We start from the raw sequence: 288358 nt of genomic DNA on the forward strand, positions 1-288358 counted from the left end.
CTATCGCCCTACAATCCATCGCGCTCTTTAAGATCACTAAATTCGAGGCTTCTGGTCATTCCTAGGATATCTAAGTCCACTAAAGGAGGGAGGGCGTTTTCACATTTAGCTCCTAAACTCTGGAATGGCCTTCCTGATATTATTCGAGGCTCAGATTCGCTGTCCCAGTTTAAAACTAGATTAAAAACGCATCTCTTTAGCCAAGCATTCACATAATACTTACCTTTTATACTACAGTTGAATCAGATTGAATGCATTAATATTATGAACAGCAGCTACGCTAATTATTTCCCATCCGCTTTTCTGCCGTTAAATGGTAAATAGAGTTCGTCAGCTCCAGTTTGTATCCAGCCTCTCATGGAAACTTCAGATGCCCCAACACCCGTGCGGAGACGACTTAATACATGATTAACTAACTGTTTTTTTCTATGTACATTTCTGAAATGCACTTTCTGTAAAGCTGCTTTGAGACAATATTGTGAAAAGCGCTATACAAATAAATTTGAATTGAATTGAATTGAATTAAGGAAAATGCTGTAAGTAACATGAAAAGACTGCACGATGAACTCAATTCATTGAATAATTTAAATACCTCTTACTTGTGTTAGTTGTATTTTCAGGCAGCCCAGAAGGCAAGCATTGAGGAAGGAAAGCAGACATTTCTGATGAACATTTTAAAAAAGAGACAAGCCTTTAAAAGGAAGCAACCACTATTTCCTCCTCAGTCTACACCTAAAAGAGGAAAAAATATTGTAGATGATGAGATAACAACAAGTGAGAGTGAGGATGAACTAATTCCAAAATCAAAATTTGATGAGCTTGAGAATACAAATCTCTAACTCGGAAATATCAAGAAGCTATTGCTGAAGGGAAGGAACTGAGGAAATTAAATGCTGAGCTTCAAATTTTTATTAGTAGCATTATCAATCAATCAATTCTTTTTTTTTTTACACATACATAATATTTGAGACTTTTTGTTCCAGGAAGCAACACATCTCCAGCCTCCATCCCAGACCTTCCAGTGACAACTGGTAAGATTTTGTGCACCATAATAACAACAACAACAACAATAATAATAAAGATTACATTTACAAATAACCCGGTCACCTTATTTTAAAACTATTACATTTATAAAATCTAAAAATTTAAATCAAATTTTATTGCCTTCTCTAATTCCAGTGCTCTTAAAAAACTTGCACTGTTTGTTATTCATAAGTTTGCAGATTGTTTGTGTATATTGAATATTGTGATGCATTTTTTTTTTTTTTAAGATTACAGGGAATTACTCAATGAACTGAAAAAGGCCACATTTATTTTCTGCAGTATGTTGAGAGATCATTTTTTGCATTTGTGGGTACATTATATCTTTCAGGCTGCAACACCACCGCAGCCACTACAGCTCTTCCAAAGACAACTGGTAGGACTGGCTTTTAAAAACATTACCACCACACCAAGGCACTTACTGAATGCATTTGTGTCTGCTAAGGATGAGTTTACACATATGTAATGTTTGAAAATTGCTTGTATTTTCCTAATTTTTTTTGGATAAAAGTCTGTGAAATACAGATACAGGCCTCATTTACAAATAACCTGGTTTCCTTATTTAAAAACTATTATATTTATAAAATCTAATTGTATTGCCTTCTCTAATTCCAGTGCTCTTAAAAACTTGCACTGTTTGTTATTCATAAGTTTGCAAATTTTTTGTGTATTTTAAATATTGTGATGCATTTTTGTTTCATTCAATGCCTCAGAGAGCAGCCCCCTTTTAAAACACCCTCAAACAGCAATTGGTAAGTATTGGTGATCTTTCCTGTTATATCAATCATATTATTACCATTACTATTACTGTTGTTATGTATGTTATATGATAGGGCCAGTTTAGCCATATGGATGGATAACTACCTGTATCCCCACATGGTTAATCTGGTCCCACTGTAATTGTTATGATAACTTCACCTCCCTAAACGGCACACCCCCTCCCACAGAGATCAATTCTATTGATCAAAACAAACTTCAGATAACAATGAGGTATGATTTTAATAAAAATGGAATATTTAGGAGAGGCTGGGGCTGCTTGTTACTTACTCCAGTGTTTATATTAGTTGGTTTAAGCTGGTTTACATTTTTGCATTAGGTACATACCTCAAAGCCTACAAAAAAAAAAAAAATCTGCCGAGCATTTCCACCGTTATGTACCAGGGGAAAAAAAGATTATATTTAATTGAACACACAAATGTGAGGCATTTTGTCACAATAAGCTGTCACAATGGAACCAGTTCAAACCAGTTTGGGTATATTGTAGATGTTTTTCGACTGAATTAATACAAGTGTGGTTTAATTGTGTGCACTTGCAACAGCAATACAAATATTACACTAAAGTTTTAAATAAAATATTGTAATATGAGTTTTGAACTAGTTGTTGGAAACAACAAACAAACATATTTGTAACGTGTGTAATTCAGACTTTGAGTCAAAAACGAAGTTTGTGATTGAGACAACTTTCCATGTGATTGCCAACCTCAGTCTCTCTTGCCAACCTCTTGCAACCTTGCCATTTCTCTCTTGCTCTCTTGCCAACCTCAGTCTCTCAGTCTCTTATGCAAGATGGCCCTCTACTTAACAAAACAACAAAAAGTCAAGAGAGAAATATTGATTACAAATTTATAAGAATGGAGACTACAGTAATGTTATGTTTCTCGATAAATGTTTAATTTAAAATTTTTATTTCTTATAGGTAAATATCGGTGAAGGTGTAGTTATACACCATGAAAAATGGAGGAAGATACAGCTCAATGTAAAGGACAGCTTGTTTGTGAAAGAGCTGGCAGTGAGCATTTGGGGAACAAGCACACTGGCCAACCAAAGCCTGGAAGGAAAAAGTTGCCCCACCACAAAATCAGATCCTAGGCCACGCCTCTGACACCTCACAAAGTCAGAACACTAAAAAGTAAGTGATTTGTCAACTTTAGAGAATTATGTTCAGGGCTCGACATATGAAGGGTTAACGCTTTATAATAACTGCATGCTATTAATCATTAGTTAGCATTAAATAAGCATTAGTAAACAATTAATTCATCATTTATAAAGCATTAATAAACATTAATACGCTGTTTATAAATACAGCTATAAATATTTTATTCTTGATTTATAAGCATATCTATAATAACTTTTTTGTGAGTTCATCTAAAGTGAGGACTATTTATGCCTTTTAAAGCATTTAAAGGAACATGCCACCGTTTTTTTTTTAAATAGGGGTTATTCACCGTCTCCCCTAGATTTGTTTAGGTGGGCAAAAGCATTTTTGTCTCAGTGCATGCATTAACTTAGTCTGGCAGAGCTGCCTAGCTTAGCTTAGCATAGTGAATGGAATCCTATATGTTGCCAGACAGCATGTCGAGAATAAAAGTGAACCAAAATAATAATAAAAAACTAACCTAATTACTTCTTGTGGCCTGCGTATTCACAACGAGTACAAATAGCGATGCAGATTAAGACTAGGTGATTTCCTATAGGCAGATATTGACATGGGACTATATTTGGGGGAAGCAGAGGCGAAGCACTGCTACTTGGGCGCAGAGATATCACGCATGCACCCAAGTAGCAGTGCTTCGCCTGTGCTAACGATCAACAGTAATAATGCTCATACTGTCAAATTTAGCCTTATTCAAGAACAGCATCTATAGATATTTGTGGTAGTCAAGGCTTAAAGGATTTCTCTTTTCCTAGGTTGCTTTCAAAAGTGGCTGGAGGGCAAACATTTGGAGGAAGCAGAGCTGAAGGCCAGAACAGTGAAGCTTGGGCACTACTTGACAGAAAAAATTCAAGACATCAACAAAAAAGTCAAAAAAGCCAAATAAGTTAATTGCTTGCTTCACTTCATAAACTACATTTATTTTTCTCTTAAGTAGTTACAATGAAATGTTTTATTGATTTAAGCTTACAAATAATTAATAATTTCATACAAATTCATACAAAAAAAAAACCCAACATCTTTGTATTTATTATTTCATCTTTTTATTAGGTTGTTTGATTTAATAAAGATGTTAGAATGAAATTCACATAAATAAATGTAATTCTACCCTTGAATGTGTATATTTGTGTCTGTTTGCTCCATTCTTAAAGCATAGGTTTGGTTTTATCATAAGCCTAGGGTAGGTGTTGTAACTAGCAGCTAAATTAAATCAGTGACCAGCAACATAAAACAGCTTCAAACCCTAGGTTACAATTCTCAGCAAAAGAAAATCCCCAAAAAACGCTACCAGCATAAGCTGGTATTGGGTGGTCTAACCAGCATAAGCTGGTATTGGGTGGTCTAACCGGCATAAGCTGGTATTGGGTGGTCTAACCGGCATAAGCTGGTATTGGGTGGTCTAACCGGCATACGCTGGTATTGGGTGGTCTAACCGGCATACGCTGGTATTGGGTGGTCTAACCGGCATACGCTGGTATTGGGTGGTCTAACCGGCATAAGCTGGTATTGGGTGGTCTAACCAGCATAAGCTGGTATTGGGTGGCCTAACCAGCATAAGCTGGTATTGGGTGGTCTAACCAGCATAAGCTGGTATTGGGTGGCCTAACCAGCATAAGCTGGTAGTGGGTGGTCTAACCAGCATAAGCTGGTATTGGGTGGTCGCTGGTAGTGGGTGGCCTAACCATAAGATGGTATTGGGTGGCCTAACCAGCATAAGCTGGTATTGGGTGGCCTAACCACCATAAGCTGGTATTGGGTGGCCTAACCAGCATAAGCTGGTATTGGGTGGTCTAACCAGCATAAGCTGGTAGTGGGTGGCCTAACCAGCATAAGCTGGTATTGGGTGGTCTAACCAGCATAAGCTGGTATTGGGTGGTCTAACCAGCATAAGCTGGTATTGGGTGGTCTAACCGGCATAAGCTGGTATTGGGTGGTCTAACCGGCATACGCTGGTAGTGGGTGGTCTAACCGCCATACGCTGGTATTGGGTGGTCTAACCGGCATACGCTGGTATTGGGTGGTCTAACCGGCATACGCTGGTATTGGGTGGTCTAACCGGCATAAGCTGGTATTGGGTGGTCTAACCGGCATACGCTGGTATTGGGTGGTCTAACCGGCATACGCTGGTATTGGGTGGTCTAACCGGCATACGCTGGTATTGGGTGGTCTAACCGCCATACGCTGGTATTGGGTGGTCTAACCGGCATACGCTGGTATTGGGTGGTCTAACCGGCATACGCTGGTATTGGGTGGTCTAACCGGCATACGCTGGTATTGGGTGGTCTAACCGGCATACGCTGGTATTGGGTGGTCTAACCGGCATAAGCTGGTATTGGGTGGTCTAACCGGCATACGCTGGTATTGGGTGGTCTAACCAGCATAAGCTGGTATTGGGTGGCCTAACCAGCATAAGCTGGTATTGGGTGGTCTAACCAGCATAAGCTGGTAGTGGGTGGCCTAACCAGCATAAGCTGGTAGTGGGTGGTCTAACCAGCATAAGCTGGTATTGGGTGGTCGCTGGTAGTGGGTGGCCTAACCATAAGCTGGTATTGGGTGGCCTAACCAGCATAAGCTGGTATTGGGTGGCCTAACCAGCATAAGCTGGTATTGGGTGGCCTAACCAGCATAAGCTGGTATTGGGTGGTATTGGGTGGTCTAACCAGCATAAGCTGGTATTGGGTGGTCTAACCAGCATAAGCTGGTATTGGGTGGCCTAACCAGCATAAGCTGGTATTGGGTGGCCTAACCAGCATAAGCTGGTATTGGGTGGTCTAACCAGCATAAGCTGGTAGTGGGTGGCCTAACCAGCATAAGCTGGTATTGGGTGGCCTAACCAGCATAAGCTGGTATTGGGTGGTCTAACCAGCATAAGCTGGTAGTGGGTGGCCTAACCAGCATAAGCTGGTATTGGGTGGTCTAACCAGCATAAGCTGGTATTGGGTGGTCTAACCAGCATAAGCTGGTATTGGGTGGTCTAACCAGCATAAGCTGGTATTGGGTGGTCTAACCAGCATAAGCTGGTATTGGGTGGTCTAACCAGCATAAGCTGGTATTGGGTGGTCTAACCAGCTACCATGTTCCAAAACACAGCTTGAACTGGTCAAGCTGGTTTTTCCATAAGAACTATACTGTATATATCCCGCCTGCTTTAGACCTGGAGGTCATCTGTCTGTCATTACACGTGATGCGACTCGCATGTAGACTATCACAACGTTAAGTCAGTGCGCGCACGGAGAGCATGTGGCGGACCCATGCAGAAACAAATTCACAGGAGAAAGAACTGATTCTGTGTTTTAAAAGGAATCATGAAAGAAGAAAACAGGTATGATTAAAATCACATAGTAAAATAATTTATTAAAATTCATTATTATTATTATTATTAAAATTAAAAATTAAAATTGATATAATCCGCGCCTGGTCATGACCCCTTTAAATATAATCAAATGTTTCCTATTCAGAGTAATTTAGCTCTAATAATTCAGTCTGTATTACAGAATGTATTGCACTTACAGCAGCAGCAAAAGCATCACTGTTGATTTACTTTCATTTCAGAAAAACTCCTTTAATGACAGGATTGATGGTTGTGTGCTTCAAAAACGGCACCATATCCCCCTCTAGTGTCAGACACATCTGATCAATGCATGTGTTTCTGTCAGGGCTCACACACCTTTGACCAATCATTCTCCATGGCTAACCATTTGGTCCCACTTTAAATGAAGTGGCTTTAAGTACTGTGTACTTACATTGAAATTTATAATTTGATACAATAGACTTTGTGTACATACATGTTTTTACATTGTACTTATATTTAAAAAAATACCTGCATGTAATTACAGCTGTAATGAATGTGTGCAATTACATTTGTAATTACACTGTTGATCCTTCTCTTACACCTTAGCCCACCCTTAAACCTACCCACACCACCACACCTGTCCCTAAACGTACCCGTATCACATAATAGCAGCAAAAGAGTTTGTCTTTTTATTTTATTTGAAATACTTTTAGTGTTCAAGTACATCAAGTTAAACTAAATGAAAATGAGAAAGGCTTCCTAGGCAATTAGCTGAAATATATATATTTTAAAATATTTCATTTACCATTTATTTTCTTTCAAGTAGCACACTTTATGGTTTTATTTTTAGTTAATTATAATAACCCTAATACAAATATCTCAAATAACACAAAATTCAAAAGGTTCATTAGTTAACATGAACTAATAATACTTTCGGCATTTATTAATCTTAGTTCATGTTCATGTTAATCTTACCATTTGCTAATATTTTCAAGATCCAAAATTGAATCTGTTAACATTAGTTAAATGCACATGAACATTAACATTTATTAACCAACATTAACAAAGGTTTATGTTAGTTAATGTATTAAATAATGTCAACAAATGAGACCCTATTGTGAAGTTTTACACAAAAACTGTCTTTGAAAGCGGTAGAATTTTCTCAATTCAATCTTCTATAGTTTATGGCTAATATTACATTCATTTCTATGACATGAGAAACCAGTTCTTTTCCAGGCATACGAACATTCAGACACACTTTGCAGAAGACAGAACAGACCACATGTTTATCAAAACTCTCCTTTTATTCTGCACTTTGGAAACCGCGATTGGCCACAAACCAGAACAAAAACCTCCAGTGAAACATTAACCTCATTTGAGTTTATCAAAGTACTTGAGTTTGCCTGCGGGGTCTGGGATGATCTGTGTGGAGAGAGAGACACAGAGACACTGTATATATTTGCAGAGAAACACACATACAGTACACACGCTCACACACACACACACACACACACACACACACACACACACACACACACACACACACACACACACACACACACACACACACTGAAATCGAGGTCAGATCTTACCGTTTCACTGCCAGGCTTCCATCCAGCCGGACACACTGATATCAGACACACAGAGAGTCAGAAACACCACAAACAAAACTCGTACATGTATGTCAGTGCATGCTCTTACACTTCTTATTCAAGTATGATATAAGCTTTTTATATTACAATGTTTTGGTTGTCTGGTGTGTAAAGCCATGCCAGCTTCCCTGGATATTTTAATGGCGAGTATTAAGTAAAAAAAAAACTATAAAAGTACAATTTAAAACTTGCTTTAGATAAAAACTCTCAAATTGATTCACGATTGACTTGATAATATTATTCTGAAGTGTTTGCTGGGTTATATCATTTGTTAAGAGAATTTAAACCATATAAATTATGATCATATAAAATATGATTAAGAGATACTTGACTCTGGTACAAGAAACATAGCGCTGGATCTTCATTTCAACATTTTGGCATATCATCATATACAATTTTTCATGGAAAAGTAATTACTTTTTTTTTACTATTTAATCATGTAAACATTATTGTTATTTTTAATAAACTTAAATTTTGGTCATTGCCTTCCATAACACAATTACTAGAAATAAATATGTAGATACTCCAGATGTTATTTAATAATATTATAATATTATTATAATTATTATTATTATTTCACTTCTTCATCTGATCACACTCCTGAACCAGTTTTATTTTAGTATTACTTATCTATTGTTATAGTATTTATTAATATTTTGAATTTGCTTTTATTTTTACATTTCTAGTCTAGATTTTAATTTTAGTTTCAGTAATTTTGTTGTTTTAGTCATTTTTATTAGTTTCTTTTTAAATAGTTCTATACATCTATAATTTATTTGTTTTTAGTAATTCCAGTTAACTTAGTTTAAAATTTATAACTAAATTTTAATATTTTAAATAACTAATTTAGTTGCCAAGGCAATATTTCTAATTGAAGTTTTACATTTTTTTCCATCTAATATTTGTGTACATTTAAGCTGTATTTCAATAATTGAAAACTACTGTATTTTTAATGGTTTGTTGACAATAACAACCCTGTAAACTTAAAGCAATATGAAAACCCATTTTCTACCGTTTTGAAGTTTAAGTTCAAACAATCAATCTCAAACTCTTTGAAGGATTGAAAGAGATTAAACATGGATTAACTTTGGCAGCTCTAGCAAACACTGTTTATAATCTATCATTCAGATTAAAACTGATTAAAGTCTAAAACAATATGTCTCTCAGATAAAACTAGGGGTTTAAAAAGAAGGCAATGCCAGATGTGAAAGTATGAGTAAATGCTGTACCTTCTCCGTGTTTGTCCGTGTACTGGAAGGCCTGCACCAGTCTGAGGGTTTCGTCCACTGAGCGACCCACTGGGAGATCGTTCATGGTGATCTGCCTGAGAACACCTTTATCATCGATGATGAACAGACCTCTAGAAGACAGGGGGAATAAAAACATATTGCAATACATGCTTTAAAACCAGGGCTCTGATATTTCACTGAACATCTATGATTTTTAGGGGTGTAAATATACCCTCATGTCATGATTTGAGATATATATATCATGATACTGAACTCTCTTTTTGAAAAAAATCAATAGGTTTTCTTTTACATTAACATTAAGTGACATGACATCTGACACACAGAAGCCAATGGCACGTCACTATGCTTATTGGCACATCTGGTCTTCATTGGCATGTGTCAGTGGATAGTGACATGAGTCACTCACTGATATTATCGTGACACACTGACACTGACACACGACACACTGACACCGAGTCGAGGAACATGTCGCCGTGTGTTGTGACACCTCCAGTAGTGATTGACAGATGAATCGAGCAGCTATACTGACGTAATTGTGACACAAAATCTTATTTAATAGCCTAATTTTGTGATATTTAAAATATCAATTAAACGCATTAAAGTCAGTAATATTTTTCGAATGTGTTATTTGTGTCTGTATTTGATTGGCATGTGTCACTGAATGTTTTGTGATACCAGTGCTACTTTATGTTTTTGCACTTGTATAAATAAAGAAGATTGCTAATAGCTCGGTGTGTAATCCTTTACAGATACGTAGCCTAACAAATTATTTTAATTATTTATTTTTTACACTTTTTGTAAGGACTTGAAATATTAAAGCCACAGATGAGAATCTTGCGCTGGCCAGTGTTACACTCACTTATACTGACACCTACTGGCCAGTGTTACACTCACTCATACTGACGCCTACTGGCCAGTGTTACACTCACTCATACTGACGCCTACTGGCCAGTGTTACACTCACTCATACTGACGCCTACTGGCCAGTGTTACACTCACTCATACTGACACCTACTGGCCAGTGTTACACTCACTCATACTGACACCTACTGGCCAGTGTTACACTCACTCATACTGACACCTACTGGCCAGTGTTACACTCACTCATACTGACACCTACTGGCCAGTGTTACACTCACTCATACTGACGCCTACTGGCCAGTGTTACACTCACTCATACTGACGCCTACTGGCCAGTGTTACACTCACTCATACCGACACCTACTGGCCAGTGTTACACTCACTCATACTGACACCTACTGGCCAGTGTTACACTCACTCATACTGACACCTACTGGCCAGTGTTACACTCACTCATACTGACACCTACTGGCCAGTGTTACACTCACTTATACTGACACCTACTGGCCAGTGTTACACTCACTCATACCGACACCTACTGGCCAGTGTTACACTCACTCATACCGACACCTACTGGCCAGTGTTACACTCACTTATACTGACACCTACTGGCCAGTGTTACACTCACTCATACTGACGCCTACTGGCCAGTGTTACACTCACTCATACCGACACCTACTGGCTAGTGTTACACTCACTTATACTGACACCTACTGGCCAGTGTTACACTCACTTATACTGACACCTACTGGCCAGTGTTACACTCACTCATACCGACACCTACTGGCCAGTGTTACACTCACTCATACCGACACCTACTGGCCAGTGTTACACTCACTTATACTGACACCTACTGGCCAGTGTTACACTCACTTATACTGACACCTACTGACACCTACTGGCCAGTGTTACACTCACTTATACTGACACCTACTGGCCAGTGTTACACTCACTCATACCGACACCTACTGTCTAGTGTTACACTCACTTATACTGACACCTACTGGCCAGTGTTACACTCACTTATACTGACACCTACTGGCCAGTGTTACACTCACTTATACTGACACCTACTGGCCAGTGTTACACTCACTTATACTGACACCTACTGGCCAGTGTTACACTCACTTATACTGACACCTACTGGCCAGTGTTACACTCACTTATACTGACACCTACTGGCCAGTGTTACACTCACTTATACTGACACCTACTGGCCAGTGTTACACTCACTCATACTGACACCTACTGGCCAGTGTTACACTCACTTATACTGACACCTACTGGCCAGTGTTACACTCACTCATACTGACACCTACTGTCCAGTGTTACACTCACTCATACTGACACCTACTGTCCAGTGTTACACTCACTTATACTGACACCTACTGGCCAGTGTTACACTCACTCATACTGACACCTACTGGCCAGTGTTACACTCACTCATACTGACACCTACTGGCCAGTGTTACACTCACTCATACTGACACTTACTGTCCAGTGTTTTTTACACTTTTTGTAAGGACTTGAAATATTAAAGCCACAGATGAGAATCTTGCGCTGGCCAGTGTTACACTCACTTATACTGACACCTACTGGCCAGTGTTACACTCACTTATACTGACACCTACTGGCCAGTGTTACACTCACTTATACTGACACCTACTGGCCAGTGTTACACTCACTTATACTGACACCTACTGGCCAGTGTTACACTCACTCATACTGACACCTACTGGCCAGTGTTACACTCACTCATACTGACACCTACTGGCCAGTGTTACACTCACTCATACTGACACCTACTGGCCAGTGTTACACTCACTCATACTGACACCTACTGGCCAGTGTTACACTTACTCATACTGACACCTACTGGCCAGTGTTACACTCACTTATACTGACACCTACTGTCTAGTGTTACACTCACTTATACTGACACCTACTGGCCAGTGTTACACTCACTCATACTGACACCTACTGTCTAGTGTTACACTCACTCATACTGACACCTACTGGCCAGTGTTACACTCACTCATACTGACACCTACTGGCCAGTGTTACACTCACTCATACTGACACCTACTGGCCAGTGTTACACTCACTCATACTGACACCTACTGTCCAGTGTTACACTCACTCATACTGACACCTACTGGCCAGTGTTACACTCACTCATACTGACACCTACTGTCCAGTGTTACACTCACTCATACTGACACCTACTGGCCAGTGTTACACTCACTTATACTGACACCTACTGTCCAGTGTTACACTCACTTATACTGACACCTACTGTCCAGTGTTACACTCACTCATACTGACACCTACTGGCCAGTGTTACACTCACTCATACTGACACCTACTGTCCAGTGTTACACTCACTTATACTGACACCTACTGGCCAGTGTTACACTCACTTATACTGACACCTACTGTCCAGTGTTACACTCACTTATACTGACACCTACTGGCCAGTGTTACACTCACTTATACTGACACCTACTGGCCAGTGTTATACTCACTCATACTGACACCTACTGGCGTGCGTCATGCAAAAATAAAGGTTTACAGTAACGGACGCGACTGTTAATGCGTTATTCGTAGTGACCCATGAGAGATTACAAAACATTCAGTGGCACATGCCAATCAAATACAGACACAAATTACAAAATTAGGCTATTTATTTAGGATTTTGTCGTCAGTATAGCTGCTCGATTAATCTGTCAGTCACTACTGGAGGTGTCACAGCACACAGCGACATGTTCCTCGACTTGGTGTCAGTCAGTGTGTAACGATAATATAAGTGACACGTCACTATTGTTACGACCCTGTCGTTTTATTCTCTACCTGATGGTGGCAGTATAACATCCGACTGTGACGTCACTGTTAATTGGATAATTGATGGGTGGAGAGTATAAATGTTCGGATTGATTTACCCAACGTCACTTCCTCTGGTGGAAAGTAGCTCCAATTTGTTCTATTTTAGTTTGTCTATTATTCACCAACATTTATTACCCCATTGGACTATTATTTTCTCTTGTTTTTTTAAATCCATAGACATTGTGTTATATTTCTGTAACAGATCCTTTTTGTTCCAAATAAATAAGCTTGCAATGCAAACCGTTTGTTTGTATGTGTAAACCTCTTTATGTTGCGGTCGGAAACGAGCTGGCCGTAACACTATCCACTGACACGTGCCAATGAAGACCGGATGTGCCAATATAAGCATAGTGACGTGCATCAGGTGTCATGTCACTTAATGTTAAAACTGCTACTGGCCTAATTAATTACAATTTGATGAAAACTCTGCAGCCCGCTTGATCACTCACACAAGAAAGAATGAGCACATCACCTTCATTGGCTTACAAACTTCAAAGTCAAGTCACCTTCATTTATATAGCGCTTTTAACAACGTAGATTGTTCCAAAGCGGCTTTACAGAGATACAAGAATAGTTTAAAGTAACAGAGATTTGGCTTTATAGCAGTTCTTGAATAAAGTTATTTTCCAGCTAAAGTTAATTTGATGGATTCACTTCCGTCACAACGATCATTAGTTATTAACTTAGGGGCTGCTAACACAACACCGTTTTAACAGGAAACTCTACACAGACTTCAAACGTGAAACCTGTGAGAGCGCTGATGGCGTGCACATGCGTATTACCAGTTCAGTCTATTGGTATGCGCGTAGATACGCGAACCGAATTTTCCCGACAACGCTTTCGTACTAATCCTCACTTACACAGCTCTCCATAACCTTGGTCCAACACACTTATCTGACTTCCCTCAGCCTTACGCTCTTCTAGTGTGGGATTGTTCGTCACCCCTGAGTTTAGTCTGGTGAATATGAGAGCAAGGTCTTTCAGTGTTGTGGCTCCCAGGTTGTGAAATGCTCTTCCTCAAAACATCCGTCAAGTATCCACCCTCCTCTCCTTCAAAAACACATTTTTTCTCTGAATATTACACTTCAGCTCTCAGTCTGTAAATGATACCTTGTTATGGATATGTTATTCGTTTGAATCCCTCTTTGTTTGTATCTTTAAAGGGTTAGTTCACCCAAAAATGAAAATTCTGTCAGTAATTACTCACCCTCATGTTGTTCAACCCCGTAAGACTTTCGTTCATCTTTGGAACGCAAATTAAGATATTTTTCTTTTAAAATAGGATGGCTAGTTCTTCTGTGTTGTACGTCAGAACGGAGGCTCGCTATTGGCCGACGCTGGTCATGTGTGTGATGCGCGTGACGTACACCCCAGAAGCGCTGCGCTGTTACACTACGTGAACTCACTCAGAGAAACACACAGAAGAAAATGAATAGTGGAATAAAGTCGTTATTTTTGTTTGTTTTTGCACACAAAAAGTATTCTCATCACTTGATAACCTTAAGGTTGAGCCACTGGAGTCACTTGGACTATTTTAAACATTGTCTTTACTAACTTTCTGGCAAGTTTCAATAACAGAGAAGCCTATGGAGGAGTGAGACAGCTCTCAGATTTCATCAAAAATATCTTAATTTGTGTTGTGAAGATGAACGAAAGTCTTACGGGGTTGAACAACATGAGGGAGAGTAATTACTGACAGAATCTTCATTTTTGGGTGAACTAAAGCTTTAACCTAACTTTGTGAGCGACTTCTGTATATTACTTTCTGCCCATGGGATGTGTATTGTGCTTAGATTCTCTGCCCGAGCCCGCGGGCCGGGCCGATATTTCCTGCCACTGTCCTCGGGCCGGGTCGGGTCGGGCCCTTGATAAAGCACGTCACGTGTCATGCGCAGCGTCTTGTCCACTCGCACTCGCAGTCTCGCACGCGTGACGCATCACTCCTGCTGTGCCTGCTGTACTATTCTGTAGCTTAAGTGCTTGAAGAAGCAAAGAAAAAAATTAAAACAGGAGAATTAACTTTGAGCAAGTTTGGAGGAAAATCGAAGGTATGGAAACATTTTAAACTAGTCGTGGGGAGTGACAACATGTGTGTTGGCTTTGTCTCGTGCATTAAATGCGGCACGCTGCTCGCCTATGACAGCAAAAAAAACGGGGACTTCGACGATGAACAGACACATGAAGCAGTCTTGCCATGACAGAAATTATGATAGTAGTCAGCCTCAGCCCTCGATGTCCTCTTTTGTTACTTTTCCGATCCATTCAATTATTTCTGAATAAACAAACAACTCAAGTTTACATGCTTCTTCCTTGTCGCATTATTCATTAAGATAATAATTAATAAATGCACGCACAATTATGAATGTGATAAATGTTACAGATATGTTTTATGCACAAACAAATTCCTTTCAACATGTGCAAAATTCAGAATTAAGTGAATGTGCTGCAATTTGTTCAAAAAGAGAGTATGTAGTAGCCTACGTGTTTTAGCCATTGAATAAGCACATTTAGTTTCAAGTTTGTTAAGTTTTGTTTTGAAGAAAGCTTTTCTTTAAAGTGAATTTCATTTAGTATAAATTGTATTTTAATTTTAATACATTTTTCATCAACCAATTGCCTAGATTTAATACATAAAAAGCAATTTACCAGACAATATAATCATGACATGGAGTCGCGGGCGCGCCGCGGTCACTTACACCATTTGAAACTCGCGCTGTCACCGAATTTACAAATGCACATCTTGCTTGTTGCTCACACACATATTATGTTGAAATAACAATATGTTGAAGTAACATTATTAATAATAATTAATCTTTAAGAATATTTGATTGAATGCTGAATGTTGTGCTTGTCCAATTTAATAAAATTAAAACTTTAATTGTGATAATTAAAATAATTGAATATTTAATATTGAGTGGCCAATTTTTGCTCATTTATTAATAGTATTTATATAATATATATAACTGCGCAGCTCCCCCTGTAGCCTAAATGATCTAGCACAGCAGCACCTGCGTTAAAAAAAATCCTGGCGCCGCGCCTGGTTATAACGGCCCAAATATTAAAAATGGTCGGGTTTAAATCGGGCTCGGGCTCATAATTACAGTGAATGTGTCGGGCCGGGCCGGGCTCGGACACAACGGGCTCGGGCTCGGGTAGGGTCGGGCTTGATTTGTTGGGCCCGATCTAAGCTCTAATTGTGCTTTGATGTTGATTTGGTTCTGTTCCTTAACCTATCTTTGTAAAGCGACCTTGGGTGTTGGAATGGCACTATATAAATACAAATTATTATGATTATTATAATTAGTACCTGAGTGCGTGTCCCTGATCCTCAAGAAAGACTCCATAATCCTTGGATATCTGGTGGCTGAGGTCAGAAAGGAGAGGGATTTTCATTGGTCCGAGACCTCCTTGCTTCCTGGGTGTGTTGATCCTGAAAAAGAAAAGAAAAAGCTGCAATGAGTCCTCACTTATATAACATTTCATATACACAATACTATCATCTTAAAGGGATAGTTCACCCAAAAATGAAAATAAGCCCATGATTTACCTTTATTAACCCCCTGAGCCGTTTTGGACACTTTTATGATGGATATGATGCACTTGTATATAACTCCGATTGTATTCGTCTGATAGAAGAATGTCATATACACATAGGATGGCTTCAGGGTGAGTAAATCATGGGCTAATTTTCATTTTTGGATAAACTATCCCTTTAAACACATATGTAGACTCAGAGAGTGTGTGTGTTCTAACCAGGCCAGGTGAGTAAACTGCGAGTCCACCGAACAAGCGACCACCTCTGCGTTGATGTCCTGAAACTCGTGCACGCGATCACTGAAGGCGATGATCTCAGTAGGACACACAAACGTGCTGTGGATCAATAATACAACAGTGTAATCAGATTCATGAGAAAAAGAGTTTAAAATCATTATATTTTTGAAAGTCTCTTCTGCTCACCAAGGATGCATTTATTTAGTCAAAAATACAGTAAAAGAGTTATATTGCAAAACATTATTATGCTTTCAAATAGGTGTGTGTATATATATATATTGTAAATTGTAATTTATTCCTGTGGTCAAAGCTGAATCTTCAGCATCATTACTCCAGTCTTCAATGTCACATGATCCTTCAGAAATCATGCTAATATGATGATTTGCGGCTCAAAAAAATGTATTTGATTATTATCAATGTTGGAAAACAGTTTTGGCTGGAAAACAGTTTTGTGGAAACCGTGATACAACAGCATTTAAAAGTTTGGGGGGGAAGAAGGTTTAAAAAAGAAAAAGAAAAGTTAAATCAATGCTTTTATTCAGCAAGAATGCATTAAATTGACCAAAAGTGTCAAAGACATGTGTGCATTTACAATATTGCAAAAGACTTCTAGTTTAAATTAAATGCTGTTCTTTTGAACTTTTTATTTTTCGGGATCAAAGAATCCCGAAAGAAAATGATTAGGCAGCAAATCATCATCATATTAGAATGATTTCTGAAGGATCATGTGACACTGAAGACTGGAGTAATGATGCTGAAAATTCTGATTTGATCACTGGAATAAATACAATTTTAACAGATATTCACATAGAAAAATTGTCATTTTAAATTGTACTAATATTTCACAAAATTACAGTTTTAATTGTAATTTTGATCAAATAAATGCAGCAGACTTATTTTAAATGCATTAAAAAATCTTAATGATTCCCAGTTTTTGACAGGTAGTGTACGTTATGTAGTCAAAGCATACTCACAAGTCCAGAGGGTAGAAGAAGAAAACCAGGTATTTTCCTTTGTAATCTGACAGTTTCAGCTCCTTAAATTCTCCATTGATCACAGCTGTCCCTTCCCAGTGTGGAGCTGGTTTTGAAACTAGAAGAGAAAGAAACAGAGAAAGGTTAGTACATTATTAATGCAGATCTTTCAGCTTGTGTACATGCATGTGTGAACTACTGTCTCTTTAAGAGCTTCAACAGTCTTCTTAATGCATGCTAAAAAAATTGTCTTGGATCCAAGTCTTAAACCATGACGTGTCCTTAAAAGATTGATCAAAAAACACAAGCCGAATAAGAAAGACCAGATCTGCACAAACAAACTGCGCACATATTAATAACTCAAACGCTGATGTGAACTTTCATGCAGACATAATATTGAATTTATACAACTTTCATTCTCTCAAAATAAGTTATATAGCAATCAAATAGACGTTCATTTGAAATCACTCCATATATTTATCAAATAAGAGAAAATGCTAACAGGCTAATTAGTAAATATTGACAGCTGTTAGAGATACATGCACACTTTTTTTACATGCAAAATAACATTGGTTTACAATTAATAGATTAAGAAAAATCCTTAAGCTCAATTTTTTTTTTCCATTTAAACTTATACATTGAGAATGCATGTGCTTTTAAAATGCATAAATGCGCGAAACACACTTTTGGCTTTGCTCAGGTGTAAGGAATGATCAGAGACGGGAGCGCGGAAAGCCTCTCCGGGATAAACGTGTCCACCAGCATAATTATAACACTCTTGCTCCTTCCTCCCGTTTGCACCGTCACACACAACCGATTCAGTGATTAACAGCAGTGTGCACGCCACGCCGAGCCATTCTCTGGGCGTTTTAAAGTAGCGACGGACATCCATTGCTGCGTCTTGCAGGAAGCACGTCTCTCGTAGTTTGATTATTATTCCTCTATCTGGCGCCGCGCACGGAGACCTCACTGATCTGTATGATAAACGGATCGACTGCATCCGCATTCTTTTGAGCGGGTCTCACGTGATGTATATGATGTAGAGATCTGGAGGTTTCCGCTCCAGCGCGCCATTTTCAATCCATTAGAATCCATCAGTCATGCACAAAAGAAGAATTATTTAATTTATTTAATATATTACAATATAATAATACCCGTTTTTTCAACACCCCCCCCCCCCCCCCCCACAGTTTTAATTAGTTTTATCGAACTGAAAAATTACCATGAATTTGAAAATGTCTTAGTATTTGGTATATCTGTCCATTAATAAAGATCGATTTCACAAATGTAGTGTTTTTTTATATTTATTTTTAATTTGATAGCATAACTTGTTGTTTTTTTTTACTCTGATTAATCTAAAGTTTCTATTTTGGCTAAAACTATATTCACGTTAATGATTAGTTTCGTTTTTCTTTATAATATACCTTTCCAAGGCCATTGTTCAGTAGTACTGCGGTCATCCAGTCACTCGGTGGCGCTGTAGACAGTTCTGGTATATGTTCGTCACTTCCGCTGCTGTAGTTCAGGACGGTCGTGCGCTGGCGGGAGTTCACCAGATTAAAACCTTTTAAACCTAGTTATTGGTTAGTATTGGACATACAAATATTATTGTGTGTCTTACCACTGATTTTTTAACATTGACTCAAAGTTATACGTCACATTTGTCCAAGTTTGTCTGAACGTGTCCCTCTTTGTTGCGGTTAGCGACTTTTTCCTTACGTAACTCGACGGAGCCGGTATGAATACGTGCCATTTGTTCTTAATCTGTGTATAATCGCGTTACATGTTCTTTGGGTATCTAAAATGTTCGATAATTTACTATACACTGGTTTTTCTGGGTAAGTTGATGGTTGGTTTACCGGGACACGAGCTGGACGCGCGCGCATGGCGCTGGCTATTGTATGCGTAGGCTGTGTATTACTGATATGACTTGTGTATTCATAGTTATGTTATTCATTTCATTCACGGTGCTCTCTGTATCTGCACATAAGCTATTACACACACAGAAAGGATGTGTCAAGTCAGTGTTTTAAAACGATAGTTCACAAAAATGAAATTCTGTCATTTCCGCTTCCTCAAGTTCCAAACCTGTATGAGTGTCTTTCTCCTGAACACACAATATATTTGAAAGAATATGGTTAACCAAACAGTTGATGGACCCCATTAACTTGAATAGTATGGGGAGGGAAATACTATGTTAATAAATTCTGACATAAAAAAAAAAAAATCTTCTTTCGTGTTCAGCAGAAGAAAGAAATTCATGTAGGTTTGGAACAACTTTAGGGTGAGTATATGATGACAGAATTAAACATTTTGCTTGAACTGTCCCTTTAAGAGAAATGTAAGATTTGTAATTTTGATGCACTTGTGTGAGACATTGTGATTTATGCATTGTGAAGTCGAGAATAGATACAATATGTCAATAATAAACATTCATCTCTCCTCTCCGTTGTGTATCACAGCAAACCTCTTCTGATACCCGTCCTTATTTAAACATCATGGGCGACAGCGATGACGAGTACGACCGCAGACGCAGAGACAAATTCCGCAGAGAGAGGAGCGACTATGACCGTTCCCGGGAGAGAGAGGACCGTCGGAGAGATGACTGGAATGACAGGTGAGGAAGAGGGAATTAACCTGCATAAGGCAATTATCCAAAGCGACTTACATTGCATTTCAAGGCACACATTTACATTCTAATCAGTTCTGAATTAAATGTCAACAGTATACAGAACAAAATATATAGACACACACGCCATATTAGTGATGGGATTTATGGCTCTTTGGGGGGATCCGGATCTTGGCGATCCGTTCCTTTCAAAGAGCCGTTCAAAAGAACGGCTCTTTTGGCTCTTTTTAAATATTTAGTCAGTTTTAAGAAGCCAGCTTGGGGGCATCTCAGTTTATCCTGGAAATAATCACTGGGAGGAATTATGAGGTGAGATTTGTAGTCAAATAATTCAAACTCAGATATCACACACCAATATCTGAGTTTGAATTATTCTGAAATATTGATTATTACCTCATTTGTCATGTGTGGACTATATTCCATAGGGTTGCACAACATCCCTCTGCTTAGACAGTGACATCACTATTTTGGATTTACCTTTAGTACAAAGTGTGTGTATGTGTAAAGCTACGTTGACTTATGTTATTCACACAATACCTAACGACCCGCTATTACTGACGTTGGCACTGAGACAGAGAGGCACTCGCACGTGTTTTTATTTTTATTTTTTAAACTGGAGTAAGCATGTGACGGCAGCGTGCACAAGTCATGGCTCCGCTCCTACCCAATGACAGAGGCACGCAGGGTTTTTTCCACTGGAGTACTCACGTGAAGGATGCGTGCACAACTATCATCATGCTGTTCGGCCAACGCATTCTCATCCCAAGTCGTCATATACTGACGCTTTTGACGTTTCGTCTACATCGAACGCACATGGCACCCTTTAGCGTCAATATGAGACGCAGATAGACTATCTGCGTCTCATATTGACGCTAAAGGGTGCCATGTGCGTCCCCTATAACTGTTCTGTCTCGCGGAGGAGCTAATTTGTGTGCATCTGTGTGAAACACCCATAGGAAAAAAAGAACGACAGAAAGAACGGCTCCCCTCCAGCCGCGACTCGGCTCCCATCGTTCATGTTTATGAGCCGTTCAAAAGAATCGGTTCGTTCGCGAACGTCACAACTCTACGCCATATATTTGTCAGATTCATGCAACACCACACTTTACAACTTTTATCACTAACAAAACTCAGAATTAATACATTCTTTCTTTTTCAACCAGTCGGTTGCAAAGTGTTACTGTATGCACAACTAACTATGATTTGTAACATCAAGTGGTATTTATAATTCAGGTCCTCCATTTGAATTTCTTGGGGTATGATATTAGTCAAAAGGCTTGTATGTTTGCACATTTTTATATATTTCTTGTGGTTGTCGTTTACTGACGGCCCTCGGCAAGAGAGTGGGACCGGGGCCGTGAGCGGCGCAGTCGAGGAGAGTACCGGGACTACGAGAGAGGCAGACGAGAGAGATTCTCACCTCCACGTCATGACATGAGCCCCCAGCAGAAGCGCATGAGGAGAGACTGGTAAGACCTTTCAGAGAGAGAAGAGTAACTTTCAGTGCTGCGTTGATGTATTTGTGTAGGCCAGCCTGGAAATTAGCATCACCCTCGTTCCCTTGGTTAAAGCCAATATGATATAGCAGAAAATAAGCTCTGTGACCAACAAAAGTTAATTTAAAAGCTAATCTTAATTGTTTTGTAATGATAATCTACACAAATGAACACAATTTTTATGAATTTGGAATCCTAAGCAGAAGTAAAATAAATAAATAAACGTACTACACCACACTCACAGTACATCAATGTCTCCAAAGCTTCCAACATCTCTTTCAGTTTTAATTAAAAAAAAATAAAGATTCCCTGAAAGTTTGTTAAAATAGTTTGAAAGAGCATGATTTATAAACTCATGAGGCTGTGAAAGTGAGTTGATGAGTTTAATGTCCCCGATAATCTCTGTAGTTCCAGTTAAACACTTTTTTTTTTTTTTTTCAAGAAAAGCTTTACACTTGTGAATTAAAAATCACAGTTATTAATTTATTTTATGTCTTGGAATAAAACGTGAAAATATCTTGAGCTTGTTTTCACCACAGACTTGTTTCAAGCATTTAACCAATAAAAAAAAAAACCCTGTTGACTTCAGGATGGTGGAACTGGAAGTGCTAAAATGCAGGTTTTGGCCTACAAATATGTGCCATCCCATCAGCACTAAGCAAAGTAGATTAAAAAGTGACGTCAGTGCATTCCCTCTATTGTAGACTGATTTATTTGCCTGGGAAAAACAAATGGAGCACCTTAGACCATAACCTCACTCCACATCTCTTCCTACCTCTCACTTGTTTTTCTCAGGGATGACCATGGAGGCGACCCGTACCATGGTGGCTATGATCTTGGTTATGGAGGCGGTGGAGGACCCAGCTATGCCCCCCCGCAGCCCTGGGGTCACCCTGACATGCACCTCATGCAGCCTCACCATGGGATCCCCATTCAGGCCAGGTGAGAGAGAAGGAAATGAGCAGCTGTAAAGTCCATAATTTCCAGGGCTGCCCTCGACTAAAAAAATGTTTTGGTCGACCAGTAATCGTTTATTTAAGTTATTAGTCGACTAATCACGCGTTTATATTAATAAGCCATAAATCATAAGTAATGTGCCTTTAATTCTATATAAAATAGATAGCCTAATCAGCGCTTAAACGCACGCATAAAGCTTGTCACAGCGCACTGCCAAATGTAAGGATTATGAATGTGTCGTGAAAACAAACAAACAAACAGGAGGAGACTGTCTAAACATTTACATTTATTGGTAATGTTTTCTGTGTTTTCGGCTGCAGAGATTAATGGTGCCGACTCGTCATCTCCGCAGTAGTGGACGCGCCTATAGGCACGTTTCATAGCCTACGAATTACATAATTACCAATTGAATCAATTTAATGAGTTCATTAAAATGTAGACATTTCAGCTTTTCTATAGATATATTTCTAATGTCTGTGAGGCAAGTATACGCTGAGTTTCGGTTCATTAATGTGATGTGCTCAAGTTCACTGAGACCAAATAGACAGAAAGCACCATTATTTTTCAAAAGCACAACATTTTGTTATTATTGTGAATTTAAGAAAATTAAAGTAGACCTTTGGGTAACGATCTGTCCGTTACAGCCTGCCTAATTTCGCCACTTCTTGTGGAGTATTTTTTTCTCTGACTAACCGACTAATAAAATCTTAGTCTACCAAGCCTCTTCTAGTCGACTAACGGTTACTCGACTATAAGGGGGCAGCTCTAATCATTTCCTTGTATTTAACCTGTGTGTGTGAAACATTTCTTCTTCTCTTTGGTCTTCCTCCAGGCTGGGAAACATCCACGATATGGATCTTGGTCCTCCCCCTCCTGTGATGAAGACGTTTAAGGAGTTCCTGCTGTCTCTGGATGACTCTGTGGATGAGACGGAGTCGGTCAAACGCTACAATGAGTACAAGATCGATTTTAGGCGTCAGCAGATGCAGGACTTCTTCCTGGCCCATAAAGATGAAGAGTGGTACGACAACAGTTGCTGTTTTTGCCCTAGTGTTTTGTTTTTAGGTGATGTTTTTGCATTAAGCTAGTGATCGCGAGAGAGTGGCGAAACAAGTCCTGCATCTCAACAAAGAAGAGGCTGACTTCTGCATCCTCCTGCATCTCTGAACATTTGACTATCTCTATCAGTTTATAACTACACCTCCAGTTAGAATAGTTTAATTATGTTAAAAGAATTTTGGCTGGACAGTTTTGTCTTTTTGTACTGACAAGTACGAGTTTGTAGTCAGTGATGCACCAAATTACATTTTTTTACTGAAATTTAGTTTTTTGTTGCTGAAAACTGAAATCGAATTATTATTATTTTTAAACATACCTTCTGATGTTCATGTTTATTTTTGTGCTATAACTATTAGTAAAGAGGAAGAGATTATTAGCTCACCTGCACTACACACCGGCGCTTGAACTGATGCAGCTACAGTGTAAACGCGCTAATCAAACCAATTAATTTGACCAATTATTTTTGGTTGCTGAAATTTTGGTGCATCATATAGTTATATTTTAATGCATAGTTAATTTATTACCACAGTCAGTTGTGTTTTGAGACTTTTTTTACATTGGAATTTTTCATCATTTACTTGCCATAAGATGATTAATGTCTATTTTGACATCAGTTTGTCTCTACAGCAACTCAATTGGTCTCGTCATTGACTTGATGCAGATGTTTTAAACATTCATTTCTTTTCAGGTTTTTGCATATTGTTTTTTGTTTTTTTTTTGGTTTACAAATTAACAAAAACCCTTCTTCCCTCCATCACCACAAGGTATTGGAAGATGAGAAAAGCGCTTGGACCCGTCGCAGGAGTCGCTGTTAGTCAGTCAGGGTTTGCACTGCGCACAATGCAGCTGCCATTAGAATCAAAGTACCAGGGCTCTTAGTTAGACAGTCGAACACTCACAATCCAAACCTGCCGCCGCGTTCACGGAAAGATTTTTTTTATTTTCTGTAGTGTGTGATGCCTTTCTTCCCCTTTCTTTTTCATTTTTGATATTTGGATCAATCAAAAACCCCCCCCAAATGTACACACTCCTCTGAGAAGACCGCTCTCAGTGTAAATGTGTTGTAATGCGGGGAGTACATCAGGTAAATTTAGTGCACACAATGGAAAATGTTTCACCCAACTGTTTGACTCTCATTTCTTGATAATGCATCAGTTGTTATTGTTTCATTTTTCTTCTTTGGTGGTGAGTGTTACTGTATTACACACACTTAAACACACAAAAGTTCTTTTTATAGTATGTAGTAAGACTGACAAGTTTGGTGTCATATGCTCTATTCAAAAACCTAGTGTGCTGCCTAAATATACAGCTACCTTCAAAGACAGCATCTTAACTAGAACAAAACGTCAGAAATGGACTGATTTGGAATGCTCTACATGTACAGTTTGGCAATAACATGTTGCTAAATATCTATATTCATAATTTCTTGTCTTATTTTGGAAGGATGCAATGCTGTCTTTGAATCTAGCCAAAAGAACCAATCTTAGAAGGCAACAGCTCAGTAGTTTTGGAATAGAGCTACAATATCATATGACAAAGTTGGACAGCTATGTGGGATAATAGATATAATTTTTTTAGTTTAAGAATTGGTGGTTTACATTTAGACTTATCAAAGCATTTTTAGATATATTTAGAAGGCAGGTTAGGACAAGGTTAAAGCTTGCATGACTGGGAAATAGTTGCTAACGTGTTGTTTTCTTCCCCAAACACCCCATTTGTCCCTCTTTCTCCTCTGTCCGCCTGTCAGGTTCCGTTCAAAGTACCACCCGGATGAGGCTGGGCGGCGCAAAGCAGAATCCCACAGTGCTCTACAGAACCGGCTGAACGTCTACATGTATCTCATGGACAATAGCTGGTTTGAATCCGTCACTTTGGACATAGAGCGTGCTCCACAAATCACCAAGATTTTAGATGCAGGTTTGGAGAAGTGCTTTTCTTTTGCATGCTCGTTTTCATCATCTAAAATGTACTCACCCTCATGTCATTCCAAACTGTGTCCATTTGTTGATGCACCAAAATTCAATTAATTTGACTCTTTTTGTATGGAACAGTGACATTTGATTAGTGTTTCTCCAATGGCACGGAGAACTCTAGAATTCAACTCTAGAGGACCATTTTTCTAAATATGCACTATCCTATATTACATCTTTATTATTTAATGGGTGTTTGAATAAATCTGTTGTGAAAACAAGTTTTTATTGCATACACCCTTAATATTTATAACTGCTTTATTAAAATGTAAATGTTTATATACAACTTATTATTTGTGTTGATTATTTGTCAATTGATTTTCTCGGTTTTGTTTTTTGGCTAAACGAAAACTTGAATTTTGGTGCATCACTTATGTCCACTGGTGTGATTTATGTGAGGTACTATGACTGTTGTTTACCAGCGTGCCATTAAGGACAGACGTCGGCAAGTAAAAACATGAATGCACTGAAGAGTTTGTTTTATTGTAGAAACTGAAGTTGTAATTCTAATCGAAAGAGACACTGACAGTGTTTTTTCATGTTTAAAACTGTAAAGCTGTTTGTTTTTAAACAATCTATTGTATGAAGTGCTCTATAAATAAATTGCGTAACTTTACCGGCGTGCCGAATTGAAGAGCTTGTGCAAACATTCATATCGCTAGGGTCAGATGCTTTACTGTTTTCTCACCGCCACCATTTTTGTTTATTTTGTTATTGAACGAAAAGCACACAGCACATATTTAAATATACATCTAAATGCTCTCTCAGCAGTGTGTGTGTGGCGTCGGGATGTTCGCTAAAAGTATACTGCTGGTCACATATTTCGAACTTCTTTTGACCCCAAGGTGAAGAACAGAAGTTTGCCCTGGGTTTAAGTAGGAATGTGCCGAAGCCTAGATCCGAATTTGGAAAAGCACTGAAAATGAGTAACGCATTCTACGGAGTCTGATCATGTTTATTTTGTGCTACTAGTAGTTGACTAGTAGTAAAGAGGAAGAGCTGACCAATTCACAAAAGGGACATGGTTAAGCTTGCTGTGGTAGTCGGGTACATTACAGTACATCAGATTTCACTTATGTCAAGATAGTAAGGAGAGATTACTGAGATGTCGGAGGATTTTGTGCGCAACAGATCCTGAGCGTCATTGACAAATATCTTGTAAAAATGTGTGGTCAGTAACGCCTCTCCCTACACACACACACACACACACACACTAGGGCTGTCAAAATTGCTCAAAAATGACGTTCGAATATTCCCTCTAAAAAACACACGAATATTCGAACTATTCGAACATCTGGTTGCGCATTTTTTCAATGACGCGCATTACGTCAATAACAGGACAAATTAATACAAAGAGACATACATAACTTGTATAGGTAGTTAATTTAAGTTTAAACATATTTGACAATGTATTACCAACACAAAACCAAGTAAATAAACTAATGGCCAAGACCGCAGACCTCAGTCTCGCTCACTCGCAGGCACTCTCTCTCTCTCTCTCTCGCGCCCTCGCGCTCACGCTCTCTCTGCGCATAACGGTTTAAATGAACAACAATAAGCACATGTTCAGTGCTGATCAAGAGTTTTGTGCAAGCAATTTAAGGTCGCGACTCTTGCCCCAAATATAGCAGGCTTCATTCAGTGATTGAAACAAATGTATTAACATTAATTGAAGTTGTACAGTATAGAACCGACATTGAAAGCTCCGAGCGAGCTGTGCTGTGGTAAACATGGAACTTTTCTGTTTAACTTTAAATAAAATGAGGCACACAATTCCGAGAAATGTGACAACAAAGAACTTTTACCCTGAGGTTCATAAAAAATAAAGTGCTATTAAAAAAGAAAAAGGCTACTTACATTATTGGTGCTTGTATTAAAAAAAGGAAAAACTGACTGCAATTTATTCCATTGTCTTTTAGTGCACTGTCAACTTTCAGCAGTGACGCTGTGCTAGACAGTGCGACTCGTGACCTGTCCCTCAAGTCTTGTTTATATTATACTCGACGCGTCCGCACGAGCGCGAATCGCACCCAATCGTTTCAAAGAATAGTACAACGGCGAGCGCGTCGAGTATAAACGCCTCGTCCGTTTGGGGGAGGTGCGCGCGCAGTCTGCGGAGACTCGCGCTGTGGAGACAGGCGAAAGTATAAACAAGGCTTCAGGCAGCGCGCGCGCCCACTCGCAAAGCAAACAGCCGCGCCTCTGCTTCCGCGGGCGTGTTTTTCCATATTCGAAATTCACATTCGAATATTAATTTTCACGTTCGAATTTCTGTTTTTTAAAACTATTCGAATATATATTCGAATTTAGAATATTCGTTGACAGCCCTAACACACACACACACACACACACACACACACACACACACACAGAGAGAGTACGCGTGATTGCGAATTTGAAAGTGAAAAGTGAGCGCGCATTCAAAAGCCATCTCTTTCGTCATTTCCTTTCCAAACATCATATTCGGCTTCGCCACATCCCTAATATCGAGGTCTTTAATGTATACAGTCAAACCAAAATTTATTCAGACACCAACATTTAAGGTGTCGCTATAGTTTAAAAATGGTAATATAAAAAAAAACTTAGTTATTAAATCAGTTGATATTTCACTGGTTTTGTCCATCCTTTTGTTAGACCGTTTCGCAAATGAATTAGGTTGAATATCTGTCAGCTGTTAAATTTAACTACACAATTAGATGATTACCATTTAGCTCAACCAATAACCAAGCAATGCTTAATTTTGTTCAGTCTGTGGTGTAAAAAGGTCACATAGCGATTAAAGAAAAAACACTTAAAGGTGCTGTATGTAACTTTCACTCTACTAAAGCATAAAAATACCATAATATGTTTGCATATATTGAGGAAACATGCTAAGTTGACATACTCGTTTCTCTGAAAAACACTTCCACTGCCAGTTAGTTTTTAATTTTACTTAGAAATGTGCGTTTCCAGGCTGGAATGTTTGTTTTTGTTTTGGTCTGTGATACTGCACGTTGCCAATTTTTCATTGTCCATTGCGCTCGTTCCTGTTGCGTGTCCTCAAACTGGCAACCCGTGTGAGCGCCGTCCAGGAGCAGGTGGCGGGAGAAACGACGAGCTCCGATATTTTGAATTCGACTGCAGTACCTATTGCGACCACTAGTTGTCATTCTTACAGACTGCACCTTTAAGCAAAACATGGTCAGGTCAAAGTGTCTGAATAATTTTTGGTCCCAAATTTTGTATAAATTTTACTGGTAGTCACTGTATGAAGAATTTTTCTATCCTCACTTACATAAATGAACTATAGTGTCCTGTACCCTCTAAAAAAAAAAGATCAAATTATATCTGGTGTCTGAATAATTTTAGGTTTGACTGTTTCCTCAAAGCAAGTGTTTGTTTGTTTGTTTTCGTTAGCCGTGATAAAGATGGAAGGAGGAGGGGAAAATGACCTGCGTATCCTCGAACAGCCCAACGAGGAAGAGGAGGAGCGGGAGAGACTCTCATCTGGTGGACCTGGTTCTGAACCTCCCAAACGGGACGAGTCCAGGCCTGTGGATGCTGAGCGCAAACCCTCAATTGAAAAAGACAAGATGGTGAGTAGTGAATGTTGCATAATGGAGCAAAGGATCATGCACTATTGGGAGGATCGATGATGTTTAATGTTGTACGTCAATAGGGAGAGGGTGATGAGGAGACCGAGAAAGATGCAGCCGCTTCTGCAGGAGGGAGTGAAGGAGAGAAGACCGAGAAAGAAGCGCCTGCCGAACCAATCCCAGAGCCCAAGAAGGTTAGTTAGCCAAGTTCTGCTGCTTTGGGTAGTTGATGTGCCACTTATTGGGCCAGACTGTTCTGTAAATATGTATTATCTTTATTAGATCTCAGTATGTCTACTTGCATTCAATGCAATCCAGTGTTTCCCATTAATTACCTGCACTGTGGCGGCCCGCCAATAGTCTAATCTGTCCTGCCACAGTTTCATAACGAACCGAAAATATAAAACATCTTTCATTGTGCTTTGAGCCATCTATCAATCGAGGACATGTTTGCAGCACAAGAGAACCGCTAATGATTATTAATGATAAATGAACCGCTTAATGACATAGACGATGTAATAAAGCATTTGTATACTCGTTTGTCATAGAAATGTAATGCAGGGCTCCAGACTAACTTTTTTCACCTCCGTCCTGGAACCGTCCTGAAAAACTATTTGAACCGTCCTAAAGTGAACGTCAACCGTCCCAAAATAAACATGTTGTTTCTGTTCTTTGTTATTATCATCTATAGCTGTTAGTCACATAATAAAAACACCATTAAAATGTTTATGATATATTATTATATTTATTTAGCTCCATTCAAAGTAGTTATCTGTAAACAGGTAAAAAACAGATTTAATAAAAAATAACAGGAGTTAAATGCTTTTTTGTATTCATGCAGAACAAATATTTTTCTTTTCTTTTTTTTTCTTTTTTACATATACGAAAATTAAGAGGAAAAATGCATACAGCTCAAAACGTTTTTGAGTTGGTTGAGTTGGTTGGATTAAAAAATAAAAAATAAATACTGGTGACTACATATCTCAAAAATATCATAATTCTTTATTCTTTCAATCAGCAGACATATTTATTTGTATGAATTAAATATAATAAATCCTTATTAAAGATATTAACGAGCAGTGAATGCTTTTCTCTTTTTTTTTTTTTCTTTTTTTTTTTGTTGCTTGATCAATATTAAGGACACAGACCGCATTAGGTTTATTACCCACTGTCACTTTAAGACATCGGATCATGTCCAATGACATGCGGATCCAATTGCACTGATGCACATCCGATACACTCAAAACTGTTTAAAACATAACTAACATAGTTCACGTGAATACTCTCCAAAATGGACATTTCGACATAATGTTGTGTGCATTTGTCCACTCAGACACGAAAGAGAGCTCAATTCAGTACTCGCGTGCTGTATAGGTGTTTATGTGCATGGTTGCACGCCTTGGGTCGGGTGTGTGCGCACAGAAAACCGTACCAAATACAGCTCTTTTTTTTTTGCGTCGTCACACTTATTCAGATCTATCTGTCTGCTCTACTCATTCTCCCAGGCGTTTACATTTTTTAACGTTTTATGAGGCATGCAGCGCATGTCAACCCGTGTGCCTCTGGGTAGATCAGCACGTTACAGTACAAATGTGCGCATCTACCACAAACGCAGTCTCGAGCCCTGGTAATGGTCTCCCAGCAGTCTTCTGCCAAAATAAAAGCTCACGGCTTTAACTTCTTGCAAGTAAAGGAATTAAGGCATGCGTATTTGTAATTTTACCACTGCAGTGTAAAGTAAATAATGCAGACTTCCCCTCCACATTAGACCTTCCTCTTTCGTTTCCATGTTTAAATCCTCTTTGAAGACCTATTTGTATTCTTTGTTTTAACCGAGGGTGTAAATTCTTCATTTGTCCTTTTTTAAATTCAGAATTTAATTCTGATTTGTTTCTTGTACAGCATTTTAGTTTCAACGTCTGTTGTTTTAAAATGTGCCTCATAAATCAATTACCTTAACTGAAATAATATACTTATGAATTATTCTTATTTTTTTACATACTATCACAACTAAGAGGTTTGAGTCCCACTACAAGTCAACGCAAAGACTCTTAATTTTGCTCTCAGAGTGCACCCGAATGATGCATTTAACTTTTTTAAAAATGTAAACTCGTATGGAAAACACTTTCTCTTTCTCTCGCTAGCTGAGTAAGAAGAGGAAGAGGAAGCACAGTGGAGACAGTGAAGATGAAGCCAGTGCATCTGAGAGCGAATCCGATTCTGACTCCGACTCGAACTCTCACTGCTCTGAGAAACCCTCGGAGAAAGAGAGAGAACCGGACGAGGGAGAGGATAAGGAGGAAGAGGAAGAAGAGGAGGGGGAAGGTCAGTGTCAAGGCTTCTGGCAATGAATCAGCAGTGTTAAAGGGATAGTTCACCCAAAAAAGAAAATAACCCCATGATTTACTCACCCTCAAGCCATCCTATGTGTACATAGGATAGTTCTTCCAAGCTTTATAATGGCAGTGAATGGCCGTTTCTGTTTTGAAGCCCATCAAAGTGCATCCATCTCATTGATTCGCTTCAGATGGCCTTTATTAACCCCCGCAGAGCCATGTGGAGCACTTTTATGACAGATGCACTTTTATCATGGATGGATGCACTTTTATGGACTTCAAAACAGAATTGCAATTCACTGCCATTATAAAGCTTGGAAGAGCCAGGACATTTTTTAATATAACTCCGATTGTATTCGTCTGAAAGAGAGTCATGTACACATAGGATTGGCTTTAGGGTGAGTAAATCATGAGGTAAATGAAACATTTTGGGTGAACTATCCCTTTAAAGTTTCATGGTTGTGACAAACATGTTTCTGGTCTTTTAAAGCCGCTGATGTAAAGGAGCGGACGGAGGAGCAGAAGGAAAGAGAGAAAGAAAAGGAGAAGAAGCCGAAGGATGATCAGCCTCCACGACCTCGACCTCTTCACAGGACCTGCTCTCTCTTCATGAGGAGCATCGCTCCAACCATATCTAAAGCGGAGATCGTCGCTGTGAGTGTTCACACAAACACACTGCTGACTTTCGCTGTTATTGCCCATGTCGTTGTTGACTAAAGACTTGGCTCTCTCTCGGCAGCTGTGTCGACGTTATCCAGGATTTATGCGCGTTTGTTTGTCAGAACCACAGCCAGAGCGCAGGTGAGTTGAATTCAATTTCAACACACTTTATTGAGGATTTTTGACTGGGATTTGTTGCAGTTTCTGTTAAGCTGCTTTGAAATATGTATTCAAAGTCCCCGCAGGTACGTCATAAATTCAGTTTTATCAAATTTAAGGTCATAAAATTTCTAAGTTATAACAAATTTCGGTAACACTTTATTTTACAGTGTCATTGTTACATGTAATTGCTGTAGTAAAAACTATAAATTATACATAAGTACATGCAATTAACCCTCAACCAAACCCTCATCCTAACCCTATAGTTAGTACATGTAGTTAATTATGATTACTCAGTACTTAAATGTATAATTACACTGTAAAACTGACACATTAAAATACATTTCTTAATTATTATTAGAGGTCTTAAATTTGGGGATGGAAAAACAGGAATTGTAAATAAAACATAATGTGATTATTACACTTTAGAAGGCTATAATTTTAATTTATTGAATGTGATCGCTGCACATTTCAAAGTAAAAAATCCAATATTGGTCAACTTCTGATACATATGTATTGATATACAGGTACAAACCAATTTCAAACATGAATTTACTGAATAAAACACAGTATTTTAAACGTGCAGTTCCCCATTTTGCAGTATAAAGTTGAATGTGTGCCGCAGCCCGTTTAATTAATTAAAATAATCTGAGATACATTATTTTTGAGATTGTATTGGTTTGTTTCTGTATGGACATATTATGGTAATAATTTTATTTGTGCAGGTCTTAAATGTGTTTTTAAAAATGCAGGTATTGTGAAAAGCGCCATAAAAATAAATGTGACTTAAATTTAAATCTTAGATAACTGTTTTTCTCCATTAAAGGATGAATCATTTACATAAAATAGTATTTATTGCCTAGTAGATTAAAAACTTTTATATATTTTTCCAATACTGAGGAAGGCTTGCGAGCCAAAACGTCTGTTGTATTATTCCCCTGTAAAATGTGAGATAAAGTGACTAAAAGGATTTTGAATTGAGTGCGGATCATAGATCTATTCTTTTTATTTTTTCCCAAACTTTTGACTAAATTAACATTTAATTTATGTGCCAATATATATGAATATAAAATGCTTCACTAAATCGTTTTTAATACAAGAAAGTAAATTTCTCATCTCTGTGTGGCCCAGGTTTTTTAGGCGTTGCTGGGTGACCTTCGACAGAGGTGTGAACATCAAAGAAATCTGCTGGAACCTGCAGAACATCCGGGTGAGTTCTAGAGCCATCAGCCTGAAGAACCATCATGCATAGCAAGCGTCTCGCTCATTCTCTCCTCCTGTTCCTCTTTGACCAGCTGCGGGACTGTGAGTTGGCTCCCGGAGTCAATCGAGATTTGGCGCGTCGTGTGCGTAACGTGAACGGAATGACTCAGCACAAGCAGGTTCTCCGTAATGACATCAAGATGGCAGCTAAACTGATCCATGCACTGGATGACCGGGAGAGACTCTGGAGCCACAAACCCAGAGAGGAGACGGTCGCTCTAGAGGTAATCTCACTTGCACAACCCCTGATACAATTTTAAATACCTTGACTAGGGATGCACCAAAATTTAGGTTGAAACTGCAATTTTCACTTTTGGCTGAAATTGTTTTGGAGGGCTGAATCAGTGATGTTTATATGATGTGTTTTGACTGTCAGTGTGTATTTCATGCACACAATGTGGATTAGGGCTGTCAAAATGGCTGAAAAGCTCAAACTTTCTTAAATATTAGCAAATTCGAATTATGTTTGAAAGGCAATGCTTAATATTAAGACAAAAAAAGAACTGTATTGTCTCCTATGCCCACAAGAGGGCGCAAGCGAGCGCAATAACCAAATATAAACCAAATCAAGCATTGCTGCTTTTATTGAAATGAAATGACATTCACTTTTTAAGTGCATTAACTTTTGAAACAGTTGTTCTTAAATAAACAAGGAAGATTAGTTTACAATAGTGCATGCACCTGTAAGTGCATCAGTAACCTGAGAAAGATAGCGTAATGAACTACATGAACACACAATGGCAAACTGCCATTCAGAAACAATCCACTTCTACTCACTACATCTATATATTATGAGTCAAAAACACCAGAAGGTAAACTTGATCTGCAGCGAGGGCTGAGCTATTTTTATTGACTTTGTTTTCAGCTGATGAAAACACACGCTCATGCCAGGTATGGTCAAGTATGTCGTTGCCCGATTTTTGCCACCAACTGAGAGCGTTTTCGTCAGCAGGAAGCCTTCAAATGAACAACGCAACCGCACCTCGCTGTATACTGGATAACTTAACAAAAACAAAACACACCAAAAAAAACACACCTCTTGACACACCAAAAATTTGAATGTGTAGTTTATTTTTATTTATTTTTTATTCGACGAATAATCTAATTATTTGACAGCCCTAATGTGGATAATCTACAATGGGTAAACATGTCAGCTGTTAGGACACTAGCTAAGTTTCCATCCACTTGTCAATCGAATTATCTGAATAAAGCTGGTGAAAGTGTGTTTCCATCCAACGGCTTTAAAGCGAATAAAAACCTGTGCGTAATGACGTCACATGCTGTTTTGAGATCAGATTGGTATATCGAATTGATTTGAAACATTTTAAAGTGTTTCCATTCATTTTCGCACTGAATCGCACAACATTCAAGCAAACATTTGCAAACAAAGTTTTGCTAGACAAAATGGATCGCGCCATTTATTCGGCAAATAACGTTTCCATCAGCGTTTATCACATAAGCCGTATATCGATCAAGATAAAATCCGATGAAACCGAACGTATTTCATTTGAGTCGATATTCATGAAATTCAATCGAATTTTACTGTTTCCATAAGGCATTTTTCATTCGATATCACTTAATTCGGATAAAAACGTGTGGATGGAAACAGCTACTGGCTGGACTGTCAATAATTCAATTAGTGTTTCAACAGCGGAAAGATGTCAGTAAAATATCTTGTAAACGTTGGCAAGTAACGTTACGTTTACCTAACTGTCCGTAGCTTGTCCAAAAAAAAATAAATAAAAATTGGCGTTGGAATTATATTATTAGAATTTATATTATATAAAAACTGCTTTGTGAAGTTTAAATGTTTGTCCAGCCAAACCAAATAATACTAATGGGTGCAGAACACTATAGTTCATTCATGTAAGTGAGGATAACAAGGTGTCTGAATAAATTTTGGTTTGACTGTATATGTATAGTTTTATTAAATAAATCTGATTATTTGATGATTAAACTAATTTTGGTTTGAGTTTTCAAGTAAATTACAAATTTAATTTGGGGTTTAGTTGTAATTTTTGGAAACATCTTGACCAAGCTTTTATCTATTATTTTTAAAAAAAAATGTTTTCCCTCCATTTTTCTGAAGATCCCTGCTCAGAACCCCATTCTGAAAAACATCACTGATTACCTCATAGAGGAAGTGAGTGCAGAGGAAGAAGAGCTTCTGGGAAGTGCCGGAGGAGCCGACTCCGAGGAGGGATCCAAAGAGGGAAACCCCACCGAGATTACTGTGGAGAGAGATGAGAAACTTGTCAAGGTCTGGAAAGAGACTTTAAATCTCCAGCACATATTTCACACTAATAAGAAGAAAATTAAGCCTATTTAGGACCATTCCAGGTTTATAATGACTCTCATTATTGTCAAACGGGGAATTCTTGTGCTAAATTTTCATTGATTATAATTGTGCAAAAAACCCTAACTCATAAAATAGGTTTAATTTCCATTGTTTCACCTTAGGCCACTTGTTTTTATATGCATTTTATTCTGTCAGTGAAATTGGGTGAGAGGAATTTTAAATCAGACTTTAAATCCACCTTATTCCTGACGAGCTCACTGCGTTTTGAATTATGGGTCGCACTTCCGGTTTGGGGAACTTCCATTCAAAAAGGCTGAAACGAATCATTTCAAATCATAAGGTTGCCCTACAAATAAAGCTGATCGTTTAAGGCAAGAGCTCTTTTCAGTCGCTGCTTTCTTTTCCTCGTGATTATTTTCTTATTTTCCCTTTGCCATCTGCTGTAAAAGTAAGAAAAAGGACAACATATCCTGCACATCTGTGGTCTGTTCTCCCAATTTAATTCACGATATATTCCATTAATACTTCACTGGAACGCACGAAGAATCTCTCGTTATTCTCCCCAAATCCTCACGTCTCTTTCCAGGTTTGGTTTCACAGGCAAATGCAATTTATAATCTGTCAAAATGACGGAAATCACTTTGAAATAGTATCACGTAATGCTGAAGTTAATGAACATTTTTGATTTAGGCAACGTAAGTTACATAATACAGATATTACTACAGTGATATTTAACCCGTCCGTTAAAAACTCGCGCTTTTGGGGTTATTTGGTCTGTTGAAAGTACCTTGTTGATGCTTTTACACTTTAGAAATGTCCTTTTAATGTTCGACGGTTGAAGTGTGAGTATTAATGTCATCTCAGTGTGACACTTTTTTAACATATTGCGTTCATAGAGCGAGCGTTTCACTGATTGTTTACAGCTTAACGGAAGTTACACCCATAATCCGCGCAAAGCGTCATGGGGCGCAGAAAAAAAGTGGATATATTCATTTATTTTTATTATGATTTGTTTATGATTTTTACATGTACTGTGTTGAACTAAACTGGGAAGGGTCACAGCACTTGCATATTGTTAGTTTAACTGCTTCTATTGCTCTCCTCATTTGTAAGTTGCTTTGGATAAAATAATTAATTGTAAATGTAACTAACAAATGTAGTTTCTACTGTGAAACCCATTCCTCAGGAGTGTAATATGTTTTGGTTTTCCTCCCAGGTGTTGGATCGTCTCCTCTTCTATCTGCGTATCGTACACTCTATTGATTATTACAACACCTGCGAGTACCCGAGCGAGGACGAGATGCCGAACCGCTGTGGCATTATCCATGTGCGAGGGCCGATCCCCCCCAACCGCATCACTCACAGAGAAGGTAAGCGCTACTAAGAGATGACTAGTGTGTGTCGTTTATTCAGCTTTAAAATACTTTCTCTTAGAGCTGGGGCGGGATGATATGTAGGGGTGTAACGATACCCTCATGTCACGATTCAACGGTACTGAATTCACGATACTCCAAGACATTTGGTAAAAGGTTAACAAAAAATTAACTGTTTATTAAAATGCTAAATTTGGTATTTCATTGGGGGTCAAAGTGAGTAGGCTTGAACTTGGTTGTAACCTAATGCTGGTAACCTTATGCACAATAGTGACACCAGAATAATAATAAAAAATCATGATTCTGAAGCTGAAAATACTGAATTATTTTAGATAAATATATGCTTGCACTCTCACTGACTAGATACAGGGCATTTAAAATTATGCAGGCCACTTTTTACTGGTAAAATCAGACATTTGGCATTATCAGGACCCACAAATATTCCCCCATTGCATTATTATACATTACTATATATAATGTTTAATATATTTTAATGTAACTACTATATATAAATGAAACTTTTTTTTTTTCTCACAGTAATTTTCATTTTGGGTGAACGATACACAATACATATTGCATTTTTGTATTGCGATATATATTTTTACACCTCTAATGATATGTATTGTTGTGGTGATATTAATTGTCTAAAGAGATTTTGCTATGTTGTGGGTATGTTTAGTTGTGAAGTGCATGTCTGCTGAAATTTGTTGATAAACGCATGAATGAGAAAGTAAAAAGAATGAATTAAAAAGAATTAAGCAACTTCTGACTCGACCAATGGCCAAAAGTTGAGGACAGGATTAGCTGTTTGTTTGGTGCAAAGAAATGTAACTGAGAAAAAAGTCACTGCTTTTTCGCCCATCTTGTAGTGTCCGACTGGCAAAAGACATTTGAAGAGAAGCTGGGACACTTGTTCAGTGTGAAGGAAAGCCTGTCTGAAGATGAGGCAGCGAAGATGGGCCGCAAAGATCCAGAACAGGAAGTTGAAAAGTTTGTGTTGGCCAACACACAGGAACTGGGCAAAGACAAGTGGCTTTGTCCTCTAAGTGGCAAAAAGTTTAAGGTGTGTGTGTGATTTTTAAAAACATGATCCTTTGTTCATGTAGTGGTTCATCTGGTAGCCTTGGGGGAGGATGTTTGTGTTTTACTAAATCAATCAAAATATCAATCTCTCTCTCAAGGGCCCAGAGTTTGTGAGGAAGCACATCCTAAACAAACATGGTGACAAGATTGAGGAGGTGAAGAAAGAGGTGGTCTTTTTCAACAACTTCCTGATGGATGCAAAACGACCCTCCATCCCAGAGATGAAGCCGCCACCTCCTCCAGGTCCAGGACAAGGTAAAGCAAGCTGGAATTTTTTTTTAAGTTGTAAGTGAAGATTATTGGAGCAAGTTTTACAAGAAAATACCATTTCAGTTTTTCACATTTAACTTAAAGGGATATTTCACCGCTGGAAAGATGGATGTGTATTTAAATTGGGTCATTTATGTAGTGGAAATGAGAAATTATTTTAGAAGTTGGTGCCTTCTAGACTGAGGAAAGCCAGAAAATGTATTTTGGGATCATGTTGATAAAAGACAACAACTCCCAGAATGCACTTGCTTCGCTGCCCTACGAGGCCACGCCCAAGCCACGCCTACCGGTTACAGAGGGCAGTGTCGGGAGAAATGATACAGCTAGGCTACTAGTCGACTCGAAACTGAAAAGACGGTGTTTTATCGTGAGATCCCCCTATGGGCGGGTTGAAGACATGCGGGACGAGCTCCTCCTACTGGCTGGAGTCTCTCGCCTCTGGACAAAAAAGCCTCTGATGATGATAAATGATGATTTTCGCGTCATCAGAGGTTTTTTTCCAGACACACAATACAGAAATCTCTCGTCTCAGGGGGACATGAGGGAGGGAAGCACAGTCATCCGAGAAATACTTCCGGGTTTCTACTGATACAAAGCATAATGCTAATCGGTGAAGCATCCCTTTAAATGTTACCTACCGTTTCTTTGTAATTTTACTAGCAATTAAAAAAGTTTCTGCTCCAATTTGTATTAGTGCGTCTGTCAATCTTGTTGATTTTGGTATTGAAATAAATTGTGTTCTCAGAAGTTGGAGATATGAAATGAACATTTGTATTTTTGTTTCTCTCTTCAGGAGTGCTTTCACCCGGAGGTCTTCCATTCCCACCTCAGGCTCCTCAGGGTCTCATGGGCTTTGGCCAGCCCAGACCTCCAGTTATGGGTTATGGAGGTGTGTGTTCGTTAAAGAAGGATAGCTAGAGTGAGAGTGGTTGTTAGCAAGGGTGGGAATCATTTGGCGTCTCCTGGGAGTCGTGATGCAATTGCAAATCAATTTTTAATGCATATTTCAGTTTTGATGCAACAATTATGGTACATCTAGCTTATCCTTTTAAAAGTATGTGAAAGCTTTAATGCTCACTCAGGTTCTCTGTACAGACTTTACTAGAGATGCACTGATATGAACAATTTGGTCGATACGATAATTCTTTAAAATGTGCAAGAAGATAACCGATATATTGGCCGATAAATCTAAATTTTTGTATAATTTGAGAAAAAACAACTCACCATTATATCCATGTCCCATGCACACAATTATAATTTTCTCGTTATAATGTTATGTAGACCAGGGGTTTTCAAACTTTTTGTGTGTGTGGACCACTATTTGTAATCAAGAATTTTCGCGGACCACCTCATAATACACATAATAAAATATGTCTACACACACCTGAATTAATCCGCACCTCTAAATAGGCTTACTAGCACTAAAACTATATCTGGTCATCACATCAGTATATACGGCTTGTTAAAAGAAAGTTTACTGCTCACAACAGTTGCCACATATTTTATTTATTTATTTACTCAAGTGCCCGAGGGCATAATCAGGTTCATTTGAACAGGCTTATTTCCATAGCAATGGAGTATGAAATCTATACAGTAGTAATAAGAACACTTGGATATAGTCAACATTTCAAAACCTTTGGCGATTTTAGGGTTTTACAAGTCCTCAAAAAGTAACGTTAGGCTTGAGTTTGTTCACTTAACAAGCACATCCGCAAAACATTTCAGAAACGCGAGGTCAAGAAACTAACTGGAAAGTAAAATAATAACAGGCCTTATTCATTCCATTTATAAACATTTCGTTTCATAAACTGCCTCTAAACTAAAGGCTATGCGTGTGATGTGATAATGAGAACATATCTGCCTCTGCCACTTTTCTCTTCTTGCTACTCACCGATCCATGTTGTGGTTCTAACGGCACTGAACTTGAACGTCACGGCCGAGCGCCACTAGCCTATTTTAGTAATCACACAATAACTTGACAAGTTAATTTAAATTGTATATCAATATAGGTCTACTAGGGGTGGCACGGTACATGAAAAAACATCCGAACCGTTCGGTTCGCTTGTCTCGGTTCGGTGCGTGTGTGCGTCGCGCGGTTCGCACGGTTCGACGCATGCGCAATGTAGCCTTGTGCCCGTGCTACTGCTAATACAATGCTAAATCATAAATCAGACAAATGTAGAATAACATTACAATGTCCAGCAATCGATTTAAATAGTACACTGGGTTTACTTAGACATTTAATGAGATCAACTCCACTAGGCTATATGTTGTTTTTTTCACGTGAATAAATAGGCTACATAGATCGACTGTTCCACGTACCGGTATGTACTTTAATGGTCCAGTGGCAGAACTTGCCAAGCGTGTCAAAGGTTCTGAGTTCTAATCTGCACTCGTATATATTTTTCTTTTTCATCAAAACCGATTATGTTTATCAGCGGTTGTATATCAAGCAGGGACAGATTTGTATGAATTTTGTTTTGTGATTTCATCGGAACGAATAGAGTAGCCTAGAGTCTCCTCAACGGACTGAAGCGCGCGTCTGAGTGAAGAATGTGCGGCCGCTGCGGTGTGTGTGCGAGCCACGAGAACACTGTATCAGCGCCACTGATCGCAACGGCAACGAGCACTTTGATCACTTGATTAAAAAAAACACATTTCAGCGCTAGATTGCTTCTTATTTAACAAACGAACGAAACGAATACTTTGCTAGTTAACTGGAAATGTTTTATTTATTTGTATTGGTACATCCGTGCTGGGACATAATATCAACCCTGGCAAAAAGTGGTGACAAATAACTGTCCGACACAGCCCACGGGAAATGAGAAGCTGCGTTTTGCAAACACACCCCATTTATGAAATAAATTAATTAATAATTAGATAATTCAGCTATATATCATATGCTGAAGTAAATTTTTGGAGTGTTAAAGATTAAAAGAAAAAACAACAACAAGAACCGTACAGAACCGAAAACCGTGACCCTAAAACCGTGATACGAACCGAACCGTGGGTTTTGTGAACCGTGCCACCCCTAAGGTCTACATATTCTTTTTACTTTTTTAATGGGAATTTCCTGGTAAAATGAAGGTAAAAAATATTATTTTATATTTTATTTTGCCTTTCCACGGACCACCTGCAGTACCCTCATGGACCACTAGTGGTCCGCGGACCACAGTTTGGGAATGGCCGATGTAGACTATATCACAGACTTGTTGCACGTAACTGTATTTTCCTTTTTGAAGTTATTCCAATCATATTTCAAGCAATTCAAAACCATAATGTTGAATAGTCGCATCTGAAGTGTCTCAGCTCAAGGAAATAATAGAGATGCACTGATTGATCGGATGGTGACCGTAATTGGCCGATTTTCACGTGATTGGCCATGACCGACGACCGGCCGGTTAGTCTGACATATGCCGATCTTATGCCAGTCAAATGCACCCGGGCGCCGCATGATTAACATCACGCAACATCAGCATCACACGTGCAAACGGAACGCAATAGGAAATCTCGTGAATTACGGCCGTTTCACACCGCAAGCGTGAGCGGCGCATGAGCAGCGCGTATTTTTTTCAGTGTGCATGTTAATCAATGAGTGCATTCACACCGCGAGCAGGAGCGGCGCGTGAGCAGCAGTGAAGCGCGGGTTTCGGCGCCGAGTCTATTTTTGCTGCTGCTCACGCTCAAAGTATTATTTCACACAAAAAGTGTCCAAAATGCACAGAATTTGCATGTTGTCTAGTGTGTTTTAACAAGAACTGGAGGAGGCTATGTCAGAAAATTATATTTATAGAAAATTTACCCATTCAAACTTGTTTTTATTCAGTTTGGGTAAAAGTACTATATCAAGTTTTATGAGAGGGTCTGATTATAATTTAACCAACAGTAATTCTGGATTGCGTCCACCAACAAGTAAATAGGAAATAAGCGAATCAGAACACTGCGCGCCAAACCAGCAGTATGTGCGCAAGCGTGAACCACTAGTGTTTCTGTCTCACTCTGGATCTGCCACCGCATCACATTTCTCTCTGCGTGGCGTGGAGTGTACGTTTTTATGTCGGCTCTCATGTTAACTGGTTAGAGCTTGTGTTAGAGCACAATGCCTGCGTGACACACACACTTCTCGAGCCGCGCCGAAACCGCGTGCTAGAAATAGAACCGCAACCGACGCCTATTTTTCACACGACACGCACGAGTGTTGGAAGTTTTCAGACAAAATAGAAGGCGCAAATACATATTAATAAATTACATTTTGATGCTTGAAAGTCTCTCGGTTTTGACAAATGCATATATAATTGTAATTTAAAAAATAGGCCTAATTATCGATTTTCAAATATTGCCCCTGTCAATAGGCCTACAGAACGAAATATTCTGTAGCCTATTTTGCCGTCAATACTGCCGACGTTGTCTTTGCTGTATCAGGCTATATTATGTTTAACATCCAAATGTAGATGGTCTGTCGGCGCACAGAGCCACGCAGTCGCAGACAGCACGTGAAGTTCGTGAACACCGAATTCCCTTTTCTTTCTTTTCTATTTGTGTTTGAACAGACATGTGCACGAAAAAATAAGCCAGTGTCCGCCTCAACGAGTTTCCCCGTAAACGCAGTCAAAATAAAACGGATGCGTGTCATTACCGGTATTAGATACGTGCATTCGTCTTAAAGGGACAGCACCCAATATACCTGCAGCTGTTTGTGTCACCAAAGTTAATCAAACAACAAAAGAGAAAGAGAAAAATCACGTTTTGTCAAAAGATAAACTGTATTAATACTTAATACAGTTAATTTACCTGAAAAACATAAAGCACTGCTTTATTTCTCGTGTATTTGTGTTTTATTGTATTTATATTTGTATTTTGTTTATTAGTTTATATGCAGATGCACTAGGCCTACCCGACACAATTACCCCAATCATCCTAGAATGATTAATTCTTTACAAAAAGAGCTATTCAAATCATCAGGTGAAATTGTTTTCAGGAAGTAGCAGTAAAGCAAGAATAAAGCAAGATAGTTTTTCTAAATTTCATTTGACTCTATGTGCCTATAGGGGTGGGTTGGGGATGGTGGCAATGTAGTATCTTGATATTTGCCGCGGGACGAGGGCTTCGATTACCTCTCTCTTTTTTTGACCATACATGTGTTTGCACCCCTGGGTTAGAAAAAATGAAATCGGAATCGGCAGGTCAAACTCAATGACAAATCGGACATCGGAATCGGCCAAGAAAATTGTAATCGGTGCATCTCTAGGAAATAATACGTTATTTATCAGTATATATAGGCCAACTTTTCTTATCGGGCCGATAAAGATAACATTAAAAATGAATATAAATCTGCCGATATATCGCGCATCCCGAGAATTTCCAACATGGCAGGGTTTTTTAAAATTCTGTTTTCCACAATCAATTTTGCAGTGTTTGTGCATTTAACAGGCCACTTCATTGCAGTGCATCTGTAAATCTACACCCTGACTGTCACATTTTTCAATGCTGAATTATGCCATACTGAGGTGTTTCTCCGACCTTTAACAGGTGGTCCTCCTTACCCGCCGAACCAGTATGGTGGAGGTGGCAGGGGCAACTACGACAACTTCCGCGGGCAAGGCGGTTACCCCGGAAAACCTAGAAACAATCGGTGAGATGCTTTTTGTATTTCAGTTTTGATTTATGTGAATGCAGTCAGGACACAGGAGTGATATTATATTAAGCTCTTTTAGGATGTTAATAGATACGCTTTAATAAAATGTCCTTTTTTCATCTGTCTTTTCCAGAATGATGCGTGGGGATCCTCGCAATATCATTGAATATCGTGATTTAGACGCACCAGATGATGTGGACTTCTTTTAGAGCTCCAGTTTTATTCTCTCCATTTTAATCATTTTCTTTCTTTTTTTTCTTTTTTTTTTTTTACAGTCGTCTCAGCCTTTTCTTGTTTTTGCATTCATTCCAGAAGCAGAAGTCTCTCTCTGTTCACTCGCATGAGTTACAGAAGCGCTCCACCTTGACGTGAACGCATGTCCTTTACGTTGGATGTCATTGCGTACTCAGTGTTATAGAATGAGCTTGTGCTTGTGGCCTTTTTTTCTTCCAATAAAACTTCGGTTTGGATTATTTTTGTGTACTGTATTGGTTTTCAATTTAATTAAAATTGATTGTAATTGAATCATGCATAATTTACATTTTACATTAAATTACAATTTTTTTTATTTTTTTTTAAAGGTACAAACAATTCAAGAAAACGCTGCAGAAAAAAATGGGAAGCTTGTATTTTTGTGAATTTAAAAAGCAATATTATCTGATCTAACAATTTTTTTTTCTTTTTTAAGGTGAGACTCTCTCTTGTGAGTGGATTTTGCTCATGTAAACGGTTCCTTTCTGGTTCACACATTTGTATTGCATGCATTATGAAAGTATTTTCCACAGTGTTTCATGGTCATGACATGGAAGAACGACTGGATGGACATTAGACAATTTAGTGTCACTATCTCCTGAGAGCATGCATAATGGATAAGTCTTTAGCTGTACTTTTGAGTGTTCTTGAATGTTTATTTCATGGGCCTGTGCACTTCCAGTTATTCTAACTCTAGGAATGAGGTAAAATACCCACAAATGTTGTGTTAAACTTGTATTTACTTTACAACACTCCTTGAACTTTGAAATAAATGATACAGCTCACAATATTAGATGCATTAAGCTGATAGCCACTCATCCGTATGCTTAAAGGTCTGATGATTAGTATTTTCATGCATCTGTATAAAAAGCAAGACACAGGATTATTCAGGGTGGCCTCAAACGTTATGCTCCTAATAGCATCATATTGCTTCTGTGCATTTGTACATTCTGTCTTTGTTTGCAAAGCAACTCGATATTAAATTATCCTTAGAAACCGTTAACAGATCAAGTTCTACGTATGAATCAATCTCGATTCCCTAATTCAGGACATTTTTACATGTTTGAAAGTTCAAGCTCAGCACAAATGCAGTGTTTTGCTCAATGCACACTCAGCTTAATGATTTGATTAGAAGTGCTATCAGAAAGAATTAAGACGCACAAGTAAAAAGACTAAATAGCAGGTGACCAAATGAAAACCTAGATCTTTTTGGGTGGGGAGAGGGGGAAGTCTTGTAAAACTACTATTATCGTCTCAAAATGTGGAAGTGAAATTTCTTTAATTTACATGATTATATATATAGGAGGTGGTGTTTTTCATTTCAACTATAAGAAGCAAATTACTTCAATTTGCTCACATTATATTGTCCTTTATAGAAAATGGATTCTTCTGAAAGATACGTTAAAATGGAGATGGACTGTGAACCAAAGAAATCATTTTGGAGAGGTTTGGAAGATTTACAATATCACATTCAGTTGGAGAAACTATCTTAAAGCTTTTACAGCATGAGTGAAATGGAAAATGTTTCGCAGTTACATTTATTTTAATGTCTTAAACTTTTTTTAATCATTATTTCAAAAGCAACTTTTATATTTGAAATGTAACTGGAATCTCTTTTAACCAGTGAACCTTCAACAATTAATCATGTTCATGCTAATTATGGATATATATATATTATTACTTCTCGTACTATGATGATTTAAACAAACTTCTAAGTATAAACTTGGGTATGTCACTTGTTCCGGCACCATTTTGCTACAGACATGAATAATATCTCAAAATGTGTGGAAAAATGCAAAAAGAATTAAAACATGGCATTGCAAAATTAAAATATTACATTTCGACATTGTATATGTGATATTATCAATATAAATGAATCAAGGAATTTGTATGTTTTCTTCAGGTTGCTTAAATCACAGACAAACTGGCATCCTTGTGCTTCTAGGAACAGTTTGCATGATTTTTTTCATCATCATGACTTCTGTCATCTGTGAGTTATTAATGAAATACTGTCTTTAGTGTTTTGCTACTAGACTGCTTTAATTTATCACTGGTGTGGATACGGACTGCAACATCTTTGTGTTTTTAGTGTGACAAATACTGTGAACATGGACTTTTTATGTTCAAGATCAACATTTACTAAACTGCTAATTGTGATATGAACTGAACTGCTTTGCTCTGAGCTATTTGAATTAGCATATGAATATATAAAATATTTGCAGAGAAGCTGAAAAAGTTTGTTTATTTTGAAGATTTGCATCAAGAAAGAAATTTCTCAATGCTGGAGAGTTGGATTAACAGCCATACTTCTGATCTAACCTCAGTCAAATCTGAGTTTCAGACCTCAGGTGAGAACTTCATCATCATCATCATCATCACAGATCAGATTTGATAATGGACTTTTAAACTTTTTTATTTTATTTTTTTTTGACAGGTAGTGACTTAGAAAAGAAGGTTTCTGAGCTGCAGAATTTGGTATCCAGTCTGAGTTCATCTTTGAATATGTCCGGATCAATTAACGCAATGACCAAAGGTGAGTGTCTTGACTGCCGTAACTCTGATGTTTTATTTTGTAAGAGATTGCAAGGATGATAATCTTTTGATAACAAATGAATCATAAACAAAGTTGCAACTGTAAATATATATATATATATATGACACTGCAAATACTCTAAGATATTATAAGTGCATTGATCATTTACTTATTTGTCCCTCTCACTCTATATCCATAAGAAATGCATGAAAAGAAGTTGTCTAATATTGAGAACTTGATTACTGATCTCGGCTTGTCACAGAGTTCACTCGCATCCAAACAAGAGGAGAACCAGCAAAGGCTGGGTGAGTGCTGGACGTATGTTTCAGCTTTGAATCCTCAAATTTAAAACTGCATATTAAGAAGTTGAAGCTGTATATTGATTGGCCCATGATAAAACTTTCTCTATTTCTATGATAAAACTTTCTCTTTCTCTATTTCTATGATAAAACTTTCTCTATTTCTTTCTCTTGTAGTGACCAGTTTGATTTCATCTCAACGGGTTTATTCACGCACACAACGTATCTCGAGTAAGACCTAAAATTATACAAATTAATATAAACGCAAATACTAATTAAAATACAAATGTTAATAAATGTTTCATAAATAAATCTTAAATATGATGTCCTACAGAATTAAGCTTTTCCTGTATTAGAAGAAATCGTGCTGATATGTTGTATTTTTCTGACTTTTGTATTCAACTAAAGTTGGCATGTCAAGCTCAGACCTGGAGAAACTGAAAAAATCTATTCAAGCTCTTTCTTATAAACTATCATTTACCAGTGAGTAAACTCTAAATACATATGCAGCTTCTGTTTTAATGCTGTTATGCAGCAGAATAGCAGGTTATTTTATCAGGCAGCACAACAAGAATTATAGCTTTAATTACGGTATTTGAAGATGGTCAAAGTAAATGAGGAGAAGCACTGTGGCGGGGAAATAATATTCAGTGTTTTCTGGGTAGGATTACATTTATTTAATCTGCATGAGACAAAAAAAATGTTTGCTCTGTAATTTTTACTCGGGGTGTGTAAAAAAAAAAAAGTATTGAAATGCTTAAAGGGATAGTTCACTTTGAAATTAATTTTTGGTATGTTTTAGCTTACCTCAAGGGCATCCAAGATGTAGGTGTCTTTGTTTCCGCAGTAGTTTCAATTTTGATATTTTTAGGTCAAACCGTTCTTGTCTGTCAGTCATATAATGCAGGTCTATGGTCACTGTCTCAAAACACAAGCACAGAGTCCAAATTAAAACAATTCCCCACGTCCAAATTAAACAATTCCCCATCGTAAGTACACATTGATGGCCTAAGACACGAAACGAGCGGTTTGTGTGAGAAAACGAACAGTATTTATATCGTTGTTATCTCTTGAAAACAGCACACGTCCAAATGATCTGACGGCGCGGGCGGGTATAGATATACATAGATGTCGCCTTGGCTACTGCAGTTCATTGGAACGAAACATAGACTGTAAAAAAAGATGGACGACGCCCCTTCGCTCTCTTCCATTGATGAGAACTGAAGCCGCCAGAGTCCCGATATGGCGCTGACATATTGGAACTTGAGTCTGCGCAGTAGCGATCTCGGGACCAGACCTGCGCAGTAGTGAGCAGGAAGTAAAGCCGCGAAATCAACGCTCCGCCCTCACTCTCGCAGAATGCACTCAGGGAGAGTGGATTCTGCACACTTTTTAAAAAATTGATTGCAGTACGACAAGAGGCTTGTTAAAATAAAGTAAATACAATCTCCTCAGTCCTCCGAAGATCCCGAAAAAAATGTCCGTTGGTGCTTCAGTGACTACTTCGCTCAGAGAACCTGTCAATCACAGCTGTCAATCATGACGTTACACCACCGCATCACGTAACTAACTAAAAACCAACTTATTTTTGAAACAGACACTTGAACTTACATCAGCGTGATACAAACGACAGCAAATGAAAGAAACCACCTTTGGAAAAAAGATATTTGAAGTGTAATTTAATTGTTTAGTTGGTCTCACGTCCCGTTGAATAACATGGGGAGGGGGGGCTTATGACCTATACTAGGACCAGTCACCGGGGGGCGATCGAGACGTTTTGGCTTCACTTTTCAGGGCTTGTGCGGCACGCTTGGAACGAAACCGTAGCCAAGCGACATCTAGTGTATATATCTATGTATACACTAGATGTCGCCTTCGCTACTGCAGTTCATTGGAACGAAACCGTAGCCAAGGCGACATCTATGTATATATCTATACCCGCCCGCGCCGTCAGATCATTTGGACGTGTGCTGTTTTCAAGAGATAACAACGATATAAATACTGTTCGTTTTCTCACACAAACCGCTCGTTTCGTGTCTTAGGCCATCAATGTGTACTTATGATGGGGAATTGTTTAATTTGGACGTGGGGAATTGTTTTAATTTGGACTCTGTGCTTGTGTTTTGAGACAGTGACCATAGACCTGCATTATATGACTGACAGACAAGAACGGTTTGACCTAAAAATATCAAAATTGAAACTACTGCGGAAACAAAGACACCTACATCTTGGATGCCCTTGAGGTAAGCTAAAACATATCAAAAATTAATTTCAAAGTGAACTATCCCTTTAAAATCATACAACATCCGTACAGTTAAACAAGAATTTATGATACCACCTCATAAGAAAACTAGTCCTGCCCAAATATTGTTTATGGTGGTGGTTTACCAAAATGAAAATTATATCGATTTCAATAATTGGTCAAGTCCTCATTTGAAAAAAAATAAATACAATTATTTTACTTTGATGTTTTAATTAAATGTGTTGAATGACTAAGTAAAAAAAAAAAAAAAATGTCTTTTGTACTACAACATTATTATGCATTCTCTCTCTCTCTCTCTCTCTCTCTCTCTCTCTCTCTCTCTCTCTCTCTCATAGACTTATTTCCTGGCTGTCCTGAAGCTGAGTGGATCCCATTCAGCAACAGCTGTTACCTGTTCTCTAATGACAAAATGAACTGGACCGAAGCAAAAGATTACTGCGAAGAGCAGAGCGCGTTACTCGTAAAAATAGAAGACGGCTCTAAGAAGGAGTGGGTGTGTAACACACACACACACAAAAACCCTTTTCCTACCTTCCATTCTGTCTTTCAGTGATTCACTTTTATCGCCCTTCCTAGGAATTTGTTACCAACTTCGCCAACTCACAGGACTACTGGGTCGGTCTAACAGACCAGAACACAGGGGAATGGAGATGGGCGGATGACACTCCTTACACCATGGATAAAGCGTGAGTTGAATATAATATAAGCCGCTTTCCGACCAAGTAGTTCTAGGAACTTAGTTCTAGGAACTGTCCACTTCTAAACAGTTCTAAGAACTACTCTCCCCCAAACTCAGTTTTGCTGTTTGCGTTCGCACTGGCCAAGTGGCCATAGGAACTGGTAGGAGGGGTAAGGGAGTGACGCAAGCACGGTGACTTTTATTTTGACGGCGCGACCCACCTTTATTTTGGAGGCGCTGAGAACGCCAGAGCAAACACTGCTCGCATTCTCTGTGTTTATTAGTTAGCGATCTGTCTAACAGTACTGTTTAATATCTTATTAGATAGAACTGTTATAGAAAGTAGACAGTATATGAAAAAAGGTTATTAGCCTATGCCGTGTGGTTGATGTCCAGTGTTGCTAGCTGGGCAGATAAACATAATCATGTTTGGCTTGGTCCCCTCAAAGTTGCGTTGGATTTTCTCTTCAGCATAAAGGTTTAGAGACCCATCTATCACTGTTTTCCATGTTTGTATAGTTAGTTTATGGAGTAAATATATAGGCTATAATCTGTGTTTACATTCTAGCTGTTTTATAAAATGGCGGGTGCTGGTGCTCCGCGTGCGTTCGGTCATCAGCGTACACTAACGTCACGGGTAGTTCCTATAGTGCTGGTTTAGACCCTACTCTGAAGTAGGACCCAAATTAGTTCCTACAAATGGAGTTCCTAGAACTAAAATCGTTCCTAGTTCCTGCGGTGCGAACACGCCGACATCCGGGTACTTTAGCCAATAGTTCTAGGAACTGTGAAAAGGTTCCTCCGGTCGGAAAGCGGCTATAAAATTGATTGGCCATTGCGTTCACGTGCTCAACAGATAGGCCTATGTCTGTGATTGGCAGAAATGCTGGTATCGTCACATTTTTTAAAAATTTCAATACTGACTTGGTGCCGAAGTAACGGTACTTTTAAGGGTACCGTTAGTAACAAATTTTTAATTATATTTTTGCAGACAATGGAGAATTGGGCAGCCAGATGATTGGACTAAACACAACTTGGGAGAGAAAGGAGAGGAAGGAGAGGACTGTGGGCACATTTCATATGATCAGATGCTTAATGACATCCACTGCTCTTCCAAATTGAAGTACATATGTGAAAAGGGAAATTCAGACTAAAAATTGCTGCAGCAAAGTGTCCAAAAGCACTGCGCAAATAGGCTTAGTTTTGAGTGTATTGAGTTTTTGTGAGGTGGTGTGGGAATAGTCCCGAAATTGTTTTTCTTTGTTTGTGTAAATTACAAATCACATTAATGATGTGTTTATCAAAGTTATGGTGTAGTTACTAATATGACTAAATTGATATCTCATTCTACCATATTACAACTTCAACAGTCAACAAATTCACACTGATAATCTGTATATAAAACACTTATAATAATCATAAATAAAATAACTTGTCTTCCTGTCATGCAGTAGAAAGGATCTGAATGATGTCCTGAATATTGTGATTAAAATAAATAATTATTTAAAAATACTTCAAAATGTGTCATTATTTGAAATGATTATTGTGTGATTTGTATTGTTGCACAGAAGCAGTAAGATGAAGCTCATCTCTCTTTTTTTCATGTAAAATTAAATGTATTACTAGGACACCAATTGAACCTTACTGACATGGAGGGCAAAAGTTATAATCACTTAGCAAATCCATGTGCATGGAAAACATTTTGCTAGCTAATGAGAAAATTAGTATCATTTTTGTATTGGTGGATCAACCAAAAGCTTCTCTTTGCTCATGATGTATGCAGGGTTCCCACACCTAGGTTAACCTCAAATTCAAGGACCTTTCAAGGATTTTCCAGGTCCAATACCCTCAAATTCAAGGACCTAACCCTCTGGTCCTCTTCATTTAGGGGTCACACTTGGCTCCGTCACGGTCAAAAGTGACTGAAGCCTTGAAAATAACTTCGTTTTTTTCCAGGAAAACCAATGTAATATATTTTTGTTCAATAATATTTTGGGATTATTATTTTGAATTTTGAAGGGATTTTATGATACTATGCAATATTTATAACATTTTTATGAGCTATTTTTTACATTAGAACTAATATTTTCTTTATATACAGTGTATATAAGTATTTGAACACCCTGCTATTTTGAAAATAAGTATTTGAACACCCTGCTATTTTGCAAGTTCTCCCACTTAGAAATCATGGAGGGGTCTGAAATTGTCATCGTAGGTGCATGTCCACTGTGAGAGACATAATCTAAAAAAAAAGAAATCCAGAAATCACAATGTATGATTTTTGAACTATTTATTTGTATGATACAGCTGCAAATAAGTATTTGAACACCTGAGAAAATCAATGTTAATATTTGGTACAGTAGCCTTTGTTTGCAATTACAGAGGTCAAACGTTTCCTGTAGTTTTTCACCAGGTTTGCACACACTGCAGGAGGGATTTTGGCCCACTCCTCCACACAGATCTTCTCTAGATCAGTCAGGTTTCTGGGCTGTCGCTGAGAAACACAGAGTTTGAGCTCCCTCCAAAGATTCTCTATTGGGTTTAGGTCTGGAGACTGGCTAGGCCACGCCAGAACCTTGATATGCTTCTTACAGAGCCACTCCTTGGTTATCCTGGCTGTGTGCTTCGGGTCATTGTCATGTTGGAAGACCCAGCCTCGACCCATCTTCAATGCTCTAACTGAGGGAAGGAGGTTGTTCCCCAAAATCTCGCAATACATGGCCCCGGTCATCCTCTCCTTAATACAGTGCAGTCGCCCTGTCCCATGTGCAGAAAAACACCCCCAAAGCATGATGCTACCACCCCCATGCTTCACAGTAGGGATGGTGTTCTTGGGATGTTACTCATCATTATTCTTCCTCCAAACATGTTTAGTGGAATTATGACCAAAAAGTTCTATTTTGGTCTCATCTGACCACATGACTTTCTCCCATGACTCCTCTGGATCATCCAAATGGTCATTGGCAAACTTAAGACGGGCCTTGACATGTGCTGGTTTAAGCAGGGGAACCTTCCGTGCCATGCATGATTTCAAACCATGACGTCTTAGTGTATTATCAACAGTAACCTTGGAAACGGTGGTCCCAGCTCTTTTCAGGTCATTGACCGTGTAGTTCTGGGCTGATTTCTCACCTTTCTTAGGATCATTGAGACCCCACGAGGTGAGATCTTGCATGGAGCCCCATTCCGAGGGAGATTGACAGTCATGTTTAGCTTCTTCCATTTTCTAATGATTGCTCCAACAGTGGACCTTTTTTCACCAAGCTGCTTGGCAATTTCCCCGTAGCCCTTTCCAGCCTTGTGGAGGTGTACAATTTTGTCTCTAGTGTCTTTGGACAGCTCTTTGGTCTTGGCCATGTTAGTAGTTGGATTCTTACTGATTGTATGGGGTGGACAGGTGTCTTTATGCAGCTAACGACCTCAAACAGGTGCATCTAATTTAGGATAATAAATGGAGTGGAGGTGGACATTTTAAAGGCAGACTAACAGGTCTTTGAGGGTCAGAATTCTAGCTGATAGACAGGTGTTCAAATACTTATTTGCAGCTGTATCATACAAATAAATAGTTAAAAAATCATATATTGTGATTTCTGGATTTTTTTTTTTTCAGATTATGTCTCTCACAGTGGACATGCACCTACTATGACAATTTCACACCCCTCCATGATTTCCAAGTGGGAGAACTTGCAAAATAGCAGGGTGTTCAAATACTTATTTTCCTCACTGTATATACACTCACCTAAAGGATTATTAGGAACACCTGTTCAATTTCTCATTAATGCAATTATCTAATCAACCAATCACATGGCAGTTGCTTCAATGCATTTAGGGGTGTGGTCCTGGTCAAGATAATCTCCTGAACTCCAAACTGAATGTCAGAATGGGAAAGAAAGGTGATTTAAGCAATTTTGAGCGTGGCATGGTTGTTGGTGCCAGACGGGACGGTCTGAGTATTTCACAATCTGCTCAGTTACTGGGATTTTCACGCACAACCATTTCTAGGGTTTACAAAGAATGGTGTGAAAAGGGAAAAACATCCAGTATGCGGCAGTCCTGTGGGCGAAAATGCCTTGTTGATGCTAGCGGTCAGAGGAGAATGGGCCGACTGATTCAAGCTGATAGAAGAGCAACTTTGACTGAAATAACCACTCGTTACAACCGAGGTATGCAGCAAAGCATTTGTGAAGCCACAACACGCACAACCTTGAGGCGGATGGGCTACAACAGCAGAAGACCCCACCGGGTACCACTCATCTCCACTACAAATAGGAAAAAGAGGCTACAATTTGCACAAGCTCACCAGAATTGGACAGTTGAAGACTGGAAAAATGTTGCCTGGTCTGATGAGTCTCGATTTCTGTTGAGACATTCAGATGGTAGAGTCAGAATTTGGCGTAAACAGAATGAGAACATGGATCCATCATGCCTTGTTACCACTGTGCAGGCTGGTGGTGGTGGTGTAATGGTGTGGGGGATGTTTTCTTGGCACACTTTAGGCCCCTTAGTGCCAATTGGGCATCGTTTAAATGCCACGGCCTACCTGAGCATTGTTTCTGACCATGTCCATCCCTTTATGACCACCATGTACCCATCCTCTGATGGCTACTTCCAGCAGGATAATGCACCATGTCACAAAGCTCGAATTATTTCAAATTGGTTTCTTGAACATGACAATGAGTTCACTGTACTAAAATGGCCCCCACAGTCACCAGATCTCAGCCCAATAGAGCATCTTTGGGATGTGGTGGAACGGGAGCTTCGTGCCCTGGATGTGCATCCCACAAATCTCCATCAACTGCAAGATGCTATCCTATCAATATGGGCCAACATTTCTAAAGAATGCTTTCAGCACCTTGTTGAATCAATGCCACGTAGAATTAAGGCAGTTCTGAAGGCGAAAGGGGGTCAAACACAGTATTAGTATGGTGTTCCAAATAATCCTTTAGGTGAGTGTATATATATATACAGTATATATATACTGTATATAAATGCAATATTTCACATTAAAATAGAGTGGAGGCCTTTAAAATCCATTTTTTTAAGTGAGAAAAGTGCCATCTGGAGGTGTTAAAAAAATAAAAACTTGTGTAATGTTCTGTAACCAACTGTATAGCTCCCTATATAAAGGACGGCTTGAGGGAGAGTAAATCATGGGCTAACTTTCCTTTTAAAGTGAACTACCCATTTAACGTACCAACTAACGTAAATCAAGCAAGCTAGTATGCATAGGCCACGAAGTGTAGGCAAAATAACACATTAGCGGACCGGAGGGAATAATATGGAATTTTTTCCAGAAAAATTCTTGCACAAAGTTACTAAACAAGCAATTTTAAGGACTTGTATCTATTATGTTTGTTTTCAAAACCTTTCCAGGGCCTTGAATTTTTTTTTTTCAGATTCACAAACTTTCAAGGATTTCAAGAACCCGTGGGAACCCTGTGTATGATGATGAGTCTTCTGTACTTACCTGAGACACCCGGTGAAGAAGCTTCAAACATTTAATGCTTTTCACACATCCTGCATCTCTGGCTTCTGTGTAACTGAAATAGCATTTGCAGTTAGTTATGTTACTTTTTTTTTTTTTTTACATTTGGCATACAATTCTTTCAAAGAAACTTGCTTTCAAGGTATCACTTATATGCATTCACTGGGAATCAAAACACATGACCTTGGCATTGCTACTGTTTGAGCTTTAGGAATGCTGTTACAGAAAATTTTATTTTTGACCACATAAATGCAGCCTTGAGGGGCAAGAGACGTCTTTCAAAAACTTTTGTTTTTTAAATCGTACTTATTCCAAACTTTTGACCAGTATTACAAACTAATCATGGTGTAATTAATCTAAAAATCCAACCTTTTGCTATATACTGCTAAAATCATCTGAATTGAGTCAGATTTACTGAACAAAAAGTGTTTGTGTGTCTGTGTGTGGGGAACTTGCATCAAGCCTTTTTCAAACAATGGGTGATCGTAATTTCATCAAAACCAAAAAAAAAGAAAAGAAGGTTTCTGAGCTGCAGAACTTAGTATCCAGTCTGAGTTCATCTTTGAACATGTCTGGATCAATTAACACAATGACCAAAGGTTAGTGTCTTGACTGCCGTAACTCTGATGTTTTATTTTGTTTTATTAGGCCATTTATGGATAATAAATTAAAAAAACTTAAGTATCATGATGATTTAAAAAAAAATCTTTTTAGAACAAAGTTTAAACAAAAATGTCCTCCCTTACTAATGTCTGTTTGGGGTCAAATCTTTAATGCAATGAATTTCTGCATGATTTAAGTGTCTCATCAGCGCATGACTGTTAAACATCTCTTCTCTTTGATACTGTAAAGAGTCTAAGATTTAATACGTGCATAAAATCATTGATTATTTACTGATCATTTGTCCCTCTTACTCTCCAAAAGAAATGCATGAAAAGAAGTTGTCTAATATTGAGACCTTGATGACTGATCTCAACTCTTCACTGAATTCACTCGCATCCAAACAAGAGGAGAACCAGCAAAAGCAGGGTGAGTGTTAGACGTACATTCAGCTTTGAATAATCCTCATATCTAAGGCAAGCTGTATATTTCTATTTCTTTCTCCTACAGATCGCCAAAAGGATTTGATGAACAGTTTGAATTCGGCAGTATCAGCTGTTAGGTCTAGCCAAACACGGGACCGTGTGATTTCAGCTGCGATTTTGCACCATGCACAAAGTAATTTTAGAAATTCTAACTGTATTCATGAAATATCACGTTCTTCAGAATTGTGCTTTTCTTATATTAGAGGTAATCGGGCTGATATATTGTTCTGTTTGGCTTTTGTCTCCGGCTAAAGTGGAGATGGCAAGCTCTCTGAAGGACATGAAGAATACAGTGGAGGAACTGACATCATTAGTTCAAGCTTCGTCTTATAAAATATCATTAACCAGTGAGTAAACTCTAAATTCAAGGTGTAATATTGTGCTTATGTAGTTTTTTTTTTTTTTTTTGCAAAAAAACTCTAAATCTGTAATGGTGCAAAAAATTTTATATACAATAATCACAGACATTCTGAGCAGGATTACATTTCTTTAATCTGCATGAGATGAAAAACAGAAAGAGATTTGCCGTGTAATTATTTGTGAGGTTGGGTGAGGAAAAACTCTGATGTGTTTGATTCAGACGGTATTAAAATCATAGAACATCAGTACAGCCAAATAATATTAATTAAACCTCCTCCCCACAGAGAAAACTTGTCATGCCCAGGGTTTATAGGGAGTTTATAGGCAATGCAAATGCTGTTGTGTGATAAAACCATTAATGACTTTCTTGATTGAATCACGAGAGGAGTTGACTAACCGAGTGTCTCAGAGAGAGGTGGAGTAAATGATGACAGAATGGTTTTGTCTGGGAACTAAAGTGTTAATTTAGTTTTGTCCTCGTACATAGGCTCACTCACATCAGGCTGTAGTGGACTTGAGTGGATCCCATTCAGAAACAGCTGTTACCTGTTCTCTGGTCACTCAATGAACTGGACCCAAGCAAAAGATTACTGCGAAGAGCAAGGCGCGTTACTCTTAAAATTAGAAGACGGCTCTGAGAAGGAGTGGGTGAGTACCAGAAACACACACACACACACACACACTTTTCCTTAACCCTTTCAGGGATAGTGGCCACTGTGAGAAAACACCTTTTTTTATTACCTCTCATATTGCTTTATAATTTAAAGCAGGAATGTTTCCATTTTTTATGGTGTTTTAAGTAGCGGATCGGAGGTCATGTGTTCGCAGTGACTACAACTAGGGATGTTCATTGGGGGTTTTTCTTAACCGACAACCGAAGCTCATTAAAGGGATAGTTCACTTTGAAATTAATTTTTGATATGTTTTAGCTTACCTCAAGGGCATCCAAGATGTAGGTGTCTTTGTTTCCGCGGTAGTTTCAATTTTGATATTTTTAGGTCAAACCGTTCTTGTCTGTTAGTCATATAATGCATGTCGATGGTCACTGGCTCAAAACACAAGCACAGAGTCCAAATTAAAACAATTCCCCATCGTCCAAATGAAACAATTCCCCATCGTAAGTGCACATTGATGGCAGTTCATTGGAACGAAACCGTAGCCAAGCGACATCTAGTGTATACTAGATCACACAATGCACCTTTAAGTGAATTATATGTGTTGCGTATTTATTCCTTATATATATATATATGATTTTATTAAGTTTTTGTTGATATAAGCGCTACTGGTGCATGATGTGAGGATATTTGTATCCTCATGTTCTGTTGTTTATGCTGTTACTTGCACATGCAAAACTAAACCCCTGAAAAACAAATGTTGGTATTTTTAATGGGTCACAGACACTAATCCAGTCTATTTTAATGCAGGTCTATGGTGTATACACTAGAGGTCGCCTTTGCTACTGCAGTTCATTGGAACGAAACCGTAGCCAAGGCGACATCTATGTATATATCTATACCCGCCCGCGCCGTCAGATCATTTGGACGTGTGCTGTTTTCAAGAGATAACAACGATATAAATACTGTTCGTTTTCTCACACAAACCGCTCGTTTCGTGTCTTAGGCCATCAATGTGTACTTACGATGGGGAATTGTTTAATTTGGACGTGGGGAATTGTTTTAATTTGGACTCTGTGCTTGTGTTTTGAGACAGTGACCATAGACCTGCATTATATGACTGACAGACAAGAACGGTTTGACCTAAAAATATCAAAATTGAAACTACTGCGGAAACAAAGACACCTACATCTTGGATGCCCTTGAGGTAAGCTAAAACATATCAAAAATTAATTTCAAAGTGAACTATCCCTTTAACTGATCATTAATCATTAACCGACAAGATTAGAATTAAATTAAAATAGACTGGATTAGTGTCTGTGACCCATTAAAAATACCAACATTTGTTTTTCAGGGGTTTAGTTTTGCATGTGCAAGTAACAGCATAAACAACAGAACATGAGGATACAAATATCCTCACATCATGCACCAGTAGCGCTTATATCAACAAAAACTTAATAAAATCATATATATATATATATAAGGAATAAATACGCAACACATATAATTCACTTAAAGGTGCATTGTGTGATATTTAAGAGAATCTGTTGACAGAAATGCAATATCATATACATAACTATGTTTTCAGTGGTGTATAAAGACCTTACATCAGGGGCGGAGCCAGACGATGCAAACATTCGGGGCTTAGCCCAAACCTAGGGGGGTCCGGGGGCATACTCCCCCGGGAAGATTTTTTTCCCATTTACGTCAGCTAAATGCACTATTTTTCAGGCTGTTTGAGACAATAGAATGCCTAAAAATCTATATACTATCTGGGAAAATAAACACAGTGGTATCTGGTGGCGTGTAAAACTTATAACAGCCCTTGACTGGGGCCAAAACGCCACCATAACTCGCTGATAATAATTTAAGTCTCATGTGTGCAATAAAAGTTCCAAAGACCTGTGTCTTATTAAATTTATTAAATTAGCAATACTCTACTGCTACTATTTATTCATTATTACTGTTCACTATAACAATTCCTTTAATTACGTAAATACTAATACGTGTGTTACATTATTACAGGCGCATCTCAAATTTTGAATATTGTGGAAAAGGTCATTGTGCTGCACCACCAGAACAAGAATGACAGATTAAATTCTCAGGAAACCTTTGCAGGTGTTTTGAGTTGATTAGCTGATTAGCTGTCAGGTCGTATAAAAAAATCTTTGTTCTAAAATTCTAATAGCTACTACATTTTGAGATAGGCGTACTGGAGTTTTGATTTCCATGAGCTGTAAGCCCTTATCATCAAGATTAAAACAATAAAAAGCTGGAAATATTTTACTTTGTATGTAATGAATGTAGAATATATTAAAAAATTACTTTTTAAATTAAAGTATGAAAAAAAAAAAAAAAACTTTTCCATGATATTGATGCATCTGTACTTGGAATTGTTGTCATCAGGAGGAGGAAATATACTTCCTCATGTCTTTCTAATCTTCTTTATCACTATATTATCAATTATCCCACTAATGTGCCGAGATTAGCTGTAAAACATGCCCTGAGATAACTTACCATTTGATACAAGATGTGTGTTTTGGTTTTACGAGCCCCCCTCCCCATGGGCGTCAGTTTGGTTTGAAATGTGCTGGGGACAGAGACGCATTCGGAAGTGCATTTTCAGAAGTGCTGGGTACAATGACGCATTCATTTTTTTCTCTCTTTCGCGCAGGTTATGTTTTGGAAGACGATGTCCTGTAGCTCAGGCACGGCCCCACTTTTCAACAGGCCCACCCAAAAAAAAAAAAAAAAAAAAAAAAAAAACTTTTACTATATTCTAATTTTGTCAATAATTATAAAAAAATCGCCAATGAGCTCATAATTTGTGCTAAAATAGTGTTTAGTTTTAAAAAAACATTTTAAAAAGCTGGTTATATTTTGATGTTTCTGCGCAAGTTCAGCAGACAGTGAGGTTCGGGTTTGTTCCGAATCCGATCAGAGCTCGTGAGTGGAGAGCGCATTTCTGAATATTCCGCTCCGCTCGTCCACTTCGTAAAAGTAATGATTATGAATGATTGTTAATAGGCTATATCTTCATAGAGATATAATTAAACAAAAACTAGTCAAAACACATCTAACAGAACATAGCCTAAGTTGTTTATTTTTTACACCTTGTGTTTTTATTTTGTTTAATTAACGAAATGTCAATCTTCGTGTTTATAACAGAAGATACAATACAATACAAAAATCTTCAAGATGTATAACGGATTGTCACCTTATAAACAGTCCCTTTTTTAATGGAATAATACACCCTTATAATAAAGAAAAAAGCTTCAGTGATAAAGAATATGAACGCAATGCATTTAATTATACATTAAGCGTTTTCCTTTCATAGAAACCCTTTATTATAAGGAAAATAGGTGGCTCTTAACGTGTCTTTCTATGGGAGGATGGCATAGCGGTGCATAGCAAATATTCAATGCATTCAATGAAAATATTCAATGGTATTCAATGCAAAACAAATAAAATAAATAAATTATTGTGGCATTAATTAGCCCATAAACAATATTTATTTTAAAGCCTAAACGAATTTGTTTAAAGAAAAACACCAGCGTTGGGCGTTTGTCTGTATAGGCTAAGTGTTTCAGCCGCCCTTTTCAAACTGGCGCAATAAAATGCAACAGAATTTGATTAGTTAAACATGAAGAGGATTATCCGTCTGGCATGGCCGCTCGCTCTAACGTTAACCTAGATAAATGTTTGCTATTAGGAAGCGCATATCCGAGTGTTTGTGCGGAGTATGGAGCGCGCACTATAGCCTATGTGGATGGATGCGCCGGTGCCATCACTCGCATTTTCCTATCAACAGTGGAAACAACTTAAAATACTCCATTTCTGGTCATACAGAATATAATAATACATCAGTCGCAACTACTTTTATTTGTGTAAACTCACAACAACAAGAAAACGGTGTGCCTTTGTAAAATAAAAGAAAACGAACAGGGCGCGCTTTCATGATCTCTGTGAATTGGAGCGCGCCTCAAAAATGAACTGACAAACAGTGTATAGACAAGCCTCACAGACATGAGAAATATAACTATAAAGTTACTAAAAAAAATGTCCACCAACGAAAAAAAAATCCAATCGAAAGCAAATACGGTAGCTACCATCTGATTATGTAATCCTGTCCGTATGAAAGGCGCATCTAGGCTACATTACAGCGGAGATGTGGAGATAAGTATGCAGGCAGCCTACACTGATTTAGAAAAGACTAGTTCATTAATAAACAATTAAAATGCATAGTTATTTTAAAACGACATAAGATCTCATTAGTAGACATAATTGAGGTGAAAAAATAATATGTATGTGGCAGCAATGCGTCACGTATGATTCTGCTATATTTACTTTTTATAGCTATATTAAATCCATTGGTTCATGAAACATTGATTAAAATTAAGATATAATTAATACAAAACGAAATTCACTTTAAAGAAAGGCAGCTGTTCTGTTTGAGGTCTCTGTGAAAGTTTTAAAGCAGTCTTTTAGTGCCGCTTTCAGAGCGCTCTGGTCCGTAACCGAGAACTGACACGTTGTTTTTTCCCTCATAAATGCGAACACGGAAAATAAAATAAAATGAATATTATAATGTTTTTTTTGTTGGGTCAGACAATGATTACCAAATTTCTCTCTCATATTGCTCCTCACAACCACTGAAAACGGTAAAAAAAATCGAACCAAAAGTCAAATTAATATGGACGGAAGTTAAAAGTGGTGGGTACAAAATGACTCATGACGAAATCTGGGGGGGTACGCGTCCCCCCCGTCCCCCCCGAAATCGACGCCTATGCCCCTCCCCTCGGTTACGTCCATATTAACTTCAGCCGGTTAGCCAGTAAGCTCGCTACGACGCCGGTGAAACATAGAACAGCCCGCCAGCCCCTGATGACAACGACGAAGAAGAAAATGTATATTCTTCTTCATTAGTTTTTATTGGCAGTTGGCAAACAAGCTGAGTGATGCGCGATGAGTTACCGTCCGCCACCACGCACGGTAATAGAGCTTTTGTTTCATTTTTTGCCGCTCCAGTCAGAAAGACTGAGAGGAAATGAAACAGAGTTGAAGTTATTTTAAAAAACCTAAAAGATTCGGGGCTTTTGACAAAACATTCGGGGCTTAAGCCCAATTAGCCACCGCTCCGCCCCTGCCTTACATAATGAACCGTTATGTTTTTATTACCTTAGAATGAGCATTTCTAACTACACACACCGCGGGTCTCCTTACATCGACATGTTTCTACGGTGGCCCTAAAGGGACAAACGCGTTTCGTCACTATGTTGTTCTTCGTGTAAAGAAGCTTGCTAACGTCAGCGACTAAAACACTGACACAATGATGAACAAGTAACAATAATAATTATAAAAACAATAAAAATAATTAGGTAAATATAATTTCTTAATTTATCTTGATTTATCTTCATTTTTCAATGCTGGTAACCTTATGCACAATAGTGACACCAGAATAATAATAAAAAATCATGATTCTGAAGCTGAAAATACTGAATTATTTTAGATAAATATATGCTTACACTCTCACTGACACTAGATACAGGACATTTAAAATTATGCAGGCCACTTTTTAGGCAGACATTTGGCATTATCAGGACCCACAAATATTCCCCCATTGCATTATTATACATTACTATATATAATGTTTAATATATTTTAATGTAACTACTATATATAAATGAAACTTTTTTTAATTTATTTTTTATGGTAATTTTCATTTTGGGTGAACGATACACAATACATATTGCATTTTTGTATTGCGATATATATTTTTACACCTCTAATGATATGTATTGTTGTGGTGATATTAATTGTCTAAAGAGATTTTGCTATGTTGTGGGTATGTTTAGTTGTGAAGTGCATGTCTGCTGAAATTTGTTGACAAACGCATGAATGAGAAAGTAAAAAGAATGAATTAAAAAGAATTAAGCAACTTCTGACTCGACCAATGGCCAAAAGTTGAGGACAGGATTAGCTGTTTGTTTGGTGCAAAGAAATGTAACGGAGAAAAAAAGTCACTGCTTTTTCGCCCATCTTGTAGTGTCCGACTGGCAAAAGACATTTGAAGAGAAGCTGGGACACTTGTTCAGTGTGAAGGAAAGCCTGTCTGAAGATGAGGCAGCGAAGATGGGCCGCAAAGATCCAGAACAGGAAGTTGAAAAGTTTGTGTTGGCCAACACACAGGAACTGGGCAAAGACAAGTGGCTTTGTCCTCTAAGTGGCAAAAAGTTTAAGGTGTGTGTGATTTTAAAAACATGATCCCTTTGTTCATGTAGTGGTTCATCTGGTAGCCTTGGGGGAGGATGTTTGTGTTTTACTAAATCAATCAAAATATCAATCTCTCTCTCAAGGGCCCAGAGTTTGTGAGGAAGCACATCCTAAACAAACATGGTGACAAGATTGAGGAGGTGAAGAAAGAGGTGGTCTTTTTCAACAACTTCCTGATGGATGCAAAACGACCCTCCATCCCAGAGATGAAGCCGCCACCTCCTCCAGGTCCAGGACAAGGTAAAGCAAGCCTTTTTTTTGAAGTTGTAAGTGAAGATTATTGGAGCAAGTTTTACAAGAAAATACCATTTCAGTTTTTCACATTTAACTTAAAGGGATATTTCACCGCTGGAAAGATGAATGTGTATTTAAATTGGGTCATTTATGTAGTAGAAATGAGAAATTATTTTAGAAGTTGGTGCCTTCTAGACTGAGAAAAGCCAGAAAATGTATTTTGGGATCATGTTGATAAAAGACAACAACTCCCAGAATGCACTTGCTTCGCTGCCCTACGAGGCCACGCCCAAGCCACGCCTACCGGTTACAGAGGGCAGTGTCGGGAGAAATGATACAGCTAGGCTACTAGTCGACTCGACACTGAAAAGACGGTGTTTTATGGTGAGATCCCCCTATGGGCGGGTTGAAGACATGCGGGACGACCTCCTCCTACTGGCTGGAGTCTCTCGCCTCTGGACAAAAAAGCCTCAGATGATGATAAATGACGATTTTTGCGTCATCTGAGGTTTTTTCCCAGACACACAATACAGAAATCTCTCGTCTCAGGGGGACATGAGGGAGGGAAGCACAGTCATCCGAGAACACTACCGGGTTTCTACTGATGCAAAGCATAATGCTAATCGGTGAAGTATCCCTTTAAATGTTACCTACCGTTTCTTTGTAATTTTAATAGCAATTAAAAAAGTTTCTGCTCCAATTTGTATCAGTGCGTCTGTCAATCTTGTTGAATTGGTATTGAAATAAATTGTGTTCTCAGAAGTTGGAGATATGAAATATTTTTGTTTCTCTCTTCAGGAGTGCTTTCACCCGGAGGTCTTCCATTCCCACCTCAGGCTCCTCAGGGTCTCATGGGCTTTGGCCAGCCCAGACCTCCAGTTATGGGTTATGGAGGTGTGTGTTTGTTAAAGAAGGATAGCTAGAGTGAGAGTGGTTGTTAGCAAGTGTTAGCCTGGAAATCCAGACCTAAATCTAAAAGATTAATGGTCTGGCGTCGACTAATGAAACTCGGCCAGCTCGAGGGGCGGCACCAAGCATGCATTGGAAAATCTCACTGCACGCAATTGGATAACACTACGACCAATCACAACAATAAACCCCATACCCAATTAGCTACCAGCGGAGCTAACTGGTAGATTAGACTCTTGCCGTATCCGGTCAGCAAAACAGCAAAAACGTCCCTCTTGCGAAGGAACGATTTGAGCGCCGTCTTCTGTTCCTGTTTTAGAGAAAAAGCCAAGTCTAACTCGTTCATTGTAGCGACCAAAGCCGTTTCAAACAACTGGTGTTCACCCATAGCCATCTTGCAATGTTTACTAATGACTTCGACGTCACAGCGCTGTCGTCATCTCGCCTCTGGCCCGCCTATATCAGATAACCCGATGTGATTGGTGCAGCTCAGATCGAGGGGCATATTTAATTAGCATCATTATTTGACACCAGAGTAACTCGCTGAGCAAATTCAACTTGTGCTCTCGCGAGAACTCTGGATTACCAGGGTAAACTGGGGTGGGAATCATTTGGCATCTTCTGGGAGTCGTGATGCAATTGCAAATATATTTTTAATGCATCTCAGTTTTGGTGCAACAATTATGGTACATCTAGCTTGTTCTCTGTACAGAATTTACGAGATGCACTGATATGAAAATTTTGGTTGATACGATAATTCTTTAAATGTGAAAGAAGATAACCGATATATTGGCCGATAAATCTAAATCCAAATTTTTATATAATTTGAGAGCCTGATTGCAAAAACAAGTCTCACCATTTAAATCCATGTCCCATGCACACTATTATAATTTTTTTGTTATAATGTTATATAGCCTGTATCACAGACTTGTGTTGCACGTAACTGTATTTTCCTTTTTGAAGTGATTCCAATCATATTTCCATAATGTTGAATAGTCGCATCTGAAGTGTCTCAGCTGAAGGAAATAATACATTATTTATCAGCTTATAGGCCAACTTTTCTTATCGGGCCGATAAAGATAACATTAAAAATTTATATATATCTGCCGATATATCGCGCATCCCGAGAATTTACAACATGGCAGGGTTTTTTTAAATTCTGTTTTCCACAATAAATTTTGCAGTGTTTGTGCATTTCTTTGCATATATTTAAAAAAACAAAATCTGAGTATTGGATAAAGCTAGGTTAAAAAATATTTTTTCATTGTGTTCACATATTAGATGGGAAAAAAATTACAGAGGGATTTATGGATATCTACTTTTGTTATCCTGTAAATCAGAATATACTGTCAATAGCCTTAAAATGATTTTCGCCATGTTTTTTGGAATAAAATGTTATATAAATCAGGCTAGGAATAATATTTACAAATCCCTCTGTAAATGTCTTCATAATATAACTAGGTACAAGACTGGAAAGTTTTGGAAAGTGGAGATTGCGGACTTGGAGAATGAGAGAAAAGTCATTTTGAGAAAATGGGCTTTAAAGATTTATCATCAGCCAATGAGATTGCGCATTCAGCCCTTTTACTTTCACGATTGGTTGCTGATAAAAAGGAAATTACCATATTTGGATCCGACAGGATTGTACAGAAGAGAGAGAGCTTCCCAGCGGTGCATGAGATGACAGGGAGCAGACAGAGATTGCGGAGCATTGTGTTGATTAAGAACGCCAACTTTTGTTGAATTTATGAGAAGTCTACAGACGCAAACAGACAAAGTGTAGTAAAATAAAGACCTAAATGTGTATTTCGGACTTTTTTTCACCACAAGTCTGAAAGAAGACATGTTATTATAGACAAATATCCAAAAATATCAAAATTGACCAGTAAAAAAAACACAGTTTTTGCCTGCCGTGTCTCGCCTTAACAGGCCACTTCATTGCAGTGCATCTGTAAATCTACACCCTGACTGTCACATTTTTCAATGCTGAATTATGCCATATTGAGGTGTTTCTCCGACCTTTAACAGGTGGTCCTCCTTACCCACCGAACCAGTATGGTGGAGGTGGCAGGGGCAACTACGACAACTTCCGCGGGCAAGGCGGTTACCCCGGAAAACCTAGAAACAATCGGTGAGATGATTTTTGTATTTCAGTTTTGATTTAAATGAATGCAGTCAGGACACAGGAGGGATTATTATATTAAGCTCTTTTAGGATGTTAATAGATACGCTTTAATAAAATGTCCTTTTTTCATCTGTCTTTTCCAGAATGATGCGTGGGGATCCTCGCAATATCATTGAATATCGTGATTTAGACGCACCAGATGATGTGGACTTCTTTTAGAGCTCCAGTTTTATTCTCTCCATTTTAATCATTTTCTTTCTTTTTTTTCTTTTTTTTTTTTTACAGTCGTCTCAGCCTTTTCTTGTTTTTGCATTCATTCCAGAAGCAGAAGTCTCTCTCTGTTCACTCGCATGAGTTACAGAAGCGCTCCACCTTGACGTGAACGCATGTCCTTTACGTTGGATGTCATTGCGTACTCAGTGTTATAGAATGAGCTTGTGCTTGTGGCCTTTTTTTCTTCCAATAAAACTTCGGTTTGGATTATTTTTGTGTACTGTATTGGTTTTCAATTTAATTAAAATTGATTGTAATTGAATCATGCATAATTTACATTTTACATTAAATTACATTATTATTATTTTTTTTTTTTTTTAAAGGTATAAACAATTCAAGAAAACGCTGCAGAAAAAAATGGGAAGCTTGTATTTTTGTGAATTTAAAAAGCAATATTATCTGATCTAACATAAAAAAATTGAGACTCTCTCTTGTGAGTGGATTTTGCTCCATGTAAACGGTTCCTTTCTGGTTCACACATTTGTATTGCATGCATTATGAAAGTATTTTCCACAGTGTTTCATGGTCATGACATGGAAGTTGAACGACTGGATGGACATTAGACAATTTAGTGTCACTATCTCCTGAGAGCATGCATAATGGATAAGTCTTTAGCTGTACTTTTGAGTGTTCTTGAATGTTTATTTCATGGGCCTGTGCACTTCCAGTTATTCTAACTCAAGGAATGAGGTAAAATACCCACAAATGTTGTGTTAAACTTGTATTTACTTTACAACACTCCTTGAACTTTGAAATAAATGATACAGCTCACAATATTAGATGCATTAAGCTGATAGCCACTCATCAGTATGCTTAAAGGTCTGATGATTAGTATTTTCATGCATCTGTATTAAAAATCAAGATACAGGATTATTCAGGGTGGCCTCAAACGTTATGCTCACTCAGCTTAATGATTTTATTAGAAGTGCTATTTTAAATGGTAAAAAGGAAAATTCCCCACAGCTTTCAGAAAGAATTAAGACGCACAAGTAAAAAAGACTAAATAGCAGGTGACCAAATGAAAACCTAGATCTTTTTGGGTGGGGAGAGGGGGAAGTCTTGTAAAACTACTATTATCGTCTCAAAATGTGGAAGTGAAATTTCTTTAATTTACATGATTATATATATAGGAGGTGGTGTTTTTCATTTCAACTATAAGAAGCAAATTACTTCAATTTGCTCACATTATATTGTCCTTTATAGAAAATGGATTCTTCTGAAAGATACGTTAAAATGGAGATGGACTGTGAACCAAAGAAATCATTTTGGAGAGGTTTGGAAGATTTACAATATCACATTCAGTTGGAGAAACTATCTTAAAGCTTTTACAGCATGAGTGAAATGGAAAATGTTTCGCAGTTACATTTATTTTGATGTCTTGACAAACTTTTTTTAATCGTTATTTCAAAAGCAACTTTTATATTTGAAATGTAACTGGAATCTCTTTTAACCAGTGAACCTTCAACAATTAATCATGTTCATGCTAATTATGGATATATATACATTTTTACTGCTCGTACTATGATGATTTAAACAAACTTCTAAGTATAAACTTGGGTATGTCACTTGTTCCGGCACCATTTTGCCACAGACATGAATAATATCTCAAAATGTGTGGAAAAATGCAAAAATAATTAAAACATGGCATTGCAAAATTAAATTATTACATTTCGACATTGTATGTGTGATATTATCAATATAAATGAATCAAGGAATTTGTATGTTTTCTTCAGGTTGTTTAAATCACAGACAAACTGGCATCCTTGTGCTTCTAGGAACAGTTTGCATGATTATTTTCATCATCATGACTTCTGTCATCTGTGAGTTATTAATGAAATACTGTCTTTAGTGTTTTGCTACTAAATGGTAAATGGTAAATGGACTGCATTTATATAGCGCTTTCACAGACCCAATGGCCACCAAAGCGCTTTACAATATTGCCTCACATTCACCCATTCACTCACTCATTCATACACCGACGGCGGTGTCAGCCATGCAAGGCGATCCAGCTCGTCGGGAGCAGCTGGGGTTAGGTGTCTTGCTCATGGACACCTCGACACTTGGTCAGGTGGAACCGGGGATTGAACCACCAACCTTCCGGTTTGTAGACAATCTACATGAACCACTGAGCCACTGCCGCCCCTCTAGACTGATTTCGTTTATCACTGGTGTGGATATGGACTGCAACATCTTTGTGTTTTTAGTGTGACAAATACTGTGAACATGGACTTTTTTTGTTGTGATATGAACTGAACTGCTTTGCTCTGAATTTGAATTAGCATATGAATATATAAATATATTTGCAGAGAAGCTGAAAAAGATTGTTTGTTTATTTTGAAGTTTCGCATCAAGAAAGAAAGTTCTCAATGCTGGAGAGTTGGATTAACAGCCATACTTCTGATCTAACCTCAGTCAAATCTGAGTTTCAGACCTCAGGTGAGAACTTCATCATCATCATCATCACAGATCAGTTTTGATAATGGACTTTTAATTAACAACTTTTTATTTATTTTTTTGGACAGGTAGTGACTTAGAAAAGAAGGTTTCTGAGCTGCAGAATTTGGTGTCCAGTCTGAGTTCATCTTTGAATATGTCCGGATCAATTAACGCAATGACCAAAGGTGAGTGTTTTGACTGCCGTAACTCTGATGTTTTATTTTGTTTTATTAGGCCATTTATGGATGATAAATAAAAAAAACTTAAGTATCATGATGATTTAAAAAAAAATCTTTTTAGAACAAAGTTTAAACATAAATGTCCTCCCTTACTAATGTCTGTTTGGGGTCAAATCTTTAATGCAATGAATTTCTGCATGATTTAAGTGTCTCAGCAGGGCATGACTGTTAAACATCTCTTCTCTTTGACACAAGATTTAATACGTGCATTAAATCATTGATTATTTACTGATCATTTGTCCCTCTTACTCTCCAAAAGAAATGCATGAAAAGAAGTTGTCTAATATTGAGACCTTGATGACTGATCTCGGCTCGTCACTGAATTCACTCGCATCCAAACAAGAGCAAAAGCTGGGTGAGTGTTAGACGTACATTCAGCTTTGAATAATCCTCATATCTAAGGCAAGCTGTATATTTCTATTTCTTTCTCCTACAGATCGCCAAAGGGATTTGATGAACAGTTTGAAATCGGCAGTATCAGCTGTTAGGTCTAGCCAAACACGGGACCGTGTGATTTCAGCTGCGATTTTGCACCATGCACAAAGTAATTTTAGAAATTCTAACTGTATTCATGAAATATCACGTTCTTCAGAATTGTGCTTTTCTTATATTAGAGGTAATCGGGCTGATATATTGTTCTGTTTGGCTTTTGTCTCCGGCTAAAGTGGAGATGGCAAGCTCTCTGAAGGACATGAAGAATACAGTGGAGGAACTGACATCATTAGTTCAAGCTTCGTCTTATAAAATATCATTAACCAGTGAGTAAACTCTAAATTCAAGGTGTAATATTGTGCTTATGTAGTTTTTTTTTTTTTTTTTGCAAAAAAACTCTAAATCTGTAATGGTGCAAAAAATGTTATATACAATAATCACAGACATTCTGAGCAGGATTACATTTCTTTAATCTGCATGAGATGAAAAACAGAAAGAGATTTGCCGTGTAATTATTTGTGAGGTTGGGTGAGGAAAAACTCTGATGTGTTTGATTCAGACGGTATTAAAATCATAGAACATCAGTACAGCCAAATAATATTAATTAAACCTCCTCCCCACAGAGAAAACTTGTCATGCCCAGGGTTTATAGGGAGTTTATAGGCAATGCAAATGCTGTTGTGTGATAAAACCATTAATGACTTTCTTGATTGAATCACGAGAGGAGTTGACTATACCGAGTGTCTCAGAGAGAGGTGGAGTAAATGATGACAGAATGGTTTTGTCTGGGAACTAAAGTGTTAATTTAGTTTTGTCCTCGTACATAGGCTCACTCACATCAGGCTGTAGTGGACTTGAGTGGATCCCATTCAGAAACAGCTGTTACCTGTTCTCTGGTCACTCAATGAACTGGACCCAAGCAAAAGATTACTGCGAAGAGCAAGGCGCGTTACTCTTAAAATTAGAAGAAGGCTCTGAGAAGGAGTGGGTGAGTACCAGAAACACACACACACACACACTTTTCCTTAACCCTTTCAGGGATAGTGGCCACTGTGAGAAAACACCTTTTTTTATTACCTCTCATATTGCTTTATAATTTAAAGCAGGAATGTTTCCATTTTTTATGGTGTTTTAAGTAGCGGATCGGAGGTCATGTGTTCGCAGTGACTACAACTAGGGATGTTCATTGGGGGTTTTTCTTAACCAACAACCGAAGCTCATTAACTGATCATTAATCATTAAACGACAAGATTAGAATTAAATTAAAATAGACTGGATTAGTGTCTGTGACCCATTAAAAATACCAACATTTGTTTTTCAGGGGTTTAGTTTTGCATGTGCAAGTAACAGCATAATCAACAGAACATGAGGATACAAATATCCTCACATCATGCACCAGTAGTGCTTATATCAACAAAAACTTAATAAAATCATATATATATATATAAAAGGAATAAATACGCAACATATATAATTCACTTAAAGGTGCATTGTGTGATATTTAAGAGAATCTGTTGACAGAAATGCAATATCATATACATAACTATGTTTTCAGTGGTGTATAAAGACCTTACATAATGAACCGTTATGTTTTTATTATACCTTAGAATGAGCATTTCTATCTTTCTATCTCCTTACATTGACATGTTTCTACAGTGGCCCTAAAGGGACAAACGCGTTTCGTCACTATGTTGTTCTTCGTGTAAAGAAGCTTGCTAACGTCAGCGAATAAAACACTGACACAATGATGAACAAGTAACAATAATAATTAAAAAATCAATAAAAATAATTAGGTAAATATAATTTCTTAATTTATCTTTGTAAAGAAAACTGGCTGCTCTCTGCTGTCTCAGGCGACAATGGCGATTCTAGGGGGTGGCCCTGAAAGCTCATTGGCCACCCCTGTGGCCACCCCAGATCTGATAGGTAGGTCAAGTTCGTCAACACAAGAAACGAGAAATGTTGTCAATCAGTGATGACAGCTGATCAACTGATTTAGGGCCAGTTTCACATTTTTAACTAACACAGTAACGGTCGTACTGAGACTGTGAGAGCTGATTTCTGCTCAGCGGACGTTTGGCCATGCAGGTCAGATGACCCATGAGATAAGAGCACGCGCGCTGCACGGTGCACCTGCTGCTGCTGGTCCGTGAAACAAGAGGACGGTCACACAGTTGCAACAATACAACAACGATAAAAACGCTGGAATCAGTCGATTGAGAGGTATGGTAGGGACCCAACGCAACAGAGTGCGGCACGGGAATATAGATCTGATGGCCGAGTGCGGGCGCGGGCGGTAATGCACTCGTGTGTCGATTCGCGGGAGTCGGGACCAGGCGCGGAGTTTGCGGGGGGGCAGGGGGAGCATTGCCCCCCCTGGTGAAACGGGTAATTGCATTTAAAAAAAAAAAAAAAAAAAAAATTGCATTGTTGAAAAAAAATGATATATTATAAATATTTTAAAAAACACAAAACAACTAAATGGTGGTAGGTAACACATCTGATTTCATATAGGCCTACTGCTTTAGTAAAAAAAAATAAAAAAAATCGGGGCTCTGGGTCATGTGACTTAACATCGAAAGCGACATTACGGCCAAGCTCTCACGCATATGCAGGACGCAAAAAACGAAAATTATTGTTGCACTAGTCTGGACAATGTCTAGGTCTGTAAGTTTTATTTCTCTGCCAAATAACTGCTTAAGCTGGAGAAACTCAACACACTGCTTTCAATATGCTGTTCAATATGTTTCAAAAGTGGAGAGTATTGTGTTCATTTTTCCCTCTCAAAATGTTTTAAATGTTTCATGAAGTACAACAAAATGCGAAATATAACTTGTTTTTTAATCACTCTCATTGTCACAATGTGTTTTGCAAAAAGGAAAGAAAAACCTTAAAAATCTTTTCGTTTTGGTTGAAGATAATATTTTAACAGTGCAAAAGTGGTCCACATTTCATTGATCCTAATTGTGTCCGAACGAAGATGATCCTAATTGTGTCAAGGGGCGAAGTTCTACCTGTTTACAAATATGATTGTATTGTTGTACTGTTTTTTCTTGGGTTAAAAATAAATGTGTTTATTTAGCATGTTTGTTTTGTCCATACAGTATGTGCTAGTGCTGCACTGAGCAAGCGACGTCTGTGGACGTACAAAACAGGTTGATATCAAGTCCGCCCGTCCAGGCCATGATCTGAACGTCCATTGACAGCCAGAATTAGTCGATTAATGACACTGAGAAATTATGTCCAATCTGGCCATAATCTAAACGTCTACTGACAGCCAGAACTAGTTCAGAAAAGACGTTCATACTGACTATAATCTGGACGTCCGTTGACATCCAGAAACAGTCCATAAATGACGTGAATAAAGATGTCCAATCCGGCCATAATCTAAACGTCCACAGACAGCCAGAACTAGTTCAGAACAGACGTTCATACTGACTATAATCTGGACGTCCGTTGACATCTAGAAATAGTCCATAAATGACGTGAATAAAGATGTCCAATCCGGCCATAATCTAAACGTCCACAGACAGCCAGAACTAGTTCAGAAAAGACGTTCATACTGACTATAATCTGGACGTCCGTTGACATCCAGAAACAGTCCATAAAAGACGTGAATAAAGATGTCCAATCCGGCCATAATCTAAACGTCTACTGACAGCCAGAACTAGTTCAGAAAAGACATTCATACTGACTATAATCTGGACGTCCGTTGACATCCAGAAACAGTCCATAAATGACGTGAATAAACATGTCCAATCCGGCCATAATCTAAACGTCTACTGACAGCCAGAACTAGTTCAGAAAAGACGTTCATACTGACTATAATCTGGACGTCCGTTGACATCCAGAAACAGTCCATAAAAGACGTGAATAAAGATGTCCAATCCGGCCATAATCTAAACGTCTACTGACAGCCAGAACTAGTTCAGAAAAGACATTCATACTGACTATAATCTGGACGTCCGTTGACATCCAGAAACAGTCCATAAATGACGTGAATAAACATGTCCAATCCGGCCATAATCTAAACGTCTACTGACAGCCAGAACTAGTTCAGAAAAGACGTTCATACTGACTATAATCTGGACGTCCGTTGACATCCAGAAACAGTCCATAAATGACGTGAATAAAGATGTCCAATCCGGCCATAATCTAAACGTCCACAGACAGCCAGAACTAGTTCAGAACAGACGTTCATACTGACTATAATCTGGACGTCCGTTGACATCTAGAAATAGTCCATAAATGACGTGAATAAAGATGTCCAATCCGGCCATAATCTAAACGTCCACAGACAGCCAGAACTAGTTCAGAAAAGACGTTCATACTGACTATAATCTGGACGTCCGTTGACATCCAGAAACAGTCCATAAAAGACGTGAATAAAGATGTCCAATCCGGCCATAATCTAAACGTCTACTGACAGCCAGAACTAGTTCAGAAAAGACATTCATACTGACTATAATCTGGACGTCCGTTGACATCCAGAAACAGTCCATAAATGACGTGAATAAACATGTCCAATCCGGCCATAATCTAAACGTCTACTGACAGCCAGAACTAGTTCAGAAAAGACGTTCATACTGACTATAATCTGGACGTCCGTTGACATCCAGAAACAGTCCATAAAAGACGTGAATAAAGATGTCCAATCCGGCCATAATCTAAACGTCTACTGACAGCCAGAACTAGTTCAGAAAAGACGTTCATACTGACTATAATCTGGACGTCCGTTGACATCCAGAAACAGTCCATAAAATACGTGAATAAAGATGTCCAATCCGGCCATAATCTAAACGTCCACTGACAGCCAGAACTAGTTCAGAACAAAATGACAAACAATATCTGTAAATTAATTAACTGACTGTTACGGACTATATCATTAACTGTTAAATTGATCTTGCTGGTCAGACACCAACAGGGTTCATGATGCACACATGGCACTTTTAAGTCCTTCTGGGAAGTTTGTATTCATGAGGTTTTACAATTTTTTTAATTTTTTTTATGTTTTAAATTAATTTATGAAGCCACTGTAAAATGTATCATTAGCCTACATGTTATATTGTTATACTATAACACTGTCAAATTTTGTGCAGGCATTAGCTTACTTCATCGTAAATGGAAAAGCCTGACAATGTAACTGCTAAATACCCAAGTATTGTGGTATTCCACAATGTTTCTCACTGACACACTCATAACTCGAGATTGTGGATTAAAGAAAATCCCAAGCTTCCTACTCATATTTTCATCATTGTGGCGGCGTTCATGTGTGTTCAATTTGTAAATACGATCTTTATGATACTAGGCATGTCTTGAATGCATCAATAGCTCTAGTTTAGGGACAATCCATACAAACAATCTTTATTAAACAGACTGTCACAGTGAGAAGATTTTTGTCCTTTATCAATGCTAAAGGCCTAACCACTGCAGTTAACACCATGCTGTTAAATAAAAGTCTGTAGACAAGTCTTAAGGTTAGGGTTAGGGTTAACCTTAACCCTTAATTTCTAACCCAGACCCGGTTTCACAGACAGGGTTTAGATAAAGCCAGGATTTGTCCTTAGTTCAATTTGGGTATTTAATTATAGCTTTTAAAAATGTGCCTTAGAAAAAAAAAAACATTACTGGCGTGCATCTTGAGACAAAACAATGGCACTGCCATAAGATATGTTGCTTTCAGGTAATACAGCTCAAACATGCATTTTAGTCTGGGACTACAGGCTTGCCTGTGAAAGTGTGAAACCCGGGGTATTATGTTGTAACTTGTATAGAATTATGCCAATGTAACCAAAGTGTTGCGTTGGACAGAGGATTAACTCTAAACCAACAGGTTGTGTAACTGTGCCACACAGGGTGAAAATGGATGTTGACATTATTAGGCATAAGAGTGTTTCTAAAGGAAAGGTCAATAATTTGTGAAAGTGTAAAAGGGTCATTATGGGTCACATGAATGTAACTGTCACCACCATGATGCCAATTCCTTAGATTTTCATATAGATCTACATACAGAATTGTATATGAATATATGCAGTGTTTGCTCTGTTTAATATACTGTTTGCTCTATTAAATTGCACTTTATCAGAACAGTGGTAAATAAATATTATATATGGTCAGTTACTGTAAGTTCTTACAGTATTTTTAATCTTTCATTTTTATTGTTGAATTTTTAATCATGCACTGCAATGAAAAAACAATTTAACCAATTGATTAGCCTAAATATAACAGCCAGCCTACAAAAACAACCAAATAAATAGCACACAATATATATATATATATATATATATATATATATATATATATATATATATATATATATATATATATATATATATATATATATTGTTTTTTATTATTATATATTATATTATATTTTCATATTTCCCTGTAATTGCAATGTTGCCACACTATTGGCTGTCTCTCCTAGCTGTTTTGAGCATGATTGGTTATTCTCTGTTCATTCTGTCTGTCATCCAGGAATCTAGCCAATGACAACTATGCGCGCCTTTACGAGTCAAGTTTGAATAAACGTCAGTTGAGTGAGTCGGTGTTTGCTTTGCTGCTGCGCGGGATCTTCAATATTTGCCTATTCTGTGGGTTTTACATCGTTTAAAACATGGATTATTTTTCATCGGACTGCTAAATGTTTATTTTGAGCGAGTTGCTGGGTGTTGCTGGATGTAAATGAAGAACAAACAAGGAATATGGACAAAGAATTTTATCAACGGAAATATTGCAATCTACGGAAGGTAAAACTTTATTTTATACAAATTCTGCTACATCAAGATATAGGCTAGTGTATTAAATTGAGAATCTAAACGCGATTAGAGCAATATTGTTAGTGCATACGGTATTCCAATGTATTAATGTTATGTGCTGCTAGCATGTGTAACTTGTCTAACTTAGTTTATGATAAAATAAACTCAGCATGGGAGCTTACAACGAGTGAACTGAGAATATTGTATCTTTAGACAGAAAGGAACTGTCACAGTCTTATACTATAAGAATCTGCAAACTAGGCTTATGAATCTATTGATCGCGGGATGGCTAACCGATCAGTTAAATTAACGAGTCGTAATAATATGTTTTGGAGCTGGTGAGTCAATTTAGCAAGCTTTTGCAAATGTCTCCGTAAGTAAGTAAAACAAATAACTAATATTGATGTGTATGTGTGTGTTTCCTTCATGATCCAGGCATTTGGGGAATAAATATTATCCAGCCACACGATGTTCAGATGCGGTGAGTATTGTCATAAAATACACGTGAAATAGAGGCAGAACATGTGAATCTGCTCAAATGCACTGGTTCAAACCCTCCAGACAAGCTTTATCTTCTTGAGTTTACAGGCCTAGCTGACCCAAAAATAAATGTCTTTCAAAATGAAAGTATTTTCAAACCTGTATAACTTACTTTTGTGAAACACAAGAATTTTGGGAATAAAACAACTGTATGCATTGTTGCCTATGACAAAAATAAAAGGCATTTTTCAAGATATCTTAATTATGGTTCTACATAAGAAACTCATACAATTTCAACATATGGGTGAGTAAGCTACATAATGAGATAACTCTATTTTTTTTTTTTTTTTTTTTTTTTTTGGATGAGCTGTTCTTTTAAAGGATTAGTTCACCTCAAAGTTGAAAATTCTGTCATCATTTACTCAACCTCAAGTTGTTTCAAACCTGTATGAATTTCTTTCTTCTGCTGAACACAAAGAAAGATATTTTGAAGAATGTCTGTAACTTGGGTCCCATTGACTTCCATAGAATTTTTTTTCCCTACTATGGAAGTCAATGGGACCCAAGTCTGTCTGGTTACCGACATTCTTCAAAATATCTTTCTTTGTGTTCAGCAGAAGAAAGAAATTCATACAGGTTTAAAACAACTTGAGGGTGAGTGAATGATGACACAATTTTCAACTTTGAGGTGAACTAATCCTTTAAGGACATTTGCTAAATTAACCATGTTTTTTATTATAGTGTAGAAACCATGTTTTTATGGTGGATAGTGAGTATAGGAGCAGGCTTCACTGCATATATTAATAAACTTTTAGAGTGCTGGCCTGGATAATTGTAATACGTAAAATAGGAAAGAGGCCGCACTATGCATAAACTTTTATTTGCAAAAATGCGTTTCGGCACGTGGAAACTGATGAAGGCACGCGCCGAAACCTGTTTTTGCAAATAAAAGTTTATGCATAGTGCGGCCTCTTTCCTATTTTACGTATTACAATAATTTATTACCATTTGGTTAGTGTCGCAAAACATTGTTAATTTTTAGTAAGGGTTCTCCAGATTTATATAACACTTATGGAACATTAAAAAATGGTCCTATGTTACGCGATCAATAATCCTATTAAAACTCTTTAAAAAAAAATATATATTTTTAGATCAAGCATTGGACTTACGGAGCAGAATAGGCACCAACAGAGAAACAAGTCCATCACTAGTAAGTATCCACTGCAGTATCTTCTGGTTACACTTTATTTCGATAGTCCACTTTCACTAACATGTCAACTAACTCTCATTAGAGTATTAGTAGGCTGTAGTAGACAGTCAATAGACTGGTAGGTTAAGTTTAGATGTTAGGATTCGGGTTAGGAGAATAAGTTGACTTGTAGTTGCCAAGTAACTTATAGTCAGTAGAATGTCTGTTAGGGGACCAACAAAACAGAGTGTTAGCAAATATTAAGCAGACAGTCTACTAATACTCTAATGACAGATAGTTGACATGTAGTTGCAAAGTTACTTATAGTTAGTAGAATGTCTAAAGTGGACTATCGAAATAAAGTGTTACCCAGTATTTAAATCCGCAGTCAATTTTAAAGGCACAATGCACTCCGAAATTAAAAAATGATCTCTTTTTTTCTTCTCTCGTGCCATTCTTGATATATATCTGACTTTCTTTCCACAAAGATTTTTTGAAAAATTATCCATTATTGTAAGCCAATATAATGCAAGTGCATACGCCAGAAACTTCATACAGCGTACTCACAGCTTGCTGTGTTGTTCACACAAGATGTTTTCTGCACTTATCATGTGAGCTTTACAATGCTCTTGGACTTTTTCGACCTTCAGCATTTTGGTGTCTATTCACTTGCATTATTTGACACACAAACACAAGAGATGGATAATATTTCTAAAAGTCTAGTTTATTTTTTCTAAAATATGTGTTTTCATCTGAAGAAAGAAAATCATATACCTTTTGGTCGGCATAAGGTAGATAAAATGAAGGGGGAATCAGTTTGCTCTCCTTTACCTAGTATTATTTATAAACATTACATGTGATTTAATAAATGTACAATTAAAGGGGTGTTCGAAGCAAACATCTAAATCCCTTCACAAAGAGCCCTTCCACAAAAGGGTTAGCAAAGGGGGACATGCATCCGATGGTAAATTAACTGAAGTAATTTTATCTTATAGTAATTTTATATTATATTTATGGTAATGTGACCTAGGATGGCAAGTTCCTGTGTTTCATTTTAAAGTAGATATGGTGGAAGAGTTAAGTTTAACATAGAATAATTGAGTTGTTTGTTTGGGTTTGCTATATTACACACATTTTCATCATACCGAAGTTCCATAGGTAAAACTTTTATTAACAGATGCGTTAATGTAACTACCTGCAGGGTTAAAAGAAAATACGTCAAGAACACACAAACTTAAGGAACTTTTACACATCAACAATGTACTAAAAACGGAAACGTTTTTTCTTTGTACAGATGGCAATGTTATTAAAACGATTACCATTTGGACAGATCCACTGTGTTAATCTACATGTTCCTTCTTTTGGTGATGCACATTTTTCTATCAGACATAAGTTTTCGATACCAGACAAAACGAATGAAATGTGACCCATGCTAATTAATTCCCCCCTTTTACCTCTCTCTTTTATCTTTCTGTGGCCAGGATCCGTCATTCATCAGAACAGCTACCAAGAGAAGTGAGTATTCGTCCTCTACCTCCTTTGTCTCAATGTTATTTCAACACTATTGGTCTCCAAAGTACTATATGTGTTTATATTAGGGGTGTAAGATTAAGAAAATGTCGATGCAAAAACGATTCACAGTATGTAAATGTAGTTACTTTTCCTATATAGGTATTAGGGATGTGCATCTCCATAACTGAGGCCGATACGATACGCATCTCGATGCATAGCCAACGATACAATACATTAATGATACATATAAGCAGCTGCCAGCTACCGATGCAATGCAATACGATTCACTTTTATTACGATCCGGTGCGATTCGATTTCGATTCAACGCATTGCAAAAATATGATGCTATGCAATTCAATATGGTATAGATAGTTCACTTTTATTTCTTTTGTTCAGACATAGGGCAAATCATAAAGTAGCAAAGTGCCATCTGACTTTTAACACATGGCTCTCTCACAATCAAAAGATTTGGTTTCCACAAAAAAAGCAGGTACTGTAGGCTAACTGACCAGAAAGCAGGTGCTGTTATTATGTGCTTCACGGGCCGTTTATCAGTTTGGACCAGTGCAGCGCGAGCCGATCTTGATCAATCGACACTGTTACTACACGGCGCTAAGAGATCCCCACTGAAGTAATAACATCGCTGCGAGATCTATTGAGAAGCATTCATATATCTCTGTTATTAACGGATCAAACAGCGCTGACATGGAAATATTGTGCCATGAATGAACAATCCAGTGTCCACAGATCAGCAACATTCACCATGGATTTACTGTAGTAAAACAAACTGTAACCATGGAAGTTTGGCAGGAATAGTAGGCTATAATGCTTTCAAGTTACATTACGTTGGTTTTATTTTGACATGAATAAAATTACTGCCCTCAAAGTTAATCTGAACTAAAATAAACCTTTGTTTATAACTACAATATTACATTACATTTTTTTTTCAAGTAGCTGTTTTACATGCTTCTAAGAGTCGATTATAGCTTCATCATTCCTCAAAGTAAAAAAAAAAAAATCATACTTTATGATGTTACGTTTAATACAAATTATTTATTTTTTTAAATATTAAATCAAGGAAATTTCTCTGGCATTTCTTTCTTTTTCCTGTATCGAAAACGTACCGAACCATGACACAAGTGTATCGTATTGAACCGAACCATGAATTTTGTGAACCGTTAACTTACACCCCTAATATGTGTGTGTGTGTGTGTGTGTGTGTGTGTGTGTGTATGGGACTGTTTAAACCTGGCCACTTGATGCGTTTTCTCAGATCGGATAGCTATCTGTTTTATCACAACAATTCCATTTACACCTGGTCACATAAATGTGTTTTTGCAAAATGGATATAAATCAGATCTTCGATTCCCTCGCTATGCAAATTTAATGGCGTTCACGTCACCGAAAGCAACAGATATGAACTGCATTTTATTGATCATCCGTTAAAATTTCTAAATCAAAGACAGCAATAGGAGAGAGCGGCAACAGCCCTGGTAAGATCATTTCGTTTCTTTACTTTTAATGATGATAACTGTGTGTTAAGCATCGGGGACTTACTTTCACTTTAATTTGCGATAGTTTGCACGTTGGCTTGATGAATAACGTTAGATGGTCAGCGGCGATGCGGCAGTAGCGTCGTCATAACTTGCTATAACATGACATATAGCCTAAAACACGCTCTCACAACTTTATTTTAGAGCGTTTTTGGGAGGAGTAAAATTTACATGTGGTTTCAACAACCAGATGCATTTACACTTGTCCAGTTTCTTCTGGAATGCGGCCCAGACCACCTCCTGAAGTGGTGTGAGCAATAAGATTCAAATGCGTCACGAATGCGTTTCGGAGGCCATTTAATCCTGGTCTTTTCAAGATCATATAGCTATCCGATCACTAAAATCGCATGCAGTTGTAAATGGCACCTATATGTGTGTGTGTGTGTGTGTGTGTGTGTGTGTGTGTGTGTGTGTGTGTGTGTGTGTGTGTGGAATGCCTTATATCAGGCTTGATGTAATTTTACTTGATTTGTGATTTATTTCATTTAATTGATTCGAGTACAAACATTTTCAACTATGTATCTCTGCTATAAGCTAAACCACAACAGTGGCATTTGTATTTATTTATTTAACATGTGGATTTTTTTTGCTTTGATTGTAGCTGCTGTCATGAAATGGGACCCAGCTGCAATAGAGGCCCAAATAAAGTCTGTAGGCGATCATCTGAAACTGCTTGCTGCTATAAATGAAGCTTGTGAACCTTATAGCAGCCATATTTTGTTAATTGTTATGTTATTGTTTTAACAACATTTTATAGACTATTTAAAGGGAAATTGTGTTAATTTACAACTTTACTGTTCAGGCTTTTAAGTTGTATTGTGTTAATTTATACTTTAGTCTTCCGGCTGTTAAGTTTTGGTCCAGCAGAACAAAATAGTAATAAAAATATATTTTGAGATTTGAATAGTTGATTTCTTGGAGTGATTAGTTTGTTTTACAGGAAAATGGTAAGCAGTTTATTACAGTTATATTGTTAAGATATACAAATGCAAGTATATACACTACACAGTTATTCAATTGAATATTCAATATTATCAATATTCTTTAAAATCTTATTTAGGTCTATGGTCTGTGTGTCTGCAGTTTCATGACACGACAACCATTAACATTGAGTAACTGGGTTTTTCTCAGTGAGAACTAGCTCCCTCACTGCCACTGTTTTGTAAATATTTGTAAGTAAATATTTTTTAAAGTTGGATCCTTGAAAAATGCACATATAGGATTTCCATGTCAGTATGGGTCTTTAACAGTCTTTGACATTTCTACTACAGAAAACACTTCTAATACAACTTTTATTCTGACTGCCTTTAGATGTCTAACAATTACGTCTGTAGCAAGTCTTTACTTGACATCTATAGAATGTCCAGAAAAGACGTAAAAAAAACTTTCATTCTGGCTCCTGTGAGGACGTCTTCTGGATGTCTAAGAATGACGTCTTTAGCACGTCTTTAAATGACGTCTATACAATGTCCAGAAAAGACGTATAAAAAACTTTCATTCTGGCTCCTGTGAGGACGTCTTCTGGATGTCTAAGAATGACGTCTTTAGCACGTCTTTAAATGACGTCTATACAATGTCCAGAAAAGACGTATAAAAAACTTTCATTCTGGCTCCTGTGAGGACGTCTTCTGGATGTCTAAGAATGACGTCTTTAGCACGTCTTTAAATGACGTCTATACAATGTCCAGAAAAGACGTATAAAAAACTTTCATTCTGGCTCCTGTGAGGACGTCTTCTGGATGTCTAAGAATGACGTCTTTAGCACGTCTTTAATTGACGTCTATACAATGTCCAGAAAAGACGTAAAAAAAACTTTCATTCTGGCTCCTGTGAGGACGTCTTCTGGATGTCTAAGAATGACGTCTTTTAGACGTCTTCTAGACGACTTTATGCTCGCTGGGGAGTAGGGGTGGGGGAAAAAATCGATTCTTCGATGCATCGCGATGCGGACGTGGACGATTCTGAATCGATTCACAAATGTCAAAAAATCGATTTTCTAAAAAAAAATATATATATTTTTTTTTTCTAATAACGTAATGTTGACGGAACGCAAAAGGCGGAACTATAAGCGGACGTGCAGTGCGCGGACAGTCTGTGGCGTGCACAACAGAGACGCGCACATAACAGAGTCGCGCACATACATAAGACTCATGATGGCTGAGCGCCAAATTCGAACGGCACCTTCTTCGTTAAAAGCTAACGTATGCAAAATTGGCAATTTCATTGTTACCTATTTAGTATTTTTGTATGAGAGCTGCTTTCTGTATTGTTTAGTTTTCACATCAGTACACTGTGTAAACCGATCTGTTATACGTATACTGCAATATGTGCAATTTCAGTCACAAAAAGTTACATTTTGACTGTGCTCTCTGCAGATGTTCATTCACTTTTTTTGTATAAGCTGTTTTTGATTGTAGTATACAGCAAACATTTCAAGTCATAACTCTTTATTATTTAGTTGTGTATAAGAGTGGCTTTGTATGTTAATTGAAGCTACAGTAAGTTGTTCAAAAATGTTCATTTTGTCTTCTTAATGATTAAATTGGACAATTTTCTTCTAGAAAGACAAGGTGTTCAGGTGGAGAAAAAAACGTTTTATTTACCTTGACATGTTTCGACTGCAACCTGCAGTCTTCTTCCACCTGAACACCTTGTCTTTCTTGAAGAAAATTGTCCAATTTCTACAGTATGTTGGTTCTGATCTACTTCCTAAAGGAAATAAGCCTTTCATTTATTTGTTATTGTTTAGTTCAACTTGATGAGTCACAAAACAATGTGATGTATTCATTTCTGTGTTCTACAGAACATAAGCTACATACAAATAATTATGAAGTTATAACTACACGACACAGAAAGTGCTTTGAGTTGTTGTTACTCAATAAAAGAGTTAAGTAATTCAGCAGCTGACTTTTTTTATCACTTTGTAGTGTATTTTCGTTTACTGTTGTGAAATGGAAAATCAATAATCGCTAATCGAGAATCGTTAATAATCGAAAATCGACTGTAATCGAATCGGGACTTCAATAATCGTAATCGAATCGAATCGGGAAATCAGACAGATTAACCACCCCTAGTGCTGAGTTCCCCAATTGATAGGCCATGCAGGTCCCTATGGAAGCTTGTTTCCGCCACAAAATAAAACATTTTAAAAGATAATTGCTACTTTTTATCTCACAATTGCGACATCTCGCAATTCTGACTTTATTTCTCAGAGATATAAAGTCAGAATTGCGTGAAATAAAGTCGCAATTGCGTGTTATAAAGTCAGAATTCGGACTTTTTTTCTCGCAATTGCGACTATCACGCAATTCTGACTTTATAACACGCAATTCTGACTTTATAACACGCAATTGCGACTTTATTTCACGCAATTCTGACTTTATATCTCTGAGAAATAAAGTCAGAATTGCGAGATGTTGCAATTGTGAGATAAAAAGTCCAATTCTAAGGGGAAAAAAAGACGGATTTTTTTTTTTTTTTTACCTCATAGTTTATATCTCACAATTCTGACTTTATAACACGCAATTGCGACTTTATATCACGCAATTCTGACTTTATATCTCCCAATTGCGACTTTATATCACGCAATTCTGACTTTATATCTCCCATTTTGCCACTTTATAGGGGTCGCAATTATTATTATTTATTTATTATTCAGTGGCGGAAACAAGCTTCTAAAGGGTCCAAGCTTCTACAATGATCTTTTTTTTTTTGCCCCCCCGGCTCGAATGTCAAACTCCGCCTATGGTCGGGACTCCCGCAAAATAGAATTATCTATAAATTGAACAAATAAAAACGAATAAATTGTCATTCATCTGTTGCACAAAAGCAACAAGAACAACTAAAACAAAATAGAAACGATTTACAGGCCAGAGTCTCTATTTATAACATGTTTGCAGCGTTGAACAATGTAGCCAATCACAGACATATGTGTTGATTTCTTGAACGCAATGGCCAATCAGATGCATTTAAGATAGAATCCCCTCACCACTCAAAAATGACTTTTTGTTCAGTGCTGAATTCTGCATACTGGCAAATCATCTATTATATCAAACAAAGTGTAGATAATATGAAAGATTAATTATGCAGCCAGTTTCATTGATAATAACAGAGATTTGTGAGATGGCAATGAACTGAGATGTCAGCTTTTTAGGAATTATTAAGTGAGAAATCCGTCCTGCGCTCTAATGTAGACTTTAAAAACAAACCACTAACATTATATTTACATTAACAGTAGCCTAGGCTGCAATCTAGTGTATGTAAACCTTTTTGCAGATAAACACAAATGCATTTTCGGACAAGTTAATGGCCAAGTTAATTGAGTAAATCATATCCCCCACTATGGCAATTAATAACAGACTATAGTAAACACATTTCCTAAATAGGCCTGTGACTGTATCTTACATTTTATGAAATAGTACCATTATTTAAAAATAAAGTTTGCACTTTGTTACTATTATTAAAATCCTCTATTGTTCATAAGAGTTTAAAGGTTTACATAACATTATTTTATAGTATATATGGCCACCCCACTCTAGTTTTGTGTCCCATCTTGGCCACCCCAGTAAAAATGTCCTGGATACGCCACTGTCAGGCGACGACATCACTTCCTGTCGGCCAGTGTAACCTCTGTAGGGTGCGATACGCAACCTCACCACTAGATGACGCTAAAAAAAATCACACACTGCACCTTTAAATAATTAACAGAGTAACAAAACAGTGTGATTAGTAGGCTATATGCTGAGTTTCAGTTCATTTTTGTGACAGGCTGTAAAAACAAGTTCACAGAAAGGAAACCGAGATGGCAGAAATTGGCATCCTGTTTGTTTTATAAAAGTTTTTTGCTTTTATAAAAGTTTTTTGCTTTTATTGTGAGTGTGCACAAATAAAAGTAAACCCTTTACAGTTTTCTAATCATGTCTTACTCGTATCTGTATGACCATATATGACAGAGTACTTTAAGTTGTTTCCACTGTTATAAAATTAAAGTGATCCCGCCTCACACACAACATATCAGTTCTAGCATTGCTAGCTTGACATCGCAGCCTGTTCATTATCAAAATTAATACAGTCAACCAAACATAAAAAGCTACACTGCTTAAGTTAAATAGTCTGTAGTGTAAAATCTATGCCGTTCAGCGTGAGCATTTCTGAGCATGTGAAGGATGATGTTTTACATGGATATTAGAACGCATGTGAAGTACAAAGCCTAGTTTATATAACAAGTTATAGTTTAGCATCCATATACATCGCAAATATGGAAACATCGTGCCAAATGAGAGAGGTAGGCTTACGTTTGCCTTAAGGTAGTGGCAAAAACACCACCTCCTATATATAATCATTTATGAAATTTCACTTCCACATTTTGATACGATAATAGTAGTTTTACAAGACTTCCCCCTCTCCCCACCCCAAAATTCATCAAATTTCAAATTACCCTTTGCGGTTTCTGTATTCGCTTTAAATGATTTTGTTTTGTCTTGACGTTTATAAAGCTACTTTTATTTTTCATTCTTGTTCCGTTCTGAATATTGTAACATTTAAAGGATTTGTTGTGGCGTTAGGAGAACTAAATTAGCCTATAGCTATGTTTATAGTGTTTTTTTTTTTATTTGTTTTTTTTTAAGATTTCGCTTTATTTACCAGTATTTTACATTAATGTTATAATAAAACATTTATAAAAAATAAAAAAAACGTTTTCAAAATGTCTTGAAAAATTACTTTAAAAATGACTTGCATTACTTTTTAAACCGTTAAACCGATTGTATTAACCGGTCAAAATTCTTGCTCTTGGTTAACCAGTTAATTATGAGCATCCCTATCGCTACAACTATAAAAATGACAATTTTGTAAGGAAAACTTCGGTGGTTTTCATTGTAACCTTTATGCCTACAGAAAAAACAGGGTTGTTACGTCATGTAACCATTGTGTGTATACAGGTGTCTGTGCATGAAAGGGTTAACACCTTTATTCTGCCTTTCAGTATTTATTTATTTTTTATCTCTCCTCCTAGGAATTTGTTACCTATTTGTCCAAACCATTTGAATACTGGATCGGTCTAACGGAACAGACCACAGGCCAGTGGAGATGGGCGGATGACACTAATTGCACCATGGACAAAGTGTGAGTTGAATTATGCAGTCACAGTTTTCCATATCGAATTCATTTTCCATTATGTCCATTATCCACAGCTTCCACATGATATCTTAAAATTATTCCCCTCAATTATTGGAAGGATAGGAAGCAATCATTTCAAGATAATGTACTTTAAGAGTTTGATTGTTAAGTGCATGCAACTTGATTAAACAAGCCATTTAAATAGCTGTTGTAGGTCGTGGACATGGTATTAAATTACAAAAAAAAGTTTTCTACATGAATTTTTTTGGCTTTGGTTACAGACACTGGGGACCTGGGCAGCCGGATGAGTGGGGAGGACATCCGTATGAGGGAGGAGAGGACTGTGGACAACTAACAAGGGATGCGATTATTAATGACAACCACTGCTCCCTCAAATTGAAATTCATATGTAAAGGATCTAAGGATTCTTAATAGCAACCTGTTTGTATGTTGCTTCAAGAGAGCGACCATTCATTTGTTGTGTTTTCTTTTTTCTTTGTTCAATTTAATCATATAATGGTTTATTCATTTTTATTACATTTCCTTGCTCTCGGAATGCTTGCTGTTGTTGTTTATCTGTTAGCCTGCCATTAAAAACAGTTTTACCCACTCCACAGTACAGCAAAAGCAAATAACTTATAACGCCAGGCTATCGATGTAAATGTCTGTTGAGAGAATAATGTTAGAAATCAAACTGCCCTTTCATCACATTGCAATAGTTATACTTTGTTCCCTGTATTTATTAGCACAGTCTACAGCAGCGGCGGAGTGATATTAAGTTACCTAGGCAACCGAGAGAGCCGGTCCACATGACAATCATGCAAGTGTATTTCCCTGCCGCTGACACTCATCCCTCAAAGTAAAATTCCGCCACAGCTGAGAAACTAGTTCCTGTAAATGTAATGCGATCATTGAGATATGCAAGAGTAGTTTGATTTCTAACATTATTCTCTCAACAGACATTTACATCGATAGTCTGGCAAAAGCAAACCCTTCAAAACTTCTGTTAAAAATATTAAACAAAAATAGAGAGTCAATGCATCAATGCATCAATGCATTTGATCTCTACACCCTTGCTTCATTTAGAATTTGCGGTTCTATGAATATGCAAATTAGCCCCGCCTCCACTCACTCGCACCAGCTCGGATTACCTGATCTACTCTCTCAATTTTACTGTAGTAAACACACAATGGGTCTCATTCATGAAACATTCGTAAATATACGAGTAAATATGTGAGTGATTTGCACGTAAAGAGACCTTCCCGAAAATTCTTCTCCTGATTCACAAATACTTAGTAAACGTCAGATGTGATAGTGAAATGTGTGTGTGTGTGTGTTAATGAATTCCAATCAGTCGTAAATGGGACGCGCGTGCACGCTCATTCTCAATTACCATAAATCCCGCCCATTAAATCCGACTGACAACTATATATGGGCATCATATTATGACACCAAACGAAGGATTTTAACATGTCTTCCCAAAAGCGAATGAAGAAGAGAAATTTCTCAGATGCAGAAATTGAAGTTTTATTATCAGAAGTTTGTTCAAAACGACACATTAGTTTGCCCAGCCCTATTGAAAGCAATTAATTATTTGATTAAAGTGTTCCGTTTGCAGATGCCATTACTGGCTCTCATAATAAAGTAAAAAGAAAAACCGTATGTAATTACTATATATAGCCTAATATTTTTTCAAAATGCTGTGTAAATATGTACCCGATTAAGGTGAATTAAAATGCAGCCTTATTAATGAGAAAAACGTTCGGATGTTAAACGCACTATTTACGCGTGGCTGGGAGCAGGTGTAGATTTCTTTCGTACCAACTAACATTTGGAAAATACGAACATTTTAATGAATCCGAAAATTTACGCCAGAACCACTTTACACACGATTTACACAAAAATTCGTTCTGCTCGTGTTTCATGAATGAGACCCAATGACACAGTGGAAATATAAATATAATGTCTTGCTAATGTTACACAAACCACCTCAGAGTCAGAAAGCTGCCTTCTAACAATCATCAGAAACGCTTTAAAGGGGTCATATGATGCGATATCTTGTGTTTCTTTAGTGTGTTATGTAGCTGTTAGTGCAAGTATAAGATCTGCAGAGTTACAAAGCTCAAAGTCTGAAACCCAAACTGCTTTGCTAAACATTTTCCAATAATATTGATATTTAAATCGGTAAGCATCAAATATGAACTCATTCAGCATCGATACATTAGCATAGCATTATTAGCAGCATTATTCTATAGCAGAAGCATTCTGCGATCTAATAAAAAAATTATGTATATGGCTAGGCAAACGTAAGATAATATTTCTGATTTGTGTCTAACTTCTAATAATAATTATTAAAACGTCCTCATTGACAATCTGCATAAACCTGCTATCGACCTGTTTTGAGGTGTTTCGTGAACTTTATTGCACTTTACATACCCCTGACACGGAAAACATGAGGAGAAATCGAGTCGACTATGATGTCGCAGTAGCTTCAGCATCACCCTTGAGCTCATTCCTTTATGGATAAATATGGAAGCCCAGTTCTGCAACATAAGAAAAAAATGCTTTGGTAAATCATAATTATGACAGGCTAAGTCGAAATTATGACATAAAAAAACCATTAGAAGTTCATAATTTCGATATTTTTTCTAATAATTTCCACTTTTTATAGGCCTATCATAATTTTGATTTAGTATTTCATAATTTCGAGGTTTGTAATCGCATACATAAGCATATCATGACTGCCATGTCAATTTCCACTTTTTATTCTCATATCCTAATTATGACTCAGTATGCCATAACTTTAATAGCTTTAATAACTATGATTGTAATAATTTAGATTTTTTTATCTTAGAATGTCTTAATTTTTTGTCATATTTAAGATTTACCAAAGCATGATTTCTTTTCTTATGTGGCAGAAATGATCTCCCATAGATAAAAGCACTTGTAAATAAAAATAAATAAACCCCTTTAATCAAAACCAGAGGACTTTCGGCACCAAAATATTCATTTTGACCATGCTAATTCTGGGTAAATGGTCAAGGGTGAAGGTTCAAACAAGAGGCAGACAAACCACAGTGAAACTGAGTGAAAACAGATGATGCTGAAAACACTGAGCAAGCAGTTTTAATTAGTCATTTAGCTGATGTGCTTCTGCAGAATAACTTACACTACACTTGTTACACATCAATATCCTTTGAAATGAGGAACGGAAAGTGCTGTGTTATAATACACTAATGCCCAGTTTACTGTCATTCAGGAGCTCTTTTGAATGTGCTTTGGATTCTCTAGAAAGCAAGTGACTGCTAAAGTTATGAGTTATGTTTATCAGAAAACTGATAGCTCTGAAGAAATCATGAAAATGGACATGGAATATGAACGGAAGACGACATTTAGCAAAGGTTTGCTATGATACTAAATTGTATTTGATACAGAAAGATGTCTTTGTGTTGTATATGAGAGAAACAGTTTTAGTTAGATGCCTTGTAACACTTCATAATCACTTTCATTTATTTTTATATATTATATGATGCTTAGTATTAAATTAACTTTAGATCGGATGGGATGCCAGAAAGTTATTATATATGCAGATGCAATGGTGTGACATTTGTTGGTTGTCATTATACACAGACGCTGGGCTCCCGGGCAGCCGGATGACTGGAAAGAACACGGTCTGGGAGAGGAAGGAGAGGAAGGAGAGGATTGTGGGCAGATTACATATACTGGGAAACTGAATGACAACCACTGCTCCACCAAAATGAGATTAATTTGCAGAGTGTAATTCTGAATCTGAACAGAGCTGTGGTGTAGGGCCGATGGAATATTTTCATCAAATTCTGTTTGTTCCGTTTGAATTTTTCTGGATTACTTTTTAATGGTTAAATTAAATTTTAGTAATCAAAAAGCAATATAAATACCGCTATAAAATACGGTTTTTATTTTTTTGATCAAATTCTGTGTTTTCTGTTTTAAGATTTCTGGATTCCATTTTAATGGTTTGATTACATTTTAATAATTAAAAGGCATGTCTAATTAATTGAATTCATAAAAAACAAATTATTAATTAAAAAACAAATAATTTCTATCAAATGAAGGCATAAAACATTAATTTAATGTATCTTTTAATCATGTGGAAAAAAAATATTGTCAAACAAAGTGCTGCACAAAATGGAAGAGAATTTTTTGATTATTCCTTAAAAATTGTTTTAATAATAATTTATTATTATTATTATTAGTGTTAGTATTATTAATACATTGAGACGTAGCTAAATTCTACTGTACTGTTGGACAGGTTGCTTTGAAGACTTTGGAGTTTCTGTGTGTTTGTGATATGACGATAGTTTTTCTCAAATGAAGTGGTAAAATGCTGATGAAGTGACTCTCAGAGTGGCTCTGGAGCTGAAGTTCATGCATTCATGTCCTCATATGAGACGGCAGAGGGTGAAAACACCGCGAGAATCACGACAAATTCCATGAAATACAGCATTATACAGTAAATTATGTTTTTATGTCTGGGTTCAACGATTACGTCAGCATTTTCCGCATTGTGGAAATCATAGGGCCCTACAACAGGTGCCATCAAAATGACTATTTATGGACACTAATGCCACCAGTTTCTGATAAATTCTTAGAGGGAAAGAGTGTTATATCATTACTATATACATATAGTATTTATTATTATTATTTTATATATTTTTCCTCCATTTTAATTTTAGTTTGTGTTATTCATTTCATTTTCAGTTTATTTTTTTAATTCTGTTTAATCAGAAATTCAGTTTCAGTTTAGATGCTTTAAATAGTATACATTTATTTATAAATTATATATAAATGATTAATTTTAGTACTTAAACTTGAAATGTTGTCTTGGCTTCTAAGTGAAATATTTACTTTACAAAGGCTTTTTTTTTTTTTTTTTCGTAAATTATTTTAAGTTTTAGTTGGTCAGATTCATGATTCAAATACTTAGTAATTGACCATCATCCCACAAATGCGGCATTAAACTTGTATTTACTTTACAACATTCCTTAAACTTTGAAAGAAATCATACAGAAAGCAAGATACAGGATTATTGAGGGTGGACTCAAACTTGATGCTCCTAATAGCATCATTGTCATGAATCAGACCTCTGTGGCTCTCTCCGATGGCCACCGGAGGGCACCCTCACCTGAGTATTGACTTTCCCGGACTCCATTTATTTCCCATGCACCCATAGACAGTATAAGAAATGGACAGAGTCATCTCATTGGAACTCAATTGAGGCAAGTGAAGCCCATTTTCAGCGATTTTTTAGGACTTCCGTTCCTGACGCGCAGACTCAAACCGAGCTTGACGACGTAGATGTGACGTGAGCAACCCGTCTGTCTTCTAGTGGCTGTGGCATGGGAAATCTGAAGCATTCCCTTCCGAATCTTGCAGAGACGGAGATCGTGAGTAGGAGGTGTCCATGAGCTACGAGCAGGAGAAACTTTTGCTAGGTATTCTGATTAATTATTTTGTCATTTTGCCTCCACGTCTCCCCGATTGCCCGCGAGCTTCTCCTCCTGTCAATACGGTAATCTCTCTACTGTGCGACAGAGAGTCGTGTGGTTATGACGCAATCGTTAGCCTACTTTTACAAAAACTGTTTTTACTGGGCCATAACGTAAGCTACATGGTAATGGAGCATTTTATACATTGTTGTGTTTCTTTAGAAATAAATAATGGACAAATGGAGTCTTCAAACGCCTCAGATGTAAAGTTATTCGCTGTCAAAGTGACGCCAAAATGAATGGGAGTCAATGGGATGCTAACAGCAGGTGAAGTTCTGCTACAAGATGGTGGCACGCGGCCGGCTTCAACTTCCGGTCGACTTCCTTCCCGCTTGCATGCACCCCGTACAGAGACTAATCACCTGCACAGGTGTTTTCCATTATCTGCTCTACTTAAGCAGCATTCACACTCACACTCATTGTGTGGTCTTGGTTTGCCCTGGCTGACATTTCTAAGTGTTTACCTTGATATTCTGTGTATGATCTTGGATTGTTAGACTACTGTTGATTCTCTGCCACCTGCCCTTGTTATCTTGCTCTCTGGGACTTCGACTGCTTTGCTGCCTGCCCTGACTCTTGCCTGGTATCGTTTCTGTTTCTGCTCTGCCTCTGATATTCCTGCCACTGTTGTTTGAACACTGCCTGTTTGACCCTGATCTTGATTATTAAAGATAATCTGCAAATGGATCCACATGCTTCCGACCCCTCATTACAATCATATTGGTAAAGTTTTACATATGAATTACTCTTGCTTCCCTAATTCAAGATTATCTGATCTTTAACATAAAAAAATTGTCTTTTTTAAGGTGAGACTCTTTCTTGTGAGTGGATTTTGCTCCATGTAAACCCACGGTTGTCAAACAGGGGTACGTGGACTGATTTCAGGGGGTACGCGAATTGCCGGTAATCTTGACAACCGCGCCACCGCGGTGGCTGAGTAGCCTAGTTCCGGCGGTGGTTTGCCAAAAAAAAATTAATGCTGTTTTACATTAATATTATGACACACAAAGCTTTGTTTACAAAAGAAATAATAGGTTAGCAATTAAATGTTATATCGCAGCCATGGAAAAGTTTGAATTCATGACGAATGAGAGAGTTGTGCGTGAGCCCATATCCTTAAGCTTTTTCGGCTTTGCAATCTGGTCATCCGATTATTAGCGAATTTAAAAATATTCCATTAGTTATTCCTTATAGAGAGCTTGAACCGTCTACTTTTAAACAAAAACAATTAAAAACGAAAATAAACCGACTAGCATATGCATGTAATCCGTATGAAGTGTGCATTCTATAGGCGCGTTCACTGCGAAGATGACGAGTCAGCATCGTCAACAACTAACTAACACTGACACAAAAAAAAAAAAAAAATTTAATTAATAAACTATTCAAATGTCTCATTGCTATATTTGACACATTCATTACTTTTGCCGGCTCTTTGTGACAGCTGTTATGTGCGTTATTGGCAGCGTCACCCTCTGGTTACATGAACTCGTCACCACCGCATCAGCACCAGAACATGGAGATTTTATTTTAGAGAATGATCACACAACAGACATTAGAACATTAGATATTCTATAATTAAATCAACTAATCGAATATTCAAAAATCGTAACTCATCCCTGCATGGAATCTCTTGTTTCTTTTCCCATATCTTCACTCGCGTCTCACCCATTTCCAAAGGGGATTATAAACGTTTCTTCCTTTGTTCGCTTTTAGGTCGATTATTTTCGTATTCTTTACTGTGTTAGGACAGATAGCCTACATTTTTACTTGTACGTCAAATTCTTTTTAACACAGTTTGTGCTTGTTATTAGACATATGATATTTGGTAAGGCGCGTCAAGTTCATTTGTAAAGCGCGTTTCACACGCGGGGGTGATTTTAGTTTGGCTTTCTCTGGCAGCGCGCAAATATAGCCTAAATGCCATATCAGTGGCTAAATGCCCTTGTGGAAGATAGAATTCGCTCTTTTTTACAAGTAGAAAACATGAAGATATCAGAAAATAGATCGATGGTCTCTTTCCTGCTCGTGTCCCACATCCCTCTCAAAGAGCAGAGCGGTAGGCTGTATCACGCGATGGAAGTGTGGAAAATTTAACTAAAGTTTTTATTTATTTATTTTTAAATAGATTCAACTTTATTATATTATGTAAATTACCAGTATTTACTGATATTTATTTCAATGCTTTACAGGCTTTAGTGTGTTGTTTCTTTGTTTTTGTTTTTTTATTTATTTCAAAACAACCCCCAGACCACCGCAACACCGCCGGTATTGGGGTCCATTACTACCGCGGTGGTAAAAAACTGCCACCGTCACAGCCCTATTTGTATCATATGTTGACTTTTGATTAGATTTGTATCATATGTTTATGATTCTATTCACTATTCTCGACAAAATTGATAAAAATAAATATTAATAAAAAAATAAAAAACTTGTTGTTAACAATTGGTGGTGTTGGGGGTACTCCGGAAGATCTATAATGTCTCTGGGGGTACATGCCTGTTAAAAGTTTGGGACCCACTGATGTAAACGGTTCCTTTCTGGTTCACACATTTGTATTGCATGTATTATGAAAGTATTTTCCAAAGTGTTTCATGGTCATGACATGGAAGTTGAACGACTGGATGGACATTAGACAATTTAGAGTCACTATCTCCTGAGAGCATGCATAATGGATAAGTCTTTAGCTGTACTTTTGAGTGTTCTTGAATGTTTATTTCATGGGCCTGTGCACTTCCAGTTATTCTAACTCTAGGAATGAGGTAAAATACCCACAAATGTGGCATTAAACTTGTATTTACTTTACAACACTCCTTGAACTTTGAAATAAATGATACAGCTCACAATATTAGATGCATTAAGCTGATAGCCACTCATCAGTATGCTTAAAGGTCTGATGATTAGTATTTTCATGCATCTGTATAAAAAGCAAGATACAGGATTATTCAGGGTGGCCTCAAACTTGATGCTCCTAATAGCATCATATTGCTTCTGTGCATTTGTACATTGTCTTTTGTTTGCAAAGCAACTCGATATTAAATTATCCTTAGAAACCGTTACAGATCAAGTTCTACGTATGAATCAATCTCGATTCCCTAATTCAGTATTTTTTTACAATGTTTGAAAGTCCAAGCTCAGCACAAATGCAGTGTTTTGCACACTCAGCGAAATGATTTTATTAGAAGTGCTATTTTAAATGGTAAAAAGAAAAATTCCCTAAAGCTTTCAGAAAGAATTGACGCACAAGTAAAAAGACTAAATAGCAAGTGACCAAATGAAAACCTAGATCTTTTTGGGGTGGGGGGAGAGGGGGATAAATTGCATGTTGGCAAATCAACTAATTGCATGATGTAAAGTAGACATGACAAGCGTCATTAAACCTGTCATGAAGAAAATGTACATGCAAAAATAAATAAAGCTGCAAGCAGCTTTTATCGGGGTTCAACCAATTAAGGCCTTTAAGCAAAAAAGCATCAAAAGTGATTAAGTTTTATTTAGCAAGCAAAAGCAAGCAAGCAAAAGACCATTTACAGCCAATACAGGCAATGTACCATAGGAAATATATGGTTTAAAAGCTTTTTAACAGTTATAGTGCCACCTATGGTCCGATCTCCATAAAATTTTGCATGCTTGTTAATGATGTTATATCACACATGCTCACCAATTTTTGTGAAGTTCATTTAGGATTTATAGGCTTTTGAGTGTATTTTGTCACGCCCCTTTTTCTAAATGACCCTGTTACAGCCATCCAAATGCAAAAGTGCAACTTTTTTTTGATAATTATTGATCTAGAGAGTCCAGAGAATTGTCCTAGACTGGTTTGGTTCCGATCGGGCGAAAAACCAGGGACTAGTTCGCAAAAGTAGGATATACACAGTTTGTCCGCCTTACACCACTGTGATCCCTGGCTTAAGTAAGACACTTGAGTCTAGGACAAACGGTCTTTGTACTTTTGGTCGCTGTAGCGCCACCTATGGGCCAATCGGGGTCATACTCTGATAGGTTCTCCCCAAAGTGAGGCGTACCATCTGACCAGGTTTCAGGTCTCTATGCCTTACGGTTTGGCCTGCACGGCGCGTTTTACAAATCCTTACCATTACAATTAGGGTTTCAGCATTTCATGCTTGAACCCCTAATAATCTTTAGCATTAAATGTTTTCCTGTGTGTGTCTGGGTAACAGAAGCGAATCTTTCCAGACGGAATTCCCTAAATATCACTTCCTCAGAATGTGGAAGTGAAATTTTTTTAAGGAACATAAATGATTATATAGGAGGTGGTGTTTTTAATTTCAACCATAAGCAGCAAGTGACTTAAATTTGCTCACATTATAGCCTATTGGCCTTTTATAGAAAATGGATCGTTCTGAAGAATACGTTAAAATGGAGATGGAATGTGAACCAAAGAAATCATTTTGGAGAGGTTTGGAAGATTTACAATATCACATTCAGTTGGAGAAACTATCTTAAAGCTTTTACAGCATGAGTGAAATGGAAAATGTTTCGCAGTTACATTTATTTTAATGTCTTGACAGACTTTTTTAAATCAAAAGCAACTTTTATATTTGAAATGTAATTGGAATCGAGAATGCTGTGAATGTTTCTTCCTCAGGGGAAGTTGGTACTGGATAACATCTCTGATTTTTAACCAGTGAGCTTCAACAATTAATCATATTCATGCTAATTATGTATGTATATATATATATATATATATTATTACTTCTCGTACTATGATGATTTAAACAAACTTCTAAGTATAAACTTGGGTATGTCACTTGTTCCGGCACCATTTTGCTACAGACATGAATAATATCTCAAAATGTGTGGAAAAATGCAAAAATAATTAAAACATGGCATTGCAAAATTAAAATATTACATTTCGACATTGTATATGTGATATTATCAATATAAATTTTGTCTGTTTTCTGCAGGTCGCTCAAATCACAGACAAACTGGCATCCTTGTGCTTCTAGGAACAGTCTGCATGATTATTTTCATCATCATGACTTCTGTCATCTGTGAGTTATTAATGAAATACTGTCTTTAGTGTTTTGCTACTAGACTGCTTTCGTTTATCACTGGTGTGGATACGGACTGCAACATCTTTGTGTTTTTAGTGTGACAAATACTGTGAACATGGACTTTAATGTTGTGATATGAACTGAACTGCTTTGCTCTGAGCTATTTGAATTAGCATATGAATATGTAAAATATTTGCAGAGAAGCTGAAAAAGTTTGTCTGTTTATTTTGGTTTGAAGTTTCGCATCAAGAAAGAAAGTTCTCAATGCTGGAGAGTTGGATTAACAGCCATACTTCTGATCTAACCTCAGTCAAATCTGAGTTTCAGACCTCAGGTGAGAACTTCATCATCATCATCATCATCATCACGGATCAGTTTTGATAATGGACTTTTAATTAACAATTTTTTTTTTTTTTTTTTGACAGGTAATGACCTAGAAAAGAAGGTTTCTGAGCTGCAGAACTTAGTATCCAGTCTGAGTTCATCTTTGAACATGTCTGGATCAATTAACACAATGACCAAAGGTTAGTGTCTTGACTGCCGTAACTCTGATGTTATATTTTGTTATATTAGGCCATTTATGGATAATAAATAAAAGAAAACAGAAGTATCACAATGATAATTCATGATTTAAAAAAAAAATCTTTTTAGAACAAAGTTTAAACAAAAATGTCCTCCCTTACTAATGTCTGTTTGGGGTGAAATCTTTAATGCAATGAATTTCTGCATGATTTAAGTGTCTCAGCAGGGCATGACTGTTAAACATCTCTTCTCTTTGACACTGTAAAGAGTCTAAGATTTAATACGTGCATAAAATCATTGATTATTTACTGATCATTTGTCCCTCTTACTCTCCAAAAGAAATGCATGAAAAGAAGTTGTCTAATATTGAGACCTTGATGACTGATCTCGGCTCGTCACTGAATTCACTCGCATCCAAACAAGAGGAGAACCAGCAAAAGCTGGGTGAGTGTTAGACGTACATTCAGCTTTGAATAATCCTCATATCTAAGGCAAGCTGTATATTTCTATTTCTTTCTCCTACAGATCGGCAAAAGGATTTGATGAACAGTTTGGGTTCGGCAGTATCAGCTGTTAGGTTTGGCCTAACACATGACCGTATGATGTCATCTGTGATTTTTCACCATGCACAAAGTAATTTTAGAAATTCTAACTGTATTCATGAAATATCACGTTCTTCAGAATTGTGCTTTTCTTATATTAGAGGTAATCGGGCTGATATATTGTTCTGTTTGGCTTTTGTCTCCGGCTAAAGTGGAGATGGCAAGCTCTCTGAAGGACATGAAGAATACAGTGGAGGAACTGACATCATTAGTTCAAGCTTCGTCTTATAAAATATCATTAACCAGTGAGTAAACTCTAAATTTAAGGTGTAATATTGTGCTTATGTAGTTTCTGTTTTTTGGGGGTTTTTTGTTGCCAAAAAACCCTCTAAATCTGTAATGGTGCAAAAAATGTTATATACAATAATCACAGACATTCTGAGCAGGATTACATTTCTTTAATCTGCATGAGATGAAAAACAGAAAGAGATTTGCTGTGTGATTATTTGTGAAATATTAATTAAAGCTACACTGTGTAATATTTTAAGTTGATTCTTAGCAAAAAAACACTTTGTTCTTTCAAAATTATACGTTCTCATTAATGAGTAATCACTTCTACCAATTAATCAAGTATTCTCGTAAGCGTAGAATCTGCCATTTAGAATACATACGAGCGAGTCGCTCGAATGGCGGCAGCCATAGATATCCATATAAAGGCTAGATGTCTTAAGGCGGAGTCACTTCCGGCATCACCGGCGGCCATCTTGCCACAGGGAAGCTGTGAATTAAGGTGTGTGATCAGCACGCACACAAATCCTCTTATCTCGCTGAAATCTTGACGGATTTACAAACAGTTTGGTTTCTTACCAACGTTATTAAAGTGGCTATAATTCTTTCATATGGAAGTCCATTGTTATAATTATTCATATGTATGCAGTATCATAACTACATCTCTGATGTTTATAACAAATCAAACCGTTTGAAAATCGGTAGAAAATTGAGCAAGTTATGGTTATTTAAAAGTACATGCACCATGTTACGAGTGAGCGAGCACCCTGTGGTAAGATGGCCGCCGTGTGCGGACGTCGACCTCCATTGGCCAGCAGCGCGGACGAGACATCTAGCCTTTATATGATATCTATGGCGGCAGCCATGTTGCGCCTCCATCTTGAAAATACATTAGACAAAGAGGGACATACCTGGAAATTCAAGCTTTGCCTTTCGTGTTTTTACACTCAGTGGCACCGTGACGAATGCGAGGGGGAGATTACTCGCGACTGCCGGCAGATTTGAAGTAATACGGCCACCGTAGGAGTTAAAACGCCCTCGGAATGGGAGGGGCTAGAAAGTAATATTCAGTTGGTAGTCATAAACAATTTCACCGCTAGATGGGAGAAAATCCTACACAGTGTAGCTTTAAACCTCCTCCCCACAGAGAAAACTTGTCATGCCCAGGGTTTATAGGGAGTTTATAGGCAATGCAAATGCTGTTGTGTGATAAAACCATTAATGACTTTCTTGATTGAATCACGAGAGGAGTTGACTAACCGAGTGTCTCAGAGAGAGGTGGAGTAAATGATGACAGAATGGTTTTGTCTGGGAACTAAAGTGTTAATTTAGTTTTGTCCTCGTACATAGGCTCACTCACATCAGGCTGTAGTGGACTTGAGTGGATCCCATTCAGAAACAGCTGTTACCTGTTCTCTGGTCACTCAATGAACTGGACCCAAGCAAAAGATTACTGCGAAGAGGAAGGCGCGTTACTCTTAAAATTAGAAGAAGGCTTTGAGAAGGAGTGGGTGAGTACCAGAAACACACACACACACACACTTTTCCTTAACCCTTTCAGGGATAGTGGCCACTGTGAGAAAACACCTTTTTTTATTACCTCTCATATTGCTTTATAATTTAAAGTAGGAATGTTTCCATTTTTTATGGTGTTTTAAGTAGCGGATCGGAGGTCATGTGTTCGCAGTGACTACAACTAGGGATGTTCATTGGGAGTTTTTCTAATCCTAACCGACAACCGAAGCTCATTAACTGATCATTAATCATTAAACGACAAGATTAGAATTCATTAGTGTCTGTGATCCATTAAAAATACCAACATTTGTTTTTCAGGGGTTTAGTTTTGCATGTGCAAGTAACAGCATAAACAACAGAACATGAGGATACAAACATCGTCACATCATAAACCAGTAGTGCTTCTATCAACAAAAACAATATATATATATATAAAAGGAATAAATACGCAACATATATAATTCACTTAAAGGTGCAATGTGTGATATTTAAGAGAATCTGTTGACAGAAATGCAATATCATATACATAACTATGTTTTCAGTGGTGTATAAAGACCTTACATAATGAACCGTTATGTTTTTATTATACCTTAGAATGAGCATTTCTATCTTTCTATCTCCTTACATTGACATGTTTCTACAGTGGCCCTAAAGGGACAAACGCGTTTCGTCACTATGTTGTTCTTCGTGCAAAGAAGCTTGCTAACGTCAGCGAATAAAACACTGACACAATGATGAACAAGTAACAATAATAATTAAAAAATCAATAAAAATAATTAACTAAATATAATTTCTTAATTTATCTTTGTAAAGAAACCTCATTGCTTAACTAGCTACTCTCTGCTGTCTCAGGCAACCACATCACTTCCTGTCGGCCAGCGTAACCTCTGTAGGGTGCGATACGCAACCTCACCACTAGATGACGCTAAAAAATCACACACTGCACCTTTAAATAATTAACAGAGTAACAAAACTGTGTGATTAGTAGGCTATATGCTGAGTTTCAGTTCATTTTTGTGACAGGCTGCAAAAACAAGTTCACAGAAAGGAAACCGAGATGGCAGAAATTGGCATCCTGTTTGTTTTACAAAAGTTTTTTGCTTTTATTGTGAGTGTGCACAAATAAAAGTAAACCCTTTACAGTTTTCTAATCATGTCTTACTCGTATCTGTATGACCATATATGACAGAGTACTTTAAGTTGTTTCCACTGTTATAAAACTCAAGTGATCCCGCCTCACACACAACATATCAGTTCTAGCATTGCTAGCTTGACATCGCAGCCTGTTCATTATCAAAATTAATACAGTCAACCAAACATAAAAAGCTACACTGCTTAAGTTAAATAGTCTGTAGTGTAAAATCTATGCCGTTCAGCGTGAGCATTTCTGAGCATGTGAAGGATGATGTTTTACATGGATATTGGAACGTGTGTGAAGTACAAAGCCTAGTTTATATAACAAGTTATAGTTTAGCATCCATATACATCGCAAATATGGAAACATCGTGCCAAATGAGAGAGGTAGGCTTACGTTGGCCCAACGCAGGTTTCTGTTTTCGCTTTAAATTAGCTATAAACTCTATATGCTGTGCATCAGTTACAGGCTTTGTTTTGTAACTATGTTTGACTGTATGGTCCCTGTTAAATAAATAAATAAAATAAATGATTTTGTTTTGTCTTGACGTTTGTAAAGCTACTTTTATTTTTCATTCTTGTTCCGTTCTGAATATATTATAACATTTAAAGGATTTGTTGTGGCGTTAGGAGAACTAAAATAGCCTATAGATATGTTTATAGTGTTTTTTTTTTTTTTTGATTTCGCTTTATTTACCCGTATTTTACATTAATGTTATAATAATACATTTATTTAAAAAAAAAAAGTGACATATACACAACCTGTTTTTCTCTTAAAAGCAACATTTTATATGTTTAACGTTTTCAAAATGTCTTGAAAAATTACTTTAAAAATTACTTGCATTACTTTTTAAACCGTTAAACCGATTGTATTAACCGGTCAAAATTCTTGCTCTTTCTTAACCAGTTAATTATGAGCATCCCTATCGCTACAACTATAAAAATGACAATTTTATAAGGAAAACTTAGGTGGTTTTCATTGTAACCTTTATGCCTACAGAAAAAACAGGGTTGTTACGTCATGTAACCATTGTGTGTATACAGGAAATACCAAATCACTGGGTGTCTGTGCATGCAAGGGTTAATACCTTTTATTCTGCCTTTCAGTATTTTTTTTTTTTTTTTATCTCTCCTCCTAGGAATTTATTACCCATTTGGCCAAACCATTTGAATACTGGATCGGTCTAACGGATCAGACCACAGGCCAGTGGAGATGGGCGGATGACACTAATTGCACCATGGACAAAGTGTGAGTTGAATTATGCAGTCACAGTTTTCCATATCGAATTCATTTTCCATTATGTCCATTATCCACAGCTTCCACATGATATCTTAAAATGATTCCCCTCAATTATTGGCCTTTGTAAACAAAAGTAGGATAGGAAGCAATCAATTCAAGATAATGAACTTTAAGAGTTTGATTGTTAAGTACATGCAACTTGATTAAACAACCTTTCAGACATTTAAATAGTTGTTGTAGGTCATGGACATGGGATTAAATTACAAAAAAAAGGTTTTCTATATGCATTTTTTTGGGCTTTGGTTACAGACACTGGGGACCTGGGCAGCCGGATGAGTGGCAAGGACATCCGTATGAGGGAGGAGAGGACTGTGCACATATAACAAGAAATGCGAATATTAATGACAACCACTGCTCCGTCAAATTGAAATTCATATGTAAAGGATCTAAGGATTCTTAATTGCAACCTGTTTGTATGTTGCTTCAAGAGAGCGACCATTCATTTGTTGTTTTATTTTTTCTTTATTCATTTATAATCCTTTAATCATAATCATTTAATTATTCCATTTAATCATATAATCGTTTATTCATTTTTATTACATTTCCTTGCTCTCGGATATGGAAGTAAAATAATGCCAAATGTTTTTGAAACAAAAAAGCCTGTTGAATTGCACTACTTGGAAAAAAATAGGCATTGCATTAACCATGCTTGCATTTTTATGGGCTGAAATTCAACATGGTTGAATATTTAAGCTGTGAATATTTCAATTAAAAACATTTCAAACACATTTTCATTATTAAAAATTCAATAATCCATATTCACCTTTCATATTTAACTTCCAAAATATTCAAAATGCAAAAAAAATACAATGCATTAAAATGCAAGCATGGTTACAATGCATATTTTTACAAGTAGTGCAATTCAACAGGCTTTTTTGTTTCAAGAACATTTTGCATTATTTTACTTCCATACTCGGAATGCTTGCTGTTGTTGTTTAATCTTATGATTGTGTGGTTTCCAGAGATATTAGTGTTCACAAGTTAAGAGATTTTTAGTGTCACAGGACAATGCTGTGAAGCAGTAATCTTCCATTGCTTTTGCTTCAGTATAATGACACTTGTTGCATGTGTGCTGATCAAACGGTGTACAGGACGAAGTCCAACAGTGACGAAGACCAAAGTAAGGATGAGGTTCAGAAGAAGTTTGCAACCAAGATTTTATCATAACTTTTCAGGGTGCTATCTTCTGGGTTTTTGGGGCAGATCACGGGAAAATCATGGGAGTATCAGTTAGAATAGAATTAGGTAGAATTGGGTAAGAGAGAAACATAAACCACTTAATTGTGGAAATTGAAAGATGCAAAATAAGATACACCGGTGTTTTGCCAGATGAGAAGTTTATTCTATGTATCATGTTTTTACTACTTTAATTCATTTTACTCTAATTCATTCCTTTTATAACTGTTTTAATTTCCCTTGCTTTTATTTTGTGCTTATTTTCTATGCAAAGCACTTTGAATTGATTTTTGATTGAATTTTGAATAACTGTTTTAATTTTCTTTGCTTTTATTTTGTGATCATTTTTATTCCTTTCTATGCAAAGCACTTTGAATTGCCATAGTGTATGAAATGTGCTCTATAAATAAACTTGCCGTGCCTTACATGATAAATAGAAAGCTTCAAACAGACCTATGGGGGTTATTTATATTCTTAATAACAATTGATGTTAAAATTAAGAGAATATTATGAATTCACAACCCATTTTTTAATGGCAAGCAACATGTGAAACATATTCCATTCCTTCTCTTAGGGTTAGGGTTAGGGTAACCTAACCCTTAGAGGTGATTAGGACCAGCTTAACTTAAATATTAGCCTGACTACGTCAGACTTCCTACTTCCGCTAATTTCATTTCGCTCCTGTAGTCAGTCTGAGATAGCGACCTATCTTTCAGTTTTCCACCGGCCTGAAAACAGCCGGCCAATCAACGAACAGAGGGCGGGCTGAGAGCCGTGACGTAGACGCTGATTGTACCGTGGATGCGTAGATTTACTTCACATAATCTCCAAAAGTCATTCACAGCCATGTTCACTCCGGTATTTCGCTCGATGGTTTAGTTTTTGCATCATACATGTGTTTACAGTGGAAGTTAGATGCGGCTGAGCATGCGCATAACACACGCCATAACCAAACGTTATGTGATTGGATTACGGGTAACCAATGATTTGAAACTTCAGACAAGCGCCCCCCCGCGAGAGAGAAAACACTTCTCTTATTATGCCCTTCCAGACTCTGTATACGAAGCAAAGTGAAGTAGCAGAGTCTGGTATTACCAGGCTACTTAAATATAGCTTTCCTGTGAAATAAATATAAAGTATAAATATAGTATACATTTTTATCAACAAAAAGTAGGCTAATCACATGTAAAACAACACTGTATAGTTTTCACTATATAAATTAAATATAGATTAATCCTATTAAACCCACTGAGGAGCAGTTATTCATTTTTCCTTTTGTCTTTTGATTAACTTTGGGACACAGACAGCAGCAAGTATATTAGGCTACTGTCACTTTAAAACTGAATCACGATCTAACATATGGAAAGTGCAATACTGAACCTGAAAATAGCTGTGATATAGTGAAGGAAATGATACTGTCCTATATACAGTCAAACCTAAATTTATGTAGACACCTTCAACATTTCTCAAATTATCAGTTTATTTGCTATAGTTTAGAAAATGGTAATGAAATATGACAAGAACTCAGAGTTATCAAATCAGTTGATATTTCACTGGTTTTGTCCATCCTTCTGTTAGACTGTCTCACAAATGAATTATGTTGAATATCTGTCAGCTGTTAAATTTAACTACACAATTCGATAATACCAATTTAGCTCAACCAATAACCAAGCAATGCTTCATTTTGTGTAAAAAGAGCATTAGCAATTAAAGAAAAAACACTTAAGCAAGACTTAAGTGTCTGAATCATTTTTGGTCAAAATTGTTATAACGAATATGAAGAATTTTGGGGTATAATATGTCAGTTTACTTTATTTTGCTCTCCTCACTTAGGCCATCCTTAAAAATATTCTTGTTTGCCGTAACCCGACCGACCCTGTCAATTTAGTACCGACCCAATTATTATTATTTTTTTCCTTTTAGTCCGACCGACTTGCCGGTTGTAAACTTGCGTTTAGACCGACCGATTTTTTTTTAACTCTTAAAACAACTAATACAAATGCAATAAAATAATATTAGTTATTAAGTATTGTGAATATAAATTGCCTAGATCTACATACAAACATAAGCTACGTTCTTTCTTTTAAATAAAAACCCGCGTCATCTATGATTATGTTTACACCATTGGTTAACGCATCACACTACAGCCTGCAAGCTAAGTTCGCTTCGTTTCATTCACTGTCAATGGTTCGCGCTTGGTAATGATGGCTGCGGCTTTACTCTAACGATTATTTCATTTTTATATGTTGTTGAATATGGTTTATTAAAAAATAAACATGCGAGAGCGTGTTATAGGCTATATGTCATGTTTTAGTCAGATATGACGACGCTACTGCAACACACTCGCCGCAGATGAGAAGCTGCATCAACGTGCAAACTATCGCAGATCAAAGTGAAAGTAAGTCGCAGACGCTTAACACACAATCATCTTCATTAAATGTAAAGAAACGAAATGATCTTACCAGGGCTGTTTCCGCTTTCTCTTATTGCGGGCTTTGATTCAGAAATTTTAGCTAATGATCAATAAAATAATGTATCTCGTTGCTTTCGGTGACGTGCACTCCATTAAATCTGCATATAGCGGGAATTGAAGATCGGATTTATATCAGAAAAAAAAAAAAAAAAAAATGTGTGTAACCAGGTGTAAATGGAATCGTTTTGATAAATCAGATTGGAATCCGATCTGAGAAAACGCATGAAGTGGCCTGGTGTAAACAGCCTCTAGACATAGGTGAGTAAATTATGTCATGTATTTCTCTGAATTGGCTTTTAATCATTTACTTCTGTAATTGGCATGATACATTTTTAACTGAAAAATAAATGTTACATCTTGATTTATTCTGAAGTTTCAGAAATCATTCATTTTAGTAGATTAAAAGTGCAGTCTGGTGTTTCCGCAAATCTTGTCCAGGATAGATCAAACTGAAGGCACTTTGAATGGAGCATGGGGCACATCTTAGGAAGACCTTCTGATTTCAGACTATTCCCTGACTTAGCATGTTGTATGCTGCAACTATTATAAAAAAATTACACCTATGGGTCTGCAGTGAGTGGCCGCATAGGGTAAAATAGTTGCACTGCACCCTCTGACTATTTCAGGACTGGCTAGTTTGTGATTGTGAGCGCACATTCGCGACGTGACGTCTCAAAGTGACACTAGGTCCGTAATGAACGAATATTTGAAATTATGAGATGCCGAGAATAATCAAAGATCTAAATGAATTCATAATCAATATTTATGATTATTTTCTAATCAGAAACACGATCTAAATTTGATTATCATTTGAAATAGGAGTCAGATTACGCAGAGTGCTGAAGTAATACTACAACTAAATTCCAATAAATTAAGTGAACTTCACTGGAGCGCTGAAAAGACATACACGCATTAAACCTTCGCCAGGCCGTTGGATTCCGTCGTTGGGCCAATGGATGGTCCTTGCACTTATTTCGGCACAGGCCTTCTTCAGGGAGAGTAACACAACAAACCAAACAAACTTTATATACACTCAACAGCCACTTTATTAGGTACACCTGTTCAACTGCTCGTTTTTGCAAATATCTATTTTACCAATCACATGGCAGCAAATCAATGCATTTAGGCATGTAGAGATAGGCTGTGCCCGAAATCGCCCCCAATCCCTTAAATAGGGCACTATTTTAAAGGACAGCCATTTGTAGTTGTATGCGAAATCATAGTGGACGTTATCTAGTGCAGTGGTTCCCAAACTTGTCCTGAAGGCACCCCAACACTGCACATTTTCTGTCTCCCTAATCAAACACACCTGATTCAACTCATCAGCTCATTAACCCATGTGATAATGAGCTGATGAGTTGAATCAGGTGTGTTTGATTAGGGAGACAAAGAAAACATGCAGTGTTGGGGTGCCTTCAGGACAGGTTTGGGAACCACTGATCTAGTGCACTCATTCGATCCCACAATGCACCGCAATAATGAGTGTACAACTGATGTACGCTCAATGGCTAGAATACCCATAATGCACTGTGAGAGTCGTGCACCGAATGATCTCGCAGGTCCAATGTGGGTACGGCATTTGTGATGCTCCGATCAGCATTTTTGGGGCCGATCACCGATTACCGATCACCAAAATCATGATCTGCCGATTGCCGATTAGGGGTGCACCGATCCGACTTTTTCAGTCCCGATACCGATACCGATGCCTGGGCTTTGTGTATCTGTTGATACCCGATACCGATCCGATACTATTGTTGAATTAATAATAAACTGTATACCTTCCACCTTATACCTTCCTTGAAGAGACTAAAGGCACCAGACTTTACTAACTAAACATAACTAAGACAAAATAACAGATGTATGTAATGTGTTGAATTCTTATTTAAAAAAAACAATTGTGCATTCAAATCTAAAATATATTGTAATCAAACTCTTAAATTAAAATAAATAAAATGTAGCCACAAGAAACAAAACAGTGCATTGGTTGAACATACAATAGTAATCAAACAGTAACCAAACATTGTAAACATGTAAAAAATATAAAGTGCAAAGTCCTGCAAACAGGAATTTAAAATGCAACATAGCAGCTGAACCTGAGAATAAACAAATAAAAAGTTGGTCGAACAACAACTTGATCACACATACAAATAATAATAACCAAACATTGTAAACATGTAGTGCAGTGTCACACCACCATCACAAACATGACCTGTGAATGCTCACTTAATCAGCAATGGCAAATTTAAATGTCAGTTTTAATGATCAATATGTTTCATATTTAAAAAAATGAAAACAAAAAGAAGCAGGGTTGTGTTTTATATTTCGTGTTGTTATAAATATATGCAGTAAAGATGATCAATGTACGCGTTTGCCTGAACCACATTTATGTGGCCATTAATATGTTTAAGATATTTTTTTAATGAAAAGAGGCAGAGTGGTGTTTTATAACATATTTCGTTTTATTGTTGGCTAAAACATACATAAAGAGATGACCGGAGTAGCCAGAGCGAGCTGAGTGACGCGATCAAGAACGCTGCTGTTCCATTTGCAGAATAACCGGACTCGCGTCCTCTCGTCCTCGGGAGTTCGTTCTCCTGAGTCAAACTTGGCAAGTCCGAACTACCAAGGACGCAAGTCCGAAGTTTGCGTACTTGGTATTGAGAAACGGCCTCTGGCTCGCTCCATGTTGCTTCTAGCATGCGACACACGTGAAGCTGACGAATGACGTAGGTTCTGCTGCGACGACAAAAAAAAAAATAAAAAAAAAATGGATCGGCCCGTGGATCTGTTATTTTTTCCGATCCCCGATCCAGCTATTTTGTCAGTATCGCGGCCGATATCCGATCCTAATATCGGATCGGTGCACCCCTATTGCCGATCACTGCCGATCACAGAATGGAAATATGCTAGAGTCAAGAAAATCTTGAAGAACCACCAATATTTATTTAATTGTAGTTAGAAAACAAGATAACATAAGGCTACTGTAGGCCACCTTTTCCAAATAAGGCACAGTATAATTTTTCAAAACAAAGAGGGGTCAGGCAGACTACAATGGATGTAGTTGAGGAACTAACTACATCAGATCCAAAAAATTAAATAATGACAATGACATTTGAGGTTATTAAAACAGTAAGTCCCGCCCCTCGACTGCCAAAAATAAAAGTGTTCGAGCGAGCAAAATCAGCAGGCGAGAGGAGATCAAGCGCGAGAGTGCTGGGAATGATCATGCGCGCGCGCGAGGGCAGAGGAGATGTCATGCGCCCTCGCAGGGTTTGAATGAGCTCGCGAGTTCCCGTTTCCTCGCGTGTAGATCTGTTATCCTCTCGCGAATGTCATTTACCGCGCGCGCCAGCATCAGTTGTGCGCTCGTTTATAATTGCCATTGAATTGCCGTCATAGGAGAACTCATTTTGCCACTGTTAAGCAAGCTCTGCTCTGCTGTTGTGTTGCCGCGCATGCGGAAAAGTTGCGCGAGTTATTTACGTCACGTGATCGGCTTTTTTGATCTGCGCTTTTGGGGGTTGCCGATCAAGCTATTTTTTGCCAATATCGGCCGATCATGATCGGCGGCCGATCAATCGGAGCATCACTATACGGCATAATATCATATAGGTAGGGGTGTGCGATAATGAAAAAAAAAATGATATCGATATTTTCTGTGATTTTCTGAATGCACAACAATCTCTGAACGCACAACAATCTCTGAACACTCAACAATCTCTGAACACACAACAATCTCTGAACGCACAACAATCTCTGAACACACAACAATCTCTGAACGCACAACAATCTCTGAACACACAACAATCTCTGAACGCACAACAATCTCTGAACACTCAACAATCTCTGAACACACAACAATCTCTGAACGCACAACAATCTCTGAACACACAACAATCTCTGAACGCACAACAATCTCTGAACACACAACAATCTCTGAACGCACAACAATCTCTGAACACTCAACAATCTCTGAACGCACAACAATCTCTGAACGCACAACAATCTCTGAACACTCAACAATCTCTGAACACACACAACAATCTCTGAATGCACAACAATCTCTGAACACACACAACAATCTCTGAACACACAACAATCTCTGAACGCACAACAATCTCTGAACGCACAACAATCTCTGAACACTCAACAATCTCTGAACACACACAACAATCTCTGAATGCACAACAATCTCTGAACACACACAACAATCTCTGAACGCACAACAATCTCTGAACGCACAACAATCTCTGAACACTCAACAATCTCTGAACACACAACAATCTCTGAACGCACAACAATCTCTGAACACACAACAATCTCTGAACGCACAACAATCTCTGAACACACAACAATCTCTGAACGCACAACAATCTCTGAACACTCAACAATCTCTGAACACTCAACAATCTCTGAACGCACAACAATCTCTGAACACACAACAATCTCTGAACGCACAACAATCTCTGAACACTCAACAATCTCTGAACGCACAACAATCTCTGAACACTCAACAATCTCTGAACACACAACCATCTCTGAACACACAACAATCTCTGAACACACAATCTCTGAACACACACAACAATCTCTGAACGCACAACAATCTCTGAACGCACAACAATCTCTGAACAACACACAACAATCTCTGAACGCACAACAATCTCTGAACAACACACAACAATCTCTGAACACACAACAATCTCTGAACGCACAACAATCTCTGAACACACGACAATCTCTGAACACACAACAATCTCTGAACACACAACAATCTCTGAATGCACAACAATCTCTGAACAACACACAACAATCTCTGAACACACAACAATCTCTGAACGCACAAAAATCTCTGAACACACAACAATCTCTGAACAACACACAACAATCTCTGAACACACAACAATCTCTGAACGCACAACAATCTCTGAACAACACACAACAATCTCTGAACACACAACAATCTCTGAACACACAACAATCTCTGAACACACAACAATCTCTGAACGCACAACAATCTCTGAACACACGACAATCTCTGAACACACAACAATCTCTGAACACACAACAATCTCTGAATGCACAACAATCTCTGAACAACACACAACAATCTCTGAACACACAACAATCTCTGAACGCACAACAATCTCTGAACACACAACAATCTCTGAACAACACACAACAATCTCTGAACACACAACAATCTCTGAACGCACAACAATCTCTGAACACACAACAATCTCTGAACAACACACAACAATCTCTGAACACACAACAATCTCTGAACACACAACAATCTCTGAACGCACAACAATCTCTGAACACACAACAATCTCTGAACGCACAACAATCTCTGAACACACAACAATCTCTGAACACACAACAATCTCTGAACAACACACAACAATCTCTGAACACACAACAATCTCTGAACGCACAACAATCTCTGAACACACAACAATCTCTGAACGCACAACAATCTCTGAACGCACAACAATCTCTGAACACACAACAATCTCTGAACAACACACAACAATCTCTGAACACACAACAATCTCTGAACGCACAACAATCTCTGAACACACAACAATCTCTGAACGCACAACAATCTCTGAACAACACACAACAATCTCTGAACACACAACAATCTCTGAACGCACAACAATCTCTGAACACACAACAATCTCTGAACAACACACAACAATCTCTGAACGCACAACAATCTCTGAACAACACACAACAATCTCTGAACGCACAACAATCTCTGAACGCACAACAATCTCTGAACACACAACAATCTCTGAACACACAACAATCTCTGAACAACAATCTCTGAACGCACAACACGTCGAAGCAGACGGGCTACACCCGTAATAAAATACGTAGACCTACACCACAAAAACTAGTTGAGGATAAATTCGTTAAAATTGGGCGATTCCAGTGTTATAGACGTAACATTTGCAGTCAAAACTTGAAATATAAATTCTCAGAAAATGCATTTAATACCAATATTTTGGAGTCAAGACATTAGAAAAAGAAAGGAGTCAAGACGTTAGAAAAATATCGGTCTACACATTAAATTTTATATTTAATATGAGGGAAATACACATGTGACATGACGTGACACAAAAAAATCTTTTACTTTTAGGTGGCAAAATGATGTTTTAGTAATTCTTCTATAAATTACACTGTGCAAACCAAAAGATATATACCCACCGGATGAATAAAGATCAGCCTCCACAGAACATAAAATATTATTTTTATTTTATTTTTCGTGTTCGCATTTATGTAAATAAATAAATAAATAAATAAAAATGTTACGGCGTGACAGTTCTCCATTACGGACATGACTGCTCTGAAAGCGACTTTAAAAATTTCACAGAGACCTCAAACAGAAAGCACAAAGCCTTTCTTTAAAGTGAATTTCGTTTTTTTTATTAATTGTATCTTAATTTTAATCAATGTTTCATCTGGATTTAATAAATAAGAAGTAAATATAGTAGAAAATAGATAATCACGGAGGTGCGGGCGAGTGAACTGGACTCTATTGTCTCATAAATGAACCGAAACTCAGCGTAGGGTAGCCTATGCTACTTGCCTCACAGACCTGAGAAATATATAGAAAGCTTGAAATGTCTACTTTTAAACAGAACAATTCAAAACGAAGGAAAACAGACTGCTTTCTGCTTATGAAATGTGCATTTCTCTCTGGTGCGTTCTGAGAAGATCGCGACGCATCGTCAACTTCATCTTTGCAGTCGACACAGAAAACACTTGTTTATTAATAAACAATTAAAATGTTTCCTTGCTATATTTGACATATTAATAATCATTACTTTTGCCGGTTCTTTGTGACAGCTTTTAGATGCTTTATTGGCAGCCCCACCCACATGTTGAACGAGTCACAAACATCAGCACCGAAAACATGATTTTTTTCAAATCTAAAATCAAAAATCGTGATACGAACCGAATCGTAGGTTTGGTCTATCGTTACAGCCATAGTAAGATGAGAAAGCAAGAGTTTATGGTTTAAAAAACCAAAAAACAAAAACAATGGCTATCTGAACATCTTTGCCAAGCGCAGTACAGAAGTAGGCTAATCAATAAATTATCGGGGAGGGTTATGCCTTTTTTCACAAACATTTTGGAGGGTCATAGAAAAATGTATTGCTGGCGAAGGGAGGGTCATGTCTTTTTTGACAACAGATCTCAAAACTCCTCCGGTGGCCCCTTAAATAAAAAACGAACAGTCCCTTATAGACTTTTTACCTTCAATAGTTCGGATTAAGCTGATCAACAGACGGACATGGAACTACGTCATCACGTTGAAAGGTCACGCCGGCGCCGGCAATACTATTTGAACAACTATTCATATTCATCAGAATGTTATTCATATACTATTCATATTCATATTCACTGAATACTATTACTATATATATATAATAGCAAACAATACTATTTGAACTATCCTCCTACGTTCGGTCGCATTGTAAACAGTGGGGCGGTACTTCCGCCGGCGTGACCTTTCAACGTGATGAAACGTTCCCTGTCCGTTTGTTGATCAGCTCAATCCGAACTATTGAAGGTAAAAAGTCTATAAATTATCTTTTTGTTTTTTTAAATGACCTATCGTTTCGCTAGATAACAACCTCTTCTTCAGCTGTGATCGCGTACAGCCCGTTTAAACACTTCAAAGACTTTTGAAACTGCATTGATTTGGACTTAAAAACGATGGTAACCAATGAAGTCCATTGTTAGAAGAAAAATCCAGAAATGTTTTCCTCAAAAACACATAATTTCTCTCCCACTGAGGAAAGAAAGACATGGATATCTTGGATGGCATTGGGGTGAGTAAATTATTAGGAAATTTTCATTTTGGGGTGAACTAATCCTTTAAATCTGCTGAATTTACTGATTTTCTGAACAAAAAGTGTTTGCTTGTAGCCTGGAAATCCAGACCTAAATCTAAAAGATTAATGGTCTGGCGTCGACTAATGAAACTCGGCTAGCTCGAAGGGCGGCACCAAGCATGCATTTGAAAATCTCACTGCACGCAATTGGATAACACTATGACCAATCACAAAAAGTTATCGCTTAGCTACCAGCGGAGCTAACTGGTAGATTAGACTCTTACCGTATCCGGTCGGCAAAACAGCAAAAACGCCCTTCTTGCAAAGGAACTATTCGAGCGGCGTCTTCTTTTCCTCTTTTAGAGAAAAAGTCTAACTCGTTCATTGTAGCGGCCAAAGCCGTTTCAAACAAATGGTGTTCATCCATAGCCATCTTGCAATGTTTACTAATGACTTCGACGTCATAGCCCTGTCGTCATCTCGCCTATATCAGATAGCCCGATGTGATTGGTGCAGCTCAGATAGTGGGGCATATTTAATGAGCATCATTACTCGACACCAGAGTAACTCGCTGAGCAAATTCAACTTGTGCTCTCGCAAGAACTCTGGATTTCCAGGGTAGTTTGCTTGTGGAAATTGCATTAAGCCTGACATATAGGTTTCAGATTTGGTAACTTCATCGAAAACCTATTTTGCAACGGGAAAACAAAAAGCTGATGCACCACTAAACAGCTCACTTGTGCAATGTATTATTTATTTTTTGTCTTACATATCAAACTCCTCAAACAATAAGATATATTCTCTTAACAGTATTTCTATGTATAATTTTTTGGGGATTATTCTCAGATGGGCTTTTCACACATGAAACAGATAACCCTGGGTCATTCTTAAACTGCTGATAACTGAGTTATATTCATTAACGTTTCACACTGTACATTCATAAACCCTGGGTTAATATTCTTATTTGCCTATTTGCAGTGACAGCCACGTGATTGGCTCTCGGTTGCTAAGAATCAAGCCGTAACGTTCTTCGAACACTGCATTATTTCACACTAAGTTTAGCACTGTAATGTGGTCCAGAAAGACTTAAGTCTATAAATCCCAGACTAAAATGCATGTTTGAGCTGTTTTAACTGAAAGCAACTTGCACTGATATATCTTAAAATATCTCAGTGCCATTGTTTTGTCTCAAGATTCACACCAGTATTGTTTTTTTTTCAAGGCACATTTATAAAAGCTAAATGTCCTAATTGAACTAAGGCCTAATCCTGGCTTAATCTAATAGTCCAGTCATTTTAAGTCAAAATGGGGGTCAACCGTGAACAAATTGCAACAGAAGCAAACTCAACTGATTTTGTATACTCAATATGTCCTGAGTAAGGAAAAAAAAGCCCAGAAGAATCCCATCAGGGGAAAGTTTAAAAAAATACCCAAATATAGCCTATTCATGAGCCTATTCATTCTTTTTCTCACGTGAATAGGGTAAAAATTTTAACCTTTAGATATCACCATGAAAATGACTGAGTGGATTACTTACATCAAGACAAACAAAAAATGTATTACAAGTTTTTGGAAATTGTTTGTTAACATGGACAAACGGTGCATAATCTAATTACGTACGTGCTAATTTGCATAAATAACACACCAGGTCTAAACATTGGGTAAAGCCAGGTGAAAATGTCTTGTTGAATCTTGTTGACATATAACAGTTAAATACTTAATGTTAAGGTCTGAATGGGACCCATTTAGGCTACCCATGAGCATTAATACATAGAGGCAGGAAGAAGTACTTTAGAAACCAGCCTTTATTCATTTTTAAGAGATTGGGTTTGGGGCTGGGTCCGTGGGACTGTTTCTGGGGGACGAGTCTGAGGGAAGAACAGGAGACAATGGTAAGGAGAATGCAGAAGACAAAAGGTAGGCAAAATAAAAAGTGAATCCCCAGAAACAGTCCCACAGACCCAGACCCCATCTCTGCATTAATAAATAATAAAGGCTGGTTTAAAGTACTTCTTCCTGCCTCTATGTATTAATGCTCATGGGTAGCCTAAATGGGTCCCATTCAGACCTTAACATTAAGTATTTTACTGTTATGTGTCAACAAGATTCAACAAGACATGTTCACCTGGCTATACTCAATGTTTAGATCTGTTGTGGTATTTATGCAAATTAGCACGTACGTAATTAGATGTAAGTAATCAACTCAGTAATTTTCATTGTGATATCTAAAGGTTAAATTTGTTACCCTATTCACGTGAGAAAAAGAATGAATAGGCGTATGAATAGGCGTATGAATAGGCGTATGAATAGGCGTATGAATAGGCTATACTGTATTTGGGTCTTTTTTGAAACTTTCCCCTAATGGGATTCTTCGGGGCTTTTTTTTCCCTTACTCAGGACATATTGAGGATACAAAATCAGTTGAGTTTGCTTCTGTTGCAATTTGTTCAACCTTTTTTCATAAAATGACTGGACTATAAACCCTGTCTGTGAAACCAGCTCTGTGCCCTTAATAATTGTAAAATATAGTGCGTTTAATATAAAGCATTCAAGGCCATGTTGTATTGGGAATACAGTTATTGATTAAATGTATAATTTTATACAATAAATTAGGCATACATTATTTATTAAAACAACTGTTCTGTGTTTTAAATTGTATATTTAAATTGTATATAAATTAAACAAATGATCCCCCTAATTTCACTTTTAAATTTTTTATATCTAAAAAACCTCTGAAGTCTAAATTGACCAAACAGTGCCGTTTTTCAGCATACAAATACAAACTGCTTTGCTAAACGTTTTCCACTAATATCGATATTTAAATCGGTAACCATCAAATATGAACTCATACGGCATCGATACATTAACATAGTATTATTAGCAGCATTATTCTATAGCAGAAGTATTCTGTGATCTAATTCAAAGATGATGACACTAGTATAGGCTATTATAGTAAGATAATATTTCTGATTTGTGTCTGACTTCTAATAATAATTATTAAAACGTCCTCAATGACAATCTGCATAAACCTACTATCGACCTGCTTTGAGATGTTTCGTGTCTTTCGGTCTTTTTTTCCGTGTCTTTCGATCTTTCTCTTTTTGCACTTGAAACGGAAAACATGAGGAGAAATCGAGTTGACTATGATGCGCATGCGCAGTAGCTTCAGCATCACCCTTGAGCTCATTCCTTTATGGATAAATATGGAAGCCCAGTTCAGCAACATAAGAAAAAAATGCTTTGGTAAATCATAATTATGACAAACTAAGTCAAAATTATGAAATGTCGAAATAATGGAAAAAAAAAAAAACATTAGAAGTTCATAATTTCTATATTTTTTCTAATAATTTTTATAGGCCTATCATAATTTCGATTTAGTATTTCATAATTTCGAGGTTTGTAATCGCATACATAAGCATATCATGACTGTCATGTCAATTTCCAACTTTTCATATCCTAATTATGACTTAGTATGTCATAACTTGCGATTTTAACGAACTATAATAGTTTTTATTTATTTTTTTATTTTTTATCTTAGAATGTCTTAATTTTTTTGTCATATTTAAGATTTACCAAAGCATGATTTATTTTCTTATGTGGCAGAAATGATCTCCCATAGATAAAAGCACTTGTAAATAAAAATAAATAACCCCATTTAATCAAAACCAGAGGTCTCTCTGTACCAAAATGTTCATTTTGACCATGCTAATTCAGGGTAAAGGGTGAAAGTTTAAACGAGGCAGACAAACAACAGTGAACCTGAATGAAAAATGATGCTGAAAACACTGAGCAAGCATTTTAATTAGTAATTTAGCTAATGTTACAGGTCAATATTCTTTGGAAAGAGGAACGAAAAGTGCTGTGTTATTATACACAAATACCCCTTTCCACTCTCATTGCGGGGGCTGTTTTGAACGGGACTATTAATAAGGGAGATGTTGTGAATGTGTTTTGGATTAGAAAGCAAGTAACTGCAAAAGCTATGATGGTCTATCAGAAAACTGAAAATTCTGAAGAATTCATGAAAATGGACATAGAATATGAACGGAAGACGACATTTAGCAAAGGTTTGCTATGATACTAAATTGTATTTGATACAGAAAGATGTGTTTGTGTTGTAGGCTATATGAGAGAACATGTTCAAGGTAGTTGCCTGGTTACACTTCATAATCTCTTGCATTTATGTTATACATTATATGATGCTTAACAAAGAAATTAACCTTAAAAAATCTATTCAAAACGGAATTACTATAGCATTTGATTGATTCATTATTCATATTTAAATGTACATGAACATGTAGCGAACAGCAACACCAAGGTCATAGGTTCAATTCCCAGGGAAAACAAGAACTGATAAAAATGTCTATCTTGAATGAAATGTGGATAAAATGATAATGTGATAATCATATAAAATGATAATCATATGATAATGATTCATTGTAAAACTACTATACAATTTTTAGATTTTACAAAAACTGAATGGATGCAGGCATGACTGAAGTGTTTTGTTAAATACTTTCCTTATAATGTTGCACATCACATTTACATTTATGCATTTGTCAGATGCTTTTATCCACATTTCATTCAAGATAGACATTTTTATCAGTTCTCGTTTTCCCTGGGAATTGAACCCATGACCTTGGTGTTGCTGTTCGCTACTGTTTAAGGAACAGGAAGGCTGTCTTGCTTTAAAGAAATAAAATAAAGTAAAATGTTATTTCTTATGGTGTGTTGTTTTCTCCAGGTTGTAATTGGAAAACTGGCATCTTTGTTCTTCTAGGAACAGTCTGCATGATTATTTTCATCATCATGACTTCTGTCATCAGTGAGTGGTTAACATCGTACTTTGAAAGTGTTGCGTTGTAAAATATTTGCATTTTAAAAAGAGAGTAATGCAAAATAGTGGTATGCATGTTTACAGGCTTTACATTATGCAGATTACAAAAAAGTTTGTTTTTGTTCCCAGTTTTTCATCAACAAAGAACATTCTCAGTGCTGGAGCGTTGGATGAACATTCATAGTTCCAATCAAACTTCAGTCAACACCGATCTTCAGATCACAGGTGAGAACTTAAACATAGATCCTTTTTTAACAAGCACTGTACTTATACTCATATTTGAACATGTACATATCCTGTACAAGTCTTTGCCGTAAATATTTGTCCTCCTTAAGTTTAGAAAAAGTGACATTGATTTGTACGAAAAAAGACGCCGTAATTTGCAGGTGGGACATGTCCCCACCACTTTTGAAACATCTCGCGGCACGAATGTACCAATACAAATAAACATAACATCTCCAGTTAACTAGCAGAGCATGCATTTTGTTTGTTTGTTAAATAAGAGGCGATCTAGCGCTGAAATGTGTTGTTTCTGAAATCAAGTGATCAAAGTGCTCGTTGCCGCTGCGATCAGTGGTGCTGATACTGTGTTTGTTTATGGGTCGCGCACAGTCTTCACTCGGACATGCGCTTCAATGTGGAGAGACTCTCTATTCGTTCCGGTGAAATTACAAAACAAACTGCACACAAACGTGTCCCTGCCTGATATACAACCACTGATAAACATAATCGGTTTTGATAAAAAAAAAATATATATATGTGTGCGGATTAGAACCCAGAACCTCTGACACGCTTGGCAAAAGTTCTGCCCCTGGACCATTTAAATACACGCTTAAAATAGTCGGATCAACATATAATATCATGGAATGCCAGGATTGGTAGTTCGGTAGCAGCGGACAGAGGCTGGAAGTACGCATCAGGTATCGCGTGGGGATCACACCCCTAACGATATAATTTTTTTTAAAATAGCGTTTCTTTTCATGGCAGTCGAGGTGCGAAATGTTGTCTTTGTAACCATTTACTGTATCCGTACGAAGCTGTAAATAGTTGCAAGCTAGCTAGTTAATGCTTGTCAGTACCATAAACAGTACTCGGTAGGTACTCAAGATGGCGGCAGTCAACTGGAAAAAGAGCGGATGATGTAAGAGGTCTGAAACATGTAATAGGCATGTGCATGACGTCATCGTTTTCCCAGTTTAACGTTTACAAGGAGACCGTTTTAAAAAATGTCCACTTTGAAAACAGCTTTTTAAAGTTTGCGTTTTTGGGGCACCCAAAACTCTGTTGTCGTATAAATGAACAGCCAAAACGCATAAAAAGTTGTATGTTTTTAGTTGAAAACGGTGTTGTGTAAAAAAAAAATGCTGACAACATGAATATGATTCATCTAAATAGATTTTTTTTCTACCAGGACACAACTGTGTATTTCTGACTATAATAGTAGAATTTGTTTCCTTCTTTTTCACAGAGCGCCAGCAAGGTCTGTCACACACTGAAGTGAAGAGTTTGATGAACAGTTTGAGTCTTGCTGTATCAGCGCTGACATCCAAACTGAATGATGCAGGTCTGCAAATCTGATCATTTAAAGGAGATAACCATAAAATACGTTTTAAGAGCAAACCTTGATTCTTGATTGTTTATCAGTCATATATATGTATATACAATTATTGTACATTCCTTTCACAGTTGGCAACAAGGTGCAGATTTTTATTTTTTTTTGACTATTTGAAATCAGCTGTTACTTCTCTACAGTCTGATCTACAAAACAAGCAACATGACTTTGGTAAGACAAAAAGGCCAAATTAATATGAATTTAATAAAATTATTTCATGAATTAATAAGACCTTATAGTGAACATATAATTCTCTTGTTATGCTCTCTTTTAAAATCTCATATAACATTAACTGTATCTAGTTATGATACTTTGGGCCACACTCAAATTTCAGCATGTTTTCTTACTGGAATCTTATTGGATTAACACTGAATATATTTCCAAGGAATTTCAATTGCAAGGAATGATATAGGGGAAAATCTTAATATTTAAAGTTAAATTAAGTAACTGCATAAAGTACAAATTGTATTTAACATGTTGTTTAATTTGTTAACATTAGTTAAATTCGTTAGTTAGCATGAACTAACAATGAACAATACTTCTAAAGCATTTGTTCATCTTAGTTACTGTTAATCATTATTAACATTGGTTAACTAATGTCACCATTAGTTAATTCACTGTGAACTAACATGAATATGAATATTTTTTTATTATGCAACATTAAGGGCCCTATTTTAACGATCTGCAAGTATCAAACACGAAACGCAAGTAACTTTGTGGGCGGATCTAGGGCGCTGTTGCTATTATACCGGCGGGATAAATGACTCTTGCGACCGACGCAGATCTAAAATGGGTTGGCCTGAAGTAGCTACATTACTCATAGATGTGGTTTGGGCGTAACGTGCAATAAACCAATCAGAGCATCATCTCACATTCCCTTTAAGAGCAGGCGCGCTTGTTTCATGGCGGATTGCTATTATAACGGCGGATTTGCCAGGCGCACGCCAGGGGCAGTTCACAGCCGAGGAGACCGACGTTCTTGTCAGGGCCGTAAAACACAGAGAAGTGACATTGGGGATGGAGAAACACACCCAAATTAGCTTCGGTTAAACAGGCGTATAATAATTTGGGTAAATGTGTAAGCTAGATTTATGCCTATTTTTTCACATCTTCACGGACACAACAATGATTTCCTCTGTGTGGAACATTTTTCCTTGTAATTATGTATAGTTTGCAAAAATGGGAACTGCCGCATCTGTGTAGAGTAGAAAAGCAAAGTGTATGCGCGTTGTGCACACGCTACAAGATTTAAGGCCAAGCATGTGCCCTTAAAATAGCATCTGAATAACGCGCCACTGACTTTAGACTAGGTTCCCTTTGAGTCGAGAACATTGCAAAGGGTTATGAGGCTATCCCTCCAGTGGATCGGTCTGTTGCGACACACCTGTGTCCAACGGCCGCTGCATCTGGGGGATCCTTGTCTCCCCTCGCAGGCCTGTGAGCTCGAGTCAGGTTTGACGGTCAGAGCTTACAAAGCTTGCGGGCAAGCCGCCTCCTCTTTACATGCCATGGCGTTGTTGCAGGTCTATCAGGCCAAGACACTCATGGACATGCACGAGGGTAGTCTAGACCGTGCGCTCATGAGTGAGCTCCGCACTGCTACTGACCTCACCCTCACGGGCACGAGCATCGCAGCGTGCGTGGTCGGTCTAGCGATGTCCAACCTAGTGGTCCAGGTGCGCCATCGTTGGCTCAGCCTGGTTGAGATGGCGGATGCGGACAAGGTTTGGTTCCTGGACTCCCCAATTTCCCAGGTTGGGTTGTTCAGCGACGTGGTGGAGAGCTGTTGCCTCCACCCCGCCACCGGTGGCAGTTCCTCCACCTGCTTGTCACCGAGGGCCCCCCCTGCTGCAGCCTCAGGTTCTGTGGGGCCCCCGCAGCAGCCTTCACCCAGACCCCAGCGTAGGTCATCCTTCTCACGCATCCCCTGTTGCCCCGTGGAGACAGGAACGTGTTGCACCGCACACTCAGACCCCACTTCGGGCCGCCCCCAGGCCCGAAGTGCCGGGTCCCTGTCCTCCACCTCGCTGCCCTACCTTGAGTACGTTTGTGGTCTTCTGGGCCTGGGCCTGGTTCATAGAAGCGGAAAGAGCTTCCCAACCGGTCCGGACCTGACTCAGCTATGCGATTCATTATCGCTCAGCGCCTGCTCAAGTTCAGTGATAATCATCACACTAGGTGTTGAGCAGATATGCTCCTGAAAGCTCAGTGATATTCATCACACCTAGTGTTGAGCAGTGCTCCTGTCTTGTGCGCGCATGTTGCTGTCCTACTGGCGAAGGATGCAATATAGCCGCTCCCTCCAGCCGATATTAAGGCCCTTTCTCAAAAGCCTCCGTCTAAGTTGCTACATAGAGAGGCATTTTTCAGAATGCCCCGCCCCCAAGCTTGGTCTGCAGCGTTTGACCTGAATGACATGTACTTTAGATCTCTAGCCTTCCGCACCACAGGCTATCCTGCAGGTTGCGTTTGAGGGTTCGAAGTATCAGTACAGAGTCCTACCCTTCGAGTGCTCCATAGCCAGTTGGGTCTTCAGGTCAACTGGGAGAGAGTAAACTCGCCCACGGGCTAATATCTCTTTTCCGGCATGGAGATGGACTCGGTCTAACATGCCTCTTCAAGAAGAGAGTGTGTCTGGCCGGTGCTATACAGAAGTGAGAAAGGGTCCCAGTGAAAGAATTTTCAGAGGCTCCTGGGGTATATGGCAGACGCAGCCGCATGGCTTCCTCCATATGAAGTCCACTTCAACACTGGCTTAAGGTCGAGTCCCTAAGTGACCGTGGCAGAGCGGCACGCCCTGTGTGACAACAGATCACCCCAGCCTGCCTCCAAACCCTCAGCCCGTGATCAGACCTTTTGTTTCTCCGAGCCAACTGCTCCTTGAACGAGGTCCACTAACACCGACTGAGGGGCCAACTCAACAGCAGTGCAAAATATGAAAAGACAATGCAGAAAAGCAGAGCGCATGTGGCGGAAGACAAAACTTGTAGTCCATTATAACATCTACAAAGACAGCCTTCATGCTTTCAATATGGAACTAGGCAAAGCTAGACAGACTTACTTCTCAAATATTGTAAACTGCAATTTAAACAACACACGCACTCTTTTTGCTACTGTAGAGAGACTGACAAACCCCCCAAGCCAGATTCCCAGTGAAATGCTCTTAAACAGCAAGTGCAGTGAGTTTGCTTCTTTCTTCTCTGAGAAAATCAATAATATCAGAAAGGTGATCAGCACATCCTTGAGTTGCGCTGGGGTCAGACAGATCAGACCACCTGAGAAAGTAGTAACTTTGTCTGATTTCAAAGAAATTGATGGCAAAATTTTGGAAGAAACCGTACAGCACCTTAAAACATCAACATGCGCCCTTGACACACTTCCCACATCTTTTTTCAAAAGTGTGTTAAACAGTTTAGAAGCAGATCTTCTAGAAGTGGTAAATGCCTCACTTCTCTCTGGGAGTTTTCCAAACTCCCTGAAAACTGCAGTTGTCAAGCCCCTCCTGAAAAAGAGCAATCTGGATAAGACCATATTAAGCAACTATAGACCGATCTCAAATCTTCCTTTCATAGGCAAGATCATTAAAAAAGTTGTCTTCAATCAGCTGAACAAATACTTATGCTCGAATGGATACTTTGACAATTTTCAATCTGGTTTCCGACCGCATCACAGCACAGAGACAGCGCTCATAAAGATAATAAACGATATTTGCTTAAATACTGATTCAGGCAAATTATCAGTGCTGGTACTACTCGACCTCAGTGCTGCATTTGACACTGTCGATCACAACATACTTCTTGACAGGCTGGAAAACTGGGTGGGGTTTTCTGGGATAGTCCTAAAATGGTTCAGGTCATACTTAGATGAGAGAGGTTATTATGTGAGTATAGGAGACCATAAGTCTGAGTGGACATCCATGACATGCGGAGTCTCTCAAGGCTCAATTCTTGCGCCACTCCTGTTCAACCTGTATATGCTCCCAATGAGCCAAATAATGAGAAAGAACCAAATTGCTTACCACAGCTATGCAGACGACACATAGCTGTACTTAGCCCTATCGCCTAACGATTACAGCCCCATTGACTTACAGCCGATGCATTGATGAAGTCAACAGTTGGATGTGCCAAAACTTTCTTCAGTTAAACGAAGACAAAACTGAAGTCATTACGTTTGGAAACAAAGATGAAGTTCTCAAGGTGAACGCATACCTTCACTCTAGGGGTCAAACAACTAAACATCAAGTCAGGAATCTTGGTGTGACACTAGAGTCAGACCTTAGTTTCAGTAGTCATGTCAAAGTAATAACTAAATCAGCATACTATCATCTCAAAAATATTGCAAGAATTAGATGCTTTGTTTCCAGACAAGACTTAGAGAAACTTGTTCATGCTTTCATCACCAGCATGGTGGATTATTGTAATGGACTCCTCACTGGCCTTCCCAAAAAGACCATAAGACAGTTGCAGCTCATACAGAACGCTGCCGCTAGGATTCTGAGCAGAACCAGGAAATATGAACATATCACACCAGTCCTCAGGTCTTTACACTGGCTCCCAATTAGATTTAGAATTGATTTTAAAGTATTATTACTGGTATATAAATCATTCAATGGCCTAGGACCTCAATACATTGCAGATATGCTCACTGAATATAAACCCAACAGATCACTCAGATCATTAGGATCATATCAGCTAGAAATACCAAGGGTTCACTCTAAGCATGGCGAGTCCGCTTTTAGCTATTATGCCAGCCACAGCTGGAACCAGCTTCCAGAAGACATCAGATGTGCTCCTACAATAGTCACATTCAAATCCAGACTCAAAACACTTCTGTTTAGCTATGCATTTACTGAATGAGCACTGTGCCGCTGTTCGTCCGACTGTTTGTACTGTACTGTACTGTACTGTATTTTATTTTATTTTTCTAAACTGTTTTAATTCTTATTTCTTTTTATTATTTTAATTTCTTCTATGTAAAGCACTTTGAATTGCCATTGTGTATGAAATGTGCTACATAAATAAACTTGCCTTGCCATGGACAAAGGACATGCTTTAACGGAGGCCTGGGCGACCTCTGACTGCATTGCCTCAAGTTGTTGCAGTTCACCTCGCTTTTTTGCCACCGCTGCTCAGCGAGCTGGTACTGGTCTGAAAAGACAGCATCGCGACCGTTGCGCTAAGCTTCCTTCACATGTCACAACTCGCCCATCTCCTCCTCCTTGGAGTCAGAAGCTTCTGAGGTCGCTTCATTCCACTATTTCTTCTGGCCTGCTCAATCGTGCCGCCTACGAGCCTCACGACAGCCTATGGCCAGGGAGAGTGGAGACTCCATCCCCAGGCGGTCCAGATGGGCAGGGACCACTTCGGGCCGCACCGTTACATCTGTTTGCCTCTACGGATTCGTTCCTCTGCCAGTTGTGTTATTTCTGTCCGAGCGGACAACCCTTGGACAGACACTGGCTCTCAGCTGGCCCCGGAGCCCCGCAGAAATGCGTTCCCTTCTAAAAAAACTGCTATGCGATTCATTGTCGCTTGGCACCCGCTCAAGTTCAGTGATTTTCATCACACTCAGGTGTTGAGCAGAGATGCTCCTGAAGCTCAGTGATTTTCTTCACAACAAGTGTTGAGCAGTGCTCCTGTCTTGTGCGCGCATGTCGCTTGCACGTACTGTGTTAGGTCAGGATTGGAGCAGGTCTTGATAGTTGCCCCTTATTGGCCCAACCAGACCTAGTTCCCCTCGACAGCCCTTCCTGACTTTACCCTGAATACATTCTCAGGGACGGGGCATGATGGCACCCGCGGTCAGACCCCTGGAGAGATTCCAGGCCGGTCCTAAAAATGAACGCGGAGGGTTAGGTGGCTACCGCAGGACTATGTGGTAGTCACCATCACTTCTACGAGAGCACCCCCTAAGAAGGAAGTGTTGCTTACGGCAAATAGAAGTGGAACCTATTTGTTGAGTGAGTCTTCTCTCCGTGAGGAGATCCTGAAAGCGTTCAGTCATTTCAGTGCTCTCTTTCCTGCAATATGGGTTGGAGTGAGGGATGTGTCCTCCACCCTCAAAATTATATTGTTTCTATTTTTTCTTTGATGTACATCATGATGCAGTAGCATGGGAAGCACATCCTGATCGTCAGGTTCCTGAGGGAGCAAGAAAAGCCTTGTGCCCCTCCTTATCCTCTTGAGCCTTATCTCTGGTGCTACTGCACTGCAGAGACCGCCCCTGAGCCACTGCAGGCAGTGAGTTAAAAATTCAGTTTTTAAAGAAACAGTTCTCCTGCTTGCGTGGTCTCTACTAGAGGGTAGGGACTTGCTCGCGGTCAACGAGTTGTGCCTGGAATTCGGGCCGGCTAACTCTCACGAGCTGAGACCCCGGCCTGGATATGTGCCCTAAAGGTGGGACCAGGTGGTGAGCCTGCAAGCGCTGCCCCGGAGGAGGCAGACCCAGCCCTGGCTTTCTCTGACCGTCCGCATTATTGCGGTTATATGTGCACAGAACGCAAGCCATAGGACCTGTGTGAAGGCTGTTTCCAAGCGAGGTTGGCCCACTAAATGGTGGCTGCCTTCATCTTGGTGAAAATCCCAAGAGGCACATGTCCACCTAGGTGGTGAGCTCCTCTGAAGTGAATGTGTGCTCCCACCTAGGTGTTTACACAGAGTGCTTCGCTGACAGATATTCTAGAGTTGGGGGCTGGGCGACACCTATAGTCGAACCGCTGCTTTTTGTTGGCTCCCTTCTCATGAAGCCAGTTTCACTTTGAGCCCGGTTTGAAGTGTCGGCTTGCTGCACCATTCCCCTCCTATGGACTGGATACGTGTGCAATTCTTGCTCCAGTAGAGTTCCCTCTTCGACCGAACCCTTTTGAGTTCCTCCATACCCTCCGGCGACGGACGCGGCAGAGCGTCCGAAGCCAGGCCTACCACTTGTATGCACTGGTGGAACTTGTGCTAGGCTGTGTCCATATGTTGCGATCCCTACGGTGATTCCATATGTGTATTCTTCCACGATACGGCTCCCTACGGCGAGCCCATGTCTTCCCTTGGCAGAGCTTTCTGCCGTCACTGTCTGGTTAGAAAATTCTTTTAACTGCAAACTTTTTTTTCCCAGTTAAAAAGCAGGACCAGAAACAGACTGAAACAGAATGATCACTGGTCAATTTAAAGTCATCCATACAGTCTGATCAACAGAACAAACAACGTGACTTCGGTGAGTCAGAAACTAAAAAAAGTTGGCTTGCATAATATAATTCAAGACCATCTCAATAAAAACATCACTGAAACTACATAGTAATCTTGCTGATATATTTATGTCTTTCATCTCGTGTTAAAGAGTCTCTGTCGAGATCATTGAGTGTCCTGAAGAGTACAGTGTCAGATCTCACTTCATCAGTCGCATCTCTGTCCTCTAAACAACAGATCTCTGGTGAGTTATACATTCACAATACTCAATAATGCAGTTATTGCAATATTGTACTCAATTTAAATCTATTTTAAGCATGATTTCAGAAATATAATCATAATTGTTGATTTCATGGACCTGCATGCTGACACTGACATTATTCTTTACATTGGAAATAATTGGATTGAAATTAAATTCACAGGACACTGACTGCAGAAAGTCTAACAAGGTCTGATGTGTTTTCTTGTGTTCTAGAGGAGAGAGTCATGAACGCTCTGAAGGAGCTGAAATCTAACATGAAATACAAAAAAGCAGGTACTGCATCTACACTCTTTAAAAATAAAGCTTCCAAAAGAAGGTTTTAGCAGCGATTCCATAGAATAACATTTTTTTAGTTCCTAAAACACACTATGAAGAACCTTTTGTGGAATGGAAAGATTCCATGCATGTTAAAGATTCTTTTGGACCCTTAGATGCCTATAAAATAACCTTTATATTTAAGAGTGTAGCGCTACTTTATGTGGTTAAAGGGAAAGTTCACCCAAAAATGAATATCCTGTCATTGATTACCCTCATGTCGTTCCAAACCTGTAACACTTTCATTCTTCTTTTGCACGCATGAGAGCACCACAACACATCCGTGTTGTTGAGAAGTGAGCAGATGTTGTTGCGTGAATGTGTGCTGTTGATAAATACTTTGTTAATAAAGCGGTGAACTGTTTTTTTTTTTTAGCAAACAAAGCACTCGTGTCACTTCATCAATTTGAGATTAAACCAATGGAGTCGCATAGATTAATTTTAGGGATGCATCGATATGAACATTTTGGCCGATAACAATATCCGATAATTCTTTATATATGAAAGCCGATAACTGATATATTGTCTGATAAATCTAAATCCAATGTTTTTATATACATTTTGAGAGCCTGAATACAGAAAAAAGTCTCACCATTAAAATCCATGTCCCAAGCACACAATTATAAGGATGTTCTCACTTCAATTTTATGTAGCCTATATCACAGACTTGTGTTGCACTTAACTGTATTTTCCTTTTTTGAAGTGATTTTAATCATATTTCAAGCTATTCAAAATCATCATGTTGAACAGTGCGCATCTGAAGTGTCTCAGCTGAAGGAAATAATACATTATTTATCGGTTTTAATATATCGGCCAAATTTTCTTATCGGGATGATAACGATAACATTATGAATTATCATATATCGGCCAATACCAATATGGTGGCCGATATATCATGCATCCCTAATTAATTTAATGATGTCTTTACTACCTTTCTGGGCCTTGAAAGTGGTAGTTGCATAGACTGTCAATGGAGGCACAGAAAGTTTCAGATTTCATAAAAAAGATCTTCATTTGTGTTCTGAAGATAAACAAAAGTCTTAAAGCGTAACTCTCACCAAAATGCAACCTAGGGTCTTTTTGTTAATCTACCCGAGGCAAACTTTTGTTTAAAAGCATAATTAGGATGGAAACGCCACTTTTAAGATTGACCGTATTTTCGTTTTGGTCAAATTGCCTTTTGAATGGGAGTGCTTGGGGCACGACTATGATAGCATAAAAAAAATTTAAAACACTATTTTTAAAACACTAAGAAGGCTCGACACAACATGAAACTTTGCTCGAAGTATCACCAGGTATCAATAGTATCAATTTGACCGAAAACGAAAATACGGTCAATCTTAAAGGGGTGGTTGAGTATGATTTCACTTTTCTAACTCTAGTTAGTGTGTAGTGTTGCTGTTTGAGCATAAACAACATCTGCAAAGTCACAATACTCAAAGTTCAAAGCAAAGGAAGATATTGCTTTTAAAGAAAAGGACTACAACAAACGGCTGGTTTGGACTACACGACATTCCTCCCGGGTTAGTGACATCAGAGAATTTAGAACACCTAGAATTTACATAAACCCCGCCCCCGGGAACACGCAGTCCATGTTGAGAAGAGGAAAAGTTGTTGTATAAGAGTACATTTGTGAGTCAGCTCAAACTTTAGCATCCATCTTTTCACATGCAATAGAAAGTCACCCTGTGTGCATCTCACAACAGTTCCTATACGAGCGATTTATAGATTTATCATGACAGAATATCATTGTCAATATATAATTGAAGATAGTTAACTGCACATCAGCAACATAAATTCATCAACTAACCATTCAGAGACGTCCTGTTGCATTCTACATGTTGTCACTTCTTCTTGAGTCTCTCCATCTTTGTCTGACTCCGTTTTAACATTAAAGGCAGAACAGTTTCTGTCATTTTAGTGTGTCTGCGTGAGGTAAAAGCAGCTGCTAACACACACACACGAGCTCTTGAAACCCCGCCCTCTGCAGCAGCTCATTTGCATTTAAAGGGCCAGGCACAAAACGGTGCGTTTTTGCAAACCCTCAAAAAGTGATATATAAAAATATCTGTGGGGTATTTTGAGCTAAAACTTCACACACACACTCTGGGGACATCATAGATATATTTTACATCTTGTTAAAAGGGCATTTTACCACCCCTTTAAAAGTGGCGTTTCCATCTTAATTATGCTTTTAAATGAAATTTTGCCTCGGGTAGATTCACAAAAACACCCTAGGTTACATTTTGGCGACAGTTACATTTTAAGGGTTTGGAATGACATGAGTGTGAGTTTTTAATGACCAGACTTTCATTTTCAGTTGAACTGAACCTTTAAATCGGCTCTTATTTTGCATATTTTCTCTATCTCTCACGCAGACGTCCCTGTAACCTGTAAATCTGCCTGGATATTGTACAAAAGCAGCTGTTTTTTGTTCTCCAATAATAAACTCAACTGGGCTGAGGCACGAGATTACTGCAAAGCACAGGGCGCGTTACTCCTCAAAATAGAAGAGGATGAGGAGGAGTGGGTGTGTAATGTTCATGGATGCGCATAACATAGAATTTTGATTTTACTTTTTTTATTATTAGTTTCTATCTTTCCCCTAGGAATTTCTAAACAACCATACCATACCCGAGCACTACTGGGTCGGTCTAACGGATCAGAACACAGGCCAGTGGAGATGGGCGGATGACACTCCTTACACTATGAACAAAGAGTGAGCTGATTCAGGCATTATTCACTTTGATTCACAAAAACATTTCTTAGCAAGCATGCACTAAAATAGCATGCATTAAAATTTACATTTGAATCATACAGTCAAATCAAAATTTATTCAGACACCTTCAACATTGCTCACTTTATCACAGTTTATTCGCTATAGTTTAGAAAATGGTAATAAAATATGACAAGAACTCAAGAGTTATCAAATCAGTTGATATTTCACTGTTTTCATCCATCCTACTGTTAGACTGTCTCACAAATGAATTATGCTGAATAGCTGTCAGCTGTTAAAGCTGCAGTCGGCAAGATTTTTTTTATCATATTCACTGAAACCGACACTATGCTCCGACAGAACAACATAAATCAGCCGGTTTTAGAAAAAAATTCTACAAATTTCTTCAAAATTTGTTTTGCAAAAATCTACCGCTCCCGGTTCTTCTGGTCCAATCAGCACAGGGCTGTGTGAGATCTGACTGTCAATCACAGTTCGTGCACACGCCACAGATCCCCCCTCCCCCGCGCACGTTACAATATCACATGCACACGCCTGAAGTTCGCAGGTGTGTTGGATTGTACGAAGCGTGATGGCGGAGAGAAAATCTACTAACAAGCTTCCAATTCCTCGGTTATTGCTATCTATGGGTAGATTAGCCAGGGCAGCCTACCTCCGAGTTCATGGTGTTGATCGATGCTAAAGAGACGGACGCGTTCACAGAAAATCTGGTGCACACGCACTGACGAGCACGAACTCGATGGGAGGGTGCTCGCTGGTAGTGGGGGAGGGGCATGAGAGTTGTAAACATTCAACATTTTGGCTAAGTCCACTCAATCTGCCAGACTTGCCGACTGCAGCTTTAAATTTAACCACACAATTAGATGATACAAATTCAGGTCAACGAATTACCAAGCAATGCTTAATTTTGTTCAGTTTTTGGTGTAAAAAGGTCACAGTAGCAATTAAAGAAAAAAACATGGTCAGGTCAAAGTGTCAGAATAATTTTTGGTCCCAAACTTTTATACATTTTACTGGTAGTCCACTTTATGAAGAATTTTTGGGTATAATATGTCACAGTTTACTTTATTTTGCTATCCTTGCTTGCATAAATTGACTATAGTGTCCTGCACCCACTAGAAAAAATAAATAAAATAAAACTAAATAATTTTTTATTTGACTGTACCAAATTTTGATTTGTCCATAAATATGATCTAATATCCATCTTATTTTCCAAGGCGTAAATTTTATATTTTCTTTGAAGATTTTTTTTATCTGAAACTGTGGTTCTTGGTGATTCATATAATGCCGTCACTTTAAGAGTAAAAAAAACAAAACAAAAACGCAGGCAAAACAAAATGAATACCGGTACCTGTGGCTCCTGACGATTCATTGAGGTCTTATGAAGTGAAACGATTGGAATGGGAGAACTGTGTACTGGTATGCCTGCGCCTCGAAAGCAAACCGTAGAAACGGTCTGTGTCGAGGAAGAATGGAGACATGAAAGTATGCGTCCTTCAGGTCGATCGCTGCAAACCAATCCAGTGGACGAACACATTCGAAAATGCGTTTGGCTTAGGGGTCGATCGATGTGATTTTCAGGGCCGATGCCGATACCGATTATTACAGATCAAGTAGACCGATAACCGATATTTTGAACCGATATATAGCCGATGTCTAATGTCAAAATGTAAATTAATGTCAAAATTAAGAATAACAAAGGGTTTTGACAAATACTTTCTTTAAATGCTTTTAAACATATCTTCAAATCTAAGAACTGTTAATAATATTATTATTAATAATATGTAGCACAGTGCTAAAAAGCATTTAAGTTAACTAAGTGCTAAATAACTTAGATTACATAAAGTTCATAATTGTACATTAGAACTAAAGAAATTACCTTAAAGATATACAAAAATTTGAATTTAGAAGTAAGCTTAAGAAACAAATTTATTGTAGTTCATCACCATTCTATTCATTTTGAGTAAATGTAAGGGATAATGGGAGTTGTAGTTTGATATACAATTGTGTTTGTTTCAGTTATGTGTTTACATTTATTCTACGAGTTTTTGTTTAAAGGATTTCATTGGTAAAGTGAAATGTATAATGTAACATGTAATATTTTGATGTTTGGTGGTAAAAAATATTTTATTATATGACTTTTGTATGCATGGAATGACATGTGAGGTGAAAGGTCGCAAACCGCTGGAGGAGAGAGACTGAATAGCTGAGGAGAAGTTGCGTCGATGACTTGCTCCATGCTTTAGTGGTTAAACTGTAAAATAGACCGTGACAAACGTTGTATATTTGCCAGTTGGACTTTGTTTAGGTTTTGTGCACACAATCGGACTGAATTGTGAACTTGGAAACCGAAGATTTTGTAGTTATTGACGTTTGCCAAAGCTAACATCTCGCCGCCGTGAGGATACCTGTCGTGTGAGTGATTTCCAGTCCATGGACATCGCGTGTGAGAGACTGCCTACCCGTGACGGTGCGGTAATTCGACGGAAGATAATTCTCACTTGGGATTAAGGTATCTTTAATTGTTTCTCTTGCTCCAAAGGGAGTGAAGGGGTCATTTTGTTTGGCCACACCGAACACAAGCGTCGCTCCAGGCCTGCAACGGTTAGGTTTTAGCATGGGCGTCGGAAGAAAAAAAAAAGTGGGTGGGTCCTCCCCCAGAAAAATGTTACTGGAGTAAATAACATTTCATGTATTCTGGTGCCTTTTAATTAAAGTAAACTAAACTCCACTTCACGTCGGGCGGTTCTTTGCCTCCACGTCGTGCATTAAATGCACAGCTATCCGTGGATTATCCCGCTAATACCATGGACATTTGCCAGCAGCAATGACAACTTAAAGCTGTTATTGATGTTTGCAACGCAATATTTGACTGGAAGGGTACAACGGGCGGTTACTTTCGTCAGTTGCGGCTCATTGAGAAATGTAATGTAGCGATTCAGCGGAAATGGAGTTTAATTTATTAGGGAATTCCTCAAGTAGAATGGATTTGACTGACGGCGCTCTGAAGAGCGAACAGACAAATGCGCCGAATCAGAGACGGTAAAAGTAAATGGGTCCAATATCATTGGTCTTAAAAAGTGGGTGGGTCTTGTCCCACCCGTATACAATGGTTCCGACGCCCATGGGTTTTAGCTCATTTGCCGGCTAGGACTGGGGTGGGGTGAATCACGTGTGAGTGTGTGTGTGTGTGCGTGCGTGTGGGCCCGCGTGTGTGTTTCATGTTGATGTGTTATGTACTGTATTTTAGCCTACTGTTGAATGTTAGCTAAAGTGAGGTTAATGTAGCCTACAAGTTTCTAAGCTCTTACTACATTTTGAGGCTATTGAGGTACATGTAACTTTTTGATTTCTTTTACATTTTGAGGATAATTCAAACTTGAGGTTTGAGGTGATTTAATTTTATTCAATAAGCTTAGTAAGTATTTGTTGAATACTTTTCTTCATTTAATACACTTGTATATTATTTTTTTGTTTATATTGAGAATTCATTCTTTTGGTGAATTTAATATTTTATTTATTCAGTAAACGCTATTTTATTTAACATTTTAATAACTGAGTTCTGAGTATTTACTTAGTGTAAGATATCATTGGGTAATAGATTTAATATGTAAATTATATTTCATGTGAATATGGTTTAAGTCAGTTACACACAAGTAAGTATACAGGGTTGTGGTTTAAAAGTTTATTAGTTATTCAAAGCACATGTAAAGTTACACAAACAGACATTTAAACAGGAAGTCAGCAAGAATTCTATATATTATATACAGTTTACTAGGATTAATTTAAGAACCCAGGAACGCCCTTTAGTACCAGGAGATAGGCCTAGGGGGCGCTACAAATAATAATAGCTTAAAAAGTGCAAGGAGCACGCAGCAGCATTCTGTAAACATTTTGTATAACTTAAAGACTCTAAACTAAATTTTTGTAATCAAAAAGCACTTCTAATTAATTGAAATCAAACTTATTCAATTTATTTACAGTTTAACAAAAATATAATTTTTAGGGCCGAACTTTTATTTTGACGGGTTGCCGTGGAGATCTTTGAGTTTCTGTGTGTTTATGATATGACGATTTAAGCGTTAAAAAGCTCATGAAGTGATTCAAAGCGGCTCTGGAGATGATGTTTTTTTGTTTTTTTTGTATATTGTTTGTATATTGTTTTTTTTTTGTGATTTTCCTTTTTTTATTGTGACAGGACAGTAGAGAGATGACAGGAAATAAGGTGGGAGAGAGATGGGGGATGGGATCGGGAAAGGTCCACAAGCCGGGACTCGAACTCGGGCCGCCCGAGCGCAAAGGCGCTACATGTCAGCGCACTGACCACGAGGCCATTGGCGCCGACAAGAAAAGCTGAAGATGATGTTTATGCAATCATGTCCTCATATAAGGATGCGGCTGAGGTTGAAAAAAGCGCAAGCATCATGCGTACTCCTGTGTGTGTGTGTGTGTGTGTGTGGTAAATGAAATCACGCGTCTGCACTATTCATTTAGAGACACGCACGATTCATAATTAAATTGTTTTTTTGTGGTTTGAAACTCGATTTGATTTGTACTGTCCTGCTTTTTATTAATTCATAAAAAAAGTTGACAAATTCGTGTTATTCCTTTTTATACAGTAAATACCGTTTTTATGACTGGGTTCCGCGATTCCGTCCGTGTTTTCTGCATTGCGGAAATTACAGGGCCCTATTATATTGAGGTGTTTTGCAACTTCAGCAAAGTCTGCTGCTGCCTTAACTTTGAGAGACAACTGATGCGTGATCAGTGAAGCAGCTCCAGTCAGCAAGTGCTTTCGGTGTGAGAGTGCAAAGCTTTCATAAATTATTTTATTGGCAAATTGGTTTTGAAAATGCCCGATACCGATAACCATAAAAATGCTTAATATCGGCGCCGATAATCGGTCGACCCCTCAACATCTTGAATGGAAGCTGGGAGGAGACCGTGCGAACTGAATCGTATAGCGATCCTGATGGTTCTCGTGAGCCAGCGGGACAGATTGGGAAGCCCAGGCTCCCAAAAACTGAACCATTGGGGTCATGTGAACCACACACGTACGCATGATGGGGCAGCGAAGCGGAATTACTGGCCCAGACGTGGGAAGCGGAGCATCCCGATATGGGGGCACGGTCATATGCTGCGTCCTGACAGAGGAGGCCAGGGAAGGACGAGTGTTCCGCGGGGACCTCCTCTGACAAGGGTCTGGCGACAGAGGGGGACGAGAGTGGCGGAGCGTCGCGTCGCACACTGCCATCCGGGGCCTCTGGGGGCTCAGAGATGGGATTGTCAGTTCTTTCAAGGAACAAAAGATTCTCCCCCGGCCCTCCAACGGGGGAAGGAGTGGCCCTGCAACCACCTCCTGGGAAGAACTGCAACCCATCTCTGAAGCTGCCCATAACAGGAGCGCCGCTTTGCCTGGCGTTTAACAGGCTGCAGGGCTGGTACAGGCTGGGTGCCTTCCTGCGGCTACCTCCACGGCGCGGCTTGGGTGAAGGCTGCTGCTGGGACCGGGCGGGAGGGGCGGAAGCCGTGGGAGGGCGCCCTCGGCGGCGAACGGATTGAGGTGTCTGAGCGGGCTGAGGCATCTGAGCTGGCGGCTGGGTGGAGGCAGCAGCTGGACGCCGGGGCAGAATATGTTTAATAGCCTCAGTCTGCTTCTGGGCAGCCGAGAACTGTTTGGCAAAGTCCTCGACCACGCCGCCGAAGAGGCCAGCCTGGGATTTGGGAGAGTTGAGGAAACGTGTTCGCTCAGCCTCCCGCATATCAGCCAGGTTAAGCCACAGGTGTCTTTCCTGGACCACACATGTGGACACCGGCTGACCCAGGGAGTGTGCGGTCACCTTCGGTTCCTGTAGAGCGAGGTCGGTAGGGGCACGCAGCTCTTCCAGGATCAGCCCTACCCTCGTGCATGTCTCTGAGTATCCTGGCCTGGTAGACCTGGAGGATGGCCATAGCATCCAGTGAGGAGGCAGCCTGCCCCGCAGCTCTATAGGTCCTCACCACCAGAGTAGACGAAAAGCTACAGGCTTTGGAGGGGTGCTTAGGGTAGCCACGACAGATGGAGGCGCTGTGGGGACACAGTTGCACCGGGGGGACCCCAGTGTACACTTTGGCCGCGGCTGCATCGAGGGCAGAGAAGGCGGAAGAGGCCGCTGAGCAGTCGTGAGAAGTCAAATGGACCTCTTCATGCACTTCCGGGAAGAAAGGAATTGGGGGTCCCCAAAAACCAATCATCAAGCCTTGAGCGCTCGGGACATAGCGGAGGGTTCCACACAAGCCCGATGCTCGTGGCTGCCCGGCAAAGCATGGCAGTCAGTTCTGGATCAGACCTGGGCAATGCTGGCATCCCCGAAGGTGGCAGCACCGCAGAGCCTTCATCTCCAGATGACTCAAGCCCACCTTGTGATGTGGCGATAGACATGAATGTCATCTGCCGGGGTACCGAATGAAACACTGGACCCGCCACAAGACTGGCCAGTGACCTCATGTGGAAACCTCATGGGTTGCAATGTGCAAGAGGGGGGTGTGGCCCGAGGAGAATTTGTCGGGTTGTTCCACACCAAGAGCCTCAAATCACCCTGGCCACCAGCCAAAGTATTACATAGTTGCCCTATGCAAAATTTTCCCTTGCCATTGGCTCGATTTGTAAGAACTCGAAGGTGATAGGCTTCTAGGCGAAACCCCCATTTCATCATTCACTGACGTTACTCGTAGGGACTGAACGAAAGGGAACTCTTGTTATTAGCTGTTAAGTGAACTGCAGCAGCACTTATTGCTCGTGCTCACGTAATGTACAAGGATACTGAACATTATTCAAGACCCCGGTATACTCACGGCCAAGTTTATTTTCATTCTTCGCTTAAAAGTAAAAAGAAGTTGTAAATACCTTTGCAGTGATTTACCGTTAATGAACATCCCGACAACGTCCACAGCTGATAGCGACGTTTAGATGAATATGTGAATATTCATTAAGTCAAGTGGTTTGAAAAAAAATTCCATATATATATATATATATATATATATATATTAACAATTTAAAATGTATTAGGAAACAATATCTTAAAGTAAGAACTTACACAATGTTTTTCTTTTCTTTTTTTACATACCCGTGACATGTTTGGTTATATTTTCTCAAGAAAAAAGAAAAGCTATACTTCAAGATAATGTACTTCAAGCTTTTGCTAGTCAAGAAAATGCATCTTGCATTAAACAAAAATTTCATCTGTTTAAATATTTGTTGTTGGTAGTGGTGTTGGGATTAAATGCGTAGTATAAAATAATTTTTAGATCAGATGGGATGCCAGAAAGTTATTATATATCCAGATGCAATGGTATTACATTTGTTGGTTGTTATTATTCACAGACGCTGGGCTCCCGGGCAGCCGGATGACTGGAAAGGACACGGTCTGGGAGAGAAAGGAGAGGATGGAGAGGATTGTGGGCAGTTTATATTTACTGGGAAACTGAATGACAAGCACTGCTCCAGCAAAATGAGATTCATTTGCAGAGGGTAATTCTGAATCTGAAAAGAGCTGTGGTGTGATTTTTTTTCATAAAATTCTGTTTGTTTCGTTTTTATTTTTCTGGGTTTCATTTCTATTTTTCTGGGTTTCATTTTAATGGTTAAATTTCAAAAAGCTTGTCTAATTAATTTAAATAATTTAACAACAATTTATTAGAAGTTTAACAAAAAATTACATGTTTAGGGCCCTATGAAATACGTTTTTAATTTTTTTATCAAATTCTGTGTTTTCTGTTTTAAGATTTCTGAATTCCATTTGAATGGTTTGATAAAATTGTAATAATCAAAAAGCATGTCTAATTAATTGAATTAAAAAAAAGATTAATTAAAAACAAATCATTTCTATCAAATGAAGGCATAAAACATTAATTGAATGTATCTTTTAATCATATGAAATAAAAAAAATTGCCAAACAAAGTGCTGCACAATATGTGTCACAGTGTCTGGTTTGTGTTCCCTGGGTAACCACTAGATGTCCTCCTTCCCCACGGTGTCTGTCACCTTCTGAACTACATTCCCCACGATCCTTGTTTCTTCATTGCACTCAGCTGTCCCTTGTCATTAATCATTGCACTCAGCCAATTCCCCATTAGCATTGTCATTTCCCTGTGTATATATCCCTGTCTGTTTTAGTATGTGTCACGGAGTCCTTGTATTTATCATGCCACTTCAGTGTCTGTTTCTAGTCTGCTCTTGTCTTTTGTTTTTGGATTGCTATATTGGAATTTGACCCATGCCTGGATTTGACTACTGATTTTGGATTTCCCTTTAATAAATACTTACTGCTATTGGATCTCCCTGTTTCCTGTGTGTGGGAATCGTGACAGAAGGACTCCGTCACCACAAAGATCCAGTGGTATGTTTTCAGACTTCTCTTCCCCAGCCACCGAACGGGAGAGGAGAGATTTGTTTAAGGGAACCCGTCTAGTCATTTTTCGTGGGACCCGCGGAGGCCGCAGGGGAGGAGGTGGTGGATATGGACCCCAACACCACTCTCCGCTTCGGTCTTTTTTCAGCCCCGAGCCCGAACTGTCCAGCGGTTCCAGATCTGAGCCAGGGTTTAGCCCAGTGGTCCCTGTGCCGGTGGTCCAGAGTCCGGTGCGGTCCCAGTTCCGGTGGTCCCAGTTCCGGTGGACCCAGTTCCGGTGGTCCCGAGTCCGGTTGTCCCAGTTCCGGTGGTCCCAGTTCCGGTGGTCCAGAGTCCGGTGGCTCCAAGACACAGGAGGAGGGGAAAAGCTCCCTCCGTAACTGTTCCGGTGGTCCCGACCCGGAGGCCATCCCGGAGGTGACTGCCATCCCTGACGCGTCGCCCTGGTACCCTGCCCTGCCGGTCTCGCCCGAGCTGCTCGCCCTACCGGCCCCGCCCGAGCTGCTCGCCCTGCCAGCCTCGCCTGAGCTGCTCGCTCTGCCAGCCCCGCCCAAGCTGCTCGCCCTACCGGCCCCGCCCGAGCTGCTCGCCCTGCCAGCCCCGCCCAAGCTGCTCGCCCTGCCGGCGCCACCCCAGCGACCTGGCACGTCTGCCGATCCAGAGCCTGTGTCTTCGGACAGGATGGCCTCCGCCGAGCCTGTTCACGTCACGCCAGCCGAGCCTGGGTTTTCGGACAAGAGGGCCGCTGCCGAGCCTGTTCATGTCACGCCTGCCGAGCCTGTGTCTTCGGACAAGATGGCCTCCGCCGAGCCTGTTCACGTCACGCCTGCCGAGCTTGTGTCTTCGGACAGGATGGCCACCGCAGAGCCTGTTCACGTCACGTCTGCCGAGCCTGTGCTTTTGGAGAGGATGACCGACGCCGAACCTGTGGCTCCTGAGCCGGTGGTGTCTGTTCCAGTTCCTGATCCGGTAGGGTCTGTTCCAGTTCCTGATCCGGTGGTGTCAGTTCCAGTTCCTGAGCCGGTGGTGTCGGTTCCAGTTCCTGAGCCGGTGGGGTCGGTTCCAGTTCCTGAGCCGGTGGCTGTTCCAGTGCCTGAGCCGGTGTCTGTTCCAGTGCCGTCTCCGCCGTGGCCGCCCGAAGGGTCGTGGCCACCTGATGAACTGTCCGCTCCGCCCTGGCCGCACGAGGGAAAGTCTCCGCCCTGGCCGCCTGGAGGGTCGTCTCCGCCCTGGCCGCCCGATGGGCTGTCGTCTCCGCCCTGGCCGCCCGATGGGCTGTCGTCTCCGCCCTGGCCGCCCGATGGGCTGTCGTCTCCGGCCTGGCCGCCCGATGAACTGTCACTCCCTGTCCCCGTTTCCCTCCATGGACCTGGCCCCCCATCCCTCCCCCTGATCCTCCACCAGTCCACCTCCCGCCTGGACTCTTGTTTTGTCGGTCACGTCTTGGAGCGTCTGGTAGCCGCTCCGTAGAGGGGGGGTTATGTCACAGTGTCTGGTTTGTAGTGTCTGGTTTGTGTTCCCTGGGTAACCACTAGATGTCCTCCTTCCCCACGGTGTCTGTCACCTTCTGAACTACATTCCCCACGATCCTTGTTTCTTCATTGCACTCAGCTGTCCCTTGTCATTAATCATTGCACTCAGCCAATTCCCCATTAGCATTGTCATTTCCCTGTGTATATATCCCTGTCTGTTTTAGTATGTGTCACGGAGTCCTTGTATTTATCACGCCACTTCAGTGTCTGTTTCTAGTCTGCTCTTGTCTTTTGTTTTTGGATTGCTATATTGGAATTTGACCCATGCCTGGATTTGACTACTGATTTTGGATTTCCCTTTAATAAATACTTACTGCTATTGGATCTCCCTGTTTCCTGTGTGTGGGAATCGTGACAATATGGAAGATAATTTTTTGATTATTCCTTAAATTGTTTTAATAATAATTTATTATTATTATTAGTGTTAGTATTATTAAAACATTGAGACGTAGCTAAATTCTACTGTACTGTTGGACAGGTTGCTATGAAGACTTTGGAGTTTCTGTGTGTTTATGATATGACGATAGTTTCTCAAATGAAGTGGTAAAATGCTGTTGAAGTGACTCTCAGAGTGGCTCTGGAGCTGAAGTTCATGCATTAATGTCCTTATATATATATGTATATATATAAAATGAACACCAGGTTTGTTGTGCCTTGTGGGCATATACAGTACGTGTAGGGCTGCATAAAATAATAATAACAATAGCCTATAACATGCGGCCTATAAATCGTTAAAAGGGAACACTTCAGTAACACTACACTAGAGAAAAATATATGGATTATCATATGTAACTTCAAATGTTTCCATTCGTTATGAAATGAGATTGGAGTTAAAACATGAAGCCTAATGTTTGGCGCGTTTTGCTTTTCAAACGCACAGCGTGAGTAACTCGAACTCTCAGCGCGTGCAGAGAACATATTTCAAAATGTGTCTTGTCTATATAGCCTATATATATATATATATATATATATATACAGACCCTTTCCAAAAAATTTTAATATCATGGAAAAGTTTATTTATTTCCATAATTCCATTCAAAACGTTAAACTTCCATAGATTATAGATTCAGGGCCCACAACTTAAACGATTTAAAATATTTAGTTGTTTATTTGTACATAATTTGGGCTTCCAGCTCATAAAACCCACAAAAACAGGATTTCAAAAATAATTTGAATATTACATGAAATCACACAGTAATTACACAGTGATACCATGGTCATTGAACCAGGTTTTGGTTCTTTTGGCAGTGTGGGCAGGTGCAAATCCTGCTGGAAAATGAAGGAAGTCTCTGAAAATGTCCTGGTAGACGGCTGCGTTGACTCTGGATTTAATAAAGCGCAGTGGACCAAAGTCCTCTTTTCTGATGAGAGCAAATTTTGCATCTCATTTGGAAACCAAGGTCCCAGAGTCTGGAGGAAGAATGGAGAGGCACACAATCCAAGATGCTTGAAGTCCAGTGTGAAGTTTCCACAGTCTGTGTTGGTTTGGGGAGCCAAGTCATCGGCTGGTGTTGGTCCACTGTGCTGTCCACTCAACGCAGCCGTCTACCAGGACATTTTCAGAGCACTTCATGCTTCCTTCAGCAGACAAGCTTTATGGAGATGCTGACTTAATTTTCCAGCAGGATTTGCACCTGCCCACACTGCCAAAATAACCAAAACCTGATTCAATGACCATGGTATTACTGTGTAATTACTGTGTGATTTCATGTAATATTCAAATTTTTTTAAATCCTGTTTTCGTGGGTTTTATGAGCTGGAAGCCCAAATTATGTATAAATAAACAACTAAATACTTAAAATCGTTTAAGTTGTGGGCCCTGAATCTATAATCTATGGAAGTTTAACGTTTTGAATGGAATTATGGAAATAAATAAACTTTTCCATGATATTCAAATTTTTTGGAAAGGGTCTGTATATATGAAGAGTTCAGATGCAAAAGCCTCTAAGTGCCATCTGAAATTTTCTTCTAGAATGATCATTTTTATCAAGCTCGTATATTTAAGTTCAGTAATTTCACTTAAGTGCAATGAAAATGACCTATTAATTGTCATTTAAGTGAAATTACTGAACTTAAATATACGAGCTTGATAAAAATTATCATTCTAGAAGAAAATGTCAGATGGCACTTAGAGGCTTTTGCATCTGAACTCTTCATATATATATGGTTGGGAACCGAGAATCGGTTCTTATCCAGAACCGTTAGTGTTTTTGAAAAATATCGGAACCGTGCGAAATTCCTACGTTTCGGTTCCGAAAACGGTTCTGGTGCGATGTGTGGGCGAAGTGCTGGGAGCTTATCCTTTAATAGCGACGTCTCACCTCATATTAAAATAGTAATGAATGCACTAAAAAGCCCTCGCACTACTCATATACGTTTTGTGTCAGATATCAACGCAGAGAGAAAGAGAGTATAAAGACAGTAGAGCTGCACGATTAATCTTTAAACATTCTCGATCTCGATTCAAACACCCACGCGATCTTATTCCTAAATGACAAAAACTTCACACCGGCACATTCAAATCTGTTTGCGCTGTCGCTGACCCAGAGAGAGCAGTTGTCGAAACAGCTTTACTTTCAGTCTTTTCAATCACACAGTATCGATATTTCTGTGCTACAAATATTCAAATGATCACAGAAGTACTGAGATAAAAGTTTATAGTTCGAGTATAAACACTGATGTCTACGGTAGCAACCAAAATATTAAATCACATTTTGAAAGTCGCTGCCTTCAAATAACGAGTGTATCGATTACATCTGATGCTTCAAAATATTCATAAAGACGCAGTCCGTAACTTTTTTTGTGTTATACAGTAAGATACAATAAGAATTTACAAAATGTATACAATGAGCGAGTACATCATGAATGCCTTTTTTCAAACTGTGTTTTTGTCTTATCCTGAATCACTACGGTAAGCCTGTAATAAACGTTTAAATCTGACTACTTTAGACTGGCCGGCAGATCGTGTTGGAGAATTTCCCTCGTCTCATGTAAAAGTCTGAATGCAGAAATACCAAGCAGAAAATAGGTCACAAGGATAACAGAATGGAAAAGTGCCCAAAAACCTGTAGGAGGGATGCTGGTGTTGGGAGGCACTGAAAGAAAAATGTGTTATATAAGATGTTTTGAGATGTTCCACCAATAGAAGAAGGTCTAGGGGAAGATGTTTTTAATGGTGGCAAGGACACAAGGAAGAGATAGATATGAGGGTGCTCATTGGGCACCTAGCGATAAGAAAAAGGTATAAGACATGAACACTGGCAATGGTAACTTTAGATGACCAGCTGGCTTCTCACTTTGTTGTTTGTACAACAAAAGTTAATTCTTCTGACCTGGAACTTCGACCTGAATCAAGGACTTTGAATTTGCCACAACAATCGCAGCCGCTGCGGAGTAGCCTAGTGCCTAGTAGTGCGTGCGTGACTCGTCATAGATATAAACAGAGAGAAGTATCTCTGGCAACAGTGACTCAGACCCGCAAGAGCGCTGATTCATCCAGTAATGAAACAAGTGAAGTCTTTATAAATCAATCATTCAAACCGATTTTAAAAATATTCTGTTCTACACACATCTTAGATGTGTGTTCAAGCATATTCTACCTCTTCTGAGAGGGTATTATCCACTGCAGGAGATACAATAAGCTAGGAGAGGTCCCAAATTATCCTAGAGAATGCAAACATTTTTTTTTTCCTTCAGAAAAATGTATTCCTTTTTTTGCAAAAATTGCTTAATATGTTGAATTTGTTGACATTACCAGTCTGTTAAACTCATTTGTCAAGTATAAGAAATAAACACAAAAAGGATAGTGCATTTTTCCCTTACTACTATTTTTTATTAGTTGTTTTAATATTTTTTTATTGAATGGGAACCGGAATCGGAACCGGAAAATTTCTTACGATTCCCAAACCTATCTATCTATCCATCTATCCATCTATCTATCTATCTATCTATCTATCTATCTATTGATCATTTCGAATGATCAGGGTTGGAGCTAAATTGTGCAGGACAGTGGCCCTCCAGGACCGAGTTTGAGAAACCCTGTACTACGTGATATCACAGTTTGACATGTCTGTCATTGGAAAGTTCCACGTGGTGTAATGAATAATTAAGAGCAAGTGTCTTCTCATTGGATAAGAAAACTCAGTCTCATGAATAATTATGAGACACCGATGAGTCATCAAAGTACTATAGTGCTCTGCTACGTGGACACGATGAAGATTTTAAACCCGGAAGATGAAAATAGCGGACAAAAACTCAAATTTAACCATTTTCCCCCCATTAAATCTAACAGATGCTAATATTGTCTTCAATGGTGTTCAACACACATACCTCGGTTAAAATCTCAGAAAATTTGGTTTAGGGTTTCATGACCCTTTAAAGTATCTGTACTTTACTTGAGTATAATTTTTTCTGGAAACTTTTTACTTTAACTTCACTACATTTGAAAGACAAATATCATACTTTTTACTCGACTACATTTCTGTCAAGGTCCTTGAGTAGAAAGTAGTAACGTCATTCAGGGGATCATTTTTTTTTTCATCTCTAAAACCTGATTGTTTTTTTTTGCAGGAGACTTATCAGTAATCTCTCTTGTAGGGTCACGTGTCGTGAAGTTCAGCGATTTCCCAAAATTTTCTTTGAACACTAATCAACTGATGGCAAAATGGATGAAGCCAGATCCTCGGCACATGCGCGCATCCATGGCAAATAGGTATTTCTGTTTGGCTGTTTGTTAAAGCATTATTGCTGTTGGGCAGTAATACAGCTATTGTTGTGTATCTGGTTTTAAAGCAGGTTGGATTTTTACAGACCTTTTGATTCAAATGTGCATGAATGGATTCACATATACTTCTTTTGTTGGGGTGGTAGGAGTGTAAAAAAAAAAAAAGATGATTATGGAGGTCTTTTTTTGTCAATTCGTTTGTTTAATTTCTATAGGATTTATAACATTCTGAAAGCTCTTAATCCCACAGATACTACTAACTGGTAGGTGTATTCACTAGATTGCTTCAGAGGCATAAGGTACAGTAAGTTTTAATGCAACAATAATACAACAATCCATTGACATTTACTTTTGATACTAAAGTACTTTTTAAAACGAGTAGGCCACTTCTGTACTTTTACTTGAGTAAAAATCGGTCTTTACAACTTTTACTTGTAACGGAGTAATATTTGACCAGTAGTATCTGTACTTTCAAGTCAGGAAGTTGTGTCTTTTTTATTCTGTTTCTGCAGAATAATAAGTCAATATTTTTTGGGAAAGAGGAACAGAAAGTGTTGTGTTATTATACAGAACTGCCTTGTTTACTGTCATTGCAGGAGCTCTTTTGAATGTGATTTGGATTCTCTCTAGGAAGCAAGTAACTGCAAAAGTTATGATGGTCTATCAGAAAATGGATAGTTCTGAAGAAATCATTAAAATGGACATGGAATATGAACGGAAGACGACATTTAGCAAAGGTATGACATTTTGCTATGATACTAAATAGTATTTGATACAGGAAAATGTCTTTGTGTTGTATATGAGAGAAAGAGTTTTAGTTAGTTGTACAATACCTTCAATGCCTGGAATACTTTATAATCACTTTACATTATATGATGCGTTACAAAGAAATTAGGGCTGGGTAAAAAATATCGATTTCTCGATTTTAATCGATTCTCATTTTTACGAACCGATATCGATTCTTAAATCCCAAGAATCAATTAGTCATCCTGTTTTCATTTGATGAATGAATGTAACATTGTAGCGCGCATCCCATCCAATAAATCGCAATAATCTTTGTGCTTTGTAACTATTGATATGAAACAAAGTCTCAGATTTCAAATTACGTCCATTTTCTTACGAAATTCAAAAACCTAAATAGCGTTTTGTCGCTGTGGCGTGAGATCGCTCTGGCTCAGCTCAAGAGAAGCACATGATCTTCTCTTCCGCCTTAATAATACCAGTTACCGCGCGAAATAAACATGAATGAGCATCTGAAAGTGTGTTAAAAGGTAGAGAACAACTTATCGAAATCTGTATCATGTGACATGGAATCACTCAATTGTGTTTCAACCGTGGAAAGACTTCAGTAAATCAGCTTGTAAACAATGACATGTAACGTCACATTTACCTCAGAAAAACCATATCCAGTGACCATAAACTCGTTAGTCAGCGAGAAGAATTAACTAGAGAGGAGCATTTTGCTATATGCACCATATTACATATTCATTCTAATTTTTAATGTTGCATGTTTGAATAAATCTGGCAGGTTTTTATGACAGCCACCATTTAAATGTTTATATTTCATATAATTGTATTATTATAAAAATAAATAAAAGTGTAATTTAAGTGTTTGTATACAAATCAGTTCATTTTTACCTTCAATATTTTAGTAGGCTAATGAAGCCTAGTAGGCTACGGCTGACTCCCATAGTTTACAGCATTAGTTAAGAGATTTGTTTTCCTTGAGAAAATATGCCATGTATTGTAGCTGATTTACAAAATAATCAATATTGAATCGAATCGGAATCGAAATTGAATCTAATTGCAAGCTTGTGAATCGAAATCGAATCGAATTGTGAAATTTGTATCAATATACCCAGCCCTAAAAGAAATTAACCTTGAGATTGATTAAAGCATTTGATTCATTATTCATAATCTAAACATTGTGGCTTATGTTTGTTAATGACTACTGTGAACATTTTGAACAAAGATACGGAGCCCCTAATGGGACATGGTGATTGAAAAAAATATGAGATGTGAGGGAAAAATATTTGAATGCTTTCGCATTCCCCCGAAAAACGTTGCGTTTGCTCACAAAACCTTTGCATTCCTTCACAAAAACGTTTGCGTTCCCCCGAGAAACTCTAAAGAACTTAAAATTTACATAAAGCCCACCCCCAGGAACGCAATTTATAGATATTATAATCAGAATATGCTAATCAATGACTAGAAGATACATTTTTATCATCAATGTTTGAGATTCAAGTTGGCTGAATTGCTTTAAAGAAATAAAAGAAAGTAAAATGTGATTTCTCATGGTGTGGTGTTTTCTGCAGGTCGTCCATGTAGCAGAACAACTGGCATCTTTGTGCTTGTAGGAACAGTCTGCATGATTATTTTCATCATCATGACTTCTGTCATCTGTGAGTGGTTAACATCATACTTTGAAAGTGTTGCGCTGTAAAATATTTGCATTTTAAAAAGTGAGTAATGCAACAAAAAAAAAAACATAATAGTGGTATACATGTTTACAGCCTTTAAATTATGCAGATAAAAAAAAAAAAAAAATGTTTTTGTTCCCAGTTGTTCATCAACAAAGAACATTCTCAGTGCTGGAGAGTTGGATGAACATTCATAGTTTCAATCAAACTTCAGTCAAATCTCAAGGAAAGAATATTGAGACCTTGATGACCAATCTTGCCTCTTCATTGAGTTCAATCACATACAAACAAGAGGAAAACCAACAAAAGCTGGGTGAGATTTAAAAATTGTATTAGTACATTTAAATCCTCCTAAACCAACACGTGTGTCAGGATAATGTTGGGTTTTGTGTTAGTTTCATTCCTGTGTTTGTTTCATGTGATTCAGTTCAGTTTAGTCTTAAGGTCCTTGCACACAGATTTCAAAATGCTCGTCCTTAACTTAGGTCCATCATAAAAAAAAATCACATCAGGTATGATTTTATGCCTTTTTTCGCATCCGTAGCAAGCATTTTGAGAGGTTTTTTGACAATTCAGAGCCACCGAATGACAAATACGAAAAAAACGCATGAAAATTTCGGAAGATTTAGGGTAGGCCTACGTTTACACAACAACGATATGCTTAAAACAGAGAAGTCCTTTGAGTTTTCTGAGTTTTCATTGTCTAAACGATCTCCATTCACACTGATCCGTGAAAGTGACTAAAAACTCTCTATTCTCCTGCCAGGCCATTAGATGGTCATCATTTTCAGTTTAACGTTTTTGTTGTTTACACAGACCGTTTTCAAAAACTTCCACTTTGAAACCCATTTTCAAAAGTTTTTGTTTTTAGGGAACCAAAACACCATTGTCGTGTAAACGAACGGCCAAAATGCATAAAAAGTTTAACTTTTTTAGTTGAAAACGGTGTTGTGTAAACAGCCCCTCAATTACCTCCCAGTTCGTCTCCTTGGTTACTGATTATGTTCAGCTGTCTGTCATTTAGTTTCCCTGTTTATAGTCCCTGTCTCATTCAGTTCATTGTCGGTTCTCGTCTGTAGTGTGAGTAGTTTATGTGATCATTCTCTGTGCCTTCAGATGTACAGGGTGGGCCATTTATATGGATACACCGCAACAACATGGGAATGGCTGGTGACACCAAAGTCCCGTTTGTGGCACACCAGTACATGTGAGGGGGCAAACTCCTCAAGATGGGTGGTGATCATGACATATACTAATGTGCCACAAACAGGACCTCAATATCACCAACCACTCCCATGCCACCACGGTGTATCCATATAAATGGCCAACCCTGTATTATCATCATGTTTATTAATGAAAGTTAGCATTGATCTTGATCATCTTCATTCTGTAAACTACAACATCGGTTGCTGACAACATGGATATGCTCATCTAAATATATCGATTTGTTTTTTCTACCAGGACACAACTGTGTATTTCTGACTGTAATAGCAGGACTTGTTTTACTTCTTTTTCACAGAGCGCCAGCAAGGTCTGTCACACACTGAAGTGAAGAGTTTGATGAACAGTTTGAGTCTTGCTGTGTCAGCGCTGACATCCAAACTGAATGATTCAGGTCTGCAAATCTGATCATTTAAAGGAGACAACCATAAGAAATACTTTTAAGAGCAAACTCTCATATTCTTGATTGTTTATGAATCATATATATATAATATTTTTCCTTTCACAGTTGACAACCAAGTGCAGAAACAGACTGAAACACAAAAACTATTAGACTATTTAAAAACTGCTGTTACTTCTCTACAGTCTGATCTACAAAACAGGCAACGTGACTTTGGTAAGATAGAGGCAATATTCATATACATTTTAAATTTAATAAAGTTATTTCATGAATTAATAAGACCTTATAGTGAACATGTAATTATCTTGTTATGCTCTCTAAATATCTCCTATAACATTAACTGTATCTGGTTATGATACTTTGGGCCACATTCAAATCTCAGCATGTTTTCTTACTGGAGACATTAACACTGAATATATTCAGTACAAGTAAGTACAAGTAAAATTAACGGTCTAAAAATCTACTCAAGTAAAAGTAAAAAGTAGCTTATCTAAAATGTACTCCGAGTAAAAGTAACTGAGTTAGTTTTTTAACAGCGGGGGTGGGGTGGGGGACTCTCATGTGCAGGGTTGTAACCATATGAGATTTTCACAGTATGATAACGTCTCAGAAAATATCACGGTTTATGTATTAGTCAATTATTAAATAAATAAACGGTATTATTAAATTATCTTTTAAAGTGTTTTATTCTGTGGCGGAAACAAACTTCCATAGTATGCTAAGTTCTTGTCTAAGAAAAATCTGATATGAGCAGATGTTAATTATGTATTTTTATATTTTCCCATTCACAAAGCCATTATTTCTATCCACACAGTGATCTTGCTGATCCAGTATATTGTATTTATGGCTTTTGTCTCATGTTTAAGAGTCTCTGTCGAGTTCATTGAGTGTCCTGAAGAGTTCAGTGTCAGATCTCACTTCATCCGTCACATCGCTTTCTTCTCAATCTCAACTATCAGACACCAGTAAGTAGACACTACATTACATGTGCAATACGGCCCTCCATTACACTACAAACAGGGTGTGAATTATGGAGTGGGGTGTTTGAAACCCCCAAAGGACACCAAAACAAAAGTATTTAGCAGTAAGTCAACAGGTCATGCTACTATTACGTAAGTCTACTATATTCAACATATAAATGCAACATCTACTTTTCCACAGTGCGGCAGCAGGATATGAAGAGTCTGACTGACAGTCTGAATTCTGCAGTATCAACGTTGACATCCAAACTGAATGATGCAGGTGTTTAAATCATTTAATAATCTTTCATATTTCTTATTATCTGTGTATTGAGGAAGAGAATTCTATTAACTGGAACCCTTTTTTCTCCCAGTTAAAACGCAGGACCAGAAACAGACTGGAACAGAACGATCGCTGGACAGTTTGAAGTCATCCATACAGTCTGATCAACAGAACAAACAACGTGACTTCGGTGAGTCAGAAACATAAAAAAAAAAAAGTTTGTATGAAGTTATAGGCTTGCATAATATAATTCAAGCCAGTCTCAAACATCAAACATTACTGAAACTACATAGTAATCTTGCTGATATATCATATTTATGTCTTTCATCTCGTGTTAAAGAGTCTCTGGCGAACTCATTGAGTGTCCTGAAGAGTTCAGTGTCAGATCTCACTTCATCAGTCGCATCTCTGTCCTCTAAACAACAGATCTCTGGTGAGTTATACATTCACAATACTCAATAATGGAGTTATTCCCATATTGTACTCCATTGAATCTAATTCAAGCATGATTTCAGAAATATAATCATAATTGTTGGTTTCAAGGACCTGCATGCTGATACTGACATTATTCTTTACATTTGAAATAATTGGATTGAAATTAAATTCACAGGACACTGACTGCAGAAAGTCTAACAAGGTCTGATGTGTTTTATTCTGTTCTAGAGGAGAGAGTCATGAATGCTCTGAAGGAGCTGAAATCTAACATGGGAAACAAAACAGCAGGTACTGCATCCACACTCTTAAAGGGGTGGTATAATGCCCTTTTCACAAGATGTAAAATGTGTCTTTGATGTCCTCAGAGTGTGTATGTGAAGTTTTAGCTCAAAATACCCCACAGATATTTTTATATAGCATGTTAAAGTTGTCACTTTTTGAGGGTGAGCAAAAACGCAGTTTTTGTGTCTGTACCTTTAAATGCAAATGAGCTGCTGCTCCTGGCACAGCTGCTAAACGGGACTGTGTCGTTATCCCGTTATGGCGGGAAAGAAACCTCTCAGATTTCATTCAAAAGATCTTCATTAGTGTTCTGAAGATGAACGAAGTCTTAAGCGTTTGGAATTACATGAGTGTGAGTTTTTAATGACCGTCATTCATATCCGTGTGAACTGACTTTTTAAATCTGCTCTTATTTTGCATCTCTTCTCTCTCTCTCACGCAGACGTCCCTGTAACCTGTAAATCTGGCTGGATATTGTACAAACGCAGCTGTTTTTTGTTCTCCAATAATAAACTCAACTGGACTGAGGCACGAGATTACTGCAAAGCACAGGGCGCGTTACTCCTCAAAATAGAAGAGGATGAGGAGGAGTGGGTGTGTAATGTTCATGGATGCGCATAACGTAGCATTTTGATTTTACTTTTTTTATTATTAGTTTCTATCTTCCCCCTAGGCATTTCTAAACAAACATACCATACCCGAGCACTACTGGGTCGGTCTAACGGATCAGAACACAGGCCAGTGGAGATGGGCGGATGACACTCCTTACACTATGAACAAAGAGTGAGCTGATTCAGGCATTATTCACTTTGATTTCTTAGCAAGCATGCACTTAAATAGCATGCATTTAAATTTACATTTGAATCATATACATAACCTTTTAGAGGTTTAGTACCAAATTTGGCCTCAAGATGGCATTTACTTTTACATGTTTATCCCTAAATATGTCCACTTTATTTTCCATGGCGTATATGAGATTTTCTGTGAAGATTTTTTTTTTTTTCGCTGAAACTGTGGTCCTTGGTGATTCATACAATGCAAGTCAATGGCTTCCATCACTTTAAGAGTAAAAAAAAATTATAATAATAATAATAATATCTGTGGCTCCTGACGATTCATTGAGGTCTTATGAAGCGAAATGATCAGTTTGTGCAAGAAACTGAACATTATTTACTCTTACTCTTTTAATTGAGAAAATTAAAACTCACATAACGCACAAGAGACTGAACGTGATTCAAGACCCCGATATTCTCACAGCGAAGTTCTTTGAAATTTTTTGCTCAAAAGTGTAAGTGAAGTAAAAATGTGGAAATACCTTTGCAGTGATTTACTGTTAAAGGGGTGGTTCGGGATTTTTGACATCGGACCTCATTTTTAAGTCAGCCTGGTTGTTATTCATCAGTGGAGACATTTTTTTTTTTTTTTATTATCCAGTCCTTATATTTGGATAGTTAGCCGATGCTAGGCCAGCCATTAAAAACCGTTTTACCCACTCCACAGTGCACCAAACGCAAATCAATTATAACACTAGACTATCAATGTATATGTCCGTTGAGAGAATAATGTTCGAAATCAAACTTACCTTTTCATCACATTGCATTAGTTATAATTTGTTCCCTGTAATCATAAGCCTTGTCTACAGCAGCAGCGGAGTGATATTGATTACCTAGGCAACCGAGTGAGCCGGTACACACATGACGCAAGTGTATTTACCTGCCGCGACTTTGATATCGCTGAGGAATGCTAGCTAACGTTAGCTGGATGTAACGACTGTAGTGCGCTTCTGTTCTGTGTTTACTTTTTGCCGCATTACTAACCGGAGCAAAGTAAAATTCCGCAGCTGCTGAGAAACTAGTTCCTTTGGGATCATTGAGATGAAAGGTTAGTTTGATTTCTAACATTATTCTCTCAACGGACATTTGCATCGATAGTCTAGTGTTATAATTGATTTGCATTTGGTGCACTGTGGAGTGGGTAAAACGGTTTTTAATGGCTGGCTAACACATATACCATTGACTCGCGCTAGCCTAGCATCGGCTAACTATCCAAATATAAGGACTGGATAATTGTGAAAAAAAAATTTCTCCACTGATGAATAACAACCAGGCTGACTTAAAAATGAGGTCCGATGTCAAAAATCCCGAACCACCCCTTTAAGGAACATCCCGATGCCGTCCACGTTTAGATGAATATGTGAATTTGTGCTGTAAACACACAACAGAAATGAGAAAAAAGCAGTTCAGAAAGGATCTGATCATAGCGATGTAAAGATGTTTGCATCAAAAATTGCAAAAAAAATACATGAAATTCTTACATATAGCCCCTTTAATATGGTAGATGCTGATGTGATGTTCTGGTGATTCTAATTGGATGGTGATAAAAACAAAAATATATATATTTATTTAATTATTATATTTGCTCATTTTATTCATAAAGTCAAGTGGTTTGAAAGAAATGCATATACGTATATTTAACAATTTAAAATGTATTTGGAAACAATATCTATAAATAAGAACTTATACCATGTTTTTCTGTATTATATTTCTTTTTCTATACCCCTGACATGTTTGGTTATATGTTCTAGAAAAAAAGAATGACAAAGTGCAATACATGGTACAACTATTTGAACTAGAAACCAATGTGTTTATGATTATGATAATTAAAATAATGTGATAACAAATACCAGTTTGCAATATCAAGCAGCATAACAGACTGTGTTTGTAAAGGTAAAACCAAACACCGGAAGCCTCACAAATTCAAGTCAGAAATGGCCACGCTACTCTTATGTTTTCCAATTATTGCTAATTATAATCATGAGTATGAAAGGAAGCAGCTATACTTCAAGATAATGTACTTCAAGCTTTTGCTGGTCAAATAAATGCATCTCGCATTAAACAAAAATTCCACCCGTTTAAATATTTGTTGTTGGTAGTGGTGTTGGGATTAAATGCATATAAAAAATTAACTTTAGATCGGATGGGATGCCAGAAAGTTATTATATATGCAGATGCAATGGTGTGACATTTGTTGGTTGTCATTATTCACAGACGCTGGAATCCCGGGCAGCCGGATGACTGGAAAGCACACGGTCTGGGAGAGGAAGGAGATGAAGGAGAGGATTGTGGGCAGTTTACGTTTACTGGGAAACTGAATGACAACCACTGCTCCAGAAAAATGAGATTCATTTGCAGAGTGTAATTCTGAATCTGAGAAGAGCTGTGGTGTAGTGTCCGATGGCATTTTTTCATCTAATTCTGTTTGTTCCGTTTGATTTTTTCTGGATTCCATTTTTTACCTGGTAAAATATTTCTGGATTTCATTTTAATGGTAAGTTAAATTTTTAGTAATCAAAAGGCATGTCTAATTAATTAAAATAATTTAACAACAATTTATTAAAAGTTTTACAAAAAATTACATGTTTAGGGCCCTATGAAATACGTTTTTTATTTTTTACCACATTCTGTGTTTTCTGTTTTAAGATTTTTGTATTCCATTTGAATGGTTTAATTCAATTTTAATAATCAAAAAGTATATCTGTTTAATTCATAAAAACAATTTATTCATTAAAAAACGAATAATTTCTATGATTCTTTTCAGAAATTTTCTGCCAATAAAAATAAGGCATAAAACATTAACCCCCTGGGGTCGGCGGTATCGCCGGCGATACCAGCTCGCGTTTTTCCTTATCAGTGCAATAGAAAGTCTAAATACTATGTTGACTTTTATCTTCCTACACGATTCATACATCAATCGATCCTGTTAAGTGTGTATTCTTTTTGTGCATACTAACAATAAAAACAAAGTGTTGTGCTTTTTGCCAAATAAAGAAAAATAAACATGATGCGAGTTCTGCATTCTCTCTGTCAGTGTAGTCAATTCTGAAACGCGTCCGAAAATGAACTGTAACTCAGCGAATACTCAGTCAAACAGGCATACAGACACACAGGCATGAAGCTTGAATTCTCTTCTTTTAAACGAAGTAATTTTTATAAAAAACAAATATTCACAGTTTATGTAATATGTATGAAAAGAGAGAGATGTCAGTCGTTCTCATCTCAGCTCATTAAATTTAATGTGGCTCCGCCCACGGAGAGCGCGCACTATTCAAACGCAAATGTGAGGCGATCCCATACAGACCTGTGAAACGCGGCACGCCCACATCAGCTGGATAACACACACCACGAGATCACTTTCAGACTGTACTTTACGACGCTGTGAGGAATAATACTATCTATCTTGATAATAATCCTGGAAAATTTACCTCAGAAGTTCTGGAAGTTTCATTTCGAGGAGCAAACGGATCCGGCTGAGGAATAGGTCAGTTCTATTTGCTTTGTTCTTATCACAAGTGTCTGTACACAATATGAATCGCGTTTCTGTGTGTGAATGAATGAACGCACAGATGCGTGCTGTTGTGTAGCTACTACAGCTCGCAAAAATACTGTTTAAAAATGAATCGCGTTTTTGTGTGTGAATGAATGAACAGCTTTTACATGCTTTTACTCTATTGCTATAATGAGATGAGTAAAAATCGACTACAAAATCGGATTGATTATAAAGTTTTTACTGTAAAATATTGCCACATCAAATAAGCTTATAATGTTGCCAATTTCTGCTCATATGAACTGAATTACGTATGATAAAATGTATACTTTAGTTTTTACAAAGAAAGATTACACTGGAAATATTGTTACAATTTTAAATGTTGTTGTAATTGTATAACCTTTTTAATAAAAAAATAAAAAATTAATATATATACACAGTATATATATATATATATATATATTGTCCTTGCATTCTTTCTCGTGGCTCAGTCACACACCTGAATGAAAGGCTAATTAAGTATGCAGCCTGATTATGCGGGCCCCATTGTCTCCTCAGGTGTGAACCACGCCCACCCGCATATTGCCTTTCCAAACACAAAGTGTCTTACAAAATTTAAATCAATGTATTGTTTTATGTGAATGATAAGGGCAGGATGATTTTCACATCATTTTGAAGAAAAAACTCTAGGCGACAAAATGCATTATTCAGAAGTCTTATTGACACATATTTAGTATGTGTTTTGTGGCCTTATTTCAGAAATTTTCATTTTTAGTTTTTTCAATAACCATGCATAAACATTATTCTCTCAAAAATACAAACATGTACATACATGTTGCTCACATATTATGGTAGCCCTGTTTGTGCTAAATAGAGTGTAATTATACCTTTGCCATTAATACGTTTATAAGCAACTGAAAAAAGCACAAATGTATGTCAGAACATCTCAAGGACCCCAAAAACACCTTAGACCCCAGAGGGTTAAGTGAATATCTATTAATCATATGAAATAAAATAAAAATTGTCAAACAAAGTGATGCACAACATGGAAGAGAAATGAATGATTATTCCTTAAAACATTTTTTATAATAATTAATTATTATTTTTAGTGTTAGTATTATTAATACATTGAGACGTAGCTAAATTCTACTGTACTGTTGGACAGGTTGCTTTGAAGATTTTGGAGTTTCTGTGTGTTTATGATATGACGATAGTTTTTCTCAAATGAAGTGGTAAAATGCTGATGAAGTGACTCTCAGAGTGGCTCTGGAGCTGAAGTTCATGCACTCATGTCCTCATATGAGACGGCAGAGGGTGAAAACACCGCGAGAATCACGACGAATTCCATGAAATACAGCATTATACAGTAAATTATGTTTTTATGTCTGGGTTCCACGATTACGTCAGCATTTTCCGCATTGTGGAAATCATAGGGCCCTACAACAGGTGCCATCAAAATGACTATTTACGGACATTAATGCCACCAGTTTCTGATCAATTCTTAGTGGGAAAGAGTTTTATATCATTACTATATACAGTGGGGAGAACAAGTATTTGATACACTGCCGATTTTGCAGGTTTTCCCACTTACAAAGCATGTAGAAGTCTGTAATTTTTATCATAGGTACTCTTCAACTGTGTGTGACGGAATCTAAAACAAAAATCCAGAAAATCACATTGTATGATTTTTAAGTAATTAATTTGCATTTTATTGCATCAGTAATTATTGCAAGTATTGTGTTTTCTCTTGTGGCTCGCGCACACCGCACTTTCTTCACTCGGACGCGCGCTTCAATACGTTGCAGAGTTCGATCTATTTATGAGGCGTTGTCTATATGAGTATGTGAGCGGAGAGTTTGTGTGTGCGTGCCCGCGTCTCAGATGAGTATGTGCGCGTGTGTGTGTGTGTGCTCGCGTCTCAGATGAGTATGTGCGCGAGTTTGTGTGTGTGTGTGTGTGTGTGTGCTCGCGTCTCAGATGAGTGTGAGTGTGTGTGTGTGTGTGTGTGTGTGTGTGTGTGTGTGTGTGTGTGTGTGTGTGTGTGTGTGTGTGTGTGTGTGTGTGTGTGTGTGTGTGTGTGTGTGTGTGTGTGTGTGTGTGTGTGTGTGCTCGCGACTCAGATGAGTATGTGCATGGAGAGTTCCGCGCGTCTTGTGTGTGTAGAGTTTATGTGTGTGTGCGTGAGCGACTTTAGATGTGACGTTGTGCATTTCATATAGTTGGAGCATTCAGCAGTATACATGTATGTGTGACTACTTAGTATATGTGTATGCAAGCGTTTTATGTGTGCGTGAATGAAGTTCGATTTAAGCCCTAGACGGCGCCTCATATCTATTCGTTCTGGTGAAATCACAAAATATAGCCTAATGCACACAAAGTGTCCCTGCTTGATATACAACCACTGATGAGCATAATCGGTTTAAAAAAACAACAACAAACAAACAAACAAACAAAAAACTACGAATGCGGATTAGAACCCAAAACCTCTGACACTCTTGACTAAAGTTCAAGTTCAGCTGCAGTGTTCCTCTTCGGGTAAGTCTAGTATTTTAATGCCAACTGCAAATCTTGCATATCAAGTATGAAGTATATCAAGTATATTTATATGAGGCTATACTATGTGTGTTAAATATTTCTGCTCAGTGTCAGATATTTCTCTGTTTTGTAAAAGTCTATAATATATAATACGTAATATAATATATATATATATAATATAATATATATAAATAATATGAGAAGACAAAATTTTGATCTTAACTTAAGTGTTTTCGGCTACATCAGTAGCCTTTTAAACGGCACGATTTTTTATTTAATCAGAAATCAGAAAATCTTTTTCAGAAAACACACACAGGTATTATTTTTTTTATAAAGTGTGTGCGGTTTCATTTTCTTAAGTACCGGTTTAAGAACCGTTTAAGCACCGGAACCGTTTGAAAAATACTGAGTAGGTACTAGTATCGGATAAAACCCAACCAATACCCAACCCTACAGTTAATACAGGTAATGAGTGGAGAACAGGAGGGCTTCTTAAAGAAAAACTAACTGGTCTGTGAGAGCCGGAATTCTTACTGGTTGGTAGATGATCAAATACTTATGTCATGCAATAAAATGCAAATTAATTATTTAAAAATCATACAATGTGATTTTCTGGAATTTTGTTTTAGATTCCTTCTCTCACAGTTGAAGTGTACCTATGATAAAAATTACAGACTTCTACATGCTTTGTAAGTGGGAAAACCTGCAAAATCGGCAGTGTATCAAATACTTGTTCTCCCCACTATACATATAGTATTTATTAATATTTTTTATATATTTTTCCTCCGTTTTAATTTTAGTTTGTGTTATTCATTTTTGTTGTATTTTTTTTTCAGTTTCTGTTTTATCAGAAATTCAGTTTCAGTTTAGATGCTTTAAATAGTATACATTTATTTATAAATTATATATAAATGATACATTTTAGTGCTTAAACCTTGAAATGTTGTCTTGGCTTCTATATGAAATATTTACTTTACAAACTTTTTAACAGTTTTAGTTGGTCCGATTCATGATTCAAATACTTAGTAATCTACCATCATCCCACAAATGTGGCGTTAAACGTACTCGGTTACTAACGTAACCTCTGTTCTCTCTAGAGAGGGAACGAGTATTGCGTAAGCTAGCTTACGCTGCGGAAAAGTCTCCTTTCTCGAGATACTGAAGCCAAAAATTATCCTTAATTTTTTAAACTTTGTCAACGCAGTGCGGCAGCCTGCAGACCTAGGGCAAGCGAATCGCGTGCCCATTGGCTGCCCTGCGGCAACTGCAGCAGCCTATGGCTGAGCCTTGCGCGTGACGTCACGTCCAATGAGCGCGCTTGGCGCGCTTAATGCGTCACAGCCCGTCATTAGGGGTGTGGCTTAGCGTATATAAGCAAGGAACAGAGGCTGCTTCACTGGTTTCTGTCGCATGAAGCGAAATGAGCTCGTGGCGAGAGCACGGCGGGTTACGCAATACTCGTTCCCTCTCTAGAGAGAACAGAGGTTACGTTAGTAACCGAGTACGTTCTCTTACGAGAGGTTCTCTCGTATTGCGTAAGCTAGCTTACGCTGCGGGAACACCCTTGTCAACGCCGTGCGCGCGCCCAGCATCCTGCCCAGGGAACGCGAAGCGGAGCTGGGCGGCCAAGATACCACAGTACACAAGCACATAATATGGGGCAGGGAGCGGCACAGCCGGTCCAACTAACACTTCCCACATAGTGTAGCTCAACCAGTAGAGCTAAATCCACAACATAGCCCGCGCACAGACAGTGGGCTGGCTTACGCGAGACCTAGACTGATAGCACTTTGGCCTGCAAAGCGGGGACTTCCAGGTTGTAAAACCTAACAAATGTGGAGGGGGAGGCCCAGCCTGCCGCCGCACAAATGTCATGAATGGGAATCCCACTGGACCACGCCCACGATGAGGCCATGCCTCTGGTGGAGTGTGCCCGAATGCCCAAAGGGCACTGCAGGTTTTTAGATGCGTAAGCAGCTGCGATAGCGTCAACTATCCATCTGGACAGGGTGTGTTTCGAGGCGGCGAGACCCTTGGTGCGCCCACCAAACGAAACAAAGAGCTGCTCTGAACGCCTAAAGGCGGCGGAGCGTGAAATATAGCTTTTTAGCGCTCTAACTGGGCAGAGGAGATTACTATCTGCCTCGCAGCCATCATTTGGCAGGGCTGACAGGGAAATGACCTGCGCTCTGAAGGGAGTGCCCAGAATTTTGGGGACGTACCCATGCCTCGGTCTGAGAATAACTTTAGAGTTATTGGGTCCGAACTCGAGGCACGCAGCGTTAGTGGATAACGCGTGAAGGTCTCCCACACGTTTTACTGAAGACAGAGCTATCAGAAAAACGGTTTTGAGCGTGAGGTATTTCATATCCACAGTCTCTAAGGGTTCAAAGGGATGTGCTTTCAGTGCGTCTAAGACCAGTGAAAGATCCCACATAGGAACCGACGGGGGTCGCGGGGGGTTCATCCTCCTCGCTCCTCTAAGGAAGCGGATGACAAACTCGTTCCTTCCTAATGCGCGGCCCGGCTCTGAGACAGAGAGCGCTGAAATAGCCGCGACATAGACTTTGAGCGTGGAGGGGGACCTGCCCGCGTCCAGTAGCTCTTGAAGGAAGCACAAAACGTGCGAGACCCCACATGTCTGTGGATTAAGCCCTTTGGCAGTGCACCATTTGTTAAACACCGACCATTTAGACGTGTAGAGCCGCCTCGTGGAGGGGGCTCTAGCTTGTATGATCGTGTTCATCACCCCTTCTGGTAGATCAGCGTGTAATTGTTGAGGCTCCACGCATGCAGAGACCAGTGCTCTGGGTGGGGATGCCAAATCGAGCCGTGGGCTTGGGAGAGAAGGTCTCTCCGCACCGGAATCGGCCAGGGGGCTGAGTCTGCCAATTGTATGAGTTCCGGGAACCAAGCTTGGTTCTCCCAGAACGGGGCTATGAGGAGCACTGTGTGGCGCGCTTTCCTGACTCTCTCGATGACCTGAGGCAGCAGAGAGACTGGTGGAAACGCATATAGCGGGCCGCTGGGCCATGTCTGGGCCAGCGCGTCCTTGCTCTTTGAAAAGAACACTGGGCAGTGGGCGTTGTCTTTTGACGCAAAGAGGTCGACTTTCGCTCTGCCAAAGCGGCGCCACAGCGACTGGACTGTTTGGGGGTGTAGAGACCACTCCCCAGGGGGAACGTTGTCCCTGGACAGTCTGTCGGGGCCCTCGTTCAGATGGCCAGGCACATGCGATGCTCTCAGAGAGCGCAGAGAGTGCTGAGCCCATACGAGGAGGCGTTCCGTCAGGGCGCAGAGTTGCTTTGATCTGACACCGCCCTGGCGGTTCACATAGGCCACTACTGAAGTGTTGTCCGTGCGGACTAGAACATGGTGACCATGGAGGAATGGGAGGAAGTGCATGAGCGCTTTCTCGACCGCGAGCATCTCTAGACAGTTTATGTGTAGGAGATTCTCCTGGTCTGACCAGTGGCCATAGACCGGTCTGCCTTCGAAGAGCGCTCCCCAACCTAGGTTGGACGCGTCTGTTGAGACAACTTTCCGGTGTGAAACCACTCCCATAGTCACTCCAGTGTGATACCATTCGGCTGCTAGCCAGGGCTGCAGGGCTGAGACACAGACCTGAGTCACTCTGATTAGCGAGCCGCCGGTCGCCCAGGCTCGATGGGAAACGCGCGCTTTCAGCCATTGTTGAAGCGGGCGCATGCGCAGTAAACCCAGCTGAAGCACTGCTGCAGCTGAGGCCATATGCCCCAGAATGCGCTGAAATGCTTTCAGGGGAACCTGTGTGCCTTCTTTGAAGGATGCAGCGAGGCGCTGAATGCGGCGCGCGCGCTGCTCCGACAATCTGGCCGTCATTGCCACCGAGTCCAGTTCTATTCCGAGAAAGGAAATTGACTGCCGGGGCGAGAGCGAGCTCTTGGTCCAGTTGACCGCTAGACCCAGACCCTCCAAGTGGTCGAGTAGCGCTGTTCTGTGAGACACAAGTTCTGTCTCTGACTGCGCTAGAACGAGCCAATCGTCCAGATAGTTCAGAATTCGCATTCCCTGACTCCTCAGGGGAGCGAGAGCCGTGTCCATGCATTTCGTAAATGTACGGGGTGCTAAAGACAGGCCGAACGGCAGGACTGTGTATTGATAAGCTCGACCGTCGAAGGCGAATCTCAAGAATGGCCTGTGACGGGGAGTTATTTGGATCTGGAAATACGCGTCTTTCAGATCGAGAGAGATAAACCAGTCTCCTGGGCGAACTTGCGCAAGGATCTGTCTGGTTGTAATCATCCTGAACGGCCGTCTCATGAGAGCCTTGTTCAGATGTCTCAGATCTAAAATAGGTCTTAATGCTCCGTCCTTCTTGGGAACGAGGAAGTAACGGCTGTAAAAGCCTGACTCGCTCGAGGAAGGATGAACTTGTTCTATGGCCCCTTTTCGCAGCAGCTTTGCTATTTCTGCTTGAAGCAGGTGCGCTGTTTCCAAACTCACTTTCGTTTCCGTCTGCGCTAGAAAGCGCGGAGGGCGACGAGCAAATTGGAGCGAATAGCCGTGTCTTATGGTGTTGAGCACCCATTCTGACGCGCCCTGAATAGCTTCCCATGCTTTTGCATGCATAGCTAGGGGTCGAATGGTCTCTGGGTTCAGATCGCCGCGTTGCGCGGGATGGGGAACCTGTATCAGAGAGGGTGGGGCGGCGCGCGCGCCGCCGATGCTCGGACACGAGGGCAGAAGAACAGGGCTGGCCGACTGTGCAGATTTTAGAAGCTCGATTTCGGACGATGGAGCGTGAGCTGCTGTCAAATAACCCAGGCGCGAGAGCGGCGTGGGGATAATGGTGTCTGAAAGTGGGTGCGCGTGCTCGTGAGCTGGCGCGGGATTTGCACTTATGACACGGCCAGTGTTTGGAAGCTTTATGAGGTTTGCAACCTGTCTGGCAGAGCTGGTAGTGGGCAGGTGTGAGCACAATGCTCGAGCGGAAAGTTTCCGCTTTAAGAGATAGCGTTCTGGACGCGTTGCCATGGGAACCTGGTCTGTGTGAGGCAGTGAATACACGGGAGTGGGCACTTTTCCTACACTTAATAACCCTGCGGCTTGGGCCGTAGCAACTTGAGGTAACTGAGTGACAGAGCGAGCAGCGAGTAGGTGTGGGCACGGAAGTGTGGGCACATTTCCTACATTTAGTACTCGAGCGGTGTGAGGCCGCTTTATGAGAGATCGCTCTGGGCGCGTTACCATGGGGATTGTACATGTGTGAAGCAGTGAACACGTGGGTGTGGGCACATTTTCTACACTTAAAGCACTTATACTCTTTTTGAGATTTATCTGAGTCGCCGTGAAAACGGCGTTTGTGTGCAGGCGAGCGAGTGTCATTACTGGCTCGTTGGCTGCGGTGTGTGCTGCTGCAGTAGCCTGAACATAGGGGACTGACAGAGCTGTGCGTTTCGATGGCGGTCCGGCCGTAGCGGGACCCAACCATCTTTTCCTCCTTGCGGATGCTAGGAGGACTTCGCGGGCTCGGGCTTCAAAGCGATCTTGGGCCGCGGGCCCCGTGGGGGCGGCGGTCTGTGACGGCTGGTCGAGCGTGACCTGGGGCGACTGCCCTGGCGTCGCTGCGAAGCGCTGGGAGGCCTGGAAGAGCGCTGGTTAGAGCTGCGCACAGGAGGCTGAGTTTGAGGGCGGCCTGTGGCTGGGCTCGAACGGCGGGGCAGGAAAAGGTTCATCGCCTGTGACGCCTTCTGAACTTCGGAGAACCGATCCACGATTCCGCTGACCGCAGGGCCAAAGAGGCCGGTGGGCGAAAGTGGTGCGTTCAGGAAAACGGTGCGCTCTGAGTCACTCATGTCAGCGAGAGTCAGCCAGAGGTGTCTGTCGATGACGGTGAGCGCGGCCATGGATCTGCCGATGGCTTCAGCAGCGGTCTTGGTGGCGCGTAGAGCAAGATCCGTAGCGCTGCGCAGATCAGTTAAGGCGGACGGACCCGAGCCCTTCTCATCCAGCTCACGGAGGAGGTCGGCTTGAAGGATCTGAAGGACGGCCATTGAGTGCAGGGTGGAAGCAGCCTGGCCGGAGGCGGCGAAAGCGCGGCCGGCGAGAGCTGAGGTGGTCCTGCAGGCTTTAGACGGCAGGGCAGACTTTGAGCGCCATCTAGCAGACGGCGGGCAAAGGTGCGTTGCCACAGCTTCCTTAACGGCGGGGATAGCGTTATAGCCGTTCTCGGCGGCTCTGTCCACCTGAGAGAGAGCCGAGGAGACTGGTGAGCGGAGTCTGGTGGAGAACGGAGCGTTCCAGGATTTAGAAAGCTCGGTGTGGAGCTCAGGCAGGAAGGGTGCTGACCTAGAGGCAGGCGCAGGGCGGCGGCTAGGTAGAAAGCACCCGTCAAGGCGATTGGGCTCCGGCTCCTTAGGTGGGGACCAATCCAGTCCCATTCTCTCGACCGCTTGAGTGAGGAGGCGGAGAAGCTCCGCGTCAACACTGGCACGTGACCTGGTAGACTCCAAAGTCGAGGGGGCGGAGCGGTGAGAGCCCGACCAGTCCTCGCTGTCAGACGCGAGCAGAGAGCAGCTGTCAGCGGCATCATCTGCATCATCCCCCAGGACGACGGCAGTGCGGGCAGAGGCCGGCAGCTGCGCGTCGGTGAAGGGTGGGGGGGAAGGAGAGAGCGAGACTCGCGGGAGAGGTTCCGGCGAGCGCTCAGCTGTAGCGTCCAGTTCCGGCGGCCTTTGGGAGCGACGTTTCTTCTTACGTGGCCCAGAAGAAGTGGCCGGAGAAGGTGGAGGTTCCTCGAATTTAGCGAGTCGAGCCCGTAGGGTCGACATCGGTAACTCCTCACACTGATCGCAGCCGCCCTCGGAGAGAGCGCGGGCTGCGTGGTCGAAGCCCAGGCAGAGAGTGCACAACACGTGGCAGTCTCCGTCGCTGAGCGCGGCTCTGCACGAGCCACAGGATGAGCGAGGCATTTGCAACAACGCCTCGCGCTCTTTTAGATGCAGGTGTGTCGCGGCGGACACACAAACACACAACACAGAGCAAAGAAAGGATATGTATGCCGGATGGCGCAGCAGGCAGGGAAGGCTGAAGGCGGCGAGCGGCCGGCGTCCTCAGGCTGAAATCCTCGGCGTGCTGGTCGCTTGATTCGACGGCGGCTTCCTCGAAGATCAGCGATGCGAAGAGCTTCGCTGAAGAGACAGAAATCAGTGAAGCAGCCTCTGTTCCTTGCTTATATACGCTAAGCCACACCCCTAATGACGGGCTGTGACGCATTAAGCACGCCAAGCGCGCTCATTGGACGTGACGTCACGCGCAAGGCTCAGCCATAGGCTGCTGCAGTTGCCGCAGGGCAGCCAATGGGCACGCGATTCGCTTGCCCTAGGTCTGCAGGCTGCCGCACTGCGTTGACAAAGTTAAAAAAATTAAGGATAATTTTTGGCTTCAGTATCTCGAGAAAGGAGACTTTCCCGCAGCGTAAGCTAGCTTACGCAATACGAGAGAACCTCTCGTAAGAGAACTTGTATTTACTTTACAACATTCCTTAAACTTTGAAAGAAATCATACAGAAAGCAGGATACAGGATTATTGAGGGTGGACTCAAACTTGATGCTCCTAATAGCATCATATTGGTTCTGTTCAGTTGTACATTGTACAACTCTTATTAAATTATCCTTAGAAACAGTTACAGATCAAGTTTTACATATGAATTACTCTCGCTTCCCTAATTCAGTATATTTTTACATGTTTGAAAGTCCAAGCTCAGGATGCAGTGTTTTGCTCGCTCAGCTAAATGATTTTATTAGAAGTGCTATTAAATGGTAAAAGGGAAAATTCCCCACAGCTTTCAGAAAGAATAAAGACGTTTACAGAGTCACACAACTTAACCAAAACCACTTATTTTTGCCAAATAAAGGAGAAGACAACCCATTACAGACTGTTTTTACGAGCGTTCATGCTTATGGTTGCCAGATTTCAATAATTTAAACCCCAGTCAGAGCTTTTCTGTAAAAAAGAGCACGTTTTCTACCCGGGTCCCGGTCTTTTCAATAGTATCTAGCAACCATACGTGCGTACGCGCTTTCTACACTTCTGAAGTAGCACGGGTGATCTGAAAACACAGACAAGTAAGCTGGAGTTCTGCAATCTTCATTTGAGATTTTCATTGAAAAGATTTTCTCACGACAGATAAAGTTTTACATATGAATTACTCTCGCTTCCCTAATTCAGTATATTTTTACATGGTTGAAAGTCCAAGCTCAGGATGCAGTGTTTTGCTCACTCAGCTAAATTATTTTATTAGAAGTGCTATTTTAAATGGTTAAAAGGAAAATTCCCCACAGCTTTCAGAAAGAATTAAGACGTTTACAGAGTCACACAAGTAAAAAGACCAAATAGCAAGTTAAATGAGACAAAATGAAAACCTAGATCCATGGAATGGGACACTTTTTTGGGGGGGATGGGGAGAGGGGGAAGTCTTATAAAACTACTGTCTATTATTTAAAAATTACCAATAAATTGCATGTTGGCAAATCAACTAATTGCATGCTGTAAAGTAGACATGACATAAGCGTCATTAAAGCTGTCATGAAGAAAATGTACATGCAAAAATAATTTAAAAATCTTTAGCATTAAATCTTTTCTTGTGTGTGTCTGGGTAACAGAATAAAGATAATCTTCCCAAACGGAATTCGTTAAATATCACTTTCTCAGAATGTGGAAGTGACATTTTTTTAAGGAACATAAATGATTAATGGTGTTTTTCATTTCAACCATAAGCAGCAAGAGACTTAAATTTGCTCACATTATATTGTCCTTTATAGAAAATGGATCGTTCTGAAGAATACGTTCAAATGGAGATGGAATGTGAACCAAAGAAATCATTTTGGAGAGGTTTGGAAGATTTACCATATCCCATTCAGTTGGAGAAACTATCTTAAAGCTTTTACAGCATGAGTGAAATGGAAAATGTTTTGCAGTTACATTTATTTTAATGTTTTGACAAACTTTTTTAATCGTTATTTCAAAAGCAACTTTTATATTTGAAATGTGATTGGAATCGAGAATGCTGTGAATGTTTCTTCCTCAGGGGGTAGTGGGTACTGGATAACATCTCTTAACCAGTGAGCTTCAACAATTAATCATGTTCATGCTAATTATGGATATATATATATTTTTACTGCTCGTACTATGATGATTTAAACAAACTTCTAAGTATAAACTTGGGTATGTCACTTGTTCCGGCACCATTTTGCCACAGACATGAATAATATCTCAAAATGTGTGGAAAAATGCAAAAAGAATTAAAACATGGCATTACAAAATTAAAATGATTAAATTTCGACATTGTATATGTGATATTATCAATATAAATTTATCAAAGATTTTGTCTGTTTTCTTCAGGTCGCTCAAATCACAGACAAACCGGCATCTTTGTGCTTCTAGGAACAGTTTGCATGATTTTTTTCATCATCATGACTTCTGTCATCTGTGAGTTATTAATGAAATACTGTCTTTAGTGTTTTGCTACTAGACTGCTTTAATTTATCACTGGTGTGGATACGGACTGCAACATCTTTGTGTTTTTAGTGTGACAAATAATGTGAACGTGGACTTTTTTTTGTTCAAGATCAACATTTACTAAACTGCTAATTGTGATATGAACTGAACTGCTTTGCTCTGAGCTTTATAAACTATTTGAATTAGCATATGAATATATAAAATATTTGCAGAGAAGCTGAAAAAGTTTGTTTGTCTGTTTATTTTGGTTTGAAGTTTCGCATCAAGAAAGAAAGTTCTCAATGCTGGAGAGTTGGATTAACAGCCATACTTCTGATCTAACCTCAGTCAAATCTGAGTTTCAGACCTCAGGTGAGAACTTCATCATCATCATCATCATCATCACGGATCAGTTTTGGTAATGGAATGTTAATTAATAATTGTTTTTGACAGATAATGACTTAGAAAAGAAGGTTTCTGAGCTGCAGAATTTGGTGTCCAGTCTGAGTTCATCTTTGAACATGTCTGGATCAATTAACACAATGACCAAAGGTTAGTGTCTCGACTGCCGTAACTCTGATGTTTTATTTTGTAAGAGATTGCAAGGCAGTTTAATTGATTTACAAAGTTCTTTACACTGAAGCACAAGGTGGATAATCTTTTGATAACAAATTAATCATAAACAAAGTTGCAACTGTATATATATATATATATATGACACTGCAAATACTCTAAGATATTATAAGTGCACTGATCATTTACTTATTTGTCCCTCTCACTCTATATCCATAAGAAATGCATGAAAAGAAGTTGTCTAAAATTGAGAACTTGATTACTGATCTCGGCTTGTCACAGAGTTCACTCGCATCCAAACAAGAGGAACAACTACAAAACCTGGGTGAGTGCTGGATGTATGTTTCAGCTTTGAATCCTCAAATTTAAAACTGCATATTAAAGGCAGGGTAGGTAGGATTTTTCAACAAAAAAAACCATTCCAAATTAGTTTAAACTGTCTTTATATACCAATACATAATTAAAATGTAAGTACTCTGAAAAAGAGAGTATAAAAATCGAGTCTCTGTAGACCTTTTAATCTGCAATAAACACAACTCATTATTTCCATTCACTCCACCCCCTCCCTTCTGAGCTCCTTCCAAAGCCACGCCCCCAAAACACATGAACGCGCGACGCCAAACGCTCAGGCTCAGCTGGAAGACGCATTTATTACCTGAGACGAGTGGAGAGGAAGGAGCGCGCAGTGCATGCAGTGACATCATGTCAGAATCACATGTAATAAAATACCTAACTTTATCACTATAAATATAAACAAATAAGATGGCTTTTAGTAGGCTACTCACTATCAAGCTAGCATATCGATACTGGTAAAGTTTAAAATATATTTTGTTTGATTCGGTAACGAGCTATATTTATAGGTAACGAGCTATATTTATAAGTAACGAGCTATATTTATAAGGCAAAGCTAAAAACAGTTTGTATTGATACACATTTTTCCATTACCATCAGTTACACTGTGATGAAGGTGAATTTCGTGTAAGATTCATAATAGGCTATACGGTGTTTTGCATGTAAGAGTTTCCATGATAAAAACATTGTTGACTCTGATGAGGACTAACATTATTGAGGACAGGTCCGGGGGTCGAGGGCGAAGCAGAGAAGGTCGTTCAAGAGTGCGGGCAACCAGGGTCCGAGGAAGTAGTTTTTGCCTTGTTTGCCTTCGCTGATGCATATGCAGGTGCTTTGAATTTTGAATGCTCTTTCTCTGCCATAATTTTACTCTTCGTAGGTTCCGTGCCTCTCTTGCACTCCTCAAATCAAACGGGTGCGCGCGCATATGGGCAGATCTTGTAGCAACAGGGGTGGTAGCCATGGTTGCGAGAGTGAGTGACAGTCGCCCAAACCAATCAATTGTTTCGTCCCGGATGGAAATAATGAGCTGTGTTTATTGCAGATTAAAAGGTGTACAGTCACTCGATTTTTTTACTCTCTTTTTATGAGCACTTACATGTTAATTATGTATTGGTATATAAAGACAGTTTAAACAAATGTGAAAAAAATTTTTTTTGAAAAATCCTACCTACCCTACCTTTAAGGGGTTGAAGCTGTATATTTATTGGCCCATGATAAAACTTTTTCTATTTCTTTCTCCTGTAGGGAACAGTTTGATTTCATCTCTACGGTTTTATTCACGCACACAACGTATCCCGAGTAAGACCTAAAATTATACTAATTAATATAAACACAAATACTAATTAAAATATAAATGTTAATAAATGTTTCATAAATAAATCTTAAATATGATGTTCTACAGAATTTTCTTAAGCTTTTCCTGTATTAGAAGAAATCGTGCTGATATGTTGTATTTTTCTGACTTTTGTATTCAACTAAAGTTGGCACGCCAAGCTCAGACCTGGAGAAACTGAAAAAATCTATTCAAGCTCTTTCTTATAAACTATCATTTACCAGTGAGTAAACTCTAAATTCAAGATGCAATATTGTGCTCAAACATATGCAGCTTCTGCTTTAATGCTGTTATGCAGCAGAATAGCAGGTTATTTTACCAATATATGTCATAATGAAGGGCATCAGGCAGCACAACAAGAATTATAGCTTTAATTACGGTATTTGAAGATGGTCAGAGTAAATGAGGAGAAGCATTGTGGGGGGTGGGGGGTGGGGAATAATATTAAGTATTATCTGGGTAGGATTACATTTATTTAATCTGCATGAGACAAAAAAATATTTGCTCTGTAATTTTTACTCGGGGTGTGTAAAAAAAAAAAGTATTGAAATACTTAAAATCATACAACATCCGTACAGTTAAACAAGAATTTATGATACCACCTCACAGAGAAAACTAGTCCTGCCCAAATATTGTTTATGGCGGTGGTTTACCAAAATGAAAATTATATCGATTTCAATAATTGGTCAAGTCCTCATTTGATTTTTTTTTTTTTTTTTTACTTTGATGTTTTAATTAAATGTGTTGAATGACTAAGTAAAAAAAAAAAAAAAAAAGTATGTCTTCTGTACTACAACATTATTATGCATTCTCTTTCTCTCCCTCTCTCTCTTATAGACTTATTTCCTGGCTGTCCTGAAACTGAGTGGATCCCATTCAGCAACAGCTGTTACCTGTTCTCTAATGACAAAATGAACTGGACCGAAGCAAAATATTACTGCGAAGAGCAGAGCGCGTTACTCGTAAAAATAGAAGAAGGCTCTGAGAAGGAGTGGGTGTGTAACACACATACACAAAAACCCTTTTCCTACCTTCCATTCTGTCTTTCAGTGATTAACTTTTATCCCCCTTCCTAGCAATTTGTTACCAACTTCGCCAATTCACAGGACTACTGGGTCGGTCTAACAGACCAGAACACAGGGGAATGGAGATGGGCGGATGACACTCCTTACACCATGGATAAAGCGTGAGTTGAATATAATATAGAGAACAGAATATTCGGTTCTCATTGTAACATAAAATTGTTGGCCATTGCGTTCACACACTCAACAGATAGGCCTATGTCTGTGATTGGCAGAAATGCTGGTATAGTCACTTTTTTTTATTTTTTTATACTGACTTGGTGCCGAAGTAATGGTACTTTTAAGGGTACCGTTAGTAACAAATTTTAAATTATATTTTTGCAGACAATGGAGAATTGGGCAGCCAGATGATTGGACTGAACACAACTTGGGAGAGAAAGGAGAGGAAGGAGAGGACTGTGGGCACATTTCATATGATGGGTTGCTTAATGACATCCACTGCTCTTCCAAATTGAAGTACATATGTGAAAAGGGAAATTCAGACTAAAAATTGCTTCAGCAAAGTGTCCAAAAGCACTGCGCAAATACGCTTAGTTTTGAGTGTATTGGGTTTTTGTGAGGTGAGGTGGGAATATTCCCGAAATTGTTTTTCTTTGATCACTCTCTCACTTCAACAGTCAACAAATTCACACTGATAAACTGTATATAAAACACTTATCATAATCATAAATAAAATAACTTGTCTTCCTGTCATGCAGTAGAAAGGATCTGAATGATGTCCTGAATATTGTGATTAAAATAAATAATTATTTTAAAATACCTCAAAATGTGTCATTATTTGAAATGATAATTGTGTGATTTTTATTGTTGCACAGAAGCAGTAAGATGAAGCTCATCTCTCTTTTTTTCATGTAAAATTTAATTTATTACTAGGACACATATTGAACCTTACTGACACGGAGGGCAAACGTCATAATCACTTAGCAAATCCATGTTCATGCATGGAAAACATTTTGCTAGCTAATGAGAAATTAGTATAATTTTTGTATTGGTGGATCAACCAAAAAGCAGAGTATCATTTCTTTGCTCATGATGTATGATGATGAGTCTTCTGCACTTACCTGAGACACCCGGTGAAGAAGCTTCAAACATGTAATGCTTCACACATCCTGCATTTCTGGCTTCTGTGTACCTGAAATAGCATTTGCAGTTAGTTAGGCTACTTTTTTTTTTTTTGGTAACATTTGGCAGACAATTTTTTCAAAGAAACTTGCTTTCAAGGTATCACTTATATGCATTCACTGGGAATCAAAACACATGACCTTGGCATTGCTACTGTTTGAGCTTTAGGAATGCTGTTATAGAAAATGGTCTTTTTGACCACATAAATGCAGCCTTGAGGGGCAAGAGACTTCATTCAAAAACATTTTTTCGTACTTATTCCAAACTTTTGACCAGTATTACAAACTAATCATGGTGTAATTAATCTCAAACCCAACCTTTTGCTATATACTGCTAAAATCATCTGAATTGAGTCAGATTTACTGAACAAAAAGTGTTTGTGTGTCTGTGTGTGGGGAACTTGCGTCAAGCCTTTTTCAAACAATGGCTGATCGTAATTTCATCAAAACATATTTTGCAACGGAAAATAAAAAGCTGATGCAGCACTAAACAGCTCAAATCATACCTGTCAACATTTGGGTACCAAAATACGGGAGACATGGGGGGGGGGGGATGTAATGGGGTCCCCCCCATTACACACCCCATCGCCACATCCTAGAAAAAATCAGTTAAGACAGTTGTATTCATCTTAACAATACACAACAAATCAATATACAGAAAAACAGATTTCTAAAATAAAGTATAGGCCACAAATCTGTGAGTAGGCAACAGTTTTCAAAACTGAACAGGTGATGTTGTGTAATATTCAGTTACTGTAAGAAACTGTTCCAGCGGGTGGAGTTTTTACTGGTACTGAATATTACTCATCACCTGTGTAGCCTATCACTGGAACTGAATATTACATCCAAATATTGTTATGTAATCAATCAGCATATTGTTGTGTAACTTCACCAATTGGAACAGAATTTCACAATTGTTCACAGGAAATGAATATTACAAACAACTATTGCGAAAGAACGATTTACAAAAGAACGATTGCGAAAGCGTGCACGGATTATGAATTTGTTCACTGTTACCGTTGTACCGTACGTAGTTTTCTTTTCTTTTTCTGTGTAGTTCTATTTTGTTAATACATTTTGCATTCTATTTTGGCTTTCGCGTGTGTCCCTATTTTTGTTGTGTCCCTTTAGAGCCACGGGCGAAACGGGCATGGATTGAAAAACCAAAGCAAACTGTAGGGTTTACAAATCTGTGTCTAGCTGAGACTTCTTCTCTGGTAGGCTACTTTTGGCGTAGGATATTTCCGTCAAGGTCAGGCTGCGATGTCAAATGTATTCCCAGGAATGAGTGATGCGCTTTCCGCTTTTAAAGTTTTATAAAATAAGTAGCCTATATGGCTTGAATGGTTTAAAAGCATTAGCAAGAATAAAAGCGCATCATATAATGTAACGCCATGCAACCAAAGGATGACAGAAAAAAACGGATGCTGCGTTAATTGCGTTAAATATTTACTTAACACAGAGTCTTTTCCCATTTCTACCAGTAACGCTTATTCAACTTCCCGCGTCTACGACCTGCGCAGATATCGACGGCACAACTGGGTTGTAGGTTGCCAGGTTGAGCTCACAAATGAGTTGAAATTTGTATGATGTGTTGATTGCGCGAGTAGTAGTATGGGTTTCATACAAGATCTGGCAACTGGACAACCTTGGAATAATATATTGATGTGATTATTCATATAACGACGTCTGGGCCATACAAATAACGTGAGTTTCACGGGAGAAATAACAAAACGGGAGGGGGGCGGGAGATGGGTGTGAAATACAGGAGACTCCCGGGGAAAACGGGAGTGTTGACAGGTATGGAAATGCGCAGTGTACTAGTGTACTCAAACATTAAAGGGGTGGTTGATTATGATTTCACTTTTCTAACTTTAGTTAGTGTGTAATGTTGCTGTTTGAGCATAAACAACATCTGCAAAGTTACAACGCTCAAAGTTCAAAGCAAAGGGAGATATTTGCTTTTAAAGAAATGGCTTTTTAAGGACTACAACAAACGGCTGGTAGAGACTACACCACATTCCTCCCGGGTTAGTGACATCACCAACCCTAGAATTTACATAAACCCCGCCCCCTGAACACGATTTATAGATTATCAAGACAGAATATGCTAATCAATGACTAGAAGATAACTACACATCAGCTACATAAATTCATCAACTAACCATTCAGAAATGTCCTGTTGCTTCTACATGTTGTCACTTCTTCTTGAGTCTCTCCATCATTGTCTGACTCCAGTTTGAACATTTTCAGTGCATGTGTGTGTGAGGTAAAAGGACACAAGCTGTTGAAGCTCCGCCCCCTGTGCCGGGAGCAGCAGCTCATTTGCATTTAAAGTGACAGACACAAAAACGGTGCGTTTTTGCTCACCCTCAAAAAGTGACAATTTTAACATGCTATATAAAAATATCTGTGGGGTATTTTGAGCCAAAACTTCACACACACACACTCTGGGGACATCAGAGACCTATTTTACATCTTGTGAAAAGAGCATTATATCACCCCTTTAAGATATATTCTCTTGACAACAGTATTTTTTTATACATGTAATTGTTCTGGACTATTCTCGGGTATGATAATGTATTCATCCAGACAACTCCTCTCCCATGGCCTCATGGGACACAGTGGAAGCAGTAAATCACATAGGGATTTTTTTGTCGGGAACTACTTTTTCATTAAGTAATTATCAGACATACTACTCATGTAACACTTTACTATTTGTAAAATGTAGAACATTTAATACAAGGCCTGAGCCTGAAAACTATCCTATAGTCAATATAGCACAACAACCTCTTATTGATTATACTTTAACATAATATTTAATTACATAATTTATTAAAATACTGTTTTAGTAATATTTTAAACATATAATTCCCCTCACTTTAAAAAAATATATCTAATTTACAACTTTTAAAAACGTCTGAAATCTAATGCCATCTTTCAGCATAAAGCCTAAAATTAAAAAGATGCTTTGCTAACGGCTGTGCTCGAGTAACGTTAGCGCTGAACTGACTTTTTCAACTAATATCGATATTTAAATCGTCAGATATGAACTCATAGAGCATCGATATACATTAGCCCAACTTTATTAACTTTTGTCTCGGTAAAAGCAGCATTCAGTGATCTAATTCAAAAACGATGACACGACCACAAATACAAACGTAAGGTAAGTAAATTTTTCCGATTCGTCAGACTTCTAATACAATTATTAAAACGTTGTCATTGACAATCTGCATATACCTACTATCGATCTGTTTTGAGTTGTTTCGTGTACTTTTGCACATTACTTACCCGTGAAAGGAAAACATGAGAAGAAATCGCAAGTTGCCCTTGACAAGTTTAATTGACGAACTGAATTCGATGCGCATGCGCAGTAGCTTCAGTAGCATCACCCTTGAGCTGTATGGATAAATATGGAAGACCAATCCGCCAATAAAAGTCGAATTTATGACAAAAGGACATTAGAATTTAGATTTTTTTTATTTTTTTTATAGCTTAATTATGACTCAGTAGCCTATGTTATGAGTTATGACTCAGTATCTCAATTATGACTTTTTAATCTCATAAATGACTATTATTACTTAATCATTTCAAAATTTTAATCTCATATAATTATGACGTTTTATGTCATAATTTCGACTTTTATGTCAATTGTGACATAGTAAGCCATAATTACCCAGCCAGCAATGACACGTGGGGCCCAGATGGGTTAACTACGGGTTCCATGGGTACTGTGTGGGCATGGGCTTTGGCTGGGTGAAATCAGCGGGTCCCATGTAGGTTTTGTAGTACGAGTCCCACATAGGAAGCCCATATAAGCTGATTACATGGGCCCCATAAGGGACAGGCATGGGCCAAGTGGGCATGGGTTTGATCTGGGAACACATATATGGGTCTTGCATGACATATTTATGGGCCAAGTGGGAATGGGTTTGATCTGGGAACACATATATGGGTCTTGCATGACATATTTATGGGCCAAGTGGGCATGGGTTTGAACTGGGAATGCACATATGGGTCCTGCATGGTTTATTTATGGGCCGAGTGGGCATGGGTTTGATCTGGGAACACATATATGGGTCCTGCATAGAATTTTTATGGGCCAAGTGGCCATGGGTTTGAACTGGGAACACATATATGGGTCCTGCATGGTTTATTTATGGGCCAAGGGGGCATGTGTTTGATCTGGGAACACATATATGGGTCTTGCATCACATATTTATGGGCCGAGTGGGCATGGGTTTGATCTGGGAACACATATATGGGTCCTGCATAGAATTTTTATGGGCCAAGTGTCCATGGGTTTGAACTGGGAACACATATATGGGTCCTGCATAGAATTTTTATGGGCCAAGTGTCCATGGGTTTGAACTGGGAACACATATATGGGTCCTGCATAGCATATTTATGGGCCAAGTGGGCATGGGTTTGATCTGGGAACACATATATGGGTCTTGAATGGCATATTTATGGTCCAAGTGGGCATGGGTTTGAACTGGGAACACATATATGGGTCTTGAATGGCATATTTATGGTCCAAGTGGGCATGGGTTTGAACTGGGAATGCATATATGGGTCCTGCATAGAATTTTTATGAGCCAAGTGGGCATGTGTTTGATCTGGGAACACATATATGGGTCTTGCATGACATATTTATGGGCCGAGTGGGCATGGGTTTGATCTGGGAACACATATATGGGTCTTGCATGTCATATTTATGGGCCAAGTGGGCATGTGTTTGAACTGAGAACACATATATGGGTCCTGCATGGTTTATTTATGGGCCGAGTGGGCATGGGTTTGATCTGGGAACACATATATGGGTCCTGCATAGAATTTTTATGGGCCAAGTGGCCATGGGTTTGAACTGGGAACACATATATGGGTCCTGCATGGTTTATTTATGGGCCAAGTGGGCATGTGTTTGATCTGGGAACACATATATGGGTCTTGCATGACATATTTATGGGCCGAGTGGGCATGGGTTTGATCTGGGAACACATATATGGGTCTTGCATGTCATATTTATGGGCCAAGTGGGCATGTGTTTGAACTGAGAACACATATATGGGTCCTGCATGGTTTATTTATGGGCCGAGTGGGCATGGGTTTGATCTGGGAACACATATATGCGTCCTGCATAGAATTTTTATGGGCCAAGTGGCCATGGGTTTGAACTGGGAACACATATATGCGTCCTGCATAGAATTTTTATGGGCCAAGTGGCCATGGGTTTGAACTGGGAACACATATATGGGTCCTGCATGGTACATTTATGGGCAAAGTGGGCATTGGTTTGAACTGGGATAATATATATAAAAATATATTTTTGATTTATTTACCGGTATGTTGTGACATTGTTTTTTAAAGATTATGTTTGTTGTTCGATGTAACAATTTTGTATTAATGTATTTTTTGGAGAGCTGTTTTTTTTTCAGAGATTTTTTTTTTAATTTAAATATATTTTTTATTTGTTTACCGGTATATTGTTGTGACGACCACAAAAGTGTTGTATTTGTGTTTTAAGAATATTCACAATTATTGTCTTTTATTTGAAACAAGTGATTGTATTTAAAAAAAAAAAAACAAGTATCCCAATTGTTTTATTTTTAATGTGAATTTTCGTGACTTAAAGTGAATTGTGTAGTGTTTGCTCCAGGCCAGTAGGGGCAGTGTAGAGTGACGAGTTACTGTAGCTGCGTAAGTTGCGGGTTTCTCATTACTGCAGAGAGCTCGAAACTGATAACACTGTCTCCTCGTTTCTCTCCTGTTTTACAGGTGGGTAAATGTATAAAAACACCCCAGAAGTAGCATTTATCTATGCTGGAATGTATGTGAGATATGAGTGAACTGTTTTTAGTGAAATGAGTTTCGTTAGGGTCTGTTTTTGATTTAGTTTGAAATGAGTTGAAACGAGAGGGCAAAGTCCTACAGAGTAACGGTCGAGAGACATTACTAGAGAGCAAGTCAGCTCAACGCACACTTTCCCCGTGTATATGATATTTTTTTGAGCTTGTAATGTTAACAGATATGTTTAGCTCACTGTATGTCAGTTTCCCAACATCTGTTGGAAATGTTTTTTTGCTCAATGAGTTTATACAAAAATGTTTACAGTTTAAAATGAGGTTAAAAGTTACACTTTAAGCACTTTATGAGTTCTGAGCATGATTTTGCAGTACTGTATTAACATGATACTGATAAAATACTGTGAATGGAAGATTCTAAGTATCTAAAAAAAAGCTGGTGAATATTACCATTGTCTTTACATTTCATTTTGATAAATAGTATAAAATACAAGCATGAAGAGTAAGTGAACATGCATTTGGTGGAAAGAGGTTTATTTTAATATGGATTTTGCATTGACATGGACACTTAAAATTAATTGTAATGTTAAAAAGACACTGAACATGTAATATGTGAAACATACAATGATACTTAACAATAGAGATGTGATTGCTGAAGAAAATTCAGAAAATAAATTACTGCAGAGAGCTCGAAACTGATAATACTGTCTCCTCGTTTCTCTCCTGTTTTACAGGAATTAATCTGTTATCCACGGTGCCGTTGCTACGGTACCCGTTACATTGTGACATTTAAATTGTTTTTTAAAGATCATTTTTGTTGTTCAATTTAACAATATATTTCTTGCAGTTCAAAGCGTTTTCTTAGATTGTTTCCTTAACCAGTTAACTGTCACGGGCCCACCGGTGGGCCCAAATTCATTACATATTTAAAACAGTAATATCCTATACTAAACCTAAACTAATCTTGACAAACTATATATCATTTGAAAGCTTACAATCTCTAGTTTTCATATTTGGTGACTGATTTTCAAAATAAATTACAGAGGAGCCGTAATTTATCAATTTGCAACAAGAATATTTTCATATTCCTAAGGTGTGTTCAGACCTTTATTTTGAAATAGCAATGAACATTTTTATGTGTATAGATTACCCATATTACTTCTGATTAGAATGTCTACTTCATAAATTGTATGAAAATTGTGGAAATATATGGTTCAGATCACTCAAAACACATATGGAAATGGAGGCGCCCTTATATGGGCAGTAATGGAGTCTGGCTGTCACCTAGTGAAAAAGTTTGGTACTGCGCCCAAACAAAATCTCACTGAAAGCTCATTTTTTGAGATATCAACCTAAATTTTGAAACACAACTTGTTCAGATTTTTTACTTAGATTTTTTTGCAGTTTTAGAGTCACCCAGGTTTTAAAAATATATATTTTATATAAAATATGATTAATATTTTTTTTTACATCGTACATTTCCATAAACTCAAACTGGGCCCCAAATGGGTCTGTCATGAATTGCCCAGTTAAGACCCACATAAGACCCTTACAGATCCCACTTAAAACCCACCTGGGCATCCACGGCTGGCCCCCATGTGGATCCCGGGTGCAAACCTACTTTAAACCCCTTCAGACTGGTGGGCCCCAAATGGGTCTGTCATGAATTGCCCAGTTAAGACCCACATAAGACCCTTACAGATCCCACTTAAAACCCATCTGGGCATCCACGGCTGGCCCCCATGTGGATCCCGGGTGCAAACCCACTTTAAACCCCTTCAGACTGGTGGGCCCCAAATGGGTCTGTCATGAATTGCCCAGTTAAGACCCACATAAGACCCTTACAGATCCCACTTAAAACCCATCTGGGCATCCATGGCTGGCCCCCATGTGGATCCCGGGTGCAAGCCCATTTTAAACCCCTTTAAGCAGGTGGGCCCCAAATGGCTCTGCCATGAATTGCCCAGTTAAGACCCACATAAGACCCTTACAGATCCCACTTAAAACCCATCTGTGTAGCCATGTTGCAAAGCCCACTTTGGAGCCCATTGGGCAGGTGGGGCCCAAATGGGTCTGACATGAATTGCCCAATTAAGACCCATGCAGTACCCTTACAGGTCCCACTTTTAGTACGTCTGGGCTTCCACGGCTGGCCCCAATGTGGATCCCGGGTGCAAGTCCATAATGGGGCCCACATTTGCCGCCCATGAAGCCCTCATCTGGGCCCCACATGTCATTGCTGGCTGGGTATGATGTTTGTGTCAAATTTTATGTCATAATTATGACTTTTATGTTATATTTACGATTAACCAAAGCATGATTGTTTTATTATGTGGCGGAAATTATCTCCAATAGATAAAAGCAAGCACACGCTTACTTTGAAATAAATAAACCCCTTTACTAAAAACCAGAGGTCTTTCTGTACCAAAATGTTCAATTTGACCATGCTAATTCAGGGTAAATGGTCAAGGGTGAAGGTTCAAACAAGAGGCAGACAAACCACAGTGAAACTGAGTGAAAACAGATGATGCTGAAAACATTGAGCAAGCAGTTTTAATTAGTCATTTAGCTGATGTGCTTCTGCAGAATAACTTACAGTACACTTGTTACGGGTCAATATCCTTTGAAATGAGGAACGGAAAGTGCTGTGTTATAATACACTAATGCCCTGTTTACTGTCATTGCAGGAGCTCTTTTGAATGTGCTTTGGATTCTCTAGAAAGCAAGTGACTGCAAAAGCTATGATGGTCTATCAGAAAACTGATAGTTGTGAAGAAATCATGAAAATGGACATGGAATATGAACGGAAGATGACATTTAGCAAAGGTTTGCTATGATACTAAATTGTATTTGATACAGAAAGATGTCTTTGTGTTGTATATGAGAGAAACAGTTTTAGTTTGTTGTACAACTACCTTATAATATATAACTATATATAACTATATAACTACCCTAACCTTTATAATCACTTTAAGCAATAAGGTACGAGAGGCTGTGCTGTATCGTGAATAAGTCACGGCTGAAGGGCGTTGTTAGGCAGGAGGACGCGAAGCATTATACATTATATGATGCTTAAAGAAATTAACCTTCAAATTCTATTCAAAACAGAATTATTATAGCATTTGATTAGTTATTTGAATGTACATGAACTATTGGACTGAACATTGAGGCTAATGTTTGTTAATTATTACATGAACATTTTAAAACAAAGATACGGAACCACTAAAGGAACATGGTGATTGAAAAAATATGAAATCGGAGGGAAAAAATATTGCCGTGGTTCCCCCGAAAACCTTTCCGTTGTAAAACTACTAATTCAATTTTAAGCTTTGGAGTTCCTCCTATAACATCTGAATGGATGCAGGCGTGAAGTGTTTTGTAAAATACTTTCCTGATCATACTGCACATCACATTCACATTTATCCTCATTTGCATTCATTTTTATCAGTTCTTGCTTTCTCTGGGAATTGAATCCATGACCTTGGTGTTGCTAGTGCTGTGCTCTACTGTTTAAGGAACAGGAAGGCTGTCTTGCTTTAAAGAAAGTAGCCTAGAATGGGATTTCTCATGGTGTGTTGTTTTCTGCAGGTTGTAGCAGAACAACTGGCATCTTTGTGCTTGTAGGAACAGTCTGCATGATTATTTTCATCATCATGACTTCTGTCATCTGTGAGTGGTTTAACATCATACTTTGAAAGTGTTGCGTTGTCAAATATTTGCATTTTAAAAAGTGAGTAATGCAAAAAAAATTATACATAATTGTGGTATGCAGCATTATGCTGATTACAAGAAAGTTTGTTTTTGTTCCCAGTTTTTCATCAACAAAGAACATTCTCAGTGCTGGAGAGTTGGATGAACATTCATAGTTTCAATCAAACTTCAGTCAAACCTCAAGAAAAGAATATTGAGACCTTGATGACCAATCTTGCCTCTTCATTGAGTTCAATCACATCCAAACAAGAGGAAAACCAACAAAAGCTGGGTGAGATTAAATTTTTTATTATGGACCGTACATTTAAATCCTCCAAAACCAACACACGTGTGTCAGGATTATGTTGTGTTTTGTGTTAGTTTCATTCCTGTGTGTTTGTTTCATGTGATTCAGTTCAGTTTAGTCTTAAAGGAACACTCCACCGTTTTTTGAAATAGGGCTTATTCACTTTCTTTCCTACATTTAGATAGGTGGGCAAATGCATTTTTGTCTCAGTGCATGCATTGTTTTAGTTTGACAGGGTCGGCGCTAGCTTAGCTTAGCACAATGAATGGAATCCTTTGTTGCCAGCTAGCATGTCCTGAGTAAAAGTGATATAAATTTTTTTTAAAACCCACCTAATTACTTCTTGTGGCCTGCGTATTCACAACAAGTACAAATAGTGAGGCAGATTAACACTAGGCGATTTCCTAGGCAGATATTGACTTATATATTAAGGACTATATTAGGGGGAAGTACAGGCGAAGCACTGCTACTTGGGCGTGATATCTCTGCGCCCAAGTAGCAGTGCTTCACCTGTGCTTCCCCCTAATATAGTCCCAAGTCAATATCTGCATAGGAAATCGTCTAGTGTTAATCTGCATCGCTATTTGTACTTGTTGTGAATACGCAGGCCACAAGAAGTAATTAGGTGGGTTTTTTTATTTTTTTATATCACTTTTACTCAGGACATGCTAGCTGGCAACAAAGGATTCCATTCATTATGCTAAGCTAAGCTAGCGCCGACCCTGTCAAACTAAAACATTGCATGCACTGAGACAAAAATGCATTTGCCCACCTATCTAAATGTAGGAAAGAAGGTGAATAAGCCCTATTTCAAAAAACGGTGGAGTGTTCCTTTAAGGTCCTTGCGCACAGATTCCGAAATTCTCGTCCGAAATTTTCGCACGTTAAAAAATAAATACCACCTCATTTTATGTCAATCACGTTTACACGATACACACTGCCTCCGAAACATTCGTCCGTCATAAAAAATATCGGATTGGGTTCGATTTTCTGCGTTTTTTGCATCCGGTAGCAAGCATTTTGTGAGGTGTTTTGACAATTCACAGCCACCAAATGACGAATACGAAAAAACGCATATGAAAATTTCTGACTCGGTGTGCAAGGAACTTTAGGTTATGTTTACACGACAACGATATGCTTAAAACAGAGACGTTTTTCCTTTGAGTTTCCTTAGACGACACCGTTGTCGAAACAATCCCCATTCACACTGATCCATGAAAATGATTAAAAACGCTGTATTCTGCTGCCAGGCCATTAGATGGCGAATTGGCGATGAAACACTATAGACTGAACCATAGACAGTAAAAGAAATGGACACAGCGACCCCATAGACTTCAACCATAGACAGTATATAAACTGGACACAGCGACCCCAATGGATTCAACGGAGACAAGTGAAGTCAATTAGAAGCTCTCACTTCCTGATGGCTGACCGTACTGCGCAGACTCAAACTGAGCTTGACGACGTAGATGTGACGTGAGCAACCCGTCTGTCTTCTAGTAGCTGTGCCAAGAGAAATCTGAATCATTCTCTTCCAAAACTTGCAGAGACGGAGAGTGTGAGTAGGAGGTGTCCATGAGCTAGGAGCAGGAGAAACTTTTGCTAAGTATTCTGATTAATAATTTTGTCATTTTGCCTCCACGTCCCCCCGATTGCCCGTGAGCTTCTCCTCCTGTCCATACGGTAATCTCTCTACTGTGCGACAGAGAGTCGCGTGGTTATGACGCAATCGTTAGCCTATTTTTACAAAAACGGCTTCTACGGGGCCATAACGTAAGATAAAAGGTAATGGAGCCTTTTATACATTTTCGTGTTTCTTTAGAAATAAATAATTGACAAATGGAGTCTTTAAACGCCTCAGATGTAAAGTTATTCGCTGTCAAAGTGACGCCAAAATGAATGAGAGTCAATGGAATGCTAACAACAGGTGATGGGCCGCTAATCAATGGCGGCGCCCGGGGAAGCTTCAATGTTTTCCGAAACATTGGCCCCCTGGACTGAGCATGTAGCCTGATACACATGTGCTTGACGTCATCATTTTCAGTTTAACGTTTTTGTTGTTTACACGGAGACCGTTTTCAAAAACTTCCACTTTGAAACCCATTTTCGAAAGTTTGCTTTTTCAGGCACCCAAAATGCCATTGTCGTGTAAACAAACGGCCAAAACGCATAAAAAGTTTTAAGTTTTTAGTTGAAAACGGTGTCGTGTAAACAGCCCCTCAATTACCTCCCAGTTCGTCTCCTTGGTTACTGATTATGTTCAGCTGTCTGTCATTAAGTTTCCCTGTGTTTATAGTCCCTGTCTCATTCAGTTCATTGTCGGTTCTCGTCTGTAGTGTGAGTAGTTTATGTGATCATTCTCTGTGCCTTCATCTATATATTATATTAATGTTTATTAAAGAAAGTTAGCATTGATCTTCATCGTCTTCATTCTGTAAACTACCACATATTTTGCTCACAACATGAAAATCTATTATTTTTTTCCCCACAACTGTGTATTTCTGACTGTAATAGCAGGACTTTTACTTCTTTTTCACAGAGCGCCAGCAAGGTCTGTCACACACTGAAGTGAAGAGTTTGATGAACAGTTTGAGTTCTGCTGTGTCAGCGCTGACATCCAAACTGAATGATGCAGGTCTGCAAATCTAATCATTTAAAGGAGATAACCGTAAGAAATACTTTAAAGAGCAAACTCTCATATTCTTGATTGTTTATCAATCATATATTTTTTTTTCCTTTCACAGTTGACAACCAAGTGCAGAAACAGACTGAAACTCAAAAACTATTAGACTATTTAAAAAACGCTATTACTTCTCTACAGTCTGATCTACAAAACAGGCAACGTGACTTTGGTAAGACAGAAAGGCAAAATTAATATGAATTTTAAGTCCACTCATAATGGGGGAGGAGAGAGTGAGCTAATCAGCAGTAGGGGGCATGTCCACTCATAATGGGGGAGAAGAGAGTGAGCCAATCAGCAGTAGGGGGCATGTCCACTCATAATGGGGGAGAAGAGAGTGAGCCAATCAGCAGTAGGGGGCATGTCCACTCATAATGGGGGAGAAGAGAGTGAGCCAATCAGCAGTAGAGGGCGTGTCCACTCATAATGGGGGAGGAGAGAGTGAGCCAATCAGCAGTAGGGGGCGTGTCCACTCATAAAGGGGGAGAAGAGAGTGAGCCAATCAGCAGTAGAGGGCGTGTCCACTCATAATGGGGGAGGAGAGAGTGAGCCAATCAGCAGTAGGGGGGCGTGTCCACTCATAATGGAGGAGGAGCGAGAGTGAGCTAATCAGCAGTAGGGAGCATGTCTACTCATAATGGGGGAGGAGAGAGTGAGCCAATCAGCAGTAGGGGGCGTGTCCACTCCTAATGGAGGAGGAGAGAGAGTGAGCTAATCAGCAGTAGGGAGCATGTCTACTCATAATGGGGGAGGAGAGAGTGAGCCAATCAGCAGTAGGGGGCGTGTCCACTCCTAATGGAGGAGGAGAGAGAGAGTGAGCCAATCAGCAGTAGGGGGCGTGTCCACTCATAATGGGGGAGGAGAGAGAGAGCCAATCAGCAGTAGGGGGCATGTCCACTCTTGATGGGGAGGAGAGGGAGTGAGCAAGAGGGGTATTTGAAGAAAGAATGTAGAAAGAGAAATGGCTGAGAGACATTAAAAAAGAGAAAAACTCAAGTGGAATATCACTGCAAAAAGAAGGGTTATGATCAGGCAAGAGCTTTAGGACCTGTATTAATATTAGAGACGTTCAGTGGTTAAAGTGGGATTTGGCAGGTGGGGGAACCCTCAAATTTTGTGTAAGTGCAACAGGGAAAACTGACTCAATGACTATACCACAACATATTGAGTATCGTGGTATAGCAATACTTTTGGGGACAAGAGTGTCAGTGTGGCACCAAGTATCACAATTCTTATTTACTTGATATTTTAATGGTTTCATTTTGGTCCATCTACATCTACACTGATATGATGACGATACTATGTTAAAATTGCTGAACACCACAATATGGAACACAACCTTGTTTTTCATAATGTAAATTTAATAGGGCTGGGGGAATTAACGCGTTAATCTTTGCGATTAATTTGAAATGTTTAACACGTTAAAAAAAAATAACGCAATTGACGCAGCACTTTTTTTTTTTGCCTCGTTTTAATGATTTCCTGTTGCGTCTGCTATTAAAAAGGCCGAAATATGCCGTCCCGCCCCTCCATGTTCGGCGGTCAGGTTTCATTCTCGGGCAGCTTTCATGAGCGGGTCTTTTCCGCTCGGTATGTGCGTCGCGCTCTGTGCTCCGCGTGTGCGTGTGCGTGTGCGTGTGCGTGTGCGTGTGCGTGTGTGGTTAATGGCCCAGCAGCGGCGAGCTCTCCGTTCCGTGTGTGTGTCGGCGGCTCTGTCGTTAACGGCCCAAAGGCTTCAATCATGTACTAAGCACTGGAAAGTAAAGTCCACTCAAGTAATAAAGTCCACTCAAGTAACGTGAAATTTCTCTGTTGACTTCTGTTTGCTGAGCTGGTATAGTCATGCTGGGCAACAATGGTAAAATGACCTGCTCTGATCACATGCTCTGGTAATAATAGCTTTGTACGACTATATTTTGTTTTAATAATGAATAAAAATAATAATCTGTTAAATTGATTATGTTGATTGATTATTGAAAAAGAATAATATATTGATATATTGATGTTTAATATTTTAATATAGGGCTATTTTCTGTTCCCTTTTTTTCCTGTGTTGTTTAATTAGGTGATTCTAAGTTTAAATATTGATGATTACAAGCTTGGGGGAAGCGCAATTAATTGCAATTATTTACAGAAATTGTGCAATTAATTAGTTAATTTTTTTTAATCGATTCCCAGCCCTAAAATTTAAACATAAAAATGGGCAAGTCCAAAACTGACTCAAATTTAACATACCAAAATGGCTGAAGACAACTATAACAGAAATAAATCAATCACAGTAATGGAAATTTGACATTAGCCTACTTTTTACTCCACTGCAACATCCACTACCTTTCCTGTAGCTCAAACAGTAGAGTGTTGGTGCTTGCAAGACCAAGGTCATGGGTTCGATTCCCAGGGAAAGCAAAAATTGATAAGAATGTAAAATGTGTTCCTTGAAATGCAATGTCAGTCACTTTGGATAAAAGTGTCTAGTAAATGTAAATCCACTTGCTCTGGCTAGAATAGGGGCAGACTGGGACATAAATTCAGCCCTGGCACTGTAGCCACATTACCAAAATTTGGTCATTCTAAAATGTATAAATTATATCTTGCAATTCTGACTTTATAATAGGCAATTGTGAGTTTCTATCTCGCAATTCTGACTTTATATCTCGCAATTCTGAGAAATAAAGACAGAATTGTGAGATGTATTCTCGCAATTGTGAGATAAAAAGCCGCAATAATCTTTTAAAATGTTTTATTCTGTGGCGGAAACAAGCTTCCATAGTATGCTAAGTTCTTGTCTAAGACAAAACTGATATGAGTAGATGTTGATTATGTATTATTATATTTTCTCATTCACAAAGCCATTATTTCTATGCACTCAGTGATCTTGCAGATCCAGTATATTGTATTTATGGCTTTTGTCTCATGTTTAAGAGTCAATGTCGAGTTCATTGAGTGTCCTGAAGAGTTCAGTGTCAGATCTCACTTCATCTGTCGCCTCTCTGTCCTCTAAACAGATCTCTGGTGAGTCGAGTACAATATTGCAATAACTGCATTATTGAGCATTGTGAACTGGATCTATTGAATTGATCTCTTTTTTAGGCATAATTTCAGAAATATAATCATAATTGTTGGTTTCATGGACCTGCATGCTGATACTGACATTGATCTTTACATTGGAAATAATTGGATTGAAATTAAATTCACAGGACACTGACTGCAGAAAGTCTAACAAGGTCAAGGTGTGTTTTCTTGTGTTCTAGAGGAGAGAGTCATGAACGCTCTGAAGGAGCTGAAATCTAACATGGGAAACAAAACAGCAGGTACTGCATCTACACTCTTTAAAAATAAAGCTTCCAAATGAAGGTTTTCGCAGCGATTCCATAGAAGAAACATTTTTAGCTTCTCAAAGAACCTTTCAGTGAACATTCTTAAAAGAACCATTTTTTCTTAGTGTTAAGAACCTTAGAATCTTAAGAATATTTTTACACTATGAAGAACCTTTTGTGGAATGTAAAGATTCCATGCATGTTGAAGGTTCTTCATGATCTAGATGCCTATAAAGAACCTTTATATTTAAGAGTGTAGCGCTACTTTATGTGGTTAAAAGGAAAGTTCACCCAAAAATGAAAATTGTTGGAGATAAATATTTTGTTAATAAAGCGGTAAACTGTTTTTTTTTAGCAAACAAAGCACTCGTGTCGCTTCATCAAATTGAGGTTAAACCAATGGAGTCACATAGAGTTGTGTTGCACGTAACTGTATTTTCCTTTTTTGAAGTGACTTTAATCATATTTCAAGCAATTCAAACCCATCATGTTGAACAGTGCGCATCTGAAGTGTCTCAGCTGAAGGTAATAATACATTATTTATCGGCTTTAATATATCGGCCAAATTTTCTTATCGGGCCGTTAACGATAACATAACATTAAAAAAGAACATATATCGTCCGATACCGATATGGTGGCCGATATATCACGCATCCCTAATTAATTTAATGATGTCTTTACTACCTTTCTGGGCCTTGGAAGTGGTAGTTGCATAGACTGTCAATGGCGGGATAGAAAGTTTCAGATTTCATTAAAAATATCTTCATTTGTGTTCCGAAGATGAACGAAAGTCTTAAGGGTTTGGAATGACATGAGTGTGAGTTTTTAATGACGGGACTTTCATCGGGTGAACTAATCCTTTAAATCTGCTCTTATTTTGCATCTTTTCTCTTTCACTCACGCAGACGTCCCTGTAACCTGTAAATCTGTCTGGATATCGTACAAAAGCAGCTGTTTCTTGTTCTCCAATAATGAACTCAACTGGGCTGAGGCACGAGATTACTGCAAAGCACAGGGCGCGTTACTCCTCAAAATAGAAGAGGACGAGGAGGAGTGGGTGTGTAACGTTCATGGATAAGCATAACATAGCATTTTGATTTCACTTTTCTTTTTTTTATTAGTTTCTATCTTCCCCCTAGGCATTTCTGCGCAAACATGCCATATCCGAGCACTACTGGGTCGGTCTAACGGATCAGAACACAGGCCAGTGGAGATGGGCGGATGACACTCCTTACACTATGAACAAAGAGTGAGCTGATTCAGGCATTATCCAATTTGATTTCTTAGCAAGCATGCACTTAAATAGCAAGCATTTAAATTTACATTTGAATCATATACATATATCTTTTTGAGGTTTAATACCAAATTTTGGCTTCAAGATGGCATTACATTTACATGTTTATCCCTAAGTATGATCTAATATCCACTTTACTTTACAAGGCGTAAAAGAGATTTTCTGTGAAGATTGTTTTTGCTGAATTGTCTTCTCTTTGACAGTAAAAAAAAATGAACAAAATGAATATCTGTCGCTCCTGACGATTCACTAAAGGTATATGAAGCGAAACAATCGATCTGTGCAGGAAATTGAACATTTCCAGTTAATGTGGAAGATGTTTTTTTTGTTGTTTTTTTTTTTTTTTTTTTTACAATGTGAATGTCCAAAGGTATCCTGTTTTGGGAAATATTTTAAAAATAACAAAAAGAAATTAACAAATTATCAAAAAAGAAATTAAAGGAGAAGTTCACTTTTGAAAAAACTTTTGCTGATAATTTACTCACCCCCATGTCATCCAAGATGTCCATGTCTTTCTTTCTTCAGTCGAAAAGAAATTAAGGTTTTTGATGAAAACATTCCAGGATTTTTCCACATATTATGGATTCCATTGGGACCCAAACGGTTCAAGGTCCAAATGACAGTTTCATTGCCGCTTCAAAGGGCTTTAAACGATACCAGACGATGAATAAGGGTCTTATCTAGCGAAACGATCGGTCATTTCAAAAATAAAATAAAAAGTTGACGTTTTATAAGCACAAATGTTCGCCTTGCTCTGTTCTGTGATGCGCGTTCGTGACGTCACGTAATACGCAATTACGTTGAAAAGGTCAAGTTTGATGTGTTTACAAATGTGCGGAAGGAGGACCATATAAACATTTTCAAATGTATTTGTGTCAGTTTATCGTTTAAAATGCCCATTTCGTGTGCGCATCCTGAGTGTTTTAATATTAAAAAGCCAAAAAGAACATTTTCTTCAATTTTTCAAGCGTGACCTTTTCAACGTAATTGCGTATTACGTGACGTCACGAACGCGCATCACAGAACAGAGCAAGCCGAACATTTGTGCTTATAAAACGTCAACTTTTTATTTTATTTTTGAAATGACCGATCGTTTCGCTAGATAAGACCCTTATTCATCGTCTGGTATCGTTTAAAGCCCTTTGAAGCGGCAATGAAACTGTCATTTGGACCTTGAACCGTTTGGGTCCCAATGGAATCCATAATATGTGAAAAAATCCTGGAATGTTTTCATCAAAAACCTTAATTTCTTTTCGACTGAAGAAAGAAAGACATGGACATCTTGGATGACATGGGGGTGAGTAAATTATCAGCAAAAGTTTTTTTAAAAGTGAACTTCTCCTTTAAGATTAGAGGTGTTATATGTAGAATTGAGAAAGTCTTGTTATTAGTGACACCGGTGGCCGTTAAGTGAACTGCAGCAGCACTTATTGCTCCTTCTCATGCTCAGGTAACACACACGAGACTGAACGTGATTCAAGGGGGAAAAAATATATATATATTATATATTATACATATATATTAACAATTTAAAATGTATTTGGAAACAATATCTAAAAAGTAAGAACTTATACAATGTTTTTCTGTATTTCTTCTTCTTTCTTTTTTTTACATACCCCTGACATGTTTGGTTATATGTTCTCAAAAAAAGAAATAGAAAAAAAGAATAACGTGCAGTACATGGTAAAATCATTAGAAACCAATGTGTTTATGATTATGGCTATTAATTAAAATAATGTGATAAAAAATGCCAGTTTGCAATATCAAGTATAACAGACTGTGTTTGTAAAGGTAAAGCCGGACATTGAAAGCCTTGCACATTCAAGTCAACTCTTGTGTTAAAAATAAGGTGGATCGTGGTCACAAAGTTTTCCACTTTCCAAATATTTCCCGTTATAATCATGAATGGGAAGCAGCTATACTTCAAGATAAGTAGTGGTGTTGGGATTAAATGCATATATAAAATGAACTTTAGATCGGATGGGATGCCAGAAAGTTGTTATATATGCAGATGCAATGGTGTGACATTTGTTGTTTGTCATTATTCACAGACACTGGTATACGGGCCAGCCGGATGACTGGAAAGAACACGGTCTGGGAGAGGAAGGAGAGGATTGTGGGCAGATTGCATATAGTTTGAAACTAAATGACAGCCACTGCTCCAGCAAAATGAGATTCATTTGCAGAGTGTAATTCTGAATCTGAAAAGAGCTGTGTTGTAGAATTTACTTATTTATTGCTCCGTTTAAATTTTTCTGGATTTAATTTTAATGTTTAAATCCAAATTCTGTGTTTTCTGTTTTAAGATTTCTGGATTCCATTTTAATGGTTTGATTAAATGTTAATAATCAAAAAAGCATGTCTAATTAATTGAATTCATAAAAATAAATAATTCATAAAAAACAAACAAATAATTTCTATGATTTTTTTCAGAAATTTCCTGGCAATCAAATGAAGGCATAAAACAGTAATTTAAGGTATATTTTAATCATATGAATAAAACATTTTTGTCAAACAAAGTGCTGCAAAACACAAGGATTTTATTTATTATTCCTTAAAAATGGTTTTAATAATAATTTATTATTATTATTATTAGTGTTAGTATTATTAATACATTGAGACGTAGCTAAATTCTACTGTACTGTTGTACAGGTTGCTATGAAGACTTTGGAGTTTCTGTGTGTTTATCAGTGATGCGCGGGTTGATCCGAAATGAGCGGGTGCCTGCGGTCACCCGCGGTTACGAGTCATCCAAAAATATTTTTAATGATATTCGGGTCGCGGTTGGTCGGGTCGTTTGAAATAAAGATGCCAATTAAACCTTTGTAATTGATATAGTACTAGAGAGCATATGAGCGGAGTGGAGCGGTGAGAATCTCCGCTCATCGCTCACGGAACTGTCCACCCCTCCGTTCCCCCGCTCAAACATCAGGCCGCTCCGCTCATTATTGCTCAGCGCTCAACGCAGTTTGCTCCGCGCTCCACCAAAATCGCCCCCCGCTCGCTCCAAAAAAGGAAAAAAAATCTACATGTATATCACTGTTAGCTTAGACCACAGCCTTACCTCCTAAAGAACTAATGAGCAACAACAACATTTTTCAAATAGAAATGTTTTATTTCAAATTAGGCCTAGGCTATAAGGAATATAGCCTACACAAAGTCCTGTAAAATTTAACGAATAAATGGGCCTAATAATATAAAAAACAATTATATAAACAAAAATATAGCCTACATAAATTTTTTTTAAGTAAATTTACTATTAGGCCAGAATTTTGATAAGTGAACTTTTGCGCAACGCGCACGATTACAATTTAAATGGGCTTATATCCATTGTACACATAAACTGCTGTAAGTTAAAACGAATAAATGGGCCTAATAATATAAATAAAATTTATATAAACAAAAATATAAAAAAATATACATAAACGTTTTAAAAGTTGGCTAAATTAACTATTAGGCCAACATTCTTATAACTGAACTTTTGCGCAGCGCGCAGGATTAAAATTGAAATGGGCTTGTATCAATTGTTTGAATATTACGCTATATTTAATTTACACTTTGTTACAAGTTACCGTAGGCCTATTCAATTTGCTAACCTTTTGCTTTCTTTCCAGCGTGTTCAGATAGCACACTGCATGTTTTCGAGAGATGTGTCTTTTTAGATTCCAAAATGAATCTTTACTGACTGAAACGATGTCTCCACATTCGTTTTCTTCTACCACATTATAGTTAGTTTAATATTATAGTGTAGCCTACCTGTATGACTTCTTATTTTCCTTTTTGAAGTAGCCTACTTTTTGAACTCCATTATTGAGCCGAGTTTTGACTGAAAATAGAATCCATCTTGCAGTCATCAACTGAGTCAGGCTGAGCATGCTTCAGAATCGTGGTGTGCGCGGAGCGAAATTGGAGCGGGAAATAGGGCGACGCTCCATCCTTTTAAAAATGCCGCTCTGCGCTCTGTCCAAGATCCGCCCTCTCGCTCCCGCTCCACTCCGCTCACATGCAATTTTCTATGAAATACATAGGCCTGCTACACTTTATTGGCTGAATAACTGGCGCGAAGGCACGAGCTCAGTCTGCAGGTAGAGATGGAGGCGGCAAGAGAAAAGGTGAAGACTGGGGAGTGGAAGCTCCGCAAATACAAAAAACAGAAAGAGCAAAATGTGGGAGACATTTGCCGAAATAATGAAAGATGATGACCAAAGTGCTGGCTTTGTCATGTGTACTTCTTGCTATGCATTTACTACTTTTAAAAAATGCGGGTCGGGTACAATATTTTCTTTTTTTTTTTTTGCGGTCCGAGTTGCGGGCGGGTTAGTTGAAAACGTCGGTCGGGTGCGGGTTGTTTATACATTGACCCGCGCATCACTGGTGTTTATGATTCATTCTCAAATGAAGTGGTAAAATGCTGATGAAGTGACTCTCAGAGTGGCTCTGGAGCTGAAGTTCATGCACTCATGTCCTCATATGAGGCGGCAGAGGGTGAAAACACCACGAGAATCACGACAAATTCTTTGAAATATGATGTTTTATTAACAAAGTTGGGGAGGAGCACGTTCAGATAATTAACATGAGTGGAGAGCACTCAGCAATCAACAATAAGAGGTGTATATATATTCAGCAGTCTCACCTCAATTCGTTGACAGTTAAGCAGCATCCCTCCACCACCCCTTCTCCACACTTCTAGTCCTAACCACTTACATACGGGGGGGAGTACACACGAAATCCAAGCTCGGAGCCCTCCCCCGGACAGCACGCCAAATACGCATTAAACTTTACTCCCTCTAATTGTATGTAAGTGTGAACTCGTGAAACAGCATTATACAGTAAATTACGTTTTTATGTCTGGCTTCCAAGATTCCGTCAGCGTTTTTCGCATTGTGGAAATCATAGGGCCCTACAACTGGTGCCATCAAAATGACAACATTTGAAATGTTGTCATTCAGTACATAGAGTACATACATCAACAGTATGCAATATAAACAATAAAATTGTCCAAAACACACATTAAACAACCAGACTCTATTCTTAATTCATAGAGTAAATATACATTCCTGTAGAGATATTAGAACATTAATGCCACCAGTTTCTGATAAATTCCTAGTGGGAAAGATTTTATTTTAGAATCAGTACTATATGCATATAGTATTTATTAATATTTTTAATTCAGTTTTATATTTTTTTTCATCCGTTTTAATTTTAGTTTGTGTTATTCATTTTGTTGTATTTTTGTCAGTTTATATATATATATATATATATATATATATATATATATATATATATTTTAGTTTAGATACTTTATTTATAAATTATATATAAATTATACATTTTAGTACTTAAACTTAAAATGATGTCTTGGCTACTAGCTGAAATATTTATTTTACAATGGCTTTTTTAATATTTTATTTAATTAACGTAAATTATTTTAGCAGTTTTAGTTGGTCAAATTCATGATGTCAAACCTTTAAAACTTTTATTAAACCTTTATACTGTTCAAAGATTAAATATTTAGCAAAACTAGGCCAAGTTGTCATTAAGTTTAAGTTCATTGGTGTTATATCATACTGCTATATACCCTATGAAAGCTGATTAATCTGCATTAATGTAAATTTCCAATTAATTTCTGACATACACTAAACAGAGTTACATATTATTGAGTAGAGATTAGAAAATACAGCCATGAACATTATGAATACAGAACATTATGAGATTCGACAGTAAATGATGGAAGCCGCTCATAATAGGAGACAGTTTAATGTTTCATTCATAAGTTAAGCATAAGCTAAAAAGTTTTGTGTAAATGGTATAGGCCTAATATTTCTCATCATGTCTATGGACAGTGATCACAGTGTTTGGCTTTCTAAAGATTTAAATGATTTTTAATTAATGCATCAATAGCAAGAAGCTAAAAATCTGATTCAAAGGAGATGTAACCTGTAACATGAACTTTAACACGTCTCTATTTCTGATAACTGCTATTACACTGATTTTATCTCCCACATGAGATGCCAACTTTCTGTAACCTGCGTCGTGGCGACAGTGCAACCCTCACTTACAAACAGCGAAATATGCAAATGAGCGTGAAGTGCACCACTTCAAGATTTGGACCAGTGACCAGAAGACCAGATTCGCTAAAGAGATTCAACAGCAAGGGGAGAAAAGAATTTGTGACAAACACACGTTAGAAAATTTGTTATAATGTATTTAAGGAATTTAATTAATAAAGCAGTGAAATTGAAACCATCACTTCACAAGAGGGGGGGGAAGAAAAAAAAAGTATATATAATCATAGTTCGAATTACAGGGGGTACTGGGGGGTACTATTCCCCCCAATGAAGACCAAGTACCCCCCAAAGGGACAGAAATATCAGTTTTGGGGGGGTCAGATAATTTTTCTGATATTGTGAAAAAAATATAATTACAGTTACAATACAAGTCAACTCCTATTTTCACTGTAGGAACATTTTAATGTAAAGCGATTTCAGACACCCCTATTGTGGACCGTACCATTTTTAACCACCGTGGCCAGAAGCAACGGAGAACGACTTCAACTTCTCAAGCAAGTGTCAACGTTGAATGACAAAACGCTAGTTTCATAAAGTATTATTCTTTTCAACATTCCTTATTTGTATATTCAAAAATATTAAAAATAATCTAATTTAATACAGTTATAATTTTTCAATGTAAATTATTTAATTGTATTGGTAACAGCTTAGTGTCTAATTATTTTAATTGAATATATTGATCAAATTTAAGAATTTGAAATGAAAGATGGAGCATACATTTAATAAAATTAGGGGAAAATGCCCTTTATAAAGGTACAAAAAAATTATTCTGAGTGTTTTCAAACAGTGATGTATAATGAAACATTGACAATTTAAGCTTGAAGGGAGTAAAGCCTCTGTTTAGGCTATTAAGGAAATGTAATTTTGCCAAAAGAAGAACTTTTATTTTAAATAAATGTTCATTTTAAATCAGCCTACTTCAGTGTGATATGTTACCATATTATCATGCTTAACACTAAGAATTTGAATAATTGTAATGTGATGATCAGATGCAGATATCTAAATATAGGCGGTTTGTGGGTGGATTATTTATTTTTAATAGTGGATTCGGGTGACTCAAAGTGCACCAGGTTAATGAATTTATCTTTAAAATGTACAAAATTTTCTTACCGGGGGGGGGGGGGGGGGGGGGGGGGGGGGGGCGGGGGCATACCCCCGGACCCCCCTACAGATACCAAACTCCACCAACAAAAAAATGTGGGAAACACATTAGGCTATATGATGATCTACAAAAAAATACACATTTAATTATCTTATTATTAAAATACATTATTATGATTTTACCACCTCCGCCTCATTTTGAGCCAGGAAAAACCCTGAAATAGGCAATAGGCAAGAAGTAAAGGTACTTTTACTAGTAATTACAATGGTATTTCAGTGCACTTAACTTCTAACTTTTGGGAGTTGATCAAAACAGTTCTCTTTTGGATATATAATAACAATCAATGAGATATTCTGTAGCCTACTGCTGATCAGTTTGTCGCATGTTTAGACCTTGTATGTGTGTTGCACAACACATGTTGCACTTGGCGATCACGGTGGGGATTGATATAGTGGACCATGATGGTCATAGAAGAAGTAAAGGAGCAGTACCCCCCAATTATGGTGGGGTAATTCACACTCTGTATATATAATGACTAGGAGAACAGCAAGGATTTGCCGTGGAACAAATAAATGTAACCTTATTATAACCCTAATTTATAATTCCTAGTTAGTTTATAATTATTATTGTTTCTCTCTTTTTTCCATGACCTATTTAGTTTCAAGCTAATACATTTAATTGACCCTTATTCTATTAATATATGTATATAATTTATTTGTTTACCTATTTATTCAATTTGTCTCTAATTGGCTTATTTATTTATTTATTTTAAACTTCATTTTTTGATTTTTTGACAAGAAAAAATAAAAATAAAAACAGACAGACAGACCAAGGGACATCAGGCAAAATCATCATGATTAAAAGAATTGCTCAACATCCTATGAAACAAGAATTGCTCAACATCATATGAAACAAGAATTGCTCAACATCATATGAAACAAGAATTGCTCAACATCATATGAAACAAGAATTGCTCAAACATCATATGAAACAGGAAAAGAAAAAGAAAAGGGAAAACAATAAATAAAAATAAATAAATAAAGGCTTATACATCTCAATTTGTATTCAGATAAGATATCCATTTTTCCCAATATGTTTCACATTTCTTTCGGGCATGTCTTAGAGAAAAAGTCAAATGTTCCATAACATAAATTTCCCTAACTATTTCTATCCATTCAGCAATTGTCGGGGAATCTTTACTTAGCCATTTCCTAGTTATTGCTTTCTTGCTACCCGCTAAAAGTATTTGTAACAAATATCTATACCTTTCTCAGCCCTATAGGTAGGTTTCCTAAATATATAACACTGAAATTAAACTCGAGTTCTGAGCCGACTATTGACTTTATTGCCTTCACCACCTCTATCCAATACAAAGAAATAATAGGGCATTCCCAAAAGATATGAAAGTGACCAGCAGACATATTACCACACATTCTCCAACACTGACCATGTTCAGAATTGTTACTCTGTGACTTTTTTATATTAGGAATTATAAAGAATCTTAAAGTGTTTTTCCAGGTGAATTCCCTCCACAGACCTGAGCTGGAAGTGGTAGATTGTGTCCTACATATATTCAACCAGTCATCTTCGCTTATCTCTATGTTAGCTTCTTTCTCCCACCTCTTTTTTACATACATTGTTGAAAGTCCTCTGTCTAACTGTAGGTATGAATATAGCCTGGAAATCAGTTCCCTTTCAAGGGAACTCGCGTTGCGTCGAAATTGACGCTATGGGGAACGCTTTGCGTGATGACGTCTTGAAGCACATGTAAAATCAGTCCAATGGTGTGGCGGAACGTCAGAGGCGGGTGACGTCACGTACCAGGAAGCTGTAAAAGCCAGCCCGAAACAGAAAACGAAAGCTTTCTGAGTCTTCAGTTGCGCTCTGTGTGAAATCTGTCCTTGTTATTTGGTGTTGTCTGTCTATATTGTATTATATATATATATTCAGAACTATGGCGAGTAAGCAGCAGCAGTTTAGAGTGTGTGTTCACCCCTGCCCGCGTTATTTAATGAGTGGGGATACTCACATTCTTTGTGTTGTCTGTTTGGGTGAAGAGCATGCCCAGTCAGCACTCGAGGGTGCTGGCTGTGAGCATTGCGATACGCTTCCTATGCGTACGCTCAGATCCCGCCTGGCTTTATTTAACCAGGATCGCGTTCCCCAGGGCTCTGGTCCCGCTGCTGCCTGGGGTCACAGACCTGGGGTTCGCAAATGGATCTATCAGTGGATGTTGAGACGGGCTCTGCCTTATCTCAGCCTCTTTCTGATAGATCCAGTGCCTCTCATCGGGCAGGCAGCACGCGTTGCGGTTTCTTCCCCCCCGATGGAGGCACCAATACTGCAATTGTCCAGCTCTGAGGAGTTGGACGTTGTTAGTATTGACGCTGAGTCTGAGGATTCGCCACCTCAGTCTCATGCGTTTGAGGAATTGCTTGATGTTGTTACAAGAGCTGTCGAGCGATTATCTGTTGAGTGGCCAGAAGATAAGCAGGGCGTTCGTTCGAAAAGCAAGCTCGACGAACGTTTCCTGCCATCTCGTGCACAGCCTCAGTGCAGAAGCCTTCCGTTTTTCCCCGATCTCCACACCGAGGTGTCGAGATCGTGGGGGAAACCAGTGTCATACAGAGTATATACTGCACAAACATCCCACTACTCTTCTATACACAATTATAAAGAGCATGGTTATGGGGAGATGCCGAGGGTGGAAGAGACGCTTGCGAGCTATCTCTCTCCAGCAACGGCATCTTCTCTGAAGGCTCCTGCATTACCATCCAAACCAGTAAAATTCACTTCTTCCCTGGTTCATAAAGCTTATGCCGCCGCCGGCCAAGCTGCAGCATGTTTGCACACTATGTCATTAATGCAAGCATACCAGGCAGAATTATTGGGTGATTGTAAGGAAGGCGGGGTTATTGGTCCCGATACTGTGTCCGAACTGCGTAGAGCCACAGATTTATCTCTCAGGGCCACCAAGGAGACGGCCAAATCCATCGGCCGCTCTATGGCAGCCCTGGTGGCCACTGAGAGACATCTGTGGCTCAATCTAAGTGATATAAAGGATAAAGAAAAACATGGATGCACCGGTTTCCACTGAAGGTTTATTTGGAGACGCAGTTAATAGTGCTGTAGCGAAGTCACAAGAAGCTTCAAAACAGGCAGCTGCACTTCAGAAACTTCTCCCCCGCCGTTCTTTCTATGAGGCTGCTGAGCGGGAGCAGCCTCACTCCTCTAAAAAGAGCGCTGAGCACCGTGCCACTCAGAAACAGAGCGTTTCCTCCCGTGCTCCCCCACAAAAATCTCGGGGACACGGAGGGCGCTCTCAAACCCAGCAGTCTTCGAGATCTGCGGATCTGCGGACCGTTATTACCGCCAAGAAGGCTGCTGGGAAAAAGTCCTGATGTCTGAGGGCTCAGGACAAATGAGGGTAGTTCCCCCCGAAGCAGAGCGGCCAACACCTCTTTTTACGGTGCCCGTCTCTCTTCGGTGCCGTCAGGGGACCGGTCTGCCAACCCTGCCGCCTCCGGTGTTTCAGGGCGCAGCGGTCTCCGGTGAGCACATATCTCAAGGACCACCTGGAAACGTAGAGGCCTCGGGATGCCCGCCCCCTCTGAGGAGGGTGTTAGAGCAGTCTGTTCAGTCGTTCCCTGCCGGTGCGCCGTTACAGGGCGACGAACCGACTACTCAACAGCAGGAGAAAAATACGGTGCCCGTCCCTCTTCGGTGCCCTCAGGGGACCGGTCTGCCAACCCTGCCGCCTCCGGTGTTTCAGGGCGCAGCGGTCTCCGGCGAGCACATATCTCAAGGACCACCCGGAAACGTAGTGGCCTCGGGATGCCCGCCTCCTCTGAGGAGGGTGTTAGAGCAGTCTGTTCAGTCGTTCCCTGCCGGTGCGCCGTTACAGGGCGACGAACCGACTACTCAACAGCAACACAATCCAGAAACCAGTCTCGAGAGGCTGGTACCTCTAGTAGAATCTTTGACAGCGTGGAAGCTACTGTCAAATGTTTCTCGTTGGGTCCTGCAGACCGTGTAAAAAGGGTATCAGATACAATTCTAGAAACGCCCACCTCGGTTTATGGGGGTCCTGCCCACAGTGGTGGGCCCCGAGCAGGTTCTGGTTATGGAACAGGAAGTAAACACTCTGTTAGAGAAAGGGGCCATAGAATATGTACCTCCCTCCAACAGGGAAACCGGGTTTTACAGCCGGTACTTCATAGTTCCAAAGTAGGACGGGGGATTGCGTCCCATTTTAGATCTTCGAGTTCTGTATGAGTCAGTCATGCAGCTCAAGTTCAAAATGTTAACATTGAGACAATCGTGCCACAGATCAGGTCTGAGGACTGGTTTGTCACGATAGACCTCAAGGACGCATATTTCCATCTGTCCGTGTCATTGGAAGTTCCTGAGGTTTGCTTTCGGGGGCAAAGCATACCAATATCGAGTTCTTCCATTCGGCCTGGCTTTATCACCCCGCACTTTCACCAAATGCGTGGACGCAGCTCTGGCGCCTCTGCGCCTCCGGGGTATTCGCATCACGAACTACATCGACGATTGGTTGATTTTAGCTCAGTCGCATCAGATGGCGGTTCAACATCGAGATGTTGTTCTCGCCCATATGAAAGAGTTGGGGTTACGGCTGAACGCCAAGAAGAGTGTGCTTTCTCCATTTTAGAGGACCACTTTTTTAGGCGTGGTTTGGGATTCAGTGTCGATGCAGGCGCACCTGTCACCGCCACGCATAGATTCCATCCTGGCAGCTGTAAAAAGTGTAAAGCTAGGCCAGCTACTCACTGTCAAACAGTTCCAGAGACTGTTGGCTCTCATGGCAGCAGCTTCCAACGGGATACCTTTTGGACTGTTGCACATGAGGCCCCTGCAGTGGTGGCTCAGGACCAGAGGGTTTTCCCCGAGGGGCAACCCATTTCGCACAATCAAGGTCACACGGCGTTGCCTACGTGCCTTGGTTATGTGGAAGAAACCTTGGTTCCTGTCCCAGGGCCCAGTGCTGGGAGCTCCTTGTCGTCGCAAACTGCTAACGACGGATGCTTCCCTCACGGGTTGGGGAGCGATCCTAGTGGGTCGCTCATCTCAAGGTCTGTGGGAAGACCATCATCGTTCCTGGCATGTCTATCGCCTAGAGATGTTAGCTGTCTTCCGGGCTCTGAGGAGCTTTATCATAGGTCTCAGGGGACACCATGTGTTAGTGCATACGGACAACACGTCAGTAGTCGCCTATATCAACCACCAAGGGGGTTTGCGCTCGCGCCCATTATCCAATCTGGCACGCCATATCCTCTTGTGGTCCCAGGGGAAGTTGCTGTCACTCAGAGCAGCCTACATCCCCGGGGTTCAGAATATAGGAGCAGACACTCTGTCGAGACAGGGGCCGAGGCCCGGGGAATGGAGGCTCCACCCCCGAGGTGGTGGAGCTGATATGGACGGAGTTTGGCCAAGTATAAGTGGATCTGTTTGCGTCTCGAGAGACGTCTCACTGTCCACTTTGGTTCTCCCTCACGCATCCAGCTCCTCTGGGACTGGATGCTATGGTACAGACGTGGCCGAGGCTACGTCTGTACGCCTTTCCCCCAGTTGCTCTGCTCCCGGGAGTTCTGGAGAGAGTTCGCAGGGACCGGGTTTGCCTGCTTCTTATAGCCCCGCGCTGGCCGGGCAGAGTATGGTTTCCCGATCTTGTGTCCCTCCTCGACGGGCATCCTCTGGAGCTACCCATCAGGAGGGACCTTCTGTCCCAAGCAGGGGGCTTGATTTTTCACCCCCGACCGGAACTGTGGAACCTGTGGGCTTGGCCTCTGAGGGTGCCCAGCTCATAGAGTCAGGTCTCTCAACTGAGGTTGTTGAGACCATTCTAAAGTCCAGAGCTCCCTCCACGAGGAAACTTTATGCCCTGAACTGGAGAGTATTCACCTCTTTGTGTAGTGACCGTCGGTTGGATCCAGTTAACTGCCCAATTGGTACAGTTCTGGAGTTCCTGCAGGACCGGTTCACTGCAGGTCTGACCCCGTCCACTTTAAAGGTTTATGTGGCGGCCGTAGGTGCTTACCACAGTCCTTTGGGTGGAATGTCTGTGGGGAAAGACCCTTTGGTATCTCGTTTCCCTCGTGGCACTTGGAGGCCTTCTGTCCTCCTCCCTTTCGAAATCGGACCAGGAGGCGAATAATTTGCTTTGCCCTGTTCGGGCGTTAGACGCGTATGTCCACAGAGCTGCCCTGTGGCGTAAAAGTGATCAATTGTTTGTATGCTTTGGGTCCCCTAACAAGGGAGGTCCAGTGTCTAAGCAAAGGATGAGCAAGTGGGTGGTTGAGACTATCTCACTTGCTTATGAGGCGGCTGGGCAGCCTTCTCCTTGGGCTGTCCGGTCGCACTCTACTAGGAGTATGGCGGCCTCTAAGGCCCTTATATCAGGAGTATCTTTGCAGGACGTTTGTGATGCAGCAGGCTGGTCCTCACCGCACACCTTCGTCAGGTGCTACTCTTTAGACCTAGACTCTACTCCAGGGTCTCAGGTTTTGTCTTCCTAGTGCTGCTCACTTGATTTCACACAGGACAGACATTTGTATCTATGGTGGCGTTGGTATAGACGTTCCCCATAGCGTCAATTTCGACGCAACGCGAGTTCCCTTGAAAGGGAACGCCTCGGTTACGACTGTAACCTCGGTTCCCTGAAGAAGGAACGAGCGTTGCGTCGCCTTGCCATATCTCCTTCATGCCTGTCAGCACGACTTCAGACTCTACGAAGCTTTCGTTTTCTGTTTCGGGCTGGCTTTTATAGCTTCCTGGTACGTGACGTCACCCGCCTCTGACGTTCCGCTACACCATTGGACTGATTTTACATGTGCTTCAAGACGTCATCACGCAAAGCGTTCCCCATAGCGTCAATTTCGACGGAACACTCGTTCCCTCTTCAGGGAACCGAGGTTACAGTCGTAACCGAGGCGTTTTCTGTTAGTATTACCCTTATATGCATCAACAAATACTCTAATCAGGTCCCTTCCCTTCTCTCCGGTAGTTTTAATATGCTTATCAAAGTGGTGTCTCAGTTGAAGGTATCTGAAAAAATCTTCTTTCCCTAAATTGTATGTATCTATGAGTTCCCTTTCAAGGGAACTCGCGTTGCGTCGAATTGACGCTATGGGGAACGCTTTGCGTGATGACGTCTTGAAGCACATGTAAAATCAGTCCAATGGTGTGGCGGAACGTCAGAGGCGGGTGACGTCACGTACCAGGAAGCTATAAAAGCCGGCCCGAAACAGAAAACGAAAGCTTTCTGAGTCTTCAGTTGCGCTCTGTGTGAAATCTGTCTGTATATTTGGTGTTGTCTGTCTATATCATATATATATATATTCAGTATGGCGAGCAAGCAGCAGTTTAGAGTGTGTGTCCATCCCTGCCCGCGTTATTTAACGGGAGGTGATACTCACGCTCTTTGTGTTGTTTGTTTGGGTGAGGAGCATGCCCAGTCAGCACTCGAGGGTGGTGACTGTGTGCATTGCGACGCGCTTCCATTGCGTTCGCTCCGATCCCGCTTGGCTCGGTTCAATCCCGATCGCGTTCCCCAGGGCTCGGGTCCCGCCGCTGCCGAGGCACGGCGGCAATCACAGACCTGGGGATCGCAAATGGATCTATCAGTGGATGTTGAGACGGGCTCTGCCTTATCTCAGCCTCCTTCTGATAGATCCAGTGCCTCTCATCAGGGTGTGGAAGCACGCGTTGCGGTTTCTTCCCCCCCGATGGAGGCACCAATACTGCAATTGTCCAGCTCTGAGGAGTTGGACGTTGTTAGTATTGACGCTGAGTCTGAGGATTCGCCACCTCAGTCTCATGCGTTTGAAGAATTGCTTGATGTTATCACTAAAGCTGTCGAGCGATTATCTATTGAGTGGCCAGAAGATAGGCAGGGCGCTCGTTCGAAAAGCAAGCTCGACGAACGTTTCCTGCCATCTCGTGCACAGCCTCAGTGCAGAAGCCTTCCGTTTTTCCCCGATCTCCACACCGAGGTGTCGAGATTGTGGGGGAAACCAGTGTCATATCGAGTGTATACTGCACAAACATCACACTATTCATCCATTCACAATTATAAAGAGCATGGTTATGGGGAGATGCCGAGGGTGGAAGAGACGCTCGCGAGCTATCTCTCTCCAGCAACGGCATCTTCTCTGAAGGCTCCTGCACTTCCATCCAAGCCAGTAAAAGTTACATCTTCCCTGGTTCATAAAGCTTATGCCGCCGCCGGTCAAGCTGCAGCGTGTTTACATACAATGTCCATAATGCAGGCTTACCAGGCTGAGTTATTGGGTAATTCTGAGGATGGCGGGGGTATTAGTGCTGATACGGTGTCTGAACTGCGTAGAGCCACAGATTTGTCTCTCAGGGCCACCAAGGAGACGGCTAAATCCATCGGCCGCTCTATGGCAGCCCTGGTGGCCACTGAGAGGCATCTGTGGCTCAACTTAAGTGACATAAAGGACAAAGAAAAACATGTTCTTTTAGATGCACCAGTATCCACGCAAGGGTTATTTGGAGACGCAGTTAATAGTGCTGTAGCGAAGTCACAAGAAGCTTCAAAACAGGCAGCTGCACTTCAGAAACTTCTCCCCCGCCGTTCTTTCTATGAGGCTGCTGAGCGGGAGCAGCCTCACTCCTCTAAAAAGAGCGCTGAGCACCGCGCCACTCAGAAACAGAGCGTTTCCTCCCGTGCTCCCCCACAAAAATTTCGGGGACACGGAGGGCGCTCTCAAACCCAGCAGTCTTCGAGGGGTAAAACGGATCTGCGGACCGTTATTACCGCCAAGAAGGCTGCTGGGAAAAATGTCTAAGGGCTCAGGACAAATGAGGGTAGTCCCCCCGAAGCAGAGCGGTTAACACCTCTTTTCACGGTGCCCTCAGGGGACCGTTCTGCCAACCCTGCCGCCTCCGGTGTTACAGGGCGCAGCGGTCTCCGGCGAGCACATATCTCAAGGTCCACCCGGAAACGTAGTGGCCTCGGGATGCCCGCCCCCTCTGAGGAGGGTGCTAGAGCAGTCTGTTCGGTCGTTCCCTGCCGGTGCGCCGTTACAGGGCGACGAACCGACTACTCAACAGCAACACAATCCAGAAACCAGTCTCGAGAGGCTGGTACCTCTAGTAGAATCTTTGACAGCGTGGAAGCTACTGTCAAATGTTTCTCGTTGGGTCCTGCAGACCGTGGCAAAAGGGTATCAGATACAATTCTAGAAACGCCCAACTCGGTTTATGGGGGTCCTGCCCACAGTGGTGGGCCCCGAGCAGGTTCTGGTTATGGAACAGGAAGTAAACACTCTGTTAGAGAAAGGGGCCATAGAATATGTACCTCCCTCCGACAGGGAAACCGGGTTTTACAGCCGGTACTTCATAGTTCCAAAGAAGGACGGGGGATTGCGTCCCATTTTAGATCTTCGAGTTCTGAACGAGTCATTCATTCAACTCAAGTTCAAAATGTTAACATTGAGACAAATCGTGTCACAGATCAGGTCCGAGGACTGGTTTGTCACGATAGACCTCAAGGACGCATATTCCATATTTCCATCCGTCCTTGTCATTGGAAGTTCCTGAGGTTTGCTTTCGGGGGCAAAGCATACCAATATCGAGTTCTTCCATTCGGCCTGGCTTTATCACCCCGCACTTTCACCAAATGCGTGGATGCAGCTCTGGCGCCTCGGCGCCTCCAGGGTATTCGCATCATGAACTACATCGACGATTGGTTGATTTTAGCTCAGTCGCATCAGTTGGCGGTTCAACATCGAGATGTTGTTCTCGCCCACATGAAAGAGCTGGGGTTACGGCTGAACGCCAAGAAGAGTGTGCTTTCTCCACTTCAGAGGACCACTTTTTTAGGCGTGGTTTGGGATTCAGTGTCGATGCAGGCGCGCCTGTCACCGCCACGTGTAGATTCCATCCTTGCAGCTGTGAAAAGTGTAAAGCTAGGCCAGCTACTCACTGTCAAACAGTTCCAGAGACTGTTGGGTCTCATGGCAGCAGCTTCCAACGGGATACCTTTTGGACTACTGCACATGAGGCCCCTGCAGTGGTGGCTCAGGACCAGAGGGTTTTCCCCGAGGGGCAACCCATTTCGCACAATCAAGGTCACGCGGCGATGCCTACGTGCCTTGGTTATGTGGAAGAAACCTTGGTTCCTGTCCCAGGGCCCAGTGCTGGGAGCTCCTTGTCGTCGCAAACTGCTAACGACGGATGCTTCCCTCACGGGTTGGGGAGCGATCCTGAGGGTCGCTCATCTCAAGGTCTGTGGGAAGACCATCATCGTTCCTGGCATTCTATAGCCTAGAGATGTTAGCTGTCTTCCGGGCTCTGAGGAGCTTTATCACAGGTCTCAGGGGACACCATGTGTTAGTACATACGGACAACACGTCGGTAGTCGCCTATATCAACCACCAAGGGGGTTTGCGCTCGCGCCCATTATCCAATCTGGCACGCCATATCCTCTTGTGGTCCCAGGGGAAGTTGCTGTCACTCAGGGCAGCCTACCTCCCCGGGGTTCAGAATATAGGAGCAGACACTCTGTCGAGACAGGGGCCGAGGCCCGGGGAATGGAAGCTCCACCCCGAGGTGGTGAAGCTGATATGGAGGGACTTTGGTCTCCCTCACGCGTCCAGCTCCTCTGGGACTGGATGCTATGGTACAGACGTGGCCGAGGCTACGTCTGTACGCTTTTCCCCCAGTGGCTCTGCTCCCGGGAGTTCTGGAGAGAGTTCGCAGGGACCGGGTTTGCCTGCTTCTTATAGCCCCGCGCTGCCGGGCAGAGTATGGTTTCCCGATCTTGTGTCCCTCCTCGACGGGCATCCTCTGGAGCTTCCTGTCAGGAGGGGCCTTCTGTCCCAAGCAGGGGGCTCAATATTTCACCCCCGCCAGAACTGTGGAACCTGTGGGCTTGGCTTCTGAGGGGGCCCAGCTCATAGAGTCAGGTCTCTCAACTGAGGTTGCTGAGACCATTCTACAGTCCAGAGCTCCCTCCACGAGGAAACTTTATGCCCTGAAGTGGAGAGTATTCACTTCTTTGTGTAGTGACCGTCGGTTGGATCCAGTCAACTGCCCAATTGGTACAGTTCTGGAGTTCCTGCAGGACCGGTTCACTGCAGGTCTAACCCCGTCCACTTTAAAGGTTTATGTGGCGGCCATAGGTGCTTACCACATTCCTTTGGGTGGAATGTCTGTGGGGAAAGACCCTTTGGTATCTCGTTTCCCTCGTGGCACTTGGAGGTCCTCCTCCCTTTCGAAATCGGACCAGGAGGCGAATAATTTGCTTTGCCCTGTTCGGGCATTAGACGCATATGTCCACAGAGCTGCCCTGTGGCGTAAGAGTGATCAATTGTTTGTTCGCTTTGGGCCCCCTATCTTTAAGTAGTTTGTGGCAGATTTTAAGAGGGACTGCCATCCAGTTATTTAATTTTTTCAGAAGTTTTTTTCAGGAGAGTTTTTTCACCCAGTATAGATTGAAGAGGTATGCTTATTTGATTTTTCTCTAGGTCCTTCCATTTTGCATCACACACGGGGTCACACCAACAGACCAGAGAACGTAACTGCGCTGCACTATAATAATCTTCTAAGCATGGTAGAGCCATACCACCCTTGTCCTTGGGGAGTTGTAATGTTTGAAATTTAATCCTTGGTTTTTGTTTTCCCCAAAGAAAAGATGAGATAGTTCTATTCCAATCACTGAATTGCTTGAGGGGCACTTCAACGGGCAATGATTGAAAAAGAAAAAGCAGCCTGGGCAGTATATTCATCTTTATAGCGTCTATTCTGTTGTACATATTCATTGGTAATAGTGACCAACGGTTTAAGTCTGCTTTAATATCAGCTGTTATAGGAATGTAATTGTGGTCATAAATGGCCGAGATCTCTTTAGGTATTTGTACCCCTAGATATTTAATTGTGTTACCTTTCCATTTAAATTGACAGATTTTATCAATATTTTCTTGTGGTTCGTAATTGAAAGTAAGCGTTTGAGTTTTATGCAGGTTTAGTTTATAGCCGGAATATGAACCAAATTCTTTAAGAAGAGATAGTAATTTAGGCAAACTTGTATTAGGATTGGTAAGTGTCACGAGTATGTCATCCGCATATGCACATATCTTATGTTGTGTGTCTCCTATTACTACCCCCGTTATATCATCGTCTTCTCTAATTGCCTGTGTCAGAGGCTCTATGAAGAGGGCGAATAGAGTGGGACTAAGGGGGCAGCCCTGTCGACATCCCCTTTCAAGAAATATTGTTTTAGATAAGTCCCCATTTATTTTAATTCTAGCAGTAGGATAAGAGTATAGGGATTTCAAACATCCTATTACCTGTTTATTAAAACCAAATCGGCTAAGGACCAAATATAAATATTCCCATCTGACAGAGTCAAAAGCCTTTTCGGCATCAAGACTTATAACTACGGATTCCATATCACTGTTTCTCATATGGTCAATGAGGTGGAGAGCCCGTCTCACATTGTCCTGGGTTTGCCTGTTTTTTACAAAGCCCGTCTGGTCTGTGTCTATTAAATCCGGGATTATGTTTTCCAGTCGTTTTGCAAGTATTGACGCATATAATCTATAATCTATGTTTAAAACTGATATAGGTCTATAGGAGCCGCAGTCTGTTTTGTTTTTACCCATTTTAGGAATCACTGAGATTACTGCTTGTCTCCAGGACAATGGGGTCTCACCACCTCCCAGAACATAATTAAAACAATCCTTTAGCATTGGTGTTATGGTTTCTCTAAGGTTTTTATACCATTCTGATGGATACCCGTCTGCACCTGGCATTTTATTTGTTTTTAATCTTGATATTGCCTTGTTTATCTCATCATCTGTTATCTCCTGAGTAATTATTTTTTTTTGCTCTGTCCCTATAGATGGTAAGTCTAAAGAAGTTAGAAAGGATGATATGACAGCTGGCTCAGTTGTTCGAGGTTGAGCATATAATTTTGTGTAGTACGTTTCAAAGGCATTCTTTATGTCTTCCAAATTATGATAAATCTCATTGGTCCTAGGGTCCCTTATTTTATGTATAAATCTCTCAGCCTGTTGTTTACGTATTCTCCATGCAAGTAATTTTTTAGATTTAGGGCCATTTTCATAGAAATTTTGTTTAATTAGTTTAGCTCTCTTCTCTACTTGGTTTTCATATAGGTTGTTTAAGGTACGTTTAGTTTCCATTATGTCATTAAGAACCCTAGTGTCATTATGCTCCATATGTTTATTTTCTAGTGATTTTAATTTTTCAATCAGGCCTTTAATTTGTTGATCTTTTTCCTTTTTCTTCTGGGAGGACCACATCATGAGTTTACCTCTAATAACAGCTTTTGCAGCATCCCATAATGTACTAGGAGACACTGCTCCGTTGTCATTATGGGTCATATAATTTTTAAATTCTGTCTTTATATACTTTTGACACTGAGGATCATTCAGAAGGCTAGTGTTAAGTCTCCACAAAGTCTCTTTGGGCTTGTTATCTAAATGTAAAGTTAAGTACACCCCTGCATGGTCGGAAACGTCTCTTATCCCTATATCACAATTTATAATCCTATGTCTATCTAAATTTAGCATAAAAAAATAATCAATTCTTGAATATGCGGAGTGAGGGTAAAAAAAAAAAGTAAATTGTTTATCATATTGGTGCAGTTCCCTCCATATGTCTATCATTCCAATTTCTTTAAGCATTTTTTTTAACATAAAGCGCTTCAGGTCTTATATTTTTTGTTGTATTTGAGGAGTCCAAGGATGGCTGCAGCTGGATGTTCCAGTCCCCCCCACAAATCAATACACCTGATGTTTCCATAGAGATCATATTAAAAACTTTCTTGATCAGCTGTTTATCATGTCCTGGTGGTCTATAGACATTCATTAATGTAACTTCTTTGTGGTCGATAAAGCCTTTGACCAATAAGTATCGGCCTTCTTTGTCAGAAATTTGTGAGGAGAACTGGAAATTTACATTATTTGAAATCAGTACAGCCGCCCCCCTCGCACTTCCTCTTTCGAAGGAGGAGTAATATGAATTTTTGAAACCCATTTTCCGCAACTTTTCATGTTCAGTATTCGAAAGATGTGTTTCTTGCCAAAAAATTATATCTTGTTTTTCCCTTTTCATTTTGGCGATTACTTTACTTCTTTTAATAGGATTATGTAATCCGTTTACATTAAGTGTGATTATTCTATATTTTTGATGAGGCATTTCAATCAATATGAAAGTCAAAATGTTTACCAAGACGTTTAAACATCCCTAGATGGCCTGAACAAATGAACTTCTGTCTGTAAAACAAAATGAAACTTAACACATAAACACACACGCTTAACATTAATGACTTCCATCTCTGAAGTACGAGTTCTACTTCCAAAACTTTTGGAAGCCCTACATCTGGGAGGGGCCCCTCTAACCGTGGACCAAAATCTCTGACTAAATACAATCAGAGCCGTCCACATAGAGAAAAAAAAAACAGCCATAGATTCCCAGATGTGGTCAGTTTCAATTTCTCGAACTTACATGAATAGGAAAGTTCCCCTGGTCTCATATTACCTCCTGGAAATACGGATTGAGGATAGAGACATAAGATAGGCTACACTCTTACCGGGCAGTCTTTTCAAAAGATTACTCAGTCACTCATGGCGCCTTCGTTGCGTCGAAATCCCTTTAGTTTCTCCTGAAAGTGTTTCATGCGTGCATCCCGATGACGACGTGATGTATCACCTGCCGTTTCCCAGGAAGGTTGCTTCCGTCTCGTCGCGGGTGTAGCCCGGTCTTCAGCCTGGGTCCCGGCCCCCCCCGCTCGGCATCAATCCCCTTTTCTTCAAGTCATCCATCGCCTCTGATGCGCTGTTGTAGATAACTGCACCGGTGTCAAGAAAAACTCAGAGTTTTGCTGGATGAAGAGTCTGAAAACGGAGCCCCTTTTCTTTAAGTGTCTTTCTAATGGTGGCGTAAGCCTTTCTTTTCATGACTATTTCGGTTGGGTAGTCTTGCTCAAAGAAAACTCTTCTTCCGTCGCATTGGATGTTCTTTTTTTTCCAAGCGCTGCGGAGCACCAGCTCTTTGGTTTTATACTCCAGGAAATAGACAACCATGGACCTCGGGTTAGCACCTTGCGGTGGTTTGGCTCCAAGGGATCGGTGACAGCGTTGTATAGCGAGGGTGACATCAGGGAGGGACAGCTCAGTTTTGATGAATGTCTCTAAGAACTCCTGTATATTGTCTCCCTCGGCCCCCTCTGGGATCCCATGGATGCGTATGTTGTTTCTGCGTGAACGCGACTCCAAGTCTGTCAGCCGAGCTTGTAATTTGTCTTGGAGCTCTAAAGTGTGGGAGAGCAACTCACTGTTTTCAGCACCCTGCTCCTCCATGTCAGCCACTCTCTGCTCCGTCTCCGCGACTCTGTCGGTTATTTCTTTTAAATCCGTAACGATAGTACTTAGTTTCTGGCCAACATCTTCCCTGAAGTCCACCAGTTCCTTCTTTAGTGGCCCCATTGTTTCGCTAAATTCTTTTTTCAGGTCCAAACGGACCGCTTTTATCTCGGCGATAATATTAGCTTGGATAGCGTCTAACGTTATACCCTCGTGGTCAGCTTGCTTGCTAGCACCGTCGACAGTATCTCCACTTTCAATCGGGGATTTATCGTCCATCTTCGGGTTTTGTTGCGATTTTCCTTTTGTCATTCTCCTGTTCCCCCTCTCATACTATAAATGCCAACTTTTCCTGTCTGGATAACCATTATTTATTTCGGGGGAGTAAGACCGTCTGGGAACTTCAAACTTATGCTGCCGGCCGCGTCTGCGCCATACCGTCCTCTAATTGTCCTCTAATTGGCTAATTGGCCCAAAAAGTCCTCTAATTGGCTTATTTAATGTTAAGTAAACGTTTTAAATTCAAATACAGTCCTTCCAAAGTAAAACCCTTTAAGAATACTCTTTTTCTTTCTCGTTCTTTCGTAGTTGTTTTATTTTCGTTAATGTGTTTGAAGCTCCTGAAACAGAGAATAAAGATGATATTTACCTTCAATCAGTGGAAACGAATCATACTGAAAGTTTTTTAAACGTCTTTGATGGCCGTGCCCTCCTTAAACTAGCCAGACCAGATCAAACTGGTTTTGGATCTACCGGGGTGGCATGGGGTGACATTCTCAAACGCTTAACATGGCTAAATGTTCTAAAACAACAACCAGTCAAAACTAATTTCTCATGTCAAAAACACTACTGCTAAGACAATGGCATCGTAATCCAAGTGCAAAGACAATGTTATTTTACGTTACACTCCTTAAAATAACAATTACAAAAGGCTGTTTCCGCAGCAATACCATAGAAGAACCATTTTTGTTTTCCCAGAGAACCTTATGGTGAGCTGTTCTTAAAAGAACAATATTTTTCCTCTGTGTAAAGAACTTTTTAAAAATTTCAAGAACCTTTTTCCACTATTAAGAACCTATTGTGGAATGGAAATGTTCCATAAATGTTAAAAGTTCTTCAATGCCAATAAAGAACCTTTATGTTTAAGAGTGTAAGCGATTAGAAAGCCATTAAAAGAAAATGCTTAACGTGACTTATACCCCTTTTCCACCAACAAGAACCGGGTGCTGGTTCAGAGCTAGAGCTATTGCCAGTTCGGAGTTGGTTCGACTGACGAGCTTACTAAGAACCGGTTTGCGTTTCCACCGGCCAGAGAGCCACAACAGAGCTATATCTTACGTCACTGCATACGTATCATGTTGCCCAGCAACGCTAGTGCGGCAGCGCCAAACACAAACACACCAGACTTGTTCGAGATGCATCGGCTTCTCGCAGAACGATCAGCACATGAAATCAAAGCACTGCGAAAGCGATCAAAAAGCACAAGGAGTCGTATGATCTCCAAACACTCCCGCAGCTCTGATCGGCCCACGCTGCTCCGATGCATCTCGAACAAGGCATCAACAATAATAGACGTTGCGTTACTATGGATGCTCATGGGTTTGCGAAAATAAATCGGCATCCAAAAACGGCGAATCCAACGCGTTCGTGCAGCTCGCCGTAACTTACATAGACGGATATTATAATCGAGCTGCTATTAGCTCGACTAGCTGCTATTTAAAAATGGCGGTCACAAGTTTCTCTTCAGTCTTGTTGGCCACGGTAACCCCGCCCCCAGCTTCTGACGCAAGCGGTTCTTTCTTGGCTCCGTTCTAGACCCTGCAATGATTTGGTGCTACTTAAGAACCAGTTTTACTGGTTCGGAGCTGGTGCTTTGGCGGTGGAAAAACAAAGAACCGATTTGAAACTAGGCTCTGGCTCCGAACCAGCACCAGTTCTGCCTTGGTGGAAAAGGGGTATTAAAGGGCACCTATTATGACCCTTTTCACAAGATGTAAAATAAGTCTCTGATGTCCCCAGAGTATGTATGTGAAGTTTTAGCTCAAAATACCCAACAGATATTTTTTTACAGCATGTTTAAATTGTCATTTTTGGGGGCTCAGAAAAATGTGCTGTTTTAGTGTGTATCCCTTTAAATGCAAATTAACTGCTGCTGCACGGCCCAGGGGGCGGAGCTTCATGAGCTCGCGCTTCAGTCAGGACAAACTCATCTGATAATATCAAAACAGAAACTCTCAGTAGCGTGTTCATTTCGACTCGGAGTCGGACAATAATGCCCACAGCGCCAGAGAATAGCCTATATACTGTATAGAGATTAAACAGGTATAGTTTAGCTTAATTATGGTTATAACTTATTTGTCATCTGCTTTTATCCAATATTAATACAAGCCTGCTGTAGCAGACCTCGTCCGAACGATGACCAAAATATACTGATGAGTTCAATGAAGTTTATTGTACATGACACAAAAGATGAAGCGTTAGTTTTACTCCAGAGAATCACTGTAAGAACAGCTAAATAAACACAGTATAAGATGTGAGCATTAAAGTCTTATCCATAAACTCTCTCTCTCTCCCTTTCATTATCATCAACATTCACAGCGAAGTACACAAAACACTCGTTACAACTAACAGCAAACAAATATATACACACCTTTTCAGTCTGTGCTTAATAAACTGGTACACTGTAAATCCGTAAAACTATTCGATGAGCTGTCATAAAGTGCGCGCTCTCACTTTCATTTCTGCCGTGGTCAGTAACGTTAGTCCTGTCGCTCCGGAGACTGTAATCTGGATCACGAACAGTTGGTATAGATCCATCCTCGAGTAAGAACGAGAGTAAATGAAGACTGATATGTTCATTCTGACATCCAACAACAAAACACCTCAATCGCTTAGGAGACATTCTTGTCTACAGCTGCTCAAGCGTCAAACAATGGCGGACTGTGTCCAGCTCACTCAGGGCGGGTCTATGCTCAAACTGCAGTGTCAATCACAGTCGTGGGCGGGGCCTGTGCAATTCTACGTCACAGTGAGAGCAATCTTAGAACAGCTCGTTCTGAGACAGTGCTTATGATTTATTGAGATTGTAAAAAAAACACTGGGTGGATTTTTATCATTCTTGGGTGGTTTTGCTCACACACTGCCAACACACATTTATGTTCAAACACCATGTAAAAGTGAATTTTGCATAATAGGTGCCCTTTAATATAAGACAGTGATGATATGAAAAGATCAAATTCATACACCTTAATGATAATGCATGAAGGCAAGCAGCTGAGCCCAGTAAATGAAGGCAATGCGCTAAATTTCACGATAAGCGCTTTATTTATAATGGTTTTCCAAGGGAAAAGGCTTAGCGTGAAACTTTGCACGTTGCCTTGATATTCTGGGTTTATCTGCTTGCCTTTACACACATGCTTCAGTAAGTTCAATACTGAATTTGGCTTCTTTAAAATCATGGTCAATGCATTAAGCGGCATTTTCTTTATAATGGTTTTCTATGGCAAACTCTTATATTCTGTATATATTATACTCTAGGCATATGTGCTTGTCTGTATATATGCATCATCATACTGAATTATATGTATGAATTACTTTCTAGAATATCTAGAATTCTGTAAAATAAGAAAAAGCATTGCCAACCCATCCGCTAACTCAGCATTTGGTAGGCTATCCCAGTGTAAAAATATTTTAATTAAATGATAATGTTAATGTTTGTTAAAGAAACAATCATAAATTAAATAAATAAATATTAAATAAATAAATATTTTAAATTATTAATTTAAAATATGCAAGCATCCTTATGCAATCATTTTTCACATGTTTTACTGGTAATGTGTCTGAAGACTTTCCCCTTTTCTCAGTGATAAGAGCCTTATATAAACATGTTCAATCAGATCAACCTGTTGTCTGCCACAAAAAAATAAAATGAAAGGTGGGGTTGCATAATTGCAAGGAAATGTTGCATTTTCCTGGTCCCTGTGAATGACTGTATAATTTATCATTCATAACCTCACCCTTATGATTATGTCTGGACTTGCAGTGTATTTTCAGAGCCATATAAAGAGCATCTTCTGTGCTCATGTCAAGATAACCGCAGCTGTGTTGATACGGTATTGTTGGTGAAGACTCGGATTTACAGGAATAGTAAGTACAGTATATATTTTAAAGCTTAAATTAAATAATGTCTTTTCAACGATAGAAAGGCAATTAAAAGGTTTCATGGCATTTTAATTACGTGATAAATATAGTAAGCATTTATAATCTGCTCTTAAACCGTTTCAAACATGCTCAATAGCACACTATCAAAACTGCATACAATCATGATGAAAAATGATTTGAGTTATTCCTATTTCAGTGGTAAAGTTTTCAATTTTTTGTGCATCACAATTTGTATAATGTTGAATATACTATAAATAATTTTACGTTAATATAATTTAAGTTGAAAGGAATTTAAGGCAGCAACTTGTTTTTACAGTTCTGCTATTCTGATCCATACATTTTATTTATTTATGAGTAAATAATATTTACGACTCTATTAGAGTAAAAACTATGAGGATTTAAGTTACTACTTTTTGTTGATTGCGTTGAAAGAAAAGAAGCGATAACTGTGTTTAAAAAACGAAGTGACTTCACCATACTTTACAGTGTTTTACTGTAGTACTAGAAGATGCAAGGATGGAATGTGCTGGAGGAGACTTTACAAAGTGCTTGACTCATGCATTGCCAATACAAAAATTGATGCACCTCTTGATGGAAATAAATGTTACTCCAGCACATCCCAAAGACTTTTAATGAATTTAAGGTCTGGACTCAGAGGAGCCAATTCATATGTGTGAGAATGATTCTTCATACTCCTCCCAACCATTCTTTCACAATCTGAGCCAGATTAATCATGGCTTTGTCACCCTGGAATAAGGCCATGATGTTCTTCCTACATGGTTGTTTAAAGGGATAGTTCACTTTGAAATGAAATTTTGGTATGTTTTAGCTTACCTCAAGGGCATCCAAGATGTAGGTGTCTTTGTTTCCGCAGTAGTTTCAATTTTGATATTTTTAAGTCAAACCGTTCTTGTCTGTCAGTCATATAGTGCAGGTCTATGGTCACTGTCTCAAAGAGCATGCACAGAGAAGTCCAAATTAAACAATTCCCCATCGTAAGTACACATTGATGGCCTAAGACACGATATTTCGTGTCTCGACACGATATAAATACTGTTCGTTTTCTCACACAAACCGCTCGTTTCGTGTCTTAGGCCATCAATGTGTACTTACGATGGGGAATTGTTTAATTTGGACTTCTCTGTGCATGCTCTTTGAGGTGGTGACCATAGACCTGCATTATATGAATGACAGACAAGAACGGTTGGTTTTGCTGGGATCCCTGGTTCAGCTCCAGATTTAAATCCAAACAGCAACCTTTTTTTTTTTTTGGCCGGGCAGTGTGTGTGTGTGTGTGTGTGTGTGTGTGTGTGTGTGTGTGTATACAGTACAGTACACTGCTCATCAAGCCTGCATTTATTTGACCAAAAATACAGAAAAAAAATAATAATATTGTGATAATTGGTTTTCAATTTATTATACTTTAAATTATAAGTTATTTCTGTGATGCAAAGCTGAATTTTCAGGATCATTTCTCCAGTCTATCACATGATCCTTTAGAAATCATTCTAATATGATGATTCATTATCAAAGTTGGAAACAGTTCTTCTGCTTAATATTTTTTCATAACCTGTGATACTTTTTTAGAATACTTTGATGAATACATTTTTTTTTTTTTTACATTTTAAAAAAAAAGCAGCAAATGTTTTAAAAATAGAAATCTTTTGTAACAGCAATATACACTACTGGTCAGTAATTTGGGGTCAGTCTTTTTTTTTTTTTTTTTTTTTTTTTTTATAAATCAATACTTTTATTCAGCAAGGATGTGTTAAATTGGTAAAAAGTGATAGTAAAGAAGATTTATATTATAAAAAAAAAAATTTATTTTGAATAAATGCAGTTCTTTATAACCTTTTATTCATCAAATATATTAGGCAGCAGAACTGTGTCCAACACTCATAATAAATCAGAATATTAGAATGATTTCTAAAGGATCATGTGATAGACTGGAGTAATGATCCTGAAAATTCAGCTTTGCATCACAGAAATAAATGATCATTTACATTTACATTTATTCATTTAGCTGACGCTTTTATCCAAAGCGACTTACAATTGCTATATATGTCAGAGGTCGCACGCCTCTGGAGCAACTAGGGGTTAAGTGTCTTGCTCAGGGACACATTGGTGTCTCACAGTGGATTCGAACCCGGGTCTCTCACACCAAAGGCATGTGTCTTATCCATTGCGCCACCACCACCACCAATTTAAAGTATAATAAATTGAAAACCAATTATTTTAAATTATAATAATATCACAATATTCTGTATTTTTGATCAAATAAATGCAGGCTTGATGAGCAGAAGAAACCTCTTTCAAAAACATAAAAAATAGTAATGTGTCCAAACTTTTGGCCTGTACTGTATATATATATATATCTCAAATAACAGAAACTGACTTGCATGACTCTATTGTTTTATAGATGAGTGCATCCAAACCCCTGGAAAGGTATGTAATCCTACTCAGATTCATGGAAGCATTCAATAAGTTTTGTACTAACACAAATTACTTACAAAATAATTACAAAGTCTACAACAAACTGGACAACTATGAGAATAACGGTTTAAAATAAATGCAGACTTAAATGCATTCTCTCATAAATGCATGAAATCTATTCAATATCTAAATATATCAAATAAGTTCAGCACTGTTCTGTCTGTCTGTCTGTCGCTGCAGTGGTAAGGTGCGAATCGAACCATCTCTGAATAAGAACGAGGAGGAGTTTGTAGCCAGAAGGAGAAACTCTGTTCTACAAAGCCTGAAGAAGCTTCAGATAAAGTGCAGTAAGGTAAAGCTTCTTATTGTATACTTCATATATCTGAGATGACCTGCGAATGGTGCATAAATTTCACTTTCTTGAACTATGTCATTCAAGTCAATGTTAAGAGCATTGATTAAAAGTATAAAGTGACATTAGTTCTTCATCACTTTCGCACTCAGATAACAATGAAACGTACTAAGTTTCCATCTACACTTCAATGCTATGTCCACAAATTCCTGACCATTACAAATGTTCTATTACTACAGTAAAACACTGTAAATATGATGAAAACCCCTTTTTAAAAATGTTCAATTTACTTAATTTTTTAAACAGTTATCACTTCTTTTCTTTCAACACAATCAATAAAAAGTAATACATATCATGTGATTGCAAAACATTTTTTGTTATACTGGTTGAAACTCTCTTCACATCCTGATAGCAATCAATAATAAAAGTGTTGTAAATATTAAAAAAGTACATATATCTTCTGTGGAAGTCTCAGGACCAAAAAACGTTTGGTCTACACTTTTCGCCACTCTCAGCAAACAAAAATATGTTCTAAGAAAGAAAGTTGTGCTAACGTTCCCATTAAGTTATGAAAACATTATTTCTGAATGTTAATCTGATTGTTTAAAACATCCATTTAAAAAAAAAAAAAATTCAAAACCATTTTATCTCAGTTATGCGAACGTTAAAGGAGCTGTATGTAAGAAATGTATTTTCTTGGGAGGTGGAGGGGATACACCACTCTACAGTAATTTGAAAGTGATTGCAGTACCAGTTTTGGCCACAATCTTACATACTTTACAATTTTTAAGGAAACAAATTTTGCAAACATTTCTCGGTAACATTTAAAAATGTAAGACGAACGTCCACTTAAACATTTTAGAGAAAAAAAAACACTCCACGAATGATATGAATATATGTTTTTATGCTAACGTTTTAAGAGCATTACTAAAGATTAGATAACACTGAATGAACATTCTATTAAAGTTACTTGAAGAATGTTTGTTCAGAACTTTAAGACAACCTTCCCAGAACGTTAACTAAAGTTTAGAGATGCACCGATTGATCGGCTGGTGACCGGAATTGGCCGATTTTCACGTGATCGGCCGTGATCGGCCGTGACCGGCGACCGGCCGGTCAGTCTGACAAATGCCGATTTTATGCCGGTCAAATGCACTCGGGCGCCGCATCCCGCATGATTAACATCGCGCAACATCAGCATCACACGTGCACACGGAACTCACATGTTGTTCAGACCGCAAGCGCATATTTTTTTCCGGCGTGCATGTTAACCAATGAGTGCATTCACAACGGGAGCAGAGCAGCGCGTGAGCGTCGCCAGCAGTGAAGCGCGTGTTTCGGCGCCGAGTCTATTTGCTGCACTGCTCACGCTCAATTAAAGGGAAAGCGCACTTTTGATGGACAAAATAACCTTAATAGGGTTACACAAAAAAGTGCCCAAAATGCACAGAATTTGCGTGTTTTAACAAGAACTGGAGTAGGCTATGTCAGAAAAGGAAACGAAGACTAATATTTATATAAAATGTACCCATTTAAACTTGTTTTATTATTCAGTTTGTACAAGTGATTGCAATAGGCCTGTGTGTGTGTGCTTTGAGAAATATCTTTATACTGCAAGGCTGTATTTATTTTATTTTTTATTTATATATTATTTTATTGCCGTTCCCTGTTTTCATAAAGATGTTTAGTTTGCTAAATACATGTATAAAAAAATTATTGGATATTGAATGTGAAAAGGAAATAGTTCTTCCATAACTCTGCACTTGTGTGTGAATTACCTACACCTGGAGTAATTTCTATAGTTCTATTTTATAGCGTTTATCTGTTCAAAAAAATATGTACTATGCAAATTGTAAAATGTTCTATTACAGAGAAGATATAAAATAAATATTTGTGTGTGCTGTAAAGTGGTTAGAAAAAATGAAATCGGAATCGGCTAAAATCGGTATCGGCAGGTCAAACTTAATGAAAAATCGGAAATTGGAATCGGCCCAGAAAATTGTAATCGGTGCATCTCTACTAAAGTTCTTTACATTAAAAATAAGGTGGAAATAATGCTTTGAGTTGTGTGTGTGTTTCAGGATGATGTGCCAAACATTGCATTACTGGGTTCTGGAGGAGGAGAAAGAGCCATGGTGGGTTTGCTGGGATCCCTGGTTCAGCTCCAGAAAACCTCCAGTCTTCTGGATTGTGTCCTTTATCTGAGCGGAGTCTCTGGATCCACCTGGTATGAACCCTGAGAAACAAGAACAAACACACACACAGAGTTGGGTTGAATGTCATAAATGACAGCAGTATGTTGTTCCTCTGAAGGTGCATGGCCTCCTTATATCAGGAACCAGACTGGTCCACCAAACTAGAGGCTGTGAAAGACAAGATCATCCAGAGACTCAGCGGTCCTGGAGTCAGCTGGGGAGATTCATTAGCCAAACTGAAGAAATATTACTATGGGAAAGACTTCTTCAGCATGACTGACATCTGGGCAGTGATGGTCATTCCGGCATATGTGAAAGAGGTTTGTAAATAGCCAATTCATGACCAGGGACAGATACAGCAATGTTTTATAGTGTGGCATGAGGACTATGAGGAGTGATAAAACCAAAGCAAGCAATAATGCATAGTTCTTGTGAACTTATGTCCTGACATAGACAATTTGAGTCCACTCTCACGCAATTTGCTGAAGGCACCTTTATTCACGCCTGAAAGGCCAGTGACGTATGCCGACATGGGCAGGGTTACCTCAAGTTTAGCTTTGCTAATGAAGGGCTAATCAACTTTTTTCAAACAAAAATGTCTAAACACAAGTTCAGACAGGACCACTTTGACAAGTTACTTGAGTTTATTAAACACAATTTATTCTTGGCGGTATGGTTCCTTATGGGGGTTCTTGCTCCATAATTAATGACATACCTTAACCATAGAGTTTACCCATTAACCATTAGGCACTATGCCTACGTGGCCTGCCTGCTCACACTGAGCTCGATAAGGGTTCTCGCCCCTGTCCTATGACATGTGGGTGTTTACTGTCTACATTTACATTTTGTCATTTAGCAGATGCTTTTGTCCAAAGCGAATTACAATTTAGGACTAAATTAAGCGAGTCATCGTGAAGAGGCAAAAACGACCCAAGAAGTGCTCAAAATACGAAGTTCAGGCATTGTTCAGAGTAGCATAAGCCAGATAAGGGAGGATTAAAGGAAAAGGAAAGGATTTTTCTTTTCTTTTTCTTTTCTTTTTTTATATGAGGTTAAGTGCTCACGGAAAAGATGAGTTTTCCGCTGTCTTTTGAATGTTGTCAGGGATTCTGCATTCCGGATGAGGGTGGGGAGAGCATTCCACCAGCATGGAACCGTTAATGAGAATGTTTTGCAAAATGATTTTGTGGCTTTCTGTGATGGAACCACGAGACGTCGCTCGTTGACTTCTGGTAGGGATGTAGACTCGTAGGAGTGAGTGAAAGTAGGAGGGAACTGAGCCTGTGATAGAGCTGTAAGCAAGCGTCAATGCCTTGAACTTGATGCGAGCAGCGAGTGTTAGCCAGTGCAGAGAGATGAACAGAGGTGTGACGTGGGCCCTTTTTGGCTCGTTGAAGACAAGACGAGCTGCAGCATTCTGAATCAGTCTAAAAAAGATAGACATGAGAACTGTCCGGTGTGTTTGGGGATTGTCCACGCCAAGTTGGCTATCTCAAACCCCGGGGCGTGTGATCATGACAATTTGATCAGGACTTAGTTTGAGTATCGTGAGGATGGCTCTGTCTCGCTTGATGCGGGCAAGGAATTTTCTGACGACATTCTTCAATCGGGAAAATCACGGCTCTCCCCTCTCCCTCTGAGCCCACGAGTTGAAGTGAGATGATAAAGGATCCCAGGAGAAACAAGCGAAATCTCTGAGGGGTTCAATGCCGAGGAAGCTTAGCAGACCAGAGCAGTCGGCTACACAACCAACGGTTTAGGCTGTCAGCCAAGAGACCGGCCCCAGCAACAGCGTTGAGGCCCAGTGCTTGGAGAGCTAGCCAACACACACACAGCCTAAACAGCAGGCATGGTCAGGACAGAAGGGCCCGTCCCTGGCTACAGGGTAATATTTCTCTGCAGGAAAGAATAGGCAGTCAGATCCCTAGACCACAGAAGGGAGTGCAATGTCGGTCCAGAAGCAGCCGCGTTCTTCTCTCGGCACAGAAAAGACCTTGCAAGATAGCGCGTTCAGTTTTGAGTTTATTATCAATAAAGACATTTTGTGATCAGCATACAATCCCTCATGTGTTGATTTGTCAAAACAATCAAAATGCATTAGAACCACTAACCTCACATTCGGGCCATGTGCCGACAGAGGAGGAAAATGCAGTGATACGCAATATTCAGCAGTGTTTGGAAAAGGACGCAGGGTTTCCACAGGTGATGCCGGGGATCACCGCTGCCTGACTAGAGTGGTGGCATGTATGCATACTAATACTGTGGGTTATTTGCACGACTTAGTGGGGCTATCAGCTGCTGTTCCTCTCGCGCCCTTTCCATTGAGTAATTGCGACTTCAGTGAAGAGGAGAGGTCCCCAGTGTTGAGGGAGGAAATCCACAAGTGGGGGCTTGTGCCCTATCCTGGATTTACGGTATAAGCACCTCAGACATTACAAGATCAAAATGCTTACAGTAAGTCACCCTGCTATGCTCTCTGCACTCCTGTGGTTGGTATACATGGGTGGATTTGACCGATGCATATTTCCATATCATAATCCACCCTGCACATTTCTGAGGTTCTCCTTTGAGGAGACTGCATTAAAATTTCCATTCGGGCTGTCCCTAGTGCCGCGCATATTTACTAGCAATAGCAGGGAACAAGCAGTGTTGCTCCCTGGTTCCGAGTTGGCCGAGGATTTTCGCAGCTGTCTGATTCAGTTTCAGCTAGGCAGGCAAGTGAGTTTTCGTACAGTGCTTAGACTGGCTGGGGCTCATGAACTCATTGATAGTGCTCATTCGACTGGGTCTCCTCTTTATTGCATGCGTTCCAGAAATGGGAGCTGAGCACTGGGGTGAATGCCACACGGCATTTAAACACAGGTGATGATAATGAAATCGTGCTTTCGTGCTCTGATTCCATGAGAAAACCCAGATCTGTTGACAGAGGGAATCCCCCTGGGCAGGGTTACGTCGCGTGGTGATGACAGTTGTGTCACCACATGGATGGGGAGCTCTGTGCCAGGGGAGCTCTGTGCCAGGGGAGCTCTGTGCCAGGGGAGCTCTGTAAGAGGGGAGTGGTCGACAGCGCCGATAGAGTATCACATAAATGATTCGGAATTGAAGGCGGTTCTTCTGGGACTGAAACACTTTGCCCAGCACTTGTAGGGCAAACGTTTTAGTCAGAATGGACAACACGACAGTGGTGTTGTATATAAACATACAAGGTGGTACTCGCTCTCTACCTCTGTTGGAACTGGCACGGACACTCTTGATATGGGGCAGCAAACATTTAGTGTCACTAGGGCAATGCATGTGCCTGCTGTCCTGGGGAGGGGACTTAAAGTCTGGGAATGGCACTTGCACCCTCGAAGAGTGGTGCAGGTCTTTGACCGGTTCGGCAGGGGCGAGGTGGATCTTTTTGATCTTTTTAAAGGGGAGCTGAGTCTAAGGGCTGTACAAAATCAATGGTGCTGTCATGGGACCTGATTGTAGTTTACGAGGGCTATGGGTGACCCTTCAGTTGAGCCTTTAGAATCCTTGAATCTAAGGTTGCTGTCTTATAAAACAGCCCTCATGCTGGTGCTGGCATCAGCGAAACATGTTGGTGATCTCCATGTACGGTCAGTGCATCCCTCATACATCCAATTTGGGTCAAGAGTGGTGTTGCGCCTGAATGCGGTGTATACACCTAAAGTCATGTCGGGGGAGTATAGTGTGCACTCGTTCAAACTGCCTGCCTTGTCAAATCTCTCTATTGACTCTGAGGACATTGACAGGAGACTTCAGGAGACCCTGTGTGAGATTTACGGAGGTACATCGAGCAGACGCAGGATGTGCGTTCCAGCTTTTTGTAAGCTTTGCCAGCCTAGTTCGTGAGAAATCGCTATCTAAACAGCGTCTTTCACATTGGATCGTGGAGGTGATTTCTATTGCATACAAGAGGGGCATGGCAACATCATGGGCATTATTTAGAAGGGTGTCTGGACATTTGTGTGTTGGCCAGTTGGGCATCACCGCTCATGTTTGTTTGGTTTTATTGACTAGATGACACTGCGGCGACCGTAGCTCAGTCCAAGCTCACCACAGGGTTTTTTAACCACGTGCCATCGCTCCCTTGAAAAACATAGAGGCAACTGTTGCTAGTCCCTTACGTTTAGTTCAGCGGACTTTGCGGGCGTGAATATATGTCCCATGGTGTGTGTTGTACCGAGTGAACCGAATGAATTGGAATGTTGAGCTATGCATATAACTACAATTCCAAGAAGGAGGGAAATGAGGTACAATACCTCTGAGTTGGAGGCTCGGTGAAGAACTGAAGAACAAGGAGAATGATGCATGCGACTGCATTTATATGCTGTGGGCAGGTAACGTCATTGGCATTTCATGCGTAAATAAAGATGTCTTCAGCAAATGGCGTGATGTCCCATAGTCATATAGAGATAAAACTGATGTGAAAAGTCAGAAAACAAATCTCCAAAAATGACCTTCAAAGTCCGTTTTATTCTCATGAAGTCAAACAGTCATATTTCTTTGTCTCAAGCATGAATGAAATAGTGATGAAATTTACTCAACATTTTCTCAGTAAACTTCTCTTTATAAAGTCTCACTGCAGAAATGTAAAGATACTTGAGGCTCCATTTGTTCTGCAGATCTTTATAAAGAGATCTTTATTGCTGAGAAAATTAAGTTTTATAACTTGAACTTGAAATGTGTTCTCTATAGATCAACGAACACACACTCTCAGAGCAGTGGGACCAGCAGGGTAAAGATGGTAAAGACCCGTTTCCCATCTACACAGTGATCGACAAGCAAAGCAAACAGCACAATAAAGGAGGTCTGTGTGTTTGTCTGAAAGAAAGACCTGAGAGTTGATGTGTTTGTGTCAGCTGTTATATGGATGTGTTTCTGTCTGCAGACCCCTGGTTCGAGATCACTCCACATGAAGCAGGTTATTCTCTCGCTGGAGCGTTTGTGGACGCCTCCAACTTTGGCAGTCAGTTTCACAAAGGCTCTAAGAAAAATAAGCAGGATGAATTTGACATGCTGTACCTGCAAGGTAACTGTTAAAGTGGAGTTTAATATTTGTAATATCAGCCTATATTCTACACTGTACGTCATTGACCTAATTCTCAATCTGTGTGATCAGGCCTGCATTACTAGCGTATTGCGTTAAAGTATGTGGTATTTATGTTATATGTTAGGGTGTTATAGTACCTGTGTCCATTGTTTTATTGTAAACTTTAAATCTTTGCTGAAATTGTGTGTTTTCTGCAGCTCTATGCGGCAGCGCTATAGCTGATGAGGACGAGATTAAGAAACTCCTCTGGCAAAAGATAAAAGGTGCAGCTGCAATTATTCTGAGGACTGAATTCAGCTTAAATTTAAATGGTTAAAATCATTACCATCCATTTGATTTTTTATTGATTTGTTTGATTTGTTTTTCAGATTTCTTTCAACAAAAGGAAAAAATACTTGAGGAAATGCGGGAAGGTAAAGCATTTCTTAGGCTTTATTTACTTGAATGTTTAACAGCCCTGATTTGAAGTTTTTAAAGTCTCTTATGCTCACAAAAGCTCCGTTTATTTGATAAAAAATACAGCAAAAACAGTAATATTGTAAAATATTATTACAATTAAAAACAACTGTTTTCTGTGTGAATATATATTGTAAACTGTAATTTATTCCTGTGATCAAAGCTGAATTTTCAGCATCATTACTCCAGTCTTCAGTGTCACATATGATCCTTCAGAAATCACAATATGGTGATTTGCTGCTCAAGAAACATTTATGGTTATTGTCAATGTTAAAAAAACAGCTGAGCTGGTTTATATTTTTATATAATCTTTTCTTTGATGAATAGAAAGTTCAAAAGAACAGCATAGAAATATGTATGTCATGTAAGTTTTTTTTTTATTTTACTTACCCCAAACTTTTGAAGTGCATCAGGGTTTCCACAAAAATATGAAGCAGCACAACTGCTTTCAACATTGATCATGTGACACTGAAGACTGGAGTAATGATGCTGAAAAGGTAATTAGGTCTATATAATTATATATAGAACAGGACAAGAGGAGAGAGGAAGAATTGAGAAGAGAGAGGGAAACAGATTCGGAAAAAGAGGCGGGATTCAAACTCGGGCCTCCAGAAGAGCTACTACACCATTTATCAGAGCGAAGTCAACCAGATCCAAACTCTCCAGCTACAGAGGAATGTTACCAGGTGCTCATGAAAACCGTGGACATGAATCTCTCTCCTTCGACTGCTCTTCATGAACCCATGAGAACAACACTGAACGGTAACAAACAAACCACTGAATGGTCTGTATGTGGTGCATATCTATAGCACAAATTTTATTTCTCGTGCCATTTATACGGCAAAAATAGTTTTTGCGTGCAAATGGTACGAGAAATAAAATTTGTTCTATAGATACGTTCACGTCTTCATTAAATACACCACGCGACAACATGTCGGACGTCCCGCGTGACGTCACGCCATTTGGAGCAGCCATCTTGACGGAATAGAAAATGCTAAACCGCTGGTGATAATACAGCTCGTCGCGAAATATTCATCTATTTACCAACCTTTGCGGTGATGATTGAAAAATCCTTCCCCGCTGGCGTCCAAATCAAAGAGTTGCTGACCCATCCGGACTCGTGATACCGATAGCCTGCTAAGCTTTTGTATGCTTTTAATGAAGCTCCGGTGTAGCGTGATGGGAAGTGAATAAGGTAGCTGTAAATGTCACCGAACTCAATGTCAGGAAGTTTTTCTACACATTTAATGCCTTTAAAAAGAACTCATGGTGCTTCATATGGATCTATGATTCCTAATTATTTTATCTTCCTCTTGTATATTTCTTTTTATGATGACATGACGTGAAGAGTTAGCTGACGGCCGCTGCGCTAATAATAGATAGTGGCCAGTGACCGCGACGCTGAAGTGTGTGAGAACAAATGAATAACATCAGTGCGAACCACGAACATTTATTTGGATTAAATATTCAAATATTAAATTTTAATCATTCTGTGTCATTTTTCAATGTCAGTCTTTTCACTATTTACATGTTTATGCCCAAAATGCTATAATATTCAAAGTAGTTGACTGTCGTTCTCCTTTACCCTGTGTATATTATTGATTAAATAGCCTAACGTTAGCCTATTTAAAATCGTTACAGGCACCTCACGAGCATTCATTCATTCAACTATTTTAAAAGACTGGAATGAACACCAGCACACACAAGCAATCTTTTTTTATAGTCAATTTAATACAAATAAAAAATGTAATAACAGGTATGAAATGTCAGAAAGAGAAAAAAAATGTAATGGGAAGACGAGCATAGACTGCTGCAGCTTAGTGGATAAATATATTTAGCCTATTTATTATTAAGATTGCACAGTTGGAAAGAAAATATATTTATAGGAACATTTCAGCAGGCTCAAGATAATTATACAGTGACCATTATTCATTATTTTAATCAATTCGCAGCCATAAAACGTGATAATCCGCATTCTCATGTATGTGCGCTTGTGCAATAGTATTCCGTCAAAATGGCTGACACGCGGCTAGGGGTCACGTGACTGGGAGATCCCTGCTGTCAAGGCCCGTTCACACCAAGGACGATCACTATAACGATGAAGATATAAGCTAGTTCTAAATATCGTTCTAAATATAAAATAATAGCAGAGTCCACACCACAACTATAACGATAAGTAAAGGAGCAGAATCACTTTTTTTTCCAGCTGATGATTAATAAAAACATCGACAGCCAATCAGAATTCATTCTGCTTTAAAGAGCTCGACAAAACTGCAGCGCGCACTTGAAGAATTCGGATAGTTCACCCAAAATTATATATTTTTTTGTCATTAATTACTCAAACTTATGTCGTTCATCTTCAGAACACAAATTAAGATATTTTTTTATTAAATCTGAGAGCTTTCCATTGACAGCTACGCAACATTAGGCTACACTTTCAAGCCACAGAAAGGTAGTAAAGACATCATTAAAGTAATCCATGTGACTCCAGTGGTTTAACCTCAATATTATGAAGTTACACAAGTGCCTTGTTTACATAAAAAAAAAAAAAAAGCACTTTATTTTCATAATATTAATCTCCAACGTGCGTTCACACATCATTGTCTGCTGTCAGGTCAACACAACATGCATTTCTGGGGCTTGAAAGTGAAAGTTGTGTAGCCGTCAACGGAGGGACAGAAATCTCTCAGATTTCATCAAAAAAGATCTACATTTGTGTTCAGAAGATGAACGAAAGTCTTACGGGTTTGGAACGGCATTTTCGGGTGAACTATCCGTTTAATAAACAGAACGATATTGTGCGTTGGTGCGGACAATGTGAACTCTAAAATAGTTATCGTCCTTGGTGTGAATGGGCCTTTATTGACAGATTTGAGAAGAAAATGTTTTTATATGAAATACTGTATGAAATACAAAAGGCCATATTTTACATATCTGCATTTCAAATTTGTTATTATTAGTCGCTTTGGATAAAAGCATCTGTTAATGATTAAATGTAGTTTTAAAATGTAATCTTTGCTTTTTTGGCAAAATTTTTAAAACAATTATGAAAATCAAACCATGAAACAGAAGAAAAAAAAACTTTAGGCTAAAATTTTTTTAATAATAAGTAAATTATTATTGTAGATACACAAACTACAATAAGAAGAACTCAATAACATATGTGTCCCATCTTTTTACAGACCTCTCTGGAGGAAGAATGAAACTTGTTGATAAAAAAGAAGAAAAACTGAATGTGAAGCGTCACACCATGGATGTAATCAACAATATGAGTGAACGGATTAATATCTGGCCATTTGGTAGGTTAAACTGTTCGTAATATCATCCCTTCATTCTCCACACCACTTTTCCACCAGTCGTGGAGATGCTGATCTACACTTTAAGGTTCATGTGTTTGAATTTCATATAAAATGTCCATCCATTGTTTTAACATAGCCTAAACAAACTAATAAACGTAATGTGATGCATATTTTTCAGTCATACATAAATTAAAAACAGGTCAGATTTCTGCACTCAAAAAAAGTCATGACCTAGTTTATTATTAACGATTTGATTCGATTTAAATCATAATATAAATCATATTTTAATTTATATAAATTATATTTTCAAAAAGCCTTTATTCAACTAGCTTTTATTATCAGCACAAGCTCTATGGACAGTTAAAACATGGCTAGCTGTGGAATAAGCAATATTCAATTAGTTCTAATGTATGAGATTTATCAAAATATAAACCTGGTTATTGTGAATTTAAAAAAACACGTTATAGAAATCTGAACCGTTTCAATTATGTAACTTATGTAAGTTTATTAGATAGTGTTAAAACTGTGTAATTTAAATGGATTGATATTTTATAGCCTATGCAATTCAAATACATTTAGGCCTAATTTTTGTTGTTGTTGTTGTTGTTGTTGTTGTTAGTTAGTTAGTTAGTCAGTCAGTTAGTTAGTTTCCACTGTTGTCTGATAGCAATCGTTACGTCAGCACAGCATTGCCAAACTTTTGTAACATTATTTTAAAACAATTGATTTCAACAAGTCAAAACAACAGCTACATAAATACTTACTCATAATAGGCCTACATATTTGTCAGATATCCGCCTTTCTTTCATTATTGGGGGAGTTCAGTTTTGATGTCGTTACTCGTTCGTTAGTGACTTTAGCAGAATTTCGCACTAAAGATTCTTCCGCGCAGGAGCCGAAGCACAACTCACGAAAACGATCAAAACAATGTTCCTCCGCAAGTAACTTGTAGTTACTTCAGCGTCAACCGCTAGAGGGCGTTTAGTTTAAATCTAGTTTATCTTTAAGAACTATTTACTGAGCCTTAGAACTGAAGAACTTCAGAAAATTAATAATTATAATTATTAATAATATTTTTTTTTTTATTAAAAAATAAATAAAAATAATTATACACAAAATAATTTTGATGAGTGTATTTGTTTTACAGATGCTTGGATGAGCATTATTAAATGTATGAATCGGTGGATCTGGGGCAGGAATTATAACTTCCTCCACAACATGACAGGTAAGAACAGACCTGCTGACTGGAAATTCCCTGTGAATAATATAATAATGCGGTGATCCCTCAGGAGAAGCAGTGCACTCCACTCTTCTGGAAAGTAAGACGAGAGACTTTGAAGACGCTGGACTGTTGCTCAACTCACCCTATTTCTCAGTGCTGAGAAAAGAGAGAAACGTTGACCTCATCATTTCCCTGGATTTCAGTGATGGGGATCCTTTCATGGTATTATACGCGTATTTAATTCTCTACAGCTTCAATCATATGTTTCAGAATCTGGAAAATGTTAGTAATTAAATAAGAGCACTTGTGATGCTTTTCCACTGCAGACAGTGAGGGAAGCTGCCAAGACGTGCAGGGAACGAAACATCCCTTTCCCTGAGGTCAACATTCCCAGTGAGGACTCAAAGAAACCGAAGGACTTCTATGTGTTCAAAGGCCAAAACGTTCCAACCGTGATTCACATCCCTCTCTTTAATGTGGTCAACTGTGGAGGCAAGTTATGATCTTACAATATCCTGAATAAAGTGTAATATAATATCTGCTGTGTTCTGATTTAAGTGTATTATTGTTCCATCAGATAAAATTGAGGCCTGGAGGAAAAAATATTGCACGTTTCAAGGTGCTTACAGCGCTGAGATGATCACTGATCTAATGGAGGTCGCTGGAAAAAACATCTTGAACAACAGAGAGAAACTGGTGAAAGAGATTCGTGCGATCATTGGGCAAAAGAGATCCAGGCACTGACGTGAACACATTTAACACTATGATGACTAAAATCTGATAAGTGATTTTACAATAAATGTTTCATTTCTTTTTCTGTCATAGGGGCCATTTAAACAGTGGTGTAAAATACTTTATTGATTACTGTACTGAAGTATTATTTTGGGGGATTTTTTACTTCACTTGAGTACAATTAAAAATCAATACTTTTACTTAATTAATTTTTTTAAGAAAAAAAAAGTACTTTTTACTCCTTACAATTTTATTTATAGTCAAAAAGTACTTATTTTTTGGAGATCACTTCATTCTATTTTCCCTTGCTATGAATACCAAACCAATTGAATTGCGCTGATGCCCAGTTTAATTTAAATGTTATTTATTCTGCCAGTGAGATTCGTTTTCACATTCCATGAAATTGTTCAGACATGTTCATTGGTCCTTTGGAAGTGACGTCATCATGTCGCATCTATTACCACAATGCACAGCACCTTGACCTGGAAATTAGAGAAATTATAACCGTCAATCAGTGGAAGAAAATGGAGGAAGAACGTGATTCACAGTCCATAATCAGCCACAGGATCAAGAGCACCCGTGGCCGTACCCTAGCGGATGTTTACCTTATGTTTAGTGGATTGTTTAAAGCATGTTGCGTACTGGCATTAGATAGTAGTCATATAGTTTGATAATTAAATACAAGCAGTTCTAAAGCAGGATAAAACTGTGTATGTGGTTCATTCACTTCATGTTTTTAGAGATTAAAAGCTTTAACAAGAATCTCTAGTTTTCATTCTTGCTGTTACTTTTACTTCTTTACAGTTTTTTACGATTGCTATGACAGATTATTCAATACTTTTAACAATTTTACAAAACTCTTAACACAGTTAGCACTACATCCGTCTGTGTAAGCTATATTATTAACACATTTCTTGTTGCTTTAGCACAAAATGCATACAATTAACACAAATTTAAAATGCTTGAACTTCTTTTACACACAAGCACAAACAAGACCAAAACAATGGATTTTTACTGCCAAATTTATTCAATTCAATTCAATTCAATTCAATTCAAAGAACTTTATTTATCCGTTAGGAACTTCATTCGTGTTGAGCATCAATGCGTGTACGGTTCCACAAACACAGCACAATATAGGCTACCACACACACACACACACGCATTACATACAGTTCCATGTAAATAAATAATAATTAATAACTAAAGCTTGCAAAATATAATAAAGGCATGATAAATAAGCAGTAAACATTAAAAAAGTTTGCGTTAAAAATAGATAAATAAAGAGAAATAGTCACCAAATCCGTGTGTGTGTGTGTGTGTGTGTGTGTGTGTGTGTGTGTGTGTGTGAGTGGTGTCTGAGGCTATTTGTGTTCCTTTTATTTTTGTCCTCCTGTTATAAATACTGATAAGTGATTCCTGCACCTGTCCGATTATTTTACTACTTAATGTTATGATTTTGTTCAGTGTATTGCGATGAATGTTGGATAGTGATCCAAACCAGGCTGATGTATTGAAAGTTATTACAGACTCAATGAAGCATTTGTAAAAAGCTATCAGGACTGACTGATGAACCTGAAGTCTATGGAGCGTCCTCAAAAAAAAAAAAGAGGCGCTGCTGCTGACACTTAGAGTAAATGTTTTCACTGTTTAGTTAGAAGGCAAGTTTGTGATCAAGTATTGTCCCAAGGTATCTATATTTACCAATGCTTTAACACTGTATGTCAGAACAGATAACACCATGTTCTAAACCTAACCTTACAGGCTAAAGTCAAGGTAAACAGCTGCTTATATTGTGAACTGAAACACAAATATATCCCCTGTATTTTATTCCATTGCTACTGAGAAGCAGCTGATTGAAGTTATGCAAATATGGGACAATGTGGCATTCCACCATTCCTGTCAAGTCACAGCCTGGTTTGACGCCCATCAGAGGATGATGTCCATTTTCCTTGCCCCTTACTTCCCTTTCCTCAACCCCATTGAGGAGTCTTCTCAGCCTGGGGATGAAAGGTTTTTGACCATAGTCCACAGGACCAAATGTCCCTCCTGTATGCAAAAGTTGCAGCATACCAACACATCACAGTTGAACACTACCAGGATAAGGCATGCCAAAAGATTCTTCCCAAGATGCCTTGCCAGGGAAGATATCAGGTGTGATGTGGATGAGAACGTGTACAAATGCAGAAGACCGGGCAGATTAGAAGATGGCTTTTTCTGTTTGTATATTTTGTATTTCCACATACAGTAATACTGTAAATGGCAGCTATATTGTATATTTTTGTTATCTTGCAGAAATGTCCTGTTGCAAATAAAGCCGTTACTACAGCAATTCTGTCTCTGTCTTCTTTTTTTCATAAACCATACATTCTATAAAGCTACTCTAAGAAGGGTCATTTATTTTGTTGTATTGAATTTCTGCTGCAAAAAAACAGCAACAAAATGCATGCTGAGAATTACAAACAAAACAAAAATGTAGAGAGACTTCAAAAGAAACTGCAGTGCAAAACACAATCTATGATCAATACAATATACTGTCTGTTGTATAAGGGCAGACCTGACACATATAACATAATGCAGTTTCTGTAATTCCATCTGATGTTAGTGTTTTTATGACATTGTGTTATGATTGACTAAATCTTCCTGTTGGACGAGAACATATGTTAGTGTTTTGAAAAATTATTTGATTTTGAGACATGTTTGCAGTGTTTTATAGTATTTAGAAAATTAGTGTTGGAGTTTAGTTTACAATGTGTGATTTTGAGCATGAAATTAACTGTTTTGCCAATTGTGTGTTGTAGGTGTGTTGGTGCGTTAAGAGTTTAGGAAATTTGTTAAAAGTATTGAAAAAATTGTCATAGCGATTGTAAAAAACTGTAATACTCTCAAGTACAATTTTAATGTGGTACTTTTTTACTTTTACTCAAGTACGATTCAGGGCTGCGTTTCCCAAAAGCATCGTAAGCCTAAGTTGATCGTAAAAACGATCGTACGACTGATCTTAATATTATGGTCTGTTTCCCAAAACCATCGTAGCTGAGAGCGCGGGCGGGTATAGATATATACAATAGAAGTCGCCTTGGCTACGGTTTCGTTCCAATGAACTGCAGTAGCCAAGGCGACTTCTATTGTATATATCTATACCCGCCCGCGCTCTCAGATCACTTGGACGTGGCTGTGTACAAGAGGTAAAAACGATATAAATACTGTTCGTTTTCTCACACAAACCGCTCGTTTCGTGTCTTAGGTCATCAATGTGCACTTACGATGGGGAATTGTTTAATTTGGACGACGGGGAATTGTTTTAATTTGGACTCTGTGCATGCTCTTTGAGACAGTGACCATCGACCTGCATTATATGACTGACAGACAAGAACGGTTTGACCTAAAAATATCAAAATTGAAACTACTGCGGAAAAAAAGACACCTACATCTTGGATGCCCTTGCGGTAAGCTAAAACATACCAAAATTTTATTTCAAAGTGAACTATCCCTTTAAGTAGCACGTAGAGCGCGTTCTCGCGCGTTCATGTTAAGTGCATTTTTGGGAAACGCTCGTGGAATTGCTGCGAGCGTTCGTAACCTTGCACGTAGAGAGCGCTCTTAAGAGCTAAGATACATCGTTATCGGGAAACCCGGCCCTGGCCAGTATACTTTTACTGTTTTAATTGAGTAAAAATTTTCCCTCAGTACTTGTACTTTCACTTGAGTAAAATTTTTGAGTACTTTTTACACCTCTGCATTTAAATGACACTATTTTTAAACAGAAAACTTTTGATGTGTTTTGGCCATTCGTTTACACAACGACGGTGTTTTGGGGGTCTGAAGGCACCAACTTTTGAAAACGATGTCGTTATAGTCTTCACGTAAATTACAAAAGCGTGAATTTGTGAAACAGTGACATGTGCATGTGTATTATGTTCAGTCTTTAGGGGTTTTTGACAACGTTGTCTTCTTTACAGCGAAAAACCAGTTTTTAGTACTTGAGTACCTTGAATCAAGGTCCTTGATCATCACTTACGATAAATCAGCATTTTTACTTTTTCCGTCAACATGTGATTTGTGTGGCATTAGAAGAGCATCAAATGTTATGTTTCCTTTTTAAAATGTTTCTGCTGTTTCTTCATGTTTGACCTTTTTTAAGCAATAAATGGCTGATCATCAACAGTAAAATCAGTAACATGGACTGGATTATTGCTTATTAAAATATTTTGCTTCTGCTTTTTTTTTATGAATTAATTAACTGTTCTCTAAAATAATTGATTTTATCCTAAAAATGCTGATTATACAGTAAGTGATTTCTCCCCCAAAGCCATTTAAAAAAAAAAAAGCTTAACGTGACAATGTATAAAGAAGATGAAAGAAGGTTATTATTGATATGCATACACATTATTGATATTCATTTTCAAATGTATACACTTTGCAGTAAGGCAAGCACTGCAGATGAGCCTATAGCCTATGTGTTTAAAATGTCATGTTAAGCGCTTTATTTATATACAGTGAGGAAAATAAGTATTTGAACACCCTGCTATTTTGCAAGTTCTCCCACTTGGAAATCATGGAGGGGTCTGAAATTGTCATCGTAGGTGCATGTCCACTGTGAGAGAGATAATCTAAAGAACCGGATCAAGAACCTTGATATGCTTCTTACAGAGCCACTCCTTGGTTATCCTGGCTGTGTGCTTCGGGTCATTGTCATGTTGGAAGACCCAGCCTTGACCCATCTTCAATGCTCTAAACCCAATAGAGAATCTTTGGAGGGAGCTCAAACTCCGTGTTTCTCAGCGACAGCCCAGAAACCTGACTGATCTAGAGAAGATCTGTGTGGAGGAGTGGGCCAAAATCCCTCCTGCAGTGTGTGCAAACCTGGTGAAAAACTACAGGAAACGTTTGACCTCTGTAATTGCAAACAAAGGCTACTGTACCAAATATTAACATTGATTTTCTCAGGTGTTCAAATACTTATTTGCAGCTGTATCATACAAATAAATAGTTCAAAAATCATACATTGTGATTTCTGGATTTTTTTTTTTTTAGATTATGTCTCTCACAGTGGACATGCACCTACGATGACAAGTTCAGACCCCTCCATGATTTCTAAGTGGGAGAACTTGCAAAATAGCAAGGTGTTCAAATACTTATTTTCCTCACTGTATCTGCCATCTCATCATTTAGTAGGCTATCCCAGATAATGTTCATGTTTGTGAAAGAATCAATTATAAATGAAATTGCATTATTATAACATCCATATGCAATAATTTATCACATGTTTTACTGGTAATGTGTCTGAATCCTTTCGCCTTTTAAAAGGTCAGGGAGATTGCATAATTAACTACAGTGAATGATTGCATAATTTATCATTCACAGCCTCGCCCTTATGATTATGTCTGGACTTGCAGTGTATTTTCAGAGCCATATAAAGATCATCTTCTTTCTGCATGTCAAGATAACAGCAGCTGTGTTGATACGGTATGAAGTCTCGGATTTACAGGAATAGTAAGTATATATTTTTAAAGCTTTAGGTAAATAAAGTATTTTCAGCAATAGCAAGGCAGTTAAAAGGTTTCATGGCATTATAAATTACATGTGACAATCAAAGTATTTTCACAGCCATTTGCTTTAAAACCCAATTTAAATAGTCAATAGCAGTGACCGGCACACTATCAAAACTGCATAAATATACAATCATGGTGAAAAATGATTTAGGTGATTTTGTTTCAGTGACAAGTTTTTTTCTATACATCAAAATCTGTGTAATTTTATTTAAATATACTATAAATAACTGTACGATTGGAACACACTTTTTTTAAAGTCCGTTTAATATAATTTAAGTTGAAAGGACTTATACAGCCAAGTTGATCGTACTTAAATTTATGGCAGCAACTTTTTTTTTTCAGTGTGCTGCTATTTTGATCCATACATTTTATTTATTTATCTGACTCTATTTGAGTAAAAACTATAAGGATGTAAGTTATCAGTTGTTTTATGGCCATCTAACATTTTATTTTAAAGTGACCTTAATTGTAGTTTAATTTTTGTGTTTATCATGTTATTTAAATATTCAATTGTTTATCTTTTGACACATACTTTATTCACATTTTCCTGTTAGACGATAGGTTTGTAGTTACTATGACACTACATTTATCTCCATTTATCTCTATGCCGATTTGCTATTTGTATATGTATATATACATACTCACCGGCCACTTTATTAGGTACAAGTTGCTAGTACCGGGTTGAACCCTTTTGCCTTCAGAACTGCCTTAATTATTCGTGGCACAGATTCAACAAGGTGCTGGGAACATTTCTCAGAGATTTTGGTCCATATTGTCTTGACAGCATCACACAGTTGCTGCAGATTTGTCGGATCTGAACATCCATGATGTGAATCTTCTGTTCCTCCACATCCCAAAGTTGCTCTACTAGATGGAGACCTGGGGCCTCATTTATAAACGTTGCGTACGGTACGCACAAAAGAAGGCGTACGCCACTCTCTACGCAATAATTGTTTTTTATAAAAAGCAAACTTGACGGGAAAATGTGCAGTCCTTCACGCAAACTCTGACCCAGGCTTACGCACAAAAACGGGTGAAATGAGAAATGGCGACACCGTCGGCAGATGGAAGAAACACGTGAAAGTGTGTGAAAGTGTGTGAAACTGTAGACCGTTGTGTAAAAGAAATGGCAATACTGCCTCTCATAAATAACATGAAGACTTCACAAAGCAAGTCTTACAATTAACAGCCTACACGAACATATCGTTTGATCGATCTGCAGTGTAAAACAAACAAAATCAAACGAAGATTACAACAGAAATGCAAATTAACACATATTTGCAAAAAGAAAAGTGAAATATGTTCTGCAATAATATTGGCATGTTATGCAATTCATCCTCATCACACATCTGTAGCTTGACAGATGCAATTAAATGGATGGTAATAAAATGCCATGATGCCATCACAATGCGTAATGACGCACAATGGCTGATCTTGCGCTCTTAGAAGATGTGACAAATGGAAGAATTCGGAGTGAACGCATCTTCAGACAGCAATTGTTGTACTCCTCTTTTCCACCTCGCCAACGATAATTTCTACTTCACATTGAGTGAAGTTACGTTTCTTGGTTTTCCTCTCTGTGTTTGCCATGATTTCGCAATCGATGAATATTAACTTGTGGGCGTTTCACGGACTATTTATGGGCAACTATGGGCGTGACATGAAGCCGAAAAAGCTAGGCTAAATTTAGAATTGATTGTGATTTATTAAGGGAAAACTGCGTAGGATGTGCGTGCGCATGGTTTTATAAATCCGAATATTTCTGTGCGTACGCACGTCCTATGTTTCATCCGTACGCCACTTCTGACGCAAATCCTACGCAAAGTTTTATAAATGAGGCCCCTGGTGACTAGAGGCCAGTTGAGTTTAGTGAACTCACTGTCATAAGATGATTTGAGCTTTGTGACGTGTGTTATCCTGCTGGAAGTATCCACCAGAAGATGATACGCTTTGGTCATAAAGGGATGGACAGGGTCAGCAACAATACAAAGGTCAATACTATAACCATACTAGGGAAACCTGCAGTGTGGATCGGTGATGCTCTGCGGCTGCTTTGTATCCTCTGGCACTGGAAACCTGCAGTGTGTGGAAGCAAGATGGATTTATTGAAGTATCAGAAAATCCTAGGAGAAAACGTCATGCCGTCAGTGAAGAATCTGAAGCTTGGGCGTCATTGGACCTTCCAACAGGACTGTGATCCCAAGCATTCCACCAAGGCTTGGTTGCAGAAGAAGTCCTGGAAGATTGTACAGTGGCCATCACAGTCACCTGACTTGAACCCCATAGAAAATATCTGGTGGGATTTGAAGAAGGCGGTTGCAGAAAGCAAACCCAAGAACATTACTGACCTGGAGGCCATTGCTCATGAGGAACGGGCTCAGATTCCTCAGAAACGCTGCCAGAAGTTGTGTCCGGTTATACATCTCATTTGCAGCAGGTCATGACAGAGAAAGGGTGTTCTCCTAAGTGCTAAAGATTAGATTAGATTAGATTCAACTTTATTGTCATTACACAAGTACAGGTACAAGGCAACGAAATGCAGTTTAGGTCTAACCAGAAGTGCAATAGCAGCAAGTGCAGGATATACAGTGGTTCCATAAGTGCAGAACATGGATATGTACTGAATAAATATAGAGTTGAATACTATTATAAACATAAAGATGCTTGCCATGAAGGGGTTGAATAATTTCGAACTGCAGAAGTCATTAAAAGTTGCATTTTCAGTTGAATTTGGGGAAACCACTTGAAACATTTGTTGTGTTGAGCTATTTCAGTTACTTTTGTTTGATTTGTTCATTGCAAACAGCTGAAAGTCTGTAAGTTTTGCCAATAAACCTGATTTGCAATGGGTGTTGAATAATTTCGATTGCAATTGAACATAAATATAATTTCAAATAACAAAAACTGACTTGCATGTGGACTCTATTATTTTACAGATGAGTGCATCCAAACCCCAGGAAAGGTATGTAATCGTGCTAAGATTCATGGAAGCATTAAAACAAGTGTAACAGTTATATAACTGTTCAAAATAAACTGCAGACTTAAATGCATTGAAATCTAGAATATTTAATATCAAAATATATCAAATAAAGTAAAATTCAGGACTGTTCTGTCTGTCGCTGCAGTGGTAAGGTGCGAATCGAACCCTCTCTGAATAATAACGAGGAGGAGTTTGTAGCCAGAAGGAGAAACTCGGTTCAACAAAGCCTGATGAAGCTTCAGATAGAGTGCATTGAGGTAAAGCTCCTTAATGTATACTTCATATATCTGAGATGACCTGCGAATGGTGAACGTGATCTCACCAAGTACCACATGTTCCTGGATCAAAATCTTTGTTGATCCTGGAACAACTCTCCAATCAACCAATCAGATTTGAGGGACAAGTTTACAGTTTATGTCAAGTTTAGGCTTAGAACCAGTGAGGTGCTTCAACATCAGGGTTATTCACCTATCATTTCCCTCTGATTTTAGGGAAAAGTTATGGGTAGGGTTAGGTTTAGGGGTAGGGATGGGGTAAGGACTCAATTTTGGGACAGGAATGTTATTCCAGGATCAACAAAATATGTTGATCCAGGAACATGTCTTACTTGGCAAAATCACGGTGTCCCCTGCGAATGGTGCCAATGAACATCAGATGTCACATCAATTTCACTCTCTTGAACTATGCCATTAATAGCAAGCAACCATTGAAATAATGCTAAGTCAACACTGATGCATCATCATTAATAGCACTGATTAATAGTAAAAGGTGACGTTTGTTCATCATCACTTTCGCACACTCAGATAACGATGAAACGTATTAAGTTTTCAACTACACTTCAATGCTAAATTTAAAAAAAAAATGCACATATATCTTCTGTGGAAGTCTCAGGACCAAAAGATATTTTTCCACTCCCAGCAAACAAAAATATGTTCTAAGAATGTTTTGCTAACGTTCCCATTAAGTTATAAAAACGTTATTTCTGAATGTTCTCTGAACGTTTAAAACGTCCAGTTTTTTAAATGTTTCAAAAACATTTTATCTTGGTTATGCGAAGTACAATAGTCAACATTTGAAGTGGATCAAAAAAGTTCATCAAAGTTGTCCTAAGACAAGAACGGGTTTTGTTCAGAATTCATATATAACTTTGATGAAAGGTTTTGATCCACTTCAGATGTTGACTACTGTATTACATTTTGCCAACATTATTGAAAAGTTACTTTTGAATGCTTTCTGATATCATTTTGAGAGCTTTTTTAAAGACCAGATAACATTGAATGAACGTTCAATTAACGTTACTTGAAGAATGTTTGTTCAGAACTTTAAGAGAACCTTCCCAGAACGTTACCTAAAATTCTTTTCATTAAAAATAAGGTGGATATAATGCTTTGAGTGGTGTGTGTGTGTGTCTGTGTGTGTGTGTGTTTCAGGATGAGGTGCCAAACATTGCATTACTGGGTTCTGGAGGAGGAGAAAGAGCCATGGTGGGTTTGCTGGGATCCCTAGTTCAGCTCCAGAAAGCAGATCTTCTGGATTGTGTCCTTTATCTGAGCGGAGTCTCTGGATCTACCTGGTATGAACCCTGAGAAACAACAAACACACACACACACACACACACACACACACACACACACACACAGATTAGTTGAATGTCATAAATGACAGCAGTATGTTGTTCCTCTGAAGGTGCATGGCCTCCTTATATCAGGAACCAGACTGGTCCACCAAACTAGAAGCTGTGAAAGACAAGATCATCCAGAGACTCATCGGTCCTGGAGTCAGCTGGGGAGATTCATTAGCCAAACTGAAGAAATATTACTATGGGAAAGACTTCTTCAGCTTGACTGACATCTGGGCAGTGATGGTCGTCACAACATTTGTGAAAGAGGTTTGTAATATCCAATTCATTACCAGGGACAGATCTAGAAAATGATGTATAGTGTGGCATGAGGACTATGAGGAGTAACAACTCCAAAGCAAGCAATAATGCAGTCTTTGTGGATTTATAGCCTGGCAGACATTGAAGATGCAAAACATTTGCATAATCATCTTACTGCTTAAAAATAATTAATGAATAAATAACAAATAGACATTGTCTATTAAGCGCATTAACTGATTCTAAATTATCTCTGAGCTTAAGGCCAATTCACACCGCACAGAAACATGTTTGTTGTGTTTTTTTTCCCAGGATCAGTTTGTTCCCCTTGTCAGTGTCTGTTGACGTTGGCCGGGGTTTGTTTTCTCCTGACTGAACATGTTTAAGTGTCTGTTGGGGCAGAGTTATTTTTCATGAAAATCTAACTAGTTTGTGAGTGTTTGTCTGTGCGGTGTGAATTGGTTTGTGACCACTACATATAGAAGACAAGTTATAGCATTAATATGTTAATAATATATAACACAAAATGAATACATATATAGCCTAGGTGTGAAAATTAGCCTACATGATATGAATATTAAACCCATTGAAATAAGAATTGTGTGACTAATTAACAAATGTAGCCTACAGTAATAATAATAATAATATTGTATACCATATTAAGTCAAAATAAGTCAAATTTGTGCTTTTAACAATACACATACCACTTTAAAGCAGTGTGTCCGTCGTTATTATCGGAATATTGAGTTTTTTTTAAACATTACAATGTTTTCTACACTGAACAAAATTAGAAGCGCAACACTTTTGTTTTTGCCCCCATTTTTCATGAGCTAAACTTAAAGATCTAAGACTTTTTCTATGTACATAAAAGGCCATTTCTCTCAAATATTGTTCACAAATCTGTCTAAATCTGTGTTAGTGAGCACTTCTCCTTTGCCGAGATAATCTATCCACCTCACAGGTGTGGCATATCAAGATGCTGATTAGACAACATGATTATTGCACAGGTGTGCCTTAGGCTGGCCACAATAAAAGGCAGTTTTAAAATGTGCAGTTTTATCACACAGCACAATGCCACAGATGTCGCAAGTTTTGAGGGAGTGTGCAATTGGCATGCTGACTGCAGGAATGTCCACCAGAGATGTTTCCCATGAATTGAATGTTCATTTCTCTACCATAAGCCGTCTCCAAAGGCGTTTCAGAGAATTTGGCAGTACATCCAGCCGGCCTCACAACCGCAGACCACGTGTAACCACACCAGCCCAGGACTTCCACATCCTGCATCTTCACCTCCAGGATCGTCTGAGACCCGCCACCCGGACAGCTGCTGCAACAATCGGTTTGCATAACTAAAGAATTTCTGCACAAACTGTCAGAAACCATCTGCAGGCTCCTCGTCCTCATCGAGGTCTCGACCTGACTGCAGTTCGTCGTCTTCGTAACTGACTTGAGTGGGCAAATGCTCACATTCGATGGCGTCTGGCACTTTGGAGCGGTGATCTCTTCACGGATGAATCCCGGTTTTCACTGTACAGGGCAGATGGCAGACAGCGTGTATGGCATTGTGTGGGTGAGCGGTTTGCTGATGTCAACGTTGTGGATCGAGTGGCCCATGGTGGGTGGTGGGGTTATGGTATGGGCAGGCGTATGTTATGGACAACGAACACAGGTGCATTTTATTGATGGCATTTTGAATGCACAGAGATACCGTGACGAGATCCTGAGGCCCATTGTTGTGCCATACATCCACGACCATCACCTCATGTTGCAGCATGATAATGCACGGCCCCATGTTACAAGGATCTGTTTGGGATGCTCTGGATCGGCGTATACGACAGCGTGTTCCAGGTCCTGCCAATATCCAGCAACTTCGCACAGCCATTGAAGAGGAGTGGACCAACATTCCACAGGCCACAATCAACAACCTGATCAACTATGCGAAGGAGAAGTGTTGCACTGCGTGAGGCAAATGGTGGTCACACCAGATACTGACTGGTTTTCAGACCCCCCCAATACAGTAAAACTGCACATTTTAGAGTGGCCTTTTATTGTGGCCAGCCTAAGGCACACCTGTGCAATAATCATGCTGTCTAATCAGCATCCTGATATGCCACACCTGAGTGGTGGATGGATTATCTCGGCAAAGGAGAAGTGCTCACTAACACAGATTTAAACAGATTTGTGAACAATATTTGAGAGAAATAGGCCTTTTGTTTACATAGAAAAAGTCTTAGATCTTTGAGTTCAGCTCATGAAAAATGGGGGCAAAAACAAAAGTGTTGCGTTTATAATTTTGTTCAGTATAATAGATTCTTAACTAACTCTGCGATAATTTCTGTGATCGGAATCTTCTTGATTTCACTACACGACGACACAAGAAAATGCTTACGGTACTCTACAAAGGTCAAAATAAACGAGGAGAAACGTTGTGAAAAATAATAGTAGGCCTATTCCACAATCACAGATAGACAAGAAAGATATGAGAGGCGGCGTTAAACTACCTCATGACTCAAAGGGAAAAAAAATTACAATAATAATGAACGTTAACAACTTACAGAGCTCTTATTTGTACCACCTGACTGCTACAGATTCATTTCGCCGTTGATAGTGTTGTCATATAAACACATAAATCCGAGTCTGAGGACGTGAACAACTCCGGGTAGAACGTCACGGGTTGCTATCTCATAATTTCGGTTATGACATTGCATGACCGCAGCATAAGCTCATTGTTTTGGTTCAGGAGGAACAGTAAACGCGGCTGCTGTTTGTTTGCGGCGCTCAGTGACTAACGTCTGTCTAACTCTACATAGCTTGAAACGCCCTGATGACGTGTGAGGTCTGAGTGAATGTATGAAAATATACATGTGGACAGGCAGGTATGACATCGTATCATTGCATTCGGACCGATTGCAATGATTGGACGAACATTTTTTGGTCCTGAGACTTCCACAGAAGATATATGTACATGTTTTAATATTTAGACCACTTCTATTATTGATTGCTATCAGGATGTGAAGAGTTTCAACCAGTATAACAAAAAGTGTTTATAAAACATATTGCATACCCTTCATGTAATCATGAATTGGGCAATACACGTGTGTGTACAAGCTGTGTTTTTGGTGCACTGTTTCATAAGAGTGATTTGTTCATAAATCAGGCTAGACAGGTTACTGTGTATTTCTGACTCAATAAAATAAAAAAAGGAGGAGGGGGAGGAGGAGGAGGAGGAGGAGGAGGAGGAGGAGGAGGGGGGGGGGGGGGGGGAGGAGAAGGAGGGGGGGGGGGGGTCAAAAGTCATGAAGTACAAAAGTCATCCAAAAATGACTTTTGTACTTCAAAGTCCGTGTTTTAATCTGAACATTTCTCATGAAGTCAGTCATATTTATTTTTTTCAAGTATGAATAAAATTTACTCAACATTTTCTCTTTTAAATTCTTTTTATAAAGTCTCTCACTGCAGAAATGTAAAGATACTTGAGGCTCCATTTGTCCTGCAGATCTTTATAAATAGATCTTTATTGCTGAGAAAATGTTGTGCGAGTTTTAATGGGATGTATTTGTCCCCGGCAAAAACTGTGTTCTCTATAGATCGATGAACACACTCTCACAGAGCAATGGAACCAGCAGAGTAAAGACCCGCTTCCCATCTACACAGTGATCGACAAGCAAGGCAAACAGTTAAATAAAGGAGGTCTGTGTGTTTGTCTGAAAGAAAGACCCGAGAGTTGATGTGTTTGTGTCAGCTGTTATATGGATGTGTTTCTGTCTGCAGACCCCTGGTTCGAGATCACTCCACATGAAGCAGGTTATTCTCTCGCTGGAGCGTTTGTGGACGCCTCCAACTTTGGCAGTCAGTTTCACAAAGGCTCTAAGAAAAATAAGCAGGACGAATTTGACATGCTGTACCTGCAAGGTAACAAACTCTGTCTCATTGACCTTTATCTCAATCTGTTTTGTCAGGCCTGCATTATTAGCGTATTGCATTAAATATGTGGTATTTATGTTATATGTTAGGGTGTTATAGTACCTGTGTCCACTGTTTTACTGTAAACTTTATGTTTGCTGATATTGTGTGTTTTCTGCAGCTCTATGCGCCAGCGCTTTAGCTGATGAAGACGAGATTAAGAAAGTCCTCTGGCAAAAGATCAATGGTGCAGTTGCAATTATTCTGAGGACTGAATTCAGCTTAAATTTAAATGGTTAAAATCATTACCATCCATTAGATTTTTGATTTATTTGTTCGATTTGTTTTTCAGATTTCTTTCAACAAAAGGAAAAAATACTTGAGGAAATTAAGAAGGGTAAAAAATGTCTTAGGCTTTATTTACTTAAAAATTTAACAACCCTGATTTGATGTTTTTAACAAAGCTGCATTTATTTGATCAAAAATACAGCAAAAACAGTAATACTGTGAAATATTATTATAATTTAAAATAACATTTCTGATCAGTTGTGTTGCTTCATATTTCTGGGAAAAAAACATGATACATTTTATTTTTCAGGATTCTTTGATCAATAGAAAAGTAAATCCTTTAAAAGTATCATAAAAAGTATTATAAAAGTGTCCTTTTTTATCTTACACCAAACTTACAGCACAGCTGTTTCAAATGTTTCTTGAGCAGCAAATCAACATAATAGAATAATTTCTGAAGGTTCATGTGACACTGAAGACTGGAGTAATGATGCTGAAAATGTAAATTATATATATATATTTAGAAAAGCAAGAGAGCAGAGAGGAAGCAGCAGGACTCGAAGGGTTGAGTCAACCAGATCCATACTCTCCAGATACAGACGAATGCTACCGGGAGCTCATGGATCTCGTGGATATGAATCTCTCTGTTTTTAATGGTAATAATCCTTCTGCTCGTGATGAACCACCCATCAGAACAACACTGAATGGTGACAAACCATTGAATGGTCTGTATGTCCATCACAGCCTTGTGTTCATGACTTCATTAAATACACCACGTGACCACGGCAGCTTTTATGTTCAATAAGTCTTCACGGTGAGAACCTGCTGTTAAAAAGATTGAATGAAAATTACCCCATAATTGACCCACCCTCAAGACATCCTAGATGTATATTACTTTCTTATTTCAGCCAAAAACAATCTGAGTTATATTAAAAAAATATCCTGGATCTTTATAATATCCTCCAAGCTTAATAATGGGAGTAAATAGTACTTTCGATTTTGAAGGCCAAAAAACTGCATCCATCCATCATAAAAGTAATCCATACTGCTCCCGGGGTTTAATAAAGGCCTTCTGAAGCTAAGCGTTTTAGTATGAAAAAAATCCATATTTATAACTTTATACACTAATCACTGGCTTCTGGTAATGGCCATATGTGAGTCTAGTTCTGGTGGAAGAGTGACATCTGACCCAACGCATGATGTATTGATGAACGCGGAAGCGCAGAGGATAGAGCAAAACAAAACACCGGTCACGAATTAAGCTGCGTTCACACTACAATCGACAAAGCGACACGATACCATACATTTCAATGGAGAACGGGCGAACGCAACAAAGTTGAGACAGCGAATGTCTAATATGGGGAGAAGTTCCACTCTCAGTAAACTTCCGGCTTCTGAACTGGTTGCAGTTCCACTCTGGTTCCACATGAGGGCGCTCACAGGACGAGTGCAGAATGAATGGAGGTCTATAGCGCTATACCCCTCAAAATCCAGGCGCCATACCCCTTTTCTCAGGATACAATTTTCTGTCTAGTAATTTGAATGTTGTATTCGAAAGGAGATGCAAAGAAATTACACATTGCTGGGTGTTAGATTTTTTAGAGTCACTTATTTGTTTTAAAAAGTCTTTTAAAATGTCAATGACGTCATACACATCGTACGACCAGAGATACTGCTTTACGGCAATCCTTCAGTCACTTTGGTGCTTTCGCGCTCTGCACTTTCTTTTCTCTCGAGGCATCGACAACACAGCTGTCACAGGTAACTACACAACACAGCTGACACAGGTAAACACACGTGCTAGAAGAGTTTTTGTTTTGTTGTTTTAAAAGACCAGACCACGCCGAAAATACACACACACACACACAATGTCATCAAGCGGTATCTCTGGTCGTAATCAGTCCTTCACTGACCAATCAGAGTTCATTAGCAGAATGCTAGCGTGTTATGGGCAACAACAACTCAACCTGTACGAAATCGAAAGGACATAAGTACTCGTTCATTCAACTTTCGACCTATAACCCATGTTGAACTTGCAAAACCTACAATCAAATCTGAGATTTCTCAACGGCAATCGGGTGAAAGAGACAAATTTAGCCGTCTAGCCCCATAGACTCCCATTAATTTTGCACTCATGGGCGATCGCCCCCAGTGGACCTCTGGTGGAACTACAACCAAAATTCGGTACAATAGGACTTACATTTACATTTACATTTAGTCATTTAGCAGACGCCTTTATCCAAAGCGACTTACAAATTAGGACAAAAATTCAGCGAGTCATCATAAAGAGGCAAAAACAACAACAACGCAAGAAGTGCTCAAAATACGAAGTTCAGGTATTATTCAGAGTAGCATAAGCCTGATAAGTGATGTTTCAAAGGGAAAGGATTTTTTTATTTATTTTTTTTTATAAGGTTAAGTGCTCACGGAAGAGATGGGTTTTCAGCTGTCTTTTGAATGTTGTCAGGGATTCTGCATTCCGGATGAGGGTGGGGAGAGCGTTCCACCAGCATGGAACTGTGAATGAGAATGTTCTGGAAAGTGATTTTGTGGCTTTCTGTGATGGAACCACGAGACGTCGCTCGTTGACCGATCGTAGGTGTCTGGTAGGGATGTAGACTCGTAGGAGTGAGTGAAAGTAGGAGGGAGCTGAGCCTGTGATGGATCTGTAAGCAAGCGTCAGTGCCTTGAACTTGATGCGAGCAGCGAGAGGTAGCCAGTGCAGAGAGGTGAACAGAGGAGTGACGTGGGCCCTCTTGGGCTCGTTGAAGACAAGACGAGCTGCAGCATTCTGGATCATCTGTAGGGGTTTGGTCGCACATGCTGGAAGTCCAGCCAGAAGAGCATTGCAGTAGTCGAGCCTAGAGATGACCAGGGCCTGGACGATAAGTTGCGTTGCATGCTCAGTTAGGAAAGGCCTGATCTTCCTGATGTTGTGCAGTGCAAACCTGCATGATCGAGCTGTCTTTGAAATGTGATCAGTGAAGGTCAGCTGGTCATCAAACGTTACTCCAAGATTTCTGACCGATCTTGATGGGGTGATTAATGATGACTCTAGCTGGATGGTGAAGTCGTGCTGTAGAGACGGATTGGCAGGGAGGACGAGAAGCTCAGTCTTTGCCAGGTTGAGCTGCAGGTGATGTTCCTTCATCCATGTGGAGATGTCCGCCAGACAGCTTGAGACCCGTGCAGCTACTGTGGGATCATCTGGTTGAAATGAGAGGAAGAGCTGCGTGTCATCAGCATAGCAGTGGTAGGAAAAACCGTGTGCCTGTATGATGTGTCCCAGTGATGTGGTGTAGATGGAGAAGAGGAGGGGACCAAGAACTGAACCCTGGGGAACACCTGTGGTCAGCTGATGTGCTCTGGATACCTCACCTCTCCATGCGACCTTGAAGGACCTACCTGTGAGATAGGACTCAAACCAGTGGAGTGAAGTTCCTGTGATGCCCAGTGATGAGAGGGTGGACAGAAGGATCTGATGATTCACAGTGTCAAAGGCAGCAGACAGATCCAGGAGAATGAGGACTGAAGATTTGGAAGCAGCTTTTGCGATCCGTAGGGCTTCTGTGACTGACAGTAATGCAGTCTCAGTTGAATGCCCTTTCTTGAAGCCAGATTGGTTGACATCCAGCTGGTTGTTTAGAGACAAGAAGGATGTTAGTTGGTTGAAGACAGCTCTTTCAAGTGTCTTCGCAATGAATGGTAGGAGAGAAATAGGTCTGTAATTCTCTACAAATGATGTGTTTAGCGTTGGTTTTTTGAGCAGTGGAGTAACCCGAGCCTGCTTGAATGCTGTAGGGAAGGTGCCAGTATGGAGGGATGAGTTGATGATGTGTGTGAGTGATGGTAGAAGTGTGGGAGAGATGGCTTGTAGAAGGTGTGAGGGGATGGGGTCAAGAGGGCAGGTGGTAGGGTGACTGGAGAGGAGAAGTGTAGATACTTCTTCCTCGGTTAGCGAAGAAAAGGAGGACAGAGGGATATTGGCTATGGAAGGGGTCGGTCTGGGTTCCTGTGTGTGTGGAGCTGAGAACTGACTGCTGATAGCTGTTGTTTTGGTGGTGAAGAAGTTCGCAAAATCGTCAGCAGTTAAGGAGGAGGCGGGTGGTGGTGGAGGTGGACAGAGGAGAGAGTTGAATGTCTTGAAGAGTAATCGTGTGTTGGAGGAGCTGTTGATCTTGTTGTGGAAGTATGAAGATTTTGCAGCATGAACATCAACAGAAAAGGAAGAGAGGAGAGATTGATACATACTCAGGTCAGATGGGTCTTTTGATTTGTGCCATTTCCTCTCTGCTGCCCTGAGTTCGGTCCGGTGTTCCCGAAGAACCTCAGATAACCAGGGGTTAGAGGGAGTAGCGCGTGCTGGCCTGGAGGAGAGAGGGCAGATAATGTCTAGAGAAGAGATTAGAGTGGAGCATAAGGTGTCCGTTGCAGTATTCACATCCAGAGATGAGAATTGTGAGGGTGGGGGAAGAGAGGATGACACGGCAGAGGAAAGATGGGAGGGGGAAAGTGAGCGCAGGTTTCGTCTGAAAGTGACTGGTGGTGGGGGTGGTGGTGCAGGGGTAGAGAGTTGTAGACTGAAAGTAATGAGGAAATGATCTGAAACGTGGAGAGGTCTCACCAAGATGTTGTCTGTGGTGCAGTTGCGTGTGTAAACCAGGTCCAGTTGGTTGCCTGATTTGTGAGTACCTGCGGTGATGAGTCGTTTGAGATCGAAAGAGGCTAGGAGAGAGGTGAAGTCTGTTGCATGTGGCTTTTCGAGATGAATGTTGAAGTCACCGAAGACTAGAAGTGGGGTGCCGTCCTCAGGGAAAGTGGACAGCAGCACATCCAGCTCATCTACAAAGTTACCCAGCTGACCTGGGGGGCGATAAATGACTACAAAATGGATCTTAATGGGAGTTGTAAGTGTAATAGCATGATATTCAAATGAGTTGTTGTTGCATAGAGAAGAGAGCGCGGAGTATTTGCAATTGTTAGAAACGAGAAGCCCTGTACCCCCACCTCTCCCAGACTGGCGAGGGGAGTGGGAGAAGGAGAAATTGCTAGAGAGAGGAGCAGGGGTTGCTGAGTCTTCTGGACGAATCCAGGTCTCAGTCAGGCCCAAGATACTAAGAGTAGAATGAGATGCAAAGGCTGGAATGAAGTCAGCTTTATTGACTGCTGACTGACAATTCCATAGACCCACGGAAAGAGAGAGAGGAGTAAGTGAGGATGTAAGGATGGGACGCAGATTGGCAGTATTGCGCTGCCTATTGCGCGTGATGAAAGGACGTTGCCGAGAGATAACAGGAATGTATTGAAAGCACATGTTGATTAAGGTGAACAATAAGATAAGTAGAGGGAAGAAAAAGGGAAGAGGAGTACGTAAGTGGCTTTCTGGTGTCCTTGCTCGGTGGAGTCGCGCAGGTAGAGTCGCTGGTCTTTACCCGAGTCGGTCTTCACACGAGGAGGCTGAACGCTTCCGCTGACGCTTCCGCGACAGCGTGCAAATTACACAGATATACAGATAATGCTCTCACCGCTTGAGTGAGTACAGCTGTTTCGTTCGGCCAATTAAGTCAATAACGCGTAAATGTGTCAAATCGAAAGTGCTTAGGAGCAAGGGCTTAAGTTACTTGCAAATTAGATTGCTATAAAAATTTAAATTTGTTTCACTCGCGGCTATTTCTCTAGGGAGTGGCCAGGCTCTCCGTATAGGGAGTGGGACTTAATAGGGAGTGGCCAGGCTCTCCGTAGACGGGCTCTGGTTGAGATCTGGGGCAAGTTCAAGCTCAAACCGGTGCGCAACGTTTTGCTATGGTTTCCGGGTTGAATGACATGTTTCCTGGAAACGGTGTGCAACGGGGTTTGAGATACGTTTTCTCTTGTTTGGTGGGTGAGTCAAAAATGCAGTAGCACCTCACTGCAGTACACGAGATCCAGGGGGCGGAGTTGGATCCAGATCTAAGGGGTGGAGAATGGTAGGTTTAGGGGTGGGTTTAGGGATCAGGGGGTGGAGATGGGTAGGTTTAGGTATATGTAAGGTGGGAGGAGTTAGATTTGGATCCAACTCCTCCCCCTGGTGTTCTGCAGTGAGGACCATCTCCAAAAATGTCAGCCCACGCGTTATTATTAAAGAGACAGCTCACACAAAGGGTCCAAGTAAAGTCGTTTACAATTATGTCAGCAGCAGCTCGGTATACGCAACAATTGAAGATATTAGAAGACATGTTTGTCGTAAAAGTTTTATTGTAAAATTATAGCATATCAACAGTGATCAGCAATATAACCCTAATACTCACAATAAAACATCCCTAATTATAAAGCTTGGAAGAGCCAGGATATTTTTAAATATAACTCTGATTGTGTTTGGCTGAAAGAAGAAAGTATAGCTACTACTAGGTTGGTCATTTTTGGGTGAGCTATCCCTTTAAGTCCCGCTCACACCAGGGACGATAACCATAACGATAAAGATACAGTTCTAAAAATCGTTCTACATATAAAAGAACATCATAGTCCACACCACAACTATAATGACATCGGCAAAGAGGAACAATATTATGGCATTGGAATCACTTTCAGAATAATTTTTTCTAGCAACATTGACAGCCAATCAGAATCCATCCCGCAAATGACAAAACTGCAGCGTGTGCTTAATAAACAGAACGATATCATCCGCTGGTGTGTCTATGTGAACGCTAAAATAGTTATCATTATAGTTATCGTCCTTGGTTTGAATGGGCCTTTATTGACACAGATTTGAGAAGAAAACCAAATTTAATTTTTTTTTAAATATGAAATGCTGTCTACAGTACAAATTAAAAAATTGTCATTTGTACGTCATGTTGGTAAAAGCTTCTGTTAATGATAAAATGTAAACATTAAATGTATTACAGTCTATTTAACAGCTTTTTGGCACAATTTAAAAACAATTATGAAAATCAAACCATGAAACAGAAGAAAAGTGCAAGATAACATGCACAAATATCAACCCACTTTTGGCTAAAAATGTATTAATTATAAATAGATTGTACTTGTAGATACACAAACTACAGTAAGAACTCACTAACATACATGTCACGTCTTTCTACAGAATCCTCTCTAGAGAGCAGTCTGAGTATTGATGAAAAAGAAGAAGAAAAACTGAATGTGAAGCGTCACACCATGGATGTAATCAACAATTTGAGTGAACGGATTCATATCTGGCCATATGGTAGGTTAAACTGTTCGTAATATCATCCCTTCATTCTCCACACCACTTTTCTAGAGTCGTGGAGATGCTGATCTACACTTTAAGATTCATGTGTTTGAATTTCATATAAAATTTCCATCCATTGTTTTAACATAAACTAATAAACGTAATGTGATGCATATTTGTCAGTCATACATACATAAATAATACAGGATTTCTGCACTCAAAAAAAAAAAAAAAAAAAAGTCATAGCCTAGTTTATTATTAATGATTTGATTGAAATCATAATATAAATCATATTTTCAAAAAGCCTTGATTCAAATTGCTTAGAATCAGCATAAAAATGTGCATTGTGAAAAATTATGTATGAGATTTATCATTATATAAACTTGGTTGCTGTGAACTGTTTCACTTAAGTATGCAGTTATGCATTTATGTATTTATGAACAATTATGCATCACATTAAGCTTGATAGTTTGTATTAAAACTGTGTAGATCAAATGGATGGGAATTTAATATGCAATTCAAATACATTTAGGCCTAAATATTTTTTATTCAGTTGCATAGTTCTAGTAAAAAAAAAAGTTTTTACAAAAACTGGTCTGAGGATCCTGCAATGAAACTTGTAGACAAGAAGTAAAGTATACAGCCAGCATTGCTCTTGATAAGAACTCAAAACTACACTATGCAAATGTTTTTGTGCTAAATTAACTAAATTTAAATAATGAGCGAGTACATTGAAAATCCATCTTCCAAACCGTGTTTTTTTGCCTTACCCCAAATCACTAAGGCTTGTTGGCAGAGGCTATTTACACTAACTCGCGCGCACTTCTCCCTTTTTCCCCTGAAAGGCGTTTATTTTTAATAAAAATGAAGAAAATATTCGAAAAGTGGAAATAAAGCGTTTAACGTGTGTTTAATAATAAAGTATTTAGTGGTTAGGGGTAGTTGTAGGGAGGGCTTTAATGTTCCAATAAAGCGGCATCCCATAATAATTTTATTAAATATAATATACAATATTATAATATATAAAATATAATAATTTGCACTCTTTGTGATTACACCAATTAATGTACAACACTGAGGTGCAAATAGTATATGTCACTATTTATAAGTATAAATAGCATCTAACTACGATTTACACAAAAAATATATTATTTATATTATTTTGCAATTGTAAATAGAATTTCACTTAGTGTAAATGGCATATAGCGCTAATATTGCTATTTGCCATTCATATTTGAGAGCTGTAGGATTTTGCGTGAAACTGCATATTTCCGAGTTAATGTCATATCCATAAATAGCTAAATGAAAGAAGTTCAGGGTACTTTATGCAGTTGAAGAGTAATAGATGCACGACAAATGAACCCGTAATAAAACAAAAATCAACATAGTTAGCAAAGCAGCACATTTACTGCATTGACTAAGTTCACAAAACGATGTTTATGCTGGTAACTAGTTTCCACTGTGTTCTGATATGAATAGCAATCGTTATGTCAGCACTGCTAAACTTTTGTAACGTTATTTTAAAACAAGTGATTACAAGTCCAGTCAAGACAACAGTTGAGTATATAGTTACCTGCTCATAAGACATTATTTATCCGTCTTTCTTTCATTAATGGGGGAGTTGTCATTACTTGTGACATTCGCACTGATCAGATTCATCCGCGCAGGAGCCGAAGCACAACTCACATGATCATCAAAACAATGTTCCTCCGCAAGTAACTTGTAGTTGTATGCTTCAGCCGCTAGAGGGCACAAAAGTCACATATAATGTAGCTTTAAGACTGAGCCCAAGAACCGAAGATTTTTTTTTTTTTAATTATGCATTTTGTTTTACAGATGCTTTAAGGAGCATTATTGAATGCATCATTAATTGGATCTGGGGCAGGAATTATAACTTCCTCCACAACATGCCAGGTAAGAACAGACCTGCTAACTGCTGTGATCAGAGGGTTCCCAAACTTTTTACAATGAAGGGCCGAAAGTCAAATTGACTGAGATCCAGGGGCCGAAAGTAAAAGTTGCATTATATGAACATTTTATATTAAGTTGAAAGCGGTTAACTTTGGTTCCCCTGATTTATTTCATTATTTTAAAACATTAAGCAATCTGCTTTAACTAATCGAGTTTTAATTTTAAAGTTTTATAGTACAATGAACCTTTATTGCTGTTTTTAATTATGTTTTAGATACTTTTTAAACACCCACTGACATTTTAAAAAGATGAAATAAAAAGAAAAGAATCTTGAACATTTAAGGAACTAAATGAACATTTAAATTAATCCACAAATAAATAATGACTTGTAATATGCAAAGTAGATTTGTATTTCATACAATAGAACATTTACTGATTAAAATATAAAGTCTATTAAAAATAAGGGAATAAAAATCATCTTTAACCCTTTAAGTGTGGGTTAGGGTTAGGGTCAGGGTTAGATTTCAGATGACCTCAGCATGAGAGAGAGAAGGAACGGTGGAATGGGGGTTCAAGGGAAAGAGATGTAAATTAGGATGATGCTTAGGTGAGACTTGCGAATGACTTAGAATGGTGATGCTAATTTCACAAGATAGAGTTCAAATGCTAATTTCCAGAAAGTCCTTGACTTCTTGGGGAGTGGTCGCTCCTCAACCAGACATTTTCTATTTTCTTAAGTGTTACACACATCTCTGCCATAGGAGAAGCAGTGCACTCCACTCTACTGGAAAGTGAGACGAGAGACTTTGAAGACGCTGGACTGTTGCTCAACTCGCCCTATTTCTCAGTGCTGAGAAAAGAGAGAAACGTTGACCTCATAATTTCCCTGGATTTCAGTGATGGGGATCCTTTCATGGTATTATACGCGTATTTAATTCTCTACAGCTTCACTCATATGTTTCAGAATCTGGAAAATGTTAGTAATTAAATAAGAGCACTTGTGATGCTTTTCCACTGCAGACAGTGAGGGAAGCTGCCAAGACGTGCAGGGAACGAAACATCCCTTTCCCTGAGGTCAACATTCCCAGTGAGGACTCGGAGAAACCGAAGGACTTCTATGTGTTCAAAGGCCAAAACGTTCCAACCGTGATTCACATCCCTCTCTTTAATGTGGTCAACTGTGGAGGCAAGTTTTTACAAAGTCTTACAATATCCTGAATAAACTGTAATATAATATCAACTGTGTTCTGATTTAAGTGTATTATTGTTCCATCAGATAAAATTGAGGCCTGGAGGAACAAATATGGCACGTTTCAAGGTGCTTACAGCGCTGAGATGATCACTGATCTAATGGAGGTCGCTGGAAAAAACATCACAAACAATAAAGCAAAAGTGGTGGAAGAGATTCATGCGATCATTGGGCAAATAAGATCCAGACAATAATGTGAATACATTTAACACTACGACTAAAATCTGAATATAGATTAAAGTCCGCGTGAACCGGAAGTTGCAAACGACTTTTCTCCAGTGCTGTGACGTATTTCCCAGTGAAAAGGAATATTGAACAGAGGGCAGGGTTTTACTCTAGCGCTCCTCCTCTCCATCTCTCGCTCATTACAGACTAACGATTTGAGGGGAGTGGTTAAGCGTTTCCCAACCTAAGTCCTCAAACCTACGTCATCAGGGAAGGTCCTCCAATGCAGAGGGGAGGGGCATTTTCAGATTTTGATTAAAGATTACAAAGCCAAAACATTTTTTTGTGTGTTTTAACTTGCACGGATTAATTGTTCACCACAAGACTAGTAATATGCGCTAACAAAGTAAATACGGTCCATTTTGATTTCAGTTGGACTTTAAATTGATCTGCTTTATCAGTCATTTTGCAACAAATAGTGTTAAATTTCTTTTTCTGTCAGCATTATTTTTGATGACATTTCGGTTGAATATATTCAAAATGTTTCTGCATGTTTTAATGTTTCTTCATGCATGTTGATTATAATAAAACAGTGTGGTGGTCCTGGATGCTGATTGGTCAATTCAAAGTTTCATTTGATTTCTGAGTTTGAATGTGAATGCAAATGTCAATTAGGTTAAATGTATGAGACTGATTTAATAAAAATGGATATGCAAACCTGGTTATTGTGCAGTTAAATCCGTACTGCTAATACTTAAGTCTCATTCTGGTTTCTTTTATGTATAACTGACAAATTATGTTTGTCAAAAATCTAATCCAAAAGGATGGAAATTTTATATGAAATTACAATGCTCAAATATTGAACGCTAATAGGCCTAAATACGGTGTTTATCCATTTTTGAGATTAGAAGCTACAGAAAGCAGTAAAGGAACAGGCATAGAAATGTTTCTGCCCTACATTTCATGTTTAATTTATGCGTAACATTAAAAATCCTGTGTAAATGGGGTTGCATTTTGTATCGTTCAACTTCTTTCTGAACCAAGTAAAACAGATCCTGAAATGCCGGCACTATGAAGAATTAAGTTAAATATTTGTAATGTGCAACAGTATTGTGAACTATTCCTCAAGGACCTATTAATAAAGCTTCCTGTGCATTTAAAGACTAAAAGCCCTTTACCATTTTTTATTTAAAGGAATTTATCAATAGCAAGATTATATTTCTCCACACAAAACATGAACACACCAACCCAAAGACACAAGAGTCACAACGGCTGTTTCCAGATGTTTTATTGGTGTTAAACTGACATGATGTTTATTCATGAGTTTAATCGAAGAGGCCGAAGCCCATGTCCTCGTCAGACTCCTCGGACTCCTCCTTGGGCGCCTCCACTTTAGCAGCAGGAGCTGCGGCGGCTTTCTCCACGGCAGCAGAAGCAACAGGAGCTGCAACAGCGAAAGCGGTGGGATCAGCCAGGAAGGCCTTCACCTGCGAGAGAGAAACACACATTACAAATCAATCCCTTATGAGGAGTACTTAAACTCAGAGCCTGATTTCTCCCAAAAAAACAAAACAAAAAAAAAACATCCACATTCAGACCACAATAGCAGACTTCCTGTTGGTTGGTGCAAATGACTGAATTAGAAAGTTGTCCAGCTCAATGAGATCAGAATGTGTACCGAGTTTGGTGACTGTATGAGTAGGGCTGCATGATGTATAGTTTTAGCATTGATATCGTGATGTGCGCATCCGTGTGTCACATCACAGTAGAGGGTTCGTAGTGGAGCCGTATGGACCAGAGAATAAATGCAATTGAGAATACATGCAGCGAAAACAATGTCTGAGACCAAGCGTCCCTGTGAGCCGTGGGATGCAGACACTCAGGGATAGTAGGAAACATGTTGATTTGTGCAGGGGGAACGACAAACAGGCACTGACACAGCCGGTCCGTAACTTATCCTGCACACCCGTATTCATCAGTGCTGTATTAATCACGCTGCTCGAACCACTGTTTAAAATCTATTTCTATTGACTAAAATGTTTGACACTAGATTTTATACAGACTTCAGAAACTCTGAAAACCTGAAGCCTCGTTTATAAAGACGTGCACAAGATGATCCGAAATGTGAATGTACGACAAAACGCTTCCAAAAATGTACCTATAATTTAAGATGTTAAACATTCCTGAATGAATCTCTTTATAAATGGCAGTGAGAGATATTGTTGGATTTGTATTGCTTTGGATTTTATGGATTTGATCTTAAGCTGCAAGGTGACTTTAATCAAACAAAAAGAGAAAACCACTTTTGTAGCTTTAACAAAGATAAAGCATATTAATTATGAATCAATTCATACAGCAAAGACTGTATACATTTGATTAAATGTCTGTACTGGAATAGTTAAATTTACCTGAAAAACAAATAACTTATCGTATTCATCCATGCGTATAATTAGTTTTTCTATGGAGATGCACTACCCTACAAAACTACCACAATCATCCTAGAATGATTTACAAATAGAGCCATTCAAATCATCAGGTGAATTGTTTATATATCATAAGAAATACACCGAAAAGACCGGGACAAAAAGACCTGACGCAGACAGACTCGGGACTGACGGCTTGAGAACGACACGGATCAGCCGTTCTGTAACCTAGCCTGCAGGAGGAGCACATGTGTGGGAATCACAGCAGAAGTCGTACCTTCTCGGCCATGGGGAAGGAGTAGTCAGTCTCCACAGCGACAGCCAGGACCCTCTTGTAAGCATTGATGATGGAGTGAGGGATGGAGGCGAGCGTGGGGTAGCCGATCTGCAGACACACACTGGCGATGTTCCTCACACCCTGAAAGGAAAACAGTGAACCGGTTATAGGCAGTGTTCTCCAAGCCTGAAGGTTAGGGGGGGGCAACCCTATTAAAATAATGTCTGAAACCAAGCGTCCCTGTGAGCCGTGGGATGCAGACACTCAGGGATAGTAGGAAACATGTTGATTTGTGCAGGGGGAACGACAAACAGGCACTGACACAGCCGGTCCGTAACTTATCCTGCATTTTTACACTCAATAGTAGTGGTTTAAGTGCACGAACCTCCAGGAACCTCTGGTGCAGAGCATCTTCAGTGATGTCCAGCACCTCTGGGCTGTAGACGCTGCCGTTATCATACACCTGCTGGATGATCAGCCCGTAAGAGAAGGGCGAGATGTTCAGCATGTTGAGCAGCGTGGCCTCGCTGGCGCCCACCTTGTCTCCAGGTTTGATCAGTTGAACGTCGCTCTGCAGGCGGAACAGGTCCGTTAGTTCATGTGCAGTATTAATAGAAGGAAGTCAGCCTAATATACCAGCTATAGTCAGTTAGTAACGATAAATGAATAAAATAAAAAAAACTCACTGATCTTGACTGAATAACTTTAAGGATTAACCAAATATTTAATGTGCACAAAACTATGCAGCATCTTTCATTTTACATTCAATTAATTGTTAGTACATCTTCCTGAAAAACTTAATGTAGATTTCATTTGCATATTTATTCTGTTGTCTTTGTCCATCATTTTGTTTGACTCGCAGATTAATTGCAAAGTTTAACCATCATAGACTGACAGTTTATCATTTGCATGCGTTTTAAGTCCTGGCGCTTTAATTGCAAGACGACAAACTCGCTGTGTAGTTTGTGTGCGCTGAACCACGTGAAGTTTGTGAACACACTGTTCCGTGCACATGTCCATACACGCACGATTAAGTCAAAATGACCATCTCTGAGTTCTCAAACTCATTTGGTTAGGAGTTATAAACACAGAAAATGGATGTTTCCAGCATTGGACAGTGCATTCGTCTTAAAGTGACAGCAGTCCATTATACCCCCAGCTGTGTCACCAAAGATGATCAGACAAAAAGAGCAAAAACACAGGAATAAATCAAACTAAGTTTCTTTAAAACTGAAGAGAATAAATGCAGCGAATGGAGAATGTCTGAGACCAAGCGTCCCTGTGAGCCGTGGGATGCAGACACTCAGGGATAGTAGGAAACATGTTGATTTGTGCAGGGGGAACGACAAACAGGCACTGACACAGCCGGTCCGTAACTTATCCTGCATATCTGTATTCATCAGTGCTGTATTAATCACGCTGCTCAAACCACTGTTTAAAATCTGCTTAAATTCATATCAATATTAAAGGTGATTTCTCTAAATGGAGATTGCAGATTAGAAACAGCAATTTCTAGTGAATAAAAATGTGTTGTATTAAAGCTATAGTGGAGGATTTTCTTTTTCCGAGTGGATCATCAAGACTATTGGTCCTCCTAATTGTCAATCATTCTGGTGATACGTTTACGCAAGGCCGTCGTACGTGCTCGTCGTAGTTTTCGCTTTCTGCGCTAAAAGCTAAAAGCACCGGTTGGGCTTCCCACTGATGCCTCAGTCGCGAAGTTTCTACTCGACAGGGAAAGTTTGGCATGCTATTTGGAGAAATCCATTTAAAATCACTGCCAGTAAAAGTTAATGTAAGCTATGATTTAATAGGCGTTTAATAGGCGTTCCCTCTCGGGAGCAGGGAGAGTGTTGCGCATGTGCATTTTTTCAAAAAGTGGAGAGGGCGGTTCTTTTCAAAAATTCGGGAAAATCCTCTTTAATTGGAGCTGAAGTTCATGCATTAATGTCCTAATATATACATATATGGGCTGGGGGAATGAACGCAATTAACGCAGCACTTTTTTTTTTTTGCCTCGTTTAAATTATTTCCTGTTGCGGCTGCTATTGAAAAGCCCGAAAATATGCCGTCCCGCCCCTCCGTGTTCGGCGATCAGGTTTCATTCTCGTGCAGCTTTCATGAGCGGGTCTCTTCCACTCTGTGTGTGCGCCGCACTCTCCGTTACGTACTTGTGTGTGTGTGTGTGTGTGTGTGTGTGGGCGTGCTGCGCTCTCTGCTCAATGTTCCGCTCTGTGTTTGCGCTCACGTTCTGCTGTCGTTAACGGCCCAAACGCTCCAATCATGTACCGATCACACACTGGAAAAGCAAAGTCCGCTCAAATAACGTGAAATGTCCCAGTAGTAGACTTCTGTTTGCTGAGCTGGTATAGTCATGCTGGGCAACAATGGTAAAATGACCTGCTCTGATCACATGCTCTGGTAATAATAGCTTTGTAGGACTAGCCTATATTTTATTTTGATTATTAAAAAAAAATTCTGTTAAATTGATTATGTTGATTGATTATTGAAAAAGATTATTATATTGATATATTGATGTTTAATATTATTTTAATATAGGGCTATTTTATGTTCCTTTTTCCGGTGTTGTTTAGTTTAATTAAGTTTAAATATTGAGGATTACAAGCTTGGGGAAATGTAATTAATTGCAATTAATTACAGCAAATTGTACAGTTAATTAAATTTTTTTTATCGATTCCCAGCCCATATACATATAAAAACATTTTTAAATAGAAACCACTATGTTAGTGCACTTACACAAGCAACTGGAAACTAGTTACAAAAAAAACTGGCATGGAGTTTGGGATTTTGGAGAGGGACAAAAGGAAAGAGAAACACTACCCACACAAGAGCTGAAATGGGGTGCGTTTCATTTATAACATCTTTGCAAAATAGAATACAGCACAATGATGATCTCGTTTCCATAATTATTGGAAACCAAAAATCATACTCACCAAGATTTCAATGGTTCCTCTGGAGATCTTGGTGGTGATTCCCAAAGCCTGGAAGAAGGAGGTCTTCTCAGGACCGAGACCGGTGTTCTGAGCCGGAACGGTGACCTCACAGGGGGCGATGGCACCGGCACGGGCAGCAGCGGGCACCTAAGACCAGAGATCACGAGAGTTACACCAGAAGAGACGCATTCAAGCCCTGAACGCCCAGCCGCTCAACAGTCATACTCACTTTGTTTGCCAGCAGCAGATCCCTGACCTCAGGCAGATCCTCCTTAGTGAAGACGAAGCCGACATTCCCACGGATGTGGGGAAGCAGCCTGCAAAAACACAGGAATTATTCATTAAAACCCCATTTAAAACCCCAAATACATGCAGTGAATACAGAATGTCTGAGACCAAGCGTCCCTGTGAGCCGTGGGATGCAGACACTCAGGGATAGTAGGAAACATGTTGATTTGTGCAGGGGGAACGACAAACAGGCACTGACACAGCCGGTCCGTAACTTATCCTGCATATCTGTATTCATCAGTGCTGTATTAATCATGCGCCTCGAACCATGGTTTAAAAACTGCTTAAATTCACATCAATATTAAAGGTGATTTATCTCTAAATAGAGATTGCAGATTATAAACAGCAATTTCTAGTGAATAAAATGTTTGTGACTAGATTTTATACAGACTTCAGAAACTCTGAAAACCTGGAGCCTCATTTATAAAGACGTGCACAAGATGATCCGAAATGTGAACGTGTGACAAAATGTTCTTATGAATGATTTATAAAATGTTGGCATGTACAAAAGTGTTCCTGAATGCATCTCTTTATAAATGGCTGTTTGTTTAGAATAGCTTTTAGTGATATTGTTTGATTTGTATTGCTTTGATCTAATGCTGCAAGGTGACCTTGAGTGCCTTGAAAGCCACCTATAAATAAAGCTATTATTATTAGTTCATCTTATGGTTCAGACTCAACGGGCAAGGAAATCCAAGCACGCTCTCAGTACACATGGCTCGGTTTAATTCCTCAAAAGAACAGGAAAGCAAACGCCTTACAAGGTGCACGTTAAAGGGAAAAACAAAACTTGATGCAAAGAAAAAATAACTGCACACTCTTAAGCACATTTATAACCAACATTTTGTGCCGAAACATTGGCAATAAATGTGATTAAGAGAGTGTGCAGTTATTTTCTCTTTGCATCAGTTTGTTTAACCATCAGGAAAGTTTAGTTGCCTTGTGCATAACATTATAAATCTAGATTTGTTCATCACTTTTGATGGAGGATAAAATCCATGGGATTTAGAGTCAAATCCTGTCCTATGGGTGTTTTATAAATAAGGCCCCACAACTTTAAAAGCCCTTCATTTTTCTACCGTGGATCATCCTTGTGCCCAGACTGACACGCACCTCTCCAGAGCCGGGTTGTTCTCCAGGTGGCCACGGATGGCTTTGCGCATCATGGTGTTTTTGCCCATGAGCACGACGGCCTTGCCCCGCAGGGACAGACGGATGGTCTGCATCTGCTTGGAGCCGACATTGTCTGCGCCCACGATGAAGCACTTCGGGAAGTCATCCAGCAATTGCTGCACACATGGAGAAAGACCATCAGAAACTCAACCCGATGGGGGTCACGATTAAAACATGTCTGAGACCAAGCGTCCCTGTGAGCTGTGGGATGCAAACACTCAGGGATAGTAGGAAACAGTTTTATTTCAGCAGGGGGAACGACCAATCAGCACTGACACAGCTGATCTGTAGATGACCTGCTGTACTTAATGCCATAAAGCACTGATAACTTACGATGATTTTCAGAAAATAGTTGGACTTCCACGTGGCCCTGTCTTCCCTGGGCATCTTTGCAGTGCTTCCAAGGATCGGTGAATAGCCGGTTTAAAGACAAGGTTGAAAAATCTGAGAAACAGTGATTGAAAGACATTTAGACAACCTTGTCTTTGTATAAAGCTTAAGTCCTAAAATACAGCTGGTTAAATCTAAAACCCAAATCAACCCAAAAATCAAAGGTGTTCAACACTTAGAAGCATTAACCTTAAAACATTTTCACAACAATTAAAGCACTATTATTTGATTTATTGGCCTTAATTTACTATAAGAATGTCTGAAACCAAGCGTCCCTGTGAGCTGTGGGATGCAAACACTCAGGGATAGTAGGAAACAGTTTTATTTCAGCAGGGGGAACGACCAATCAGCACTGACACAGCTGATCTGTAGATGACCTGCTGTACTTCATTTTGTGTGTATATAATACATATATATACACACACTACATACATTATATATGCATTATCCACCTCTATAATCGAATCAAGAAACAATCTACAACGAGAAAATAAGTATAAAACGTTTCACATCTCATCTCACGTGGTGCAAAGGCCTAAGCTAACAGGCTAATGCTAACCTTTTCCTCAAACAATTATTATTATACACATATCGAGTAAGAATTACATCTTCTCACGATTCTTAAAACAGTTATGATATATTTACAACTCGTATGGTCACGGGTATGTTTAAAATTAGGAAAGCAGCAGAGGGCCGCACTACACCTCACCTCACTGTAGGGACGCGTGAAAGAAAGAGACCGTTGCGGGAAGCGGAACAATATTAGTACAAGTCGGAGATCCAATCAGAATGTCGTAGGAGAGCGTATCTGTGCGCTGATTGGTCAATACACATGTCTCTCACCCTGCAGCAGCGACGGGCGCTTTCCAAAGCCCATTGAAGTGAGCTAAGAATAAATAAAATTAAAGTTTAAAGAAAATAATTCGATATAAAGTCCAACTCGTTAAAACATGAAAACATATTTCCCTATTTTTTCCCCCATTTAATTTTATTAGCCTGGCATTGCGTACTATGTGTTGGAGCTGAACAGCCTATAAAATGCGGCCTTTTTCTTCAAATAAAGTCATAAAGTATATTTTCTGAATCCTTAACCACATAAGGAGGCACATATCATGTTAAAGAAATATTAAAATGAAAATACTTGTGAGAGATGCGCCATGAGGCGCAGCGACGTCATCAGTGCGCGCCGCCAGCAGAGCCACATGAGCACACGGATGATGTAAACAACTGCAGCGCGAGACTCCTCTGTTGTCCGTCTTTCTTCTTTCTTTCTTTATCAGCCCTTCTCGGTGAGTGAGACGGATTCACAGTGCTGCGCGTCTCCTGCAGATCATGCCCCACGACCCCGACCCTCCTCCGGCGAAGAGATTTAAGCCGGGCTCTCCCTTCTTCCGCCTGGATAAGAAGCCCGGCATGCTGTTGCCCAGAGTGGGACACGCGCCCGTCAGCGTGGACGCGCAGCGGAGACAGTTGCCCATCTACCCGAGCAGAACACAAGTCATCAACCAACTCCGACAACTGCACAATGCTGTGTTCATCGGTAAGACTTCATATGGGTCTGTAAGCTGACAGTATTCTTAAAGTATAGCATGGTTATACCTTGGTACCGTGGTAATGCTATGCATGTTTTGTGTGTATTGTGACAATACACTACTACTTCTTGGACTTTGGGCTGGTAATTTCAAATGGTGAAATTTCACAATTATCGATGCTTCAGCAAAAACTAATAGTAGGTTAAGCAATGTAAGGAAAAGGTCCAGCAATGTAATAGGAACAAAGACTAATTACAAACAAAACCGACAAATAAATACAACAGAACATATATACAATGTTTTTGTACATGTACCATTGTAATACCATGCATTTTGGACATGTACCATGCATTTTGGACATGTACCATGGTAATATCATGCATTTTGGACATTTACCAATGTAAAAGCATGCATTTTGGACATGTACCATAGTAATACCATGCATTTTGTACACGTACCATGGTAATATCATGCATTTTGGACATTTACCATGGTAATACCATGCATTTTGGACATTTACCATGCATTTTGGACATGTACCATAGTAATACCATGCATTTTGTACACGTACCATGGTAATATCATGCATTTTGGACATTTACCATGGTAATACCATGCATTTTGGACATTTACCATGCATTTTGGACATGTACCAATGTAAAAGCATGCATTTTGGACATGTACCATAGTAATACCATGCATTTTGGACATGTACCATAGTAATACCATGCATTTTGTACACGTACCATGGTAATATCATGCATTTTGGACATTTACCAATAAAAAAGCATGCATTTTGGACATGTACCATGGTAATACCATGCATTTTGGATATGTACCAATGTAAAAGCATGCATTTTGGACATTAACCATGGTAACATCATGCATTTTGGACATGTACCATGGTAATACCATGCATTTTGGACATTTACCATGGTAATACCATGCATTTTGGACATGTACCATGGTAATACCATGCATTTTGGATATGTACCAATGTAAAAGCATGCATTTTGGACATGTACCATAGTAATACCATGCATTTTGTACACGTACCATGGTAATATCATGCATTTTGGACATTTACCAATAAAAAAGTATGCATTTTGGACATGTACCATGGTAATACCATGCATTTTGGATATGTACCAATGTAAAAGCATGCATTTTGGACATGTACCATGGTAATACCATGCATTTTGGACACATGAAACAAACTTTGTCTGTAAATAATGCACATATGTTTATGAGATGAGGTACTTCTATTATTTCCATCTCCTGTAGCTTAAACAGTAGAGCAACACCAAAGTCATGGGTTCGATTCTCAGGGAATGCGTGAACAATAAAATAAGTTTTATTTCATTTTTCATACATATAAATAAAATGTAAACCTTCAATGCAGGGTATGTTGCTTTGGATAAAAGCATCTGCCAAATGCAGAAATGTAAACTTCCTAAACCTTACCGGAGCATGTTGGCTTTTTTTTTTATTTAGACGCTTCATGAGTTTTTATTTACTAAAGACCACACTCAATATTTTTTCCAAAATGTGATCCTCACTATTTTAGCACATGATGCTTTCCTATTGCAGGTGAGACGGGCTCAGGTAAAACCACGCAGATACCGCAGTACCTGTATGAGGCGGGCATCGGGCGGCAGGGTGTCATCGCCATCACTCAACCCCGGCGGGTGGCTGCCATATCACTGGCTGGAAGAGTGGCGGAGGAAAAGAGAGTTCAGCTGGGAAAACTGGTGCGTTTTCACTCGTTATTTAATTAAAGCCCACGTTCTCTATTTGCATCATCCTAAATGAAATATGATTGTCATTACACAATTTATTATTGAATAATGACACTATTACACTGGTTGTCAGAAGTATAATAATTAAGATTTTTTTTATGTGTTTGAATGAAGTTTCTTCTGCTCACCAAGGCTGCTTTTTGATTAATGAAAAATACAGTAAAAATTGTGAAATATTATTACAGTTTAAATTAGCTGTTTTCTATGTGAATATATATTAAAGTGTAATTTATTCCTGTGATCAAAGCTGAATTTTCAGCATCATTACTCCAGTCTTCAGTGTCACATGATCCTTCAGAAATCATATGTGACCCTGGACCACAAAATCAGTCACATGGGTCCATTTTTTGACATCATATACAGCATCTGAAATAAATACGTTTTCCATTGATGTATGGTTTGTTAGGATGGGACAATATTTGGTCGAGATACAACTATTTGAAAATCTGGAATCTGAGGGAGCAAAAAAATCGAAACATTGAGAAAATCTCCTTTAAAGTTGTTCATTTATGTTGGCGATTGTGCAGCATTCACTCACACAAATATATGTTTTATATATTTACGGTAGGAAATTTACAAAATATCTTCATGGAACATGATCTTTACTTAATATCCTAATGATTTTTGGCATAAAAGAAAAATTGATACTTCCATAAAATGTATTGTTGGCTATTGCTTGTGCGACATGTGACTGGTTCTGTGGTCCAGGGTCACATATGATGATTTTCTGCTTAAGAAACATTTTTGATTATCATCAATGTTGAAAACAGTTGTGCTGCTCCATATTTCTGTGGAAACCATGATACATTTTATTTTATTTAAAATAAAAAAAATATATAATTTATTACTTTTATTCAAAAAGGATGCATTAAATTGATTAAAGTGATAGTAAAGACATTTATAATATTTAAAAGATTTATATTAAAATAAATGCTGTTCTTTTTGAACTTTCTATTCATCAAAGAATCAAACAGTTTCCACAAAGCTATAAACATATATATGTGTTACCTGAGCATCAAATCATCATATTAGAACGATTTCTGAAGGATCATGTGACACTGAAGACTGGAGTAATGATGCTGAAAATACAGCTTTGATCACAGGAATAAATTACACTTTAATATATTACAATAGACAATTTTACAGTCCAAACGAGACCGCCAGTGTATGTTCTGTAAAGCTACTTATAGCTGAAGTGAACTTATTTCAATTTTGATGAACTTTACACAGTTATTGAACTGAACTAAATCAACACTGAACTGAGTAACGACACGATTGTATTTTTAGAGCTGCTTTATTTGATGAAGCATGTGTTATTTTCCTGTTCATTACTGTAAAGCTGCTCTAGAAATAAAGGTGACTTGACTATTGGCCTCTTCATCACGGTTGTTCCTCAGGTTGGCTACACGGTGCGCTTTGAAGACGTCACGTCGTCGGAGACCAAGCTGAAGTTCATGACGGACGGGATGTTGTTGCGAGAGGCGATCGGGGATCCGCTATTACTGCGCTACACTGTGGTGATCCTGGACGAGGCTCACGAGCGCACCGTACACACTGATGTCCTGTTCGGCGTGGTGAAGGCCGCCCAGCGCAAACGCTCAGAACAGAAGAAAATACCTCTGAAGGTACGAGACAATCGGACCGATTCTTAAAGGGGTCATGACATGGTTTTTGTTTTTGTTTTATTATGTTCCCTTAGGTGCAATTATAGTATCACTATAGTTTTTGGACAAAAAACTTTTACATTTGAGTGATTTATGACCTTTTCCCACCCTGTTTCTCATCCTTGGGGGTGTTTCCCCTTTAAGAGTTCAGTGTTAACGCCCACTGTTATGATTGGCTAACGCCATTGGCTAAAAGTAGTTTTAAGATGAAATACATTACTTACAGTTTGCGGCGTCGTTGTTGGGCCCAGAATAGTCGGCACGGCCTGATCTTTAAAGCTACACTGTGTAATTTTTTAAGTTGATTCTTTGCAAAAAACTCTTTGTTCTTTCAAAATGATATGTGCTCATTAATGTGTAATTACTTCTACCAACTAATCAAGTATTCTCGTAAGCGTAGAATCTGCCATTTAGAATACATACGAGCGAGTCGCTTGAATGGCGGAAGCCATGTTGCGCCTCCATCTTGAAAATACATTAGCCAAAGAGGGACATACCTGGAAATTCAAGCTTCGCCTTTCGCGTTTTGACACTCAGTGGCACCGTGACGAATGCGAGGGGGAGATTACTCACGACTGCCGGCAGATTTGAACTAATACGGCCACCGTAGGAGTTAAAACGCCCTTGGAATGGGAGGGGCTAGAAAGTAATATTCAGTTGGTAGTCATTAGGGGTGCGCCAAAATATCGATATGGCGATATCTCACGATATTTACTCCCGCGATTACCCAGTGATTCCCAGCCCTAGTAGTCATAAACAATTTCACCGCTAGATGGGAGAAAATCCTACACAGTGTAGCTTTAAACAAAGGAAATGTAGGATTTAAATTTGAAAAGCTCTCATGGAATGTTCAGCATTCAAAAAGTAACAGACAGTAATGACATCATGCATTCTAAATTTTGATTGGTCTATCCAGCTTATTCCTGCGCCCCATGACGCTTTGCGCAAATTATGGGTGTAACTTCCGTTAAGCTGTAAACAATCAGTGAAACGCTCGCTCTATGAACGCAATATGTTAAAAAAAGTGTCACAATGAGATGACATTAATCTACTCACCCTTCAACCATCGAACATTAAAAGGAAATTTAAAAGTGTAAAAGCATCAACAAGGTATTTCAACAGACCAAACAACCCCAAAAGCATGAGTCTATGGTTAAATATCACTATAGTAATATCTGTATCATGTAATTTATGTTGCCTTAAAGGTGCATTAAGCAACTTTTCATGTTAAAAATACCCGTTTTCTAACCATACATGCTTAAACAATTGCCTGATGGGCTGAATGAGCCCTTCTCTGATCACTGAGATTGTCTCTATAATCCTGTAAAGTAAAATAAATAAGAGGGATTCGGGCCGGAATTTTAGACTGGGCGTGACGTCATGCGCGTTCACGGCACGCTCACCAGGCTATGTCTGGCAGGTTTGTGTATTCGCCGCCATTCTCCGTAGAAGATGGATTCTAAGAGACCGGCTTGTAGTTCATTTCAAACACCAACGCAAACTCCACGTAAGATAAAAAAAAGAAAACTTTTGTCCGTGAGCGTGCACACTTCTGGCTGCAGTTTCGCTTGCCGCCAGAGGGGGCATAGTTCTGCAAAAACTCAGAGACTTGCGCAATGCACCTTTAATCAAAAATGTTCATTAACTTCAGCATTACGTGATACTATTTCAAAGTGATTTCCGTCATTTTGTCACATTATAAATTGCATTTTCCTGTGAAAACAAACCTGGAACGAGACGTGAGGATTTGAGGAGAATAACGAGAGATTCTTCGTGCGTTCCAGTGAAGTATTAAAGGAATATATCGTAAATTATTTTCGGGAGAACAGACCACAGATGTGCAGCATATGTTCTCCTTTTTCACACTTTTACAGCGGATTGCAAAGGGGAAAAATAAAATAATCATGAGGAAAAGAGAGAGCGACTGAAAAGAGCTCAAGCCATAGATATTCTTGTTATAATGTCACGTTAAAATACCAAGTATAACGTTATTCTCATGATGTCTGAACATTAATCATGAAGGATAATTGACATCTCATCCAGTCAGACTGACGATCAGCTTTATTTGTGGGCAACCTTATGATATGAAATGATTCGTTTGAATGGAAGTTCCCCAAACTGGAAGTGCCTCCCATAATTCAAAACGCAGTAAGATCGTCAGGAATAAGGTCTATAAACACTTCTCAGACTTTCTAATTCTGAAAACAAGCTCCGATAGACGCCAACAGACTAGTTGCAACACACTGATCCGACAAAACCAGACGAAGTGTGTGTTGCCGTCTGTCGATGCGGTGTGAATGGTCCTTAATTGTTTATGTGTAGCATCTTTATTCAGCTTTACACTGCAGATGTGCTGTTGGGTTGTGTGTTGATTCTCATACTCGGCTGACAGAGAACCAGCTCTGTCGTTCTGCAGCGTCAGTGAATGAATGCTGTGTGTCTGCAGGTGTTTGTGATGTCTGCCACCATGGACGTGGATCTGTTCTCTCAGTACTTCAATAAATCACCCGTTCTGTATCTGGAGGGCCGACAGCATCCCATTCAGATCTACTACACCAAACAGCCTCAGTCCGACTATCTCCAGGCAGCGCTCGTCTCCATATTTCAGATTCACCAGGTCAGTCCACATAGCACACACACACACACACACACACACACACACACACACACACACACACACACACACACACACACACACACACACACACACACACAGACACACAGAAGAGGCAAATGTATGATTTGTGTCTCTTATCATCTTGTCCCTGAATTGCTTGCGTTCACAGCAGGTTTTTTAGCTTCTTCAAATGGTTAGTGAGTACAATACAGTTCTGGATACAAACAATAAGTAAAACAATACTTATTTCATAAAAAAAACAAAAAAACTGACACTTAATAAAAAAATAAAAAACATTATATATATTTTTTTTCTTTTTTTGTTTTAAAAGAAATTAAGTGTCATTTCTTAAAGAATGTGTGTATATATATATATATATATATATAATGTTAAAACAGTATTTATTTTCTAAAAAATTAAGAATAAAATTAAGAAAATAAAAAAAAATCTATAAAAATTCTATTTATTCAAAAAAATTATACTTATTTAAAAATATATATAAAATATTTATTTCTTTAAAAAAATTATACTTATTTTCTTTACAAATTCTACTTGTTTTCATTAACAAATAATACTTTTTTATGATAAAACAATATTTATATCTTTTAAAAAAAAGATATTTATTTTCAAATTTTTTACTAAAGTATTAAAAAAAAAAGTTTTTAAATGATAAACTACTTATTTCTTTAAAAAAAGAACAACATTTTTATGTCTTTTAATGCTACTTCTTTTCTTAAAGGAAGCTCCTCCGTCCCATGATATCCTGGTGTTCATGACGGGCCAGGAGGAGATTGAGGCGCTGGCGCGCACCTGTCGGGACATATCGAAACACCTTCCTGAGACCTGTGCACCAATGACAGTCGTCCCCCTGTACGCCTCGCTGCCGCCCACCCAACAGCTCCGGGTCTTTCAGCCCGCGCCAAAGGTCACGACCCCAAACGCCTCGACACACCTGATGCTGAACCTGCACTTCCACTCACATCACTCACTCACACACACTCCTTTCTGTGACCGTTACAGGGATCCAGGAAAGTGATTCTCTCCACAAACATCGCCGAAACGTCCATCACCATCTCCGGCATCAAATACGTCATAGACACGGGGATGGTGAAGGCCAAACGCTACAATCCAGGTGAAACTCTCAAGCCTCCTCTCTGAAGTCCTTGCACACTGAGTCCGAAATTACGTTACGTCAATCATGTTTGCTTTCACACTGCCTTCGAAACTGTGGTTCGTCATTCAAAAATTTGGATCGGGTTCGATTTTCTGCATTTTCCGCATCCGTAGCATGAGAGAGGTGTTTTGACACTTCAGAGCCACTGAATAACGAATACGAAAAAACACACATGAAAATTTCGGACTCAGTGTGCGAGGACATTAAAGGGTTCATTAAAAATACTTGGTAAATGGTAAAACTTTATTTTCTTTAAAAAAAGATATATAATAAAAAAATAAAAAAAATAACACAATATTTATGTCTTTAAAAAAGTTATAATTATTTTCTTTTTTCTTTTTTTAAATACTTATTTTCTTTAAAAAATTATACTTTTTTTTTTTTTTTTATTCTTATTTTCTTTAAAAAAAACTTAACTTTGTCTTTTAATGTTACTTCTTTCCTTAAAGGAAGCTCCTCCGTCCCATGATATTTTTATTGGTTTTGGTTCGTTCACCCAAAAATGAAAATTCTGTCAGGAATTACTCTCCCTCATGTTGTTCAACCCCGTAAGACTTTCGTTCATTTTCGGAACACAAATTAAGATATTTTTGATTAAATCTGAGAGCTGGCTCACTCCTCCATAGACTTCTCTGTTATTGAAACTTGCGGCCCAGAAAGTTAGTGAAGACAATGTTTAAAATAGTGCAAGTGGCTCAACCTTAAGTTTATCAAGCGACGAGAATACTTTTTGTATGCAAAAACTTTGTTGTACTTTGGTGGACACATGGCCTAACAGCGCAACGTCAGAACGGAGGCTCACTACTGGCCGATGCTGGTCATGTGTGTGATGCTGGCCAATAGTGAGCCTCCGTTCTGACGTACAACCCAGAAGCGCTGCGCTGTTACACTACATGAACTCACTCAGAGAAACACACAGAAGAAAATGAAAAGTTGAATAAAGTCATTATTTTTGTTTGTTTTTTGCGCACAAAAAGTATTCTCGTCACTTGATAACCTTAAGGTTGAGCCACTGTAGTCACTTGCACTATTTTAATGATATCTTTAGTAACTTTTCTGGGATGGCAGATGAAATTACCTATCAGTCTATGGAGGAGTGAGACAGCTCTCAGATTTAATCAAAAATATCTTAATTTGTGTTCTGAAGATGAACGAGAGTCTTACGGGGTTGAACAACATGAGGGAGAGTCATTACTGACAGAATCTTCATGTTTGGCTGAACTAACCCTTTAAGTCCAAGGCTTTCCTGTTGAGGAGTGATGCTGATGTCCTGGTGTTTGTGTGATCAGATGTTAAATAACACATTAACTGTACTGACTCAGAGAGTGGTCTGGAGGTGCTGGCGGTGCAGCGAGTGTCTAAAGCCCAGGCGTGGCAGCGGGCCGGTCGAGCCGGGAGAGAAGAGGCCGGGTCATGTTACCGTCTCTACACTGAAGACGAGTTCGACAACCTCGCCAACATGACCGTGCCTGAGATACAGAGGTACAGTGCCCTGGCATCACCTGCTGATTCCTAAAGCTGGAGTTGTGTTGTGGTGATATAACAGACATTATCTGACAGGATTTATTGCCGTTCACACAGGACATGTTCTTGCATTTCATTCGCACATTTTTTTGAAAAAAGATTGAAGCCTTTGGGTACCGAGTTTCATTTCCCTGTTGGACCGAATCAATGATGCTTATTTTTCTAAAAACAAAAAACTTTTCTTTTTTTAAAATTATACTTATTTTCATAGAACAATTTACTTAATTTCTTTCAAAAAACAACTTATTTTCTTTGAAGATGCTTATTTTCTGAAATGATACTTATTTTCCTAAAAACCAAAAACTAAAAACTTTTTTTTTAAATGATTATACTTATTTTCTTACAACAATTTACTTATTTTCTTTAAAAAAACAACTTATTTTCTTTGAAGATGCTTATTTTCTTTAAAAAATCTATACATATACTTTTTAAATTTTTTCTTTTTTATTTAGGAAAAAATACGTATTTTCATTAAAAATAATAATTCTTTATTTAAAAATGATACTTTTTTCTTAGAAAAAAATATTGTTATTTTCTTTAAAGAAGATCCTTAATTTCTTAAATGTAACTCATTTTCCTAAATATACTACAATCATTTTTTTAAATACAATGATACTTATTTTCTTTAATGAAGCTATATATTTTTTTTCAAATGATACTTATTTTCTTTAGTAATACAAATTTTCCTAAAAAGCAATACTTTTTTAAAATTTTATTTTTATTATTCTTATTTGACTCTGTAGGTGTAATCTGGCCAGTGTCGTTCTGCAGCTGCTCGCTCTGGGAGTTCCTGATGTTCTCAACTTTGACTTCATGTCTAAACCGTCACCTGGTATGAACTCTACAACATATTATTCCAGACACTGCAATAATGATTTTCTTTATCTCGTTTCCGGAAGAAATATCTAAACATTCTTGAATCAAGATACATTTACTTGAAGTAAAATTGCTTCAGATATTAATTCTTGTTTTCTGAAACATTGATCAGAATGAAGTGAGTTTAAAATAGGAAAAAGAAAATCTGCCAATGAAGTTAAAAAAATATATTGTTTTCCATTTGAATTAAGATTATTTTTCTGACCCACTGGCAGATTTTTGTTCTTGTTTTAAGCATAAACTCACTTCATTTTGATCAATGCTTTACAAAACAAGACTTAATATAATTTGCTTATCAAATAAACATCTTATTCTTAATGTAATGTCATGTACTGGAAAACAAAACAATAATTTATCAAAACATTCACATGTTTACAGTTCTCTGATTTTCATTAATGACTTTCAGGTGAACAAATAAAATATTTAAATTTTTTAGTAATTGCTTGATTTTAGATTTGTTTTTATTTTACAATTATTTATATAAATTTTCCCTTTTTTAATTTTAATTTTATGTTTTTTAGCTTTTCCTCAACTCACAAACCCTAGTTTGCTGTAATATATGACCTTCACCAGGTTGTTGCTATTATAAGAACCGCAACAACAACAGAAAACGACACAAATGTTCAATAATTAATAGTTATGTTCACTAATAATGATGATAATCACTATAAACAATTTTTTTTCAATGGTTGCTTCAATAATACAATCAGCTTTCATGTGCAATTTGTTATGTTAAAGATATTTCCCCTGTGCGTGGTGTGTGCAGAGTCGATGCGGACGGCTGTGGATCAGCTCTCTATCCTCGGGGCCGTCGAGAGGAAAGATGACCAGGTGTCATTAACGCCCATGGGCAAGAAAATGGCCTGTTTCCCTCTAGAGCCTCGCTTCTCCAAAGTAGGAAATACTCATTCACTTGTTGTTAGATAATGCAGAGTGATTTTGTTGTTTTTGTCTCTTTTTTTTTTATTTCTTTTTTAGTCTGTCTAAATAGTTTTAAATATATATTTTTTTATATTTCTTTATATATCACTTTTATACTTTTGCCCTCTTGTTGGTCTGATTCTATTGCTCTCCTCATTTGGATAAAGCATCTGCTAAATTATTAAATGTAAAAGTAAAATGTATAAACATATATACAGCCATAATCAGGGTTTGAAATGAACACCCAACGCTGTCAAATCACGAGCCAATTTGGCGTTACATATTATGTTTACTCACTTTGCTGGGAAGTTCATGTAAGACAAATCTGCTCATATCTGGCTTACTTGAACACACTCGTCACTGCACAACAAATAACGGCGCTTGTTCACTTGCATTGAAGCAATAGCGAAGATTAGAAAGCATTTGGTTAACAGAAAAGACATTGATATTTTACAACATCCTACATGTTCTTTGTACTGTATTAATCTGTCCACCTAAACACATTTTTGGTAAAAAAAGATGAGAATGAATGAGGAGGGAGGAGATGCTGGAGGACAGGATTTTGTTTGAATAAGAAATTAATGTATGTGTATGACAGTGTAATATCTCTCTCTCTCGCTCTCTCTTCCTCTATATCTATCTATCTATCTATCTATTATATATATATATAAGCTGTTAATCTGGTTAATTTCTTCTTTTTTTGGCTAGTAGAAGTTCTGAATGGCCGGTAACTTAAAAATGTAGTAGATAAATTGGCCGGTGGTTGAAAAAGTTAGTTTCAAACCCTGGACATAATTCTCTCTTGTCCTCCTCTGTTTGCATAGACTCTCCTGATCTCTCCTGAGTTCTGCTGCACTGAGGAGGTTCTGACCATCATCTCTCTCCTCTCCGTCGACTCGGTCCTCTACAACCCCCCCGCTCGCAGAGACGACGTCCTCGCCGCGCGCAAGAAGTTCATCTCCAGCGAGGGCGACCACATGACGCTCCTCAACATCTACAGGGCCTTTAGGAAAGTCAGCGGTAACAAGGTACAGAAATAAGTCACTTTCTGGCCAATCATTTCACTTGGTAATGTCCTCAGGATCTGTTTCCTTTATACTAGCGATACCCACGTCATGATTCGATACATATCACGATACTGAACTCACGATATGATATTATTGCGATACTCCAAGACATATGATAAATGGTTAACAGAAAATAAACTGTTGATTAAAATGCTAAATTTGATATTACATTGTGTGTGTAAATGAATAGTCTTGGACTTTGTGCTGAAACCCAATACAGGACAATAGAGACACCAGAATAACAATATTCATGATTCTGAAGCTGAAAACAGAATTATTTTAGGCGCTTGATGCTTGATCTCTGTCACTGACTCGATATTGTTACACCCCTACTTTATACACTTCCTCATTTGAAAGAACAAAAACACAATGCATTAAGAGCTGATGATTAGGGTATAAAGTTTTACTCAAAGGGTATATAAATGTATGAACAGGATCATTTTAGTAAATTTAGGTATTATTATGTCTTGAATTTGTATTGATCGTAATAAAATGCATTGCATGTGAGTTAGCATGTGAATGTCCACGCTGCTCTATCTCTGCGTCAGGAAATATCTTGATGTTGTGTTTATTCTCCTGCTTTACTCCAGGAGTGGTGTCGAGAGAACTTCGTGAACAGCAGGAACATGGGGCTGGTGCTGGAGGTTCGTTCGCAGCTGAGAGACATCTGCATCAAGGTAGAGATACACACACAAACGCAAACTGTGTTTTAGAACTATCTATCTATCTATCCATCTATCTATCTATCTATCTATCTATCTATCTATCTCGTTCTATCTATCTATCTCGTTCTATCTATCTCGTTCTCTCTATCTCGTTCTATCTATCTATCTCGTTCTATCTATCTATATCGTTCTATCTATCTCGTTCTCTCTATCTATCTCGTTCTCTCTATCTATCTCGTTCTCTCTATCTCGTTCTATCTCGTTCTATCTATCTATCTCGTTCTATCTATCTATCTCGTTCTATCTATCTATCTCGTTCTATCTATCTATCTCGTTCTATCTATCTATCTCGTTCTATCGATCTATCTCGTTCTATCTCGTTCTATCTATCTCATTCTATCTATCTATCTCGTTCTATCTATCTCATTCTATCTATCTATCTCGTTCTATCTATCTCGTTCTATCTATCTATCTCGTTCTATCTATCTATCTCGTTCTATCTATCTCGTTCTATCTATCTATCTCGTTCTATCTATCTATCTCGTTCTATCTATCTATATCGTTCTATCTATCTATATCGTTCTATCTATCTCGTTCTATCTATCTATATCGTTCTATCTATCTCGTTCTCTCTATCTATCTCGTTCTCTCTATCTATCTCGTTCTCTCTATCTATCTCGTTCTATCTATCTATCTCGTTCTATCTATCTATCTCGTTCTATCTATCTCGTTCCATCTATCTCGTTCTATCTATCTATCTCGTTCTATCTATCTCGTGTTCTCTCTCTCTCTCTCTCTCTCTCTCTCTCTCTCTCTCTCTCTCTCTCGTTCTCTCTCTCTCTCTCTCTCTCTCTCTCTCTCATTCTCTCTCTCTCTCTCTCATTCTCTCTCTCTCTCTCTCGTTCTCTCTCTCTCTCTCTCTCTCTCTCTCTCTCTCTCTCTCTCTCTCTCTCTCTCTCTCTCTGATGCGTGTCCATGCAGTAAGTCCCTGTGATCTTCTGTTCCTCAGTTGAACATGAAGCTGGAATCGTCTCTATCAGACCTGGCTAACGTGCGGCGCTGCCTAGCTCACGGTTTGTTCATGAACGCTGCAGAACTGCACCTGGACGGCAGCTACGTGGCTCTCGACACCCATCAGACGGTGTCCATCCATCCCTCATCGGTCCTGTTCCAGGCCAAACCGGCCTACGTGGTGTTCAACGAGCTCCTGCACACGTCTCGCTGCTACATGCGGGATCTGTGCCTGGTGGATGCCGATTGGCTGCATGAAGCCGCGCCCGAGTATTTCCGCCGCAAGCTGCGCGCAACAAAGAGTTAGCGTCCGCTAAACGTCCAGTTCGTTGTTCCTGAAGACTGCATGGTAGGAGGAACACAGAGAAGAGTTTTTCACAATATGCATTTTGTCGACACGTCCACTCTAGCGCTGTTGCTGCACATGAACTGTTTGGATGCTACGCTTATTTCTGGGATTTGAACTGCTACGCTGATATGCAACACGTTAGGCAGTGTTTTCCAAAGAGTTTGATTAATCGAGTGCTTTGTTAACTGGAATTTTTCTAGAAGTGAATGAATGAGTCCTTTATACTTGCTCTAAATCTAAAGATGTCATGCTTGTTTCTACAGTTCTTTTACAAACCGCTGAAGAGCTCTGCCTCTGATTGTGTGAAATTCAGGTTTGCTTCATCTGGAATGTTTGCATGTGTCTTTTGTTCTCACGCGTTAGTCAAGGTCACACAACTTGATTTTAGATCGATATGGATTTATTTAAAGGTTTTAAAAAGAGAGACTAAAACACATATTTGGGAATGAAGCTGAAAATCGATTGAAGATTCGCATTCTGATGTTCCGTGTCTTATTTCACCTCAAAATTCAGAAGTGATAAAAAAATATATGTATTTTGCAAAAAGATTTTAGGCTGGGTTACTATAGTTAACTAAAATTAAAACCATAAAAAATGATTACTTGAAATAAAGTGAACGTTAACTAAAATCAAATAAATATCTCATTTTATCTTGGCTAGTTGTCAAAGAAATATTTCTCATTTTTATTTTAGTTTACCTTCATGTACTAAATCTGAAATATAAAAACTATATAGTCATATTTTAAAAACAAACTAATAAAAATGACAAAAACACAACAAAATTACTAAAACATTTACTCAAATTAAAATGGACACATGAAAATGCAAACATAATTATTTCAAAAACTATGATAACAGCTAAAAAAGGATTATGATTTTTTCATATTGTGACATTATTTCCATGACAATTAAACAATTTTCCTCCAGATTCAGATTTTTTTTAAAGCAATAAACTGTAATACAGTGCTTTATCATTGTGTGTGGGTGTGTGTGTGTGTGTATTGTCATTAAAATAACCTTAAAGGTACCAAATGGATATATATATATATATATATGCAGTACAGGCCAAAAGTTTGGAAACATTACTATTTTTAATGTTTTTGAAAGAAGTTTCTTCTGCTCATCAAGCCTGCATTAATTTGATCAAAAATACAGAAAAAAAAAAAAAAGTAATATTGTGATATATTGTTTCAATTTAAAATTATTGGGTTTCAATTCATTATACTTTAAATGATCATTTATTTCTGTGATGCAAAGCTGAATTTTCAGGATCATTACTCCAGTCTATCACATGATCCTTTAGAAATCATTCTAATATTCTGATTTATTATGAGTGTTGGACACAGTTCTGCTGCCTAATATATTTGATGAATAAAAGGTTAAAAAGAACTGCATTTATTCAAAAAATAATAATATTTTCTAATAATATAAATCATCTTTACTATCACTTTTTATCAATTTAACACATCCTTGCTGAATAAAAGTATTGATTTATTTCAAAAAAAGAAAGGAAAAAAATTACTGACCCCAAATTACTGACCAGTCGTGTATATTGTTGTTACAAAAGATTTCTATTTTTAAAACATTTGCTTTTTTATTCTTTTATTTTTTTACTTTTTATTCATCAAAGTATCCTAAAGTATCACAGGTTATGAAAAAATATTAAGCAGCAGAACTGTTTCCAACTTTGATAATGAATCATCATATTAGAATGATTTCTAAAGGATCATGTGATAGACTGGAGTAATGATCCTGAAAATTCAGCTTTGCATCACAGAAATAAATGATAATTTAAAGTATAATAAATTGAAAACCAATGATTTTAAATTATAATATTATATCACAATATTACATTTTTTTTCTGTATTTTTGATCAAATAAATGCAGGCTTGATGAGCAGAAGAAACTTCTTTCAAAAACATTAAAAATAGTAATGTGTCCAAACTTTTGGCCTGTACTGTATATATATATATATTCTGACTGTGCTTAATTGAGGTTTTTGTTAGGTAGAATTGAATGCACAAATCACAGAATATTTGAATTCACATAAACCCTGAAATAGTTTAGTTTTGCTCTATAAATGCAGCATGTGTAATGTTGCTGTTCAGTTCCGGTGCCAATTTTAGAACCAGTTCTGGATGAAATGGAATTCTGGATCGGATCAATTTGGAAATTCGTGAGAGAAAAACATTAGTTGATTTGCAGTATATTACCCATATCAATGTAATGCATGCCACTTTGTAATATGGGGGAATAAAAGGCATATCACATGCACATCAGTTTAACAAATACTTCATTGTTTGCTTCACTTTGCAACTCAAATCGAACCCATGTGTATCGTTAGATAAATGTATATGACCATGTATGTATGCGGTGCATGAAATCAGATGGATGAAATGTGATCACTCAGGTTTTTATGGCACACACGATGTACCAGTGCACATGATTGGTATTAGTATACAAGAATTTTTCCTCAGACTTTCACTTAAACTAAAGCATGGGCAGAGAGAGCTAACGAACTTTTGTTTGTGAATGCAACGGATGTCCACAATCTTAATAATAAAAAAAGGTTAAGAATGTTAGGAATGTTTTATCTCATCTCATCTTTATTGAATTCTTATCAAGATGAATGAAAATGTGTATCTTTAATTAGATGCTCTGACAAAATGTTGAGGTCTGAAACAAGGTATTCATTTGTAAGAATAAAAATCTAAAGAGAGTAATCCCTGACACTTTGTTTAGACTAAAAGGTTTCAACTAAGAAAAGCAAGAGTATCTCAGCAAAAATTATCAAGATTTTCAAACAGGATCATGGTCACGTGAGCGTTATTTACACACTTGAAAGGTCACTGGTCTCACGGTTTGGGTGGGTAGAGATAAATAGTTGTGACTATTTTTAGTTATGGCTGTTCATATTAGAAGCCACAGAACTCAAAGTAACTCGAGTAAGTTAAACGTATCTTCTCTGTAATATCAGATGTTGTAGCTCAAATAAAATTGCAGTTGTGTTTTGATTTCCCACATTAAAGGGGTGGTATACCGCCCTTTTCACAAGATATAAAATAAGTCTCTGATGTCCCCAGAGTGTGTGTGTGAAGTTTTAGCTCAACATTCCCCACAGATATTTTTATATTCATGGGTTTCATCAGGTCCCTTTCCACAGGTGTATAAAATCAAGCACCTAGATTATGAATGCAGACTGCATTGTGCTTGATTAATACACCTGTGGAAAGGGACCGGATGAAATCCATGAATAAGCATGTTAAAATTGTCACTTTTTGAGGGTGAGCAAAAACGCACCGTTTTGTGTCTGTTCCTTTAAATGCAAATGAGCTGCTGCTCCCGGCACAGGGGGCGGAGCTTCAAGAGCTCGTGTCATTTTACCTCACACACACATGCACTGAAAATTTCCAACACTTTTAGTTTTAGCCTTTTATGTTCAAACCGGAGTCAGACAATGATGGAGAGACTCAAGAAGTGACAACATGTAGAGCAACAGGACATTTCTGAATGGTTAGTTGATGAATTTATGCAGCTTATGTGTAGTTATCTTCTAGTCATTGATTAGCATATTCTGTTTTGATAATCTATAAATCGTGTTCAGGGGGCGGGGTTTATGTAAATTCTAGGGTTGGTGATGTCACTAACCCGGGAGGAATGTGGTGTAGTCTCGTTTGTTGTAGTCCTTAAAAAGCGATTTCCCTTTCCAAATATCTCCCTTTGCTTTGAACTTTGAGCGTTGTAACTTTGCAGATGTTGTTTATGCTCAAACAGCAACATTACACACTAACTAAAGCTAGACAAGTGAAATCATAATCAACCACCCCTTTAAACTTTTTTTTTGTTTTTCAAAATTGAAGTAATGAAACAATACTTCCGTTTTCGTCTTTCCCTGATCCACTTTAGTAAGTCTATTATAAATGTTTATGTTTTAGACGTGATGGGATGGTTTTCGCGGGAAATCGCGTACCTCACTCGCCCTCGTGTCTCGTCATATCCGTGAATGGAGTAGAGTTGCTCCGGCTGCTTTGAAGCGTGTCTGATTTAAAATTTGGTAAAAGCTAAACAGAGATGATGGTGTTTTTATTACTCAACAGGTGGTGTTTACTGAACGGATACATTCCCGTATTAGTCCAGGCGTTTTAGGAAAAATGGTGAACAAATTGCAACAGAATCAACTCAACTGATTTTGTATCCTCCATATGTCCTGAGTAAGGGAAAAAAGCCCAGAAGAATCCCATTATGGGAAAGTTCCGAAAAAGACCCACATATATCCAAAAAAGCCCCGAAGAATCCCATTAGGGGAAAGTTTTGAAAAAGACCCACATATAGCCTATTCATACGCCTATTCATTATTTTTCTCACATGAATAGGGTAAAAAAATGTAACCTTTAGATATCACCATGAAAAAAACTGAGTTGATTACATATATCAAGACAAACAAAAAATGTATTACAAGTTTTTTTTTTTATTGTTTGTTAACATGGACAAACGGTGCATAATCTAATTACAGATGTGCTAATTTGCATAAATGCCACAACAGATCTAAACATTGGGTATAGCCAGGAGAACATGTCTTGTTGAATCTTGTTGACATATAACAGTAAAATACTTAATGTTAAGGTCTGAATGTAACAGATTTAGGCTACCCATGAGCATTAATACACAGAGGCAGGAAGAAGTACTTTAGAAACCAGCCTTTATTAATTATTTTTGCAGAGATGGGGTTTGGGGCTGGGTCTGTGGGACTGTTTCTGAGGATTCACTTTTTATTTTACTTACCTTTTGTCTTCTGCATTCTCCTTACCATTGTCTCCTGTTCTTCCTTCAGACTCGTCCCCCAGAAACAGTCTCACAGACCCAGCCCCAAACCCCCATCTCTGCAATAATAATTAATAAAGGCTGGTTTCTAAAGTACTTCTTCCTGCCTCTCTGTATTAATGCTCATGGGTAGCCTAAATGGGTTCCATTCAGACCTTAACATTAAGTATTTTACTGTTATATGTCAACAAGATTCAACAAGACATGTTCTCCTGGCTATACCCAATGTTTAGATCGGTTGTGGTATTTATGCAGATTAGCACATCTGTAATTAGATTATGCACCGTTTGTCCATGTTAACAAACTATTTTAAAAAACTTGTAATACATTTTTTGTTTGTCTTGATATAAGTAATCAACTCAGTAATTTTCATGGTGATATCTAAAGGTTAAAAATTTTACCCTATTCATGTGAGAAAAATAATGAATAGGCGTATGAATAATAAGCGTATGAATAGGATATATGTGGGTCTTTTTCGCAACTTTCCCATAATGGGATTCTTCGGGGCTTTTTTTCCTTACTCAGGACATATGGAGGATACAAAATCAGTTGAGTTTGATTCTGTTGCAATTTGTTCACGGTTGACCCCCATTTTGGCTTAAAACGCCTGGACTATATCTAGCTCTCTAACAGTGTAATTATACGTCTTCAGCTAGTCAGATTGAGATCCTTTCCATCTAAACTGGTTATATCTCATGAGATCCTGTCCATCTAAACTGGTTATATCTCTTAAGCCTAGTACTGAATGTTTTATGAACAGTATGATCATCTCTCTTCTTTTTTAGTTATGAGAAAGAACCATATTAATCCACACAGTCATAAAGAATGTATGCAATTTTGTTTTGTATCCGCTAGAGGGCCAAAAGTTGTACCTTGACTGCATGATAAACAATCACATCTAATTGTTTAAAACCATTCACTTCCCATATTAGCAAATAAAGATGTGAAAAAGTTACATACAGTGGCCCAAAAACCATTTGGACACTTAAACCCACACACAAATATGCATTTGATTATTTAATATAAAATGATTTTGAGAATGTCTGCATATCTCTCGTTTAGTTGTGAGGCTGCATGAAGAAAACCTGAAGCTCATGTTAAATATACATACTCATTTGACACCTTTTCTTTTCTTTTAAACTTTGGAAAAATCCCCAAAACTTTAAGCTAATTTTCCAAACTAAAATGAAAAGGATGGATATTCAGATGCTGCATAATTATACAAAACATAAACAATGCAAAAACCACATAAGAGAATTATGCAAATTTATTTAAGTCTTACATTATAGAAATTTACAGCGTCTTTAAGTACACGTTTTATTTCCAAAGTCAGTGAACGTTTAAGCGTTTAACACCATGTGACACCATGAAACACCCAAACACATGTCAGAACTGCTGCGGCAGAGACACCCGCGTATCACGTGACAGCAGCAGAATGTGGAACAGATGCGCATGCGCGCGCCTCGGTCTGAATGACATCAACATTCAGTGGGTCGGGGAAAAGGCAAAACAGACATTTGGACCACGATCCGGTTTCACTCATCATTTTCCAGTATGTGCGGCCTGATTCTGTAAAGCATATCAAAACAAAGCATTAGGAATATCTGCAATAAAATAAAAAAATGCATTCGATGTGTTATTACATAATTACAAACAGGAGATGCATGCATTGGTGCATGTAATCTAGTGGAAATTTGATCCCTAGTGGTTACATAAAATAGCAGCTGGAGCACAAAGAGGGTGGAGGATTTGCCTAGACATGTCGCTTAACACATTTTACATTTATAAAGGCATTATATATTTACATATATAGAGGCAAATACATACAGTTACAACTCAAAACAGAATTAAACAACAATAATAGAATTATAAACAGTAGATAAAAAAATAAGCAGTAAAATAAACAGACAAAAACAACAAC

The 288358-nt window shown here is 38.9% G+C and overlaps 11 protein-coding genes and 3 long non-coding RNA genes across 29 annotated transcripts; 11 read left to right on the top strand and 3 right to left on the bottom strand.

Moving 5' to 3' along the window:
- Positions 1 to 7551: 7551 nt before the first annotated feature.
- On the bottom strand, positions 7552 to 18596 carry prdx4 (peroxiredoxin 4). Its single transcript, XM_082171303.1, has 7 exons — positions 18342 to 18596; positions 17658 to 17775; positions 16666 to 16782; positions 16220 to 16342; positions 9148 to 9278; positions 7859 to 7893; positions 7552 to 7688 (listed from the first exon to the last, which is right to left on the bottom strand). The coding sequence occupies exons 1-7, from the start codon at positions 18547 to 18549 to the stop codon at positions 7638 to 7640; spliced, it is 783 nt and encodes a 260-aa protein (XP_082027429.1). The 5' UTR covers positions 18550 to 18596; the 3' UTR covers positions 7552 to 7637.
- Positions 18597 to 19092: 496 nt separating this feature from the next.
- On the top strand, positions 19093 to 44894 carry srrt (serrate RNA effector molecule homolog (Arabidopsis)). Of its 2 annotated transcripts, none has more exons than XM_082171218.1 (20): positions 19093 to 19240; positions 20120 to 20273; positions 21611 to 21755; positions 22578 to 22724; positions 23572 to 23760; positions 25546 to 25715; positions 29165 to 29343; positions 29427 to 29537; positions 31488 to 31668; positions 32170 to 32333; positions 32419 to 32480; positions 33630 to 33708; positions 33794 to 33985; positions 35851 to 36021; positions 37277 to 37430; positions 38303 to 38496; positions 38615 to 38771; positions 39580 to 39675; positions 44316 to 44418; positions 44555 to 44894. In XM_082171218.1, the coding sequence occupies exons 2-20, from the start codon at positions 20156 to 20158 to the stop codon at positions 44628 to 44630; spliced, it is 2688 nt and encodes an 895-aa protein (XP_082027344.1). In that variant the 5' UTR covers positions 19093 to 19240; positions 20120 to 20155; the 3' UTR covers positions 44631 to 44894. The 2 variants fall into 2 exon arrangements, with proteins under 2 accessions (XP_082027344.1, XP_082027345.1); XM_082171219.1 differs by lacking the exon at positions 19093 to 19240 and adding an exon at positions 19253 to 19393.
- Positions 25722 to 28325, bottom strand: LOC309499854. Its single transcript, XR_014206366.1, has 3 exons — positions 28127 to 28325; positions 26500 to 26956; positions 25722 to 25944 (listed from the first exon to the last, which is right to left on the bottom strand). It is a non-coding gene; the product is annotated as an uncharacterized lncRNA (long non-coding RNA).
- LOC309499857 lies at positions 39683 to 42642 on the top strand. Its single transcript, XR_014206369.1, has 2 exons — positions 39683 to 40795; positions 41823 to 42642. It is a non-coding gene; the product is annotated as an uncharacterized lncRNA (long non-coding RNA).
- A 620-nt stretch (positions 44895 to 45514) lies between the features above and the next one.
- LOC309499804 (C-type lectin domain family 10 member A-like) lies at positions 45515 to 94736 on the top strand. 4 transcript variants are annotated; one of them, XR_014206352.1, is made up of 11 exons: positions 45515 to 46119; positions 46577 to 46663; positions 46926 to 47021; positions 47108 to 47206; positions 47407 to 47511; positions 47683 to 47736; positions 47914 to 47988; positions 50104 to 50261; positions 50345 to 50454; positions 92152 to 93736; positions 94401 to 94736. XR_014206352.1 is itself a non-coding variant. In XM_082171288.1 (10 exons), exons 1-10 carry the CDS (start codon positions 46053 to 46055, stop codon positions 92300 to 92302), a joined length of 1002 nt encoding a protein of 333 aa, XP_082027414.1. In that variant the 5' UTR covers positions 45515 to 46052; the 3' UTR covers positions 92303 to 94736. The 4 variants fall into 4 exon arrangements, 2 of the variants coding, with proteins under 2 accessions (XP_082027414.1, XP_082027413.1); XR_014206353.1 differs by lacking the exons at positions 45515 to 46119; positions 46577 to 46663; positions 46926 to 47021; ... (5 more) ...; positions 50345 to 50454; positions 94401 to 94736 and adding exons at positions 68821 to 69078; positions 69539 to 69625; positions 70146 to 70241; ... (5 more) ...; positions 88418 to 88527; positions 88803 to 91922 and having other exon boundaries at positions 92152 to 92277; XM_082171288.1 differs by having other exon boundaries at positions 92152 to 94736.
- Positions 60549 to 61908, top strand: LOC309500104. The gene is made up of 2 exons (XR_014206485.1): positions 60549 to 61691; positions 61733 to 61908. It is a non-coding gene; the product is annotated as an uncharacterized lncRNA (long non-coding RNA).
- LOC309499829 (serrate RNA effector molecule homolog) lies at positions 64015 to 68015 on the top strand. Its single transcript, XM_082171321.1, has 5 exons — positions 64015 to 64231; positions 64348 to 64504; positions 65297 to 65392; positions 67436 to 67538; positions 67676 to 68015. Exons 1-5 carry the CDS (start codon positions 64124 to 64126, stop codon positions 67749 to 67751), a joined length of 540 nt encoding a protein of 179 aa, XP_082027447.1. The 5' UTR covers positions 64015 to 64123; the 3' UTR covers positions 67752 to 68015.
- LOC309498641 (uncharacterized protein) lies at positions 77387 to 83308 on the top strand. 4 transcript variants are annotated; one of them, XR_014206001.1, is made up of 6 exons: positions 77387 to 77661; positions 78106 to 78151; positions 79302 to 79360; positions 80634 to 80703; positions 80821 to 80854; positions 83006 to 83308. XR_014206001.1 is itself a non-coding variant. In XM_082169484.1 (5 exons), exons 1-5 carry the CDS (start codon positions 77597 to 77599, stop codon positions 83091 to 83093), a joined length of 303 nt encoding a protein of 100 aa, XP_082025610.1. In that variant the 5' UTR covers positions 77387 to 77596; the 3' UTR covers positions 83094 to 83308. The 4 variants fall into 4 exon arrangements, 1 of the variants encoding a protein (XP_082025610.1); XR_014206002.1 differs by lacking the exon at positions 80634 to 80703; XM_082169484.1 differs by lacking the exon at positions 79302 to 79360.
- A 3600-nt stretch (positions 94737 to 98336) lies between the features above and the next one.
- On the top strand, positions 98337 to 193702 carry asgr1c.1 (asialoglycoprotein receptor 1c, tandem duplicate 1). 6 transcript variants are annotated; one of them, XM_082171270.1, is made up of 13 exons: positions 98337 to 98466; positions 98975 to 99061; positions 120831 to 120926; positions 122170 to 122265; positions 151603 to 151710; positions 152361 to 152459; positions 152656 to 152736; positions 152828 to 152926; positions 153077 to 153169; positions 153400 to 153459; positions 153896 to 154047; positions 154127 to 154236; positions 156501 to 158207. In XM_082171270.1, the coding sequence occupies exons 1-13, from the start codon at positions 98400 to 98402 to the stop codon at positions 156649 to 156651; spliced, it is 1299 nt and encodes a 432-aa protein (XP_082027396.1). In that variant the 5' UTR covers positions 98337 to 98399; the 3' UTR covers positions 156652 to 158207. The 6 variants fall into 6 exon arrangements, with proteins under 6 accessions (XP_082027396.1, XP_082027400.1, XP_082027399.1 ...); XM_082171269.1 differs by lacking the exons at positions 98337 to 98466; positions 98975 to 99061; positions 120831 to 120926; ... (3 more) ...; positions 154127 to 154236; positions 156501 to 158207 and adding exons at positions 148041 to 148187; positions 149769 to 149855; positions 150016 to 150186; ... (3 more) ...; positions 191192 to 191301; positions 193398 to 193694; XM_082171271.1 differs by lacking the exons at positions 98337 to 98466; positions 98975 to 99061; positions 120831 to 120926; positions 122170 to 122265; positions 152828 to 152926 and adding exons at positions 148012 to 148187; positions 149769 to 149855; positions 150016 to 150186; positions 151393 to 151488.
- On the top strand, positions 169029 to 173892 carry LOC309499810 (asialoglycoprotein receptor 1-like). The gene is made up of 10 exons (XM_082171298.1): positions 169029 to 169185; positions 169696 to 169782; positions 170068 to 170163; positions 170245 to 170343; positions 170585 to 170689; positions 171964 to 172017; positions 172200 to 172274; positions 172889 to 173046; positions 173128 to 173237; positions 173458 to 173892. Exons 1-10 carry the CDS (start codon positions 169119 to 169121, stop codon positions 173618 to 173620), a joined length of 1014 nt encoding a protein of 337 aa, XP_082027424.1. The 5' UTR covers positions 169029 to 169118; the 3' UTR covers positions 173621 to 173892.
- Positions 193703 to 217944: 24242 nt separating the features above from the next.
- Positions 217945 to 234567, top strand: LOC309499783 (cytosolic phospholipase A2 gamma-like). 2 transcript variants are annotated; one of them, XM_082171253.1, is made up of 15 exons: positions 217960 to 218042; positions 220477 to 220502; positions 220731 to 220842; positions 222924 to 223069; positions 223156 to 223357; positions 227742 to 227853; positions 227935 to 228075; positions 228294 to 228359; positions 228465 to 228509; positions 229078 to 229314; positions 231735 to 231851; positions 232999 to 233076; positions 233141 to 233295; positions 233400 to 233565; positions 233651 to 234567. In XM_082171253.1, the coding sequence occupies exons 2-15, from the start codon at positions 220477 to 220479 to the stop codon at positions 233815 to 233817; spliced, it is 1770 nt and encodes a 589-aa protein (XP_082027379.1). In that variant the 5' UTR covers positions 217960 to 218042; the 3' UTR covers positions 233818 to 234567. The 2 variants fall into 2 exon arrangements, with proteins under 2 accessions (XP_082027380.1, XP_082027379.1); XM_082171254.1 differs by lacking the exon at positions 231735 to 231851 and having other exon boundaries at positions 217945 to 218042.
- A 4601-nt stretch (positions 234568 to 239168) lies between these two features.
- LOC309499787 (cytosolic phospholipase A2 gamma-like) lies at positions 239169 to 259520 on the top strand. 3 transcript variants are annotated; one of them, XM_082171260.1, is made up of 15 exons: positions 239169 to 239298; positions 242294 to 242319; positions 242483 to 242594; positions 243768 to 243910; positions 244024 to 244225; positions 247801 to 247903; positions 247985 to 248125; positions 248298 to 248363; positions 248469 to 248513; positions 248929 to 249060; positions 255483 to 255602; positions 257424 to 257501; positions 258260 to 258414; positions 258519 to 258684; positions 258775 to 259520. In XM_082171260.1, the coding sequence occupies exons 2-15, from the start codon at positions 242294 to 242296 to the stop codon at positions 258939 to 258941; spliced, it is 1656 nt and encodes a 551-aa protein (XP_082027386.1). In that variant the 5' UTR covers positions 239169 to 239298; the 3' UTR covers positions 258942 to 259520. The 3 variants fall into 3 exon arrangements, with proteins under 3 accessions (XP_082027386.1, XP_082027385.1, XP_082027387.1); XM_082171259.1 differs by lacking the exon at positions 242294 to 242319 and having other exon boundaries at positions 239171 to 239298; XM_082171261.1 differs by lacking the exons at positions 242294 to 242319; positions 242483 to 242594 and having other exon boundaries at positions 239276 to 239298.
- A 662-nt stretch (positions 259521 to 260182) lies between these two features.
- On the bottom strand, positions 260183 to 267224 carry rplp0 (ribosomal protein, large, P0). The gene is made up of 8 exons (XM_082171300.1): positions 267127 to 267224; positions 266361 to 266471; positions 265968 to 266143; positions 264796 to 264883; positions 264567 to 264713; positions 261998 to 262183; positions 261613 to 261753; positions 260183 to 260399 (listed from the first exon to the last, which is right to left on the bottom strand). The coding sequence occupies exons 2-8, from the start codon at positions 266412 to 266414 to the stop codon at positions 260238 to 260240; spliced, it is 954 nt and encodes a 317-aa protein (XP_082027426.1). The 5' UTR covers positions 266415 to 266471; positions 267127 to 267224; the 3' UTR covers positions 260183 to 260237.
- Positions 267225 to 267577: 353 nt separating this feature from the next.
- On the top strand, positions 267578 to 283905 carry dhx33 (DEAH (Asp-Glu-Ala-His) box polypeptide 33). Its single transcript, XM_082171239.1, has 12 exons — positions 267578 to 267957; positions 269540 to 269700; positions 271146 to 271373; positions 273859 to 274029; positions 274769 to 274954; positions 275050 to 275161; positions 276526 to 276685; positions 277471 to 277559; positions 278370 to 278497; positions 279349 to 279552; positions 280182 to 280268; positions 281266 to 283905. The coding sequence occupies exons 1-12, from the start codon at positions 267750 to 267752 to the stop codon at positions 281572 to 281574; spliced, it is 2043 nt and encodes a 680-aa protein (XP_082027365.1). The 5' UTR covers positions 267578 to 267749; the 3' UTR covers positions 281575 to 283905.
- The last annotated feature ends 4453 nt before the right edge of the window (positions 283906 to 288358 follow it).

The sequence above is a fragment of the Leuciscus leuciscus genome, assembly GCF_965113295.1.
Source record: "Leuciscus leuciscus genome assembly, chromosome: 5".
In the NCBI taxonomy this organism is placed as follows: domain Eukaryota; kingdom Metazoa; phylum Chordata; class Actinopteri; order Cypriniformes; family Leuciscidae; genus Leuciscus; species Leuciscus leuciscus.

What these genes read in the sequence shown, in the direction of transcription:
- rplp0 (XM_082171300.1), bottom strand. Translation starts at nt 266,414, where the DNA reads ATGCCCAGGGAAGACAGGGCCACGTGGAAGTCCAACTATTTTCTGAAA. An exon ending in ATCTGCTGCTGGCAAACAAA is followed by an intron (nt 264,714 to 264,795) that starts GTGAGTATGACT and finishes CTCTGGTCTTAG; the next exon opens with GTGCCCGCTGCTGCCCGTGC. An exon ending in CCTTCCCCATGGCCGAGAAG is followed by an intron (nt 260,400 to 261,612) that starts GTACGACTTCTG and finishes TCTCTCTCGCAG; the next exon opens with GTGAAGGCCTTCCTGGCTGA.
- LOC309499804 (XM_082171287.1), top strand. Translation starts at nt 46,053, where the DNA reads ATGGATTCTTCTGAAAGATACGTTAAAATGGAGATGGACTGTGAACCA. An exon ending in ACGCACACAACGTATCTCGA is followed by an intron (nt 47,737 to 47,913) that starts GTAAGACCTAAA and finishes ATTCAACTAAAG; the next exon opens with TTGGCATGTCAAGCTCAGAC. An exon ending in CCTTACACCATGGATAAAGC is followed by an intron (nt 50,455 to 51,438) that starts GTGAGTTGAATA and finishes ATATTTTTGCAG; the next exon opens with ACAATGGAGAATTGGGCAGC.
- LOC309499810 (XM_082171298.1), top strand. Translation starts at nt 169,119, where the DNA reads ATGGATCGTTCTGAAGAATACGTTCAAATGGAGATGGAATGTGAACCA. An exon ending in AAAGAAATCATTTTGGAGAG is followed by an intron (nt 169,186 to 169,695) that starts GTTTGGAAGATT and finishes TGTTTTCTTCAG; the next exon opens with GTCGCTCAAATCACAGACAA. An exon ending in ATCTGAGTTTCAGACCTCAG is followed by an intron (nt 170,164 to 170,244) that starts GTGAGAACTTCA and finishes TGTTTTTGACAG; the next exon opens with ATAATGACTTAGAAAAGAAG.
- prdx4 (XM_082171303.1), bottom strand. Translation starts at nt 18,549, where the DNA reads ATGGATGTCCGTCGCTACTTTAAAACGCCCAGAGAATGGCTCGGCGTG. An exon ending in ACACCTGAGCAAAGCCAAAA is followed by an intron (nt 17,776 to 18,341) that starts GTGTGTTTCGCG and finishes TTTCTCTTCTAG; the next exon opens with TTTCAAAACCAGCTCCACAC. An exon ending in CAGTTTACTCACCTGGCCTG is followed by an intron (nt 16,343 to 16,665) that starts GTTAGAACACAC and finishes TTTCTTTTTCAG; the next exon opens with GATCAACACACCCAGGAAGC.
- LOC309499829 (XM_082171321.1), top strand. Translation starts at nt 64,124, where the DNA reads ATGGGCCGCAAAGATCCAGAACAGGAAGTTGAAAAGTTTGTGTTGGCC. An exon ending in TAAGTGGCAAAAAGTTTAAG is followed by an intron (nt 64,232 to 64,347) that starts GTGTGTGTGATT and finishes CTCTCTCTCAAG; the next exon opens with GGCCCAGAGTTTGTGAGGAA. An exon ending in TCCAGTTATGGGTTATGGAG is followed by an intron (nt 65,393 to 67,435) that starts GTGTGTGTTTGT and finishes GACCTTTAACAG; the next exon opens with GTGGTCCTCCTTACCCACCG.
- srrt (XM_082171218.1), top strand. Translation starts at nt 20,156, where the DNA reads ATGGGCGACAGCGATGACGAGTACGACCGCAGACGCAGAGACAAATTC. An exon ending in CACCAAGATTTTAGATGCAG is followed by an intron (nt 25,716 to 29,164) that starts GTTTGGAGAAGT and finishes TGTTTTCGTTAG; the next exon opens with CCGTGATAAAGATGGAAGGA. An exon ending in TAAGTGGCAAAAAGTTTAAG is followed by an intron (nt 38,497 to 38,614) that starts GTGTGTGTGTGA and finishes CTCTCTCTCAAG; the next exon opens with GGCCCAGAGTTTGTGAGGAA.
- asgr1c.1 (XM_082171269.1), top strand. Translation starts at nt 148,103, where the DNA reads ATGATGGTCTATCAGAAAATGGATAGTTCTGAAGAAATCATTAAAATG. An exon ending in AAACAGGCAACGTGACTTTG is followed by an intron (nt 151,711 to 152,360) that starts GTAAGATAGAGG and finishes CTCATGTTTAAG; the next exon opens with AGTCTCTGTCGAGTTCATTG. An exon ending in ATCCAAACTGAATGATGCAG is followed by an intron (nt 152,737 to 152,827) that starts GTGTTTAAATCA and finishes TTTTTCTCCCAG; the next exon opens with TTAAAACGCAGGACCAGAAA.
- dhx33 (XM_082171239.1), top strand. Translation starts at nt 267,750, where the DNA reads ATGCCCCACGACCCCGACCCTCCTCCGGCGAAGAGATTTAAGCCGGGC. An exon ending in GGCCAAACGCTACAATCCAG is followed by an intron (nt 275,162 to 276,525) that starts GTGAAACTCTCA and finishes GTACTGACTCAG; the next exon opens with AGAGTGGTCTGGAGGTGCTG. An exon ending in CATGTCTAAACCGTCACCTG is followed by an intron (nt 277,560 to 278,369) that starts GTATGAACTCTA and finishes TGGTGTGTGCAG; the next exon opens with AGTCGATGCGGACGGCTGTG.
- LOC309498641 (XM_082169484.1), top strand. Translation starts at nt 77,597, where the DNA reads ATGAAGAACAAACAAGGAATATGGACAAAGAATTTTATCAACGGAAAT. An exon ending in CCACACGATGTTCAGATGCG is followed by an intron (nt 78,152 to 80,633) that starts GTGAGTATTGTC and finishes TTCTTTGTACAG; the next exon opens with ATGGCAATGTTATTAAAACG. An exon ending in TCTACATGTTCCTTCTTTTG is followed by an intron (nt 80,704 to 80,820) that starts GTGATGCACATT and finishes TTCTGTGGCCAG; the next exon opens with GATCCGTCATTCATCAGAAC.
- LOC309499787 (XM_082171259.1), top strand. Translation starts at nt 239,180, where the DNA reads ATGATTATGTCTGGACTTGCAGTGTATTTTCAGAGCCATATAAAGATC. An exon ending in TCACAACATTTGTGAAAGAG is followed by an intron (nt 244,226 to 247,800) that starts GTTTGTAATATC and finishes TGTTCTCTATAG; the next exon opens with ATCGATGAACACACTCTCAC. An exon ending in GAATCTCTCTGTTTTTAATG is followed by an intron (nt 249,061 to 255,482) that starts GTAATAATCCTT and finishes GTCTTTCTACAG; the next exon opens with AATCCTCTCTAGAGAGCAGT.
- LOC309499783 (XM_082171253.1), top strand. Translation starts at nt 220,477, where the DNA reads ATGAGTGCATCCAAACCCCTGGAAAG. An exon ending in CTTCCTCCACAACATGACAG is followed by an intron (nt 233,077 to 233,140) that starts GTAAGAACAGAC and finishes GTGATCCCTCAG; the next exon opens with GAGAAGCAGTGCACTCCACT. An exon ending in GTGATGGGGATCCTTTCATG is followed by an intron (nt 233,296 to 233,399) that starts GTATTATACGCG and finishes TTTCCACTGCAG; the next exon opens with ACAGTGAGGGAAGCTGCCAA.